Raw genomic sequence first — 288,358 nt, forward strand, 5'->3', positions numbered from 1 at the left:
AAATGTAAACCATCCAACATATTTTTCATATATCTCTTCATATCCATTCTCATCAAATCATACATCATATACAATACACTAAGGAGGGAGAAAATATTAGACAATATTTGACCCATAGCTAAGAATTTAGCCCCTTTAGATATTTATAATTTTGAGTAACTTTCATAGTTTAACCCAATTCAAAAGGTTTGCATTCGAAATAGTTCGAGAAATACCAACTAAATGGATACATGACAATGCAAAATAATGGCTTACTAAAGATAAAGTTGATGATGTTCTTGATACAAATTGATAACAAAATAAGGCTATTAGCCTTTACACAACCACAAATCTTAAGTGTTGATAAAGATCAATAATGCACAAATAAAACAGACAAGGGTGTTGGCCCTTACAAAGATAGATCAAAAAAGACATTTACAATAGGGTCAAGAAAAGACAATAAAAAACACACTAACAGAAAAGCTAGTAGCGCATTTTAGAGTGGCTAATAGAACAACCACAACGTGATAAAAAGAATGAGAGAGAGAGAGAGAGAAGAATATTTTTTCCTAAGTTGTCAAACAACCACCCTAGTGGTACTATCAGTAAGATCTTACCACAAAGGGTAGAAAGTGGTGAACTTCATTTTGAGAGACTATTAACACAAGGAGCGGAGTGTTGATAAGGTTGCACAACATCAACCAAAAGCTGGAGAAAGAGAGGTGGAGCAAGGTCCACCAAGTTCAAGGAGGCCAAATCACAACATGAGCATCAATATAAGGATATTCATTTTCATCTTGTGAAGAGTTATTAGAGGAAGAATTAGAAGTTAAGATAGTCAAATGATCGTTATTATCCACCAAGTGGAAACACCCGTATGGTGCAAGGTGACCATTTGATAAACATAAACAATATCAAAAGGAGAGACCTTCACAGTCCAACTATCGAGTCCATAGCCTATCCCCAACCACAAGAACCACATCCCTAAGAAGAGGTGTGGGAGATGTCAATGTTAGCTAGATTATGTGCAAAGGTCAAGAGACCCATAGCAGTCATTGTATTATCCACCTTTAAGAAATGACCAGTGGAGTTATCTATGGTCTCAAATCAAAATTATTCCATAAGTAAAGGGGAAGAATGGGAAGATGAACCCACACCAAGCACACTTTAGTGGTTTAGGAAGAAGGTTGAAGGAGACTATTGAAGGTTTGGATAAAAGAGAGTGCCCCTCAAGCTCACAATTTTCTTAACACTACATCTTGTTCATTGATATAAATAAAACTAGTAACAAAAAACCCCTTTGTATAAAGGAAAAGCTCAATGTTACCAAAATCTATGGGTGTCCAAAAATTTATCACCCAACGATGAAGATCAAGAACGAAACCAAAAAATGTCAAATTCATAAACCAACCCACAACATTGCTAGAAGTCTACATTATCTACCGTTGTGGGGATACAAACCACTACAAGGGAGGTATTGGAACAAGCAAGAGGTCAAGATTCTTCCTTTGGGGGAAGAGCAACAATAAATCTAACAGCACGAGGAAAGCTCAATCCACCAACAATTGAAAGAGGGGTTTTTTTTTCACGGGTGGAGGGGGGACCCCACATTCTTAGTAAACACAAATCTCTCAGACAACCTCCTATAGTATTACATTAGCAAAACCCCCTCATCACCAGTGCCAAAACTAGAAAAAACCTCTGAAACAACCCTGAACTGAGGTAGAGCACAAGAATCCAACAAAAAAGCCAACACATCTTCCATCCCAATGAACACTAAAGTAGAAGTCTCTATCAAAATCACTATAGGAACCCTAAGCAATGAGTTGGGGGCATGTTCAATGCCTATCAAGCCCCCATCGACAAAAAGTGTTGTCGCAAGAAGTGTTCAAATTCTTCTTGGGTGGGAATAGCCATATGTGCTGCAGTGGCAGAGAAGAGAAACGCTACAGGAGGCGACATTGTTGAAAATGTAATAGGAAATTTAATGTTATGTTTTAAATGTTTTTAGTTTTTGAAGTTTGTAATAATGTCCTACATGTGGTGGCATACCTAGAGTAGCAGTTCGATAAGCTCTCCAAATATAGCCACCTAGGACCAGGTGTGTGGATCTTAAATTAGAATAGTTTTTTTTTAGTTCGTAGGTGGACTGTTTAATGATTTTTAGAATCCAATAATAGGTAGTAGGCAGTTTTTGGAATATTCCTGACTTAGAAAATGACTGTCTAATATTGGTAGAAAAACGTTTCAGATTCTTATCCTTTTTTTGGATAGAAGACATTCTTTTTTTCTAAAATAAGAAGAAAACGTTTCACATCCTTTAATAGGAAAAAGAAAGTCAGTTTTAAGGGTGAGCCAATCGGTTATGTAAGACACGAATCGAATTTGGAGAGATATGGAATGTTTTTTTTTTCATTTTGTCTTTGTGCAAGTTTTCGATGGTTTGAGTTTTGAACGGATTTTTCTTATCTTCTCACTGGAAACAAGTTGATAGTTTGCAAGAAGATTAAAAAGTTTTAGTTTTGGGTCGAATTCGGTATGTTTGCAGAAAATTAGTCTCAGTGCATGGGTAATATCTTCCAAATGCACTGTGGGATTTTCATGAGCTTTGGATATGTTATTATAGGCCTAATTACGCCCATCTTCACTAGAGCGATCAAAGAGTTTTGATCTGGTTCAAAAGTTATACATGTCTATTCACGGGTCTATCTAGAGACGGCAAGAAGCAATGCTTTGCAGAAAAATGTACTCTGATGCGTGGTCAATATCTCAAGTTTGAACCGTTGGATTTCTCTCAAATTTTTATATGTTGTTTGAAACTTAGTTACGCAAAATATCAACGGTTAGATTGAGAAAATATTGTCTGGTTCAAAAGTTATACATGTCTGTTCACGGGTCTATCTAGAGACAGCAAGAAGCAATCTTTTGCACAAAAATGTACTTTGATGTGTGGTCAATATCTCAAGTTTGAACCGTTGGATTTCTCTAAAAAATTTATATGTTGTTTGAAACCTAGTTATGCCAAATCTCAATAGTTGGATTGAGTAAATCTTTTCTGGTTCGGAAGTTATTCATGTCTGAGTGCAGGTCTATCCGGAGGCAGCAAGAAGATATTTTGGGGGATTTTATTTTTTTAGTTTTGTTTATTGAATCTGATTTTAGTGTGTGATCCTGAAGGGTGTAGATGCCCCTTGAAGCAACTCAGTTGAGTGACTGATTTCTCCTGAGTTTTTCAAGGTGTGGCTCTGCATCAATATGCATTATTAATTTTTAGGTTGATAACATGACCTTGGTCAACTAGTTACATTTATACTTCTCCTAAATTGGACTTTTGAAGCATTTGACTTAATAGATTAATCACAAACATATTCTTTATTATTATTTAAGGTAAAAAATCAATTACAAGAACACCATTGACACTTTAACCCATATGTTCATTGTAGTCATTCATCACCCCTTGGTGTGAGACTCTTCACATAACTTATGATTGAAGATTAAAATTTAGCTGTAAAAAAAAAATGGAGTTAATCATCTAATATTTAAGGGTGTCATACTCATTTGTTACAAGGTTCCATATAAGGAAATGAAGGATTTCATCATGCAAGGCTTGAGAAGGCTTCTAGATAATTCCTTCATTGCTAGTTGTATGATTTCATTTATATCATGGAATTCAAAAAAAAAAATTATACTTAACCACAATGCCTAGAATCTAAATTTATTTCAAGATTCAACTTTCATCTCATATTAGGTTCAATGCTATAGAAAAGTAATGAAGTGAACTTTCAAAATTAACATTCTTTAGCTATATTATGTATCAATTAACCAATTCACAAGGCTTTCTCTATCATATTATTCTAATTTTCATTATATTCTCACAAGGTTATGTCACAATCATTTGTGTTAAATTCATGATTAAACACTTAAAATATTCAATAAGGTTGATTTGATTCTTCAAAATAAAATTAAGGTATTTGTTAGAATTAGTAATATTTTCTTGGTTGTATTAAATAGGATAAACCAAGGTATCCCTTATGTTGTTTTTCCTCTAGTACACGTGTAAGGACATGTCATTTTCTTGTCCTCTTGTCCATGTGTGAGGACAACTCATTTTTGTAATTTCTTTATCAAGGAAAACAGTTATTCCTCTTTAAGAGGATGATGCTACTTGTTATGCACACACTTATGAATGTGACAAGTGTTCACATGAGAGTTACTAAATGACTCCTCTTCTCATCTCTATATAAGAGATGTTCCTCTCTCATTCTTTAACAACACACAATCACTATGTAGTTCTTATAATGAGCCTATGGCTCCATTTTCCCTCTCCCTCTTTATCTCTTCCCATTCTTTAGGCATTTGCCTCATTCATATAATTCACAAGGTGTTTTCTTTGCTTTCCCCTTTCAAAATCTCTCTGTCTCCTATTTTGTTAATCCTTTGGGAAGCTCATTTGGTTTATGGTAAACTTCTTTATATCAAGCTCGCTTTGATTATTTCATTAGACTTCATTTTGCTCAATTTCTTACATGGTATCAAAGCTAGCTAATCCTTGTTTTGAGTTTGTGTGAAGGCTATATTTTGGAGATATTGTCCTTGAGAGGAGAAGAGAAGCTTTAAGTCTACTTCTAACATTTGAGTTGCAGTTTTAGATTTTGACTGTATTTTTCTGTTTTTAGGGTTCATAAACCTCTTTGGAAGGTTTGTAGCCAAAGAGTTGTTTTCTTGCCAAAAAAACATATTTTTTTCTCTTCTTTCAGAAGCCTTGCCACCAAAATAAGAGAAACTTTGATTTATTTCTTTTACTTTAACTTTGTTCATTAAAGGTTTGTATTTCTTGTTGTTTGCAAGTCTTATTTACTATACATTCATATTTTAATTTTTAATTTTTAATTCCTACTTATTTATCTTTGTTGGCAAGCAATATTTCATAACTTTCAATATTTTTGTTTTAAATATTCTATCCATGTTCTCTGTGCAAAAAAATTATCCAACCAATCTACTTATTCATATTCATATCCTTGTCGTGTAGTCTTTTCATCTCACTATGAAGAAAATGTATAGACTGCTATTCACAATTCTATGTTAAGTGCTTCGCCTGACAATGTAGTCGATTCTTTGGACCTTGACCCAATGTTGGATTTGATTTCCCCACGTTACATTGATGCCAAAAAGCTCTTCAAATCTTTATTTAAGCCCAGCCACACCCAACTAGATCCTTGCAAAGCAACAACCCTCGACATTCATCTTTTCTATCAAAGTGTTTAAGGACCCACACTAAGTATCTATTGCCTTTGCCAAGGCACCACTTGGTGCTTCCCCACCTCCTTTCATAGGAGCAACTTTTTTTCCAATTACACGGAGTGGTTGATGTGTTTCAAGGGAAGGTGTTCAATGTTGTTCTTTGGAGACAATTGAAGAATACCCATCTCCCGAGAGCCCCAAAGAACCCATGGAATCTCTACTGCGTTCATGGACCATCCCTGATTTACTCTACAAGATCTTTCTTCTGATTTTAACATTTCAAAGTTTTTCTATATTGACTATAAGATGAAATCTCCTTGTAGATAGTTGCCTTGTTTCTTTCTTCTATTTTTCAAGGAATCCATCAAGGCACATACAAGACATCATTATTTGTTGTACATATCCTATGCACCATAAATCCACTTGAAGATGTAACACATTCAAAGGACCTATCCACTTCTCTTGGCTCTACAAAGATGTACCCATGTTGATAAGAGACCTCTTGCACAATTGACGACATTTCAAAGATCAAGTTATATTATTGTCAATTGGGTTTGATACCCCTTGTTGTAATTTCCCCAAGTAAAGATTAAAAGGGGTTATTAGAATTAGTAATCTATTATTGGTTGTATTTATTTATTAAATGAGATAAACCAAGGTATCCCTTATGTTGTTTGTCCTCTAGTACACATGTAAGGACGTGTCATTTTCTTGTCGGTGTGTGAGGACAACTCATTTTTGTAATTCGTTTATTAAGAAAAATAGTTATTCCTCCTTAAGAGAATGATGAGAATTGTTATGCACACACTTATGAATGTGGCAAGCGTTCACATGGAAGTTACTAAATGACTCCTCTTCTCATCTCTATATAAGAGATGCTCCTCTCTCATTCTTTAACAACACCCAATCACTATGTAGTTCTTGTAATGAGCCTATGGCTCCATTTTCCCTCTCCCCCTTTCTTTGTTCCCATTCTTTAGGCATTTGCTTCATTCATATAATTCACAAGGGTTTTTTTTTTCTTTCCTCTTTCAAATCTATGTCTCTTATTTTGTTGATCCTTCATTTGTTTTATGGTAAACTTCTCCATATCAAGCTCTCTTGGATTGTTTTATTAGATTTCATTTTGCTCAGTTCCTTGTAGTATTTAGCATTTTAATTAAGCTGATTTTAATTCTTCCCAACAAAGTTGAGTTCTAACACACTTGTGTTAAAAACACACTCAACAATCAAACCTAAGGTGTTGTCTTTCCCCTTCGTCCCACGCTTCCTCCCTCCCTCCCACATGATTATTTTGTGATCACAGAGCTTGAGCACCACTACAACACATCTACTACATTTAATCGTAATGTTGTTTATGGATTTTTTTACTCTCTATCCTAAGCTTGTTATGTCATTTTGTACATTTCTATCGACATATCCATAGAAATAATGTTCATGTCATTTTGTACACTCCATTTTAAGATTGTAGGTTTCTATCAACGTATCTATAGAAATGTTGTTCATGCCTTTTTGGCATTTTCTATTATAAGTTTGAATGTCTCTATATAACATACCTATAAAACCAACAAAACCATGTTAAGTGCTCATTTTATAAATGTTCTTGTTCTCTAATTCTAATTCTATCAGGCTACTTGTAGAAGTCAAAAAAACACATCGGTTGATCATTTGACAAGCTACCCCTTCTATTTCTTTATCCCACTTTCAGATACACTATGTAATTCTATCATTAGTGCGTGTGTACCGTTTCTATTATTTAGTGCAATATATCTAGTCTTAAGTATCGTTTAGCAATTTTATTATCGTATTCTATCATTGCAATGTTGGTTTTATTGTCATTGTAAAAAGTTTTATATCAATCATCAACAATAATTATATTTATAAAGGAAAAAACGCACTTGGTCACTCAAATCTTTTCATATTCTATATTTACATAGGCTATTTCTATGCTCATTTTCTAGAATATATTATTATCTTATTAATTATTGAGATTTAATTTGTCCAGTTGCAAAACCATAATATTCGTATATGAAATAAACATAGTTTTTAACGAGACAAAAGATATTTAAATAATGTTGTCACACTTCCATTCATCAATTAAAAACTGTACTCGCAAGTTAAATTTATGAGTAATCAACTTCAACAATATTCCAGAAATATGGACACGATATTGCAAATTTTGGAATGGATATTAATATGTCAACTATTCTAATTCTAGCGGTTTATTGTTTTCTAAACAATAGCGTCACAAGATAAGGAAGATGGGGATATTGAGCAGGTCTCATATTTCTTATGCAAATTTAATGCCTATGCAATACAAGTTCAAAATTGTCAAGGTCTTTGGATCTCTACATGGCACTTCACAATAATATCTAAAGAAGGCATCAATCAAAGTAACATATGTACAAGATTTTGTTAAATTTAAAATATCTACAGGTTGTTATCTTTTTTATTTGTTAAATGCAACAGCTAGTTCGATGAACAACGGACAGGCAATTGCATGCATTGAAAATATATGCTCACAAAGATTGTGTTTAAATGTTAGTTTCTTCTAGTGGATAGGAAATAACACTAAACTAGTTCAAATGCAGTTTGTTTGACAAGAACCCCTACTGAGTGTCATTAATACTTTTTCGTAGGGTTTAAAATTATGTTTAACATTGCTTTCTCGTTGTTTTATAGTTACTTTTCTCTTCAATATAGTTTGCAATTAAAAAGTCCAAGCACAAGGGATGCACCTAATGGTGAAAAACTATAGTTGCCCACTAACGAGAAAGAAATAAAATGCTTTAAGTTTCACCATCGTAATTTTGGTTACATATGAGACCTGATTAGACGGTTGCACTTGTTACAAGCAGCACTTCAAACCCCAAATACATCTATATGGAAAAGAAACAAAAAGGCCTAATGTGGGAACAAAAAATAATGATACAAGAGGTGGATATTTTCCAAAGCAAATTAAATTATGATATTGCTGCTAGGATTCAATGTGTACTCGAAAACTCACAGAGTTGAATCTTGATGGCAATATCAAAATTCATATATATATATATGAACTCTTAGCTCCCATGTAAAGAAGGATGGTGGTGTTGAATAGTAACTAGATGTGACAATCGTGATACTTTTGTTGTTTTCTCTCAGGTTAACTTGATTTTTAGTTTTCTTACCGTGCAATGGCTTTTTGGCCCTTTCCTGATCGAATACAATTGTAATTTTTATTTTAAAAATTAAATGTGTAGGTCATACAAAGCCCATCGTCATGTAGCCTAATTGGGACAAGAAAATTGATGGATTATATGTTATCAGATGTCATTATAATGTCATCCCAAAATTGAAAATGGGTACGTTTGCTGAGCAAATTTCTGTACCTGCTCTAACAAGAACATGCAATGCACAAGATTGAACAGCTCACTAGAATCCCAAAAAATAGAGAGCTTATACCAAGCTAAAGAACCCATCATAACATAACACAGGAAAGGGCCAGTGATTGCATGTTAAGCCTCAAACGAATAGATAGTAAAGCTATGTTAACCTAGTGAATGAGAGTTGATATTGAAGCATAAAACCATCTATAAATGTCTAACGGATGGGTTGGAAAAAGTAACCAATTAAAAAATGATGAAAATAATTTGATACGTTGATCTTTACATCCTCAAACAACTAGCAATGCAAGAAGATTGCCGACAATATTATAATTTTTCAATACACCCACAGGAAAGAGAGTAGGATATCTACAAAACCTTTCCCATAAACAAGAAAACATAATGCCACTTTTCAGAAAATAAAAAGCCAACAAAAAAAAAAAAAAACAGATGGCAGATCATAATGACAGTGTAATGCCACATAACAATAAGAGCAACTTGAGATATTACATGTTCTTTTTTGCCAGAAAACTAGTAATAAAATCAATCAGTTGTAATAGTTTGTTTTCCAGCGTGTTTTTATAAGAAAATGTTATCATAACTTGGAACCAATCTACTCTCAAATTCAGTGAGTGAGTCCCTTTGACAAAAGTAATTTTCAAGGAGAGAATTTACAAAATCAAGTCTGCATATCACCCAGCTTTTCAAGCCAGCGCAGAGAAATCTCCAATTCAAATCATGACTAAAATGATTGCCTGTCATTTTGAATCACAGAGTTCAAAAAATATACAAAGTTGAACAGGAATATATCAAAAAATAGTTTAATGCTGAAGAAATTTATTTACTTGCTAACTCCCAGTGCAACTAAACACAGGACCTACTTCATTGGAATGAAGGGGGGAATCTTGGGCAGGCATGACGCTGGTAAGGATTATCTGATGGGATACCAGGCCGCATCTGTGGACCTCCATCGGCACTAAAATAACTGTGAGGGTGATAATTTCTAGTTGTAGATTCAGTTGGCATATTCTGAGGATTCTGACCAGGATGAAACCATCCCCACCTCTGTGAATCCTGATCAACAGGAACCCAGGGAACTGGAGGAAACCCTTCTCGCTGCCATCCATAGAAAGGGTTATTTTGATGCCAAGCCACACTGTCAACCTCTTGATTTCTGCTCATAGGGTAGGCAGAAGCCCCTTGAACTCTTGATTGCTCTGCTGGTATATTTTGAATTACTCTCCTTGATGAAACCACTGGATCCCTTGTCCTTGATCTTCTACCATGGCCCACCAGACCACCATACATGGATGAGACAGAAGATGGAGGATGATAATGTTGACCCCCTCCAGGGCCTTGGATATGACTATGCGAATGGACAAATTCATTTGACACTGCTGGAGGTCTACCATGGATTGCCCGGGGATAAAACCTGAAAAACGTAGAATAAAATATTCTCATGCTTGAAGGACAAATAAATATAGCTGTCTTTCGACTGCCAAAAACTAACAAACACAGTACACAAGAATTTTCTGAAACAACAAAAAGAGCATACCCCCGAACGGCATAACCCGAAGGCATAGAAGATCCTGTTCTTTGGAGGCGTTCAGAATCCATTCTTGGTAGTCCAAGCCTATCATGTGACAACAATGTAGGTAATGCTGGATCCTCGGCACTGGCCATGTTGCTGTTACTAGGAAACACATTAGAAGCATGCCAATTACGATGATGTGCTTCAGAAGTAGAAAATGTGTGGGCACTAAACGAGTCACCAATTGTTGATGTCCCATTTCGATGATGGGAACCTGGGTCACCAGAGGTGTTAGAGGACCCCACATTATTTAAGGCAACTGGCATTTGCCTTGCACGAGAAATACCATGGACAGCAAGATATGGGCACAAATGAGCCCCACTCGAAGCATTTGAGTGCTCACCATACAACAAATTAACTATCAGATCAGGATCTGCAGAGAATAAAGGTGGCTACAGGTTAAACAAAATCTTACCAACAAAAGAATTGCTAGCAACCAGCTATTTCCTCTAGTGGAATTCATCTAATCACAAACACAAGAGGCTATGAAATAGTGTCAAATGGGAATGAAATTCTAGATTTGAAAGATTTTCTAATAAGCTTATGGAACTTACAGCTGGACGGAGGCTCAGCATCACTGCAAGAACAGATGAAATAATGTCACTATCAAAAAAGAGCTGGAAAAATGAAGAATATTCAACAGAGCGCAAAGAATAAAGCAGCGCTAATCTTGCATGTTAAAGAAATCAAACTGATTTGCATCTCACCATAAGTACGTAGTCTCAATTTTTTCAGACAAATAGCGAGATTACAGTGAAGTAAAATCCTCAACAACTGGAATATTTGATTTTGTTTTAGACTAATCTTATAATTTCTAATACATTTCCATTGGCAACGATCACTAACACAAGGGCCCAATATAACGCTCTCAGATTCAAAAAGCTTGTGATGCAAACAGTGTGCATTCTGAAACCTGCTCAGAAACTTTATTTGCATGCCCTACCTCACTAAACACAAATGTTGTAATATGAATTACTAACTTCCTTTAAATACATCAATCTTACTTGACCAAGGCAAAACAGATTATTGACATTTTTAAATGAGAAGTTTTAGAGGTACACTTGCCAATGCATCACTTGCTTTGAGGTTTATCTTCTTTGCAGACTACCAAAAAAGACCATAAGAAAAAGTATTGATACGGGTGTTTCATTTAACTGATGCACTGATATGCTTTTGGCCTTGCATGAAGTCTTGCAACAAAGTTTGGGTCTTGCAAGCCATCCAAGGCCTGCGGAGCTCCTCCTATAAAGAGACGCTATGTAATTAAAAGCTCTATTGCTGATTAATGTCTAGGACGGATGGAGACATGTTTCTTTAGTATGTCCATCATACAAGGAGAGACGAAGAAAAATGCAAAAACTAGAATAAAAGCTCAATTGCCAAGCAAGGTTTAGTGGATATAATGTGATGTTAGACAGAAGGTAAACTGTTCTCACAGAAATATATTGCATATATTAATGAGGTAAAAAAACACCACTTTCATTATGTCTAAAACAACACTTACAATGTACAATAACCAATGTAAACTCCCAGGATAAAAATACAAGCATACAGTCATTGAAATGTGTGCCATCCAAATCTCTAAAACTCTTTTTATTCATTCTTAACAACATTTCATATCAATTTGAGGAAGCTCTAAGAGATGATCATTAGACCAATCCATTAGAGGAAAGTTTGAAGGGAGAGGAGAAATCGCTATCAAATCTGTTGTGCATTAAATCACTGTCCAAAGGCATCAAAGTCAAAGTACTGTTCCTGCAAAAGGTGTTGTTCAGAGGGATGATCAAATAAGGGAATGATTGTGCAAAGAGGTCAAATCATTGCTTTCCAGAGTGATCAAATTATTGTTGCTGTCCAAGTGGTCTGTCAAATTGAAGATAACTGTTAAATCACCAACACACTGTCCAAAGGAATCAACTTCTTGTGTAAGGCACTCTTCATTGGGATTGTTGAACTGCTGATTGTGAATCAGTGACCATTAAATTGCTCTTATGGGGCCTGTTTGAAGGCCAAATGTAGGATGGTAACTTTCCGTAAAATCTATCAAATTACTCTCAAAACTATCTGAAGGATTATTCAATTAAGGGAATAATTAATGTGCAGTGGAAGGGCATAAATCATAAATCAGAACACAGTTACATAGATTTTACTCTTGTAAAAATCCTCATATTATAATAAATCTGAAAGTTTTTATCGAGGTGGTCCATAAACTAGGATGGATATTTCATTCTGAAGCTCCACTTCTTGTGGATTAGGAATTGAAATGCAAACATCTGAACATGAAGGAACAAGGGCAAGCAACAAAAATAGTGGCCAAAGGATTACACTGGAAAAACCCAAATTTTGGGATTAACACTCCAGCAAGAGACACTAATGACATCATCCAGAACTCCAATCTCATTTCAATCTTAGGCCTCTTGGGCATACAGCAAACAGGAACATTCACCATTGTGCAACTAGAAGATCATACACTAACTCTCACAGTTCCCTCACTAAACTACAGCCTACACGCACAATGCTCACTCAAGGACTCGATTCTTCAATCTTCTCACTTATACATCTCTTCGGATGCCTTTTCCATCTCAACTGGAAGCTGGAAAAACACAAGATAAAGGTCAAATGAAGAAATCGGAACACCACAGACCATTCTCTGATGCAGGACAAACAGTTGGTTGCATCAGATACGTGGTTCTGTGATTATGTCTGGTGTGAAAACTCCCCTTCAAAGTTCTTTTATCCTCCACATTCTATAAGCAGTAACTTTTTGAGAGAAGCCTCTGCAAGACTAGTCATTTTTCATTGGCACCAAAGATTTTTTTAACCTCCATAAAGTCATAGTGCAACATATCTCATTTTGTGATTCAATTTTGGACAATCCTCGACAAGTGTAATTAAACCACCTGGTAGTTCCGAAAAGTAGCAATTTTGCAAGTCTCGGGGCAATGATGGTGCCATTAGTCTTCTTTAAGCAGTGATTTTGTCCAGCATCGAAAAATACCTCTACTATTCCAAGTTCTATATTTTTCCTCTTTATTGTGACTTTTCAGCTTTTGTCAGAGCTTGCACAAAAATAAATAGCATTGTGGATCCAACTTAAGCATTTAGGGAAAAAGAGGATGCATCCAAGTTACGCATACATTGAATGTTCAACTAGAGTGCAGATGTGATTGTAGGTAGGTTTTAACAAGAAAATGAGGGGAATGCAAGAGTCGGTGAATCTTAGGGGCAGAACTTCCTATATTCTTTCTTGTTGTGTACCCAAGAGGCCAAAGACTGTATGGAATAAGGATAACAACTAAGGAGACCATTAGAATCCCACTTTTATGGTAGTTTTCTCCTAGAAATCAGTTTTTCCAATGTATATTCTTGTGTGGCTTGATATTGTTCCCTCATTTCCAGTTGATTATTTGAATGTTGCAGTACAATGGCACACATCCCAGTGGAACACAACTTTTCCTTTTCTACAATAGGGTGTTTTGATTGTGAATGATCTTTGGGGTGTTCTGAAAGCTCAATCATCAGCTCCAACATGGTACCAAAGCTCCAAATCTGCAATTTCTTATCCATTTTTTGAGAGATTTGAGCATTCAAATCGCGCACCTTGAAAAAGATGCTACCTCAAGACATTTTGATGGTACATATAGAAAGTTGTAATTGTTAGAGGCAAGCTTTTATTGAGTTTTTTTTTTAAAGCAGAAAATAAGATCTTTCCACAGATCTATAAAAAATATGTGTAAATTTATGGGAGAATTTTGAGTATCAATTTGTGAAAAAGGAAAAAAATAAAGGGAAGTTAATATCAAGAATTCAAGGTGAGTTGACTAAATAACGCTATAAAGTTTTTATATCCAGATTGTTGAAGATTTATAAGCATTCTTGGGCAGACCTTGTCAAAGATATTCGAGCAGATATGGTATTAGCATTTTGGTGCAGACTCTACACAAGCTTTGGTACAGCTTTCATAATCCTCTTTTAGAGAAGGATATCAATGCAAACCGGATCAGTGTATCAAGGCAATTTTTAATCAGCATATTGGAGAAAGTTATGAGGCTGATAAAGAGCAGACTTGGTCACAAACCATATACGTGATTTGGAGCATCACCTTTTGGAGCAGATACATTAATATGTTATAAGCCGATTTGTACATGAGAATTTCAGTAGAATTCAGCAAGACTATATATATATATCTCTGAGCAGGATTGAGAATTAATCAATGAAAGATATATTAATAATGAAAAAGCAATCATGGAGTGAATAAATTTGTATAAAGAAGATTGGAATGTCCATCCATTGAAGGAGCAAAATAGAAGATGGAACTTTGTTGTTGGGGTTGTGCTTCCAGTAGGTTTGTGCCTAGAAATTCACAAGAAGGGCATCCAGATTTTAGGTTTGTGCCTAGAATGTCCATCCATATAATGAGTAGAGAAACCCCCTCAAGTATGAAGAAGATGTCACGTGGATGAAGAGCACACAATTATACTGAGAGGGGGGATGAACCAGTATAATAACTTTGCCAAATTAAAACTTTTATCCAAACAATTAACTTCAAATGCTAAAATGAACAATTGTGCACATGAACACATTAACACAATGATTTACGTGGAAACCCAATGTGGGAGAAAACTGCGACAAGTAAATGTTTTTTATATAAACTTGATCTTGTACAATATTTTGTAGGCTACGACCTACTAAAGGCTCCAACCTCTATGTTTATGGGCACCAACTTACTAGAAGCTCCCACTCCCACCCTTCGCAAGCTCCAACCTACAAGAAGCTCCAACTCCCTCTCCTATCTTTGTGAGCACCAACCCACTGCACAAACACTTTTGTTCCACCATAATGTTGCTTGCCCAACTGATGATGGTAGTTTTATTGCACAATTTTCTCTTCTTATCTCTGTATAAAACTTACACTCCTCTTTCTCCAAGTGCAGCCAATAACTCTATACTTTACTTCTTAATCTTCCCTATACTCATAAGAATATATATTTATATATCAGATAAAATTTTGATTATACAATATCCTTTTTTCTTTCTTTCACTCTACTCAATCTACTCTCTGTGTGTGTGTGCGCGTGTGCGCGCACACATCTATATATCAGAGTAAAATCTGAATATACATAGATATTTTATTCTCCCTTTATATACTGCATATCTTCTTAACTCTAACTTCAATATTTATATACTCTGCTCTGCTTATTCTCTATACTTCATACTTATTTGTTTATTTCTCATTCATATTTTCTTTTCAGACTTAAACTTATATATATCATTTACAAGTCTTTTCACAGTATGGTCATGTTCTTTCTTTTATACCCCATCACTTTTCAAAAATACTTTTCATACTATCGGTGGCTCTTAGGTATAATAATAATAGTGTGTTTTTTAATTTAACATAACCCTTTTCTAATCTGCCTTTGCTGACATGGAATCAAATTGTATCCTCTTATATTATCAACAACTTCGTTTATTTTTTATTTGAATAAACACTGCCTTGAATACATATTCATCGTTTCATTACCAAGATATTATCACTGTCTTAAGGAAACTTCCTATCTGGCGTAGGAAAGATTTCGGTTTGGATGACAACAAATAGATTCTGGCTGTTTCTCAGACATATATCGCTGCCTTATATATACAACTCCCTTCTTTAATATGAGATATTAGTCGCCAATGAATATAAACTGAATTTTCGGCATCAGGTTCGAAATTCGGCGAACCTTTAAAAATAAAAATAAAAATCGCTTTAAATTTGTATGGGTAGAACTAGCTGCAATTTAATGAATGAATATACTTTTTCAGGGGATTTTATAGGGTTTTCAACATTTCTTTTATAAATAAACATTTTGTAATTACTGAAAATGTGTTCGGAAATTGTTTCTAGACAGTAGAAATTGTTTTGTTCCAAAACCAGACTCTGCATTGCAACCTCTGCAATATCGTCAGTGTTGTTCTGCTAACATTGTTGGCACCACTGTTCTGCACTGTCACCCACCATTTTTCTGCACACTCGCCATCATATTTTCCGTTGTGAATCTGGCAATGGAATCATCATTGCCATTGTCTGGAGCAGTTTAAACTTGTCAATCTACACTCCCACTCTTTTTCGTCTCGGTGTCTCCTTTAATAAATATTTATGTTTGTTATGTTTGTTCTATTTGTTTTTAGGTTTGGGTTGTTGTTTATGATATTTTCACATGTTATCTTGTTTATTTACTAAAATATTAATATTTATGATATCGTTCGTTTGTGTTTTATTTATTAGTCCGTTAAGGCAGGGAACTAATGTTTTCTGTGATGGTACATAATTAATTTTTTTCAATCAAAGTGGATAATACTAATGTTCTAACATAATTTATTTTTAAATTAATTTTCAAACATTAATTTCTTATTTTTGATTGGCCGACTCCAATTTTCATAGGGGTAAAATTGATTGTGACAAAAAAAATCAAAAATTAAATTCTGAAAACTTCGGTCATCTGTAAGAGGAAGCAGAATGAACCCATTAGCAAACGCATCCTCGCGGTTCTTCAAAACCCCAGAACTGATTATCACTTGTTAGCACCACAACTGGAGCAATTGTCTGCCACAATCATGTTTGGAAAAGGAAATCATTTCCACTGACACACCAACAAATTCTCGGCCAAGAACGAGAGTGGTGAGTGCGTAAGACTCAAAGCTTCATGGCATTTGAGCAAGGAAGATTTGGATTGTGGCTTTAATTTATGAGCCTCCTACTTTTTCTGATGCTGCAAATCCTAGAAATGTTGGGAAAATTGAATCTCAAGACTGCATGTTTCTTTTTACTATGGCTGATGATAATAGATTTCCATGATCGATATGTTTAGGATTAATCTAAATCTGACTATTTTCATCATTGTAGGTTATAAACTGTTTCATAAATGGACTTTATTATCTTCTAAATTGTATTAATAATTATAGAAATTCAATCTAAAATATATATTTAATTTGATTGGTAGTATATTCTATTACATTTCCGATCTAAAAAATAGTTCAGACTTAATGCTTTGAAAATAATTTTATTTTTTACTAATAAAATAAAACAAATATTTTAATTATTATTTAAAGAATATATATTGTTGCATATAACATATAATAACTAGTTCTTATTTTGTAATTTTATTTTTTTTAAATGTATTGCTGCATATAATATATAACAACTAGTTCTTATGTTGTAATTTTTAAAAAAATAGTAATACATGAAAAAGTTCAAATTTATTAAAAATATATAATCTTGTTTAGAAGTATATTTTATTTTCCAAATATCAAATTGACATATGAATATTTATAGCAAATGTTGTAGAATCATATATATAGAAAAATATACTAAATGATAATGAATTCTAAATTACTAATAATAAATGTCAAATTATTACAAAAATAGTATTGATCAAAGATCTTTCAAATTGAGCTTAGGATTTTTCTACTTTATTATATCCATATCCTTCTGTCAAAAGGCAGCTAAAAGGCAGGGACTCCAGCTCAACTAGAGCTCTTGTTTATTATTAAATTATTTTATTTTTATTAGTTACTCAGACATTAATATTTATGATTTTAGATTTTAGTTTTAGCTCTATTTAGAAATTAATACAATCATTAGTGTATACTCTTATTAGTTTTGTTTATTATTATATTATTTTAAGTATTTTTAATTTTGTTTATAGTAAAGAAAAAAATTATTATTGTACTTTAATTTTTTAATTTTAAACTATTGCAATGTAGTAGTTTAGAATTATTTTTAAAATTTAATATTGTACGCAAACTATATTTGTCCTCTTTTTATTTTTCTCTCTAGTTAATTATAATAGAATTTGACATTAGTTTATTTAGCATTACAGAGTTTAAAACAATTATTTGATGTATCTTGTTCAAAAATTTATACACTATTTAAAATAATTACTATTAACTATTTAAAGTCTAATTAAAAAAAATTGTTTGTAGTTAATTAAAATATAATTTAACATTTATTTATTTTGCATTATAAAGTTTAAAATAATTATTTAATATATTTTGTTTTAATGTTTTTAAAACAAATATTGAATGATTTAAAATTAAAATAAATAAATAAACCTCTAAGTACAGAAATATTTAACAAAAAATAGTGCTAAATTATATTGTACTAAAAGTTATATTTATATTTTTTTTTAATTATATAAGGCGAATTTAATGTCAAATTTTTTTGCCTCACTGCACTTCATTCGAATTTCATAGTTGTCGAACTCGAACTCGAACCTTGTGACTTAGGGTGTAATTCTAGTCAATTTTAACTGAAACAACCTCGGACACAATGGTCATGTCCAAATTGAGAAATTTTGCACCTATAACAGAATCAAGCCAAGATTATCTTGAGAAGAGGTCTTCACAATTTGAGAGCTTTGATGCCATGTTAGAGTTTTAGGTGACTCTGACACCCCAGGATCAAATCAGAGACCAAGATAACTTCCATAAGAGATTGGCAAGACAATTGCATTAAGATACAAAAACAATATTATTCATAATAAACATTAATGAATTACATGGGCATGCTTGATTGAGTCCAATAAATTGATTGAAATGTACATCATAGGCCTCATTATATAGACAATGATAAGGAGAAGATGATCATCCTCCATTATGCAATGCAATATGTGCAATGATGAGGATGATAATGTGATATGTGCACCAAAGATGGATTGAGATAACAACTATCACCACCTAGAGTGGAATTCTCCACCAATTGCTTAATTGAGGTGTAAACTCCTAGGTGTTTCAATGACAAACTACTATGCAATGCATTATCCTAAGTAAGCTTAAGTAAAATGGAATTAGTGAATATTTAATTGAACCAACAAAGACACTGATGGAAATGTTGTCATTGATGTCAAAGGTGCAAGACAAAGTTCACTATCATAAATGTCAAGATACTTTGTTCAATGGAGATGAAGACTAATATCACTGAAGTATACATATTTAATGTAAAGAATATTGACATCTAGCGACTGAAGAAAATGATGATGGCAGTCTATGACAATAACTAATGAGAAAACATATTCTGTAGAAGGCAAGGTTGGCCTAGAAATCAAGAGTCCATCAATATAAACTATTGAACAAAGTTGATGAGAATAAGAGCGGCAAGCTTATTCAACAAGAATATTCTTCATATGGACTGTAATATATATGGCAGAAATGTGATTTATTAAACAATGATGGTTTATATGCAGAGAAAAAAGATGTGTCAAACAGGCTGAACAGAATATACAGAAGAAGTCTAAAGTTTGCAATTATACATGACAGAGTATCTATTAAGCATAGATAAGGAATGACAAGTCTAGAAAAATTCCACACAGATGTGACATATACATCATATATATAAAACTGATTATATATTGGAGTGTCATCAAAAGTATGCTCTGTGATATACAAGATAAAAATTTGAACTTATATACATATACCGTCAATATTTAGAAGGCCCGATAATCATTCTAAAACGCTCAGCATTTTCAGTGGCTATGGTAACATTAATATTAAACGATGGAGACGTGATTCATCATGCACGCAAATATAGGAAATCGACAACAACCTGTTGATCATTCCAAACTGTAAATCTATACAAGAAGACAAACTCTAATTTCCTATGTGATAGACGGCAGCAATTAAGAGTGTTTTTGAATGCAGTGATTATTGCGAAACATGACATTCTGATCAATCCTCTATGTGCATTGAAGATCTCAAGAATATAATAACTAATCATGTGTTTTGTGCAATAAAAAATGATGAATGATAATGCAGCATTAAAGAAGAAGGAAAGCGATATGTATCTACTCCAGCAATTCATGAATAAATACTGTATTGATGGGAATTTGAACAAGCACCATATTTGCAGACTAGAGTAAAATTGATACACCCACAGCACAAGCTCTTATTTCGCAGTGATCTGAGATTATATATGGGCAGCGACTTGAATATATAAATTCACAATGGTCTTGTGTGTTGAAACAGAGGAGTCAATGGCAAGTGGTAATAATACAAAGAAGCCCAATAACCTTTGTATTGAACGCTAAAGGCTGAATGATACACAACGTTGGAATTCAGAAAAAAATGGCTTACAGAAATGAAATGGTTAGCGTAAGTAGCAATGGAATAGCAGAGTCCATCAAGCAAGAAAACAAGGTTGAACAGGCATGGAGGTTGCACTGAAAACAAAATACCATCTACGATTGATCATCAGAAATAAAAGACACTGACTCTCGTAATACTGGTGCTGTCGGTCTTATGAAGCATGTATCTAAATGAAGGTTGCAATTGTGGAGTATAATTCATCATGAATCCAAAACAATGATATCGAATTAAATAAGACAAATGAATAGCAAACACCGATAGAGATTTATGGCAAATTAAGAATGTGCCATTCAGAATTAACAGAAATATAAAGGGGTTTCAGTTAATATGTTATGTGTAATATGCAGTTTATCTTATTCATCAAGCAGCAATAATCTACAGGATTCTAATATTGTCAGAAGACAGTTCAAAAACAATAAAAGGAAATACAAAGCGCTAGTACAAAATGTATATTTAAAATAATATTATTAAATGTGTTGATGAAGGAAGAGTCCTCCCATGTTTTGCAAGGACAAAAGCATTCAACAAGTTAAGGCGTTGATAATATAGGAAGAGTACAAATGACTGGCAGGAAGACATGTCAGTAAAAGAAGTGCCAAATCAGATAAATATCCATCTCAGCAATTATGGGAAGGTTAAGTGACCAAGCGGTGGATATGCCTACAATAAAATTTACAACTAACAATAGTTAATCAAAAGGTGTGATTTGTTCTTCTTAAGAAAAGATGTGATTAAAAAGGAAGAGATCTCCTAACCGATACATCCTCTCATGGAAAGGTATTCAAAAAGATATAAATAGATAGTTGAAAAAAATTGGAAGATGTGAGTTGGATGAAAGAAAAAAATGGAAAGGAAAACAGATGGGACCTTGTAATAAAGATAAAAAGAGGTGTGTATGCTTGTATATGCATATCTGATGTATATATATTTACACAGTCCTTGTACGTCAAGTATAGAAGGTGAGCATAAAGAATTTATAAACAGATAAAAAGAAAAATTATTGAAGAGTATTACAAACTTCAGAAGATGGGAAGAAGACTATGTTTTCAGATTAGTTGAAGAAAGATAACAAGTTTGGCGAAGAGATTTTTAAGTGTCCATAATCAGTTGAGAAAGCAACATCAATAAAGTGGAACAGAAGTTTGTGCGCGGTGGGTCGGTGCTCATGAAGACAGCAGTGGGGGTTGGTGCTTCTAGTAGGTCGAAGCCTGCGAAGTGTGAGAATTAGAGCTTCCAGTAAGTCAGTGCTCATAAACCTAGGAGTTAGAGCCTCTAGTAGGTCGTAGCCTAGAAAACATTGTAAAAGAACAAATTTTACATAACAAACATTTATTGTAGTGGTTTTCTCCCACATTGGGTTTCCACGTAAAACATTGTGTTATTGTGTTCATATGCCTAATTATTGATTTCAGCATTTAAAGTTATCTGAAGTTTCTTTTGTAGATTAAAAAAAGTTTTAAATTGGCAAAGTTGTTAATATACTGATTCACTCCCTCTCCCCCCCCCGCAACCCCACCTCAGTATATTCATGTGCTCTTCGGAGCCTCCAACCCCAACTACAAAACCAAAACAATAGAGGGGCTAGTAGTGTGCACGAAGCGTCTTTGGGACTTCTAGGAAGAGAAAGAAGAGTAAAGCAGCTGTAACAGCATAAGAAAGGCTAACCATCATTCTGAAGAACTGGATTGAATAGTCCGCTTATCAATTTGCAGCAGAGATACCTAATATCACGAAGAGCAGCCAATATATACAGCAGAACTCTCATGGCTTCGAAGTGAAAACAATTATGGTGTGCTTTGTGCAACCATAAAAACATTGCCAATCCTCACTTCCTTTAATCATCCACCCTGTTCACATTTCCTCTCTTACCAGTGCAGTGCAGAACTCCCAATCATTTAAATCGATACCAACAGCAAATAGGACTCGCCACCATTAATCATATATATCATGGTCTCAGCAGGAACTCGCATGAATAAAATCAGAGCCACAATATATTTTTCCAGGCCAAGCTTGACTGTGTATTCAGACCAAACAGAAAATTGCAGAAGACATTCAATTTGGGAAGATGTAAGAGTGCCATGCCCAAATGGGAAAGTCACGAAATCTGATATAAGATTGCATCCGATACCAAAGAGCTGCAGTAGCTAAATAGCACTTGAATACACCCTATGATGAAACATGTATCCCTCCTGTAAGCTGCTACAGATAAGAAAATACAAATAATGAGAGTAACATTATGTATTCTCCTTATGCTGTCAAAAGTTCGCATTGGGTATGTGCTTTCACAAATATCTGTTGAAGCCCATGGATCATTTCTGGATGTTGGATTGACTCTGTCAAAGCATAAGCATTATAAGTTGAAGCATGTTTGCAGGAAATAGAGAGCTATGCCACAAAAGGGGGCTGTTGAAACAACATGCAACAAAGTCATTACGACATGGCTAGAGAATCATATTCAATGAAGAAATTTCAACAGTATCCTCCTGATATAGCTCCACTATCAAAGGATTGGAACTAGCATGTTGTGAATACAAACTATGATAACAAGAAATGTTTGAGACAAGATATAAAAGGGAGCCACCAAACACCAGCTACAGTGGATAGTTTCACCACCAAAACTAATCTTCCCAAGAGAGTTTACATCCTCAAGAGGCTGAGTTGGATCAAATCCAAACTTGAGAAGCATGACGGTTTCAACAAAAACGAAGGGAGCCTCAACATGTCTCAAATGAGACTTCACTTGCTCTCTTATAACCCTTTGAGGAACTCTTCAAATTGAAAACAAAACTCTACAATTTCAATTAAAAACTTTTCATCCAATTTAAAACTTGTAACAATACAATACAACTATGATGAACAACATATGATTTTCTTCAATACAAAACTTTACAAATCTTCATGGTCTTTCATCTTGAAAACATCAGCATGGTAAACAATCTTCCAAGTTTTTTCTTCAGCATATATCCACATAGAAACCTGTAAGAAACAAAGAATGCAACCATGGAGAGGTCACCTCCTAGCCTAGGTCTCTATGAGACCAGCCACCCAGCTTGGAGAAGCAAGATTAAACGGGTATCATACAAGCACAAGCTCACTATGCAACATTTACACAAAACAACATTGAACTCCCATTTTGAGCATAACAACGGGCTACAAGTACAACCCATGAAGAAGGGTGAAGGTGGGCCAACCAAAGAGGAGATGCCAATGATAATACATACAATTTCATGCCTTTAAAAGGCTCATAATAATTACATTTCTTTCATAAACATCTCTCTCCTTATCACCCCCAAATGACATCAAAACATCAATGGCAAGGAAGTGCCCCATTCTCCATGCTTATTTTCCTTCTTCTCCATGAGAAGGTACTCTACACTACAATGGAGCCACCAGCTAACCCCTTCACCCAAGGCCACTTCTTCCCTCCCAAGGATGAGTAATGCCTTTCACACCCCAGAACAAACCCTCTATGGCAATGGCCATTCATCACTGAGATAGACATTGTCCTTGAATCCCTACCAGTAAAATCACAAAGACACTGCAAATATGATTCCAACCATCCCTACCTTGTAACTTTTTTATTTGCCTTTTCCATTTACTTTTAGTTTTGACTTGGGAAATAATCTAAGTTCCATGGGGAGGCATCTCCCTCCAAAAAGGCCCAAGTTTTGGAAATGGGGACATCCTCGGGACAAAGAGGTGGGTATGGTATGTTCCCCATCTGTCCCCAAAATCTGAGAAATGCTAGGAGATGTTCCTCGACCATCCTAAGGACGGTCGTCCATCCTGAGTTTAAAAACACTAAAACAAGAAAAACAAAGTGCCAAACTTTAATTTTATAGCATGTATTTGGGTGACCAGTAAGCCCCGCCTACCCAATTGCCCTAAAAGGTCAAAAACAATCACATTTGGCAAGGTTTGACATTTTTATTTCATTTGCAATTGGAGTTTCAGTTTGTAGCAGCCACTAGGGTTATCATTTTGCAAGAAAAGGTGATTTTTTTGATTCAAGAGCTTGTGTTAGAGTTTGAGCTTCCTCTATTTTGCACCAAGTATGAAAGTCTTTACGCTTCCATCTTCCAATTTTTTAAATAGATTTTCAGCTTAAAAGAGTATGATTTATTTTTTATTTTTCATTGTTTCAGCTCATATTTTTATTGCATATTTAAATCTCAAAACAAAGCACAATGAGCGGCAGTAGAAGTACTAGTAATAGTGGTGGTGATGAAATATGTGGTTGGACGTGATATTGCTAGTAGTGGAACTGGGAAAGAAGCTGAGCCTAAAACTGATTTATATAAATGCCCTTCCACCATCATGAGCGATTATGCAAAGTATCCTTTCAATAGGAAAAAACCTCTTCTCTCATTTGTCACACCTAGGCGAAAAAATAAAAAGAATGCATGAGGGACTACGGTGTAGGATTTTAATGTTTGTCTGGATGAATTTAGGGGCAGCTATACAAGGGTGAAGTCACAGTTTTTACGTATTGCATGCCACGGAGTCAAAGCCTATCCTATGACTGATGAGAAGAGATTAGAATACCAAAGATTGCACTTAGAGGCTGAAATGGGGGTGCAAAATTTGAAAATGACATCATCATCTATTCACTCACAATCATCCAAGCATATGTCATCCGCCATTGGTACCAGTGGCAGCCTTATTGATACTAGAGGGAAGAGGAAGATGGGTAGTAGTGAGAAGGGCTCGGTGGAAAGTTTGTTTAATGCACTATAAAAGGAAGCGTGTGAGGCATCCATTGGAAAATTCTTTGTTGCTAATGGTATCCCATATCATGCAGCCCGTTCCAATTATTTTAAACAAATGGTGAAAGATATATTCACTATGAATCTCTCATTTGTATCCCCCGGTGAGTATAAGCTACAAACCATCGTCCTAAAAAATGGGCACTCTAAGGTCGCTTTGTTGTTTGCGGATATGTAACATACTTGGCTTAGGACAGGTTATTCATTGTGATGGATGGGTGGACTGATGTTAGACATCAGCCATTCATCAATATTATTGTCACATCCCCTGCTGGCTCTTTATTTTGAAAGCGATAGATTGCTCAAGAAAGTGTAAGGATGCAAAATTCTAATTCACCATTTTAAGGGATGTCGTAAATGAGGTTGGGTCGGCTGATGTCGTACAGGTGATCACAGATTTTGCATGTGTGTACAAATCAGCCAATTTGATGGTAGAGAGTGCTTACAAGTACATCTTTGGACCCCTTCTTGCGTTCATGCATTAAACAATGCATTAAAGAACATAGTGAAGGTTGATTGGGTGAAACAAGTGGTGTTAAAAGCTAGAGAAGTTTAAATGTTTATATGCAACCACCACACTTCACTTGCTCGATTAAGATCCTTTAAGAAGGAATTCCTCAAACCAGCCGAGGTAGGCTATGTCAAATTTAATTATAGTTTAATTTGCTTTAAGTTTATTTTAGTTTACAATTGTTACAAACTTACATGTGATGTGTTTAATGTTCAACTTTATTTTAATTCATAATTGTTTCCATAGGTATTGCACATACTTCATCTTAATGGAGCAGATGATTGAGGTGTGTGAAGCACTCCAATTGATACTGGTAAATCCAGAGTGGACACGATGGTCCAATTCTAAGTTCTCTGAAGGAAAAGTGATGAAGCAAAGGATCCTTGATGACAGTTGGTAGTCCACAATGAAGTAAGTTGCTGATTTTTTTAATAAAATTTAAATGTTAGTCTTTTGCTTGCTGATTTTCATACTAACTTAAAATTTCTAAATCTGATTTTTGTTTTTGTTTGCATCTTGCAGTGCTCTCATAGCACCCATTGTAGATGTCATTAGATATGTTGATACTAATGCTCCTAGTCTTGGAGAGATATATGAGACTTTTGACAACATGTTGGGGAAGATGAAGAAAACTATTGCAGCAAAGTATCCTACATTGAGGTTTTATGACGCCTAAGCATCTAAGGTAGGCATTCAATCTATTTCATGAGCTTTTTTAGTGATTTTGTTTAGCTATCTTTTTTCAGTATTCTTGTATTGTATATTTGCACTTGCATGTTTGATGTTCATAGTTTATTTAAATATTTCAAATTTATTTTCTTACTAGATTCATAATTTGTATTGTGCAAGAATGACCACTACTATTAGTCAAAGTTCAGCAATAGAGCAAGGCGAACGAAGTGATAACTTCAATATTGACGTGGCATCTCCACTATGGAGACACCACAAGATTTATCACAAGTTTTAGGAGGTGGGTCATACATTTGGAAATGCAATGTATGTCATAGTAAACCATTCAACAGCTCATATTCTCGGTTCAAAGCTCATTTTATGGGCCCTATTGGTAAAGTAATAGCATTGTACAAGAGAAGCAAAGATGAAAAAAGGATGAGTGATGCACAGTTAGTTGTATTTATAAAAGAACAATAAGTTGTTGATCATCTAGTGAGCAAATCAAAAACAACTTTGTATAAACCTTCATCCACAAAGAGCAAAGTGAATGCGCCCACTGATCATATTGCATCCTCCAAACATCCAGTCTTGGAAGTGGGAGAGGAAGATGACTAGTAGAAGTTATTACCTAGAAAAGAGGTTCGTCGAATCAGGCATTCAAAATGGAGGCAAGAAAGCTTGTAGATGGAGAAATTGCACATTGGCTTCATGCCAATGGTCTTCCTTTCAATTTGGTAAGATCGCCATAATGGAAGCAAATGGTCACAACCATCCTTAAAGTGCCAGCTGATTCCATTAGCCTCGGGTTTGAAAAGGTGTGTAATACTCTTTTGCAAAAAGAAAAGACTTCTATAGACAAAGCTCTTCAACCAATTAGGACTCCCTAGAAAACTTTTGGTATAACTATTGTGTTTGTGGATGGAAAGACACAAGAAACCGACCATTGATTAATGTGATTGCAAAGTCCCCCAAAGGGGCAATGCTTTTTAGGATGATTGATTGTGAAGGAAAAGTTAAAGATTCACAATTCATTTCTAGAATTCTCATTGAGGCAATAGAGATGGTAGGAAGTGAGAATGTGGTCCAGGTGGTCACCGATAGTGCCAAGAATTGTAGGGGTGCAGGTGCTTTGCCCATGGAACAAATTGGCACAAGCAAATATACCAAGAGGGAGAGCAGATACAAATGTTTGTGAAAAAACACATTTCATAATCCATACTTGGATCATCCTCCAAGTTGGAGTTGTTGAAGGTAAATTTAAAATTGTAATTAGTTAGTTTCATTTATTTATTTATTTTGAATAAATTTTATATTCATGTTCAATTATCAAATTATTACTTATTTATAACTTTGCTTTATATTTGTTGTCATATTGTTAACTTGCTTAGGTTGTTGAGACTAGAGTTGCATCTCATACTATGGTTATGAGAGAACTCCTCAAAGTGCGAACGACGTTGAGCCAAATGGTTATTTGTAACCAATGGGGTGAATGGAAGGCTTCATATTCAGAGAGAGCCCAGAAGGTCAAGGGTATGGTCTTGGATGAACATTGGTGGGCTCGTGTGCAATTTGTATTGGATTTCACCGATCCTATCATGACTATACTAAGCTTTGCTGATGCAAATGCATCTTGCTTCATGGATGCGTACGATGGTATGGACACCATGCTAGAAAATGTAAAACTTTTCATACAAGCACATGAGACTAACCCCACAGAATGTGAAGCCTTGTGCAATAAGGTAGAGGCAATCATTCATTATCATTGGGAGAAGATGACTACCCCCTTGCACCTCCTTGCATATGCCTTATCTCCAAGGTACTACAACAAGGATATACTTGCTATGCCAGATAGAGTTGCACCGTATGTGGTTGAAGAAGTTGCTACTAAGTGCTACACTGCATTTGCAAGACCCTTCCTAGATGATGAAATGCACAAAAAGGTGAGGCTAGAATTTGTCTTATTTTCTTCAGGATCAAAACTTACTCCATATGTAATAAAGGACCAAAATGACATGGGAGCGATCACATGGTGTTACATGTATGGACAACTATTCAAGAATCACAACCTCTTGCAATCAAGATCCTCTCACAAGTAAGTTTTCATTTTTTTTTATTTAACACACAATTTAGTGTCTAACATTCTATAATTTCCTTTCCATTTGTATGTTTAATTTTATAAACACTATTCAGGTTGCAAGTTCTGCTGCTGCTGAATGGAATTGGAGTACATACTCCTATATCCATTCAATGAAGCGCAATTGGTTGGGCTCAAACAAACTTGAGGACTTGGTTTATATACATACCAACTTGCGTCTTTTGTCACATAAGGAGGATGGATGCGAGGAACAATCAATCAAGCTTTGGGATGTAGCCCCTGAATGTGCAAACTTGGATGCAACACTTCATGATCTTACTATGATGACAAATGATGTTAACAACATCATGGCACGTGCATCTAGCACAACTAGAACCATGTTTGGTTCAAATGAGCTTGCAAGTATTGCAGCAGAAGGAGATGATGAGAATGTGGATTTTTTTAGAATCCTTATGATTCTGATTGACTGAATTTGATTTGTGAATCTTAAGCCTTGACTTTTGATTGATCAACGTTGAACCATGAACTATGTTTTGATTTTGTAATTTGAATTACACTAGAATCTTGAACTTGAGTAATTTTACTAATTAGACATCACTCTTATTTCGATTTGAACTATCAATGGTGAAGTATCATGCTAATTGCTATGGAATGGTTTTTTTTTCGTATATTTCTTGCATTTCTTTTTTTACATACATATATATATATATATATGTGGATGTACCGAAATGCATCCAAAGCTCCCAAAAAAAAAAATCGTGCATCAGCACATCAGCACCCCGCACCTACATCAGCATCAGAAACATCATCAGTAACTTAGGAAAAAAATACTATTGACCTCTGTTATTACTGATTTTTTTTAATGTATCTTCTGTTGTTTCTACATCTCAACCAAAAAAACTACCCCTTTCATCTCATGAAATAAATCCTCACTTAGAATATCATACCCATAAAAACAAAACCTAATACTCATGTTTCCATTGGATATTTAGAAGGCATTATGTTTATAATGTATACATCTCCACTTAACCCAACCATATCGATCCAATCTCAAACAAAACATCTAGATTAAATCCAAATCAATGATTGAAATAAAATAAACCTGCTTCAGGAATGAGGTTTAGTAACAGAACATGACAAAATAGAAAACGGGATGAGAAACTAGAAAAATTAACACTGACTGATGTGAATCATTTAAATAGAATTGTATTACTCATATGCTCCAGGCCATTGATCTGCTGCAAAAGAGTATTCAAATGTAGATTTCCCTTCCTATAGTTATGGCCTTTTAGCAGAAAATATCATAAGTCTCAATAACTTCAGATAAAAAGATAACAAATTCTAGCAGAATTATTACTTGACCAAGCAAATTCATTCTAAAAGTTAATAATGAACTTATCCACAGTAAAGGGAAAAAATAATCACAGAACTGTTTTCAACTATCAATGAATTACCAGAAATACTTACTCGAGAGATACTGACAATCGAGAAAATGAACCCTGATATGGACACCATGGGAAGCCAAATGGCTGCAAAAGATGAACAAAATTAATAAATAATTAAATATTCTAAGTTCACAAATTCAAATTCTTCTGTACATTATATTGACATGATCAATGGTCACACGGTTATACAATTACAAAAGGATAATGTTACCAGTGTGTGTGTGTAGGTTAAATGTCCAAAGTAAGCATGTTTCATTTCTTCCTAAATAGGTTGAAACACAAACCAATAGGCAAAGTTTGAAATGAATGCAGGAACCAATACCACTAATTGCACAAGTCTTAATAGAATCCCATTGTTTTACTAAAATTTCCTGATGCAACAAATATGACTTCTCATCTTGAACAAATAGAAATCTTCATTAGTGTTCCACTAATTCTACTGACTTTCCACCAAAAAGAACAGTATAACAAGCAACTTTTTCTTTTAAAAAAATTATAATTAGCTCCAAGATGCTGCCAAAGATGACAGGGTGCAAACCCGAAAACATTTAAATAAAAAACTCAAAACCTTTTATCAGTCCATCAGAATCACTACATCTTTAGAAGCTGACTCTGCAAGCATCCATAAGTTTCACAGAAAGACATATATATTCATTGAGTAAATAAAGCTGAAGCATGAACCTGTTGCACAAGTTGTAATGTCCCCATCCTCTAATCACTTTCATTGAGCATTAGATACTATAAGATTGTAAAGGGGTGGCAATCCCTGACCAATAATTAAAAGTGGTTAATGAAGTTTATGTTGAAGTTTGTAGCTGCGATAGAGATCTTTGTCTTTGATTTTATGAGAAAGAAATATGTTTGTTATGACCGTTAAGGTCATCTTCAGCTGAAAGGGATATTTGTGAGTATTTTTATGTTAATATTATGCAAAAGACATGTGTCATACATCATGCGAAGAGGTATGCGTATGGAAATGTGAAGTGTTGAATAAGTGGAAATTTGAAGGACGTTATTTTTGGGACTCAAAAGACCATGTGTACGATGAAGAGTCTTATGCAATCTATTTATATGATTACTTGATATATTGTAAATCAATAAAGTGGAAAGCTATGTACTTGAATATTTTATGATCAATAAAAGACATATTTTGCTAGTGTGGTTGGGTTTGTTTCCCAAGGATAAATGTATTTAGTGTTTTGTGTATGGCTTATGCTCTTTTCTTTATGTTTATCTCTATTTCCAGGTTAAAACATTAACATAGTATCATAGCCAAGTTAATAAACATCAATATAGAAGGGTAGAATTTTCCAGGATAGCTATGTGTTAGATCCTATCTTGTGATTATCTCTGCAATATATTCTTTTTCTCATATGTTTTGAGTGGTGGGGAGCTGTCATTTTGTGTGACTGTTTTAGCGTTCTACAGTTTCTTCTGTTGAAAAGAATGGCAAAGGGAAAGGTGAATCTGCAAAGAATAGAAAAACCCTCTGGATCTCAAGCTTACATTCTTCAAGTGCAAAATGGGATTGTTGAAGAAGGCCAGAAAATTCTCTCTCCTCCGTGAGGCTGATGTTGAGCTCATTATTTTCTCCCTTGAGGAAGTTGTACAAGTTTTCTAGACCCGGCATGGACAGAATAATTGGAAAGTATCAAAAAGGTTATGCTTCAATGGATGTCACATTCATCTTCTTGCAGATTATGTCGAGCAAGTTTATCGGCTCAATAGTGGCTGGAACTGTCTACCACGGAGTCCCATGGTGTTTGCTGGAATCGATAGAGAACATATGCCAAGAGTCTCTTCTCCCTTTGAATAGCCAATGGACATGCCCAGGTGACCGTGTATTCTTTGATGCCTTGGTCATATGTGGACTACTGGGTCCTAATAGAATGTTTGGCACACTTGGAGCTTATCCTCATTTGAACTGGTTCTTCTTAGGGGGGATTAGTTACTCCTATAATTATTTGGGTGGCGCGTAAAGCCTTTCCAAGTGTGACATGGATACCTCTGATCAACATGCCAATGTTGTTGGGATCGACAACAATGATGCCTCTAGCGACTAGTGTGAATTATACCCAGGACCTGGATTTCTTGGCACCACCACTAAGTGATTGGAATTCTATTCACAAGAGACAGAGAAACAAAGCATTGTTTGGAATGTGGCATCAAGGAGAGTCTAGAGTTTTCTACGTCCATAGGCTTAGTAAGCAGAGGGGTGGCTGGGAACGTCTGAGGAGACAGTGGTGACAAGATGGCATGATATGGTCAAGTGGAGTGCAAAGTAGCTCTGCCTAGTTTCCAGCACACTCAAACTCTAGAAGAAATTATAATCGTAGCTTCATTTTATAAAGTGTCAATTCAACCAGCTTTGCCAAAATTAATTTTTAAGTCACTATTCGATAAAGTTGGAGACTAGTGGAGGTGGAAATTGGTTAAGTTTTCTACAAGAACGAATGTTTCGTCAAACCTGTACCACCAGAATCTGGCAATCAGATTGTATGGGAGATGAAGCTATTCTCTTAGACTTGGAAAAGTTTTGGGGTCGAGCAGTCGTCATAACTGACTGGGAGCTCTCCTCATGATAGGGGAAGCATTTGAACATCACGTCTAACATAATATCATGGCACCCACTTTAATAACGGCAAAAGGAAGTTTCTTTTCTAAAACCTTTTTTTTCTGCCTTGCATGTTTTTTGGATATGGTGGTTGAAGTTGTCCTTATGTGTGCTCCAACTCTTCTGTAAATAAAAGAAATAATAAAGGACTTTGTAATATCCCTTTCCAGATATTTTACCCAAAAAACCCGTGATATAAAGTGCAAATTTAAACCCGAATAGAAAACCAATATTCAATATAAATTCTAGAACTTTAATCAATTTCTAACCAGCAGATTTACATAGAAGAAAACTCAGAAAAGCTTGTTTTATTCCTCCAATATTCAGAAAGTACATATATAAACCAAGAGTTAACTCAGATATCCGCCAAAAACGTTACTATATTATATAACAGCAATACAATAACATGCACTAATCCAAATAATCCAATCTCATAAACAGAAATAACAGTCAAATTGGCAAATGTAGATAAAACCTATAAGAAGGCTAGGTTTGCGTCCAACCTCCAAAAGCTTCTTCAAGGGTTTGCATCCTTGAAGAAATAACAAGTAACTGTTTCCAGCTCCCAGATTAATATTTGTTTTAAAGATCTTCATAAGTTCCCAGGTGGAGCTTGTTGTACCTTTATCACTTTTCCCAATGTGATGCACGCTCTTTTAAGCAAAGTGGGATAAAGCAACTTTTTTGTCATTTAGTCACTTAAGTGAACATAGTACCTTTTATAAATAAAGTGACAAGTTAAATGAACTTTAAAAGTCACTTAGTCAGTGAACCATATAATCATCAAGCATTAAAATAACTGACCAAACAAACTCGGATAAGCACGTGCAATAGCTCATTGGAAAGCTCTCGGCGAGACGCTTCCAATCCAACACTGAGATGTCAAGAATACTGAGCTCCGTTTACTTACTAAAAATTGTAAGCATCCGGACAACCTACCAAACCTGCTCTGATGGGTCTGAAAATAGAAATGTCTAGGCCAAATCTCGAACTGAACCCCGAAAATAACTTTTTTGCCCCCGAAACCAAGTCGAACTGAGCCGGCAACACTGCAATATAATGTCCGAGAAAAAGGGCTCATTACAGACTTTCACTTTGCAATTTTTTTGGTTTCGCGGCTTCTTATTTTCAATTTGATTGTTGTCAGTTCTCCTTGATGTAATCATGTGTCCATTTTTGAAGTTTGAAGCATCGGATATTATAAGCAATTGTAGCAAATTTGGGAATCGCTTGTATTCACTTTCATCGAGGATGGGAAATATCAGAGTATGTGAGACAACTATCCAGGAAGGAATCATATTAACAGGAAGCATTAGGCAGATATCTTCAGCTTGATAAATATTATTGAAGGATGCATCTCTCTAGTTCAATGTGGTCATTCATTGAACCAATACATTTGTAATGATCTTGACTTAGTATGATCAAAAGAGTTAATCCTTGACTAGAGATATTTTGTCAAATAGTTGGCATGTAACCCAGGTCTTAAGCTTTGATACTGCTGTAAGAAGCCCGATTCCAGTATATGCAGCAATATGACTCAAGGAATTTGCAAACAATGTGAAAGCTCAGAAAATAACAGTACTGAATTGATAATATTCTTGAATTACAGCAGACCTCATACAATGTTTTGTCTATCTTGAATAATGGAGTAATAATTACTGAATGTAATCCAACACGCTTATTTATGTTTAAATCACTAATACATAGTTTACAAACACAAACACGTAATAAATGGAACCTGTATAATCGCACATGGCTAATAGACTCTACTGCTCGTCTATGGCATGCTCTTCAACGACCTCAGTTCTGAAACTGCCAACACCCAGTCACTCCTACGTTTGTACTAGCTACCGGAACCTGCCTTGGCATGATGACATTGACCCGTGGCCTCTCTGCACTCTCTTCGCCACCTTATATCTGATAATGCCCACCCTGCAAATAGTCTACTAAGCCTCACATTGACCCTCTGACAGTCCCATTTGTGCAGCGTTCAGACCTCCGATCACTGATATAACAGTATTTGTGAGATGGCCTGACTTCCCAATCGGTGTACTGGATAGACCCGTACTCCACACTACAACCCGTACTCCTTGGAAGGTGACTATCGTAGTATAATAGGTGTCGTCCCCCTGAAACCGAACCTCCCCTTTCTAGTATATTGCAAAATGTATGTGCAACAAGAGTTGTAGGGTCACGTCAAAATACCTTATATCCCTCCTTTCTTCTCCTTACGTGATTCTTGGTTCTGCGACTCCTTGTCAATAAGCAGCCACTCTATCCAATATGCCTCACGACAAACATAAATGATCTTGTTTGGAAGCAAATACACTATACTGTCCACAGACTTCTGAACTTTATATAATTCTCATAAGGAATATTGGGGCTACGTCCAGCTTCCCAAACTTCCTAAGGGGTTTCGTCCTCAAGAAGGCACAATCACATTTAATCAACCTTTTAGGATTTGAATAATAACATATACCCATGGTACCAATCCCAAAGCAACTACTTTCTTTTATAACCTCAAAGTGAGGGGAGATGTGAGCAACTAAGCAATGTGGGATAAAAGTCTATTTTGTCTTTTAGTCACTTAAGTCATTTTCCCTTCCCCGGAATGCTTGCCCTCAAGCAATCTCAATGTCAGATGCTGCAGGATTGACTCACTTTCCCAAGTGACATCTTCATATGACAAATCCTTCCAGCGAATCAGATATTCCTTGATGGACCTATTACATAGCTTCTTTTCTCTGACCTCTATCACCTCTGTTGGAACTAATACTAGCTTCCCTTCCTCATCAAGTGGAGGCAATCCAATGGAGGGTACTACATGCTGAACAATCGCTTTCTTCAGGCAAGAAACATAAAAAATGTTATGATTTCTAATGTCATCTGGCAAGTCTATCTCATAAGCTACCTCCCCAACTCTCTGAGTAATGCAATAGGGACCAAACAAATTAGGCTAAAGTTTTTGAGACCCACTCTTCTTCAAGGAACTCCATCTGTAAAGTTGGATACAAACATAAACCATGTCACCCAACTCAAAACTCCGCTCTGTCCAACGGCAATAAGCGTGCATCTTCTACTGATTCTGAGCTAGTAGAATGTTCTCTCAAAGGGATTTGAGAATGTCTTGTTGATCCTATATCCAATCTCCAACTAGTGGTGCCATGTTGTCTTGCAAAGCCAAATCTACGAACGATAGAGGTTCGCTACCATAGAGAGCTCGAGATGGAGTCATCTGGATGGACATGTGGTAGGAGTTATAGCAATACTCCCCTAGATATAACCACTTAACCCAAGCTCTCTGCTACCCTGCTCCATAGCTTTGGAGATAACCCTCTACCCATTTGTTTACTATTTCAGTCTGCCCGTTCGTCTGGGGGTGGTAAATCGTGTTGGGTGTCAACTCCATACCTATCAATCTGAATAGTTCCTACCAAACGATGTTGAGGAACTTGCTATCCCTATTGCTCACAGAGGTGTGAAGAAGACCATGTAGATGAAAAACCTCTCAAAAAAATAACTCAGCTACCTGAGAGGCTGACCAATCTGTTGCTATGGCAAAGAAGTGAACAAATTTCGTCAATCTATCAACCACCACAAAAATGGAATCTCTACCTTGCACCCTCGGCAACCCTATAATAAAGTCCATGGAGATACTCTCCCATTTCTGCGTTGGAATAGGAAGAGGCTGTAATAACTTGGCTGGAAACTTGTGCTCTAACTTGTTCTGCTGACAAGTCCAGCATTCTTTGGTATGTTGGAGGGCATCGTCCTTGAGGCCTTTCCATGAAAACCTTTCCCTGACCTACCTATAGGTTTTAAAGAAACCTGGGTGTCCTGTTGATGGTGCATCATGAAGAGATTCCATAATCTTACCCTTGAGTTTAGATCCTAGTATGAGGTAGATCCTATCCTTAAAAAAAATCACATCATCGATTACCTTGTACCTATTGTCTTGAAGTTGTCCACCCATAATCTAACATGCTTGAGTATTCTTAGAATACTCAACCAGTAACTAGGACTTCCAATCTGTTGATATCTCGGAAATAGCACAACATTCTACCACTGAAGGTCTCTTGGAAAGCGCATCAACAACTACATTGTTCTTACCCTTGACATACTCGATGTCAAAATATAGGCCTCAATCTTGCTGACCCACTTTGGTTGTCTTTCATTTAGATTCTTCTATTCTAAGAAGTAGTGCAAACTGTTGTGATCCGTTCTAACTGTGAATCTGCTACCCACCAAATATTGTCTAAACTTGGCTAAAGTGTGCATAATGGCCAACATTTCCTTGTCATAGGTGGAGTATAGTCTATCACCATCCTTGAGCTTCATGCTCTCGTAAGCAATCGAGTGCCTATCCTGCATTAGAATTGCCTCAACTCCGCTCCCTGAAGCATCCCCCTCTAGTACAAATGACCGAGAGAAATCAAGCAGTGCCAAGATTGGACATGTGCTCATCACCTGCTTGAGTTTATCAAAAGTCACCTCTACATTAATTGTCCACCTAAATGCCCCTTTATGTCTGAGATTGTGTCTGTGAGAAACCTCTAGCGAACCTCCTGTAATAAGAGCAAAGATCCAAAAAGCCCCTCAAATCTGATACGTTCCTCGGTGGTGGCCAATCTAAGATTGTCTGAATCTTTTCTTGATGTACCTTCACCTCGTCAGCACCAATGATGTGACCAAGGTAAAGAATCTCGGTCAGTCCGAACTCACATTTTAAGCCCTTCGCAAACAATGAGTGCTCCTCCATAATACTAAGTACCTCATCTAAATGCTACAAGTGCTCCTCCCAAGCTCTACTGAAAACCATGATGTAATCAAAAAATACCAACACGCTCTTTTGTAGTTGTTTTCTTAAAATATGGTTCATGCATGACTGAAAAGTAGTCAGCACATTAGTGAGTCCAAATGGCATAACCACGAACTCGTAGTGTCCATAGTGACATCGGAACATTGTCTTATACACATCCTCCTTGTGGACTCGTATTTGATGGTATCCAGATCTAAGGTCAATCTTCGAGAAATAAACGACCTCATGTACCTCATCCAGTAACTCATCAATGCAAGGAATAGGTTACCTGTTCTTGATGGTACTCTTGTTGAGAGCACGATAATCAATACACATACGAAGAGTGTTATCCTTCTTCACCAATACGACTAAAGAAGTGAAGGGACTGGAGCTAAGTCTGATGTGTCCCATGTCTAAGAGTTCCTTAATCGTCTTCTCTATCTCCTCTTTATAGTGCCTGGGATGACAATAAGGTGTAGTGATGATAGGTTTGGCACCCTCCTCTAACTGAATGATATGCTCAAACCCTCTATATGGGGGAATGTCTGGAGATATGTCCTCAAAAACACTCTTGTGCTTATCAAGCACTAGTTGAATGTCAACATGAATTTGTTGTCCTGAGTCTAAGGTAGCCTTAGAAGAAATTAAACAGTGTGTTGCCCACTTCATGTCATCATGCCTCATAATCGCCTCCATCCTATGGGCTGAAATCAACTTGGGTTCACCGTCTAGCATAGCCTTGAGAATCACCTATCGACCCTCCTATAAGAATTCAAGCTGCATCTTAGCATAATCAACTGTGTACCCGCCAATAGTCTGCAACCACTGTCTTCCCAACATGGCATCTAATCCATCCAAATCGACCACATAGAAATCTGCCTCAAGAAGGAAGTCGCCAAAATGAATCTGAAGTCCTGACACTTTCCCTATGCATCTCAACCTCTCACATCCTGCCACTAACCTTGAACTCAGGTATGACATCAATCTGTAACTTTCTCTTTGTAACCCAGTGTGTGCTTATGAAGTTATGTGATGCACCTGTATCTAACATGCACAATACGTTGTCCCCTAACTATTCCCTTCAAACGAAAGGGATGTCCTGTGGGATCGCTGGAAAGGGAAGCTATGATAGGAGGTTGCCCTTGAATGGGTTCCCTCTCTCTCTCTAGGTGGTCGTTCCTCACTTTCTTCCTCATCACTGCAAAAACATCGCTGCCCTCCTAATGCTGATCCTCCTCTGAAAGTACCTTGACATAATGTATTTTTCCTTTGCCAAGACATCTATGATCAGGTGTCCATGGCTCTCTACAAGTGAAACATAGCCTCTTCCTCCTGAGTTCATTTCATGTATCAAAGTCCATCCTGGGAGGTCTAGCCTTATGCTGGTTCTTGTTCTTTTGGAACAAAGTGGACCCCTTCTAAGGTTTCTTAGGAAGCTATAATATCGAAGAGGGTGAGTCTAGATCATGTGCGATCTTAATAGCATCATCCAAAGTGTTTGGCTTAAGTATCTTTACCAAACCTCTATATATGTCCTGTAAACCCTGAGTCAACAACATTACCTTATGTTGTTCTGACATATCCAGAACCATCACCGAAATCCGCTGAAACTCATCGATGAAGTCATCTAGAGATCCACCCTGTCGTAACTGTGCCAAATCTTTGTAATAGACCTCTATATCCTTCCTGTCAAAGCGAGTGACCAGCTTAGAGCTGAAAGTTTCAAAAGGCATAATGAGACCATGATCCTGAGTAACCAGGCCATGATGCCACCAATCATTTGCCGCTCCCTCTAAATGCACGATAGCAAATCTAATGGCTTATCTCTGACATGGGCTTAAGTGTTAGGTAGGTGTTTAGCTTATGAATCCAAGTTCTCGCGGATGTCTTACTGCTGCCATCAAAAGTAGGGAAAGATAGTTTGTTCATGGCATGCTTCAAGTCCCTGTTCTGTGCTCTAGGTCTCTTGTCCTGTTGTGGTCTCTCTGTCTCCCTTTTTTTATTCAAGTATTGAACAAAGGACAAATTCTACTTAACCGGATCAGGGAATAAATTTCATTCATCATACATTGTCATAATGTTATCTGGTAGTAAGTTTGGTGGTGCTACCTCTTCCTCTGCATTAAAAACGGCCATCAAAGGTCTATCAGTGTTTCGTATGAGGGCCCTAGCAGCTCGAGGTGATCCTACCACACTACCACCTCCACTGTTGCATAGCACCTGTAAGTTGCTAAAGTGTAGTAGCTATATTGTTTTGTCCGTCTCTAATAGCCCTCAAGGTTTCCCTCACTTCTCGTTCTTGTTCATTCTCGTTACAAGCCATTTGAATGTCCTATACCTATTATGCTACTAGAACCTGCCTTGGCGTGATGACATTGACTCGTGGCCTCTCTGCACTCTCTTCGTCGCCTTACTTATATCTAATAATGCCCACCTTGCAAATAGTCTACTAAGTCTCGCACTGACCCTCGGACAGCCCCATTTGTGCAACATTTGGACCTCTGATCACTCATATAACAGTCTACGTGAGATGGCCTGACTTCCCAATCGATCTACTGGATAGACCCGTACTCCACACTTTTACCCATACTCCCTAGAAGGTGACAGTTGTAGTATAATAGGTGTCGTCCTCCTGTAATCGAGCCTCCCTTTCTACTATATTGCAGAATGTACATGCAACAGGGGTTGTAGGTCACGTCAAAATACCTTATATCGCTCCTTTCTACTCCTTACGTGATTCTTAGTCTTGCGACTCCTTGTCAATGAGCAGCCACTCTATCCAATATGCCTCACAGCTAAGATAAAAGATCTTATTTGGAAGCAAATACACTAAACTGTCCACGGACTTCTAAACCTGATATAATTCTTATCAGGAATATTGGGGTTGCGTCTAGCTTACCAAACTTCCTAAGGGGTTTCGTCCTCAAGAAGGCACAGTCACATTTAAGCAACCTTTTAGGATTTGATTAATAACATATATTCGTGGTACCAATCCCAAAGCAACTACTTTCTTTTATAACCTCAAAGGGGTGATGCGAGCAACTAAGCAATGAGGGATAAAAGCCTATTTTCTCTTTTAGTCACTTAAGTCATTTTGTCATAAAGTGACTTTAAATAATAAAGTACTTTATAAATCAACTTAATAAACAATGTGACTTTAACCTTAGAATTTCCCACTTAAATATCTCCTCACTGAAACCAAAAGACTCTTGCAACTGGTTGGCATCCTAAAAACAAATGTCGTTAGCCTATGCAGATGGAAAGATAGACCAACTAGGCGCCATTAGGTCTAGCACAAAGAAGGGGAAATTACAACATCAGACAAATAGTGTAGTAGCAAGGGAGAATTTTGAGACTTAAGCAGGGTTGCATATGTAGTATCATATATGATCAAATATTCCATGAAGTCATGTCAATAAATTTCTTTTATATAGAGCTTAATATTGTGGTAACACATATCCTGGAAGTTGATTTGAGAGTGATGTTTGTGATTCTAGTTAATGTTTGTTTCATGAAAAGGGTTCATCAACTTAAGCCAAAAATATATCAAAGGTGTCAACTTATGCTCATTTAATCCTACTAAGCAAAAATTATTGGTGAATTTGCATGAAAGAGAGTCTACGCATATCCTGGAAATTGATTCGAGAGTGATGTTGTTTGTGATTCTAGTTGATGTTTGTTTCATGAAAAGGGTTCATCAACTGAAGCCAAAAATATATCGGAGGTGTCAGCTTATGCTCATTTGATCCTGCTAAGCAAAAATTATTGGTGAATTTGCATGAAAGAAAGTTTTTGTGTTGAATTGACAATGCATATTTGCATATGAGATTTAGAGGTACATGTTTAGCTTCAAAGGGGGTTTGATTCAAGCTTCAATATGTGATCAGATAAGTTTTACTATAGATCTTGAATTTGTTATTTTACTAGGATTAGAGTAGAGAATTGATCTCATTTTTTATCCAGATTTGATCCAGGACTCAGAGCAATGCAGACTACACAAGGACACTGCTCACGGTCTTGGACTGAATTGTTGTCGAGGTTTTAAAATATATATATTATTTTTGCTGCATTTAATGTGCTTGGTGCCATGGAGAGTTTTCTGCTTATTCTGCTTTTATCTCTGGTAAAGTTCTACTAAGATAGGAACATTCTACTATCATTCATAGTGATTCAAAGGGAGAGTATTCAAAATTTGGAACTGCTATCAATTGTTTTATTGCTTTTCAAGTAATGATGCTCAACAGGATTTGTCATAATATCATCCATCTAAAAGTATTGTGTGCATTTGTTCATATGCCTTATATACTAGATGAAGAAGGCTTATATGCCTATTTTGTTCATAAGATCAAATTAGTTTTTATTCTCTGTGATCTGCTCCATGTTTTCAATTATCTGTTCAGTGTATGTGATTATGATTCAAAAGGAATTCATATAAGAATCATGTTGTGCTTCTAGGGGCAATATGCTATAGACTATTGCTGTGTATATAAGGCCCCTTCCCTAGTACCCTATTATAAATCTTAATAACATGAATATGATTAGAGCTAGGAAGAGTAAGGAGATGAGATGTCATATTTATGTCTCGTGTATAGAATGTGAATTATATACTATTACCATACGCCTTATAATAGAACGATGGTAAGAAGGTTTGGAATCTAAATATGTCATGATTGGCATTTTCCTTATCAATAATGAACTTGAGATCTTATTGAGACTGGTACATATATTTAGTTATTGTTGTGCTAAGTATCCTATTCGGAATTACATTAGGTTGATAAGCTAAGACCCTATGGAATAAAGGCTTGGGATCTCATAACTTAGAAATGATGTCGATGGGTTCATGGTATTTTATGATTTATTAGAATGCACTGATATATAAATATATATAACCAATGCATTCTTCTACCAATTCGAAATTTGAGTTGTTTTATGAGTTTATCCCCATCTTTCCTCTTAGTCAAAGTAGCAAAATAGGTAAGGACAAAATTGTAAGACATGGTGACTTGATGTCTTTGCCAAAATGAGTTAGTGGAAGAGCCTTTTTAATGAACTTTGACAAACTAGTGGAGTGTTCACCCACTCTCTAAGTTTAGAGACAATTAGGGTTTGGAGGAGGAAGGGCTAAGGAAAGGGAGCTCTTCAACAAACTTTCATTTGCCTTTAGCTTGGACCAAGGTTGGTACCCATGCCATGGCTCTCATTGCACTTGCACTTGCACTTGCACAATGATGTTCATGTTCACACTTTGTGTTAAAATTCATGTAATGTGTTTGTGTTGAGATTGTTGATATGTGCCATTGTTTGTTATGGATTTCTCCTGCAAATTTTCCTTGTCTTTTTGTGTATGAATGTTAATGGGTGTGAAGGCTTCACTCACCCTTGGGAGGGAAGAGAAGCCTTGGGTGAAGGGGTTAGTTGGGCTCAACAATGAAGTTGAGAAATTCCCCTCTTCGAGAGGGTTTTGTTGTTCATGAAGTATGGGCTCCATTGCAGCCATATGCCTTGTTTTGTGATATGGGAGGTATAAGTGTATTGGTGTATTGAGGAGGATGAACTTGATAGCCTTGAAAAGGCATGATGCAATTGCAAATGTGTATACTTGTATGGATATGGGATTATCCTACTTGGAGAGCCCACCTTCACCCATGTCTCATGATTCCAATGGAGAATCAATTATGTTAAGCCTTGGAAGGGAGTTTATATGTGTTGTAATGTTATGTTGTATGCATTGTTGGTGTTTGAGTGTAATCCGTTTGAGACTTATTTCCCCTAGCTCGGTGGGTGGATTCTTAGAAGCCTAGGATGGGAGGTGAGTCTCCATGGTTCTTGTGTAAATGTTTTGTAGGTTTTGTGCTTTTGGAGATCCATGAAAGAAATTAGAGATTTTCCCTTGCATTGGTAAAGCAAAAGATTTGGCAATATGCAGTGTATTTGGAAGGAGCATTCTTCCTTCAAGCCAATATATATTGAGTTTTGATAACAAGACCTCCATTGTTGTTTTGTGTAATGTGTTGTAAAGGAGTATCTTCATTTAAATGTATATTATTGTGAATACAGTCTTGTGAACGAAATGAAGAAATTGGAATAGGGACATTTGTAGTTAAATTGTAAGAATCTATCTTTATGAATTTAGTTTTTATTGGAATAGAAAAAGTTGTCCATCATCATAGTCATATATGAAAGAAAAGAGAGAGTTTCATGTAAAGAAATACTCATGATTATTTTTTAATCATAGATGGAAAATACATTCAATTGCGGTTGCTCATGTAAAGGAGTTCTGTATTGTAATTAGTTGATAAGCAATTTCATTTAGAGTTTCATTAAGGATTGCACTGGTAGATGTTATAATGGATCCGGTCCAAATGTACACTATAAGATTTATGTATTGTATCAAGTAATTAGCATGAACAAGTGCTTAAGATTCAAGTTTATTTACTTATGATTTCAAGTGGCTTCAATATAACTAACAATTGAATATAATAGGGTAGCAAAATTAAGTCAATCCTAAACGCATATTCATATCCTATCAAATGGAGTATAGGAGAAAATGCATTATAACTCTTAGTAAAACTTTGTTGTAGATGCATTTTATCTCTCTAGAATTTGTATGGGAAGTGGGAAAATATCCCACCCCCTATTATAGACTAATAAAATAATAAGAAGATTATTCCCCAGAATTTCCAAGTAATAAATTAGTAAATAATGATAGGAAAAGTATAATAAACAATAACATTACCCAACTGTTGAAAGTTTGGGACTTAATCATAGCACTCACGTGACAAAGACTCGAAAAAAGTCACTTCCATCATAAAACAAAGAAAATATAAATATAAAATACTTTTATCTTTTATCACCCTAGCCTTCCTAGGGATTCGACACCTCCCCCATAGCAAAGTCTTTAGAATAAAAAGGGGGTTTCAAATAAAATGTTATATTATATACCTTCCTAAACATTTTTTTCCAAGTATGGATCGACCAATCATAGGTAGCGCTCGCCAAGGAAAATGAATGCAATCATTATGATATGATGGGAGGGGACCCCTTCTGGTCAGTGGTCCCACCTCCCACCCACATCTGCCTCCATACTCCATGCGTTTTGATAGTCCTTGTGCTCTGTTCGAGGCAGAGGTCCCATCCACAATGTGCCCCACCTCCCGTCCGCTCCTCCCAAGCTCTCCAATTTTGTCACGTGAGCGATGGAAAGGGAGTGGCGACATAAGTGTAGGATGTGTGGTGCTATGGTGTGAGAAGTGGGTAAGAAAAGAAAGGAGGATCAAGGGGGCCTAGGGATGGGCCACGTATCATGAGATTAAGGCATAAGGAAGAGTGAATGTTAGTTAGTATGTAAGTTAGAATCAGTCAGTTAGTAAGAAATATTATTAGTATGAGTGTTAGTGGGATAGTGTTGGGATTAGGTTAGTAGTGTGTCATTAATAATATGTGAAATTAAAATAGAATGGAAATTAATAAAGATAGGAGCTAGATATGAGGAGGGGACCACAATGGGGTATGTGATTGAAATACTAATCACTATAGGAAATAGTAATATATGTTTTGCGGTGTTATAATAGTAATAAAATAGATTGGGTAGTATGTGGTATTAGGAAATATGATGTTTAGCTTGTAGGTGGGTTATTATGATTAGTTAGTAAATATCAATATGGTGAGATAAATTTGTATATAATATGGTAGAATAGTTAGGGTGCCATAGAAGTATAGTTTATCAAAGTTGGTATAGTTATTAATAATATTTAATAGTAAGATAATAAGTAATATTTAGTAGTAAATTTGGAATGTATGATGTCCTGCAATGTATCAAATGACATCCTAGATGTGAACAAATATGTATATTATAAAAATTAGTTACTTCTCTTATCATTTTCATATAAGGTCTCGATACGTATAGGCTATGACACTAAATGATAATCCGTTTGAGTCACCATTTTGTTGTATGGTTAAATTTGTCAGTGTGAAGATGTAATTGTCTTATAAATGCATATAAACATAATTAGATATTTGATGTAATTGATAGATGATTTTATTAAATCAAATCATTTAGCACCCACGTATGATCGTATACTTGACATAAGATTAATGAATTATGTTGCTACCCACTCATTGGTATGCATATCAACTGTTCACATTTACATATGTAATATGTATACAAAGGGCTCCTTTTATATAAAGATTGTGAACCCTAAGAGTATTTTATAGCTAGAGTATTATAGACGAACCTACCTTCCTACCATTCAATAAATCTGTCATAAAATTTGGATGTTAATGCATGCAAGCCTTGGCAACACGTGCCCTTAATAACTATCACTCTGATCAGAACTAGGATATGAATAACCTTGTAGTAAGAACATCGACGGAATAGAATTGTGATTAGCACTATGCTACTAAAAATTTTAAATACCTAACACTCTGATAGTCAAGTGCCCTCTACCTGGGGTTACGTTACAAAAACAAATAATTTTCAAAAAATTGAGTTTTGTTTTTGCCCTAAAATTTTGGGCATGACAGTGTAAGTTTTGATGGATCGGTATTAAGCATTACTTGTGTATATCTTGTGCACCTTCATCGTTGCATGCATGTAGAATTACATTATGAACGTGTAGAGATTTATTGAAATAATGAGCTATAGGTTGGCTTCATCATATAGTTTAGGGGCTTTGGTAAGTTTTGTGAGATAATATTATTGCAAGATGCTGATCAACTGAATGAACAACCGTACATAAGAGGTCTTAATGTTCAGTGTCATCGGTCATGATTGCATCATGTGTATACTAACTTATATTTTTACAAAAGCTTGTGATTAGACTGGTAGGTTATTCTCGAATATCACATATCTCATTTTCTTTAATAGTAACATTTGTATTGTGTAATGTTCTCGTCATAAAATAAATAAATAATCAAAGAATTGTTTATGGGCGGATTGGTTTAGTATACCTTGGACCCATTTTTATTGTTTCTATAGGTGTTGTCATTGGTTATCTTCGTAAACCCTCAAGAGTTCCTCTGAAGGGTATTTAACCACAGCATGTAGGTAGTAGTTGTCATGCGATTTGAATTATTTTATTTGTACTGCGAATTCTTGTTGCAGTTCTTCATTCTTCACCATTTCGAAAGTGAAAGATCCGCCTTACTTGGCTAGTTCGATTTCAGTGAGACTCAAACCTCACCCTATTCTGATTCTCTAAATTACTTAGCTTCCGGTCTGGCACATCTGGAGCACCATCATTGTCCGCTAATATATATTTACATGATTTAGATTTCCCATCTTTGAGTTGATTTATGTCTCTTATTGGTGATTGTCTTAACTTGTATTGGCACAAATCTAACTCCATCTGTATCGACTGACAACCATACGACCCACCAACAACCATCACCCCACTGTACACCATCACCATACCTTTGTCGTAGGCCAACATCTCACATTCCCTAGTTGTAGGATCATCTTTCCACATTATCGTACAACACCTAGCCAACATCATTGTACGATCACATTACCTCCATAGTACGAACTTATACTCCACCCACACGGTCTCAATCTTTTCGTCATACGCACATACCATTCCAATTTTACTGTATGGACCACTTGCTATCACCGTACACCACTCGTTGGTCTTGGCTATCATACGAACAAGGCAAATTCCAGTAGGGAATTATATACATTCTTAAACCAAAAATCTGAGGTCGGTAGGCATAGCAACATTATAGTGATATCAGCGCTAAAGATCCTACCAGCCTGTGGATAATGAATGAAAGTTTATAGCCGAAAACGAGGGAGATCCCATTCAGTTAATAGAATGGTAGATCAAGAACCCACTCCTGCGGATGTCATGGCACTATTGAGGAATCTTTCGAGGAATCAGGCATAGATCAATAAGACTCAGCGACTTATCGAAGAAACTCTTTGGAAACTAGCAGACAATAAGATATTTGGGGAACAAAATGGTCATTATAACGACTCGGTTCTGAGAAAGGCAAATCCTCATCCAGCACGCTCTCGACCTTCCATGTTGACTTTCCCTCCACTAACATAGGTACCACACGGAGGAAGGCAACCAACCTTTGAGGAGGTTCAAGAACAGTTGAAAGAAGAATGGAAGAATGCAAACTTGGAAGAGGATATATCCTACAAAGATTACACAGAATTCAAAATGTGATATTCTGGAGGCAAAAACTAAGGATATTTTAATGATCTTAGAAGAAAGTTAGGTAAAGTAAATCTGACACCATTTGACAGATCCAGATCCATATCTGCCCAAGCATGGGTAATGAAGGTCAATACTTACTTCCAGCTTATTCCAATGCCAAAACAAGCAATTAGATTTGCAGCGCTACACTTGGAGGGAGTGGCATCATGGCATTATTACGCTAGGGCATGACCAAGTAAATACTTATACAGAATTCATTGAGATTGATAGATCGGTTTGATGGTAAAGATCTGGAACTTAATTTTAAAGAGTTGGCACAATTGAGACAAATTGGATCGGTCGACCAGTACATCACAGAATTTCAGAAACTCTCTGTTTTAGTTACGGACATTTCTGAAAGGAGATGGATAATGCTCTTCATGGACGGACTGACAGAATCACCGAGCGTTTGGTTAAAGGGTTTCAATCCTGCCGCACTTTCAGAAGCTATAAAAAAGACGCAAAGAATGGCATCATCATCGACATCATCCTCTCAAGGTTACTCCCACTCCAAACTTCCAATATTTCCAAGGGACAAAGATTAAAAAAACCTTTGCCAAAAAAGCCTTCGTTGGGTGAAGCTACCAGACAGGAGCTCCAAAGGAAGAAATTATGTTTCAATTGTAAGGAGTCGTGGGAACCTAGGCACAAATGCCTCGGTAAAGGGAAAATACACTACATCGAGGTCATGTCTGATGATGAAGACAATCAAGAGAATCTACCCACAAAGGATAGTCAAACCCAAGAGGACTCTAAAATGGTTAATTTGAACCGTACAGAGAGGATTGCCGCATTGGTACAGCGTGGAGGAACCTTCACCCTGGCTGGAAGCCCGAGATGTACGGTATTCCAAGTAAGGGGAACCCTTCAAGGGCAAAGGGTCATTGTGATGCTCGATAGCAGAGCCACTCTAAACTTCATAAACTCATCTTTGGTCAAAAGAAGAGGTCTAACTCCAGAGACACGCAGGATTCCAATTCATTGTCAAAGGAACACTTTTATCCTACATACACCTTGTTCCCCAACTAAGTATTACTATGGCTAGTCACATTGTGATGAAGGATTTCTTAATAGTAGACTTGGGTGATATGGACATTATTTTGGCCATATAGTGGACTGAGTCACTAGATGAATACACACAGAGTTTCAAGCAGATGGACTTCACTTTTCTTGTCCATGGAAAGAAGGTTGTTCTCCGTGGGGTGGCCAATGAGGGACCGAAAGAAGTTTCGACACAGCGGATGGAGGCCATTTTTCTGCATGATGACATTGCATAGGCTACACATTGTTTTGTTTTGGTAGAACCAATAAAAGGACAATGGACACCCCACCAAGGTGATGATCTTTAGACTATCTTGAGTACACATGATAAAGTTTTTATAGACATTCCTCCTAGCCTACCTCCCCATCATGGTTTTGAGCATACCATCGAGTTGGAAGCTGACACCACACCAGTTATCACCATGCCAAACCATCATCCCAAAATATTCAAAGATGAGATGGAGAAGACGATTCGGGAGTTGCTCAAGAAAAGATGGATCTGTCCTAGCTCTAGCCCTTTTGCATCATCAAAAGTATTGGTAAAAAAGAAGGATGGGAGGTTGCGCATGTGTGTGGACTACCGTGCGTTGAATAAGAAGACAATAAAAAATAGATATCGTATTCCAAGAATAGATGAATTGTTGGATGAGTTGCATGGTGTGGTTTATTTTTCTAAAATAGATCTTTGTTCTGGGTACCATCAAATACACATGCGGGAAGATGTGGAGAAGACGGTTTTTCGTTGTCACTGCAGGCATTATGAGTTCTTGGTATTGTCATTCAGATTAACAAATGCACCAGCTACTTTTCAGTCTTGCATGAATCGCATCTTCAACAAACAATTGCATAAGTACTTGCTAGTATTCTTTGATAAGTCCTTATTTAAAACAAAACCTGGGAAGAACACCTAAGACATTTGGATGCAGTCCTAGCGATCATGGAGACTTAATCCTTGTTTGCCATGCAGTCCAATTGCGAATTCAGAATGACAGTAATCTTATAGCTAGGGCACGTTGTCAATAAATACGGAGTGCAAGTCCACTAGGAGAAGATTCAAGCTATCCTTGATTGGCCCCCACCAAAATTGCTCTCTGAGTTGCGAGGTATCTTTGGACAATGCAATTATTATTGAAGGCTTGTAAAAGGATTCTCTCAACTCAGTGCATTATTAACAAATCTGACTAAGAAAGGCTCCTTCCACTAGAATGAAAAGGCACAACACACTTTTAATAAGTTAAAAGAAGCAATGAGCACTTGCCCAGTTCTCACCTTACCTGACTTCACTCAACTATTCACTCCCAAGTGTGACGCATCTGGAGAGGGCATTGGCGCGGTATTGATCAAGATAGACACCCTATAGCCTAATAAAGTCTGAATCTTACAAAAGTTGAGCACCTATATTCCATTTATCACAAAGAGATGTTTGCCATCATGCATGCACTAACCAAGTCCCGACAATATCTGGTGGGTGCCAAATTTATCGTTCGTACCAATCCTAATAGTTTGAGATATTTTTTGAAGCAACAAGATCTGAACGAGAGGCAACAAAAATGGGTAAGATTCAGGCTTTTGATTTCGTCATTGAATATGTGAAGGGAAAGAACAATGTGGTTGCAAATGCTTTGTCAAGAAAACTCGCATCTGCTTATTGTCTCATATTTCAACTGACTAGAAAGCACACTTATTCGTGGAATATTCCCAAAACACATTTGCATGTAAGCTAATGGACGGGGACACTTAGGACAACCGATATAAGGTGGTGGATGACATCATATACTATAAGGAGCGGATATACTTAGTGCCTGAATCCAAACTGAAGGAAATACATCTCTCCCCCTTGGTCGGACACTTGGGGTTTCTCAAAACATAAAGACATCTCAGGGAGAGGTTCTTGTTTAAGGGACTTAAAGATGATGTTTGGCAGTACATGTGCAAATGTGTAGTCTGCCAGCAAAACAAATCCTAACACACTTTACTTCTCGGGCTATTGCAGCCCTTGCCAATACCAGAACAAAAGTGGGAAAGTATCTCCATAGATTTCATCACCAAACTTCCTAAGGTAAATGGAAAGGATTGTATCTTTGTGGTGGTTGATAGATTAATGAAGCATACACACTTCTATGCCATCTCCTCAGATTTCCAGCCCGCACAAGTAGCTGACTTATTTTTAGTGACAGGAAGGTCAATTTCTCAGTATTTTCAGAATAGAAATGTTTCGGTTGGCAGGAATAGAATTGTAGCCAAGTACTAGCTACCACCCTCAGACGGATGGACAGACAGAGATTGTGAACAAATGGTCGAAAGGCTACCTCCGAAACTACGTTTCAAACCAGCAACAGGCATGGGTCAAATGGATGCATCTAGAGCAATACTATTACAATAAAACTTACCACATGTCTATTGGGATGACACCCTTCAAAGAACTATATGGGTATGAACCCCATTCAGTTATCAACATGACCCTAGCTGACAGTCGCGCACCTAGGGCAAGCAACTAGCTTTAGGAAGGGCAAGACATCCTGAGATTCTTGAAGGAAAACTTACAAAGGGCACAAAATCAACCAAAGATCTATGCCAACAAACATCAAATCGAGAGAATTTTTGAAGTGGAAAACTTCATTGAAGGCTCCAGCCGTACAGGAAAACGTCATTGAAGGCAAAAGAGAAAGAAAAATTGAAGCCACATTTATATGGTCCTTATCGTGGAACTCGCGGCATCGATGAAGTTGACTATGAATTGGAACTTCCAGAAGGGAGTCGCATCCATAATGTCTTTCATGTCCCCTACCTAAAGAAAGTGGTGGTACAGAACATCGCAGTAACCACAGATCTTCCACCAAACAATGAAGAAGGGAAGCTCGTGTTAGAACTGGCCCAAATCATTGATGTACAGGACAAGACTCTACAGAACCATACCCTGAGGGAATACTTGGTACGCTGGAAACACTTGTCGTTAAACAACACGAGTTGGAAGGTGAACACATTCTTCAACATCTGACATTGCAATTGCTTGACGACAAGCAAAATTTGGGATGAGAGGAATATAATTTTCTCATCATAAAATAAATAAATAATCAAAGAATTGTTTATGGTCCGATTGATTTATGTCATGTCCCCTTTTCAAATAATTAAAAATAATAATTTTTGCCAAGGCAGGCAAGCCCAAGAAGGTGAAGTTTCGGAAAAAGGGGTTAATCTTTGGAAACCGTTGGACTAATAAATGAAAATTATTATTAAAATATGTTTTACTAACCCCTCTTGGACGTGAGTTAGGGTTATGCCCTCTTTTAAGGGGTTTGGAGGCATTTTGGGCTCATTGGAGAACTTGATTTTTGCGCATTGCATTGTTGTTCTTCAGAGGCTGCCAAACCTGTGGAGAAGGAGACCCAAGAACAAGAGTTTGCAAATTTCCAGGAAGGCTAAGGACGGGAGTTTAAAACCATTCCATGTGCATGCTCATGCAGAGTTTGCCTTTGTGCTGAACAATGCAGATTTGTGGGTTTTCGGGTGTGTTTTTTGTAAGAGTTTGGTGTTTCCAGTTGAATATTTCATATCAGTTTGGATTGCTGCTGTATATCAGACATTTAGATGTTAAAATAGAGCTGAATATATGTATTTGGCCATGATTATACTTCTGTGATAGATTATTAGTGTTTTTGTGGTGTTTCCGACTATTTTGTGTTGTTTTCGGGAGCCCGATGAGCATTCCGGTTGAGTATTTCATATCAGTTTGGGTTGCTGCTGTATATCAGACATGTAGATGTTAAAATAGAGCTGAATATATGTATTTGGTCATGATTATACTTCTGTGATAGATTATCAGTGCTTTTGTGGTGTTTCCGGCTATTTTGTGTTGTTTTCGAGAACCCGATGAGCATTGTTTTTGTCCTCCATTTGGGAGCTGTTGTGTAAATGTTATACAAATCTGAAAATGTCATTTTGGAGGCTGTTATGCTACTGAAATTTCTATAAAAAATTGTCCACTTTCAGATTTATTAATAATATGTGAAGCTGTGAAGTTTTTGGCACTATTTCCGGCATACCCGATTTGGGGTTTATTGAGAAATTGGTGGATCTTTGAAATATTGGTTGTTTGATCTTAAAGATCTGATTAGAGGCTTGAAATATCATATAAAATCAGAGAAAGGGACATTTCAATTTAGTGTATCTCAGACCCATTTTTATTTTTTTCGTAGGTGTTGTCGTCGGCTATCTTTGTAAACCCTCGAGAGTTCCTCCAAAAGGTATTTAAGCACGACATGTAGGTAGTGGTTGTCATGCGACTTGGATTATTTTCTTTGTACTACGAATTCCTTTTGCAGTTCTACATTGTTAGCCATTTCGGAAGTGAAAGATCTTCCCTACTTGGCTAGTTCGATTTTGGTGGGACTCAATCCTCACCCTATTTTGATTCTTTGTATTACTTTGCTTCGAGTCTGGCACATCAGGACCACCATCATTGTCTGCCAATATATATTTGCATGATTTAGATTGCCCATCTTTGTGTTGATTTATGTCTGTTACTGGTGATTGTCTTAACTTGTATTGGGTTTGACATCGTAGAAGGCACACACACACTCCACTATTCCTTGGCGCAGATCTATCTCCATCCGTACAGACTAGCAACCATACGACCCACTAACAACCATCATCACATCATACACCATCACCATACCTTTGTCGTAAGCCAACATCTCACATTCGCTAGTCGTAGGGTCATCCTTCTACATTGTCGTACGACACCTAGCCAACATCACCATACGGTCACATTACCTCCACCGTACAGACTTAAACTCCACCCGCACGGTCTAAATCTTTCTCTCGTACAGACATACCATTCCAACTTCACTGTATAGACAACTTCCTATCACCATACACCACTTGTTGGTCTTGGCTAGCTTACGAACAAGGCAAATTCCAATTGATTCACTGCATGCAGGGAATTATATACATCCTTTAACCAGAAATCTGAGGCCGAAGGTTATAGGAATGTGTATACTAACTTACATTTGTGCAGAAGCTTGTGATTAGACTGGCAAGTTATTCTGGAAGATCCCAAATCTCATTTTCTTTTATAATAACATCCTTATTGAGTAACACATTTTGTCCATACGAATATTGGACTACATTTTCTATATGTGTGTTGACATTCAAAGAGATAAGTATTCTATGATTTTTTATCTAACTAGAAAGAGAATATATTTTTGCTTTGATCTCTATGATAAGTGGATCTTATGAGTTGTAATAAATCTCTGTTGGGTGCAAGATGCAAGGTGCAATGAGATAGTGAGAGATTTTGCAACATTGTTTACAATCTTGATACTATACTAGTGGCACTTTATTAAAAATGGAAGATCATATTTAGGGAGAGAAACTATTCAACTTCAAAGGGAGATTAGTTAATAGAGGGAGATGTTCAATCCTTTACAAGCTCATGCAATAGTCATCCATCTTATTGTGGTGATTAAGGTTGTCCCTGCTGAGAGGGAGATTGCTATTAAAGTTGTCCCTGCTGAGAGCAAGTCTCTATTAAGAGATCAATTATTAAAGTTGTTTGTGCTGAGAGGGAGTCTTTGTTAAGAGAAAATCTTAGTTATTAATGTATTCTTCTCCGGGATTGAGGTGAAATCCCTCGTTTCACCCTCTATGCGTAGGTACAAAGGACCACTCTTTGGGAGTAGGCATGGTGGAAATGTGTCCTTCTCTAGGAGAAGTTTAGAGATAAAAGTCTTCGTTCTACCCTCTACCAACAAGCATCATGAAAGTTAAGTGTGTGACTCCATTCTGTGTGCTTATGAAGTAACTATGGTGGATTATGGTATGCTGCAATAACATATGTTATGTGAATCTACCATCTTTGGTTGCAACTATGTGCACATACCTCACTAAAGATCTCTCTTGCTAAGAGAAAGTGTTGAAGTTTGTAGCTGCGATAGAGATCTTGATCTTTGATTTTATGAGATAGAAATATGTTTATTATGACCATTATGGTCATCTTCAGCTGAAAGGGATATTTGTGATTATATATATGTTAATATTATGCAAAAGAAATGTGTCATATGTCATGCGAAGAGGCATGAGTATGGAAATGTGAAGTGTTGAATATGTGGAAATATGAAAGGTCTTGTTTTTGCGATTCAAAAGAGACCTTCATGTGGAAGATGAAGAGTCTTGTGCAATCTATTTATATGATTGCTTGGTATATCGTAAATCAATCAAGTGGAAACCTATGTACTTGAATATTTTATGATCAATAAAAGACATTGTGTTAGTGTGGTTGGGTTTTCCCAGGGTAAATGTATTGAGTGTTTTGTGCATGGTTTATGCTCTTTTATTGATGTTTATCTCTATTTCTAGGTTAAAACATTAACAATTTATAGACACACGTATTCAGATAGTAAGGAAACCGTGAAGTCTTATAAATAAAAATAATTCCTTGAATCGAGACAATCAGTGAACTTAGACAATCAGCATAGCATCAATTCTAATCATGTAGCCAGCACCGATATCAAATAAGGATTCAACTTATCGATAAAGATTCTCAGCAATTATAACTAATTAGTACCAATCAATTACAGGAGATATCAATAACATGGTTATGTGTTGACCCCATAAGGAATCTATTATATGGTGACTACCTTAGTCCACACCAATAAATCATTTAGACATCATTTGTTATGCAATAAGAAAACGCTTATATGATAGTATAATCCTAACTAAAGAGACATCATTTGTGATTTAGTACTAATCCTTGAGTCTTTTGCTCTTGTTGTTGTTTGGCTTTCTATTCCTTTATTTATTTTTGTTTTGTTTTCATGTATACTCTCCATGGGAATGGAGTTACGATCTTAGATTTGGGGGCTCGTGTCCTCAAACTTGATGATGTTCTATCTCTTTGTAATTTGTTGATTGCCTCCATCTCTTCTTCTTACAATACCAAGAGTATGACTTGCCTCGTACTCCTAATAAAGTGGGCACTAAATGTACCGCCTTAAGAAGAGCCTATTTTCAGACCTTTTAGCCCTCCTTGGTGTGGCTTTGGTCCCTTTATCTTCTCCCAGTCTTGCTCAATTCTCTAAGTCATCACCAATTTCAATGCATGGCTCTCATAAGTGCAATTTTAATGCCTTTTTCGCAATATCTTTTGTAAAATTAATTATTTTCCAATTCTTTTTGCACAACACCTGAGACCTCGAAATCACTGAACCTAGGTTCCCTCAAGTATAGGTTGACCCAAGTTGTCATACACCCGGTATAGGTTGAACCAGGGTCACCTGTACCTGGAACCAAATGAGCTTTGGATCTCGTGTCCTCTTGAATTTATTAATTGTTTTCTCCAATGCTCTAGTCAACTCTCATTGTTTTCCATCCAAAAAAATCAATGTTTAAGGAAGCTTGGGCACAAAATCATCTACAAGCATAAGATATTTCTACAAGCACAATATCAAGCACATTCAAGATCTCAAGCATTCATCAAGTTCAAGTCTTCTTCCACTCTTCCTTCTTGCATCAAGCTTCTTCCATCAACGTGGTAGAGGTTTGCTTTAAAGGAGGAGATCTACCATTCTTCCGTCCATGTTCTTCAATTCTCCATCAAGGCATATTGCAAGCATTCACATTCATGAGGTTTTGACTTGCATAGTTTCTGTTTGGCTCGTTTGTCTTAGGTCAAGGCTATTACACTACATTATTGATTACATACTTATTACAATTGCATTTAATCTGGTAATTATACTCTCATGTATGCTTCTCAGTCCTATAGACCCTTGCAGTCTTTCATTGGACGTTAATAAATTTATCTTATCTCCATTGTTAGATGTTAATGTTTTATTGCTTCAATAGGGATCATTCTTTCTGTTGTTCACAGTATTGCTACGTTTGAGTTTCATTATCTTTGGAGACTTGCATGCATTCCTTGTTTCTATTTGTGTGTAAGATATTTGGTATGGTGTGTATGTGAACTCATGCTCAATTGTCATGGTAGTTATTTCTTCAACATAGTATGATTGTGTTCTTCCTAACTACCATATAAATATTGACTTAGCATCAGTTATGTCTTTTCTTTCTTATTCACCGTTGACATTAAGTATTCACTATTGGAAATGAGTATGCAATGTTGGTTACCGTTTTCGCATCACAAGATGTTGTTAATATCCTTTGGCAATCATCTATTCTCGTCGATTCATTTCCTTATTGGGTATATGCATCATGTGCATGGCTTTGCCTCATTCTTGTGGAGTCTATTCATATTTTGTAACTAATATTCTTGTTTAATTATGTGTATGACAATTGAGGTATATATGCGATAAGTATATATAGTGTTTTTGGTCGAGCTTCACGATATTGAAAATTTTCATGTAGTAGGTGGTTTTGTGTTGAACCTTTTGTTTAGAAGTTAGAATAGAATATCTATTCCATTTTTGCATATATTGACGTCATGCTCAATGTATGGGCAACATTTTGTGTATTGAGATTAAATTGTGATTTGAGATTTGGGTATCGTTATTTCCTGAAATTGATAATCTATTGAATTTACTGGCTCAAATCATTGAGTGATCACTGAATGTTCAAGATAAGAATAAAAGCTAGAGATTTGTGTTATTGGTTTTACAATTCTAATAAAGGAACTATCTTTCTGTGGGTCGGGTTGTTTCCCTCAATGAGGAGAGTTTTCCCCAGGATAATAATTATGTTATTTTTTATTGTATATTTTAGTATTGCATTCTTATATTCTGGTTTAAAATTTAACATTAGATTAGATTCTACTACTTTCCAGAATTTCCTTTATCATTTACATTTCAATTTCAAGGTTGATTCCTCAATTTAAGGCTTAAACAAGGCAAGCCCTCCCCAACAAACAAACCCATTTTTCCTTGTGTACAGGTTTCGGGATCAGAGATTCAGTTGCATATAAGAGTACTCTTTTCTGCATGAGTTTTGGGATCCACAGAAGTTTCAAGCTTTGGTATACAACTTAGGTCGACCTATACCTCCAAGTTGACCTATACCCTCCATTGCAATGTATATCACCATAAATCTACCTACATTTGGGACAGATTGCTTTCTAGGTTTTGTTTTTGTTGACTTCCTAATTCCAAGTCTGTTATGTATTCTGTGACTGTTGTTTCCAATCTATTGTTTTCAGACATTCAAAGTGTCTTCCTCTTCACATCTTCAAGGTAGGTTGCTTTCTTATTTGTCCATTTATGTTTCATAACTGAATTCTAGCATAATTAAGGTTGTAGTTATGTTTCATGTAATTAAATCAATCAACCCTAGGCAAGTTAGTCAATCTAACACTTAATCACTTCAATCAATTCAATCAAATGCAATCTAATCAATTTACCTTCACATAACAAATCAAAGGTTGATCAACATTGCATGAAAGAGACTTGTTTGCATACTTGGTATAATTTGAGTTTCACATTAGCATCCATTCATACTACTTGAGCCTTGTTAATCTAGCTTTAGTTATATTGAGAGTTATGATGCTTGGAAGCCCCTCTTGTATCTAAGTGTTAGGGTGAAGATCTCAATTGAACACATCTTATTGAGTGCTTCCATTTTCCCCCTAAACACCAACGAATGAGAAAAAAGCTTGTCACATAAAGCTTACATCAAGTTATTATATAAAATAATATTTCCTTTGTCTCTTTCTTTCTTTGCCAATTTGATGAACATGTACACCATATTGTTGAGTTCATTCATTAAAGGTGTGGGTGCATTTTGAATTTTTTATCAGCTAAGTTTATTTTAGTTCTAGCTGCAACAATTGTTTTCTCGCATTCAATTGCATTGTCCCTTGTCGAAGTCATGGGAAGCCTAAGAAATGAGAGCCCTTCCAAATACTCACACTTCATAATATTATTCTCTTCAACATTGGAGGTTCTTAATAATTCATTCAAGATTTCTAAATTGAAGTTTTCTTCTCTTAGCTCTTTGAAGTTGAAGGTGGTCCTTGTCACACTCAAGATGTATGCAATTATATTGTGGGTGGAGATGCCTAGATGGGCAATATTGTTCCTTATCCTTTCCAAAACCTCCAACCTATACACTAGAGTGAAGTATCATGCCTCTTATGTTTTCCAATCTTCCCACTTTGATCACCTCACATCTTATCAATAATTGCTCAAGAGCATCTAACATACCCTGTAATTGGGGTATAGTTTTGTTCTTGATGGGCACAAATGTATTACAAAGATTCTTGAAAACATGAAATCTAGCCCCAAGAGTTGTGAGTGCCTGAAATTGATCTACAAATTTTGGGAAAAGTTATAGCTCTTCCTACACAACTCTCTCCATCCAAGATCGAATCTCCTAAAGTAAAATCCCTGAACCTTCAATACTATAAATATCTCTCCTCTCAAGGGCAAGCAGTGATGTAACTATGTGATCTATCTGTTGTATTGGTTTGTTCTTATAACATGCTATCAACGTGTAATATGGATTGGATTGGTTTGTGTGATCCATCTTCTTCATGATTTCTTTATCCATTCTCTTTTGCATATCCCTAAGACCATCCTTAGCCTCCTCATATTTTGTCTCCTCTATTGCGGCTCCTATCGCATACTCAATTATCTCATAATCCTACACCTGGATATTATCTCTTGTTTTCTTCACCTTAGAAATAGAAATTTAAACTTTGTAATTACTTGAATCATCCATAATTACCTTAGCCACTCTTCTTGAAAGTTGACTCTCTTCCTCCTCATGTTGTATAAGATCTTCAATGTTTTCAACAGGTCCTAGTTCAACAACATTTCCCTCACTTTGCATCATATCCCACAAACAATCATGTGTAGATTCTTCTCTCCTTTGCCTCTCGACTAGGAGAACTACAACATCTTCACTAGGGTTTTCATTAGGAGGTGGGATATGTCCATCCTAAGGGGAATCCTCAATATCAACCATCTCATCATTACTGTTTTGTGGGGAAAGTATTTTGTCTACCTCAAAGGCACTTAATAGCAAATATCTTGAAGAACTCTAACTAGTAGCATCCTCTGATTTGGAAAAAATTGCATGATGTATCTTCTTGTCCTTGGATGGCATAGGCTTCCCTTTCTTTAAGGTTGCACTCTCTTTGGACGGAGGAGTTGTCTGTTCCTGCGTCTTTGCTTGCAATTTTTCATTTTTATTTCCTTCTCCTTTAAATTCCTCTTTAGTGGAGCCTTTGTAGTATTTTATCTTTTCTTCATAGCTTCACCTTGCTGCCCACTTGATGCTTAAGGCTGCCCCAACGAATCTATTTTAATTACTTCAACCTCCTTCAAATGCTAAGGCTATCTGTCTTCTTGCTAGGGAGGTCACCATTGTCAAGTATAAAGGAAAAATGGAATCATCAAAGTCTCAAGACTAATGCTTTCCTTCTCCTTCAAAATTCCTCTTTGGTGAAGCCTTTGCAGTATTTTTTCATTTCTTAGTAGCTTCACCTTGCTGCCCACTTGATGCTTAAGGCTGCCCCAACGACTCTTCTTTAATTACTTCAACCTCCTTCAAATGCTAAGGGCATCCGTCTTCTTGCTAGGGAGGTTGTTACATCCCAATTTTTTACCTAATTTGAAATATAGCCGTTGAGGTTCACAGAAAGTCAGTTGACAGTTAAATTGGTTATAATACTGTGAAATGATAAGATGGTTAGTCGTTATAATTTCATGTGAAGATAACATACTAGTTGATTATTTATCACAAATTCATGGAATTGAAAAGGCAGCTAGCCGTTATGATTATTTATAACTTGTTATGACAATATGATTTAATTGTGGAGAATTTCCTTGCAAGAAACACGTCGAAGGGGTGGAAGCATTGTCAGAAAAGAATTAGGCACAAGAGCATCACCATCACTAGGCAAATGGTTTGAGGACCTAGAGACTTGAAACAGGATACATCTATGAGACACGCATGAGCTATTTAAATAAATAATTTGAGAAACATAAATAATTGGGTTAAAATATAAAACGTACCTCAAAGGTTTTTAAATGATCTTTCGCCATATTATTATAATATATATGTTGAAATGGCATCGTGATATTATAATAATTTAACAAAGTGATGTCACCTTATTAATATATTTACTCGTACATATATAAATATAAAATAATAATAATATTTGAATTATAATCTTCCAACTCTGTTCTTTCCATTTTAATATTCTTTGCTTTTAACCGATTTAACACTTGGCGTTTTTATTTGCCAAGATATTCTTATGTTACGGTAGCCAAAGAGCCACCTTATTATATTATAAGAAATCGAGAATGGGAATTGAGAGTTTTTCATTTTTTAAGAACCCAATTTCCTCTTATTAGTCACGGCAATAATCTTTCAACCTGCGGGAGCCAAGAAATCACGACTTGTTATTTAAATATGGAAGTCGTGACGAGGGAGGGGATCATATTTTGTAACACTTGACTTCCTGTTGCAACGATTTACATCCTTACTAGTAGATACTTCCGCCTTTAATACACTGATTTCATAGATTCATTTGTGACGATTCCTTGCAATTTTGTTTGTAAAGCTTTGTTCAAGCAACCGACCATACAGGTATACTTGCCGAGGATAAAAGTTTATATTCACTGTGGTGACATCTTTAAGCAACTGGAGGAAAACTGATTCAAATCAATTTGCAAGTTCTCAGACAACTCCGAATTCTTATTAGGTCATGAGTTATCATTTTAGATTCTGATTTACCAATACTTTATTTCATTTTCTATAGCAGTCGGCTAGGCTCTGAAACTTTCTTCTTATCCATGATCATTGAATAAATCCCTGTCATTGATAATGATTTCCTTAACTCTCATAGTTCTAGAATCATCATAAAAAGAGTCGAATATTATCTCTTAAGGAAGAGTTTCTAAGTACAATTAATTTTGGATGAATGTTATTGATCTCAAGAACATAATTTATTTTGTCACAGTTCATGATAAGATATTCAAATTGATGAATCTTTTTAGAAACTATGCCAAGAGCAGCTTGCTCATTTTCTAGGAAACACCTAGGATTCCCCAGCAATGTAGCCATGATTGGTGAAGAGGTGAAAAGAGTAGATTGCTCATAATATTCCAAAACACCTAGGACGCACCAGTTGTGTAGCCATGAATGGTGAAGAGGTGGAATGACTCTGCAAGAAAATAGAAGAATCAAATATGAATAATTAATTAATTAAACATACGTAATAGCTCATGCATGATCCTATTTATTGTACTCTCCTACTGTCAAGTCGAGTGGTGTGTTTAGATACTAAGATGCTCAGTGGATGACAAGATGTTCCTTGTCTATTCTAGGTAGGGAGGGCCTTTCTCGTTAGAGATTATGTGGGGATAAGTTATGGTCCGAGGTTGGGTGGTTAAGACCCTAACAATGTTTCCCCTCTTCCCAAGCTATCGGACGTACCACAGACAAAGATAAGCTATACTTTCAATTGTTTGTCAAAAACATGTATTTTTACTTTTATGATGTATATGCAATACTAAGATAAGATTAGTTGAGTTTTATCATCGTTACAGTTATTTTACATTTAGTTGCGAGAGAAAGATTTATCTGATGGATTGCTATATCAATCTTTCATTTATATGAATAATAAATATGAGCATGTCTTCTAATCTTATGTTATTGCCACAGTTAAGCAATCAAAAGGAAAGGAATGATACAGTAGTATCTAAAGCCCTAATTTATTTAGTGGTATTTGAAGCCCTAAATGATACAATGGTATCTGAGGCTTTAATTGATTCAGTGGTATCTGAAGCCCTAATTGATACAGTGGTATGTGATGCCCTGACATAGTGGTGTTTAATGGTAATCATCATTTGATTCTGATATAGCGGTATTGGATGGTAATTGTTATTTGATATTGTTATAGTGGTATTTGTGGACTAACCTGGGTGGTTGCAAAAGCATCCGTACAATGATTTCTTGGTTCAAATTCCAATGTATGTGGATTTTAATTTCCATGGTGGAAAGGCTAATGAGAAATCAAAAAATGAAGGCCTAAACAAGGGGAAATTAGAGTCCCCCCTTTCTAGAGAATTCTTGCCCTCAAGCAATCACCACCTGCTGATCCCATATCAACCTCAAGAAAACTGCTCCCTTAATTCATTGTGCATCGTGCTATTCTAAAATAAGCAGTGTATCTGGAATTGTGAAGCCACTCATCAATATACCACTGAAGTAAAGCATCAATCATGCCAATAACTAGATCCCACACTATTATGCTGTCACAACAAGATATAAATTTCTCAAGAAGCTGTTAATCCTGGACAACTCCTAATCTATGAATGATCTCTTAAGGTATTGCATGCCATCTATCATGACTCTCCATCCTAATTGTTGATGAAGGAACCAAACTTCTTAATAGCTGAAATCAATAACAAAGATGCAGGAGGCTAATATTATCATCATCAATCTGAAATGCCCCTGAGCACATAGGTAGAATGGGTAATTAAATGGCTAACAACCCATTCCCTATGATGGATATATAACTCTCATCAACCCCCATCCAAGGTCTATCCAATAGTTGAAGCATAAAACCCATCCAATTCATGTTGAAACTATAATCTGAAACAATTTATATGTTGCAAGCATCTGTACTAACTCTGGACATCACCCCATCACTTCAGTCCTGTGACCATGTCCCATCACCAATAACTATTCCTGGGTACCAAATCCTGCAATCAATCTCATCCTCATCATGTGAATTGAGAGGATCTTCTTCGTCCCTTTTCAAAAGTGGATTATCAAAAGTCAAATAAGCATGCACATGAAATAAACTAATGTTAACCAACTGAATATTTTTCATCTCACCTTGACGGTGTGGCAATTTCTTGGGGCAGCTATCGAAGTCATAAGTTTGTTGAGTGTTGTCAAGTTCCTCAATCGCTTCCTAGAAAAATTGATGCCTTTCTATGATCTCTTGTTCCCTAGATCGATCGGTAGCAACAATCTGACTTCCCAATTCATAAAGAGCAACACATGTATTATCCAATGCCTCCTTAGCAAAATAAAACTCTCAATTGAGCTTATTAATCTCATCCTCTTTTTCCCTCAATTGTTTAGTGTATATTTCAGAAATCTTTAAGATGCAATCCCTATCTCAGAAATCTTTAAGATGCAATCCCTGTCTAAAAGTAGACAGAAATAATCTGGATTTAAGGATTCAAAGGCTACTTTAACCCCATTTAGATCAGCAACATCAGAATCACTGTCAAGATCCTCAAGGGCCTTGTGAGTGTCATTGTAATACACTAAGTCTGCAACAATCATATCTTCAATAACTTTCAGCTGCTTCTTCAACGCATGCTTCCCATCATTGTCGTTCTGAAGTGTTTTTTTGATTGGTCATCCAAAACGCCATCATCCTTGATTACCATCTTTGTTTGGTCCTGTAACTCACTAATGTACAAGTGAGTTGTTGATATGAGAAACACATGATCCATCACACCTGTCAAGGATGTCATCATATGTTTCAAACTGCCTGTTTGGTTGATTTGTATACAAAGGCAAGGTTGCTGCTATATCATTAAAGAATTCCTCATGACATGATGTTTTGTAAACTTCTTCAAAAACATCTTGCATGCTCTCGCGTTAAGTATGACTATCCTTAACCAAATGTTTGTCAATTTTGATCTCTAATTGTAATGTCCCCTTTTAGTGTTGGACATAATTTAACATAATTGAATCATTCAGCGTTATAAGATTCTGAATAATTTAAGTTTATAAATAGGAAGTAACTACATCCAACATACCCAATGTTATTATCATTTGATTTATCGAGCGTTGAGTATAGATATTAATCAAATTGCGTAAATATCATCTAAGGACTCCCTCAAAGTTTACAGATCCAAGCCCGGTTCACAAATATTTACGAGGCGCTGATCCCTACCCTCTATTGAGAAAACCCTCAGATTGGATTTATACAAGCTCGTCCTTGATAATATGATACACTTTACCCATAACCAAATAATAGTAATATTAAAGATAATCGTATTTAATAATTATGTATAATAATATTATAAAAAAATTATCTATTTCTAATAATAGGAGGGTTATTTCCTTTCTTAATATATTAGAATTTAATTCATATTCTCTTTCTTAATAGTAATATGAGAAATTGTATTTCAAAATAATTTTAGGGGTGTAATTGTATAATACTTATTAAATTCAATGTAGAAACAACAATAATAATAATACGTCCTCGAATATATACTAAGATATACAATTGTTTGCTTGGTTGACAAGTCCCGCCTCGTACATGAGGCATTTGTGCATACCTCTATACTCCATGCTATCCATTGATGATTATGGACGTTCGACATGCATCGTGTTGGTTTGAAAAGGGTCTTGGTCCATTCATACATCCAACATGGTGGAATCCACATAGGTGCTGTAGACGGATCGAGCCAATAAAGGCTGCCCTCGTTTAATTATGTTTTTTCTTAAATACTTTCCAATTCTTTGCTTGTCAGAGCTGACTAATACACATCCTCACTTTATCGCATATTTTTATCTTAAATTCATATCCTATTTCATCAATGCCTTTAATTAATGCTGAGTCACGAGTTTATATACCCTCCAAATCACTAATGCAAAGGGTCATCACATTACCCGTCAGCGTCCTTTCATCAAATTATAGTTTAGGTTATAACTTTTAAAAGTAGTTTGCTGTTGTTTGTTTATATCTGTTTTATTTAATGATGTTATTTATTGAATTATTAATAACTAATTAATATTATTAATTTGTTCAACATGAACAAATATTATTCATATTATAAAATTAATATTTAATTATTCAATTAGCTACTCCATTCACTTATCTTTCTTAATCAATTCCAAATTAGGTTATCAATTATGATTTAATATTAAGTTTTATTATTAAAGGGGGGTATTACACTAAGTCACCAATGTATAATTTGGAATATCCCGTACCTTTCAAAATGGTTTAATTTATAACATCGCCACTAATTGTGTTACTTTGTGGGGGTCAAAGTGGTGAAATTCATATCATCTCCACTGCTGGTCTGAATTTCTTTTTTGTCTTGTCTTCATCACAAACGTGATTAGGTGCCCAAGTTTGTTGGCATGTGGAACCGATTTGTTCTCTCATTTGATTCTTGCTCATTTTTGGAGACCCTGCAACTTGTACACCTGCTGATATTAGTTCCTCTTCGGTCATTAAATCCTTGAATATTTCAGTTTTGCGCTCAATCAATATTTTTGGAGAATTCGTATCCAGCGGGTGATAAAATGTGTTTCTTCCTCCAAATGGCCAACAAATCAGATTGCAACTTTTGGCATATTTAGTCATTTTCTTCAAGGATTAAGGACACAATAGTGCGCATAAAAGCCTTCACATTATCTAAAAGATGCTTCCTGCTTCAGGCAAGAAGCATTGAAACATGTGGAGAACTAGATCATTACATTCAAGGTCAATTGTGATGGCAAATGATCTGACTTTTTTCATAGTGTCTACGATCTTAACTCTCTTAACATAGGCCAACATACAAGGTAAGAAGTCATAAACTGAGGATGATGACCAGCAAACTTGTTCACCCCCTGAAATGAAAAGAAAATATTAGTCCTATTGTAATGTCCCCATTTTAGCAGTTGACCAAGTGTGTGTGCGTTAGCCCTGTTCTACATGGTCCCGAGGGCTAACGAAGGGTTTAATGGGATCCTAGAGTGTTTTGGCCTAGTCATTTCCAGTTTGGGCCAAAACGAAGTTGATTTACTCAGTTTCAGGCATACTTACTATTTTTAGTAAGTCGGCAGGACACAATGCAGGTCAATTTTGGTGATTGGATTCGATACTCCTCGGTGAGAGCTTTCCGATGAGCTATCACTCGCATTATTCGGAGTCCGATTACTAATACATTTTAATGCCTGAAGTTTTATTAAAGTAACGTCTAATTTAATTGTAAAATATTAAAGTGTTACTTTAATATTTATTTTATGGTGATGTGTACCCAAGGGAGACATAAGGGGTATTTTAATATATGTTTTATATATTACACATCTTTTATCCCACATTGCCCATATGAGTTGAGCGGACCCTTGGAAATAGAATAAAAGGAAGCATTTGTGGCTTCATTAGGCAAGTTGAATATGAGAAGAAATTGGTGTGTGAGTTGCAGCTCCGTTTTTGGCATTTGAGGACGTCTATCCTCTCTTGTAACATTCTAGACGTCATTCCCTTGGGGTTTGGCCTTTGGAATTCTTTGTTATTGACTTCATTATCAAGCAGTTTAGTTGCATTTCCGGCTACAGGCAGATTTGGTATTTTGCTCATATCTTATTCACTACTTGTCCGACGCTTATGCCGCTTTGAGGGAATGGTATTACGAAGGTAGTGGACTAATTGAAGGACAAAGTATTGTAGCAGCAAGTTCGAAAGCATGGGCTGGAGTATTATGTCAATACTGCTGAAGTAATTAGTGAGTTGTTAAATCTGCCATGTATTTGGTTTTATGAATTCTGAAAATAACATTTTATTAGTAACAATTCATTTCCACTTTGCATATTATTGTAGTTTCTTTCTTGTTTATGTTATACGATACCAATTCCATGCACAAAACACAACAAACAAATAAACGTTTGATTTCCGGAGTTATAAGGGGTTTAAAACATTAAACGGAGAAATAAGAGGTTGCATGCAAACTGTTTGACAAAATTCCTTTCAGCAAATTGGTTTAGTTTTTTGGGACATCCAGGGGTGCCCATTACACCTATGTTGATAAACATTATTTGACATATTTCAAGAAGATCAATTCTTAATCACCATGTGGATGTTTCAGACTTTCTTAGACACTATAATTCTACATGATCAGATCAATTTCAAGTTTATGATTGAAGACGAATTAATATCAGCAGGTATACAAGTTACAGGGTCACCAAAAATGAGCAAGAATCAAATGAGGGGAGAACAAATACATTTCACATGCCAGAAAACTTTGACACCTAATCACATTTGTGATGATTGTGAGGAAGATAAAGCAGCAAAAGAAATTCAGACCAGCAATAGAGATGATATGAATTGCAAAGGACATAGTGTGCATGCAATAGTGTTTGTGAAGTCTTGGGATGCTTTTCTCCCTAAGTTGGAAGAGTTAGAATCACATTTGTGATGATTGTGAGGAAGATAAGGCAGCAAAAGAAACTCAGACCAGCAATAGAGATGATATGAATTTCAAAGGTCAGTGTGTGCATGTAATAGTGTTTGTGAAGTCTTCAGATGCTCTTCTCCCTAAGTTGGAAGAGTTAGAAACATATTTATCCAAAGCAGACAAGGCAGATTGTGGGCTCCTTAGTTGGGCCGTGCAGACCTCAATGCTCACTTTAGCAGAAGTTTATGTAACATCCACATAGTGATATTAGGCTCGCAGTGGCTTCATGTCTCAGTGATATTACACGGATAACAGCTTCTACAGCAGCCTTCAATGATAATGTACCTACAGAGGTTTTGCAAGTGATTGCAAAGAGTTTTCAAGGGTTACATGATCAGATCATGATAACAGGCTTAAGATATTAGATGCTATGCTAAGACTTTCCAGGGGCTGTCTGATTGGTACGCCATGATGGATACACTAGTGATACAAAGCTCAATTTCAATCAGAAGTTACTTCCTCTTTGCCATTATATCATTACACATAATTAGACACTATGACATCTGTCTGCTTTCTGCACGGTCATATGAATTTCAATCATTTGTATGTGGCCAGAAAGTTCATGAGATGAAAATGATTGTCTAAGATTGGTCTAAGAAGTCATAAACTGAGGATGATGACATTGTGGATGACCAATCAGAAAACCTTTGGAAACTAATAACATCGTGTCTAGGATCATAACCCTCTTTAACATAATCTGATCATGTAACCCCCAAAAACTCTTCACAGTCAATTGCAAAACCTCTCTCAGTACATAATCACTGTAGGCTGCTATAGAAGCTACTGAGACATGAAGCCACCACAAACTGAATATCACTGTGGATGCTTCATAAACTTCTGCTGCACCGAAGCAAGCATCGAGGGCTGCAAGGCCCAACTAAGGAGCCTAGAGTCTGCCTGGTCTACTTTGGATAAACATGTTTCTAATTCTTCCAACTTAAAGAGGAGAGCATCTCAAGACTTCATGGATTCAAGTAGCATACCCATTATGTAGAGCCAATTGCCCACTTCCTGTTCTTTTTGCAAGTTCTATAGCTGTTTTCCTTTGAAAGTATCATTATTCTCTTGCGAAAAATGGTTGCTTTTCAAATTCTCCATTGTAATATCCTCAAATGGATATTCCCTGCTATACTGATCATCAAATTCTCAGTTTTGACTCAAGTTCATTTCGTCAACAATTAAAGCATATGGTCCGTCCTAAATTTTATATATTCTGCTCAACTGTCTGCAACTAAAATTTGGTACCAAATAATATCTGGAGCACAAGAGATGAAAAAAATGATGCATTCACAAAGAACAACTCAATCTAAGGGAAGACTACTTTTACTTCAGATCAGACAAAATTGCATTCACAGACTGATTTAACAGAGATGTTTTAGGACAATAATATCTCATAGAAAAATTACCACTTTTGTTAACATATATGGTCTGAACATGTTTACCACATACCTGGTAATGATGCAAACAAGTGAAGTCTGAAACTGATGGCGACCTTATTTAGGCTATCAGACAGCTTCCACCTGAATCAATAGAAAGTATAGACAAAAGGAAGATAGTTCTGTTTCAAGGAACACAACTTTCACAGAGTGCTAAAAATCAACTCCAGCCAATTTTGAACCAATCACACTAACCCAATTTGGATCTCAAACACAATATTTACTCCCTGAATCAATAGAAAGTATAGACAAAAGGAAGATAGTTCTGTTTCAAGGAACACAACTTTCACAGAGTGCTAAAAATCAACTCCAGCCAATTTTGAACCAATCACACTAACCCAATTTGGATCTCAAACACAATATTTACTCCCTTAGCTGTTTGCCTCTGCCAATAAACTGAAGGTGAATGTCCTCTATTGCTAAAGAACCCAGTTACTTGTTCTTCGGTACTTTTGCAATACAGAACTACCTATATCTGCAGCCTTCTTCCTCTGTTGGTTATTCTTCTGAGAGGCCTGGGCAATATGAGAACTCCCTCTGATACACCAATTTTTCATAACACTATATTGTTGATTTGTTTTCCTTGTGGCAATATATGAAGCGGCACATATTACAATATTGGGCATTTAAACATTACAGCAAGGTGAAAATTTATTTCTGTGCCAACTGGTCCGACTAGAAATTTGAAATCACTTATTCTCTCCAGCCCGGGGCAATTGATACGGTCGTTCACCACAATACTCAAAGCTTCTATCAGAAAAACTTATCTTGAATTTTTGTGACTACCAAACTTGGACATTACAAAAAATTCAATACTTTTTTGCTGCATAGAGTCTGTTTGCTCCCGACTTTACACTTCTTAATGAAATATTTCTGCTGTCAATTAAAGAAGTGCACAGCACTTAAGTTTTTCTAACATTTATATTCTGCCCAATAAGATAATAGAAACAAACAAAAACCAATTTCAATGGAAGCGTAATAGATCACAGCAATTCCCTCTTCAACAGCAATTTTTTTTAATTTATCACCAAGACTATAGACTGCTTGCGATATGTATTATTTTTCCTTCTCAACGGCAACTCCAGTCTTGAATTTTTACAGCACATAAAAAAATTGAAGGAAGCCACAGAAATTAAAAACAATTTGTCTCCACAGAGAATAATCATACAACTTCGACTTTATGATGTATGGCCCGCTTAGTAAAATTTAAAACTCCTTCAAATAGTTTCCGTACAGTTGTCTGATGATTTTTTAACAAACTTCATGTCTCGGGGCCAAGTATGTGACGCCACAAATTTATTCCACCAACATTAGTTCTGCAGTTAAGATTAATAACATCCCAGCACAAACATTACAACCCATCACTTTACTTCTCATGGCAAAATAAACCTAAAGATTTCGTTGTCTTCAGACGGCCCATCAATCTAATTTTAATATTGAATCCTTCAATGAATAACATCATAAATAAACGCTTTCAATATTCCTGTTTCCCCCTTTACCATTCTGGATAAATACTCAAGGAAAAGCTTTCCATGGGAAAAGATATCAAGAATGAAGACCCAATAAGATATATTTACCGTTCAATATTACGGTTCCAAATATTTACAGCGATAATATTATCAATAATTCCAGAACCATTTGGCACTTGAAGAAACATTTAGAAAAATCAACCTTTGATTTCCAGCATACAAACATAGTAACACAGGGACGCACCCCCCCCCCCCCTTTTTGCCCCACGTCCTGGAGACTTCAATGTACTAGGGACTTGGGGACTCCATCCCCTCGTCCCCAGTGGCGCCACCAAATTCCACCACCTCCACCGAGGATGGGAGAGATCCCAATGTTGACTATTTGCAGATTCGATTATTTATGTTTAATGTTCAACATTCCAATTCAATGCATTGTTCAAGTATTTACTCTTTTACATCTTTATATCTTATATTGCAATACATATTTTCATAACTAGCATTTGAAGTACCATATGCATATATATACCCCTTCCTGTCCCTCGCCGCCATCCCCCCACCATCCCCAAATTAAGGCCCCTTTGTCCCCCTGTCCCAGAAACTTGTCCCCCCGTTCCGCCATCCCCCCATCCCCCAAGGCGGTGTAACTATGCATATAAACCAAAAGGACATGATCTTATTTTCTCAAATGCAACACACCTTTATTTCTGCAAAATTTGTCTCCGATAAACTCTGATAAAACCATTCTGAAGTTTGTTCCACAAGATATTTTACCCAAAAATTTCAAATTTATGAACTCTCTATACAAATCCTTCTGAATAACCTTTTGTAAGAAAAATAATTCTGGATAAACTTCACAGGATGGCAGGATGTTTAGCACTGATACCACTGAATATCTTAGTCATATATTACCCATTTTTTTTCACAATAATTTTCGGAACATAAACAGGAAATTTTAGCAATCAAAACTAGCAATATTAACCAGCAAATGCTCATATATTGTAAACCAACAATAAAATAACTTCATAAATATTCCTATCTTTGATAAAAATAGGTTACAGCCAGATTGGGTAATAAGCTAAAACCTGAAATACAAGGTGAACTCCGTTGTAAATCAACTTTAAACATGAACTAGGTTTCCATCAAATCCACTAATAAATCCTTAAAGTTTCTATCCCCAGGTTTCAGCAAGAGAAACCTAGAAGCTTCCAAAAATTCTCCAAAGGGAAATCACAAAGTCAATCTCAAATCCAAGCGTGATAAGAATGAACCTTTAAAGATCCTTATGTAGCCATCTTTGTGTCTCTTCATTTTTCTTTTCTTGACTCTTCATATTTCTTTTGTGTCTTAATCCACTTTAATTAATATCTCTATTAAATAATAAAATGGCATAATAAATCTTCTGGCATTAAAACAAATATACTATCGAACTCAAAAAGCCATGTGTAATAGTTTGCCAAAATGCTCTCAACAAGATGCTCCAAGTCTAATACTGCAATGGCCAAAAGATGTAACCCTATTGACTTACTAAAAATAGTAAACATCTTGAAACCTTGTCGAAACTACTCTGATTGGCCAGCAACTAAAAATGCCCTAGCCAAAACTTGCACGGATCCTCTGTAAAGATCGGGTTAGCCTGTGGAACCATGTCGGAAAGGCTAACAACACATCAAAGAATGAAGGCCCAAAAAAGGGGACATTACACCTTGTTATACTCAATTGTCTTCCATCGGTTTTCTCTCATTCTTTTACTCCCAAACAAACTCTTCAACATTGTTATCACCACAATGGGATTCATAGAGAAGTGAGGATTTTCTTGAGCTGGAAGGAATTTGTAGTGGAGAGAGCAATCCTTCCTTAGGAGATGGTGAAATCCACCTTCTCTCGAGGATTCAAAGATTTACATTGACTTCTTCAATTCATCTTAATATAGATTCGTCTCTTCTATTTCCTCTTTCAACTCCATGAACCATTCATTACAGGCAAATCTTTTCTCTCAAGCATTAATTGGTTCATTGCTCATGGGGTTCCACAATAGTCAAAGTGGAGACTTGATGGTCTAGAAGACTTTTAAAGTAATTGGGCAAAGTTCTATTGTTGATGAGGATTAGAATCCTTGGCAGGGGCAGATTTCGCCCCTACCAAAGGATTTTAGCATTTTATACTCAACGAAATTTCACTCCATTCACCTTCAACTCGTCATCAATTAAATGCCTTCACCACTTAATCAATCAACTGTTTACCCTCCTAGATAACACGAACTAGTGCATAGATGCGGAACAAGGTATTCGAAACATGAAATGTAGAGAACTCAAAAGTAACTCATATATTCATTAATCATTAACACAAGATTACATTTGCAATGCACAACATGCCTTTGCTTATGAAGAAAGTACATACATATAGTCTCTAAGGGAGTGTGAGGCGAACTGTCACACCTGTGTAACTACCTCGGTTATACCAAACTAACTACCAAGTTTCTTGACAACATCATCCCCCCCAAAAAGAAAGTCGTCTTCGGATGACAACATCAAAAATGTTCGGGATGGCAACACAAAATTGGAATGATACAATTACAGAACATGAACTAAGAAGGTGTAGAAAGCGTCCCTAGAGCCGATTGGGATGTGGAGGATGGCACCATTTTCCTAAGCTGGTACACTTCTTGGTCTGGATATCCATATTTGTCTGGATCTCAAAGTTCACCTTGACCACCTCCTTTAACATGAGGTCAACGTCCTGCAATTTATCCTTTGTCACATGCTTCGTTGGCTTCAGCTAACTAGGTCCCTACTGCACACTTCTCCTATGTAATTGCTGCCAATTGTGTCTCGACTAGACACTTCTCTTGGGTGACTAATGCTAATTGTGCCTCTATTAAACACTTTTCCTGTGTAACGGCTGCCAATTGCGTCTCCACCAAACTCTCACCCTATGTGGTTCCCATAAGTGTTACGAGCTCCTAAGCCCAAGTCGCCTACTAAGTGGCTAGCTAGGTAGCCATCTCCTCCCAAGATCATTTTGCAACTACCCTAGCTCTCTTCCTGGCCTCCTCGTGCCGTGCCACAAACACACTTACGCAATGTGCCTACCTCTATCCACCACAACAATAAGAGTGTCAATATATGTCTCAAGATCTTCATCCAATCTATCATTTTTCAACTCTTCCCCTTCCTCTATCGTTTGTACCCCAACCTCGACCAGTGCCTCAACTGGAAGATATCCCTCCTTAGTGACATCAACTACCACTGCAGGATTCATTTGTTCACCACCTATGGTGCGCTGTGACTCAGGTGTTGGGACACCTAGTGCTGTCCTATCCAACAACGTCTTATCAAAAAGGTCTTTGCACATCAAATAATGGATAGTAGCGCCTCAAGTTAGTGGTGCTGTCTAAAACCAATTCAACAAGTAATCACTCGCATGCCCCACCGCTAGGGGACTGCATCCATTTCTCGGTGTGGAAGGTTCTTTGATTTGCTCAACCGTTACCAAAAATTTCAATCCATTTACATCAAGTCTAACTTGGGGCGTCTGCAACATGTTATCCCCTGTCTCATGAGTTTCCATCACCTCCACCACTTCAGTCACTGCACTGGATGGCGATTGGTGTATCTCTATAATTTCTCCTAAAGCTATTGGGACTTCATCCACGTAAGGTAACACCTCCTGGGATCTCTCTATGGTCACTTCAAGCTGAGTTACGACTGGCAGAATCATAACCACAAGGGCCCTAACTTGGCCAAATGCTAGGACGGGAACAATGTTGCCAACGAGTGTCAAGTGTGTCATGGAAGATAGCATCAGTCGTGAAAATAATGATCTAGGCTTAGATACTACCTCCGCCTTGTCTTCCTTGTCATCTCGACTACTATCTGTGACACTCACTATCGTAAGTATCATGTCGGCCACTATCATGTCCCTATATTCCAAGCTTGGACCCAGCTCCTTTTGACCTTGTTTATGTCCTGCTCCTGCCTTCTGCCCATCAGGCATGTCTAATTGTTGTCATCTCATAATAGGAGGCTCACCTAGTGCCAACTGTCCTATTTGGATCTCCATCAACAAAAGGTCATGTGCTATCTGTTCGAACATGGCATCCAACAGCAAGCCTATGGGATAATGCAGCATGTAGAAAGTCCTACGCTAGAGAGTCATAAACTCATACATTTGCCCTACCAATATGGTAGCCCAATCATACATCCTGCCACCAAGTACATGGTTCATCAAAGAGACCTGTGGAAAGGAGATATCGAAGGCGCCACTGGAACCTGTCAACCGACTCTTTACAACATCCACGAGACACCTACAATGCCCTTTCATCTCTGTGGTGGAATGACTTTAAAAGGGACTCCCTCTCAGCAGCAGTGAGGTCCTCTCTTCAAACCAGCCTATTATAAAAATATTTATTCTCCCGGGCAATTTTTTGGGACATCAAATCAACCTTAATCCCCTTTGCTAGAAAGTCGAAAACCCTTCAAAATTTTGGCACTGTAAAGGAAACAGTCACTTATAGTTCATGTAGGTTACTGTGCTTTGCTTTGAAATTTTGTCAAAGGATTCAATCATCGCTTGCAATGGACCTTCAAAATCTTGATACAAAAGATGGGCATTTGAATAACACATTGCACTTGTGCTCTCTATAGATTACCTTTGACAAGTAGATTATTTAAAGTATCCTCATTCTAGACCCACCATCTTCTGCAGTCCAAACCGTTAAGGCCTTCAAACGTGACAGTTTGGGTCATGACAGAGCCTCTCTATGAACTTGTCGATGTCATTAGTTATCCATGAATTCTTGGCCTTATTTTCTTTTTCATTCTGCTTGCAACTATCACACCTAAGGATAGGGTTTAGGTTGCTTATTTGCATTCATACTTTGGTTACTTGAATTGGCTTCCTGCAACTGTGCTTTCCAACTCCTCTTCCCAGCTGACTGCATAACAATTTTTTTTTGTCTTTTATGCAAGAAACAGTACAGCTTGGATGCTCTTGGCCTTCTGTGACCTTTGTACAGCTTTCACTTCTCAAGTGCTTTCCTTCTTTTCAGGTGCTTACTTTTCCAATTGCTTTCTTCTCTCTGATTGCTTGCTTCTTTACCCCACAGTGGCTATGCCTTTGATTTCCCTTCTAACGCCTATTCCTTCTTTTGGCTCTATCTGTACGGTCTACCCTTCGTAGATACCAATGTCCTTGCTTGCCTACAGTTGTATCTTGCTACGATGAGAGTAGTTATCACTTCCCTATCTCTAACCCAAGGCATTGAATGTTGAGTACTTGTTATCTTTGCATAGTGTTTAAAGTCTGTTGATTCCGGTGGCAACATGTGTCCACACGGTAGAGACTCTATTGCAATATTCTCTAATCAACTATTGTCGTACGGTGTTTGTGCCTACTTTCCTTGTCACGCTCTTGATATGTAATTGATTTCTTGCATATGGTGATCCCACAGTTGCCTCTTTATATGACTCCAAATTGCTTTGAGTCTAAACAACATTATTCTAGGCGTCGCATGGTAGTTTCTTTCTTGAGTTTGGTACATCATACAGCAACACTCTACCAATACTTCTCACCTCAATGTCGTAGTGGAACTTGCGTTTTCTTGGTGTCGTAGGATGTAATTATCATCCTCACATTGTTAACTCTGCTCAAGTCATATGATGCCTTTGTCTCTATGCCCTTCAAAATCACCATACGATCACTCTTGTTCCCTATCCCTCTTGTATTGTCGTACAACATGGTTGTCTCTTCTTTCTTTCGTTTGCCATATAGTTTATATGTGGTCGTACGATGCCTTAGGAAGTCGTATGGCCTCTGACTTCTCTATTTTTTAATTTTTTTCATTTTCATTTAGTTCTCTTTATTTAATTTGTCCCAAGTCTAAGTCATTCTGTCTTCTCGGGTCCGCGTGTCTCTGACAGTAAACCTTCAACTTCGAACCATTAACTGGGTCCATTATCTCATGTCCATCTTGAGTCCATAGCTTGATTGACACATTTTCACCAACTTCCCGTGTTTTGTATGGTCTGAACCATTTCACTTAGAACTTACCAGGTTTAATCTCGTTGTGGCTATTGTACTTGAGCACTAATTGTCCCAATTGAAACCGCGTCCACTTCAAATGTTTATCCTGCCATACTTTAAGGCGAGTTTGTCCTACTTTTGTTGCTCATTGCGCCATTAGTCTTCGCTCATCCAACTTATTCAATTTATATAACCTTCCTGAAGGCTTTCCATATCACCAGGTCTATTCTCCATTACTATCCGGAGGGTAGGAAGCATAAACTCTGTCGGCACTACAGCATCTTGTCCAAACATTAATTGGAATAGTATATGTCCAATTGTCACCTTATACATCGTGCGATAAGCCCATAATGTTGACAACAATTTCTCCTCCCAGTTGGCTGGCTGTACCCCACATGACTTGTAAATTACAAATACAAGGATCTTATTTGTTGCCTTTCTATGGCCATTAGCTTGAGAGGAAGTTAACGATTTTAAACTTGGTTGTAAGCAGTCAGATGACATGATTAACAAAGTGATCTCCCCTATCACCAGTCAACTGGATAGGGATGCCATGTCATGTGATAATCTGCTAGCAATTAAATTGTCGTACTTATGGCTGAGTTGTCTAGTAGTGCCCATGCTTCCACCCATTTAGTGAGATACTATGTTGCTACCACCACATACCGACATCTTCAAGTCTTGCTAACGTTTAGTGGTCCAACGAAGTCCATGCCCCATCATTCAACTAGATCCTGGGCTTGTGAGGGGTTAAGCGGCATAAAATCTCGTTTTAATGGTTTGCCCACTCGCTAGCAAGTGTGGCAACAAATCAGCCATTCCCAACATCATTGTATAGTGTATGCTACAATAGCCCTGCTAGGAGGACTTTCTGTGCCGTCGTTGTGGTCCCATATGTACCCCTGTTGGACCTTCATGTGCTTCCCACAAGACACTATACACTTCCTCTTCCATTACACATCTTCACAGTACCTGGTCTGGGCTAATTTTGTATAGGAGTCCATTGATCAATTAGCATGTTTTGCTTCGCAATACAAGCTTTTGTCGCTCACCTTGCAACATCTCCCTCGGAAATTGTGAAGTCAACAGATATTCCCCAATACTTTTGTACCACTCCAGAAGGATGTCAATACGAAATAGATGTGAATTAAGGAAGTCGTCATTGATACCTTCTGGTTGTTTTCCTAACTTGATTCCAGAGAGTTGGTTTGCACTAACATTGCTTTTCCCCGGCCTCACAACAATGGTGAAAGTAAACTCCTATAGTAGCAGCAACCATCTACTAAACCTACCTTGTATAATAGGTTTGTTCACCAGGTACATCAATGCCGGGTGATCCACATAAAATGTGAACGTTGTGGCCAATAGATAGTGTCTAAACTTTTGTACCGCATATACCACTCCCACAGTTGCTTGCTTTGTTGTGTTGTAGTTCTTTTTAGCCCTGGACAACAGCCTACTTGTGAAATAGACAGGATGATCTAGGTTATGTTCAATTGTTTGTGCAAGAGTTGCACTTATTGCAAAATTGGACGAATCCACATGCACGTGAAATTCTTTATCCCAGTTGGGGTATGCCAAGATCAGTGCTCGTGACAATCAGGTCTTCCACTCCTTAAAAAAAGTCTCCTACTCCGTACCCCAAACATAGGGTTCCCTTTTTCTTGTCAATTTGTCGAGAGGAAATGACACTTGAGTGAAATTCTTTATGAATCATCTGTAATAGCCAATATGCCCGAGAAAGAATTTCACTCCATTTACAGCAATCGGAGCCTCCATTTCAACTATCGCACGTATCTTATCTAGATCGATTTTTAGTCCCGTCTTGCACACAATGTGCCCCGACAACTTGCCCTAAGGGACCATGAATCCACACTTCTTCAGGTTAAGTGTGTAACATCTTGATTTCTCGGGTCTAAATTAACATTCAACATACTCAAAGAATACAGTTATACTCTGAATCATATGAAGGCAGTTATATCATTTCATGTTCATGTGAATTAGATATACCGTTAAAAACAGTTAAACAAAATTTCTTTTCTAAATACTTTAAGTATCATCAAATTAAATTACTACAGAAATTAAAAAGCACATACCTTGAAAACTGAGTTCAAAATCAAACTAAGGATGCTTCTGCAACCACCCGGTTTAGCCCACAAATACACTATAACAATTTCATATGACAACTACCATCTAAAAACCACTATCTTAAAAATCAAATGATAATTCCAATTAAATACCACCATATTTTAAATTAGGGCATCACATACCACTGTTTCAATTAGGGCACTATTTACCTTCAGTTCATTTTGGGCTTCTGATGGCGCTATTTCACTTAGGGCTTTCATTACCATAGATTCATTTAAGGGCTTCCGCGACCACGGATTCAATTTAGGGCTTTTGCTGTGACGGATTGAATTTAGGGCTTCCGCGACCACGAATGCAGCTAGGGCTTCCAATACCACTGTATTATTTAAGGTTCTAGCTGTCACCCAATCAATTTAGGGCTTCGGATTTTCTTTCCTTCCGATCACTTATCTGAGTCAGTTTCTCAAGATTAGATAAATGCTTAGTTTCAATATTCATATAAATGAAAACAATTCACAAATCAATCCAGATAACAATGAATTTGACTCAATTCAATCTTACCTCTTCATAAATAAAAATGATAATAACTTTTTCTGATAAACAATTGAATGCATAGCTTAACTCTGTCTGATTCATGTTCAACATCTTGAGAAAGGTGAAGCATTGTTAGGAGCTTAACCACCCAACCTTGGACCACAATATATCCCCACACGATCTCTAATGAGATAGGCCCTCCTTACCTAGAATTGACAGGGAACAGCTTACCAACCACTGGACTTCCTGATATTTAACTTCACCATACGACTTGGCAACAATAGATCACAATAACAGGTATGTGCATGAGCTATTAATTGATTCAAATTTAAAAAATGATAAATGTTGTTATGTCTTATCTGTTACTATTACAGATTCCTCTCTTTCTCTTCGCCACCCATTTTCTTGGCTACACAGCCGGGCGAGCTTTAGGTGATAGGAATTCTCAGAATAACCGGTTCTGTCAATTATACATGCATCCAGCATTTCACATAATTATGTTCTTTAGAGATCTCAAAAATTGAATGACTAATTAATTAACTTTACCATATTGCCTGGTGAGTTTCCATGGTGTTCGAATTTATGATAACATTTTCATCTTTAAATGGTTCGAATAAATGTATAACATTCTAAGCCAAATTGTAATGCTCTCAGCTTTCATTGCATTTCTATCTCTTATATGCATGGTTGATACACTCATGGAAATAAAAAATCATCTATGATATAAGAACAGTTTCCATCAAGATTTAGACTGTGATTATCTTAGTTTTAGTGTTTGGATTTGCTTTACATCTCCTCATCTTAACATGCAACATTGCTGACGGATTGGTGATCTGATTTTTTCAAGATCTACATTGCAAGCATATAACAGAATGTATTTGGTTCTAACTAAATGGTTGATGTTACATAAACTATCATGTCATGGATTACTTTAAGCTACAGAACGAATCTATTTACTATCCCATGGAAGAAAACAAATATATCATAATATGGGTTCAGTATCTCTATCAACACACTGCTGATGTTATACTAAGAAAGGTAGTCGCAAGGAGCCAACAGTGTATGAGCTATTTGTATTTAACTTACCAAATAAAGAACGTAAGACATACTTAGTTAATGGCAGATGTCTTACATGACCTCCATAAAAAATCTCGGACAGAACAAACTGCTCGTGATTTGATCTGACCTCCCTAACTAGGATTCTATGGTTGCTGGTTGCCGTGGATTAAGAGAAATCAGTTGATGAATCTTGGGAAATGATACCTTTATTACAAATGCACTCTCCTGACGTGCAATGTCGAATTTGACCCTAAAGTAAAACCTCAGCAGCAATGCAAACAAATACTCACGTGATGTTCTACAATAATCTAAACGTCCATGAATAGAGATATGTCGGCTCCAGTTCAACACACAGATTCAGACTTCCCACGCTCTCCATGAAGGAGCTGCCATACCATGCAAAGGGACTAAACACGACCCTCCACGATGATAGAAACATACTATCGCACGGGCTACCTAGGAAACTCCATTGCTATGGCTACACAAAGCGTCCAAGTAACAGTTCAAACTAAGTCTTCTCCTCACTAATAACCCGTAAGAAAATACAAAAGGATGAATGAAAAAGAAGAGTTATGGGTTTGCACACCGAGAGTCCCAATTATACAATCGAAGAGACTATTAAAAGAGATGCTTGGCTCTTTGGCTACCTAGCAATTACAAAGAGACCATTCGAATGCCTCTCAAATTGAATTTGAAAAGAAAAGATACAAAGTTTCTTTTTTTTAAGTTATTTTAATTATTAAAATCTAAACAGTTCAAGCAATATTACTTTATTGATTGTTAAATTTATAATGATGCCGAAAACATTTATACATATGCGAACATTTATAAATTTTAATTAAAATATTATGATGAAATATATATTAAAATCCTTAGAGATATGTTTATATATTTTAACTTAATTATTAAATTAAATTAAACAACTCATGCAAATCTTGCTAATGTATTCTGGCTAGGTCTTTAACCCATCTGCCAAGTGATGGTGATGCCCTACCTAATTCTTTTCTGACAATGCTTTCACCCCTTCGACATGCTCCCTGCAAGGAATTTCCCTGTAATTAAATTATAATTTATTTAATCATAAATAATTATAACAGTTACCCTTTCATTTCAATTCCATGAATTTTCGATTAACAATCAACTAACATGTCATCTTCACTTGAAATCATAACGACTAACTATCATACCATTTCGCCAGATTATATCAAATTAAACTGCCAACTGACTTCATGTGAACCTCAACATCTATATTTCAAGCTACGTCAAAACTTGGGATGTAACATACCATTCCCCTTGAGGTTCATCGTCCTCGATGAACTAGAAATTGCAACGAATATTATAAAGGAGTATTTTAAAATTGGAATGTAACGTACCATTCCCCTTGTGGTTCATCGTCCTCAATGACCTCTGCAATTTAGATACTAAAAGAATATTCCAAATACAAAACATATATATATATATATATATATATATATATATATATATATAACATTGTGATATCATTTGTTTTCTCAATTAGGTCAAAATGAAAATCATAATCGAAACTCAAGATCCATTTTTACTTTACAATTTTCAGAAAGATACTTGCATGGTAACATAAAATTGAACATGCATTCACCTAAGTTCACTTTACCGTAACGATGGTCATCTCAGCATCGGTTGAGTTGATTTTGTTTCATATTCCTGTCATACTTATGTAGACACTCACCATATCATTAGTTTGATTCCATATTCATATCTTTATTTACAGGGTTCAATGACTGAAAATAAGATAAGTATTCAAAATTGAAATTCTTCAGTCAATAAGTTCTAGATCATAATTTAAATTTCTCATATGTACCATCTGGCATATGACCCTCATTAATGGATAGATCATTCTTGCAAGCTTACAGATTACCTATAATAGGTTAGTGAATCCATGTTTTTTTCATTGCAACCTTGGCCTTCAAGCCCAATATTTCATTAGAATAATCATTTCATGATAGGATATTTCCAAAACAATATACAACAGCTCAATAAGTAAAGTCAACGTCACGTGTATTATACATGTATAACAATGTGTCAAAAGGTAAAAACAAGATATACTATGCAAGATCATCAAATCAAGATCATACGCATCTCAAACGATTCATAAGATTCTCATGAGTATTCTCATCATTCCTCTGTAAATATTCGGAAATTCATCTTTCCTATTTCTGAGCTTCAAGCTTCCATGCTCATTTCATCAAAAGTATACATCTGTAAACAAGCATTGATATTTCCAACTCCTTACTGGAGCACATAATGTTTTTGTCGTTTAACCAACTTCAGAAAGGATCATGGATCATAGTTTTGTTTTCATTCAATTCAGGTTCAAATTGGTAACAGTTTATTTCTTTCATTAATTTGGGTCGACAAACCCGCTCATGATGGATTTAGATAACATTTTATCAAGATTATAAACTATCTTTGGATTGCGCAAGTCTAGGCATCGGGACCCTTTTTAATCTTCTCATTCTCGACAAAGAATGGCCCTCCCACCAAGGATAAGGCATATATACATTCTGGTCCTGCCACTGAGTAATCAGGTGGGTTGAAGTCCTCAACAATTATCCGACAAAATAACTGAAGCGTGTGGACAATTAACAAGATCAATTGTTCCAAAAAATCTGCTTAATTCCACCCTGGCCAAGGATTTCAAAATTTCGGTCGTCAAACCCGATCTCCACCACTCAGCTTGCCAATCCTTTTTATCATTTTTTAATTGTTTATACATTTGTTCACTTTAAATCATTTCAGCCTTCCTGGCTACTCTGAATGATTTTCCATTGTGTTTTTCCAGTTTTCATTGCAATATCCGAAAATGCAAAAAAAAATCTTTTTCAACATTTTCATTTTCAGTTTTTCAAAAACAGTGTTGGACCCAAGGTTTCAGTGTTGAACCTAGCGCTCTAATACCATATGTAACATCCCGATTTCCCGGGTCTAAATTAACATTCAACATACTCAAAGAATATAGTTATACTTCAAATCATAGGAAGGTAGTTATATCATTTCATGTTCATGTGAATAAGATATATGGTTAAAAACAGTTAAACAAAATTTCTTTTCTAAATACTTTAAGTATCATCAAATTAAATTACTACAGAAATTAAAAATCACATACCTCGAAAACTGAGTTCAAAATCAAACTAAGGATGCTTCTGCAACCACACAGTTTAGCCCATAAATACACTATAACAATTTCATATGACAACTACCATCTAAAAACCACTATCTTAAAAATCAAATGATAATTCCAACTAAATACCACCATATTTTAAATTAAGGCATCACATACCACTGTTTCAATTAGGGCACTATTTACCTTCAGTTCATTTAGGGCTTCTGATGGTGCTATTTCACTTAGGGCTTTCATTACCATAGATTCATTTAAGGGCTTCTGCGACCACGGATTCAATTTAGGGCTTTTGCTGCGACGGATTGAATTTAGGGCTTCCGCGACCACGAATACAGCTAGGGCTTCCAATACCACTGTATCATTTAAGGTTCTAGCTGTCACCCAATCAATTTAGGGCTTCGGATTTCCTTTCCTTCCGATCACTTATCTAAGTCAGTTTCTCAAGATTAGATAAATACTTAGTTTCAATATTCATATAAATGAAAACAATTCACAAATCAATCCAGATAACAATGAATTTGACTCAATTCAATCTTACCTCTTCATAAATAAAAATGATAATAACTTTTTCTGATAAACAATTGAATGCATAGCTTAACTCTGTCTGATTCATGTTCAACATCTTGAGAAAGGTGAAGCATTGTTAGGGGCTTAACCACCCAACCTTGGACCACAATATATCCCCACACGATCTCTAACGAGATAAGCCCTCCCTACCCAGAATTGACAGGGAACATCTTACCAACCACTAGACTTCCTGATATTTAACTTCACCATACGACTTGGCAACAATAGATCACAATAACAGGTATGTGCATGAGCTATTAATTGATTCAAATTTAAAAAATGATAAATGTCGTTATGTCTTATCCGTTACTATTACAGATTCCTCTCTTTCTCTTCGCCACCCATTTTCTTGGCTACACAGCCGGGCGAGCTTTAGGTGACAGGAATTCTCAGAATAATCGGTTCTGTCAATTATACATGCATCCAGCATTTCACATAATTATGTTCTTTAGAGATCTCAAAAATTGAATGACTAATTAATTAACTTTACCATATTGCCTTGTGAGTTTCCATGTTGTTCAGATTTATGATAACATTTTCATCTTTGAATGGTTCGAATAAATGTATAACATTCTAAGCTAAATTTAAATGCTCTCAACTTTCATTGCATTTCTATCTCTTATATGCATGGTTGACACACTCATGGAAATAAAAAATCATCTATGATATAAGAATAGTTTGCATCAAGATTTAGACTGTGATTATCTTAGTTTCAGTGTTTGGATTTTCTTTACATCTCCTCATCTTAACATGCAACATTGCTGACGAATTGGTGATCTGATTTTTTCAAGCTCTCCATTGCAAGCATATAATAGAACATATTTGGTTCTAACTAAATGGCTGATGTTACATAAACTATCATGTCATGGATTACTTTAAGCTACAGAACGAATCTATTTACTATCCCATGGAAGAAAACAAATCTATCATAATGTGGGTTCAGTATCTCTATCAACACACTGCTGATGTTATACTAAGAAAGGTAGTCGCAAGGAGCCGACAGTGTATGAGCTATTTGTATTCAACTTAGCAAATAAAGAACGTAAGACATACTTAGTTAATGGCAGATGTCTTACGCGACCTCCATAATAAATCTCAGACAGAACAAACTGCTCGTAATTTGATCTAACCTCCCTAACTAGGATTCTATGGTTGCTGGTTGCCGTGGATTAAGAGAAATCAGTCGATGAATCTTGGGAAATGATACCTTTATTACAAATGCACTCTCCTGACATGCAATGTCGAATTTGACCCTAAAGTAAAACCTCAGCAGCAATGCAAACAAATACTCACGTGATGTTCTACAATAATCTAAACGTCCATGAATAGAGATATGTCGGCTCCAGTTCAACACATAGATTCAAACTTCCCAAGCTCTCCATGAAGGAGCTGCCATACCATGCAAAGGGACTAAACACGACCCTCCACGATGATAGAAACATACTATCGCACGGGCTACCCAGGAAACTCCATTGCTACGGCTACACAAAGCGTCCAATTAACAGTTCAAACTAAGTCTTCTCCTCACTAATAACCCGTAAGCAAATACAAAAGGATGAATGAAAAAGAAGAGTTATGGGTTTGCACACCGAGAGTCCCAATTATACAATCGAAGAGACTATTAAAAGAGATGTTGGGCTCTTTGGCTACCTAGCAATTACAAAGAGACCATTCGAATGCCTCTCAAATCGAATTTGAAAAGAAAAGATACGAAGTTTTCTTTTTAAAGTTATTTTAATTATTAAAATCTAAAAAGTTCGAGCAACATTACTTTATTGATTGTTAAATTTAAAATGATGCCGAAAACATTTATACATATACGAACGTTTATAAATTTTAATTAAAATATTATGATGAAATATATATTAAAATCCTTAGAGATATGTTTATATATTTTAACTTAATTATTAAATTAAATTAAATAACTCATGCAAATCCTGCTAATGTATTCTGGCTAGGTCTTTTACCCATCTGCCCAGTGATGGTGATGCCCTGCCTAATTCTTTTCTAACAATGCTTTCACCCCTTCGACATGCTCCCTGCAAGGAATTTCCCTGTAATTAAATTATAATTTATTTAATCATAAATAATTATAACAGTTACCCTTTCATTTCAATTCCATGAATTTTCGATTAACAATCAACTAACATGTCATCTTCACTTGAAATCATAACGACTAACTATCATACCATTTCGCCAGATTATATCAAATTAAACTGCCAACTGACTTCATGTGAACCTCAACGTCTATATTTCAAGCTAGGTCAAAAATTAGGATGTAACAAAGTGCTAACCTGACCCATCGGCACCTTTCCATACACTCCCCCAATGCCACTTAGTGTTTATCTTGCCTATTGAAAAAAGACCAATTATCCAAAAATGCTTGAAGTTCCCCTTGGACATTTTGTCAAAGATATGAAGAATCAATCTGTGCAGTGCGTTGCACAATCCGAAGGGCATCCGGTTATACGCGTATACTTTGTCTTCTATCACGAATGTAGTTTTTAATTTGTCTTCATCTACAATCAACATCTAGTTATAACTAGAAAACTCATCCAAAAATGAATACATTTTGTGCTCGACCACCTCTTCTAATATTGTGTCTGTGAACAGGATCAAGAAGGGATCCTTTATAGTTAGCACATTCAAGCACCAGAAATCAACACAGATTTGGATTTGGTTCACGTCCTTTTTTAATGTTATTGCAACGGGCAAAAGTCATTCACATATTTGGATCGTAAATATGATCCCTGCCTCGAGCATACATTGGATCTCCTCATCAACCTTGGCAACATAATTCTTATTCACTGTGTACGATCGTTTTCGCATAGGTACAGCTCCTAGCACCAGAGGTACGAAGTGTACACACATCTTTGGCAGTACACCCTTCAAATCCTTATAAGTACAACTCCTGGTACCAGAGGTATGCGGTGTACACACATCTTTGGCAATACGCTCTTCAAATCCTTATAAGTCCAATCAAAAACATCTTTATATTCTATGAAGATTTTAAATGCTACCACTTTCTATACAGAATCCCAATCATCACCCACCATTATGTTGCACGAGTTCTCCATGTCACCGAGATTAGTAACCTGTACAAATGGTTCCTTGTACTTGATTGGTCTTCTGACATCAAATTGGTAAGCGAGACTTTCATTTACCTAAGCTTCTCCTTCACCAAGTATGTTGAAGATGGATGGCCACAGGGTAGGCTTCCCATGCTTTTTCCATGTCTCCTCCGACAAGACGTTTACCTCAAACCCACCATCAACTATGGTATCCGTCAAATAGTTCCTTGAATTCCCATTTCAACTACAATCAAGTGTCGGCCATTGTCTACCACTACTATCATGGGGTCCATTATCGACCCTCCTAGAACATAGGTCGGTTGTGCAGGGGTAGTTTGATAACTGGTGCTCAGTTCTATTGTGCGGGTATTCAATAGTATCGTCTTTAGTTGAGACACAAAATGGAGGTGGTCTTAGATTTTGACTGGCACCTATGTTTGTAACAATTGTCACAATAAATTGTTTTTAGCCTCTGTCCCCCCGAAAATACATGGCCTTCTCAATTTCTTCTTTTGCTTTGTGTACCATTTTCTTCTACGTACAAGGATTTGGGTACACGGCTTGTTCAACTGGTTTCGAGTGATGACAGGTACTTTCTCTTCCTCAATATTGAGTAGATTTACGCCTGGATTTGGACAATTTGCATCTTCATCATCTCCAAGACCACACCACCGACAAACTTCTGTGTGTTGCTCTTTGTACAATCTCTGGCAAAGTGGCCCTATTGGTTGCATGCCCATAACTGATCATTGGCCGACCCTTGGAATCATACTGTATTTGGCTTCTACTCTCATTCCCTCCTCTACCTCCCCAACGGTTGTTACAGTATCCATCGGATGATGCATTGTTGGTTTGTTAGTTATGGTTGGTCATCGCAGAGGTAGACGATTGCTCTCGAGAAAAGAGAACTTGCTAACTGTAGGTCTTCATGTTCTATAGGCATTCCTTAGTGGAATGGGCCATCACCTTGCAAATGTCGTACATTAACTTTTTCGGGCATGACCCCTTCATGTGCCCACTCTCTTTGCACTATGTGCACTACATCTTGCATCCGTCATTGTAGCCTAAGCTTCCCTTCATTGTTTTGAATTCCTTTAATATTCTCTCTATGTCCTTTTGAAGTGCCTAGACCCTTTTATTTGGTTCGTCCTCATTTTCATTGTTACTCCCCTATCTAGATGATTCATCACTTCCTAACGAAGACTTGCTTCGTTTCTTCTTTTTCATTGATGTTTTCCCTTCACTCTCCAAATTCATGGCTCAGTCATAGGCATCGGAGTACAATGTTGGCAGAACTATCTTCATTTTCCTTGGTATTGAGGTGTTCAATCCTTTGACGAACCATCTCTTCTTCAATTCATTCGTCAACCGAGTGGCCAGTCTCCCAAGTAATTCTTTGATTCGTCAGTTATAGGCTCGTACAATCTCCTTACCATGCTTCAAACTATAGATCTCTACTACTACTTTGTTGACCTCTCAAAGCAGTCTGAACTCCGCCTAGAACTATTTTCTAAAAGATCGTCCCACGAACTTGTTTTGCGTTATCCATGTCCAACTACCAATCCATAGCAACTCCTTACAAAATAGTCAAAAATTGATGTACCCACTCATCCATATTGTTTCACACGTACGACAGTGTCTCACGGGATCTTCCTTCCCATCTCCAATAAATTTTGGAGATTTCTATTTCTGGGACATGTTTCTTCTAGATGTCTAATGTGGATCAGTTGATTGTGTACCAATTAATTGTGTTCCCGAATCAATAGGATTAGATCCCAATGGGTTTGTTTGACTACCGTGTTGTTGTCCCACTGACACTTGTTCCTGCCTTGGTATCTTGAGCATCCCTCGCCTCTTCTCCATCTCGGGTTTCCTCCCTTCGTGGTGTGTAAGATAAGTTTATGAATTGTTCTCACTTCTCTTTGATCAAGTTCAACCTTTGTCAATTCCTCGTTGCTTCTCACTTGCCGATGTTACGATAAACCGTGGCCTTCGCCTTCAATGGTTCTCTTGCGCCTCCCGTGGCACCCACGTGATCACCCTTGGTGACACCTCCGACGTCCCCTTCAAACAACCCCTCAACTGGTTGTCCCTTGGCAAGTCGCCTTAACCTTCGTCTTCGTTCGACTTGTTGCGCGAGAATTAAAGCTTCGTGTGTGGCTTGTAAATCATCTATTTTCTCCTTTCTATTTCTATTTTTATTTAGTAAATTGGACATTAGTTTAAACCATCATAAGTAGCAAACAGAAAACTTCTTATTTTATTATATCTTCGTACAACCATGGCCTCCGCCTTCAGTGGTTCCTACACCTCTCGTGACACCCCCGTGGTCACCCTCTATGACACCCCCATGGTCACCCTCTATAACAACCCCTCAAACGATTGTCCCGAAGTCTTCGATAGTTCGTGCACCTCTTGTAGCACCTCCGTGGTCACTCTCTATGACAACTCTTAGGTCCCCTTCAAACAACCCCTCAACCGATTGTCCCTCGACGAGTTGCCTTAACCTTCGTCTTCGTTCAGCTTCTTGTGTGAGAATTAAAGCTTTGTGGCTTGCAAATCATCTCTTTTCTCTTTTCTATTTCTATATTTGTTTAGTAAATTGGGCATTAGTTTAAATAGCCATCATAAGTAGTTAACATAACACTTTTTATTTATTTATATCTCTGTACACATGGATCAATTGTGCAACCATTACAGATTTACAAGTGTTCTTTTCATTTGCCACTCCCAAGGCTTAAAGCTCATGGGTTGGTCCTCTATCGGGCCTCATCACGTTCGTCCTCTTGACGGTTGGTCCCTCTCTATTTCTTCCCTTCTACTCATCTGTGCGAGAAATGCTTACGCGAAAAAACAAGGAAGCTAATGCAAGGGCCTGTTTTTCATGGGGCTCATGTTGAAGGCATCCAAGATGGTGTCGTCACGAACTTTTGTGCATGCCGCCTTCTCCATACAATTGTTTGATAGTCGCTTGAAACCAAATGTGGAAGTTCTCCATTACAACATGTTCACCTTCTAAAAGCTTCGTCTCTCCATCCTCATTAGTTATGATAGTTTCAAGAACCAATATACCCATTTATCAATTGAGTTTCATTCGCTGTGTTGCTCCTAGATTCAATCGACAAGGACACCAAATGTTTACTCTCGTTGGTAACAAGAATACTGCATAGATACGAAACAAGATATTCAATACAAGAAATGTAGAGGACTCAAAAGCAACTCATATTTATTAATCATCAACAGAAGATTACATTTGCAATGCACAACATGCCTTTGCTTACGAAGAAAGTGCATACATATGGTCTCTATGGGGGGCTAAGGCGAAGCGTATAATTGCCTCGGTTATGCCAAACTACTTAACTACCAAGTTTCCCGACAACATCAACCCTCACCAAGTTTCTCAAGAAAAATGTGAAGTTACCATCATTTAATGAGGCGGACAATTCATGTTCAAGAGGATAAATCCTAGGTAAAGGGTGGACTATGCCCCTACAGAAGGATTCTGACATTCAACCCTCAACAAATTCCGGCCACCCTCATTCATTGTGTCATGAAAACTTGGAGACTTAACAATTGATCGTCAATTATCGCAATACTCTTCCCAAAGGAAAATTAAAGAGCCCCTGTTCTAAGGCCAAAATTCAAGTTCCCCAAGGATAAAATTCTTGGCAAGGGGCAGATTACACCCTTGCCTATGGATTCTAAAGTCCTCCCTTAGTCAGATTTCGGAGAACTTTCACCTTAATTCATCATGCATCCTAGGAAATGACCCCTTCCACCCAATTTGCAACAAGTTGTTATCAAAAGATTGAATGCATCACTCTTGAAGGCGGAATTCAATATATGGCGAAGGTAAATGATCCTATTGCAACCCACTCTCTTAGTTGCTTTTGCCCTATCAACCACCCTCAAATTTAAACCTCAAATTCAAGGACCTAATTGTTTCTTGCTCTCTCCCATAAACATCCTCAAATCCTACGCAACCTCGACTAACTTAGAGACAATCCAAACTTGCTTCTAAAACCCAATGCTACAATAGCGACACAAAAAGAGGGTTAGTAGAATGACCATTCAAGGAGGGTATTAAACCTTGTTACCCGGCCTACCTGGGTGACAACTTGACTACGTTTTGAAATATGCAGAACTTATATCTCGTTCTCGTGAGCAAGATAATTGCATTCCCATTTATTTAGCTTACATGATTCCTAAGCCACAGGATGTCATCCTTGCATCAAGACTCCATCGATGCAAAGCTAGGCACATCTACCTGCACCTCAAAAGACACCAATTTTAGGAAGTGCAAGGATTGGCTCCTCTATCAATCTTTGCTTCAATAAGTTGAATACTTCTTGATGCCTTGCTTCCCATCGCCATCCCTTATCTTTCTCTAGCAAATCAGTCACAGGTGAGGCTATCTTGGAATAGCCAGTAACGAACTTCCAGTAATTGTCAACCAACCCAAGGAACTAGCATACCTCATGTATATTCCTTAACAACTATCAGTCTTGAATCAATTGTAACTTCTCACGCTTAGGTCAGATCATCCCATGACTAATGACATGACCCAAGAATCCAATCTCCTGTTATGGGAAAGAACACTTTCCCTTCTTTACATACAACTTGTTATCCCTCAAGATAGGGAATACCTCAGCTACATGCTCTTTATGCTCTTGCAAAGATCTGCTATATACCAAGATGTTGTCTATAAATCTACCACAACGCACAAATCCAACAGATATCAAAATATATCATTCATAAGTGTGTTGAAGCTAGTCGATGAATTAGTCAAGCCGAAAAGCATGACTAGAACTTCATAGTTTTTGTACCTTGTTGTCATTGTCGTCTTGGGTTTGTCTCCTAGAGCAACCTAAATCTGGTAATACCCTTGTCGTAGATATAACTTGAAGTATCTTGCCTCCACAAGGCGATAAAAACTATCAACAATCAGGGGCATGCAGTACTTATTCTTTATTGTCAGCTTGTTCAACGCTCTGTAGTCCACACAAAGTTGCCAAGATCAGTCTTTCTCTCTCTAAAACAAAACTGGTGAAGCATAGGGTGAGCATGACATACTATAATAACTAGCATTGACTAGCTCATTTATCTAACTCTTTTGTTCCATGACTTTTAGTCCAGAGAGGTGATAAGGAACACATGATGGGGCTCTTGATCCAACGACTAGCTCAATTGCATGATCCACATGACACCTTGGTGACAGCTCCTCAGGAATTTGATCTAGCATCACATCTTGGAACACTCAAGTCATCTCCTTAACAGTATCTGGATATGTAAAAAAGGTTCTCCTTCATCTAAGCCACCCATAATAACTACAAAGAACAAATCGTCACTCCTATTCCACACAACTTTCTTCAGACTAAGGGAACTCAATACGTTGATTCCTTCTATCCCACCACATGCACCATACAGAGTCTCACAGGATCAAGTACCATGATATCTAAGATGCTATTATGGCAAAAGCCTTGAGGATGCATTCTTGTCTAATAAATCACCTTGAAGTCATTCATCTTGATGGCCACAAGATTTAGAAAGCCTTGCCACAATCCCACCTACATTATCATGTTCGTTACATCCCCATCAATCTTTATTGTTGGGTAGTTAACTACCATGGACCAAGTGTTAGCAAGTTCCACCTTCAAGTCTAGGCTTTGTGCTTTGTTAGCTTATATATAATTGTGAGACGTACCTGAATCCATCATTGACATGACCTTGCCACCAAAAAATGACAATGTAACAAAGGTCATGCTAGTTTTCTTTCACAGAACAGGGGCTTGTCAAAACCTTTCTCAGGTGCCTTATCTTCAGCCAGCACAGTGTTAATCCTCAATCACTTTGGACACTCTTGTGCCTAATGATCTTGTCGATTGCAAATGAAACACTCTTCATTTTGTCATTCTTTTCCTTAGACACTGCTTAGGGATTCTTGATTTGCTTAGCAGGTCCACCTGAATTGGCCTTGAGCTTCAGCTTTTGGTTTGCATTCCTCTGGTAGGCCATGTTATTCCGCTAATCATTCTTGAAATGGAAGGCCTTTCTTGATTTCTTATTATCAAATCTTGCGCCTCCAAAACCCTTAGTAACATCACCTTTATAATCAAGAAGTCTATCAACAGCTCAACAACATTAGCCCATTTTTGAGCCTGATAACATCTAATCTCCTCAATGGCTCATAGTTGGAGATTCTACACGAATTGATACAATTTTTGAAATTGTTCAACTTTGTAAATTCAAGATCCAAGACTTGAAATGCACAAACATAGTCTCACTTTTTGCTTGAGCATTTCAGCTCATTGAAATGAGCTCGAATCGCCCAGTTGGAATCCCCGACAATAACTGATCTTGTAGTACAGACTTCAATTTTGACCAACTCTTAATTAAACGAAAGGACTTTCCTGCTCATGCACCTACAAGAAAGTGTGCCACCATAGCTTTACGTTGCACGCAAAGCAAGCGGTTGCCTTCTTCACCTAAGCATCTAAAAAACATGTTGCATTTGACAAGAATTCCTCAATATCCCAAAAGAAAATGTCAAGGGCCTTGTCATTCCGATAGCCATCATAGGACTCGATTTGATTTGAAGATTTGGAACCCTAAGTTCCACCTTGTAGTAGAGAGTTGTGTAGTGACTACCCTTTATACAAAATCTTGAGTTATTATTTCAGCACTTCTAAGCTTCTTCAAACTTAGTCACCTTGTCCAACAAATCGAAGTGTCCTGATTCAACATTATTCGCATGATCATCAACATTCGTCACTTCCAACGCATCAAGTCATTGCTCACGATCTTGCAACCATTCTCGTGGGTGAGGCTGGCTCGTGGCAAAGTCGAGACCAATTCAAACCCCTGAAGCATCGTTAGCGCCTACCTCTTTGGGTTGCTCCTCTGTGTCGACCATAAGAACTCACTCTTGGATCCCACAAGAACCTCCCTTCCCACACTTAGAAAACACCACTTTACCAACCCTCATGAGAAGTGATCTGCTCTAATACCAACTCTAATGAAATCCCTTGAATCTATGCAAACAACAAAGTGTTGTCAACATCAGGAGATGTATAAGCATAGAGTCTAGTACTTGGCATGATTCCTTGATTTCTTTTCTCTGCCACCTTTTGTTGCAAATGACCTCTCCGGAGTATTGAAGCATGTGTATAACATTGCAAGTGAAACACCATGTATTGATGTCTTTGAAAAAAGAATCTGCATAGCAACTAACTCCTTATTTGGATTATTCAAGATAGTCTACACAGTAGTAGGGATGAGAAAAAGTTAGTTGGGAGGTCGTGCTTTAGTTGGGAGGTCGTGCTTCACCATTACCCCTTATTTGTTCTTTGATAATGATTATGTTAATAAGATGGCCTCTCAGTCTGATAATTATGAAGATTTGGTCCCGAAGGCATTAACTATCAATGTTTAATATTAATTTGTTGTTATGTGGAGCATAATTAGACTTAGAGGTTAATTTTCCCAATTTCTCAACACTATTTCCCCCAGATCTCTTCTACGGGGGTTTGGGGGCAGCTTCCCTTTTAGGACCCAAGGATAGCAGCCAAGGCCAAAAAAGACGTTACTATTATAAAAGGCATCGAGAGTTATCTTTTTCTATTGAACGACAAAATCTAGCCCTAATTTTGCAATTGCCATAAGTCTTGTATAAAATGACTTAGGGTTAGAAATTTTATAATGTATGGTGATTTAGTGGCTTTTGGCGGCAGTATTGAGTTGCAAGGGATTGCAGATTGTAATCAGGTTCAAATCACTAGATAATAATAGTAGACTTCTTGTTTGGTGGATGTAGTCCAGGGATTAGGTGAACGATGTTAAATCTTCGTGTCTTTTGTTCGTTTGTGTGCTTTATTCCTTTGTGATATTTTTTATATTTGCATGTAATTGTTATTTCTTCCTAACATAATCAATTTATTTGAGAAGGTTTTTAGGATATTTTAATGAATTGATATAAATGTAGTGATACTAATGAGCATAACAAGGATGATAGTTGTTATTTCCTTCACTTCAATGATAAGAAGCTTTTGGTCTGATTTTCAAAAGAAGACTACAAGAAAATAAGTTAGTGAAATTCCTTAATTCTAGTGTTGTTCTTACATCATCTTAGGAGCCATACATTGAACATAAAACCGAATTTCCTTTGTTTAAGTGGATCTAAAGCAAAATTCTAGTGACTTCGATCATTCAAATTCTCAACTTAGTGTTGATGATGAAAAGAAAGAGGCACAAAAAATTTGTAACAAACATGGATTATGGGCATAGCTATGTGGAAGTTTAGTTCCATATGTGCCACGAGGTCAAGATTAGTGTAACCTTCACTGATTGTGAGCCATTAAGAACACTATGGAAGAATTCAAGATAGCCTATGTGTATGTGACTCATGATAGAGATTTAGCTACTAAGGTTATACACAAGGCCATAGATTTGTACGAAGGAAGAAATGCTAAATTAAAAGTAACACAGAATCAGATTGTTGTCAATAATCATTACAGGGAGCAGGAAAGAAAAGGGCTGAGCAGATCAAGGAGGTGATTAAGGAACTTGATGGCATACAAGAGACTTATGATTCTGCCCATTGTCCCAAAATATCAAGAGATAGAAGTTTAGACCAGGTGGAACTTCGGTATGAATTTGGAGTAAAGGATAATCTTTGGCTCATTGACAATCCTTGATTTGAGGTAGATGCTGAACTGACTTATGATAATCGACTCTAAGTTAGATAAGATTGGGGTTATGGGTCAAATTTTAGCGGTCCTACTTTTGTCCACTTCCCAAAAGTTTTTAGGAGATTACAGCTCACTGCATACAAAGGAGTGGGAATCCTTTCTCTGACCAGCAGTCAAGTATTGTATAGCTGAGTTTAGTAGGTAGAGCAGATGATTCTTCAGCTATTTCTATAGCCATTGTTAGAATGATTTTGATGGCATTTGCAAATTCTGTTGCTCTTATCTTCAACATGTATAGATGTGTGCACATCTAAGGAGATATCCTGGAATTCTGACACATGTTCATCCAGAGCCAGACCATTCTCTTTATTTAGAACTTCTGAATTGACTCATCTTCTCCCCTCTGCTCTTTTTTATTCAAGTGAGGCTTGAATTTTCCCTCACATTGTTTGAATACGCTTTTTTGGAGGAAGACATTCCTCCAAAAATGCGCAGATGGAAATTTTTAGTCCGCCCAAAACTTTCTATCGGAAGTCCGAAACTTTTGATAGAAAGTCCTTATTTCAGTTAGTTTCGATCGAAACTAATCAAAAAGTACTTTCTATCGAACGTAAAACATTACGTTTGATTTCAGTTAGTTCTGACTGAAACTAGTCAAAAAGTACTTTCTATCAAAAGTAACTTAGTACTTTCGATATAAAGTACTTTGTTCATTTATGTGCATAGAAAGTACCTAACTATTTCTATCAAAAGTACCTAGGTATTTTTTATTATAAGAACTTGGGTAAACTTTTTCACACCTAAATTTGGCTAAGTACTTTCGATCAAAAGTACCTTCTAAGGTACCTTCGATCAAAAGTGCTTGACTAGACACTTTTTGGAGAGCCCACAAGATTCCTCCTATTTTCATGGCTTCTAGACTCAATTACCGTGTTCAGATGTAAGCAATTTTGCATGACACTAAGTACTCGTAATGTGATTTCTAATGACTATGGATTTGATGCATTTTGAGTTTTTTAGGTATTCATTTTTTGACGTCAATTGGATATAGGTTTATTTTCATAAAAAAGCCTATTTATTGGACGCTCATGGAAAATTAGTAAACAAGAAAATAATAACTCGAAAAAATAACCAAAATGTTTGTATTCAAGACCTCTTTCTATCAAAAAAAGAAATTTTGAAATAAGACAAATACAAAATAAGTTACATGCATCAAAACCAATGTATGTCAAAATTAGAGTTAGGTCAACTTTAAACACCAATAAAACATGAAATACTAAGGATAAAGACATCAAACCACCTCCATGATCTCAGTATTGGTATCAAAAAAATAAATTCAAAAGAATCAAAAACAGTGTCACTCTAAAAATCAGAGATTTGATAACATACCAATTTTCCTGGGAAAGAAAACAATTGAATCAAATCAATTCAAAATTAAAGATTAAAAATATATTTAGAATCTACACAGAAAATCCAAAAAGACTAAATTACTTCCTCTTCAAATTTGTAACCATTTTACAGTAAATTGCATCCACAATTGAAAGTTTTTTTTTTAAAACTCACAGTTCAGTGTCTGTTTAGGCAAAAAAGTGTAACCCACCATGGTGGGTTCACCCCACTACAGACCAATACATATACAGAAATAGGAGCCGATTCTTGTTTGCAAACAACTGAAAGTGCAGATAAGATGGGTTAGAATATATCATCACTGAATCACTCTCATTTATAAACAGAATCGTGATGGTCTCCATGGCTGCAATAACATCTTTATCAAGTTCTCTCCCGATAATGACCAAGACATAATGCAAAAAATTGTAAATCAGATAACACAACATCAAGTCCAACAGAAGGATAATATCTTTTCTTTTTGCAAAGAATTCTCATATGGGCAACCTTCTTGTATAATAAATACTTTTGATGTCATCAAGCTCTTGAAAGCCATCTACAATCAGATGCAATACCTTTTGCACTGTGTCATTGTCATTCTCATGATCTCACTTAAGCATGAAGTGACCATCAACTTCAATGCGTCAACAATCTATCCTGGCTCAACGAGGTCACCATACGGACAAGAACTAGTTGCAATAAATTTTAAGATGACCGCTCCACCAAGCACGTACATATATCTAATATGTTAAAGTTGTTGAAGACATCATCCTTGGGTTGATATCAAATTTGAAGCTTGCTACCTACTTCATATAACACTTTTGCTAACCATAGTCCATCTTTAATGCCATGTTTGGATCTAAAAATCAAAAATCAGAATTTCCTCACAACTTGGCAAGATCACCAGCTCTGCAACCACTTTAATAATCCCTGCTGATTTCATCTAATATTTTTCACCTTTCCAATCTGAGTTATTTTGTCAAATAATTTACGTTCTTTGAGAAGGAATGTTTCTTTGTTTGCAAATTTGAATGAAGTTTAGCATTGTGCAGACAGTCATTAGATGAATAGGATTATAAAACAGTACTAAAAGTTCCCTAGACAGATTTATGAAAATTCCCAAGAGGTGGCCTATCTTATCATTGCCTTTCTTGTAAACCAGGCATTCATCCACAGAGTGGCCTTCTTTCATACAAACCTTACAATTTTCTATAATCTCCTCAACATCAATATGTTGTCTGCATACTCCTCATTAGACCATAGCTAAATTTCCTTTGGTAGAGGGGGTAAGGACTTTCAAAGAATTCATATTATGGCATAGACACTTAGTCTTTCTTTTCCATCACTTCTCATTTTCTTTGATTAACTTCCCCAACTTGTTCCCTATTAACCAGTGAAACACGAGGACTTACACCCCCACATCCCAAACCTCAAAGTACCCATCCCCAAGACATCCCTGCACCGGGCACTTGAGTACCCAAGTACCCCCACCTTCGCCACTCCGCAACCAAGCCCCTACTGGGATGGGTACTTGATTTCTATTTGAATTTTAATTTTTGAATGTTATTATTGAGTACGTAATATGTTACTATGTTGAATGTTCAATGATTCTAGTACGTGTTGCAATTTTGCTATGTTCAAGTATTTTAATTTGGTATGTTATATTGAAATATCATTTCATAGCTAGCATTTCAAGTTCTATATGTATACTATACAACACCCCTCCCTACACCATCCTCCCCTTGCCATCTCGAAAATGAGGCCCATTGTCCCCTCATCCTGGAAACTCGTCCCAGCATCCCAACGTACCCTAGTACTAGTGTTACACTGCTATTAACTCTAGGGTTGACAACTCGCACTATTCTTGCAGGAGGTTGTAAAGACAGATCCAAATAGGAACCTCCTCAATGCTAGCATTTAAGAATATAAAGGAAAATACCTCCATTAATAAGGGGTCATTGTTGAAGATCTAGTCTCTCTTTAGAATTCTCATAAATAACCAGAAAAAATGCCATTTGGAAGGGATTTAACCATTTTGTTCTAGCCCCAGTTTGTCACACCCTTTTCTAACCCTGTAGAAGGTTGGCAAGTACCCTACCCAATTTAGGAAGAAAATCCTTGAAGATCTTTTATGACCCACTTCCAATCCTAAATTTCAAGATGCAAAGAAACCAATCTTTTATGGTCTATTTGGATGCATACCTAATCTTCCTTTGTTGAAAGTTAAGGCTCCTTCAGACTCCACATTTTCTTTGCAACCCTGGATAGGTTGACTTCCTTTTCCATCACGATGCCAACGTATCACTATTTTGCTGATGAAGATTGTTTGTGAGACCTGAAATCAGACCTATTAGCACCCACAAAAGGAATTATATGAGCTAGTTGATGCTCCCCTAACTTGCTTGATGGATGCCATGATAGATCTTCTCCATTCTGAAACATGTGATTTATAACCACCCTGAATGAACATTCATGGCCACCATTCTGCAACCCTACCCTTTGCAAAAACTCTATCAGGTCTAGGTTTTACATCATTCCACCCACCATTGTTATTGTTATATTTTCCTCAAGAAATCTTGTCAAAGGTAAATATTTATAATATTATATATTAAAATTTATTATTTTGTTTATTATTAGACCCTATTTCAAAAATGGAACATTACAAGTTTTTTGTAGGGTTGTTAGTAGAATGAGCACTAAGTAAGGGTGTTCAAGTAATATTCTAATATTTAGCTGATAATGGTCATTTAACTCATTTACTTAGTTTAGTTAGTATCTTTCTATTTCTACAAGCCATTTGTTTAGTTTAGTAACTTTCTATTCTATCTTAAATTCTCAATTGCTTCTGTTATGGAAAGATCTTGTAATTGTCTCTATAGGGAGTATTCATCTCCTCTACTAATAACAACAATCAATTATCATTTCAGTCCAAACATCAAAGAGGTTAAATTTCTAGAATAAATACATCTCAAAAACTATTGGAAATAGAAAAGCAAAATCACAGGCATTTTTGTGTAGGATATTTTGAAAACAAATATTATTAAGTAGTCTAGTCTCCGCCATCAATAATGCAGGTAGGAGCTGTGCTTAGGAGCCTGTTGTGTAGAAACCCTGTCTGGTATTCCATATCCCTTGGGATGGATATTTATGCTGTGTGAGTCTAATATGGTAAGTCATATGTAAGTCTGGTAGGACAATTTGTCCGGGAAGTGTTTCCCATCATTGTTGAGTGTGTCCATTCAGTGCAATTATGTGCTCCTTTGGGCTAGTTCCTTTGTGAAGCACCTACCCTATGTTGGAAATTCATTTATGGGTGTTTTTGTGTGTTTATAAATGCATATAAACAGATAAAACATAAGCAAGTAGAGCTATTGTTTAAAAAGGGAACATATCTCTGTCAACAATGTAGAAAAAACTTTCTGCTCTGCACTACTAATGCACTGAGATGTTTTTCTGCCTATACTTTCACTTCAGAGAGTCATGTTTATGTTAACTTATGAATCTGTGGATTCCAGTGATTACATGTGTCAAGGAAACAGGATCAGATATAATACCTTTTAATTTTATATGTATGCCTTGTGTGATATATTCACTACATTAATTTTCTTGTTGATATGACCTCCAAAATTCTCCTTTTCATTATTTTGTTTATATATCTTGATGCACCACTGTAAATATTTTCTGAATTTAACACAACAGAGAAAAAATCCAGAAATGTTAAGTGAAAATAACTTCAGTTGTTATAGTATTATGGTCTTCATGTATGTTTCAACTGCAGCAATCTTGGAGAATATATGGAGGGAGGAGGCATGTCGCATGTAGGGATATGTCTCTATGTGGCATCAGCCACTTAGAGGCATGTCCCTACATGGGATATGCCTAATCAAATATAACCCACGGCACAAAGCAAGGCACTGATTCCACTTTGGTAATTACTGTTTATAATTCTACTTTGGTAATAGCTACTTATAAGTTATAACATAAACTTTGTTATCGCTGTTTATATGATTTGCTCACCTCTGGTGTATATGGAAAGAACCAATTCTTATTGTTAAGGTTGTAGCTTCAGTCGGATCGATTCAATCTGAAATACATTATTCTTATTGGTAAATCATCATTTCCTATATATACTTATCGATGTTAAATAATATATATTATTGTATATAATACACACACCCACACACACACACACACACATATATATTGCTATACATATTATTATTTTGTTAATATATTATTATTAATTTGTTGGTGTACTTTAGGTCTTCCTAGTTTTGAGCTCCTAAGTGAATTGTAATCCAATGCAAAATATGTCAAGTCTAGACTGCCATTAGGATGGGCTTTCTTCTCATCTACCCCTGTAAGCCTACCCATGCAAGAAATCAGGCAAGTCAAGCACTATCACTTAGCTAGGTGATTCTAGGATGGGTGGGCAAGTGTCAAGCTTTTCCTAAGATGAGAAGAAAGCTAAATGAGCTCTATCAATACATCTATCCATGCTCAGAACCTGCTTGAAGTGAAGAACCAGTTCTGTGTACATCGAAGGAAAAGATTCCATGAAAGTCCAAAGCCAAAGCGATTAAGAAGCAACCAGCTGAACATAGAGATCATGCAAAGTATAGACAAAAGTTGGCGATGCGTTTCGGGTCGTTGATGTGATCAAAGCAATGGTCCAAATCAAATCGTGATCAGCCACATTGGGAGGAAGAAAAGTCAAATATCATATAAGTAAGGATTTGTGTGACTAAGCATTGGAGAGTCAAATCTCCAATCATAAAGATCCACGTAACAGCAAACCCACAGCGAGCCAAGTGAAGTGGTTAATAAGTGATTGAATCCAATGGCCCTCGCTTTACCGCTTTAGCCAAATGCAAACTCTTTAATCTACACGACATAGCGGGAGTCATAGATCTCCTTCCACCTCGTAAGTTGCAAGCCCAGATCATCATTTCATCTTGATCGTCCAACAAAGCTAAGACCAAATGGCCCTAGTCGTGTTTCGGGCCTAAATGTTGAAGGACAAAAAGTTTAGGAGAAACTCTCTGGAATAGTGACACTTGTCCACACTCAAATCCATTTCGGGCCAAAAATTAAAAGGACCAAAATTGACTTATAAACGGCAACCGTAGATTCAAATTATAAATGCAAAGAGCTCACATGATCGTGGTCGCAGATTTTGAGGCAATCAAGGCGATCGTGAAACAATTGAAAAGATAAATGCGTGGACCTAGAGCAAATAGAGTAATGCCACGTGGGGGTGCAAACCCATCTTATTAACATGTAGTTTCCAGTAAAAGCGTGAAGACTCAATCGCGATCGTTGACATGGATTAATCATGGTCGTCCATTTTCTCAGCGAAGGAAGGATAAAGTTAAAGGCCCAGTCAAAGCACCAAGACCAATCTTGATCGTCAATTTGGTAACTGAAGATGGTAGATTGACGACAGAGATTTAAACTCAAAGAAATGGCTAGAGATATGAAATGGAAAAGGTGGCACGAAGAGTTTTGCTGAACCAGTAAGGGAAAATGAAGCAGTTCAAGCACATTCTAGAACGACAATGAACTGCAGAAGCCATGGAGGATGCCATAGGTTAATTAGGAATATCAGGCTGTCAAATCCAAAGTCAAGAATGTTACCAAATCCATGTAATGATGCCAAACTATTAGTGTTTTGAGCATTTCTGACCATTTATGCTTTCTTTCTCTGATGTATTGAATTGTAACTGATGACTGATGATTCCTGAGCAATTCAAGTGCTTTGTGTGGTAATCATGAAATGTAACTAGTCAATTCTAAAGGGCCTATAAATGTAAGCTTTTGAGAAGTAAATAGGATCAGCAAAATTTGGATTTGGGCAAACCCTTGTAGCTAGGACTATTGTGTGAGACACTGCGTCCATATTTTATTTCTCTCGTTCATGTTAGTCTAGCATTAGTCCTTGTATGGTGCTTGAAATGAAATGTGTTGTTAATGAAAATTGTGGGATTGCAACTGAACAAGGTTTTGTTTCCTTCTTTTCAATGCTTATAAGCTTTATTCCCCTCATTTGCAATATTATCTCATTTCCTTTGCTTTATACAAGTTAGTGCATATGCATTTTCATTGTTGTGTGAGAAATTCTAGACTTGGTTAATGTAAGCTATTGAGTAGGAAACAAATGGTTGTTGTGAAATCTCAATGACTTGGGCAATCTGAGTATTGCTTAGTTAGTCAAACATCCTCTCCTTATACAGTATACATTGTTAGGTAATCGTGCATTACTCCATTTTGCATTTGGTAGATTAAATAGGTTGCATTTAGGTGTTGAATGAGCTTAAAAGTGGCTCATATGCATTCATGGTTGTGGAGGTTGTGAGTCATCCTTTGAAATCCGCCTGGATTGCTTGAAGTGTTGGGCTATCTGGTCATACCTCTTATGCTCTCTTGTTAAGAGCATACCCCTAGATATTGTTGATCTACTAAAAATAATATTTATTGCAAATCTTTGCACACAAGGGAGTTGTACCTTTCAATTAAGGGATCCTTGATAGAACACCTACATTGACCCAATTTGTTGCTAACTACTCTGTCTTTCACTACATTGGGAACATTAAGAGTCAAGATATAAAACAAAATCCAAGAAAGACAAACTGTTAATCAACATAATTAAATGATGTTTTACCATAGAGACATGTCTCCTCTTGTCATATTTATATGAGATTCAAATCTGCATTTGGTAGACACCTAAAAAATGGCAATGCTTAGTACATTTCCACAGATCCTTTCACTTAACAAGGTAATAGAGCAGGTTGTGAATGTAAGAAAGAAAGAGAGATTATACGACAACAAATAAAATCAAGTTTAAAGAACATCCAGGTTTGTAGAGTACTAACATCTGCAATGCCCTTCATGAGTAGGAAGTCTGTAGGCAAAGTACATCCTAGATCTATTTAAATCTACCTCGTGAAAACACATCAAAGAAGGTTGTCCTCCCACATTTGCAAGACTATAGAAATAAACTAGAATTCATTTCCAGAACCTCTCAATTACCAGTGCTTGCAACATCGGAACAAATTCATATTAGGGGCCTGATCTAAATCTTGAAAGTCTTGGGTAACCATGAAATTTCAAAATTAAGTTGAAGCGAAATAGAGCTTGGCGTGAATAATCTTGTATTCGTAAACCGGGCATGATTAATCTTGTGGTATCCAAAACCTTGCAATGTAATGGTATGAGGAAATAAAGCTTACCCAACATCCATTCAACTATTGTACACAATCACAGACTTCCACCAACGTTCAGTAAACACTTGATTGATAATCAAATTGGACATATAGTAACTGCTAATATGATCAATCCGGTTTGATAGCGGTTTCTTCATGTTATCTGCATTTCCATCTGAGATTAAATGCCATTGTTAATCAAGCATCAAGCTTGAGGAGTTAAGTTTCAATGAAGGGCATTTTTGAAGATTTTCAATAGAATGAGATGGGATGAGATAATGTGTTCAAATTGTTTTTTTCCTTACTCAAGAGAAGTTAATTTGTTTTACAATCTCGGTGAGAGATTGAATCATTAAGGGTTAGATAGTACAAAATCAATAGTTGTTGGTCCAGAATGGAGAAATGGGAAATATGGAGTCAATGATAAGGAAGTATTTGGATGATCTACCCCTATGAGCAAGCGATTATATGGAACTCGTGATTAATAGAAAATGATAATCAGAATATTTAAGCTTCCCCAAGCAATATTATTGAGCATGAAGGGATGAAATTTGAATCTCGGAAAGTACATACATATCAAGGACAGAAATAGAAGATACAGTTAGTTATACTACACGTGGTTTATATTCAACCAGCCAATAGCAAACAGCATATCTAAAGAAGAACAAATTAAGAAAGCAGGGCCTTGACTCAGAATCAAACACATTTTCCATGTCTATAAATATTGTCAATTGGGATGCTGCCTCCACCAGTGTAGAGCCCAAGGAAACGAAGGAAAATGAAAAGGAAATGGAGGATTCTTATTGGGTAAGTGGTAGTGTATGCAACTCTGGATCCGTTCAAGTACAACCCCATTAATGTGCACAATCTATTTGGTATATCAGATATATGGACATACTGGATATATTTGATCCAATAGAATTATTCATGATATACGATTCAAGTATATCAGCACAATCAATATACTGTGTCCACCTGGAATGTAGTAGGACAAGGAATGGACTAAAATTCTTCAAGTAATTGTTATCCAAGGCAAAACAATTTGTAAAAGACCGGATCACAGATAGGTATTTGTCACATAATCCCTCTTTGTTGGATTGGGAGCTGGACGATTAACGTGTTGATGTAATCTATGCGTTGAAGAGGTTAATTATAAATGAAGTTGGTAAAATCCAAGGCAAGCCATATAGCCGGGTGCCGCCTCCCTACCAAAATATATAAATATTGTGAAGAGAATTATAAAGGAGCGATAAAGTTATAAGGAGCGGCTAATCATGGATAGAAGTTTAAATAACAACAAACTAAGGGGAGATATACATACTAATCCACAATGATGGAAGGGGAAAGTATATTATTTTCCAAACTCAATGATACTCATTTATTATCTGAACTTAGCGAGAAACATATAGAAAAGATACAAATGCTAGAATATCATAAGGACTAGTCTCAAGGAATCTTTTGCACAGTCAAGAATTACATCAATAGTTTGGCTGGCTATTCCATTAGAGATTATAATTCATCGATTCAATAAAGATTGCTATTTTTTGATGTCAATATTCACCATCTGATCATTATTCTCCATTGAAGAGTGAAGTTCAATTCTTACATAAGATTGCCTAAGGACTCCCTTCCAGATTGATAAATAAGATTGACTAAGGACTCACTTCCAGATTGATCCAAGAAGTCTCTTCTGGACTTGTATTCGTAACTGCCTTCATTATCACATATTTGGGTGTTAAAAATTTAAAAAATCAAATGTCAAATCCACAACTTTGGAGAATTGAATGCGCAAGATAATGGATCTGTTGTTTATAGATGGTTGCAGAAGATTGACTGGATGTAGACAAAATAAGTAACCAGAGATTGTTATCAAAGCAAAAGTTCAGCAGTAAAAGATACCATTGATGAGGAGGGTGGTCAAATTATACACATATATTCATCATCAGATGAATAGTCTATCATAATGGAAGAGCTCAGGAACAATAACTATCGGCATATTCATTATTCCCGACTCATCTTCATGTTGTACCTTTGTTATTTGCAACAAGAGAATGCAAACTCAAAGAAATATAATGCAGTCGAAACTGAGGCCAATTTCTCTTGCTGCTGCAGCTTATGAATTGATGCTTCATATTCTACCTGCATATGTCTCTGATTGGATTATCAATTTATGTGATTGTCCTACAAAAAGTTTCATTAAGGTTTTCTCTTCAACATAGTACAGTCATCAACTACTTGATGACGTGTTCTCCAAGGCTCAATCAGTTGGGTATAATCAACTTTTCAATGATTGTGGGCTATGGTCAAAAGAAGTTTTCCATATTTCACATAAAGAAAAATATTGTTAAAACGATATAAGAGTAGAAATTTTACATTGTGGAGGAGAAATAATAAACAATGTTCCATTCCTACTTGAACGATCTGTAGAGAAGAGATGTTCCATTCTTAAATGTCTATGGACCCTTGTCCAGATAAGTATTCTTATCTTTGAGTATTACATTTATCTACTCATTGTAGTCTCTCTCATATTTGTAGTTCTATACATACTAGAAGATTTATCTGCCTTGATCTTTTTTCTTTATGTCTAAGGATATTCTTGCAGGAAATGAATACTGGCAATTTACACATGCTACCAAAATTTTGTGGCGGCTCAATCTTATGACAGTAGCTCGAAAGAAGTTGTGATCTAGAATTCATTAGTCATCTGATGATCAAACTAGATAAAGAGCTTAGAAGATTAATACTTGGAGGGAGTCTAGAGATACATGTGTGTGACTGCATGATTTTGATGGGCCTACTCCTGTGTACGTAATGAGGAAGTAATGACATATCACCGGAAAGTCAGGAAGATTGATATTAGATTCAAAGGGAGCTCGACAGGCATCTTTAGGCGAAGAGAGCTCTAAGGGAGTAACTAGAGGACCTGACTTCCCAGGATTGTTGTTCAGAGGGAGAAATTTGAAATGTGATCTCTTCTCTATAAGGGAAAAGTTCGAAGTGAAATTCCTTATAATGCATTCTTCTCTATGAGAGAGAATTGAGGTGAAAGTCCTTGTACCACCCTCTAATTTGGTTCATGGTGGTTACTAATTCGCATATGAAATGCAATGAAAGGTGACGATCTTTCATTGACATATATAAACAAAAGGTAACTATTGTAAGTTGACGATCTTATAAATGAAGACTTGTTACCATGATAGACTTCGTTATGTTGTTGTCCCAGAGTGTAGGAAGTCATGATAACGAATGTATCATGATCAAACTTCATTAAGTTGTTGTCCCAAAGTGTCAGAGATCATGATACTTGTCATGATAGAGACCATGACATTGTGATTTCTTATTAAGTTGTTGTCCCGGAGTGCCAGAAATCAGATAACTCATATCCTTCTAGGATATAACATATTCTTTTTGGCAGGCGTCAGGGATCTGATGATAGTGCACATACTAAAAGAATATATGTATGATGAATATCATATGATTGATATTTCTTGTTGAATTATACCTTGGATTATATTAAAAGATAACATCTAAGTTGATGGATTTATGTTGATATCCTTAAATATGTCATTCCAGGAATATCATACTGAGATGATATCTCTTCATATACTTGAGAGCATAATGTGTTCTACAAATCCTCCCTAGCTAAGAGGGAGTGTTAAGCTTATAGCTTCAGTCGGATTGATTCGATCTAAGATACATTATTGTTATTGGTAAATCATCATTTCCTATGTATACTTATCTATGTTAAATAATATATATTATTGTATATAATACATATCTATATATAATATCATATATTGTTATACGTATTATTATTTTTGTTAATATATTATTATTAATTAAATGATGATTAAACCATAGAGACATGTCTCCTCCTCTCATATTTATATGAGATTCAAATATGCATTTGGAAGACGCCTATAACAATGGCACTGCTTAATACATTTGAAGAGATCCTTTCACTTAGCACTTATGTAATCGGTCAATCAGATTTATGTAAATTGATCAGTAATTATTATTTGTTATGGATAATAATGATTAACTTAGTAATCATTATAACTGATTAACATAGTTTATTACAAGATCAATTCAATCCAACCGAAGCTATAACTTAACAGCATGCTGCAGCCTAAAAGTGATTATTAATTGTATGAGTCTGTAGATGTGCTTGTTGAGAGAGACAAAATTTAATATTGCTCTTACTATTTCCAGCTGTTTGACAAGAAAATTGAACATGGAAAAATTATTATTTTCAACTCCATAAAAAAGTGGAAACATTTGAAATACCATTTCACTGTACTGCATGTCATATAGATACTCAGAATTTGTTAAATCTTCAACTGTGAACTCTTCATGTGGACGACATCCATTAGCATAGAGCCATTGACCATGCTCTACATGCCTGCAGTTTGGACATTGCATTGCTCCCTTTGCATTAAATGCTGATCCAATGCAATCTGCATCAACAAATATTCCAATGTTGAGTCCAACTGCAAGCAAATAAACTATAGTTTACCTTATAGAAACATCTAAGAATATCTGATAATATTGAGTCTTGATCATAGTTTAGTAACATTTCAATAAATAATGACAATGAGCACCAAAAATGTAATTCAATACACAAACATTAAGGTGCTTTGTTCTTGCTACCTGTCAGCTAAATGCAAAGCTCTATCATCATCATACCTCTCCTATTCAAAACTGGTGTAGTATGTAATGCCAGTTCTACCCAAATTAACACAACCCTTTTTAAAGGACCTATTGATGTTATTCTCAACCCCCATCACAAAATTCTCATAGAAACACTCTGTCTCAAATGACACTTCTGTTTTCCCGGAAAAACACAAAATTACCACAAGATACAAGCTGATTTTCTTTGTCTCATGAAATATAAAAAGAGACATCTAGCATTTTATTTCAACATGTACATTAAGCGCATTCTGAAAATATGGAAAACCATAAAATTTGCTCAAAGGGGGCCATGAATATAAAAGATATGCCAATAACGTAAAAGAGCATGCTGTATATTTATATGAGAGATAATATCTATAACCCAACTAAACAACTTCCGATAATCATGTCCCAGAAAGATAAAAAGTAGAACAACAAGATCCTCCGTCACATAAACAACACATCAATGTTCTTAAATACACATGTATGATATACAAAAATCAATCATTTCATAGTATGATACTTCACCATTTGATCAAGATTCAAGATATTTCATATTAGATAGGTCAACTCCAAACTTAAAAACCAGAAGAGAATGGATGTAACTGCAAAAAATACTGTCCTGACAATAAATGATACTTATTACAAGGCGAGAATAAGGAAAAGGCTTATGCCATGTAAAAGGATTATCAACATTAAGTGGCAAGTTAACTATTGTTTGTTGCCTCTAACAATCACCTCAAAAGCCTAAGATGGCAGAAAAACTAGGGATGGAGAAAATTGGAAAACTAAAACATGTAGCACTGAGGGAGCTTAGAAGGCATTTTCCCTACTTGACAACATCTGGTGGTAAAACATTTGTATAAAAATCTGATACCAAAGTATGCAGGAAACAAATGGTGATTGTTCATGTTAACAATGAAAATTAAAAAATTAACGAGCGAACAGGATTAATCACTACTACTAGACAATAAGAATTTATAGTTGCAGAAAAGAAAACTGGATAAGAACCAGTGGCAAAACTTTCAGTTTCTGAAAGAACAGATGAAGAAGTATGACAAGGGAAATAACAATCCTAAGAATAAAATGCAGAGCTTTCAAACATCAAATTCCACTGAGCACTTCCTGCACGTATCTGCAGGCCACCCAAAGAGCATGGACCATCCAAATGCTTCAGCATCCACTTCCAAGCATGCCTGCTATGCACCTTAAAACAATAAATCCCACCTAGAATCAATAAATAATAATCCTTGACTTGTCTTGTGGACCAGATTTCATAATTCTCCGAAAAAAGTCTTAAGCAAATTGGATTTACTTGGCATGGACCTACAAGCTATAGTTTACTCACTGGAGCCATGACCTAAAATAAGCTACTGTGGAGCAAATGTTTGAGTGTGATAATCAGAGACACTGTTAACATCTCTACCATTTAGGATAAATAACAAACAATGGATTTTGGACTTCACGATTTTTGCTCTTATATACGAAATAGGAAATGAAAAAGGTTTGAAAATTCCATTGGCAGAGGACACTGGTATTGAGTTGAGATGACAAGCATTGAATGCCAAAGAATGTGGACTGAGACTTGGTAAGATTGAGAGGACAGTGAATTATTAACTTATTGTTCACTCTGCACAGAGGAAACCATTGCCCATTTGCATTACACTTGGTGGTATCATATGGTGAAAGTCTGCAGATGGAGGCAAACTTCAGGTTCAATCCATCCAAACAGAAGATGCCCTTCTGAGGTCATGTTTCCATGGACAGGTTAAAGTGTGCGTTCATGACGGACGACCCTTTCTTCATGATCATGTTGTGAGATATATTGGGAATTGGGTATTTTATTGCCACCCACAAATTCCAAACCAACACACATATATCTTCTATGTTCTGTGCTTGAGGGCTTGAATTCTCCACCATTGATGACATGAGGAAGGTAGTGTCTAGGAGTGCGAAGGAAGAATGGAAACGGACTCGATGCCTTGCTGCAGTATGTGGTGCCTGGCCAAGGGTTCAATACCAACCAAGGAGACAGAATTAGGAGTGCGAAGGAAGAATGACGATGGGCTCAATGCCTTGCTGCAGTATGCGGTGCCTGGCCAAGGTTTCAATACCAACCAAGAAGACAGAATTGCAAATAAGTTATTATTCAAAAGACTGAATACCCAAAAAATCCCTAGCTGTGGGTTCTGAGGAGCAGTGTGTTTTTGAAGGAGCAAGTACAAGACACAATTTTGCCAAAATTGTGCAAAAATCTTCAACAAGGGCAATCATCACAACTTTTCTCGATACAACAAAACATGGGTATTTCCAACCTTGAAACACTAACTTGAAAAAACTAGAACAGAACACAGAGAAACATGCATGAGTGGAAATACAGAGGTTAGACAGACAAGAAAAGATGCAAAGCATGAAAATGTGGCCAATGCAGGAATACTGGCATGGAGAAATCAGCAAACAAAAAACAACATAATTTTTCACTTTGGGAAATTATTCAGATATTGTGCAATTTTCCTTGAAAAAATCCACAAGAAAATAAATGAACACAGGCAGGAAATGATGACAGCAGAGGAAAATGGCACCTCTTTCAGACATGAACAGAAACCCTCGACTTAAATTGACCAATCTCATGATTTTCAACACAAAAAATACCACTTCTTTTTTTTTTTTCTGATAGGTATCGGCCGAAGCCTAGATTATTTATTATTTATTATTATTTTATTATTATTGTTAAGATTAATTATTATTATGTGTTAATCTCAAGTAGATTTGAACCCAAGACCTCCCCGATGAAAGGTTCGCAATTTTACCTATGCGTTGTAGACTTTTGCCTAAATCAATTACAATTAATATTTAGTGTCACATATTTTATTTTATTAATGGTGGGCTTTAATATACACACATACATATATATTTGTATGAGTTGTACCATTTAATTTTAAATTATATCAAATTGTAGTTTACTAATGGTGTTGTTATACCAGTTTGGCTGATTGCATCTTATATCATTTTGGTATGACAAGCTAATGATTTACAGGCAAGGAAAGATAACAACAACAATTCTGCTTGAAAATAATACATAATGCAATAAGCCAAAATCGTATAACAGTGCCATTAGTAATCTACAATTTTATATAATTTAAAATTGAATGGTACAGCTTATATATATATATATATGGTAGATGTCGATTCGGATTCGAAGTCAAATTTGGGTTCGAGAATCCAATTTGTGGATTCGTGATTTTTTAATTTTTCCATTATGATTTGTGAGTATATGTGTGTGCATTATATATAAAAATATATATACATTAAGAATATTTAATCCAAGTTTGGTCTATGGGTCCTTGGGCATTCTTGACGAATTCGAACGGATTCACGTGGCTTCGTGTTGGATTCGAGCAAGTCCATGTGGATTTGTACAGGATTCAGATTTTACTATGTGGATTCGTCCAAATTTGCAGTACGCAAATACAGACAAATCCACGGGGTCAAATATTGACCCTACACGGACCCAACACGATCCGGTTCACAAATCCAGACCTCGTACAAACCAAGATCTGATTCAGGGCTCGGATGAACAAATCTGGTAACTAGGATATATATATATATATATATAATAAAAACGTTTTGTGTTTTAAACATACTTTTTGGCCTCATGGGTTGTGGGTCTGCACGAGGTCTCTTTAGGGTCCTTAGAGGTCCTCTCAGGTCCCTACAAATCTAGGCAAGGTCTAAAACATGAACTAAGTGTACTCATGGGTCCAAAAGACTTAGGACCCACAATCCATGGCATGGACCCTGCCCAAACCAACCATGGACCCAATGTTGCTGAATGTTTTATGACCCACCAAACAATAGAACAAAATACTAGAATATCGTATCCTCTCTTGAACAAGTCTCGCATATACTAAGAATGCAAGATCATACAATGACTCTAAGGTCCCTTCAACATCGGGTCTTGACTATGGATAAGCTCGGTGGTTGATGTGATTTGTTAATGATCACAAGGGGCCTTATGAATATTTACAGATTCATTTCAAGTCATACTGGATATTGGAGCTATCGAAAGCTTTTGGAATCAACTACTTTTTAGATTTTTCACAAAATATGTGGAAATGAAATGGGTCATGGTTTAGGGGTTCTATTCTCATCCTAAGGGTGGTGATGACAACAAAGGGTACTCTTGGTGGACAAATTCTTTAACTTACCGAACTTTGCTTCGCCAAGTTATACTACAACTACACATGAATTGGTGCAATCTTCAAAGGTTATGCAAAAGATTTTCATTCCACCACATACACCATCATAAAGAACAATGTATATGAATGAGTGAAGTTAAACATATGCATTCAAGGCGTTAAGGCTAACTTCGCACAACAATTTAGAATCACTAAAACGTCAAAAGTGTGAACCAAAGGAATTCATCAAGACACCATCATCTTCTCCGTTGCAATCACAACAATTTACCTAAACTAAACTATATCTAAATGAGGGAATTTAAGAGAACAGGCAAGCACCAAGACACATCGAGTATTCACCAAGCTTCAATGAAATCTCTATTATCTTAATAGCTCATAACCCTCTGTTCCTTCACTATTTTTGCCAATTCAATATTGGTTATCTTCAAAGGGATATCTTCTCCTTCTACCATCTTGTTCTTCCCAACAGTCTTAGTGGCTTTGATACCACTTGATGCAGAGTCGCACAATAGAAGCTTCTTTCCAAGCCAACCCTCTGATATAGATCAGTGTGCTGATGCAAAACTTCTACTTTCCTTCTTCTAGGTTGCTACTTCAACTCTTGGTTCCTACTCTTCTCCAAGGCACTATAAGTCTTAATGAACTGACCCAAGGCTTAGAGTATCCTATGCTGGTTTCAAAAGAAGAATTTTATGCTGGTTTCAATCGCCAAACTTCCCATCTAAAGGCTGACTGCCTATATTGCTGATTTGTGGCTTTTAGCCTACTTGTAGACTAAGTCTCTCCTAGTGACTTCTCTCCAAACTAGGTTGAGATTGTGGCCTCAAGACTTCTTAGAATGGACATAACAAGTTCAAACACATTCCTTACTTTCCCCCAAACAGAAACCATCAGTTTCACTCCAGCAATACAAAGCAATTGCAAACAGCACTCTAACCTAGGTGATCATATTAGGCTATGGCTTGCTAGAACTGCCTTCATTGGGTGCATAAAACTGATCTATTGGTTTGGTGACCTCCTACAGACCAAGAATGAACTGTTCCATCCAGAAAACCTGACCCACAATCCTCTAATGCTGATTACTTGCTCAAACGGCGCATTCTAAGGCTAAATACAGTCATATTTAGTTTGAAGTGGCTAATGGGCTTTTCCTGTCCTAAGCCTTTGAAGTCATAAAATCCAATCTACCTATTTGCATTTCACCGAAGGACATCAATTTCCAACGGTGAAATTGAAGTTAAGGCCATTTCTTGGCTTCAAACCCTTGAAATGAAGGTTTCAAACCCGCAGTCAGAGAAATTGCTATAACTACCCCCAAACTCAAACAAATTCAACCAAATCAATTGCAAATGAAAGGTAACATAGGTATCCAACTTCACATGTGCATCATCTATTCGTATCAATCCATACAGACTCATACAAGACAAATTTGCTCCAGAAAATAGGTTTTTCCATTCATAAAACGTTGATTCTTCCGTACATCTTGATGATCAGTTATGAGGACAAAATATGTCTTAAACACCTTCATCCAATCAGTTCGAATGAACTTTTGATGGTTATGAATGTTGGGAGGCCAAAAAGACATTGTTGACAACTTTTCCAAAATTGCATTTTTGCATATTTGCAATTTCTTGTCAAATATGACAAATTTTGCATTTTTTATCCTAATGGACACCAAATGATCCCAAACCTTTAGGAATGGTAGGGAATGTATGTCTAAGGTGAAAACAAACTTGTTTTCCATTATTGAACACCAAAACACTTAAAAACCAAGAAAACTCAACCTAGTGGGCAAGACTAAGGACTCTCTTGCCTTATAGAGTGACCACAGAGAGCCTTAACCAGACAAGAGGTTAAAACACACACAAAATGGATGGTGTTAACACATAACATCCTTATTACATCACAAGCAAAACAAACCACAACTCTTTAAGAAGGATAGGCCTAGGTGCCCTGCACCACAACTAGTTTGTTGAGCTTTTGTTCAATCCACCACTTTGTGAAATCCAAGACTGGCTTCGACAATATGTTAAGACTTGTGACCTCCTTCCCTTGCCATTCGCATGGATGAATTGTACTCTCCAAATAGAATCCCTTTTGCACTACATCTAGGTCCACCATCTCATCAGGAACTTGAAATATGTTGCAATCTCTAACCATGTTTAACGACAATCTTGAATGCATCCTCTTTCTAATTTTGTGCTCATCTCTAGCATTTGCCCAAAAATCCTCGAGGTTAACTTTATGTTGGTACTTTTATCCCGCTACCGATTTGATCTTTGTTGTAATCAAAACCAAACCTTTTCGGATAAAGTGGAAGATGGGAAGAAGTGAAGTTCATTGGTTGATCTCTTTGTTGCCTTCAAACATGGGCATATCTCAGTTTTTCCTTCTCCTATGGAAATTCGAAAATGCAATCCCAACTTCTTCCAACTAAAGAGTTCCTCACAAAACTGAATCCCAACAGTGTAGACTCTAAGTGCCTGCTCCTATGTCTTTGTCACCATCCTTGAGGATGAAGGAATTCCAAATACTTCAGACATGTATAATGGAGAAAAATCTGCAAGAATGTTTCCATTTGAATCCTCCATTGTTCTCTCTCTGGGACTATAATGTTTAGCACATTCCACAATCAACTCCGAATGCTGGATGGCGGGAGAGAAACTGGCTGCACCAACATTTCTGTTGTTCATGATCCTGGTGGCCAAGTTTGTAGTTTGATGGTCTTTGTACCCAAACATCCTTTTGTTGAATTCTTTCATATTGAGGCTACCAAGGCTTGTATCTCCTATTTCTACCCATTTTGAAAGGATCTTTGATTTCTCATTCTTTATCATTTGTCATCTAGTCTCGCTTGTTCTTCAGAGTTTTACCATTTCTCTTTCCTAGAAATCAGTAAAACATTCATACATAAGAATATGCAAAAAGCATAAAATGGCAGAGATAATTCCTCCCAAAAGATGATTTTGGAAATATGTCAAGATTTCCAAATTTCTCCTCGAAATTCACTTTATACGCTTTCCTCAAGAATCATGAATATTTCTCTCTCCCCTCAAGGATTCTGAGTATCTTCATGTTCTCTTGTAGAAAATTCTTCAAAGTCTTTCGGATGGGCCTTTTGAAATTTCACCTTTTGCTCATCAACTTTTTGTGTGAAAATGAAAGAATAAATAGGTTTCTTATATAGACTATTCTTCTCAAAAGTTGCTTTTAAAACTTGTTGGAAATATAAGAGTAACTAAGAGGGGAGGGGTGAATCAGTTACCACTAAAACAATTCCAAATCCCTTAGATGTCAATACAAACTTCCTTTAAACTCACGGCTCGGTTAGAACTAGATATTTACTGTCACTCAATTAACAAAGCAATCTGTTATATTAATGTGTATTAACCTTTAGTAACTCAGTTGCAGAAAGATAAAGCAGTAAGCAAATAACATGAACACATGAGACACCAAGATTTAACATGGAAACCCCAATTTGCAAAAACCACAAATGCAATTAGTTACAACTTTTCACTCTTCTAAAGTGATCCCTGTTAGGAGCCAACCCTGTTAAAGGTTACAAAACACACTGTTAGGTGTGACCTTGTTAAAGAATTTAAATCACCCTATTAGGAGTGGCCTTGTTAAAGGTCTTAAGACACTTTAATCTAGAAATGCCACCTAGTTAGAGGATTTGCAAAATGACTATTAAGTCAACTTTGTTAAGAGATTTCTTCACTGCTACAATTGTTAAAGAGTAACAATGATTGATCTGATTTATGAAGCAACTAAATTGTAGATCCAGATCACTATTCTAGCTTATCCTCTGGGACCTCCATAATCAGAATATTCTTTGCAGCTCGTTGGATACTCTGCTCTTAATCAGATATCCTTCTCTATTCACATCTTATCTTCGTCATCACTTTCTCATTTTTCAATCTACTACTCGACCTTTCATATATATGAAACAAAATGTCAAGTCGGCTTAAATACCCTTTCAAATAAATAAATAACATCCACTGAGTCAGCTTACAAAAATTAACTAATAGATAAAACTAATATGTTGAAGGTCAGCTAAAACTGGGTCACTCGGTTATACTGAACTCCTTGGTAATAGACCTGACTCGGTTTACACAGAACTACTTTGGTAATCGACCTAACTTGGTTTACACAGGAATCCCTGAACTTCTCTTCTTCTGAACTTATGCTCAGCGTACACTAGAGTCTTCTGAACTCGGTTCCAATTGGGAATGCTCGATTAGAGTATAACATTTGTGTAACATCAACAACAATATACAGCTGAATAATTGTTATCAACAAAACTATGGGCTAGAATTAGGCAATTGCCTTACTTGGTTTCAAAGATTCCATTATGGAAAGTTTTGTGCCACTTGTCACTATTTTTCTCCCACTTTTCAATAAGTTGCCAATTTGATACTTTTAGCTTCATGAGGAAGCTATGTCCTGATTTATCCAGTTTGAATTTTTTTTTGAAATTAATTGATTAAATATTCCTTAAAAAATTAATATTTAATTAATTGCTTGATTCAATGCAAAAATTTGTTTTTCATTCAATTTTCTCAATTTTAACCTTTCTTTTTCTATCATTTTTCAAGAACAACAAATTAAATATTATTACGGAAAAATATATATAGTAATAAAATCAATATTTAATTTTATGTAAATCCAAAAAAATGAGCAGAGAGCCCGATTAAAACATAATGATTTGAAAGTAGCTCTTCTCGCAGACATGAAAGTTTAAATAAACAATTTTCATATTTTCAGCTTACCAAATACAATCTTCCATTATGCAACAAATTTGATGCAATTAGCAGAGATATAAAATCAAATCCTAATAGACCAAAACAAGAAAGAGGTTAAATAATAACCCTAACCCAAACAGAAATCCCACGCAGTGTGAGATCCAGCGACAATTCAAGGAAGAAAAAGGTTTTATATGAATCAAGAGGTTGATCCAGTAGGTTGCAGAAACAACTTCGAAGTATTAGTTAAACATCATGAGGAAAGACGGCAATGGTTACACAAGCAAAACCGAATGATGGAAACATATCCCTTCAAACAAAGAAGAGAAGTGATGTCAAGGATCCTCCAAAATCCCCTGGTGGGAGCTAACAGATAGAGATCAAAATAAGGGGTGGATTTTGGTACAGAGAAAAAACAAATCAAGGGCACAAAAAAGCCTTAATCCCAGGCGGCCGCCATATACAAAGATGAATGAGATCCCAATTGGCAATCCTGATCACAAATGTAATCCATTGCCAAGGGTTACAGTAGAAAATTACATCCAAATCAAAAGCTTTCCACAAGAAAAACTAAAGAATAGATTCAAAATTGGAGCAACACCGACAAAAATTTTAAGGAATGAAACCCTAGACCTGAAAACTAAAGAAGTTCAAGTTGGGAATGCTAGATTGCCGAGGAAGATTGTTGCAAATTTGAGCAAAGGGGAGAGCGCGTCCATGGAGGCAACAATCTATTCCTGATGTTGCCCCCTCAAATAATATTAAACAAAGCAAGGAAAATAGATGGACGTTGGTATGCAACTGATGAAATGAGCATGAAATCCCTAATTGGAATAGCTAATACAGAGAAATCACAAGAAATTGTTCATGGTAACCAAGACAAGGGCAATAAAGTCCACCCAACTCATTTGGATATTAAGGTATCTACTATGACATACATACTACCGCATAGGAGGGATTTTTCCAATTGTAATCCCAATCCAAGGCCACTCAACAAGTCTTAAAAGATCTACGACTAACAAGTATCAAGAAAATTCTCCAAACAATAAGTAGGCATTTGGAGGGATTAATGACTTTTCAAGTTCCAACAAGAACAGCAAGGATAGAAAGGATAGATTTTTAACCATAAATAACAATTACAGTAAGAACCGTTGGATGTAGTGCGAAAGTTTGGGACTTTTCACATATTGGAATGACCCGGATTCAAGAGATCCTAATCTAGCAAAATGGTTGGAAGACTTATGTGGGGAACAAGTCTATCAACCGTGTCCAAGCATTTGGTATATCTTCAAAGTAAAAGTAAATCTATTAGGGATGAAATTCTTTCAGAATCTTTATGTTTTTATAAAGGCTTCAATGTTAAATTCTTAAAATGGGAGCCAAATTTTAGTGATTCTTCAGTAAACAAAATACGATCCCCAACTTGGGTATACATCAAATCTTTACCAGTAGAGCTAGCTTGTTTCCAAATCTTTACCAGTATAGAATCCACCATAGGTGAACTCATAGGAATCGAATCTAACTATTTAAATTCAAACGACATCAAAAAATTTATCTATTTGGAAGTAAAGCTGGAAAAAATTTAAGCCTATTAAAATTATCACAAACCAATCAATTTACAAAATAAAATTTGAAAAATATGAGGGACATATCCAATAAATAATCATAATAGAATCTAATAGGACAACAATTCCAAGGTTTATTTAAAGGAACACAAATCTTAAACATGTGTTTCCATCAATCAACAAAAGGAATAAACCTCAGACAAGAAAACTTTTATCCGACAATTTGGGTCACCAAAACTCACTAGCAATAGAGAAGGCAGAAAATTGAAGTATGCAAAAAACAAATCTTGCTAGTGAAATATGCTACCCAGTAGTGGACATAGAAAATGGGGCAATAGTGGCAGAAAATATGGAAACAATAGTATTGAGGAAAATATCAACAGATTACAAAAATGCGAATTTTGTAAACAACAAAATTTATTTATAGAAGATATTAAGGCAAATCTGATCATTCACAGCAAATTGATGCATGACATAATGCTTATCCATAATGATATTAGTGATCAGCTCATCCTATGGGACAAAGCCCATAAATAGCACTTCCAGACACTAAGCCAAAGTGAGATAGCAGATAATAGATCCAAACAAAGTAAGAAAGATCAAATACATAATTTTAGATCACAACCACAAAAGACAGACAAAAGTCCAAAACAAGCAAGTATAGATCGAAATCAGCCTTTAAAAACAGAGGAAGGACTCAATGAGAATCTCAAAAACAGACAGGATGGATCAAATAATGAGATAATTTATATCTAAGAAACTGAAGCTCAGATAGATAAGATAACTAAATTTTGAAGTGGTGAAATATTGGAACATGAGGAGATTAATAGAGTAGAAGAAGAAAATACTAGCTTGATAGGGTATATCAACAAGGATCCAGAAGAAGACGCTTCTCAGAATAAAATAACAAGAGACTCCCAATCTGAATGATTTAGAACATTTCCAGATGATACCAATCTCAGAAAAGTATTCCTAGTGGCACAAGGAAGAAAACAGAAATGGTAAGGGGGGAAAGAATAAGGAATAAAAAGCAAAAAAAGAGAAAACAACCTAGGGCGTTAGAAAAAGAGATCAATTTGGAAGATATCAATTAAACATTACAAGATGTAGAAGTAGAGAACGCAAGAAAGGAAACTCGGGAAATAGAAGGGCAACAAGATAATGGGGTTACTAATCTGAAAAAGGAAAAATCAAGAAAGAATCAGAATATATAAGTTATAGCAAACACCAATAGGAGGTAGACATTTCCTTGAAGAAGAAAATACCATAGGTAACCAACAAGGAAAAGAAGGGAAAAAGGAGAAAAAGTTTACTTCTAATCTTGAAAAGAGTGAAATTAAAACAAAAGATATTCAAAATCAATTAACAGAAGTTAAGGAAACAACATTGAACAAAGTAAATATAGAGGATTGACTAGAATTCCTCATTCCTTTGGATGAAGTCGACTTAGATGAAGAAGATTTCCCTGAGGTTCACAACGTTGAAGAAGAAGATGAAGAAAGTGAAGAAAAGATGAAAGAAAAAATATGGTTAATTGAAAGAATCATGGAAATGGATAAGGAAGAATTTGAAGATGAGGACTTACAGGATAATATAGCAAAACACAATTTAACAGATATGAAGGGGAATAGTGAATCAATATTAGATAAAAACACAATCATAGGCACTGGTGTAGGAATAGGGGAAGATAAATAATTGGATATAATAACAATAAAAAAGTATAATAATGTAAAACAAAAGGAAATGAAATCTAATCCACCTTCTTGAGAAAAAGCAGAGAAAAGAGAAGGTGATTGTACATAAATTACTATTGAGGTGAGACATTTTTAAGGGAAACTAAATTGATAAATCAAGAAGAAATATCAGAGAAATGGGGCTTGGATAATCTAATAGGAACAAAGTAGAAAAATTCCAAATTTGGGAGGAGTTTCGAGATTCAAGGATTAGAAGAATTTCAACAAGATATAGTTAAAATAAATGGTGAGAATAGTCAAATAAAAGAAAAATATAGCCAAAGAAAAGGACGAGCATGATAGAGGATTTAGTAACAAAATTATCAAAGAAATAAAAAAAGAACATTCAGATAATATGGAAGATGAATCCATTGCTGCAAGTGTGCAGAACACTAGGAAAACTTTAGACAATCTTAGTATTATGGTAAACTTACACGGTTTAGAATATCCAATATGTGGAAAACAAATCAAAAAAAGCAGAAGAAAATCCTTAGCTGAACTTAGAGCAGCTAGAGGATTGGCTAGCAATCAAAAAAAGATTAACATTCTTATGAATGTAGGGAAGGGGAAGTTCCTTCCCACAAAGCCATGAAGTTGACTACATGGAATGTTAGGGCCCTAAATGCCCCTACCAAAAAGCGCTTACTCAAGCACAATTTAACATTATTTGAATCAGATGTTTTTATACAGGAATCAAAACTTAACAAAGGGAAGAAAATTTAATATAAACCTAGGTTCTTGGAAAACATAACTAATTGATTCAATAGGGCCCTCATGTGGGATTTGTATTATATGGGACCCTAAAAGGGTAGATTTCATTCAACTTCTATGCAACGAGAATTGGATGTGGGGGAGAGTAAAAAGCTTCAAAATTGAAATTCAATTCCTACTTATCAATGTGTATGGGTCAGCACCATCAACGATTAAGAAAGAAACTTGGAATGAGATTAGCAATTATTTAGAGGTTATACACAAGAAAATGTTTTTCATTGGGAGAGATTTTAAAGCAATTCTAGATTTAGGAGAAAAAGCAGGTGGATCTAAAACCATTAACCAGGTTATGTAAGATTTCAAAGTATGGTTTGCAAAGTATGGTTCGCAAAAGATAACCTCATTGAGATTCCAACATCTAACGGGGTCTTCACATGGAACAATCGACGAGTTGGCTTCTGTAATATAGCATAAAGATTGGACAGATTTATATTTTAAAAAAATTTAATCTCTTTTAATCATCCTTTCAATGCAGTCATCCTCCATAATGCAAGTTCTGATCACTATCAGGTTAGACTAGAAATAGGTGAATCAAAAAAATCCATCAAGAAATCCAGTTAAGTGTAAAAAAAAGTGCTTTCTAGGTAAAGGTTTTCTTAATCATATAAACCAATGGTGGCATGAAGAGAAATTTGACGGATCAAGAATGTTTTATTTTATAGCAAAACTGAAATCGTTAAAAGAAAAAAATTTAAAATGCAATAAAGATCATTTTTACGACATTTTTAAAGATAAATTAGAGAACAAAGAAGAATTGAAAAATCTAAACGAAGAAATCATCAACGTAGGAATGGCTAATGAAAAATATATCAAAGAAAAAGAATTACTTGCTAAACAAGAAAATACCCTAGCAAAAGAAGAAATATTTTGGAAACAAAAATCAAGAGAAACATGATTGTAGGAGACAAAAACACAAAAAAAATCAAAACAATACTATAAACAGAAGAAATATTAATAGAATAACAAAAATTAAAGATAATGCAAGAAGGGTAATTGGAAACCCAAATGAGATAGCAGAAATCTTTGTCAATTATTATATAGATATCCTTAATAATTTTGAATCATCAAATTTAATGGCTCAAAATAAGATATTAGGATCTATTCCTAACATAACAACTGCAAAAGATAATAAAAACTTAAATAAGAAATTAAAGATGCCTTCTTTCAACTCAAGCCTAATAAATCTTCGAGCCCTGATGGCTCTCAGGCTTTTTTCTCTCATAAATGTTGAGATATTATAGAGACGACCTTTGAGAGGCTATTATGGAAAGTAGGAACTCTGGATCTCTACTAACTGAAATTAACAATAAATTCCTAGCTTTTATTTCAAAGAAAATTGAACATAAGGAAATAGGAGATTTTAGGCCCATAGCTTTATGTAATACAATCTACAAAATACTCTAAAAAGCACTAGCTAATCGACATAAAGAGTACTACCAAAGCTCATTTCAGAGGAACAGATAGGTTTTGTCCCTAATAGGTCAATTCTCGATGGTATTATCATAATCCAAGATTAATTCATTATGTACAAATTAATAAGGAATGGTGTATACTAATGAAGTTCGATATTCAGAAAGCTTATGATAAAGTGGATTAGAGATTCTTATGCAAAACACTCGAAGCTTTTGGATTCTCACATCAATGGATCGACTTAATATATAACTACTATTCGAAACCAAAAATCTCTCTTCTCATAAATGGTACCCCTGAAGGTTTTTTTAGCATATCTAGAGAAATAAGACAAGGCGATCCTATATCACCTTTTCTCTTCATTATTATGGCAAAGCTTTTGGCAGAGCTATATTAAAGGCTCAAATAGAACGGAAAATCAGAGGAATCACAGTAATTGAGGAGGTCCCTAAAATAGCACATCAACAATATGCAAATGATACAATTCTACCAAGAGAAAGCACTTTGGAAGAAGCTCCAAATTTTAAGCAAATAATAAATAATAATATGGAAACTTCAAGTCAAAAAGTAAATGCTAACAAATCAAATATTATCTTTATTAATACTAAAGAGTTGGTGGAGAGAGAAATTTGTAGAATAATGGAATTCAGAAAAGGAACCTTTCCATGCAAATACCTTGGTATTCAACTTGAACGAGGCATTAGAGAAAGTAAAGCTTGGAATACGATTTTAGAAAATTTGGATTAAAAAAAGGGAAAGTTGGAAAGGGAAATGGTTAACTAAAGCTGGTGGAATGACTATGATCAAAGCAATACTTTCGGCCATACCCACCTATCATATGTCATTGTTGAGATTGTTAGCCTCATAGTAAATTGAAGCAAACTCCATAAGTATATATATATATATATGATAATATTCATAATTGATGATAAATTTATTTATAGAGGTCTCATCGTAATACACACACACACACACAAAACACTATAATCTTATTGTTTAATATGCCAAAGTATCGATCATATGTATCGGTTATAATCTTATCACCTTCAAAACAGCTATGTATTAATGCCAATGACATTTGTATCGAGCATTTAATATAACCAATAATAATGTTTGAGTATCGGTGTTTCGGACATTGTTCAAATATTAATCACATCAATATTGTGGTATCACTGATAATATATGAATCGGTGTTTTCAATAGTCGTACTGTATATGTATTGAGGCATGACCACGTAGGGTCATGCCACTACATGATCATGTCTCAATGCATATATAATATGCATTTACATCTGCTGAGATATATCAATAACAATTGGCAATATAATCTCAGTCTATAAAATCAGAACTGCATACATATATATACTTGAATTAAATCAGCACAAATACTAAAGAAGGAAAGTCTGTGTGCTTTAACCACAGTTATTATTATTAGTACAAAATATATACGTATAAAAGAAACAAGTAAACTCTTATATAAATCAGAATCAAAGTTGAAGATTGCTTAGATATTGAAAATACAATTTAGTTAGTCTCCACCAATAACGATCAAATAAACTTTACAGTCATGTCTTCCCTTACCCAAAGGCATAAAAAGGAAATTAGACTCTAAACTTAAAAACTTCTTCCGGCAAGGTACTGAAAATAAGAAAAAACAAGCTTTGATAAAATGAGGAAAAATATGTTGACCTAAAGAATTTGGAGGCCTTGGCATAAAAACTTTTGAGTTCGCAAAATGAGGCGCTAGGGGCAAAACTTATTTGGAGAATGTTTACAGAACATAAACATAAATGGGCCAAAATTTCATATCATAAATAGTTAAAAAATAATAATCCTCTGTATTTATTTGGGACTAAAAATCCTCCAAACAGTGTAACAATTTGGAACTTTATAATGAACTGACACCTATTAATAGCTAATAACTTAACTCAGGATATCGGTTTAGGGAAGGATGCTTTTGTTTTGGAAAGATTCATGGGATGGGCTCCCTTCTCCAAATAGTGTAAATCTACTTTTAAACATCAAAAACACCCTTTCAGCTTTGTGGGGTAAGAATGTAAGTGATTATAGAATTAATATTAACGATAATCAGTATGGAGGATGGCAATGGAAAACCCTAAATGAAATTCTGCTTTCATTATAGGAAAAGTACATATTTAATCGACTTTTAAAAAGTAGACAAACAAATCACAAAGATAGGAAAGATATATTAATTTGGGAAGCCTTGAAAGACAGAAAGTATAAAGTCAAACTAGGGTATGAAAAAATAATAAATTCTAAACAATGCGATAAGATTGACATTCCTCTAAATCTATGTTGGGATCTGGCATGTCTTCTGAAAGCAGGTATCTTCCTTTGGGCTGCTCTTCAAAAGAGAATTCTAACAGCAGATAGGTTTACTAAGATGGGGCTTGAAGGACCATCCAGATGCCCTCTTTGCAAAAAAGATATGAAACATCTAAACACTTGCTTTATGAATGTCCCTTTGCTAAGAATTGTTGGTATTGGTTTTGTAAAAAACTAAATTGACAAACTACATTCCCCGATAACCTATTAAATATTTTTATAAGCTGGCTGAAACATGGTTGTTCTAAGGTTTATAGTAATTTATCGAAAATATGATCTAACATCTTTTTTAATAAATTGGAGGCTTGTATTATTGAGGTAGCTAACAATAATCTCAGAAAATCATATAAGGAGAAAGGTTCCTTTTCAAACTGGGATGTCGATATGCGCAAGACTGGTTTAAACTAATTAATCCACCAATGATATACACAAAATCCAATAAGATCACTAGGAAAGAAGGTAAATGGGAACCTCGTCCTACGAGATGGTCAAAATTAAATTTTGATGGAGCTAGAGGTAATCCAGAACTAGCAAGCTTAGGATGTATTATTTGTTCAAATAACAGATCGTGCATAACAAAACACACCAAACATTTAGGAGTGATGTCTAATAACTTAGCCGAATTAGAGGCCCTAATAGAAGGCTTAACTCTAAGTAGAGAGATAGGTATTAAAAAAATAGTTATCGAAGGAGACTCGCAAATTATTCTAAATGCGTTGAGAAAAAGAGAAAACCCAAATTAGATCCTTAATTCTAAACTTGAATATGCCCTAGGCCATCGTTGATCAATTTGAAAAAACAATTATAAAACATATTTAGAGGGTAGGTAATAAAGAAGCAGATAATCTGGCAAACAAAGGCCCAGATGGAGAAAAGATTCTAATAAAACAAGCTAATATGATAAGTATAAGTTAGACACTTATTATTGAAGCAAAACTGGTTTAGAACTTTTATTGTCAAAATAAACATGTTAAATTTAGCTGATATCATGGAAGTTTAATGTTAATAAGTGATATAATTTTGGTTATATAAAACTTTTCCTTATATACTAAATGATTTTAAAATTAAAGTTGATAGGATATAAGTTCCTTTTTTATTATGAAGCATACTTCTTTTCATTCTAATAACTTGATTGTAGCCTAACAACTTAATCGTAGCCTACTTTAATTTTCAAGTTATATTCACAAGGAATTATCAAGAGCAAAGTTATAAGTTTGGAAATAAGAAAACAGGCACTAAAACTGGTCAAATAATTATGAGATATTTATGTAAGGGCTACACCAACAATACCTATCCATCTCTGATCTTTGGTGCCTCATCACAATCTTGGGCCTCATGGCATATTACCTATCAAAAATACATACATACATACATACATACATACATACATACATACATACATATATATATATATATATATATATATATATATATATATATATATATATATATATTTATTTATTGATTTAAAACAAAAAAAACGCTTTTCTTTCAATTTTCTCAATTTGAACCTTTTTTGGATTATTATTCAAGAATAATAAATTAAACATTAATAAAATCAATATTTTATAGCCGATAGGCTATTTGTGGGAACTTTTTTCCCGAAAATTAAATTTTTGACGAAAAATTTGCAAGAGTTTGGCCAAAATATTGAAAATCATTCCCGTTAATTATTTACCAGCCAATTTTTATCTCCCTCCACTTTTAACTCTTGTTCTGATATTTATTAGTTGTTATCTCCACTTTTAACTATTCTTTTTCTTTTCTATTTATTAGTTGTGATCTCCACATTAGCTCATGTTGTGATCTATTCAGTTAACTTTTGATTTTAAAAATTGATTTAGATTTTAGTTTTTAAATTATTTAATTAAATTTTTATGAAAAATTTGCAGGAGTTTGGCCGAAAAATTTAAAATCATTCCCATTAATTATTTATCGGCGAGTTTTTATCTCCCTCCACTTTTAACTCTTGTTTTGATATTTATTAGTTGTTATCTCCACTTTTAACTATTGATTTTTTTTTTCTATTTATTAGTTGTGATCTCCACATTATTAGCTCATGTTGTGATCTATTCAGTTAACTTTTGATTTTTAAAATTGATTTAGATTTTAGTTTTTAAATTTTTTTAATTTATTTTTTCATATTAGTTTAATTTTTTCTTTAAATATTATTTTTTAGTTTCTATAATTTATTTAGTCAATAGAATATTTATTAGACATTTTATTTTTTATATTTCTCTTATTAATTTTTCATAAGAGTTTTTGATGCGTTTTTTTAAATGATTTTTTTTCATAGAAAATTTTAATTTAAATAAATAATATTTATTAATCTATTTAAAAGATTTTAGTAAATGTTATGCTATTTAAATTAAAAATTATTAATAATCTAATTTGTTCACATAAGATTATAATTTAAATATCCACTTTCAACTATTGTTTTTCTTTTCTTATTTATTTAAAATATAATTACTCGTATGTTGTGATCTCTATTTATTAAACTTTTAAATTTTTTTAATTGATTTATGTTTTAGTTTTTAAATTACTTTAAATTATTTTTTTATATTAGTTTAGTTTTTTTTTTAAATATTGTTTTTTAGTTTCTATAATTTATTTAGTCAATAGAATATTTGTTAGAGATGTTGCTATTTTTTTTTTTGGTATTTCTCTGATTAATTTTCCGTAATAATTTTTTTAATGGGTTTTTTTTTTTAATTATTATTTTTTTTTCATATTTGATAAATTGAATTTAATTGTAGAGTATTGAAATTATTGAACATGTTTCTTAAGCAATATTCAAATTTCCTAAATATTATAAATTTTATATTTATGTTTTAATCTTTAACTTTTTATTTTTGTATTTTCATTTTTAAAAAACTTATATTTACATTATTTAATGTTCATTCTACATTTTTCTCTTAAATCTCATCTCCTATCAGCGCACTTGTTGCATGTACAAAAGCATGTGACTGCTAGTATTTTTTATGTAGATCCAAAATAAATGTGCATTTTCAAAAAAAAAGCATTTTTGCTTTTCCAAGTTTGCATGCTTTAAATCAAATTTTCTAATCCCTTAAGAATTTTGCTTTTTCCATTTTCAATTGATTTTTTGACATTTCACTCTTCCAAATATTTCAAACTTTTTGACCCTTTTGAATTCTACTATTTTCACACTTTTGGGAATATTTTCGAATTTTCAATCTTTGCATTATTTTTAGTCTTCTTTTTAGGAAAATTTCATGACCCAAAATGATGCACTCTAACCACATGACTTAGTTTGGGATTTTAAGTAATCATGAATTTTATCCACCTTGGAAGAATTGTCTTAAAAAAATGCCAGTGTCTAAAAAATGCACCACTTCCTTGTGATCAGGTGGAATTTGGAGGGTGTCACAAATTCTATAGTCAAGTGGATTTTCATCCACAGGAAACTTCCACAACATGGTAAAAATTGTACTTTGGATTTTAGGGAAAGGGGGGTTTAACTTGGTAATGGATTCCATCCAAGATGAAATAAATCTTCTTACTATCGAGGGTCTCAAATTTCTTTCCTTTTGTCCATGACTACAATGGAATTGCGCCCTACAAATTACAGAGAGCACAATTTTCAGGAGGGTGCAGAATTTGAAAAGCATTGACCATTACATAGCAACCATTGACTTACGCTGGGAGAATAGGGTATTCAATTAAAGATTGTAGCTGCGATAGAGATCTTCAACTCTAATTTTATGAAATATAGATATGTTTGTTATGACTGTTATGGCCATCTTTAGCTGAAAAAGACATTTGTGATAATATTTGATGATAATATTATGTAATAAGATGTGACATACGTCATGTGAAGAGGCATGCGTATGGAAATATGTAGTGTTGAATATGTGGAAATATGAAGGGTCGAGTTTTAGAAATTTGAAAAGACCTTCGTGTGTAATATGAAGAGTCTAATTTCAATATATTAATGTTATTGCTCAGTGTATTGTAAGCAATAAAGTGAATAATGCTTTGTACTCGAACATTTTATTTTTAATAAAAAGATATTTTGCTTGTGTGGTTGGGTTTTTTCCTTCAAGTGGAAGGGGGTTCTCCAAACATAAATGTATTGAGTCTTTTGTATTGTTCATGCTCTTCTTATTGTTGTTTATCCTAATTTTTGGGTAAAATTTAATATGATATCAAAAAGCCTAATTTGATAATTTGATAACAACAATAAGGAAGTTTCTCTTGTGTTCTAATTTTTGCAATGGGCCATTTCTATGCAATGAAGATTGCTCTATTAGGAGAGCTCTCAATTTTGAAGGTTGATGCATTCTATCATGCAAAGTGAGTACTTTTTCTTTGTTTTCCTCTTTTTTTTTTGGCATCTAGTTCTGCATATGTGGTTCAGCTTCAGTCGTTATATTCTTGGCATGTTGTTGGAATTGGTTTGGCCATTTATCAATGAAATTCATATTATGTCATCGGTTCGTATTACAAAGTAATTGGAAAATATTTGCTTGTTATAAACTAAGAACGAGAGGTCAATTTATACAAGAGACTAAACAATGCTTCCGTAGGAAACAATCATAAAGAATAGAAACATTCTATTCAATAGATAACCATTAGATACTAAACAGAGATAATAGAAACTATCTATTATTGTAATACCCTCGCTTAATAATTAATCTATCCCAAGCATGAAGCTGTCAAAAAGCATAAAAGGCAAATTTTGTCTGCTCAAAAGGTGCTCTACATTGTTCATTGTGGGCTACGAACCAGATTGCTTAGATAGGGCAGCTAAGCGCTTCCAACATTCAACCTTCATGTGCCCAAACTTATGGCAATAGTTGTATTGAATGTGTCCCGGAGCCTTCTGAAGATGGAGCAAAGGACCTCTGCTAAGAAGACTGCTGTGAAGCAGAACCACCTTATCGCTGTCGTGATATTCAATGATGGTTAGCATCAATTGTTTCAACGTGCCATAATTGCAACCATTGAGCTTCTGATTTTCCTCGAGCAAAATATTAATCAAGGATGCCATAGCACATTTTCCAACAAAAAAGTGTATCTATGAAGGCATGTTCTTCAAGGCAAAAAATGGAAGACCTAGAAATTTGATGGATGACCCAGAAGAGAGCTTAAAAACCCCAGAAAGAAGTTGTCAATTTCTGGATCGGTTGGCTCAAAAATCGAGGCACCCAGAAAAACAAGCGACAACCTAGTAGAGATCTCAAAAAACCCACCAAAAATTTGTAAAGAAAAATGATTTGGTACAAAAAATTAGGGTTTTGAACAAAAATGGCCCTGGCTGCAAAAAAGCTTCAAAAAATGGCAGAAATGTGCAAAAAGAAATCAGACTAATCTGGACAAAAATGGGATGTAGAACCGAACCAAAAATCGGCGGATTCCAATCTCTCATAATGGAAACCCTAGTCAAATTATAGAGAGCGTTGGTAGCAAATATGCATGTAAATAATTTTCAAAATAAAAGGCAAATAATTTCAACCAAGAAATTATAATAATTTTTGAAAAAAATTGGAGTCTTGGCTCTGATATCATATTATGAAGTAATTGGAAAATATTTGCTTGTTATTAATAGAGATCAAGGGGTCAATTTATACAAGAGACTGAACGATGCTTCCATAGGAAACAATCATAAAGAATAGAAACATTCTATTCAATAAATAACCATTAGATACTAAACAGAGATAATACAAACCATCTATTATCGTAATAGTTTGTTGGAGCATAATGGATGTTGTCCTTTTGGTTCCTCAACTTAATCTTTGAGCATCTGTTATGTATACTGTGTATTGTGATCATTCTACGTAATGTGATTTTTCTCCTACAATCAAGTGTTGCATTTGATGGCGACTATTATGTCAACTTTGTCTACTAGCATGTGTGAATCAAAGGATTATTCTTATCCAATTGCTTCATTTTTTCATTGTCGTAACAGTGTTGTTGGCAATCGTTGTATCTCCTGTCGTCCTTTATAATCTAATCCAACCTCCGACAGACTATTGAAGGACAGTGATTCAATGATTAGGATCATGCTAGAGCAAAGCCTTTGAAGAAGATACAACATCATTAAGGTAGAGAAAAAGGTAGTTGTTGTTGTCACAAGTTCCCTAGTGGAGGAACTTCGTAAAATTGTCCAAGATCAAGGCCTAGCGGGTCATAGGAGATTCAATGACACTATCTGACTATATCCTCAAAGTGTCAGGGAGCCCATGCAGCTAAGTGATGACTCAACCTTGACAGTAAAGACTTCTCATGTTTTGGAAATTATGTCTCTTGTGGGGGAATCGTCAGGTCATGGTAACCATTGACTCTTGCTGTTTGCAAACCCTTTTAGCTTCAATATGATATGGTGGAGAAACAAACAGTCATGGAACTTTATTTGTCAGCTATTTATAGTCTTTTCTAGAGACTTTGGGGAGCTAGGCACCCATAACGAAGTACTTCAATGGAAGCATTGGCACATCAAGAAATGATGTCGTTTGCAGACTTTAAGAGTACAAGGGTGACCTCGACAACATAGAGATGGCTAGAACTCTATACGCAACGCTCAGAGATTGATTTCTAAGGTACGTAACGGTTGCTTGATGCATTTTGATGAGTTTGATTTACAAGAATTGCATTGGGAATCTCAACAGAGATGGAAGATTTATTGACAGGAGATAGTCATCACTTGAATGCATATTTACTTCAATTGCAAATCATCTGACCAACAATTGTGAAAACAACAAGCCATAAATTGAAGGAAATTATTTGTTCCATTAGCGTGATTTAGCGGTGAGCACTTGTGTTAGTTTCGTGTTCAAGAAATCTCCTCCTCTTCCTTAAGCATTATTATTGGTGTCTCTTTGGTTTTGTCTTAGTGATGATCGAAGGGGCTTCTTGGTTTTAGGTGTTGTTCTTTTGGTATCAACGCTCTCTTCTATAGTATCATAATTTTTTGTTGTGAGTCTCATATGTGTATCAGGAATGTTCTTAGTAACATTCTTTGTGTTCTAGGTGCATCATTGGTGATCAAAAGAGATATCTGTTACAATTGTGATCATCTCAGGGTGAGGGTTGCAATATCTCACCAGGACAATCAAAGATATTGGTTATAATTTAATGACAATTGTTCAGAAAGCTACTCTTTTTTCTATCTTTAAGGAGGTGTTTGTTGGGGAAATCTATATAGAGGATATGGCATCAAGGCTAGGAGTGAACAATGGTCTTGGTCATAATAGGAGTGACACTTGCCCCTTGTCTGGCAAGATGTAACATTTGTACATGATCGTTATTCCACTTTGGAGATTTCCCCTGTACAATATCTCATGGGAGTTGCCCCTTTCAATGAAGGACAACGGGTTTGGCATAGCAGCAAAAGTAGCAAGTATTCATGAAGAAAATAGTATGCTCAAATTTAGGTATGTACATTCTCTTTTCCGAGAATAATTTATTTAGTCGTGTTTTTCTGCTGGAAATTGTTTCTATAGAATAATTATATATTTTATATTTGAGGACTATAGCAATCTCACAGGTTGGTGACTATTTATAAAGGCTGAAATATTATATATTTAGTTCTTGCTGACATAAGAGGTGCAAAGAAAATAAACAATAGGCAAGCATGGTTTATATATGAATATTTTGTAGTCAATCAAATCATCATTACAATTTACAGTAATAATCTGTATTTGTTGCATTCTATTATAACATTCAACTTATGATTTGTGTATCATCAAAGTTGATGTTGTTGTGAGTATCTTTTCAATTCAAATTTAAAATTGAACCTAATGGCATTTTTTCTTCTCTCGAAGGAATTTTAAATATAAAGAGATAAAATATTCGATACCTTGAGTATGGGTCAAGTTTCCATATAATTGGAACTAGTTTATGCTTTTAACATTGATTCCTATGATTGAATTCTCTTGGCTCTGGGACGCATCAAGAAGAATGAGATGATGAGAGATTACATGCAAAGTAATGAACATAGGAACAATTGCTTATAGTCATTACATTGATATTTAGAAGAAGTACATTCAGCTTCAAAGGGAGGTTATGTGACAAAGGCAGAACCCTTTGCAAGGTTATGCTATGGAATCAATCGGAATCAACTATCTTATTTTGGTAATCAAAAACGCCCCTGCTAACAAGGAGTCTCTGTTAAGAGAAAATCTCAATTATTAATGCATTCTTCTATGGGAAAAGTTTGCAATGAAAGCCTTCGTTCCACCCTCTACGACTAGGTATGGTGGACCACCCTCTGCAAGTAGGAATGGTGGAAACACATTCTTCTCTAGGAGAAGACTAAGGTAAAAGCCCCTTTGGACCAGCCTCTACGAATAGGCATGGTTGAAATGCATTCTTCTCTATGAGAAGTCTAAGGTAAAAGCCCTCGTGGGCCACCCTCTGCAAGAAGGCATGGTGGAAATGCATTCTCCTCTGGAAGAATGTCTGAGGTGAAAGCCCTTGTTCCACCCTCTGTGAGTAGGTATGGTGGAAATGAATTCTTCTCTGGAAGTCATATGTGTGACTCCATTTTATGCACTTATGAAGTAACTATGGCAAATTATGTTATGCTAAGATAACATGTGTTATGTGATATGAATTTATCATCTTTGGTTGCAACTATGTGTGCCTACCTAACTAAAGATCTCTCCCTTGCTACGAGGGAGTGTTAAAGATTGTAGCTACGATAGAGATCTTCAAGTCTGATTTTATGAAATAGAAATATGTTAGTATGACCATTGCAGTCTTCTTCAACTGAAAGAGACATTTGTGATAATATTTTAAAATAATATTATGTAGAAAGACGTGTCATACGTCATGTGAAGAGGCATGCGTATGGAAATATGAAGTGTTGAATATTTGGAAATATGAAGGATCTAGTCTTAGAAATTTGAAGTGATCTTTGTGTGTAATATGAAGTCTCATTTCAACCTATTTATGTGATTGCTCAATGTGTTGTAAGCAATTAAGTGAAAGCTTTGTGCTTGAACATTTTATTTTTTGTAAAAGAGATTTTGTTGGAATGGCTAGCTTTTTCCCTTTAAATGGAAGGGTTTTCCTAGGATAAATGTATTGAGTCTTTTGAATTGTTGATGCTCTACTTATTGTTGTTTATCTTAATTTATGGGTAAAATTTAACACATTCCACGTTGGACTCCACGGTAGACAAAAAAGGCATGAATTAGTTTAGTGTCTTTTTAAACAAGTTTCAGAGTTTCCTTAATGTGATTGGTTTTGTTCATGCACTCGTTGGGGTGAAAGCTTCTTCCCTCAGCAAAACCAGAGCAAGAACTACAGCGATAAAGATGATTCTGGACCCGAGAAGGACCCGGACCTAGACCCAACTAGCAGGGTCTGAACCCTACAACCTAGCTGAATATCCTCTTCATATGTCACATCACTACTTAATTCGATCATTTCCAAATTTAAAATATTGATTTTATAAGCTTTTGATTTTTCACTATAGCCTACAAATATTGCCTTCTTGCCAGAAGGTTCTAGCTCGGTTCTTTTGACTTTGGGTATATGTATGCATACTAGACAGCCAAAGATCCTTAAATGACTTACATCTAGTTTCTTTCTAGTGAATGCTTCTCAAAGTGTCTTGTTGTCCAAAACTCAATGAGGGCTTCTATTTTGAGCATTAACAACAGCCCTAGAGGACTCAGCCCAGGAAAAAAGTTTGAAGATTTTGATCATGAATCATGGCTCTGGTTGCTTCCACAATAGTTCTATTTTTCCTTTATGGTACGTGATTTTGTTAAAGGATTGTAGGGAACACAAGACTTCTTCTTAATCCCAACTTCAATACAAAAGTCATGGAAGTTACCGGAGGTGTACACTCCTTCATTATCAATTCTTAGGATTTTAATCCTCTTCTCAATCATGTTCTCTACTAGAGCTTTAAATTCCTTAAATCTCATAAGTGCTTCATCAGATTCTTTATTTTATAAAAGAAGATCCAAGTCTTTCTAGAGCAGCCATCAACAAAACTAATGTTATACAAGAAACCAATGAAGGAAGCTCTAGACATAGGACCACATAAAGCTGAATGAATGAACTCTAAGATACATTTGGATCTAAATTCACTACTGTGGAATATACCTTTACTGTTCTTACCTAATGCACACTCTTCGCAAGTTCCTTTATGCTCATGGTTCAGTTTTGGAAGACCACCAACTATCTTCTCCATAGTGGACAATGCATGGAAGTGTTGGTGACACAGTCTTATATGCCAAGTTTCACAAGTGCTTGATGAATCATAAATTAAGGCTTGAGTACGGATAGTGCAAAGTCTGCAAAGATGTACATAACGAAGTCCAATAACTGTAGTTGTCTTGATGTTAAAGTTCTTTGGCTATGCAAGAACTTAGCCACTTGCAAATGCAATATAATATCCTTCACCCTCCAAGGCTAAGTCGAAGACAATATTTTGCTCGATACCTAAAACAAATAGTACATTGTGTGTAGTTTTTGAGTCAAACTCATTGACCCAGTTACATCCTGATAGCAATATCACAATTTGACTTCTTGTGGAAATATCTCCTATTTATCAAATAGTACATTATTTAATTGCAAGGAAATGCCTAACTTTAACTTTAAGAGAAAAGGTCCCAACTCCTACAAAATAACAAGACTCATCTCCAATGGTCACTTGATCAAATGAATTGCTTTATATTAGCTCTTTTAAATGTCCTCTAAATCCAGCAATGTGTTGAGATGCACCGCTGTCAATTATCCAAGTGCAATGGCCTGTAGGCATGTGGCTTGAGAGGGCTGAGTAAAATATAAATCCATCTGAACCCTTGCTGGAAAAGTTTCACCAACTTCAACAATGAAGCTTGAAGGTTAGACCTGTTTGGACACTTTGTTGCATAGTGACCATATTTATATAGTTAAATCATTGGACTTTTGATATATTCTTTCTTCTTTTGAATGTATAACCATTGTTAAACTCCTTATCTAACATTCTTTTGAAGTGACTTTTCTTACCCTTCTTCTTTGAGGGATGTCGGGTAAGGGCATGAATATCTTCACTTGTGGAGATTTAGCTGATGACTTTTTTAATCAATCTTGAGTCCTCTTGTATACAACCAGCCTTCAACAAATCAATATGGGAAATTTTGATCTTGCACTAGTCCCTTGAGGGAAAGATTCCTAAGAATCAGTGAGTCCATTTTAAGCCAATATTGACGAATCTTTGCTAACAACATGTCCTATAGTGGAGAGTTGATATCTTAATTCTGTAATTTTCATGAAATAAGAGATTATGGATTCTCCTTTAACCATTATGATGTGATGCAATTTTTGTTTTAATGCAACTGTTCTGCTTGTATTATTAATTTCATAAATATGCTCCAATATCATGAACATTTCTCTAGTTGCCTGAAGTTTAGCAATGAATGGCACAATGTGATCCCTTACGGAGTCTGCAATCATCCTCTTTGCCTTAGTGCTATTTTTCTTCCATAGTGCTAACTCTGATTCATCACCAGGTGAAGCATTATTTTCTAGCACAAAACCATCCAGGTCATTTTCTTCTAAGGCCAGCATCATTCTAAACTTCCAAGATGTTAAATTTGAAGCGCCCTCTAGCCTACCCTCAACCTTCAACCCATTCACCAACTTGACAGTAGAATATTCGAAGTCGAAAGGAGATCAAATATCCAAATTGCAAATATTTTATGTCTGATTATGATCTTTTTAAACCTACTCTGATTACATGTTAAATTTTAATCGGGCTGATAGCAATTTAAAACTTCAGAACTTTGACTGCAATAATATTAATTCAATGTTTATTAGTCTCTGATCTCTGCAATATTCAATTATTGTTTGGACAAGGGCACAGCATACCAACAGTAGGTATTGATATTTATCTCCAGTATTAGTCTCTTCCTATTATGAATCTGTCTCTGATATTGAATGGTCTCTTCCCTCACGGCACATGCTGGACTCTGCTACTCTGCTGAAGACACAGCCAAATGCTTAACTTCAAATGGCTCGACTGCAGATTAGAACCATTGACTCCCACGGTACTACAATTCTTTGCAATCAACTGCAATAATTAACCATTCATTAATCTTGATGTTCGTTGTGTATATCAAATTCAAATTGAGACACCAATATATATATATAACAGGCAGCCGTTCAAATAACTGATAGTAGCTTTTCAATTGCACCCTTTAGTTAATGATTAACCATATTACTTCAATATTTGTTTGAGTAATTCATACCATCTTAATTATTGCTATCATTATTTGACTTAATACTTATAGATCAGAAGGATTTTCTGGTTATCATAAGACACAGATTGAAGTTAGATTATCATCAGAAATGATAATATGAATTGCAATTCAATGGCATTGATTCTGGACTACTTCTCATTTGTGAGGACCATTTAGTCTTTTCTTGGCTTTGTTCTTTTGCTTTCGTGTTCTGTTCTTTCTGCGGACACCACTTGGTGCTCTCGCTGCTGGCGATTGTCTTGTTGTACGCTTTTCAGTCTCTTAGACCCTTGTGGTCTCTTGTTGGACACTAATAAATTTATCTTATCTTAGCAACGGAGAAGGATTTTCATTTATGATAATAGATAAATGATTAATAAATTAATATCTCAAGTGATGCAGACACTATAGTGATTTTCCCAAAGCTAACTTCAACACCTGAAAGCATGGAGGCCAGTGAAACTGCGACCATATTAAAGATCTAGTGTTTTACATTTGAGATTTCTACTTAATTGTCCTGTGGCTGCATTGTACTCTATATATATACATTCATCACATTTTGAATGAACAGTTATCTTTCTACTCAAAAAATGTGTTCCTACAACAAAACCACAAATATATTGCACAGTTTTAAAATTGGAGATTTTAGAAATACATCAAATAGATTTGAATGAAGTACACAACTCCCTTTTCTCATTTCTAGAAAATGTTGTCCCATGCAAGAGCAGAAATAAAAATTGCAAACAAATCCTAATGCTCCATTTATGAATAATCAAATAATGTAACTTGTACCACCCATGTGGGCACCCGAAAGAATGGAGGACAAGTGCAACTGCAACCATATTGAAGACCTAATGTTTTACATTTGAATTTTCTATTTAATTGTCTTGTGCCTGCAACGTTCTGTATATATATACTTTAATCCCATTGTGAATGAATAATTATCTTTTTATTCATAACCTGTATTCCTAAAACAAAATCACAAATATATTGCACATTTTTTAAGTTGGAATACTTAAAAGTTCAAATTAGAAGATTTTACATCCAAAATTCTTGAGCCAGAAAGCATCAAACAGATTTGAATGATGTACACAACTCCCTTTTCTGGAAAAAGTTGTCCTATGCAAGAGCAGGAGAAAAAAAAAATTGCAAACAAATCCTACTGCTCCATTAAAAATGAGTTACAAAGGCTTCCCTTCCATCGATGACCAGCTATGCCTTCATTCACCAGTCACCCATCAATCTAGTTTTGCCAGACATTAAAAAAGAGTAAATTTGTACATGCAAAATCACTCTGTTGTAAACAGATCATCAAATACAAACAAAAGGAGTACGTTTAAGTCAACAAATACAAAGGTAAAAATTTAAAGCACGAAGAAGCAATAGATCTATAAGTACAAACAATGGCAAAAGATACAAATAGGTTTTGACTCTGATAAGTAAGGAATGTAAAAGTTTCTAACTATTGTTTTGAACTTTAAAATTATAAAAAATAATTATGACCACCCCACAAAAAACTATTTGCTAATGTAAGCTACGTGCTGAATTTTACCCATTGGTATCCTGCATTCTACCCTGTATACTGCTCATGTTTCTGCAAATACGACATGCACTCCAGGTTTCGGCGGAATAACAAAGTTAACTATACTCACAAAATAGATTGTGAGATCAAAACCTACATGATGAAATCAAACAGTGTGTAAGGTAAATTTCAGCAAGTTGCTTATGGGTTTCCAAAGGAGAATATGGTAACAAAAATACATCTAGCTTGACATTACCTGAATAACAACATTTAACTTCAGTATGTTGACAATGGATTCATGGCAATGGGTCAAAACAATGTTGCATTCTTAAAATGATTATTGCATTAATTATCAAGGAAAAGGTTTCAGAAATCTGCAAAAATAATAATGATATTTACAAGAATTCCTGATTCCCGGCCACAATCTCATTCCAGTGGACACTCTGTACCAAAATTAAGTATAGTCTAAAGGAAAAGTTTCAAAAATCAGCAGAAATTAATGTGCCAATTAATGAAATGACTGGTATGTTTTCTAGCCATGATCTTATCGTAGACTAGTTTGAAACTTTATCTGTGATAATTACAAGACTGGTATATTTACCAGCCATGATCTTATTCCAACAGGTACAAAATGTACCAAGACAAGTTTTATATGAAATAAGACATACATTCTAAAGTGTTGTCTGCAATTGCCAAAAGTGGCATGTTGAGATGGTTAAGTTATTATATTGTTGTAAATAGCGTCAAGGTTCAAATCTCAATGGGGATGAGGTCCCTCATTTGTGGTCTTGTCAGTTCATAGCTCTATATAAAAAGTGCAGTCTGTAATTTAATTCGGGCGGACACACCTCCAATGTGGACCAGGTTCTTATTATGCTGTTCAGTGAGGCAGACAATGAACACCCGGTAGTCTAGATACAGTCAAGAGTAGGGGATAGGCTCATATGCTACATGTAACCATTCTATATAAGTAGGATTAGGTGCACACACTCACAGTGGCCTGAATCATTTAGCTTGAAACAATCATGACTCCCCTTTAATTCGTATCAACTAGGGTTCACTTTGAATCTTGAACCTGTTTTGCCTCGTCTTGAAGATGCCAACAATCTAATCTAGGGTTTTCCTATTAACAAATCATTCTAAAAATGTGTACGTTTGTGAACACAAAATACTCAAAAATGCCCTCTAGGTATTTCACAATTTCCTCTATCGTCCGAATAAATGTAAATACGCAATGACCTGACGTTTATATTCAAATTCTGTGTTACCACAAGGACGGCGATAACAGAAAATCAGAAATTTACAAAAAGAAGCATGATCTAGTATTCCATTTACTTAATTTGCCTCTTCACCGTCATCTGAGGCATGTCATATGACAAGACTTGCTAGGGTTTCTGGTTCAAAAGCTAAGTTGAAGGCGAAACAAGGAGATGATATATGAATTTACCTAAATGAAAATGATGACCACATTTGAGCTTGGCAATTGATCTCTCCCCGCGGTCTGCAACTGCTTCCAAGCACACCGAACAAGAAATCGAACCCGAGCTCAAAAACGCCGCCTGCGACTGCTTATCTCTACTCCCCGACTCCATTTCCACACGGATCCCTTTTAATTACCTACCGATTCTGCTAAGAAACCTAAATTTGCAATTTCGCCCTTCCAAATAAAACCTCAAATCTTGCCCCGGCGATGATGCTTCGATCGGTGATGTGAACAGAACGGTGGATCGATAAATTCACTAAAATGCATTCTTGAAACCAAGATTGACACAATCTGGCAGACTCAACACCATAAATTGTCGATTTCTCAACGGATTCAATTCAGGAAAAACTTGTTTCAAGCTGCGGACAAAATTCTTTCCAACCGTCGACCGGGACAAGAAAAATTCAGTCGCCTAGTTGATAAAATTTTGACGGGTAATAGACGAATTACTCTGCCCTCCTGCCAACAGCGATATCTATCCGAATAAAACCAGTTTGCGTGAGAGAGAAACAAAGGTAAAACTACAGACTTGGAAGCCGTCGGATTAAAATATCCGACGGACTGTCATTTCTGCCAGCGTTTTTAATTAATTTTTTATTCAGATATTCGTCATTTTTGCTAAGCATGTCTTCGCATTTCAATCAAACATCGTGCTACTTAGAGTTCTTAGTATTTAATTTTTATAATCTAATTTTTGCTGTTATATTTTATGTGTGAAGATAATAAATACTTTTCCGGAATATATGAGGGAATCAAATAGTGTGCGAAAGCCGCTCCACAAAGGCTTTTATCCTTTTGCCCTCGTCGCCTTCAGAAATGTTGGTCTCTTTAAAAACCTCCTCCTTAATATGGTTTCGATTTTATTTTGTATTTAAACCTGGATCTTAATAAGGTTTTAATGTTTTTAATAAAAAAACTCGTCCTTAATTTGATGCCGCCCACCTATATTTAGATTTTTAATATGATGCTCTTAATCTATATTTAGATAAAATTGTTCTCCCTAATTTATTTATAAATTTTATTAGTCTCATGTAGGGAACTAATATTTTCATTATTTTCATTATTTTTATTTTTATTTATATATATATATTAAAAAATATTAGTTAGTATATAGGCAAGAGCCTACAATGCAATGGTAAATTGTGAGCCTCTTACTTGAGAGGTCTTGGGCTCAAATCTATTCGACATTAATAAATAACAATAACAAACAGTTGGATGTTTTTACACATGCAAACGAGTGCGCCTATAGAAGATGAGATTTAAGAGAAAAATGTAGAATGAACATTAAATAATATAAATATAAGGTTTTTTAAAATGAAAATACAAAAATAAAAAAGTTGAAGATTAAAACATAGATATAAATTTACAATATTTAGGAAATCTAAATATTGCTCAAGAAACATGTTCAATAATTTCAATATTTTACAATTAAATTCAATTTATCAAATATGAAAAAAAGATTATTTAAAAAAAAAAACCCATCAAAAATTTTATTACGAAAAATTAATAAGAGGAATACAAAAAAGAAAAAAGAAAAATAGCGACATCTCTAACAAATATTCTATTGACTAAATAAATTATAGAAACTGAAAAAATAATATTTAATGAAAAAATTAAACTAATATATTAAAAAAAAATTAAGCAATTTAAAAACTAAAACCTAATCAATTTTAAAAAATAAAAGTTTAATAAATAAAGATCACAATATAATCTAATGTGAAGATCAAAAGTAATTTTTTTTAAATAAATAAGAAAAGAAAAACAATAGTTAAAAGTGGATATTTAAATATGTAAAATGGCAAAATTTGGCTATCATGCAAAAAAAGCAGAGCAGGTATTCAGCAATCAAAACAAACAAAGACACCCTAAAATTGAGCAATTTGCAGACTACTTGAACAAATCCAAGTCAAATTATTGTTACAAATAGTCCTCTACGGGTTTCTGGGATTTACCACATTCAGAATATGCGGTGAAGACTGAAAAAAGTATTCCATCTTAGCAAATTTGGAAGATAAAAAGAATCAACATATCGGTGAATCAAATCCGCAGCAAGAGGCAATATATGGAAGGAGCCCCATGTCAAAGATTTATCAGGCTAAATCCATCCATAACATATTGATTTAACTGGTAACTTTCTTCTGCAATCATTTTTTACTATAGAGAGTCTGGACAATCAATTTAGGGTCTTCAACTTGACAAAGTATGCCCATCTCAACCCTTGCAAGCCACTGCAATCTTCATTAGAATTTGATAGGACAGCATCTTCTTCTACATGTCATTACAATTTCCCCAGATCTGTTGTATCTCATGATAAGTCTCTGAACCCCTATATCCCCCCACACCGGCAATCCACGAAGAGGGCTAGCAGAAATTCTTCAAACCCTAAGGAAAGATAGAGTCTAAGGCTAATCCAGCTTGCGAGGATAACTCCATCTTTATTCACATTGAGGAATTCGAAGCTGCATGGTGTGAATGCCAAAGAGTTGGAATTTTTGCGATGTGGAATGCCCCTAATGAAGACTTGTTCTTTCTCTCAAATTGGTTAGAAGAAAACTATTGTGACCAAGTAAGTATTTCTTACTTTTCGGATAAAACCTTATATTTGCATTGTATAGATGAGATTATTAAAAAAGAATTTATTAATGTATCAGAATGTTTCTTTAATGGTCATGCTGTCAAATTTGTAGAATGGAGTCCAAATTCTAAGATAGAAGGAATAAATTTTAAGTGCCCAATATGGTTCAACATTCAGTCTTTACCGCCTGAGTTGAATCAGATTGAGATTCGCAAATCAATTAGGTCTGCTATAGGAGAGTTCATAGGGATAAATGCCTTCTTTAAGTATTACAACAATGTGAAATTGCTGATTAGAACAAAGTTTAATCAATCTCTTCATTTTCATAAAAAAGTGATAACAAATAAGGCATCTTATGATTTAAATCTGCATACATTCAAAGGGGAAATTTCAGAAATTATAAAGGTAGAGGATAATAAAGGAACAAGTTTTGAAAATTTACCTCACTTGAGACTTTCAGAGTGTGTTCCCCATGATAAGTACCTAGAAAAAGAGGCTGGGAATTAGATCCTCAGATTCGATCACTTCTTCACAGGTTCAATGTTAGTATGCTAATAGAAACCAAATTTAAATAAAGCTTCTACAAACTAAACAAAATTCATAAACTTCAAGATAGACTAAGATGAGATCTCAATTGAAAATATGAGCCATTAATGGGCTCTCTCAATGAGAAGCTCTCTTGTTGAGTAGCTTTGTCTAAAAAGATAGGATGTATGCTCAATATGCTTCCAAAGGCTTCAATGGATGATTGTGGATTTTTGGTGTGGATAGATGGCTTTAGTATGGATTTGGCTCTCAAAATAGCATTATAACTTTACTTCATGGATTGTGTTATTTTGTAAAGGGGAAGGATCCAATTTATAGGCAAGAGGCTTGAGGGATTGAGGGCTAAGATGCAAGGATGGGAAAAAGCTTATGGAAGGCTCAGATTGCATGAGAGGAGAGCACATGGATTGTGCTTCCTTATAGCCAATCAAGGAGTGACACATGTCACATGGTGAGAGGATGGAGGAAAGGGCAAGGATGAGTCAACAAAGGAGGCTCAAGAGATAAAATCTTCATAAAGACCCTCATAATGACTTGTAAGAGCAATAAAAGGGCTTGTAAGAGTCATTTATGACCTAGTGGACTTCATAAAGTTTTATGGTTGAGATATTTTGAGGGTGATGAGAGCAAATTCGACTTGGACTTGATTAGGAAAGTTTTAAGCTTGTTTAGGCTTGTGCAAATGATTAGAGGATGGATTAGGATGGTTTAGGATTAGCTTAGGGATAGGCAAGTGGATGGCATTTAATGAGGGTGGGTGAAGGAGGAGATATTTGTTAACTTTGGCTTGGGTTAGTAAGTCTTAACCCATGTTTAGGGAATGTGACAAGGTTAGGAGGGGATTAGGATTAGGTTTAAAGACATCTTCTAGAAGAGTCTAGATTTTGGAGGAGGATAAAGACTTTCTAGAATAGTCTAGAATTTCCTAGGATGAGGATGAAGACTTTCTAGAAGATTCTAGAACTTCTTAGGATGAGGATAAATTAGATTTTTAGGAAATAAATAAAGTTTTATTTATTTCAAGGGTTTGGGTTGAGGAGATATTTATTAAAACTTTTTTAATAAACATGAGGATTAATATTTAATTTTAATTAAATATTTTGAGTTGGGATTAGGGGTAGGAAATGATGGGATTAGCCTTTAATCAAAATTAAAGAAGGATTAGAAGATTTTGGAAGAGGTTTTTGGTCATAAGGAAATTGGCCAACTTTTGGGAAAAAAATAAATTTTTTATTTATTTTAGGATTTTTGGTCAATTTATTAATTAAATAATTAATAAATAAGGAAATAATGTTTAAATAAGATTTAAACATTTTTGGGAGGGATTCCTTAATTAAATATTTTTAATTAAGATAAAGGGATTTAATGGCATAAAAATTAATTAATTAATTAATTAATTAATTAATTAATAAATGATGATGTCATCAGGACTTTTTCAAAAAATAAAAATACTTTATTTTCTAAAGGTTTTTAGGTGTCTACATTTTGCCCCTCTTTGATGTGATGCCGCAAGTGGCATGGCATCAAAGATAAGAAAATAAGATGCCCAAGGCTAGAGCAGAAGAGGAGAGAATGGAGTGTGAGATGCCCCCTCAAGAAGGCAGCGGGGAGAGAAAGCGAGGCTCGATGGCTTCTTGAAAAGTACAAGAATCTGGGATGAGCAAGGAGACTTAGATTGGCAAAGAGAAGGGGCTGAATTAGCTCAAACTCTCACTATGGGAGAATGATAAAGGAAAATCAGATGCACAAGAGGAAGCAAGCTTAAGACTTTAGGGAAGGTGGAGGATGAAGGAGCAGAGTGCTAAAAAAAGGAATCCAAGATAGGGAGATGGATGAGGGGGTTATAAAGCTGATGCAACAGGATTTCAAAGAGCTAGATTGGCGGAAGATGGGTTTCGGAGATCCCTAGGACTAGGATTGTGGATCTCAAAAGGTGAGGCTTGGTGGGTTGATTTGGATTGGTGGATCCCTAAGACTAGTATTGTGGATCCCTAAAGCTAAGAGTGATGAGTGATTCAAAGAGATACTGATGCATCAGCTGGGGTAGGAGAGACGGATGTTGGATATGGATGGGGGATAATGGAGATGAAGGAAACCCATTGAAGCTTTTTGAGCGGGGGGATACTTCAAAGAGAAGTACCACCATGTAGTTGAGCACTAGATTTGCTATAGGACTGTTGGTTAATTGCCAAGGTTACCAAGAACATCAAGGCCTTTTCACCAACCATCCAGAGGACTGACAAACTAACCCAAAACAAACACACAAGGATTGCCCCAGCATCACACATGAATCCTAGAGGAAGCAGCGTGGAAACGACACTGGAGAACCCACAAGCAGAAAAGAAAAACAAACAAAAGACTTGATCAAGACCTTACGCTCTAATTGCCCCATTCGCAGCATACCATGATATGGAAGATCGTGGCAACCTTGAGGAGGGAACAAGGAGATTGCTTGGAAAAGATACTTCAAGACCCAAAAGGGAAGATCCTAAATCAAAAGAAAGTGAAAATCCAAAAGAGAGCCGTTTGCCAACGAGATGGGTAGGACAAGGTACTAACGGACCAAGATCAGACATGAGGAAAGCTATATCCTGCAAGGACCTATCGGAGAGCACCGAAGCTTGTGGATTTGGATGAGTGATGCGTCTGGCAAGCTGAACTAAGAAAGATAACACTTTGGTGATAGGAAATCTAGCTAAAGGATGTGTTGGAATAGCTAACCAAGATGTGTGATGGGTGCAAGATGCTGATCAAGGACGAACTGACACGAACGCAGGATAGATACAATGGTACTAAGCTAAAGAGGATGTACAAGCTGATGGACCAAGATATGTTACAAATGTACATGTTTTTTCATGTTTTGATTTTTGTGAGATGGAAATGTTTGTGAAGGATGGGATGTCTATAATAGGTGATAGGTGGATAGGTAGATGGTTTGCGAAAAGATTAAGTGAAAATGGGGTTTTGTGTGTGCACATGATAGTATACAAGCTAGGATACAAGATTATTTATAGGATGGAATATGGTACAAACCTTGGACAAGATTTGGATAGACAAGGTATGGTACAAGATTTACAAGGTATAATACAAGCTTTGGTACAAGATTTACAAGCTGTACAGGAGGTATTTACAAGCTTCATCAGATTTTGGATATTTGGTTGGAACACCAAGGGAACAAGCAAGTGTGTCTTATGGGATGGTGGGTAAATGGATGAGGGATAGGATAGTGATAGATAATGGATTAGTCTTTAGTACACAAGGCGCCTGAATTACCAGGTTTTCACCAAGTTACCTATCCAAGGTGCTTGAATTGCCAAGTTTTCACCATTGGACGCTTGTTTCTCTTTACTATTTTTTTTTCTTTGTATTTTTCAAAAGCCTGGTATACCAAGGATCTTCAAGCATAGAACTTCTTGAGATGAATGATGTTAGTAGGATCATTCAAGAGTTCTCCTTCTGGTGTAGATAGCTGATAAGCTCCAGAGCCAAAGGAAGCAGTGACAACATAAGGACCAAGCCATGTAGGTTCAAACTTGCCTTTCTTTTCTCGATCTGCTTGGACTTTCATGTTTTCTTTAAGGACCATGTCACCTGGCTGAAAGTGTCGTGGAAGCACCTTCTTGTTGAAATTCCTTTTGAGACGAGTTTGATAGACTGTGAGATGATCATAGGCTTGTTGTCGCTTCTCGTCTAAGAGATCTAGCTGGGTGAGCCGAGCTACTCTATATTCTTCATCTGATATTTGCCCTTGCAAAGATATGCGCAAGGAGGGAAGTTCAACCTCTATAGGTAGTACCGCTTCAGCACCATAGACTAGGGAGTATGGAGTTGTGCCTGTGGATGTACGGAAGGAAGTTCGATAGGCCCATAGGGCTGGATTTATTTGTAGGTGCCAATCACGGCCGGAATCATTGACAACTTTCTTTAGAATTTTGAGGAGGGTTTTGTTAGTTGCCTCTGCCTGGCCGTTACCTTGTGGGAAATATGGGCTAGAAAAGCGGTGATGGATGCGAAGGGAAGTGCATAATTCTTCCATGTTGAGATTTTCAAAGTTACCTCCGTGGTCGGTGAAGATGGTGGATGGGATGCCGAAGCGGCAAACAATGTGGTACAAGATGAACTTAGAGACCTGAACTCCTGTAGCTGAGACTAGGGGGACTGCTTCCACCCATTTAGTGAAATAGTCTGTAGCTGTTATTATCCATTTATGTCCATCAGATGAGAGGGGTGTGATAATTCCAACTAGATCAAGGCCCCAACAAGCGAAAGGCCAAGGTGGTGCAATAGGCTGTAGATCCTGTGCTGGAGCGTGCACAAGATTTGCATGCTGCTGACATGGGAGACACTTTCTGACAAAGTCACAGGAGTCTTCTTCAATGGTAGGCCAATAGTAGCCTGCTCTAAGGATTTGTCGTGCTAGGACAATACCACTCGTGTGGGCACCGCAAAGTCCAGAGTGTACTTCCTTTAACACCATCGCGGCCTCATTTTGGTCTAAACATCGAGAGAGAGTATCGTGATAACCCCGACGATATAGGGTATTGGCTATGATAACATAGCGGGATGATTTTCGGATGAGGTTCTGGCGTTGGGTACGTGTGAGGTGAGGGGATATGATACCATCGTTAAGGTAAGCGTGAATCTCATGGTACCAAGGGGATTGGGAACCAACCAAGATACAAACACGGTTTGAATCCTCATTCGCATAGGCGGGTGTGAGGAGCTGCTCCACTAAAAACTCATACTGTGTAGCTGCTTGGGGAATTTCCAAGAGCGAGCCTATAGTAGCCATAGCATCTGCTGCTTTGTTCTGTATTCGAGGCACTTGTGTAAACTGAAGCTTTGTAAAATGTTGGGTTAGTTGATCAACTAGCTCTTTGTAGGGTAATAGCTTTTCATCTTTGGTTTGATATTCATTTAGGGCTTGCTTGATGATGAGCTGAGAATCGCCCAAGATTTGTAGCTCAACAATGTTCCATTCTACAGCTATCTTTAATCCTGCTATGAGGGCCTCATATTCAGCTATATTGTTGGTGCTAGGGAATTGTAGCTTGAAGGCTTTTGGAATGTAATCTCCTTGAGGTGTGACCAACAATATTCCTGCCCCTGATCCATGAGATGTGTATGATCCATCAAAATAAAGTTTCCATGGGGGTTGTTCTTCAATTAGACAGATATGCTCATCTGGAAATTCTGTGATCAACGGATAAGCATCTATTAGAGGTGCATCAGCTAGGTGATCTGCTATAGCTTGCCCTTTGATTGCCTTTCTATCCACATACTGGATGTCAAATTCACTAAGGAGCATAACCCATTTGGCCAAACGGCCTGTAAGTGCTGTTCTAGAGAGCATATACTTGAGAGGGTCAATCTTGGAGACTAGTTGGATGGTATGACTTAGCATGTAATGGCGAAGCTTTTGAGTTGAGAAAACAACTGCCAAACAAGCTTTTTCCATAGGAGTGTAATTGAGTTCATAACCAACTAGGGTTCTACTGATGTAGTAGATGGCTCTTTCTCTTTTGTAGTCATCAAGTTGTGCTAGAAGTGCCCCTAGAGCAGTAGGTGTTGCTGATATGTACAAAATTAGGGGAAAGTATAAGAATAGTCCATAACCTACTATAAGGATCAAATCCATCATAGTGGTTGATCATAAAGAGAGTCTAGAATTGATACAAAAGAAGGAGGTATCAACTAAACAGAGATCTAAAAAGAAGTGGAAAGCATCGAAGAGCAATTTAGGGCTAAGGATGATTCCAAATGAAGGGGAAGACATGACAAACAGTGAGACAAAGGCATAAATGATTCAAGGTAAGGCTTCTAGTAGTGAAAGGAGATTTAAGTCATCAAGTCCCACTAATGCAGAACAACAAGTCTTAAATTCCTCTCGCAGTAGAGCCCCAGTTAATTAGTTAAGACTTACGGTTAAGGAAGATCTAGATAAAGAAGTTTCAGCACCAGCATAAAATAAGGCAACAGAGGTTCCTGAAAAAGATAACATAGAAAAGCTAGAGAATTCCTTGCTTTTTGAATCATATACAGATAGAGATGAAATTCACAAACTCATTAAGGAAGAGGTCCATATGGAACAATGTCAGATGTGGGTCATAGATGATAGAAACACAACTCCCAGCAAAGAGGTTGCTATTAGATCTTCCAAGTTTTGGCAGACTCCATCTACCATGGTAAGTTCACCTTTTACTTCAGATTGTAAGCAAACAGATAAGAATTGCAAGGCAAAAAGTATAGATAGCTCCCTTTCAAAAGAAGTTTAAAATTTTTTAAATGAAGATATCATTATGGATCCAGAATTGGAAACCTTAAATTCAAAAGATAAGGATCTTGATCAATTAACTGATGAGTTAATCCAAGTATTCATCTTTGATAATATTGATAATAACACAGAAACTCAGGAGGACTTGATTCAAAAAATCCTTAAATTAGGAGGCAATAACTATATAGCTGAAGATTTAAGAAGAGATCTATTAAAAATAGAGATTAAGGACAATATCATGGGTCAAACTCAGATATGTGGAAACATAACGGTGTTAGAGCAAAAAGATAAAGGGACTGGAAAAGATAACATGGAAGGTGTAAATGGTGAAGTTGGAGATTAGCCAAGCATAATTAATCAGATCATAAGTGAACTCAAAATTGAAGAATTCGAAGGAAAAAGTGGCTACAAGATTTCTACTATTCAAAGTCCAGGAAATAATTTAGAGCACCTAAGGATCCAGATGAATCAGGAAGGCTTGAGTTCATCTAAATTTGGCAGAATGAAAGGCAAAAGAGGTAGGAAATCACAGAAGGAACTCAGGGAAGCAAATGGACTTAACAGAGAACAACAAAAGATAAATGAGCTAATTAATAACAGGAAAGGAAAGTGCCTTCCCAGGGAATCATGAGGATCACCACATGGAATGCTAGGGGCTTAAATGCCCCTAGTAAAAAAAGGTTATTAAAGCAAAATCTTAGAACCTTTGAATTAGAAATCATTTTAGTTCAGGAAACAAAGTTAACTAAGACAAAAGGTACCAAATTAAATAAGATGCTAGGTCTTTGGGATTCCATCTTTCAAGAGTCTGTAGGTGTGTCAGGGGGTCTAGGTTTAATTTGGAATCCTGGGAAGGTAGCCATACATTGTCCAAAATATAGTAACAATTGGATTAGTGTAAGTGTACAGAGTCTTAAATCAAATCTGCAATTTATTTTAATTAATGTATATGGCCCAAATAGTCATTTAGGGGAAAAAGTCGTCTAGGATGAAATTAGCTCTTTTATTTATAACTTTAAGGACAAACCCTTTTTGGTAGGAGGTGATTTTAACACAATTTTAAACCTAGAAGAAAAAACATGTGGTATTCAGCATCTCTCGCAATCGCCTTTAGAGTTTAAAGCATGGTTTGATAAGCATAATATGATAGACATTCCAACAAATAATGGAAATTTTAAGTGGAATAACAGAAGGAAAGATTTTGCATACATTGCTAAAAAACTAGATAGGTTTTTTATAATAGGAAATATAGATGATTATAACTTAAATTTCCAATCATCCATTCTACCTATTGTTGGGTCTGATCACTATCCTATTTGTTTCAAATTTAGTGACCCTTCGAAACTTGCTAGGAATCCATTTAAATGTGAAAAGATGTGGTTCCAAGATCCTAATTTCATTAAGAACATTACAAATTGGTGGGTGCAAGATAAATTTGAAGGCTACAAGATGTTTATCTTCATTTCTAAATTGAAAATGTTAAAAGAAAGGATCCCAAGATGGAATAAAGAACATTTCAATAATATCTTTAAAGAAAAATTGGAGATAGAAGATAAATTAAAAAATCTGAACCTAGAAATAATTAAGAAAGGCATGATCAATGAAAGTTTTCTATTAAAGAAAGAACTCCTCACTAGACAATAGATCAAAAAGCAAAATAACTAGTATTAAAAATCACTTGGGTATAGGAACTGACAAACCAAAAGAAATTGTAGATACTTCCATAGCCCATTTTCAAGATATATTAAATAATTAGGAAGGGTCAAATAGAGAGGCCCAAGCGAAATTGCTTAGATTCATCCCAAAATTAATTACACCTGAGGATAATAAGGTGTTAAATAAACCGATCACTTTGGAAGAAGTGAGATCAATAGTTTTTAATATGAATCCAGATAAATCTCCAAGTCTAGATGCTTTTCAGGCCTTTTGCTTGTAGAAGTGTTGGGGTATTATTGGGGAAGATCTATGGAAAGTTATTGAAGCTTCAAGGAATGGAGGAGCTCTGCTATTGGAGATTAACTGCTCCTTTCTCACTCTGATCCCTAAAAAGAATGAGCCTAAGACTCCAGGGGATTTCTGGCCTATCGCATTATGCAATATAGTTTATAAAATCTTCTCCAAGATTCTAGCAAATAGGCTTAAAGGTTTTCTTTCGAAGTTAATTTTTGAGGAACAAACAAGTTTTGTCCCTAGTAGATCCATTCTGGATGGAATTCTTACAATTCAAGAAACTATTCATTCTACTTCAAAAAATAAAGAGGCGTGCTTGTTTATGAAATTGGATATACAAAAAGCTTATGATATGGTTGATTTGTGTTTTCTCTGCAAGGTCCTCGAAGCCTTTGGATTCTCCAAACAATGGATTAATCTCATTTTTAAATTCATTTCCACTCCCAAATTTTCTATTCTTATTAATGGGACACCCAAAGGTTTTTTTGAAATATCAACAAGTATAAGACAAGGAGACCCATTATCTCCTTCCCTCTTTATCATTATGGCAGAAGCCTTTGGGAGAGCTATATCAGATGCCTATCATAATCAGAAAATCTTTGGTATCACTGTGACTAGAAATATGCCTAACATCACGCATCAAAAATACGTAGATGATATGATTCTGCCAGGCAAGAGTACAGTGTTAGAGTCATTGGAACTTAAGGCCATTATTAAGTCATATATGGATGCTTCAAGTCAAAAGGTGAATGAACTAAATCTGAGATATATTTTTTAAATACTAAAATAGAAATGGAAGATCATATTGGTAAGATAATAGGCTATAAAAAAGGACAATTTTCGTGCAATTACTTGGGTCTTGCGCTATAGAAGGGTTCAAAATTTAGTAAGGTTTGGCATAATGCATTTGACAAGCTGGATGTGAGGATAGGTAGTTGGAAAGATAAATGGCTCTCAAAGGCAGGAAAGACTACTAAAATTAGTTTTGTCTTATCAGCCATTCCAACCTTTCCTATTTCCTATCTTCCCCTCTCTAAGAGTTCTCTTTTGAAATTCAAAACCAAACTTAGAAATTTTCTTTGGAAAGATTGTGAAGAAGATAAAAAATTGGCACTTATCAAATGGGAGAATATATGTAAACCTAAGGATATGGCGGGGTTAGGGATTAAGAATCTTCAATGGCAAAATGAAGCTTTAGGTGTGAAATTAATTTGGCGTCTTTTTAATGAAAGATATTATAAATGGGCTAAGATATTTTACAACAAATATCTTAATCCGGATGATCCTTTGTCAATATTCAAAATGGAAAATCTGCCTAGAGGGTCAGAGTGCTAGAATTTTATGACAAAATGTCGACATTTAGTTTGCAAGTTTCTCACCTAGGACGTGGGTCTAGGTAATAAAGCCTTATTTTGGGAGGACTCTTGGGATGGATGCCCCCTGATTACTTCTTTTCCCTTCCCTAAGGATATCAAAGATAAACTGGTCTCATTATGGGGTGATAAAGTCAAGAATTATAAGACTAAAATTTATTCGGAAGGTTCCTATCATTAGGTTTGGAGATCTTTGGAAGGGTTGGGGATAGACCCTTTATATGCTAAGGATTATGAGAAGATTTTGTTGGATAGGAAGATTAAGTAATCAGAAAGGAAAGATGAACTTATTTGGGCTAGATCAAATGATGGAAAGTATAGTGTGAAAAATGGATATAAAGCATTGATCCATTCTCAAAGTTAGAGTAAAGTGGAAATTCCTCTCAAACTTTGTTGGGATGTGGCTTGTCTCCCTAAGGTTGGCTTCTTTTTATGGCTTGCATTCCAAAATAGAATATTGACAACTGATAGATTAGCCAAGTTTGGTGATATAAGTCCATCTTGGTGTGTGTTATGTAAACTTAATAGCAAGGATATGGATCATCTTTTATATAGATGTCCTTTTGCCTAGGCTTGTTGGGATTGGCTTAAACTCAGATTAGAGTGGTCAATACCAATGCTGAAATCTTTCCTAGATTTCCTTAATGTTTGGGCCACAAGCTTGGTAAAAGGAGTATATAATAAACTATGGAATATATGCCCCTCTATTGTAGCATGGGAGATTTAGAAGGAGAGAAACCGTCGCATTTTTCGTGAAACTAAAATGAAATTAGAAGAGTTATTATTAAAAATTAAGGCTAGTATAGTGGAAGTGATTAATTCCCATCTCAGGAAATCCATGAAAGAGGAATGATCTTTCTCTGTTTGGGATGGCCTCATGAAGAAGAATTGGTACAATTTGATTAACCCACCTCTTGTATATCTTAAGAAAAGCAAGGAGGCTAGGGCTAGGTGCAAATGGGAACCTCCCCCATATGGATGGTTTAAACTCAATTTTGACGAAGCAACTAGAGGTAATCTTGGTGCAGCAAGAATAGGTTGTATCATTAACGGTGATACTGGTAAATGGGTAGCGAAGAAAGCTATGTCCATTCCTCCTACCTCTAATAACCTAGCAAAACTAGAAGCATTGGATAAAGGTTTGCAGTTATGCATTGATTTAGGATTGACTAGGGTCATCATAGAAGGTGACTCTCAGATTATCCTAAATGTGGTTAAGAAGCGCATTACCCCCAATTGGGTCATGAATTCAAAATTAGGCAAAGTCCTTGGTCTTTTAGATCATTTCAGGGATATTCAAATCTATCATATTTTTGAGAAGGCAATCAGAAAGCAGATTGGTTAGCAAATAAAGGAGTCAATGAGGATAATTTTCAAGTTTATAATGATGTATAGTGCACATTTCATCCTAGTGAGTTAGACCTTAGGCTTGTATTCTCTTTCGTTATTTTAGGTGTATTATCTCATATTTTATGTTCTTTTAATGTAGTTTGTTTTCAACCTTGGTATGGGGAGGTGCCCCTTATGGTTTTGTTCATATATGATTTCTAGGTCAGTGTTTTGGGATTAGGATAGGAGATATTCATATCCTTTTTCCCATCATTACAAGTAGTGGCTTACTCTCTATCTTACAATCTTTGTTATGTGATTTTGTGGTTTTGGTATTAGCAATATGGAATTTCCCTGTGATTAGGTTTGTAATCGTCAGTAAGACGAGGTCATGACAGGCTAGATTTCTAGAGGGTTCTTTTTGTCTTTACTGCGATCATTTTCTTTGTTCTCTGTTTGATTGAGTTCGTTGAGTATGGATTCAAATGTCTATTTTTTCCATACTATAGAATCTCACACCATAGCATTTTGTGGCAATGTCAAACCTGAATGTTGGAATAAGATTCTGAATCCTATGGATGACATGTCAAGAATCGCAGTGAGCAAAGTAATTAGGGAGGGTGTCTTCAATTATAAGTATACATGGAGAACCAATGACGACATAATTGGTTCCTTCATTGGATGTATGGCGAGGGCAAAGGTGAATTTTGATGTTATCATTAGTCTCTACTATAGTATCTTTGACCCTACTTGGAGAAAGGGGTTAGAACAAGCAGTCCACAATATTGATGAAAAGTTGAGGATTCCACTACCAGAGAGATACATGGGGCTCCCATCGAGATCGCCAGAACTAGAAGTTGCATTCCGTCATCCATCCTTGGTTATTCAAGAAAATTACACCTTTTACAAAGAATGATCCAAAATGGAGGCCAGTATCCAATTCCTTCTTCGTTGGAGGGGCATTGTGGAGGAGAAAAATAAGGATTGGTTAATCAATTACCTAAAAGCATTTAATGCTTGCATCCAACCAGGGGTTACATTTGAGGATCTGGAAGCCCTAAAGTTCTGCACTCCAAACATAGAAAAGACAAGTAGGGCCAAATTTGATTTCGAATTTCCTCCTAACTTTCATGTAGAAAATCATAATGACATCTCTGATGTCATAATGGTATACTGCAAGTAAGGAATTGTGTTAATTCAATCGGATAAAATGTTTGAATTTTGTATCATTTGGACTAATATGAAGTTAGGGTTGGTGTTTTCTATATAGCCTATACTATGTTTTGGTTTATATAGAAGTGTATAACTCATTGTATTTAGTAGGCACTATGTGATAGGATGTTTGACATTTATATTACTGTATGGGACACTAGCTCCTCTACTTTCAAATAGATATTATAAGGACTATTTGCTTAATGGTATTATGGATAGCTCTATTAACGTATTATGGTATGTGTTGATCTCATATTTGTTGGGTTATCTTGGTTGAGATTAATTTGTTTAGTGTTTGGATGGTTGATGTGGGCTATTTTAATTTATTGTTAGCTCTCGCTTCTATAATGGCTGATGAGGGTTTATGAGACTGGTTACATATTATTAAATACTTTATTTGGATGTGTGGTAATCCTATTGTAGTTAGCCCTACAATTCGGGCTCCCTGTTCTATTTTGTAATTTTATAGGAATTATCTCGATGATCCTTTACTTGATAGTTATAGATGGCAGTTGGCTGTATGTTGATTTCAGTCATTTGGATTCATACAATTTTGAGAAGGTTCTTCACTGGTTAATATACTATCCACCTCCTAATTGGATAATTTCATCCCACATATAGGCTTGCAATGTCTTTTATTATGCTGACTCCTTGATTGGGGTTCTAATTAGCGTTTGTGACTGAGTTTGTTGTTTGAATGACTAATTGAGATTCGTAATTTAGTTATTATGTTTAATGGATATGGGTAATTAATCCAATAAGGTAGAAAACATCCTTGTTGATTGGGGTAGTTCTAGATTAGTATTATATGGCTTAGTTTGTTGTTTAAATAACTTGTGGAGACTCTTAATTTAGCTATCCAGTTTAATAGATATGGTATGTTATTAACTCAATGAGCCAGAGATTCTAAAATGTTGTGTGGTCCCAATGGTTAGGCTGCTATGAATGTTTGGATGAGTTGAAATTAGGATGTGATATCTATGATAGAGATTAAGTTTGTTGGCCTGTGACATTGAAATTATCACCATTGGTGCACTGATTTAGATCTAATTAAGTATCTGAAGTGTGTCTTCTATTGTTGAATTAAATAGGCTTGAGACCATGTCGGGTATCTCCTTGTTTAGGAGCTTGTATTATTAATCTCTTGGTCACATGGCAGATTATTAGCATATTATTAATTTGATTATCTTGATTATAGTGGTTTATATGCTATGATCAGGAGATTAATTATTTTGGTTGTTAGATAATATTACATTTCTCTATCATTATTTAGCAAGGTAGTCAGCTGATTATGGTGTGTTTTTTAAAGGTTTTCAGACTTAGATTATTTGGTGATGATGAAAAGATGTTATTAATTATAAAGTTATTATTTGTTACTAACATGTTTTATTGAGTAGATTATAGAGAGGATTAAATACTTTTAGTAGACTGGGAAGAAGTTAGCACAAGGTGAATGTATACTGATTTGAAGCTACATTGCAGCTTTTGCCAAAGTATATGTTTCAATTATTTATGAATTTATGTAATTAATCTGGCATCCTTGACCTATTTCTGTAAATCATATTTGATATTGTAAATTAGATGTTTTTTGACTGGGGTATGCCCCTTATAAGTTGTAATAATAAAGGACGTTTTGTCCCGAGCTAGACTAGATGTTATCTTCTCTGTTCTTTCCTACCAATGCCTGTTTGAATGGAGATAGCTGATGTCCTTTTTCTCTTTTATTAATAAAATAATCAAGGCCTTGGCCGTTTATGAATAAAAAAAAAGAAAAAAAAGTGGATATTTAAATTATAATCTTATGTGAACAAATTAGATTATTAATAATTTTAAATTTAAATAACATAATATTTACTAAAATATTTTAAATAGATTAATAAATATTATTTATTTAAATTAAATTTATCAAATATTGAAAAATTAATAAGAGAAACACAAAAAAAAAGTCCAATAAATATTCTATTGACTAAATAAATTATAGAAACTAAAAAATAATATTTAAAGGAAAAAAAAATTTTAAAAAAATTTAAATAATTTAAAAACTAAAATCTAAATCAATTTTAAAAATCAAAAGTTAACTGAATAGATCACAACATGAGCTAATGTGGAGATTACAACTAATAAATAGAAAAAGAAAAATGATAGTTAAAAGTGGAGATAACAACTAACAAATATCAAAACAAGAGTTAAAAGTGGAGGGAGATAAAAATTGGCCAGTAAATAATTAACGGGAAGTATTTTCAATTTTCCAACCAAACTCTTGCAAATTTTCCATCAAAAATTTATTTTCCGTGAACAAAGTTCCCACAAATAGTCTAACGGCTAAATTAACCACAACACATAATAATAATTAATCTTGGCTTTGGCCTCTTACTGATCCAAAATAAAAATAAAAATATTAGTTTGTATATATGTATATCATCGTAATGAGTCAAAGTTTCTTAAGATTTATTTATAAAATCAATTTTAAGAAACTAAAAAATAATAATTGGTCAAACTAAATTTACTAGATATTAATTCTAAAAATCTAGCACCTTCATCACGTTCTACCATTTTAAAATATGATAGAAATTATCTATAATAGATATATGTCTAGAAATTCATTAATTCAACAAAAAATTATAAATAAATATTATTTTATTTTATTTAATAGATCATTATATATAAATTTTAATTTTAATGTGTATTAACAATAGTAAAATGTATGTAAAGAGATTCAGTGAATTAAAAAGCAATGAAGGCAGAAGAATACAAGCAATAAAGATTCTTAAGAATGAATAACCATCAAGCATTTAGCAAAAATAGATAGAACCTTCAAGGGTCGCCAGAAAATCTCCATTTTTGTAAATTACTAAGGCATAGTGTTTGGTTTCATTCATTGCAATTTACCGTCTAGAATAAACCCTCATTTTTAGCAGAATAAAGGAGTGCTTGTGATGCGTGAGGAGTGAATTAAATATAGAGTTGAGTTAATATTCTACAGTTTTTAGATTCGCATTTGCCAACAATGAGTAGCTAGCGATATACATCTAGTGAAAGTTATTATTATAGAAATAATGAATAACATCTTGGGAAATATCTTTGATAACAATGAATAATTCCAATTTGGGAGCAGATTAATATTGAACAAAGAAAGAGAAGGATTTTAAAACTATGCAAAAAAGATTGTGATGAAATGTCCCTTTTCTAATTTTACATGATATTTCAAGCCTCAAATCAGATCTTTAAAATCAAACAACTAATATCCCAAAGATCCACCAAATTTCTCAAGAAACCCCAAATCGGGTATGCTAGAAATTGTGCCAAAAGCTTCACAGCTTCACCTATTATTAATAAATCTGAAAGTGAAAATTTTTACAGAAATTTCAGCAGCATAACAGCCTACAAAATGAAATTTCCAGATCCGTATAGCCTTTACACAACAGTTCTCAAATGTAGGACAAAAACTATGCTCATCGGGCTCCCGAAATTAACACAAAAATGCCCGAAAACACCACAAAAACACTAATAATCTATCTCAGAAGTTTAATCACATCCCAATACATATATTCAGCTCTATTTTAACACCTTAAAGTTTGAAATACAATAGCAACCCAAACTGATATGAAATACTCAACTGAAAACACCAAACTCATACAAAAAACACACCCAAAAACTCATAAATCTGCACTGTTCAGCACAAAGGCAAACTCTGTATGAGCATGCACATGGAATGACTTCAAACTCCCATCCTTAGCCTTCCTGGAAACCTGCAAACTCCCGTTCTTAGGTCTCCTTGGAAACCTGTAAACTCCCGTTCTTGGGTCTCCTTCTCCACAGGTTTGGCAGCCTCTGAAGAATAACAAAGAAATGAGCAAAATCAAGTTCTGGAATACCCCCAAAATGCCTCCAAACCTCTTCAAAGAGGGAATAATTGTAACTCACGTCCAAGAGAGGTTAATGAAACATATTTTAATAATAATTTTCATTTATTAGTCCAACGGTTTCCAAAGATTAACCCCCTTTTTCTGAAACTTCACTTTCTTGGGCCTACCTGCCTTAGCAAAGATTATTATTTTTTAATTATTTGAAAAGGGGACATGACAAGTCCTCCCCTCCCAAACATTGCTTGTCCTCAAGCAATGGCTGAACAATAAACCAATCAATCCACCTGGATCCCAAATGTATTCATGAACTATACTACTACCAATTAACACAGACTCCTGCAATATCCTCTGCAATATGACCAAGAGGAATCCATAATCAAATTGGCAATTATAGCTCAACCAAACTCCAAAATCACCACTACCACAGTCAAAAACCCATGAGACATAAACTCTTAGAACATCAAAACCCAAGTAAAGTGGACTACCAACACAGTAAATACCATCAATGCATTCCACTCGCCTATACAGAATGTACAATCCAACTCTGCAATAATGGTGAATGATCTCAAATGAAACTATACCAAGTATGGAGAATCCACACACTGTACAACTCCTGCAGTCAACACAACTCTGTAGATCATTAACCACTGTCTCATAACCATAACTCCCATGCACCCCTGATGGTGAAAAGCCATCACAAGATAAACAACAAGAAATGGAACCCAAACCAAATTTTCCTGCCATCAACTCCTCAACACAAGGATCAATTGCTAACTAATGTACATACCCTGCAATATAATGTTGATTAAAAAAACCAACCTCAGTCAACAGCTCACCATGAACAAGTGATATAACCCACTGTGACTGATCACTAGCTAAGTCAGGAGATGTCATAGCCAAAGGAGTAGAATCAATAACAACACCTACTGAAGCATCACTCCAAAACTCCTGCTCTAAGTCATGTATTATCAAGCTATCAACTGCAGGACCTATCGCTATGTCATGCCCATCACAACTCTCATCCCGAGGCATCAAACTATTCCATAACTGATGATAAGCACTAGGAACCAAAGTACATCTCTGTATCATAATCTCATCAACATGGTCATCAAAGGTAAATTGATGAGCGTACCTCACAGTGTAATGCCGATAGAATTCACCAATCTTAGTCAGTGGCTCAGACTGTAATCTAGATGAAACTAACTGCAGTTGATCATTAAACATGTTGGAGCTGACTACTACCTCCGAAGATATCACCAAGGGAGTAGTATTACTAGCAGGAACCATGCCAACTGCCAACTCACCAACATCACACATGATCTTTGATACATCTCTAGTCTTTGTGCCATCAGTACTAGAGGCCACCACCATGTCAGGCATACAACAATCTGCTACAACACCCAACTCAACTGAACCTGACTCTAGTGGGAATGAACCTGATATGCCAATGTTAGTATCAAGGATGGATGCATCCCCATCTCCACTGTCTCTGACAATCTCGGCCATGGACATCCTTGGATCACCAAACACCACAGCTTGTGACTGTATAGAATTAGGTAAAGACTGTAGTCGCTCTAACTCCATGGTCACCTTAGCCAAATGAAACTGTGACTCCTTGAAAGCCAACTGTGTACTCTCAAGAATCTCAGAAGTCACCTCAAGCTGCTCAGTAAGCTCACTCACCTCATCTTCCTTGGCCAACAATGCATCATATGTTGTACTGCCCCACTCCATAAGATAATCTCTATCGGCTACCAACTACATATAATTCTGTCTCAAAATTTGAATAGCCTCCCATAAAGAGTGGAACTCTGTCAAGGAAAGATAACTACCTCCCTACTCATCACTAGTAGGAGAACCCCATCCATAAACTGCTAACAACTGACGAGCAACATCGAAATGTTGGCAAGTGATAGCAATGTCTCGGTCACTAACTCTCAACTGATTAGACACATGATGGCACTGGCTTGACTGTCTCCTACAAACCTCCTTTGATGCACTATCTGAAGGAGTATCCTCAAAGTTACTAGTCTCTAGAGTATTACCATCCATATCTTGTGAATCAAATCTAAAGCTCATATCAACATACGAAGTATCAAAAACATTAGCATTTCTGTCCAACTCCTCTACACCCAAGGAAACTAAGTCTTCAAAACTACCCATTGCATCCTCCTAGATGTCATCAATGCCAATATGATCCTGGGACTCATCTATACACACTGCCAAATATGAAATATCATCAACACATTCCAGCAAGTATGGCCGACTAGATATATGAACAAAGCCCAACATTGGTGTATAAAAACTAATACCAACATCAGATAAGATACTGGCACAAGAAAAGACAACACCATGTAATCTGCTAATCAAATCCATGATAGCACCCAAACAAACACTGCTACCAAAAAGTGTTAAAGATCTCCAGTCAACTGAATCCCAAATGCCAATATAACAATCTCGAGTCCATATTCGTAAACTAGAATCAACTGGTAACTCAAGCAAACTCCTCACTTGAGTAATATGACCAATACCAACTAACTCCACATACCTGTCATGATGAGATAATGAAGTCACAATACTATCTTTGTTCACCTTCAGTTGGCTGGACAAATCATGTGAAGTACTACCAGCCTCAACCTCATGTGATGAAGCATCTAATTGTGCCTAGTACTCTTTCTCAGCAAAGTCACGAATGCTCAATGTCTGCTCATCTCTACCAGGTATCTCACCATCCTGCATAACAACATCCTCATAATCATCATTTGAACCCACTACACTGTAGTCACTGCCTGTTGTAACTATACCATCCTGAATACCTGTGGCATCACCCTTTGACGACCTGTAAACAAATGTCTCAATTTGAGTATCAAGTTGACCGTTACTATCAATCAGTGTAATATCCTTTCCCACCACCTCCTGTGGTAGAGTAGAATCTGAGACCTCTACCTGGCTATCAGCTAGTTTCTCAAACTCCTCATGCAAGTTCTTGGGAATTATGTCATCTGTCTTATGAGAAAATCTGCCAAATAGAAATCCAGTCAACTTATCCACCTTAGCTGGGTTAGACAACATGTCATTCATTATACGATGGTGCTCAATCAACTGTTCAGACATGTCATGGCTTATTTTCATAAGTTTATCTCGAATGTCTAAATAACCATCCTTTCTACTGTTTTGACTCTGGTTATCAATTGTCCAAGATCGTGTCCTCTGAGACTCTATAATATACCTGTCCATTCTGGATAAAGTAGAGTGTAACCCCAATAGGATATAACTTCTTCAAACACCAAGAACTAACATGCAAATGATTAGAAGTAGCATGCAACCATAGATTTTGACATGCAACTGATTAGAAGCAACATGCAACCACCAAATTCACCAAGAACTAACATGCAAATGATTAGAAGTAGCATGCAACCATAAATTTTGACATGCAACTGATTAGAAGCAACATGCAATCATAAATTATGACATGTAAGATCTGGGTATTTGTCAAAACTGACATGCAAGATCTGGGTAGTTGTCAAAACTGACATGCAAACTTCTACAACCACCAAATTCACTAAGAACTAACATGAAAATGATTAGAAGTAGCATGCAACCATAAATTTTGACATTTAGCTGATTAGAAGCAACATGCAACCATAAATTATGACATGCAAGATTTGGGTAGTTCTCAAAACTGAAATGCAAGATCTGGGTAGTTGTCAAAACTGACCTGCAAACTTCTACAAACCCTCAGGCTGGCAAGATCATGGCTCTAATACCACTGAAATGTCACTTTTTTGATTTTACATGATATTTCAAGCCTCAAATCAGATCTTTAAAATCAAACAACTAATATCCCAAAGATCCACCAAATTTCTCAAGAAACCCCAAATCGGGTATGCTAGAAATTGTGCCAAAAGCTTCACAGCTTCACCTATTATTAATAAATCTGAAAGTGGAAATTTTTACAGAAATTTCAGCAGCATAACAGCCTACAAAATGAAATTTCCAGATCCATATAGCCTTTACACAATAGTTCTCAAATGTAGGACAAAAACTATGCTCATCGGGCTCCCGAAATTAACACAAAAATGCCCGAAAACACCACAAAAACACTAATAATCTATCTCAGAAGTTTAATCACATCCCAATACATATATTCAGCTCTATTTTAACACCTTAAAGTCTTAAATACAGCAACAACCCAAAATGATATAAAATACTCAACTGAAAACACCAAACTCATACAAAAAACACACCCAAAAACTCACAAATCTGCACTGTTCAGCACAAAGGCAAACTCTGTATGAGCATGCACATGGAATGACTTCAAACTCCCATCCTTAGCCTTTTTGGAAACCTGCAAACTCCCGTTCTTAGGTCTCCCTGAAAACTTGTAAACTCCCGTTCTTGGGTCTCCTTCTCCACAGGTTTGGTAGCCTCTGAAGAATAACAAAGAAATGAGCAAAATCAAGTTCTGGAATGCCCTCAAAATGCCTCCAAACCTCTTAAAAGAGGGCATAACTGTAACTCACGTCCAAGAGAGGTTAATGAAACATATTTTAATAATAATTTTCATTTATTAGTCCAACGGTTTCCAAAGATTAGCCCCCTTTTTCCGAAACTTCACTTTCTTGGGCCTGCCTGCCTTAGCAAAGATTATTATTTTTTAACTATTTGAAAAGGGGACATGACATGTGATTTACAGGAATTGTTTGACAAAACATAGTTGTTACCCCAATTAGGTAGCAATTCTTCTCTAACAAGGGCATGTCAACATTAGGAAGGTGTACGTGGTCATTCCAAGGGTCAGTGCTTAAAAAATTAGGGCTTGCAATCACTATACTGAACCATGTGATTTGTTATATGGTTTGCACTTTCTATAGCAGAGCTCATGTATGAGACCTGCAATTACATAAATTGGAGACAAGAGATTCTAGCACAGCCTGTGATTATATCTAGAGGCCAGTGGCTAAGTAATTGTTGCCTGTGTCTACACAACTTGGTAGCAACTTCGATTTGCAACTTTTGTGTTTGGAATAAAATTTATATTTATGCACAAGACAACAATACATTAGGGTGTTTTTTAGTGGTGAATATTCATAATTTTGTGAATTTTAGAATTTTTTTTGCTAGCAATTCAAGGCTAATAATTTAAGATATAATGCAACCTAAATTGCCACATTTTTTATAAATTTAGTTTTAAAATATTTAAAATTGCTCAATAATATTTTATTAAAAAAATTAAACTCAAAGATTTGCCAAACTATTCGATACATGATTAGATTTGATTCACCTAAATATTATATATTATCAAAGAAATTAAAATTAATTGACCAATAGTTATCATAATTATTAGTTACTTTGGGATAAATTACCAATATTTAGTTTTCACTATTGATTTAAAATATAATGTAATTATCCTCATAATTTCGAGGAGATAAAACATGTTCAATTTTTATTTGTAATATTCCATGGCGATTAGCGAACTTCCTATTATTATTAAGATTCACCAATATTTCCTACTCAAAAATTATGATTCCAAAATAATCGCCAATGTAAATAATATTTAAAAATAAAAAAATTGAGAGATACATTGATAAAAATAATTTAGTTTTTCAAAATAATGAAAGACTCGCCAATAACTTATATCTTTTTCTAGGGGTGGTTTCTTAAAAATTACCCTATAATACATATTCTTGATTTGGAACCACCACTAGCTAAGTGCAATCATAAGCATTTGTTTTTTGCATAGAGCAAGTGACCCAATGACAAAGCATAACAGACCCCTCCAACTCTAAATTGGTGAAGTTGGCAAATAGTCTTATAGTGAACAAGTAGCATTTTGATCAATCTACACACCCCTAATCACCACACATTTTTTTGTCAACACAACTTTCAGTAGAGATCTAACACAGGGTAAGAAGATAATTACCTTCCAAACTAATTGTAAGTGCAGACATTGGGATCACGTTGAAGGCATTCATTCCAACATATCAGAGTTCTAAAATCCATCCTATACAACTTCATTCTCAAAGTCACAAACCTGCACACATCTAAATCAAACATTGGAAGATTTGAGTACAATATCACATCAGAGAATTTTCTCTTTACACATGCTCATTGAAACACAACCCAAAAAAGGAAAATGGCGCAATGATACAAAAGAGTGAATCTCAGTGCAAAATCATTTGGATACTTTAATAAAACAAAATATGTTAAATCATTCACCTTATCAAACAAATTTTAAGTTCTCCAAACAATTGATGACAGCGACCATAACAATAAAACAAGCAGGCTTTTTCAGCCCTCCATCTATATACCCTAGGCCAAAAAGAAGCGAAAGATAATGCAATAAAGAAGCAAATCAATTTCTTCACCAAAACCAAATATTCAAAGCAAGACCAGAGAAAATACCTAAAAGATAATCCTCCAAGACCTCTAATTGGGCGAAAGAAAGGATAGGAATCACATTACATAAATAAGAAATTCAATGAAAATCTCCTAATCATTAGCAATATACATAGTGAAGAATGTTGGTTCAAGTGAAAGGACCAAGGAATTTTTGCATTGTGAAATGGGCCTATAATGAAGGATCCTAAACTAAAAAATGGTTGGGAAGCTTATGCGGCAACAAGTATATCCTCCATGTCTAATCATCTAGCTTATTTGCATTGTAGCAATAAGGATATTAGACACAAATTTATTTCTTGTCCTTTTTGCTTTTATAAAGGGTTTTGCGTTAATTTTATAAAATAGTCTCCTAACTTTGATGAGGATTATTCAAATACCATAACCTACCAACATGGGTGGTAATTAAATCCATACCAATTAAACTACTTAAATTCCAAATTCTCAAACATATAGGATCTGCAATCGGAATTATGCAGCATCGATACTAATTACAAAAAAGAAAATGATGTTAGGATTTTAGTTTATATTAAACCAAATCATCATGATTTTAATAATAATGAAATTTGAAGGCTATATACAAGACATAGTGCTAATAGAAAGGAATGGTGATAATGCTAGATTCAAATATATAGAAAAAACAACAAATATTAAATTAGGTATCCAAAATCCTCCCAAGAGAAAATAGGATAAGATAACAAAAATTGAAGGAAATATGCAATCTTAGCCTTTTGATAATCCTACAATACCATATCAGAACAATATAGGCAAGACATGATTATGGTTGGCAAGTAAAATATTTTTCTCGAAAGAAGTGCTTGAGGAAGGAAAAATAGTGGAAGAAACAAAGGAAGAGAATCATGATAACTCACTCAACCCTAATAATCTTAAGACCAAATCCCAAGAGGGAGATCAAGCAAATCTCAAAAATGTCACAACAACAACAAAGGAAAATCCTAGTGATAATGGATTTGAGAAAGGTAGAATCATTGGCTTAGAACATAACCTCAAGAAACTCCAACAGTGTGACCAATGCAGAAGTCAACAATTGTTTATTTAAGACATTAAAAGAAATCTAAACCTTTATAAAAGTATGACTAAGGATTTAATTCTCATTCAATTACCAACCTGGGTCATAATTAAATCATACCAATAGAACTACTTAAGTTCCAAATTCTTAAACATATAGGATCTGCAATTGGAGAATTATTTGGAATCGATATTAATTACAAAAAGTAAATGATGTTAAGATTTTAGTTTATATTAAACCAGATCATCATGATTTTAAACCCATAAAAATAATTACTAACACACACACACACGCACACACGCACACGCACACACACACACACACACACACACACACACACACACACACACACACACACACACACACACACACACACACACACACACACACAGAGTGAAATTTGAAGGCCATATACAAGACATAGTGCTAATAGAAAGGAATGATGATAATGCTTGATTCAAATATATAGATAAAACAACAAATATTAAATTAGATATCCAAAATCCTCCCAAGAGGAAATAGGATAAGATAACAAAAATATAAGGAAATATGCAATATTGGCCTTTTGATAATCCTACAATACCAGATGAGAACAATATAGGCAAGACAAGATTAAGGTTGGAAAGTGAAATATGTTTCCTCAAAGAAGTGCTTGAAGAAGGAAAAATAGTGGAAGAAACAGAGGAAGAGAATTGTGATAACTTACTCAACCCTAATGATCTTAAGACCAAATCCCAAGAGGGAGATCAAGTAGATCTTTAAAATGACACAACAATAAAGGAAAGTCTCAGTGATAATGAATTCGAGAAAGGTGGAATCACTGGCTTAGAACATAACATCAAGAAACTCCAATAGTGTGACCAATGCAGAAGTCAACAATTGTTTATTGAAGACATTAAAGGAAATCTAAACCTTTATAAAAGCATGGCTAAGGATTTAATTCTCATTCATAATGATTTGATAGATCAAATAGTTCTATGGGAGGAAGCACACAAAGAGAATCTATTAGTTTAAACCCATACAACATCCATGGAGAACATGCCCATTCAAAGGAGGTTGTCTAATACTGAACATTTTCAATCCAAAGATAGTGTTAAAAATCACAATAAAGAAATAATTGATAAAATGACTTCTCCCAAGCTTTAGGATAATAAGGAAAAAGATTCCAAAATTATAGATTTTATCACAAATATAGTGGATAACAATACAATGGTAGTCCAAGCTAAACACAATTCTGATATGGTTTCAAAATTTATTTTGGATGAAGTTGACTTAAATAAAGAAGACTTCTCTAAGAACCTCGATTCTAAATTAGAAGATGAAAAAAGTGAAGAAGTGATAAAGGAGAAAAGTTGTTAATTGAAAGAATCATGGAAATGGATAAGGACGAATTTGAAGATGAGGATTTAGAGGGTAATAAAAAAAACTCAATTTAATTGAGACTAAAGAATATAGTGTATCAATGTCAGATAAAAACACAACCTTAGACCTTCAAGTAGGAGTAGGGGAGGATAATCATTTGGATATAATAACAATAAAAGAGTATAATACAATATCTATTCCTCCCTTTAGAGAAAAAGAAAAAAAAAAGAGAAGGATCTTGCAAATATACTCCTATTGAGGTAGAGGCACATTTCAGAGAATCAAAATTGATAAATCAAGAAGAGTTTTCAGATAATTGGAATTTGGATAATCTAGATAGAAATAAAGTAGGAAAAATCTAGAATTGGGAGGAGTTTGGGATCTAAGAAACATATATATATCAAAAAGATATGGACAAAATAAAAGGAGAAAATAATAAAATTAAGAACACAGTAGGTAAAGATACCGATGAGGATGATAGAGGAATTAGTAACAAAATTATGAAAGAATTAGAAAAAGAATATTCAGATAAAGAGGAAGATGAATCTGTTGCTACAAGTGTGCAAAATGCTAGTAAAAATAAAGACAACCTTGATATTGTAGCAAATTTGTAAGGCTTATAACACCCAAAATGCGAAAAATAAAGCAAAAAAAGAGGAAGTAAATCCTCGGCTAAACTTAGTGTAGACACCAAAAAATGGACAAACTTGGAGTTTATATTTCACACACTAATTATTCTTCTACTAGTTAATAATTCTTTAATTATTAATTAATCATCTCATTTCCTCCACAATCAAATCATTGCCTCATTCAATCATTCCCTAATTTTAATTAAATAATTTATTTATTTAATTATTTAACCTTTAATTAATTGATCATTATTAATTAATTAAATTCAATTTACCATAATTTAAATAATAATTATTGATTATTTAAATTAACTAATTTAATCTACTTTATTAAATTAAATTCTAAATTTAATTTAATTTCTTCTTTATTTCTTTCAATTTCAATTTTAATCCATTTCTATTTAATTTCATCTAATATCATCTAATTTCATCTTTGTACTTTAATTGTTTTTTAATTCAAATAAATCTTCTTAAAATCTAAAAAAATCAAAATTATGAGGAATTGCAATTTCTAAAAATTAAAAAATCCTCATTAAAAAAAAATCTAAAAACCCAAAATCAAAAATTAAGTCAAGGTTTCCATTTTCAATTTTGGAAACCTTATTTCTCTAAATTTAAAGATATCTTAGATTTTATCCCCCCTCTCTCTCTTTTAGTTTAAAACTGAAAACTTTCCAATTATCTCTCCAGTCTCTTTCATCCTTGTCCATTGATCATGATTTTCCTAGATCGATCTCAACCATTTATGGATTTCTTGAAAATCTATATAAACAACCCTCCTCTGTCACAATTTCATCACTCACTTTTACATCAAACCTCTATCAAATTTTTATCACATTGTTGTCATTTATAATCATATATTTTTATCATATTTCTTGGAGCTTAGAGTCTAAATGTTGCCAAAATTACAACTGAGTGCACACTTCATACAATCAAAGAGAAGCAACAAAAGCTTGGAGTATTTGATTGGTTTGCATATTTTATTGTGTGTTTCCAATTATTTAGTGCTTCTTATTTTGTTGTTTATATGCTCATGTTTGGTAACTTATTTGATTTCATTATTAGATCATTTAGTGCTACTAACTCTCATTTATTGGGTGTGCATATTTAAGCCTATACATTTTGGTGAACTCGATGTTAATCTGACAACCCGAGCAATACCAAATTATAAAGTTTCAAAGATTTTGCCATATCTCTCAAAATGTGTGGAATTTCTATATGAATTTTTTAATACAAGTTTTTTTTATCAATAAATGGCCAAAGCCTTGAATTATATTTTATTAATAAGAAAGAATTTAGAATTTACAAGTCCTCTGTTCAAATGGGCACTGGTAGGAAAGAACGGGGAAAGAAAACCTCTAGTCTTGCCTAGGACATTGTCCTATATTATACAAAATTGAAGGGGGCATTCCCCAATTTATTCATTTCAACTTGAAATGTCAATCTAAGTATGGTATTCTCAACATATTAACAATTTTACATAGTTTACATATTGCATTTCCATCAATTGATCCCAATAAGCTATTGGAGAGAGTCATTGCTAAAAGGGTGTGGTTGATTCGAGCCTTCATTATGTTCAATTTGGATGACTTGAACCTTATGACAATAGTCATGAACCGTAGAGCCAAAAAACCAAAACAACCTTTTGCTTTCAGTTGGGTTAGTAAAAATAAGAATGATATAGTAGGGGTTAGAAACAATATGCTTCTAAACCAAAATTCAACAAAGAATTCCAAGAAAGAATTTAGAATTTACAAGTCCTCTATTCAAATGGGCAACGGTAGGAAAGAATGGGGAAAAAAAACCTCCAGTCTTGCCTAGGACATTGTCTTATATTGTACAAAATTGAAAGGGTCATTCCCCAGTTTATTCATTTCAACTTGAAATGTTAGTCTAAGTATGGTATTCTCAACATATTAACAATTTTACATAGTTTACATATTACATTTCCATCAATTGATCCTAATAAGCTATTGGAGAGAGTCATTGCTAAAAGGGTGTGGTTGATTCGAGCCTTCATTATGTTCAATTTGGATGACTTGAACCTTGTGACAATAGTAATGAACCGTAGAGCCAAAAAACCAAAACAACCTTTTGCTTTCAGTTGGGTTAGTAAAAATAAGAATGATATAGTAGGGGTTAGAAAAAATATGCTTCTAAACCAAAATTCAACAAAGAATTCCAAGAGGTGAATAATGGTTTATATATCCCAACTAGCTACTTTGATCATGTAAATATATTAATCAATGTTGCGAAAGATAAGCATTCAAACATCAGCTAGTGAATATGTAAATAATTATTGCCTATGACATAAACAATAATGTCCCAGGAAATAAAGGAAACTTCATCTAACATAAAACCACATAATGTAAATTAGAATATTACTTAGAAACAGGTAAGTTGGTAGAAAAGCCTTGATCCATTTTAATTGAGAGCAAACCTACAGAGAAAATTAGAATTTATTCATGCTAAGAACCGAGAGAAGAGCATTGAGAACGTCAGGGGTTAGATGACCAACATATCTAACTGCCCATACTAAAAGGTAGAGAAAAGAGTAGGAAAATAGGACAATGTAAAATTGAAAATAATAGTTTTAAGGCTTAACACCATCATGAATCATTCATAATCTACAGTGAGTTCCATACAAGCCTAAAGCAGGTAAAAATTAATCTTAAGCAGGTTAAAATGAATAGAGAGACCCACACCCTATAGGGGTAAAAGCATAGAAGATCTAAGTAAAACCAAATAGGAGCCGAACAATCAAGCTAATAATAAAATGATTTTGCAAAGAAAGGGCAAGCCTTGATAATAAGTTTACCAAGAATTAGTGATTAGGGTTAATTAGAAAGTCTTAATATATTTAAAACTAAGAAAAAATGCTTATTAATAATATTTTCTATGAACAAGGACAAACTATTAGGCTACTAAAGGTTATGATACAGTAAAGTGTTATATCCATTGGTACCCTTATTAGCTAAATTATCTACCAAGGTGTTACCCTCCCTATAAATATGATTGAATGTTGCATTATCCAATTTTGTGATAAGGTCCAAGCTTTGGTTAAGAAGGCTATTGAATTTCCAATTGGGGGTAGATCTTTTTTGCAAAGCATTGATAACAATGGTTGAGTCACCTTCAATGGCAATATTTTTAAATTCAAGTTGGAAGCATAACCATAAGCCTTCCAATAAAGCTTTAAATTCAGCCACATTATTGGTGGAAGATTTGATTTTTTTATATCTTTCTACAAGTATTCTTCCTTCATTATTTCTAATGCAGCACCCAATCCCGACCGTCCTAAATTACCCCTTGAAGCCCCATCAAAGTTAAGCTTGACCCATCCCTTATCTGGGGGGTCCATACATAGGTTTGCCTCCGTGCTAGACTAGTTTTTCCTGCTTGTCCATGAAAGGTAGGGATCTTGAGGCCAATCCATTTATTGCGCATTTACCGATCCCACTAGGTCATATCTGTCCTAGTGTATTTCAATTTACTATTTAAGTTTTCAATTATAGAAGTCTCAATTCTTAAGATGACTTTATCAACTAACATTTCTGAGTTTTTAAAGATGCACATGTTTCTCTCTTTCCAAATTTCTCAAATAATAATAGAGGGCACTATTATCCATAATCCTCACAAAATATTTTTATAGTGGAATTTCGGCCAAGATAAGAAGTGTTTCAAAATTGACTTGTGTGGGACCATGGATAGATTCATTTTTTATAAAACCAAGTCCAAATTTCATAGGAGAAATTACAATGAAGGAGTAAGTGGTCATGATCTTCTTTGGCCCTTTTGCAAAGAATACATCTAAAAGGTCCCTCATAGCCTATCTTTTTGAATTTGTCAGTAGTAAGAATCTGGTTTTGTATAGCTAACCAAGAGAAGGTTCTAGCTTTTGGAAGACATAATGAGTTCCAACAAAGGTCTGTTGGTAGGGCTTTCAATATATCAATCTTGGTTTTGGATAAATAGATGTATCCATCTTTAGCTTTATATTCACCCATCTGAGAACCTGTCCACACAATTTTATCCTCAAAAGAAGAGAGAGTGAATGATCTAAGTGATAAGATTTTTTTAAGAGTGGTTAACTCAAGGGTTAGGATATTGTAATTCTTAAAGTTCTTCCATTTCCATCCTTTATTTGTGGATAGATCTACCTCTCAGTAATCTGATAGGAAGGAGCCTAAAGTCTCAGAGAGAATAGTTCTTGCCTTAGAAAAGTTTCCAAGTTTATAAAGGGGAGGGAAAACTTCACAAGAGTCAGTCCAAGATCTGACCTTATCACCTTTTGCAACTCGCCATGTTACTTTATTAAAGATGATGTATCGACATTTCAGCATAAAATTCCAAATTATAGAACCTTGCGGAGGGGATTTGGTTCTAAGGATGCAAAGGGGATCCAAGGAGCATAAATACTTTTTAGAGAGGGCTTTGGCTCATGAGAGTTTGGGGTTGTGAATCATTCTCCAAACTAGCTTTTCTCCTAGGGCTAGGACTTGGAGTTTTATATTCCAAATATTGAAACCACTTGCTTGTTTGTTTTGGCAGATTTTATTCCAAGCCATAAGATAAATTTGTTTTTGTTATTAGTTCCTTGCTAAAAAAAATCTTTAAGGGATTTATTTATCACATTCTCAATGCTAGTGGGGGGGTTAAGAAGTGATAATTGGTAGATAGGTACACTAGATAGGATAGATTTAAGCATAGTGATCCTTCCTGCAAGGGAAAGCCATTTCCCTTTCCATGATTGAATCTTCTTTCTTATTTTGTCAACAAGGGGTTCCCATAGTCTTGCTTGATTAGCATAGTCATGAAGTTGGAACCCAAGATATTTACATGAGAGGGATAGTATTGAAATATTAAGGATTGTACTAATCCTTTTCTGCATTGCTTCTTCCGTATTAAAAAAGAAATTTTCAGATTTAGCTCTGTTGATTTTTTGTCCAGATGCTCGAGAGTATTTAATCAAGGTGGAATTAATTATTTTAGCTTCTTTTTTGTTTGCTTCTCTATAGAGTAGGATGTCATCAACAAATTGTTGGTGGGTTTTAGATTTATTGCTATTAGCAATCTGAAGCCCCTTTAGGGAAGATTTCATCCTTTTATGTTGTAGAAACCTCCCAAGTGCTTCAAAAAGTAGAATGAAAAGGAATGGGGAGATAGGGTCCCCCTGTCTAATCCCCCTTGAAGGAGAGAAGAAACCTTTCGGTGTGCCATTGACAAGGACCAAAATTTTTGGTGTGGAAATACATTCAAAGATTAGATTAATACATGCTTTAGTAAACCCAAAGGCTTATAGAACTTTACATAAGAATCTCCAATTGACTTTATCATAGGCCTTACTTATATAGAGTTTGGTAAGCATTCCAAGCTTCCTGCTAATTTTAAGTGAGTGGATTATTTCTTGAGCAATGATCATTCTAGAAAAATTTAGATTTTTCTTCACTAATTAGCAAAGGGAGGATTTTTTAGAGTCTAGAAGCTAGTGTTTTAGTGAAGAGCTTGTAGAGTGTATTGCAAAGGGCAATAGGATGATAATATTTGAAATCCTTACAGTTGTCAGATTTTAGAATAAGAACAAGGAATGTATTGTTGATTTCTTTAAGTATACTCCCATAATTCTTCATAATCTCTAGGGCTTTGATGATTTCCTCTCCCATGAAATGCTAGCATTTCTGAAAGAAGAAGGTTGGAAAGCCATCTGACCTAGGGGCTTTGTCAGGGTTCATACTAAAAAGAACCTTTGTTAATTCCTCCTTAGTGAATTTTTTTGTTAGCATTTCATTTTCATCGTGGCATATGATCCTGGGACTAGTTGACAAAAATTTGGATTGGTCATGGAGGGATGAATCTTCACTTAGAATAGTCCTGAAGTATTGGCTTGCTTCTTTAGATATCTCTTCTTTGTTCTCTAGGGTTGATCCTTTTGTAGAGTTAATTTTGGTTATGCTATTAATAGATCTTTTAACCTTATTGCAATTATGAAAAAACTTTGTGTTCCTATCTCCTTCTCTTAGCCAATCTTCTCTAGATTTTCGTCTCCAGAATATTTCTTCTTTAGCCAAGATATCTTTTAATAAGTCTAAGGCTTTTTTCTTGTGAATATGTTTCATTATTCATTCCATTCTTCAGTATAATTAGGTTGACCATTTCAATGTCTTTTTCAATATTCTATTTTGTTTCAAAAATATTACCAAAATGGTTTTTGTTCCACTGAATTAAATTTTCTTTAATCATTTTAAGTTTTTGGACAACTTTAAACATCTTGGATCCTTCAGTTACAACACTATTCCACCATAGTTCTATTAATTCTAAAAGGTCACCATTTTTGAACCACATTTGTTCCATTTATAAGGGAATCCTTTTAGGTTTAGCAAACATTTATATGGTCAAGCATATAGGGAAGTGATCCAAGCTTGAGTATGGAAGGGTTTTTGTTGTTGATTTAGAAATTGAAGTTGGGAGGTTGCCATTGTAAAAGAATCAATCAAGCTTTTTAGCCACATGGAAATCCCCTTGTCTTTTATTATTCTAGGTGAATGCATTGTTGATGGATGGGATTTCCATCAGTGCATTTGTTTGGATCCACCAGTTGAAATCAATTGTAGCTTGTGGTAATTTTCCCGAGCCTCCAAGTTTTTCTTGTAAGGAAGTTATAGCATTAAAATCTCCTCCTAATATAAAAAGGGTATTGTCATTTTGGATGTGCATATCAATGTCATTCCAAAACATTTTATTATCAATATTAGATGTAGATCCATAAATGTTAATGAGTTTAAATGTTAGCAATTTATTCCAATCAGTAACTTTGAGACTAATCCAATACTTTTCAGATCTTAAGGTTTCTATAGAAAAATTCTTTGGATCCTATATTATGGAAAGCCCACTCGAAGCCCCTTTAGAAGGAACCCTAATGATTTCTCTTAATCCCAACTTTATTTTAAATTTATCTAACTCTGGTTTACTTAATTTAGTTTCTTGAATTAGTGTAAAATTAGGATGATATTTTTTAGTACAATTTTTTAAAAGTTGTTTTTTAGGGGCATTAATGCCCCTAACATCCCAGGAAAACATTTTCATACCTCTTTGGGAAGGATCTTCCCCTTCCCTTCATTGAAGATATTAGTAAGCTTGGTTTTCCCTTTTGTTGTTGCACATCTATTCTACAGTTCTTTGTGAGATTTCCTTCCTCTTTTCCCAGTTCTCCTTGTTACATTTGGTATGGCTATGGCATATTCTGATTATTTAATACCTCCAGTGTCAGAATCCAACTCAAAGGCTTCAACATCTCTCTTTAGATCTTCAAGAGTGTAATTTTCCCCTCCTAGTTCAAGGAGTTTTTGTACCAATTCAATTTTATGTTCTTCCATACCCTCCTCATTTACTTCTTCATAGAATGCAACATTAAGATCTTTTGTAAGTTGATCCAAATAATCTATCTTTTCTCCTACTTCCTCTATGACCTTTGTTACTTATGGACTATCTTTTTTTGCTACCCTCATTAGGTTTATTTATGTAGTGGTGCAGTCCTCAATGAAATTTCCTTTATATTATATTGTTTGCCAAAATTTTGTGCATCTCTTTTCTATACTAATTAACTCTACATCACTTTGAGTATTCTTTGATTTTTCCAAGTTTCTATTCTAGCTGTCAGGATCCTTCATCCCATGAGTATTTGAGGATGTTTTTGTGAAGAGTCTTGCATTCTCAATAACTTCAATGGTAGCATTCTCTTCCTCAAATTTATTTAGAGATCTAGTCCCATCTGTATTTAGATCTTGATCGTCAATTGTATTATTTTGGAGTTTAACCTCTCGACTCCTCTTCTTTTTGTTACTTTTCCTTGTTTGGGTATTAACCTTGGGTGGTGTAGCCTTCTTTTTTCCCTTAATAAACTATTGTGTTAATTAAATTTGATCAATTGTATCATTTATTTTTAGCGCCATTTCTTCATTTATAGATTTGATTCTTGTAATGTTTTCTGTTATTTCAGTTAGCTCATCAATTGTATCTTCATTATCCTCTTTTGAGATCAATATTTGCTTCTTTATATCCTTTATTAGTTGTAAAACCTTAGTGTATCTATTCTGAGCCTTCAAATTAATCTCTATTATGTCTCCCTTATCTGATTTTTCTGGAAGATCTATTTTGTAATTCAATAGCAGACCTAGACTAGTAATCTCTTCTTCCTTTGATAAATCCTTGGTTATGATAGAGTTCATATTTTTTCTGGTTTCTTTCATTAAGCATTTTGGAGATCTTTCGTGTGGTGGGATGTAAGCAATAGTTACAATCTCAGGGAATGCTCTTGCCAGATATGTATTTCATTACTTCTTCAAAATCAGTAATGTTGTTTAGAATTCCCTTTAAGGACCATAATATTGTTAATATGTCCTTTGTAAATAGAAAAATTAATGTTGTAAATGGATCTATTAGTTATGATATTAATAGGTCTTTAATCATATAGATATGGTTTAAGACATACTAGTAGTTTTATAGAGTTCATGTTATCATTATAGGCTTCATATCCCATTAAACCTCCTAGAGCTTCCCCAATAGAAAGAATAGTTTAATGTTAATGAGCTCAAGTGAGATGTTGTCTATTTTAATCCATACTGGTAAGCCTAAGGAGTTTAATGATTCAACTTCAGGGAACCATTTTACCATATTTAGACTACATCCTTTAAAAAAGCACAAATTATTTTCTAATAAAGATTTCTTGTATGTTGTAGCTTTGCATTCAAGATAAAAAAGTTTTCAGAGAAATAAGTTATACTTACCTGTTCCCTGAAACATGAATTAAGTTTTTTGTGTAGATCTCTTTGGGCTGATTTAGGTCCTGTCCAAAGAGCACAAATCCCTTTTTCTTCACAATCAAACCATAGTCGTTCACTAGTAGTGTTACTAAAGATTATTGTTGATTCTTTTGTTTCTACTCTGTGCAATTGATTGCTTAATTTTGATGGTTCCTATATAGGGAAGTTCCCAAATTGAAAGATAGGATTTCATGATAGCATGGATCTTCTTAGTTGATCTGAGTAAACTTTGGTTTGCTTGGGGATATAGGGGGGTGATTTTGGTTTCATCTCTGTTGTTTTTTTAAATTTTTTTGTTGGGTATTTCCCTCTTCAGTAGAAAGTTCCCTTGTTGGTTTAAATCTAACTGTCGAGGATTCCATCCTAGTGGAACATGATTTGCTTCAAATATTATCTTGGGCTTCAAGGATCTTTGATTCTCGGTTGGTTTCATATGTTCTTCTAATTGCGAGCTTCTACCCTTTTCATTATTTATTGATACATATTTCTGAGGTGCATTTTGTATGTGAGTTGCATCCACTTTTGGTATAACAGGAGGTTTAGCCTTGAGGCAACGTTTAAACTATTTAGTGGCCCTTTTCCCTATGACCTAGAACCAATCCCCTTCCTTTCTAGCTTTCTTTCCATTCGCTTTACCAGTTTTTCTTTGCCTCCCTTCATGTGCTTTGATCATGACATTGAAATTATTTTGTTCATTTTTCTTTTCTGTGTAATCTAAAAGTACTTCAAAACGATTTCTTATCTGCACGAAAGGAGGTTTAATCAGTTTATCATGACGATGGGTGGGGATTTTGTAAGCCTCCATTGAAATGTGATTTCCATTTTTAGGGTTTGCAATTTTATGCCCTAAAAATTTCACTATATAAGATCTCTCCACGGTTTTTGTGGATTCAATGCCATTCATTAAGTCTGTATTTTTCGAGTGTCCTGCCTTTCACATATTTTAATCTATTTTTCACATTGCACATCAAAAAATACATTTTTTTGTTGAAACAAAGGAGATACAAAAATAAATAAAAATTTAATTTAATTTTTTTGGGGATTTTTTGGTTTTTTAAAATATTTTTTTTATAAATTTTCATAATAAATTAATTCTAGGCCCCAGTTAGATGATTTTTCTAAAATTATAACATTTTTGGAAAGGTCTTGAAATTATAGATTGTTAGAGTAAATAATTAATTATTTATTCTATTTACTTAAGCTTAGTTAGGTTAATGTATTTATTTAATATTTAATAGTTAATAGTTGTAGTGATGAGTTGTTGACAACACGGGAGTTTGTTCCCTTCTAGCATGTTCCACTTTTTTGTGGATGCTTGGTTGTCAACCTTATCTTCTACCTCATTCCAGCTTGTTTTACAAGCTTCCACGAGGCCTTTATATTCGAGCTCTCTCATTGTATCTCTCATTCCATTTTCATTATAAATATGTTTTCTTTGTTTTGCGATATGTTCTCTCTCATGTCCATTTAGGGTCTTTCCAAGCTCCACCTCTTCCTTCTTAGTGTCCCTTCGACAGGTTATTTGCATGTAGGTGATCTTGGTGAGTTGTGGAGTTGGATTTCATAAACTCCTACATGGTATCAGAGCCTCCCTACTGCTACTTCGTTGAAGGTTTTTTGAAGCCACAATTCGAAGACACAAACCCTAGTTTATTTATGCATTTTTTTTCAATCCAGGGGAAGAGCATTTTTTCGAAGCACTTTGGGCCCAAACAGACATTGTCATTGGATATGGAAGGCCATTTGCAATCAGAATTCATATAAAACTTTTCGATTTTGGAGACAAAAATTCGGGAGGCAAATTTTTTTTAGCCTTAGGCTTACTGTACGACCTTATGGATGTACGATTGGTAGAAAAATAGAAAAAAATATTTTAGGGCGTGCCACTATGGCACCACCTAGTGACCACTATGGGGCCACTCGTGTGCCACCGATGCCTCACCAACACCAGTGGCACCTCGCTTGCTCCACTCGGTGAAACACCTCAACTGCACTTTTCCTGTGCACCACCATTTTTGGTGGCACCTCTAGACTGCACTGCTTCTTTGTCATAGTTCATCCTTCCTGCACCTGACTCCTCCTCTGGTTCATTGGTCTACTCCACCCCTGTACACTCAACGTTAGCTTAGTGCTTCTGCACAGCTCGCTTGGCCTTTTCTGCCTAGTTAACACCGCACAACATGTGCCACATGGTAGGGTTGCCACGTGGACCTACCGCGTGGCACCTTTTTTTTTGACAATAGCTACTAGGCCGTAAAATTTAGCTTAGTGTTTTGCTAATGTCAACATGATGTCAACACTGCATCATTAGCCTCTTGCACCTCTCCAGGGTCATTTTGGACCTACTTGCAATTTTTTGGCCATAACTTGAGAATACAAAGGTATTTTTTCGATTTGAAAGAAGTGCTGAAAAGTTGCTTCCCAGATGAAGACATTGGTGCAGGTATTTTTAAGTTTTGATGTAGTTTTGTTGACCATTTTTTTAGTTGAAGTCCAAAGTTCTATTTTTGACTCTGGCATGCATATCTTTTGCATCCCATGTCCATTTTTTGAAAACATTATATTTTTGGAAAGCTAGTTTTGTCATCTTTTTAGAAATGTGGTATTTTTCCTTAGATTCTAGTCCATGCTCTTTCTATCATATTTTTGGCATTTTTGCTCTATGGTGGATATTTTGGGTGTCATAGGTCCGAGGATCATTTTCAAGGCATGAAATCTTTTGTTTTGGGTTGTCCTATCTTTTGTGTCTACTTTTTTCCTATTTTGATCATTGTAGACATCATTTGTAAGCACTTTTATGTATGCACACTAAGATAAAGTGCCATTCTTGCATTTCGGGTTCATGAACATTATTTTGAGACAATTGTACTTGCACTCTTTTTATAAAGCACCATGGGAGATAGTTGTTTGCTGTTTTAGGCCTTCTTCCTTTTGTTTTCCCATACAACATTGGTGCGACTGTGTCTTTATAGGTGTTTGTACCTCTTCCCCTCTCTCGTCATTCTTGGTTCTGTTTGCAGAGGATATTGGCCCACCTTCTCAGTTGTCTGTCATCTCACCCCATCTGCATTAAGGGGGGGTTATGCTGTTGTTTTAATGCATATGTGGTTCGATGGTTCAATAGTGTGAGCTATGTATTCAGTGGTTGATCCTATATACGAGGCGATTGTAGTGGCTGGCTACTTATGCATTTCGGTGAGATGGATCATCTACCATATAGACACGCTTGGTTTGTGCTTTCTTCTTCTATGGAGGTTCTTCAGATCAATAGTTTCTTTCTGATGGCAGATTTTGCAGCTTCTTCATGCTTCAGTGATACTCTTCTTGATCACTCTTTGTTCCTGTTTTAGGGAACATTTCCCTAGTTAGAGGCTTCTTCAGTTCTTCACTAGGTTACCTCTTTTTGGGGGAGGGTTTTTCCCATGTGGTTTTATCTCTTTCCCCATTTTCGAAGGTTACATCTCTTTGCATTATACATGGGTACCTAGCATGGCCTTGTTGCCAGGATCCATCTTGCATTTTCTCTTAGTTTTGTGAGCTTAAGGCATTCCCCTAAGTTGCACTTAAGGGGGGGTGTTAGAGTAAATAATTATTTATTTATTATTTATTCTATTTACTTAAGCTTACTTAGGTTAATGCATTTATTTAATATTTAGTAGTTAGTAGTTGTAGTGATGAGTTGTTGACAACATGGGAGTTTGTTCCCTTCTAGCATGTTCCACCTTTTTATGGATACTTGGTTGTCAACTTTATCTTCTACCTCCTTCTAGCTTATTCTACAAGCTTCCATGAGGCCTTTATATTCAGGATCTCATTGTATCTCTCATTCCATTTTCATTATAAGTACATTTTCTTTATTTTGCAATATGTTCTCTCTCATGTCCGTTTAGGGTTTTTCCAAACTCCACCTCTTCCTTCTTAGTTTCCCTTCGATAGGTTATTTGCATGCAGGTGATCTTGGTGAGTTGTGGGGTTGGATTCCATCAACTCCTACATAGATGGGGTCTATTCTCTATGATTTTATTTTAGATGACAAATAATAGCTGAAATAAATAGATCTTTGAAAACTGCTCTATTTTGATAAATCGGGTCCCTAGAATGCAAATGGGCATATTTTTCAAAAATTCTTATATTTTTTGAAAGATAGCTTATTTAAAATAGGGATTTTTTCTTTCCACTTATGTTTTTTTGGAACAACAATATATCGAAAACTTGCATCTTTATGACTGGGTTGAAAGTCATAAAAAAAATTGTGTTAAATATGGAGTAAAATATCAATCTATGTGCTTATCCTTTCTAAAGTTCATTGGTTTTTATTTGATATTTATATCCTTTACATTTTTGGTCTTTTTTTAGATTAACATTTGTGTAAGTTGTTTTGGATGCTAAGGAGTAGGAATGATCCCCTAGGTATGTGCAAAAAATAAAATAATCTAAAAAATGCACTTAAGCTTGCCTAGCTTCAAATCATGTAGGCCTCAAAACTTTTCTATGTGTCATTTATTTGTGGCATTTTCAAGTTCATGATATAATCAATCACTTTTCATTATAAGAAATGAACTAACATTAAAATTAAAGCCTTTTATTTCTAGTAGATAAGGCTTGGAAAGAATATCCATGTTTGTTGTGTTTGGAGGCTAAAAGTACTAGGGATATGCTTTCATCCTTTTGGATGATCAAACTCCTAGACCTACTCTTAGTTTCATTTCATTTCTTTTAGTAGGTGGCATAAAACCTTAGGGGAAATACCTCTCAAGACTTGTTGTAATAAGGCCGGTGAGAGGGAAAACCAAGAGTGGGATACAACTACTTTAATCGCAATATTCTAACAAAGAGCATGTAATAGCCTTCCTCTAGTAGTCTACATGGATTGCACAAACCTCCTCAATATTTGTGGGAAGCTCTTGAAAGAGAGCTAAAAGCATGCTCTTTGAACGAAAATCCTAATTGGATCCTTGTTAATCAGAAACCACCTTTTTGGCCATATCCAAACCAAATTGAGCTTAGGTAGATTTTCTAGAATCTATTCTTGCAAAAGACTTGTCAAAAAAATGGAACAAACATTCAATGTTTAAATCTCAGGACAATTGATTGGAGTGAGTGTTGTGCTTGTTTAATTTGTTATTAAATTCATGATTTCATGCTTTAAGTGTTGTCAAATAGCCTTCAAAATAAATTTCAAGGTTCACCATCAAGGATCCTAGGTCCTTAGAACCAAGAGATCAAAATCAAAACAATAACAAGTCTAAATCATAGAGATAAACCTTTCTCTATCAGACTTCAATTCAAAAGGCACTTTAACATTGGAATCACTACAACAACAATCAAAACCACACTCCAAAAACTTCAAATCAATATCAAGATGTCTCTTCCATATCATTTTGATCAAAGACCACCCATTAGATCTCAAATAAGGAATAACCCGGATGACATGTACTTCAATTCATTTCCCAGCCATGATGAGGAACAAGATGTTAACTATTATGATGGCATAGACTCTTTTGTCTATTCAAAAAGTTTCCTCAAGATGACCCAACAACAATAGAAAATAGGTATCATAATGCAACAAATACAAGACCTACAAATTGAGATAGATAATTTTAAAATTCAAAGGCAAACAAATTATTACACCATGAAGGACACATATCCCTACCTTATCAATCAATCAATCAACATGCCTCCGATCAAATCACATGTCAATGAACATCTGTGTACTTCATCAAATCTAATGTCAAATATTTCTAAAACAAACAAATTTGAAAATATGTCATCCTTTGGACATTAGTCAGGCATGATCAAGAAGAAACTTGTTGCACCACATGTTCAATCATCAAATGCTTTACAAAATGCAAATATCAATGTGGAATCATCAATAAGATCACACATCCAACAATAATTCCAATCTAGTCCTTTTGATATTTTATGTCAAAAATTGGTTCTTAATCATCATATTCTTATTCAAAAAAATCAAAATCATCTACTCATGTCTAGAAATGGCACATATACCTCTCATAATGAGTTTTCCCTTCAAGAAGCCTCCATAATTCCCACCATTCCTCCATCTCCAAAAATGTCACAAGAGAAATATTTTCTATTTCCATCAAATGATGTATCCAGTAATGAGACCTCCCAAGGACTATCTATAGTGGATTTCCAGGTCAATCCCTTTCATGATGCAATTCCCTTCTACATGTCACGTTTCCTAGATCCAATGCCACCATATGCTCCATTCCCAGACAAACCCATCTCAAAGAGTCCCATTCAATTATGTCTTCCTCATGTAAAAGCATTGAATCCTTTCAAGGGTCCACCTCTCATGTTCCAATTCATACCCCATGTCAAGAGGATGATGTAAAGAATAAAGATACCACAAGATCTCATCATTTCTCTAGATCCTCCCTCATGATCCTACCATTCAATCAACTCCATGTTCTAATCCTCCATACCTTCCACCTAGACATATCTTATTGGGTAATATTTGGAATGGTAAATGCAAACACTTTAAAGTGATGGGCTATCTTATCAGAGACAAGAAGCTCATCGATGAATTTATCCTTTATTGGTAAATTTAGAAAGTTAAGTCAAGTATTAGGTTAAGTGTTATGGGTTGTTCAAGAGGTTTCTACATGGATGGAGGGATGTCTATGTGATCATAAGATCTAGGTTTAGGGTTTTGTTGGGTGGCAATTTTCCTCCCCTCTCTCTCACAGTAGAAATGACTCTCTCTTAGCCAATGTGTGACAGGACAAAGAGTTACCAATAGATTGGGAAGCATTTTTTGTTTGTTTTACTCATCCTTTGGCTTCCCTTTGAATTTTAGAGGTATAACTCCCTCTTAGTAAATGTATAATGAATTTTGTTTGGAACCCTACTCCAAATTACGGGGTATGCTATTAACTAGAGAGTAGGAGAGGCTATTTCAATATTACCTAGAACTACAAGAAACCCAAGAAAGACTAAGGATTTACAACTCTATTACTCTCGTTATTGTGAGAAAAATAGAATTGTTGATCTCAAATTGGTTTTGACCGGTGAGTGTCAACACACTTAAGCCATTTACTCAATTCATGCCAAACTAGTAATACATGTCGAGCACAACATATACATACATATATATATATATATATATATATATATATATATATATATATATATATGACCATGCTGAGTTATACTGAATGCCGAGTTACAATGAGTGCCAAGTCACTTAAGTGCTGAGCAGACAGACCATGCCAAGTGATTCAGGAACTAAGTAAACAGTGGATGCTAAGTAATGTAGGTGTCGAGTCATAGTATACAAAACAGTGCATGCTGAGCATCAAAGACTTCATATGACAAGTGACATAGTTTTGACATATTTATTTGTAATGACACAAACAACTATGTAAACCATTTTTTAGCCGACTTAAGATTATATTTTGATATTATGGAGATAAGGATGAATCTACATTTGGATCCCTTATGCAATTACATGCAACCAATCAGAAAAAGGGAAGGTTTAAGCAGAAAAATGGATGAATCTCAGCTGTAGATTCATACCTAACCTTAAACCACCAAAGTCTTCTTAAGGAGGAAGAAGTCGTAAACTCAAAAGAAGAACATATAGAGGAGTGAATGGTATGGAGAGTTGAAGGAGTGAACAAGATAGTTTGCAAAGCATTCAAGGTGATAGAAGCAAGAGTGAATTGCAGAATCAATTAGAGAAGAACAAAGGATAGAGCAAAGGATACAACATTGAGACATCTGATCATGAAGGATCAATTAGACATTGTGCAAAGGTGATCTGTTATCAGGCAAGCAAGTGCCAATCACAAGATCTATGATGAGACATTTTCATAGGTGATTTCAGTTAAATATCTTAACAGAGCAGTCTTAATAGGCTATATGAAATCCTTTAACATAGTGCTTACTTAGTTGTAAGTTGAAGTCCTCCAACAAGGCACACTTCTAATAGGGTGTTGAAATCCTCTAACAAGGTGAAACCTAATAGTCTTTGTAAGCCTTTAACAGGGCAGACCTTTCATAGGGTAGATCATGTTTCATGGTCAAATCATTGTAACCTTCATTGGATACACTTTATTACTACAATAGTAAAGATTTGTGGGTGTTATCCCCACGCCAGTTTTACCTTCTCACTTGGAGGGTTTCTGGGTAATCATATTTGGTGTTATGTGTGTGAATTCTTACATGGTTATATGGTTTAGATGCATACGCTTTACATGTTATTTTTGTATATTAATGCATGTCATGAATGAATGGTGAATGTTTTATGGGTCCAAGTTTAAACTCCTAATTCACCCCCCACCCCCTCAAAAGTTTACTCTTTCCCCTTGTAATTCCAATAATTGGTATTAGAGACTTGTTCTCTGAAAGAGAAGCTTTGTAGCTTTGAGAAAAGATCTTGAAATGGAAGTCTATAAGTCAGGAAAGACTATTGAAAGCTAGGAGATTGAAATACATATTATACTACATCAACTGAATGAGGCAAGAGAGGAACCAAAGAATTCCTTAAAGAGAAGGAAAGAGATTTCTATTGTAGAGAATGACACACTATACAAAGAGATAGACACTACCAAGCTATTTGCAAATGGTGACTCTAATGAATTTGATGCAGCAGTTGCAGATCTAATGGAAAAGAATAAGATACAAGCTAAGGAAATAAAAAATCTCAAGCTAGAGCAAGAATCACAAGCTATACTGCTATGTGAAGTGACTGAACAAAAGAAGAAGGCTATGGAAGACAAAGCCATGATTGAAGAAGATAAAAGAATTCTGGCAAATAGATTGAAAGAGAAGTCAACAGAGCTAACCAAGATCTCTGACATGCAATTGGATACTCTAAGTCAAATGATGAATGCCAACTATGAATTGAATGTCAAGGACATTGAGATAACTACATTGAAGTTGCAGAATGAATAATTGCAGAATGACCTAAAAAGAGAAAATGAATTTGCTGAAAGTTTCAACAAGCCAAATGAAGCCATCAAATACTTTGAGCAATTACTAAGATCCCCTAGACCTAACAATGATACACCAAGATTGGGCTACACAAGCACTAAAGAAGGAGAATCATCCAAAGTTGCTGAAGAAAGGTACATCAAAGGTAAGAAATCCAAACCTACTTGTCACAATTGTGGTAAGAAAGGACATACTGCTAATGTGTGTAGGAGCAAAATTACAAATTAGAATGTAAAGCCTAAGAACATGACTCATTGTCATAAGTGCAACAAGCAAGGTCATCAAGCACATGAATGCAGAACCAGGACCATGCATAAAAAAAGATTTGAAAGTTATTGCTACAATTGTTAGAAGTATGGACATAAAGCTTTTGAATGCAGATCCAAATCCTTGTGGCCATCAAACAAGCCAACAAAGGTAAGAAGCAATGGGAATTCCTACAATTGGGATTATAATACAAGATATAGCTATCATTATTGTCAAGAATATGGACATGTTCTTGAGAATTGCATTAGGACACACTTTAGTGGCAATTACAAAAGATGGATGATTCAAACTACATGTTTTAGCTATTTGAAGACTGGCCACACTAGTAAATATTGTCTAATTAGGTCAAAGGCACCAAGTTGTGAATTTGATAAAGGTAAAGGCAAGTCAGATGTTGAACACATTAGAGATGAGATGAACAAGACATGGAAGAAGAAAGATGCTTGCAACACATCAAATGGAGAAGGGATCACTTCACCCAATGGGTTAGGTGATCACACCTCATCAAACTAGGCAAACAAGAGGTATGTGGGACTAACTTTTAAAGGTTATATCATGCATTAGTTCCAAAAGGAGACAATATTGAAAAGACTAAATTAGCATGAATAAAGATGCAAGACGTTGTTAGAAATTCAAGACAAATCTTCAAAATTTTCATGTTTTTTCTTGAGTATGAAACATTTCCTATGTATGCCGAGTGGAATGTTAGTTGATGCTAAGCTGCCAGATTATCTAGTGGATACCAAACTCATAGTAGCTATTGAGTAGTGGAAACATCAATGGATACTAAATGAACCTAAAAATGGTTATTTTCGAGCTTACAGTCGTGTAAGCACTTAACATTAAATTCAAGGTTTTTGAAGGGTATATGATCAATTTGAGCTCATTTCTTAATTATTTCAAATCTGAGAAAGAGCGAGCAGAGTAGAAGTGATTCAAAAATCCATTTTAAACACTTGCAGAGATTCTAGCAGTGATTTCACACCAGTTCAACACATTTTCAAGGTATTTATCAGAAGCTGAGCTACACAATTTTAATTTTCATAAACCCTAGTTTGACAAGATGATGTCTAGTTCAAAAATTGTTGAAGGGAAAGAAGTTTTAAATGTTCAGCTAGTCAGTAATGAAGTTAAAAAACCTATATTTAAAGCCATTCGTGACATAACCTATAAACAAGACCCTTTTAGCGCATTGTTAATGATCTCGCCAAATGTGATAATGGTGCAAGCTATGAGGAAATGCTACAATTGTAAGATAGGAAGCATTGGTGACATGGAGAAAAGAGGTGCGTATAACAAATCGTGTGAAAATAATGTCTTGAAAGAGGAATACAAAATTGTTGAGAAAAGGGGTTTGACACGAGCCCTAGATTTTTCAAATGTATTTAAGACTGAATGGTTAAGAATTGTGCTAATTCAAATTCATAATGGTTCCTAGTGGTTGGAAGGATAACCAATCAAAATAACCAAGAGAATAATTCATAGGGTTACTAACTACCCAACCCTAGATAGGCCAAAGACACTCATGAGTGATTCTAAGGAAGTGATTGAAAAGAATATTAGAGTAATCTAGAATAAGAAAGGTATGACTGTACATACCATTATTGATCCATTGCTAAAATTTTCTATAACTGTAATCTCACATAAATTCTATCAATCTAGTAGATTGAATAATGTGCCCTACATAGCTATGGATGTTGGTTATAAAATTGTAAAGAAAGATCATACATATGATCTAGTAGAACTTCAGCTACAACAACTGATGGAGAACCTTGGAGCTATAAGGAAAAGCAAGAGTGCATAGTGCAAGTTTGGTTCTATGCTGGTTTGTATATTCTTTTATGTACATAATACATTCCCCTAATTTGGTACTATAGGATGGAAGACAAATAGATCAATTGTAGTATAGATTAATGAGTACATTGAGTAATTAGGAGAAAACTTTGAAACTATAATGACTAGTTACTTTGAAGATTTTTAAAGTCAATGAAGCAAAGACTCAGGATTCTAGTTTCCTTAGTGGAGAAACATTATAATGATGTTTGTTTTCTTGTTTATGTCGACTACACATTTGTGCAAACTGCCACACCAAGGGTATGATGGTTGAGACCCTTAGGTTATGAGGTAAATGTAGATGAAGCCTCAGTAACCATAAAAACCCTACTTGCAGAGGAAGTAGATAAGATTGGTAAAGTCTTTGGAAACTATAAGATGGTGAAATCAAAGATGGCCATGGAATTAAAGAATGCCTCCACACTCAAGAAGAAGGATAAGCTGGTTAAGAAGCTAAAAGAAAAGTTTAGAGAAGGTGTAGAAGAAGAAGAGGAAGAAGAAGAAGATGATGAAGAGGGAGAACAAACACAAGCACAAGAAACTCTAGCTCTGACTCAAGGCATGGGAGAAGATAAAGAAGAAGAGGAGACTACAGGTACTAAGGGAGAAGAAGTTGAGGAAGCACCTACCACTACCAAGTCAAAGAAGAGAAAGGAAAAGGCACAACCAGTGGCAAAGCCAAAGAAAGTCGTAAAACCTAGCGAAGCCAAGCCTACTACACCAACTACTGGAGTCAGCATATGTGCAAAGGCCAAAGAAAAGATCAAGCAGACTGAGCAAGGAGGCCAACAGAAAAAAAGATAGAGAGGCAAGAGGCACAACTAGATTCTGATGTAGAGAAGATGGAATTAAATGAAAATAGTCAATTCAAGGTGGTAAGTCACAATCATCTATCTGATCTTGAGAACTTATGTGAAAATGTCAAGAACAATGCTGATTTGTCTAGTTTTAGACATATTGATTTTGATAAATTGGGAAAAGAAGAGAAAAACCAAGTGGAAGAGGCATTATATGCCATGATGTCAAAATTTAAAAACACTCCATTAGAATTTTCTAGCTCTATACCAAAAGGGCCTATATGATATTGTTGAACAAAAATGGCATCATTGTCTGACTGTGGAAAGACAAATCAGGGAGACAACATTAGCCCAAGTAGTGCTAGAGTTGACAAAGGGACAAATTGTTAAGGTAGTTAAGAAATATGCAGTTAGGTTCACATCTAGATATAGAGCCTCCAACATTCTTCAAAATAACATTGAATATGTGGTCAAGAAATCAACTCAACTATGGAAACTTATCTATGGGTTGACCACTGTCAAGCAAGGAGAAGCTAGCCCTTTAGTGGGTAAACATGATGATAAGGATAATGACAAGGAAAATGATGATAAGGAAGATGATTAAAAAGATAATATAGTTGGAGAAAAGATGGAAACAAGATGATGACAAGACAACAGTTGAACAGTAGCAAGATGAATAGAGTGCGCAAGACACACAAGTGCCGAGTGTTAGTCCTCCTCGTGACACAACCAAGACCACTTAAACCATAATTATTAAGGATGTTTTTGATGCATCAACTTAGAACATCAATCCACTTGCTACAGAAGATCTAAAGAAGATATTGGATCAGTCCACACTTCAAGCCAAATTATGTGGCAATCCACTTTTGGTTAGTTTAGAAGAATTACAGAAGGCAGTGACTAAAGTCACAGTGAGAAGGTGAATCTGCAAGAACCAACTTCAATCATCCCTTCAGTTACTAATGTACAACCTTTAGTTAAAACAATAGTAGACACATCCGCCAAGGTTGATACAAGTGTTAAAATTGATACAATTGAGAAGAAGACAAAAGAGGAAGACACTACTACAAGTCAATAGTAGGAAATAGGACAGATAGATTCATCTGTACCTACAACATTGAAATAAGGTGCTAGCCAAGTCATAGTGATAGACCAAGAAAAGCTTGAAGTGAATGAGAAAACAAAAAAGGTGAAGGAACAAGTGGCCATCAAAGCACTAGTAGCCTTACCAACATCTGCCACTTTTTCTACACAAACTCTTCAGAGGCTGAGCACAAAAGTCATTCCATTGCAAATTTCAGTGCAAGCCCCAGTTCATCAAAAGTAGAAAAGGTAATTCATTATGGAGACATAAGCCTTGATGAAGAAATTATGATTCCAAAGTATGACTATGACACTATGACATTGGATAAAATAGGCATTTTGCAACAAGCCTTAGAGAGGAAAAAGCATCAAGAAATGCTTAGGAGAGAACACAATTAGAAGCAAGCACTTCATGATATTAAGGACATCTGTTTAGATATAGTTAGCCTGCCAACTCTTGAAGAGACCAAGCCACTCATAGAACAACTGACTGGCATAGTGGAAAAGATCACAAATGAAGACCTTGATACAAATGCAAAACTCTTAGAATGGTCAGAGAAGAAGTTTCAAGGCAAGGTAAATGAGAAAATATCTAGTAAGATAGCACTACAACAAGTTACATTGACAACAAAGGTTGAGGGTGTGAAGAAGGTACTTGAGAATATATTCTCATTGTACACAAAACTATGCAATCCTACACTCTTCACCCAAGAGACCAGAAGTCACATTTTGAGTCTAGAGAGCAAAATATCTACATTAGGTACAAGCCTACCATCAAATTTAGCTCAAAATGAGAAGCATTTTAGAACATTGCTTTAGACATAAAGTTAGTTAGTTGTCTTAACAATAGATGAGGCTAATATTAGAGCCAAAATGACAAGTATTTAGGCTACCCTCACCCCTCATATGGAAATAATGCACAAGGAGCTAGGCTATGCCGAGACTTTACTAAAGAAAGACCCCAATATTTTTACTTTAGATGGTCTAGTACACCTAGCTGTCGAGCTTACAATCCAAATTAAGTCATTGGATGTTGCATGTGATAACTGGGATGCAACTCTAAGGATAATAATGAATGTCCATAAATCTTTTTTGGAAAAACACATCATAGGTGTATAACCCATTTGACATAAGTGTCAAAAGGGGGAGATATAATACAAGGGAAGATATAATAAAGGGGGAGATAAAGACAAAGGGGAGATAGAGAATATGAAGATAGAAAATACAAGGGAAATAATGAAAAGAGGTGATATACAAGGGGGGAGCATAGTAGCAGAGATATATCATTGGGGTGATATGCATTTTTGGAGAGAAAGCAATAAACAAATACATATATCAGCTAAGAGAGAGCATATCAGATAAAAGAGTATCAGATACAATGCATTGAAGTCAAAGGGAGCACAAATTTTGGGTACAAATCATACCCATTAACTCAGGGGGAGTTATAAAATTTTGAGGTATACAAGTTAGTGCAAATTTTGAAATTTTGACGTTTTTTATATATGTCGAGTCATGGATATGTTATGCTCAAGGGATTAAGGTTGATCATGAATATTCAAGTGTTTTTGATACTCATGTCAATGGGGGAGATTGTTGATCTTAGATTGGTTTTGACAAGTGAGTGTCAACACACTTAAGCCATTTACTCAGTTCATGCCGAACTAGTAATACATGCCGAGCACAACATGTAAATATTAGACCATGTCAAGTTACAATGAATGTTGAGTTACAATGAGTGCCGAGTCACTCCTGTGTCGAGTCACTCAGGTGCTGAGCAGAAAGACCATGTTGAGTGATTCAAGAGCCGAGTAAACAATGGATGCTGAGTAATGCAGGTGTCGAGTCACAACATACATAACAGTGCATGCTAAGCATCAGAGACTTCATATGCCGAGTGACATAGTTTTGACATATTTGTTTGTAATAACACCAAAAACTATGTAAACTATTTTTGAGCTGACTTAAGATTATGTTTTGATATTATGGAGATAAGGACGAATCTACATTTGGGTTCCCTATGCAATTACATGCAACCAATCAGGAAAAGGGAAGGTTTAAGTAGCAAAATGGATGAATCTTAACCATAGATTCATAGCCAACCCTAAGCCACCAAAGTCTTCTTAAGGAGGACGAAGCCCTAAACTCAAAAGAAGAACGAACAGAGGAGTGAATGGTATGGAGAGTTGAAGGAGCAAACAAGATAGTTTGTAGAGCATTCAGGGTGACATATAAGTAAGAGTGAATTGTAGAATCAATTAGAGAAGAACAAAGGATAGAGAAAATGATACAACATTGAGACATCTAATTATGAAGGATCAGTTAGACATTGTGTAGAGGTGACCTGTTATCAAGCAAGCAAGTGCCAATCGCAAGATCTATGTTGAGACATTTTAGCAGGTGATTTCAGTTAAATCTCTTAACAAAGTAGTCCTAGCAGGCTGTATGAAATCCTTTAATAGGGTGCTTACTTAGTTGTAAGTTGAAGTCCTCTAACAAGGCACACTTCTAACAGGGTGTTGAAATCCTCTCACAAGGTGATACCTAATAGTCTTTGTAAGCCTTTAACAAGGCAAACCTTTCATAGGGTAGATCATGTTTCATGGCCAAATCATTGTAACCTTCATTGGATACACTTTATTACTACAGTAGTGAAGATTTGTGGGTGTCATCCCCACGCCAGTTTTACCTTCTCACTTGGGTAATCATATTTGGTGTTATGTTTGTGAATGCTTACATGGTTATGTGATTTAGATGCATATGCTTTACATGTTATTTCAATATATTAATGCATCTCATGAATGAATGGTGAAAGTTTTATGGGTCCAAGTTTAAACTCTTGATTCACCTCCTCTAGAAGTTTACTCAATCCCCTTGTAATTCCAACAAGAACCTCTTTTTAGAACACCAACTAATTCTACTTCTACTATATGCATCTACTTTTGTCACATAATGATATGCAATTCAATGTCTAAATGCAATCACGGATAAAGGAAATAAAGATAGAATAAAACTAACGTGGCTCTCTAACCAACAAAAAATATCAAACTAATGACTGTTACACTCAACACAATTTCCCAATTACTTCACATCCCAATTCTTAAACATGAGATGTACTTGCAACACAAAATAAGGGAGAAGAAAATGTAAGAGATTACAACATTACACCAATTACTAGAGCCATGAACCCTAATAACCTTTGAAAATCAACAACTCCCAATTTAAAGCACAAATCAAATTCTCCATGAACAACAATCTTAATGTGAACTTTTGATTCTCACTTTGTAGTCACAACTACAGGGGAAAATTCACACCAAAATTTGTCAATCCTCCATTGATTATCAAAAAGTTACATTTATAGGACTTTAGTCTTTATCCTTTACAAAATATTTATAGTTTGAGAGGAGAGAAGAGAGAGATAAAGATAGAAGGAATGGCACATGGCATTCAATCCAGAGTAATAATTAATTAGGGGGGAGCTAGAGCATTTTGGCTTCCCTCGCTAGTTGGCTTGGTTGTTTCTTCACAAAATATGCATAACTTTTGTGTAGTTGCAAGCATAGGTAGATGTCATAGACATGTATATCTGTGTCAAATTCTTCTACATGCAACAACCCTGACCATAACTAAATGGTCACTAGAGCATAAATTAGATAAGAGGACATATAAAATTACTCACAAGCCTTAGCCATTTGGACCCAACTAGAGAGGTTATCACAAATTATTTGTGTACAAACTACATATTCTCCCTCTACACATGTATTGCTTGCACCAAATAGAAAGAGTGATCCACAAAACTGAGTGCATCTTCATTGGCTTTCAATATGTGTAGGAGAACCATGATATATATGATTTCCCTCTTCAAATTAGAATTGTAGGGGTCTTTGGTACTTTAATTTTCTAGACTTGAGGGGTATGGAACCACGTAGACATCATATCCATTCTCTGTATTGCTTTATTCTCATTGAAAATGGATTTTAAGTTCCAAAAGTCTACTTAATTATACACCTCCCTCTCTAGAAGTTGAAATATTCTAGTCAAGGGACAACAACACTCCATCTCCTAGCATCTTAATTTGTCGAGTGTCAAGATTGTTGTGCAAGATGCACTTCATGATGAGCTCTAGCACCTACATTGTCATTGGAAATCCCATTGCCTCAACCTAGTTGCTTTCCTTTAGTCTTTGAGTGATTGGATGTGTAGGGTCTACCTCCAATCTTTGATGCAAATCACTTAGTTCATAAAATTGTAATTGGGTATTGTGTAAACTCCTTAGGGTGCAGTTAATACCATTCAAACTATCATATCTAATGTATTTGGCATCCACAACAACTTATAAATGTTCAAGCAATAAAAGGTTATAGAATTAAAAAATGGTCATTAGAGAGTGATGTTAGTTTGTAGTGATTGATCAGGGAAGTATTGTACATACTTCATAAATTCTTTGGGGTAAAATTTTTTTTGGCTACTATTCACCAATAGCTGATATTCGCCAATTGGCTATTATTTATTTGCCAATTTATGGTTGACATGTTGTAACTAATTTTAACCCTAAATCAGAAAAAATACTTTTCTAAAAGGGCTTAGGGTTAGGGATTGTCTTATAAGGTGTGATGTGAAAATTGCTTCTTGTGGCTTTATTGAGCTATAAGGGATTATGGATTATAATCAGGTTGTAATCACTAGATTGTAATAATATTGGACTTGTTGTTTGGTGGACGTAGCTCAGGGTTTGAGTGAACCATGTTAAATCTTGGTGTCTTGTGTTCTCTTTTGTGTGATCTATTGTTTACTGATATTGTTTATATTTGCATGTAATTGTTATTTCTGTCCATGGTTAAATCCTAACAAGTGAGATAATAAAAAATGCGAGGCAATCTTTACTTTTTAAAATCTTTCCATTTTATTGTTGGCCAAAGATCTTTGAGATCTAATTTTCATTAAATTTGGGCATGCTTTGGAGCTTAATGACCAGATTTCCCATTAATGCCACAACTTAATGGGTAGAAATGCTTCATCCATGCCTTTTTTGTACAATTTTTCTTCAATAGATATGACCTTTTAGAAAAATTTCCACCCCAAGGGAGAAGCAAAAAAACTTGATCCTGACATCAAATTTGGCTATGGCATGTGATCTCTGTCATGTGATTAAAAATTAGCTTCTAGGAGTACATACTTCCCCTCAGGCACTAGAGAAGAACTTTTAATTCTTTCCTAGATACTTTAATTTCACTTTCTTTTTCTTCATTGCGAGAATCTCTAGGATGATGTTCTCCTCATAATTGCACCTTTAATGAAGCCTTTGCTTGATTATCCTCTAGACTTTGGACTTCTACCTTGCCATGGGGAGGAAATCTTTTTCTATGCATGATCTCCTTGGGAACACTTCACCTCCACGTGGGGGAGAAGTAGAGTAGGGGAAACTCCAAATGTCACCACTTAAGAGCCACATTCTGGACTTAGACAATTTCCTTCTCATCAGGGGGAACCTAAGAAACTTCTAATGGCAAAAACATTACTAAAATGAGATAACCTATGCACGCACCTGACATTGGTATTTTCTGCATAAAGTAGGTTGGGGGGGGGGGGAACTAAATTGCTGTAATTCTCAAAAACCCAACTAAAAGGGAAAATAAACTCTTGATGAGAATAGACTCCTACCAAACCCCAATCATAGGCTTCATCTATTCCTGGAGTAGGGATTAGGTAAAATGACTTGCATAATGAGACTAAGAGGAAAGATTGAAAAATAAGGCGACCAAAAATGGGGCAAGAGTTGGCTCTGACTAGGGACTTAGGCACACAAGTGCTTGAGTAAGGGACCTAGAATGTCTAGTTTTACAAAAGGACAATGAGACATACAAACAAACAAGAAATGAAATACATGGAAAGAAAAGTAAAGCAGAACAAAAAAATAAGACAAAGAAAACCTAACATATTATGTACAATGTAGAGATTGCCTTCTTTACTTCATATCTGGTAGAGCTTTAAGTCATGACCATTGTAGGACAATGGTAAGTATTCTCTGGATGGGTATGCCAACTTGAATGAATTGTGCTTGCTCACCTAATGTATCTTGAATGACTCTTTCCACAGGCTCTAAAATTTGGAGTGCATGCCTTTCAGCTCCTACCTTTTATCCCATAATAGAACAACATCTCCTTCCATGAACTTGTCTGGTTGTTCCCTCTATCAAAGATATTCTTCACATGCATCTAGTACTGCATAATTTTTTCCACCATTTGTATGCACTCTTCTTCTAATCTTGATAGATACGAAATTCTCTTCTCCAAATTATCTTGAAAAACACTATATTCCATCATCATATACAACTTGCAAACTGATAATTCAAGAGGAAGAAAAATATTAGCCTCTTTTCCATATACCAGCTCAAATAGAAAAACCTGGAAGTTTTCCTATCCATTCACAAAGCTTCATGTAACTTCTTGTGCCAATTCCTTTGGTTGTTAGAAATAAGATTTTTAATAATGTTTACTAGGTTCTTATTACTTGATTCTACTTTCCCATTTCCTTGTGGAAAATAGCCTAATGAATGGCTTAGGTGTATGCCATGGTCATATCAAAATTCCATAATCTTGGCTGAAGAAAAATAAGATGCATTATCTGTGACTAACTTCAAGGGGAGTCCAAATCTTACCAATATATTTTCCTTCAAAATTTCATAGACTACCTCTATGGTGGTCTTCTTGGTGGGATTTTATTCTACCCACTTAATGAAGTGGTATGTCACAGTAACGATGTGCACATGACCTATATTGGAGGGAGGATTGATAGGTCTGATAAAGTCTATCCCCCAGTGCTAGAATGGACCTTTGATCACCACTGGCTTTAATGGAAAGGTAACCAACTATGACTTTCTAGAGAAAATATTACACTTCTCGCACTATGCCACCTACTTGTATGCATCCTGAGACATACCAGGCCAATAGTAAGATTGTCTTAGGATTTGAAGGTTGTAACTAAAGAGGAGTAGTATCACCATAATCATCATCTTGAAAATGTCTAACCAACTTTTCCAATTGTGGCTTGTCTTCACATCTAAGGAATATGTCATTGATTGTCTTCTTATATAATTGATCTTCCCATATTACATACTTAGCCACTTTCATTCTAAGGTATCTCTTCTACTTATGGGTAAGATTGCTTGGACATTCTCTGTATGTTAAAAGGTAAGATTTGTTTGAAAATAATGAGTCTTGAAGACTCATCATTAGAACATTTGGTTTGGATTCACACTCCTCACCATGATATTCTGTGATTTCCCTACAAAGCCCATTTCCCTAAACTCGCTTTGTTAGTGTCACTTCAATGTCATACTCCTAAATCTTTACTTCCCATGCTCCTTTGGTATTGCACCCCGCCTCTTGCTATGTAAGGATGCTCTTCACTATTGATTGAGGTACATGCACAATAGCCTGGGAATGGAGTATATAGAATCTAAATTCTTCAAAGCCCACACCAATGCATATGCATATTTCTCTATGTGCAAGTACTTGAGCTTGTGGTCCTTCAAAAAAATGCTCATAAAGGCTATCATGACCTATATTCAGGTTCTCTATTCTCCTACATGAGGATGGATGACAGATTTTGTTTTGAAGCATAACAATATATAATGAACTCCTTTGTGTAGTCTAGATGCACTAAAATAGGGGCTTTGGTGATGGTACTCTTTATTTTTTGAATGCTTATCTGCTAGATTTATTCCACTTGAAGATATGGTTCCCCTTCATCATATCAACAATGCATTTGGTGACTTCAAAGAAATTCGGCATGAACCTCCTCAAGAAATTCACTTATTCGAAGAAGGACTTTACTCTGATTCTGTTGGATGACAGACTTAACTATTGGATGGCTCAAACTCTTTCAAGGTCTATTTTTATGCCTTCTTGTGACATTATGTACTTGAGAAAATTTCCTTCTATAATACAAAAAATATATTTATTTAGGTTTAGATAAATCTCACTTTCCTAACATCTTTGTAACACTTGGCCAAGATCCCTTAAATGATCCTTCTGCTTATTAGAGATAATAGTGAGATCATCTAAGTATATAAAAATTATCTTATCCTCCAAATCACTAAATATTTTGTCCATGGGTCTTTGAAAGGTGTCACCGACATTAATTAAGCCAAACAATATTCTATAAAGGTGCTCAATGGGGTGGTGAAGGAAATTTTATGTTGGTCACCTCTTTCTACTTTAATTTGATTATACTTGGAGAAGCCATCCAACATAGAAATCATCTCTGACCCTACTATTCTTTGGAATAGGTGATCCATATTGGGCAATGTGTAATTATCCTTAAGGGATGCTTGATTAAGATTTTGAAAATCCATGTAGATTCTTGTTTCTCTATTTTTTCTTCCTTGTAGGAACTATATTTGCAATCCATGCAAAATGATGGATTAGATAAATGATTTAGGATTTTAATATCTTGTCTACCTCCCTGAAGATTTCATTTATTACCACAAGATTGTAGTTCGTTCGCTTTTGGCAGAAAGGCATGGCATCTAGCTTCGAGGGAATCTTATGCTTGAATTTACCACCCATGAAATTCTTTAAGTCCTTTTACCCCCAGGTGAACACATCCTGATAGTTCTAGAGGATCCCCTTCACCTCTTCTCTTTCTTCTTTAGTGGAATATTTCTTGATATTGATCATCTTTGGGTTAAGCTCATCCCTGATGTTCAGACCATCATGTTCTTTGATGAATTTGTCTCTCTTTTCTTTTCTTTTTAAAATATAAGCATCATGGTGAGTAAAAACAATATCAAAAGAGACTAAGTGGGATGGAATTTTGTTACCTTTCAATTGTAGAGTGCTTGGTTCCAAGTCTTCCTTACTTCCTGGAGATAGCTCATAATTGGTATTCTTGCTTCCTTCACAGTATTATCCAGCAAATGTCTTGGTATTCTCTAAGAATGACTAGATATTCGTATCCTCTTTTAATACCTGCCAAGACTCCATGTTCTCAAGAACATTAGGATGGAAGGACACCTCTATCTTGTATTTATGATATGGGGAATCCAAGTGCACAAGGAGAAGGGATACTGACACGACCAATGAATATGCTCTTGAATTGTGCTCTCCAGGGATGGCTTAAATGGAGGAGGCCTCAAATGCCTTGATTTCATCCCATACTCAATTCTTGTAATTCTAAAGCCCACTATTTTTTATTGTATTCTTGTTTTGGACTTGCTTCACTATCAAATTGACATCTCTAAGAGCTCAAGGGACTTTGGATCCTTTCTCCTTAGTATCCACTATACCCAAAATAAACCTCATAATTTGTTATGTTGTTGGTATTTTTGAATCCCAATTTATAGGACAAATAATTCTCTTTGCCTTCAAGAGAAATCAAGACTACACCTACTCCAGAATCGACTGATGTGCAAATACCATAAAATTCAAATGTCTATATGTGTGGGTCATTTGGTGGTTAGAGTTTTTCCTTAACGTCAGGTGGATAATTAAAAATCATGTAATTCCCAAACTTGAATTCATGGTACACAATTTGAGCCTTAGGATCGTTAGATTTCATCACTGTATACTTTGACTTTTCTTTTAGTTCTAACTTTATATTCTTGTTTCCAACCAAGATTATTGTATGGGACTAGTCTAACTTTATTTCTCTATCATGTCTTTGTGAAAGCTTCAACTCAGTAGCATGTTGTAACTAGTAGGAATATCCACTACTAAAATAGTAAGTTTCAATCTCTTGGCTAGGTGGGCCACTAGAGCAACCTGCGCATCTTTAATATAACCATCTAGTAGGACTTGCTTGGTATCCATGGAGTAACACTAACTAAATGTATTAGTTACAAGAAGTCCAAGAGCCTAGGTTTTAGTCATTGGCATAACATTTTTTAAGCTCTCAAGTCAATTATACAATTACGAAGCTTGTGTCCATTGATAAACAAGGAGACATAGAATGGGTAAAGTTTTTTTCCCTAGAGAGGTAGCCAAAATACTTGACTCATCCTCTTAGAAGAAATCTACTAAAGAGGACTCTTATTTGAGTGCTTAAATTGAACAATAATTTTTATTACCACTATTATCCCCTTTACAACAATCTACTAACTTTTGGAGTTTGGCAGGATTTGATTTAAGATATTCTAGTAGGGAAATCTAAATTATAGCATCTTTACAAAATTGGACTATATCAAAAGAATTTGAACTTTTACCCATTGGTGAAGCATTAGATGTTGAAGCTCTCAAGCCAACGATTTGAGCAAAATTACCTATAAGAGAATTATTCTTAGGATGTATAGACATTGTTAGAGTTTTTCCTTTTTGGCTTCACTTCATCATAGTCAAAGGTATCCCATCTAGGGTGGCAAATCAATCCCCACTTTTCTATGAATCTGACTCATACTTCAAATAATAATTTCTAGAGTCACCATTAGGAGCTAAATAATCTTCGAGTTGAGTGATGTCCACTACTAGCTCATTTGTAGTTTTCATCTACATGTATCTCACCATCTTGGGGTATGTTTCTCCATTGTGGTTTATAATGAGATGAAACACACACATGTTCCCTTTTCTAGGTGGCACCTCAATAGTTAACCTTGGGTGTATTGGGCATAACTTCAAAACCTTATGCTCATGGATATTTTATATCATGGTATGGTTGTTGGAAGGAAGGCCCCAACTTCAAAATCTATTTCTTCAGCACAATCATCTTGTGAGCAAGTTTTTGCAACATAGCCTCTGATTTTGTTATGTTACTACCATTACTTACTCCAATTTGAACCTCTTTATTCCATCTCCCAATAGAGATCAAGTCATCACTAAGTTCAATCATCATGTTCTATGTTGCCGCCAAATTTGCTACATGAGATCTCCTCAAATTGAAGTTGATTTACAGTGGCATGGTTCCTAGGAAGAAAGTAATCTTATTGTCAAGAATCAAACTACTAGTTGTTAGAATCTAATTGATGATTTTATTGAATTTTTCCACAAAATCCTATATTGAGATAGTTGGGTCCTTCTTGATGTGGGCAGCTGGGTCAACAACATGCGCTCATCCTTTGCATTCTTAAATCTTGTCTCAAACTATTACTTCATTTCAACCCAACTCATGATGCATCCCATCTATAAATGATGAAACTAGTTGGTTGTATTATCCATAAGTGTTTCCATGAACACACTCATGACAAAATATTTGTGTTGGAGGGATATCACACTGCATGTGGTCAAGAAATAGGCAATGTGCTCTTCCACTTAAACTTTTCCATCTCCGCTAATTTTGGGGAAATTCTTTCTCGACACCTGTGGTAACTCATTGTTTGTAGCAAAGTGTAGGGGGGATGATTACATTTCCCAACAATACTTCCATATCCCTTGGGAGATTGAAAGGAATATATCAAAAAAATGACTCCCTGCAGTGCAATGATGTCTTCTAAGGTGAGTTTCTGGCATGTCAAACTTCTAATATTTTGAACTTTTGGAGTAATTTTTCTTTGATTATGACAAGCGGGGTTCTTCACTAAAAAGATCACCTTTTAGAGATCCTCAAGGATATTTTGTATTTCCTTACTCCCCTTATTACTTTGCTGAAAAAAATCTAACAATAGGAAGTATTCTTTCTTTAGCTCTTCAAAGATTATTTTTGTCTTCCCCTATCCCTTTTGCACTCCTTATATACTTAGATTTCAAATTGAATAGATTTATTCTTCCTTTGCTTCTTTTGAGGAAAGCGATATTTGATGTGTTTTACTATTGTTGAGCTTGCCTTTATCACTTAAGGAATTTTTCCTAGTTTTTAAGAATGACTTCTTCTCTCTCCATAATTGAGCTTACTCTTCAATAATCTTCTACACTTCTCCTCGACCTCCAAGCTAAGCTATTCAGTTGTCCAACTATATCTTCTTTCTCATCTTGAAAACCCAAGTTTGGTTGAAGGACTAGGATTGTGCCTTCATGAGGAAGCACCATTTTTCCTCATAGTCTAGGTGCATGATCTTTTATTGAATGTTTGAATCTTCAGCAGAGTCACCATAAAAGTATTGGTTGACGATTTTCCTTCCCCTCTTTCTCAGTAGAAATGACTCTCTCTTGCTCAATGTGTGAGAGGAAAAAGATTTGCCAATAGATTAGGAAGCTTTTTTTTTTGGTTTTTCTCCTCCTTTAGCTTCCATCTGAATTTTAGAAGTACAACTCCCTCCTAGTAGATGTACAATTAATTTTTTTTTGGTACCCTCCTCCTATTTACAGGGTATGCTCTTAACCAGAGAGCAAGAGAGGATATTTTTGGATTTCTCACAACTACAAGAAACCAAGGAAAGATTGAGGATTTACAACTCTATTACTCTCACAACTACAAGAATAATAGAACCTCTTTTTAGCATGCTAGCTACTTATATTTCTAATATACGTATCTACTCTGCTCACAAAATGATATGCAATTCTACACCTAAATGTAGGCATAGACAAAGGAAATGGAGATAGAATAAAACCAACATGACTCTTTGACCAACAAAAAACATAGATCTAAGCACCCTTATGCTTAATGATTTCCTAGTTCCTTCACACCTCGATTCCCAAACATGAGATGAACATGCAACACAAAATGAGGGAGAAAAAAATGCAAGAAATTACATTGATACATGGATTACTAGAGACATGAACCCTAAGGATCATTAAAAACCAACAACTCCTAGTTTCAAGCACAAATCAAATTCTCCATGTATAATAATCTTAATGCAAAATTTCAATTCTCACTTAGTAATCACAACTATAGGGGGAAATTCACACCAAAATTTGTCAATCCTCTATTGATTAGCAAAAAGTTACATTTATAGGCCATTAGTCTTTAGTTGTTACAAAATATTTATAGTTTAAGAGGAGAGAAGAGAGAGATAAATATAGAAGATAAATGACATTCAATCCAAAGTAATAATTAATCAGGGGGGAGCTAGAGTGTTTTGGCTTTCCTCACCAGTTGGCTTGGTCATTTCTTGATTCAGCTTATGACACTTCATTATCGCAATGATCACCGCTAGGTCATCTGTGTTTGGGATGGACACGTCTAATCATACCAGCCAGTAATCATGGTCTCTAGCTAATGCTTTTATGGTGTTGACTCTCTTCTACAATTTTTTTGACACTTTAGCCAATGTTCCATCCATAATAGTTAGAGTGTGGAGGTTTAAGGACTGGAACTTGCTAGGATGCACCATCTTGTCGATGAAGTCTTGATAGGTCATCTTCATATGATTTACATCTATGACTTCATCGCATTTGCTAACATGACTTTATATGTATCTCCTAGAGATAGACATAAGTTGTTTCTTTTATCTTCTTGACTAATTCATAGGTCTTCTTTAGTTGCTTGTCAACCTTCATCATGCTTTCTCTCTTAAATTCGAGATACATCATCTAGTGGGACAAAGGCTTATCCCCGTATTTTAGAATGTCTAAAAAAATAGCATTCTCCTTCTTCATACTTATAATTTCATAGAATAGAGAGGCATAAACCTTGTATTTTTTAATGTCCATCTTTATGGATCCCATATTCTCGTACATAGTTCCTTTCAACCTGTCAATCTTTATGCACAAAGCACCCAATTTATCAATTAAGGGAAGACCCCTTGTTTTCATATCTTCTAACCACTCTTGACCTATCTATCCAAAATGTCTCTCTACCTAGAGTTTAGCTAGTAGGGCCTTGTTCTCTTCAGTCGAGGGATCAAATGGCCTACTATTTGATGACTCTCCTACCTTGTTGCCCAGTGGGGTGAATAATCATCAGATGAATTTTGATAGATCTCTATTTATGGCTTTGAGTTGATCTTTAGAGACCTTCAAGTCATCCATCTCTTGGCCTATCTCTTGATTCAAAAATTCCTACATGAGTTACTTCATATCATATCTTGGTGGTCTTATGTCATACTATTGGACACTAAACTCCGTCAGGCCAAAATCGACTAAGTTTCCATCTTTTTGAGATTGGGAGATCTCTGTGATGTAATTTCCTATACTTGTATCTTTACCCAAGAATGCTAATGTAGGAGCCTTCTTCATCTTCTTCAATGTCAAGAGTCTGCTTCACTGCTTGAGTGATCAAATCCTTTGAAGATGCACTTTCCTTAGTTCTCTTCCTTTTCTACTCCAAGGTGTTCTTCAAATAGGATACAAATGTAAGTACATTCATAGAAGATTGGAGTGTTTTAGCATCAAACAACTTCCTTGTCAGTAGGGGGTACTTATCTTGCTTGTTGAGAATGGAGATACAACAAATTTAGTAGAAGTGGTGTAATGCCTCGCAAGGGAACCCAAGAGATATAACCTAACATGATTCAATGTTTACTGGACTATAAAAAAAAGTTTAAACAACACAAGATAACAATGCGGAAGCAATATACACATACACATCAAGTACACATAAGCAATTACAAATATAGTTTTCCATTCCTAAAGGGTTCCTTCATGTTGAATCATGTTTAAAAAGTTTTATTAATAAGTTTAAGTCTCCAGTACATGTTCATGAATCATAAGGAAACAATAGATGCATAATCTTATATACACATACATAAAAACAACTGATATGATAAAATACATTCATATAACATCTTCCACTATGCATGTCATAGGGTATGCAATAATAAACACAAGTACATCAATATACAATACGTCTTGTAGGATCTCAAAATACAAGATACATAATAAATAGATACATCAAATGAATAGAAGTCTCCTAAATAAGAGTTAGAATGATAAAGGTACAATTGTATCCATGAACATCTGATAGCTATCAATTTGTGGGGGAACCCAAATGGTAAGAAGACACTAACTCCCAACTGCGTGGTCACCTAGTCAATCTCCCACTCCCATCTTGTAGGAAAGATAATGAATGATCCATAAATGACTAATCAATAATAAAACATTCCTAGGAAAGGAATCCTAATAGCCAAAACTACCTCAAGGATAACATAACTACTCGAGAATAAGAGATAATTAAAATCAAAATGACACTCAATCTAGTACCAACACCACATACCAAGTCAACATACAAATACCAAGTATAAATCAAGTATAAAAAATCAAGAGATAACATCAATGAAAGATATCCACTCCAAGTCAAAAGTCACATGTCAAAAGTACAACAACCAACAGATCACCAATTGTCATCAATGAAAGTAATCTTTAGCAATAAATACATCCAACAATAAAACACCACTAATAAATACACCACTAGAGGCAAATACAAAATCCATAGTGGAGACTCAGGCTACATACTAGGGAGTGCCATCACATTGTCAAACTACTTGAGTTACCCTAAACAAGTCTCTCATTAGACCTTGGACCCTCAAGCGTTGAGTTACCCTGGACTGGTCACTCTTGACCCCAAACTCCCAATGTGACCCATGCGGAACCAAAATATTCTCTCATTAAGATGAAGAACAACTAGTCATACCTCTCACTAGGTACCATCCCATTCCCATACTTAGCCTATACAAGCACTCAAGGCATGGGTGAGGCAGTATCTCTAACTTATTTTTTTAATATGTGTCTAGATATTTTAAATTACTATGTTATCACTTATTACACAACTTACAATGAGTTACACTGGCAACCACTTTGGGCCCCAACCCCCATTGCAAGCCACTCCCATAGAAATGCACCTAGGCAACCTTCTCAAAGTTCACAAACCATAATTGTGTCCCATACCACAAAAGTAATATTGATTGAATTTGGTTCCTTAATAGGTAACCCAAAAATAATATTGGTTCTCCAAACACAAGTTCTCATAAATGCTCATCAAAAGATATAAAATAAATCTCAATTTGAACACATAATACATCATGCCATCAAGTCAAATAGTTATAAAATAAATCTTGAAAGGCTTTTGGTGCACATCCTAACTTGACCAACTAAACAACCCACAAAGAAAATGATCACGAAAATAAACATCACAAGACTAGAAATAAAATATAAGAAAACACATACTTTTCAGCCATATGATTTAATTTCATCAATTTGTCTTGTTTAGTTTGGGTCATAAGGATGTGTTTAGAAATAAAGTAAGAATATACATGTTAATATAAACTGTTATGTTAATATACTTATCTAAATCAATAAGTATTTAAATATCAAATCTCTTTGTGCATATAAAATATCATGCAATATTATCATGTTATTAATTTAAATAATCTTAAATCTTAAATTATTTAATTAATAACATAAATGTATATTATTAGATTAAATATTAATATCAATTCCATTTCTAAAATATTAACTTGACTTCTATTTAAGTCCAATATTAATATTTACTTTTCCTTTAATTCATAATGCAACTAGAGATAACTCAAATTTGAAATTTTAATCTTAATTATGTTATTTACAATTTCTCTAGTAATATTAAACATTCATAACTAGATGATTATTTAGTGAATTCCACTATAACTTCTTTTAAAATATAACTAAATCACAATTATATATTTATTAATTTGTAACTCCACTTGCATTAATAAATATATAATAAGTTATATCCCATTAAGAGTTTTAAAAGTAATTGATATTAAAAACCCACTTATAAGAAAATAAATAGTATTTATTTATTTAATTTTTAAAATAAATGAAGGATTTGATGTGAACAAATCCACAGATCCAGTAGAACACCTGCATGCAAGAACCTGAATGCCATAACATGTAGTACCCCAAATGTACCTCAAGATACATTTGGAAGCTTGCCATTGACTCTCATGTAGATCATGTGAGAATCTAGAGATAAGTCCAACAACAAAGTAAATATCAAGACATGTGTGTGTCAAGTTCAAGAAACTACCCACAAGCTGTCTGTATAAAGTGGAATCCACTATAGGAGTAGTGCAAGTGGTAGATAAAACAACACTTGAATAAAAAGGTGTGGGAGAAGGCTTTCAATCAAGCATGATGAATCTATGAAGCATATCAAGAGAATACTTTTGTTGGAGTATGGCTATCACATCCAATGGCTGAACAACCTATAGGCCCAAAAAATAGTGTAGAAGTCCAAGGTCTGTCATCTTAAACTGCTCTCTCAAAGCTTGTTGAACACTTTGAATCATAGAGGATGAGCTACTTGTAATGATGATATCATCTACATATAGCACAAGTATCAATAAGTTAGCACCATGACATTGAATGTACACTATAGGATTGGAATGACACCAAGTGAAGTGTAAAGCAAGCAAGAAGGAATCCATCTTCTCATACCAAGCCTAAGGGGCTTGTTTGAGAGCATATAAAGACCTTCAAAGCCTGCATACCATAGAAGAGTCCTACACAAAACCATGAGGTTTCTCCATATAGATCTCCTCATGTAGGTCTCCATGAAAAAAGGTACTCTTCATGTCCATATGAAATACTGTCCATCCCTGAGAAGCTGCAAGAGAGAGTACAAGGCAAATAGAATTCATCTTGGCAAGAGGAGAAAAGTTCTTGGAGTAATCAATACCCTTAACATGTAGAAATCCCTTCGCAACAAGATGTTCCTTTATACCTATCAATAGAACCATCTGCAACATACTTGGTACGGTACACCCACTAACACCAAACCAACTTTCTTCCTTTTGGAAGAGGAAAAAGATCCCATGTGTGGTTTTTCATCAAAGAAGAGTACTCATCATCCATAGCCCTATCCCATTGTAAGTGTCCTATCGCCTATGAAAAAAATTGTGGATCATCTAAAATGGCATGACTCGATAGTCTAGTACTAGATGTTTGAGCATGAGTGCAACGAGAATCTGAAGGATCTCCTACCATAGGTCATGTTGCAACAATAATGTCATGGGCACACTTAGGCACTCACTAAACAACTGGTGGAGGTGGTGAAGGGGGATCAAAATCAAGATCTTCCTTAGAGGATACATAATCTTGTAGAGGAAAAGAGGAAGTACTAGGTAGTAAGGGAGAAGCTAGTGATGGAGGCTCCATCTGAGGATAACACTCATTACAATAGACATCTAGTTGAAACAAGAGCTCTCTAAAATCAAGATCAAACAACCTATATGCCTTCACATCCTCATAGTAGCCAACAAAGATGAGTGGTTGACTCTTTCTCTCCATGGTTTTCCTCTGAGAATTTGGAATAAATTCTCAAGCCTCACTACCTAAAATACAAAATGTAGAAACATCGGGCTTGACATGAGTTCAAGCCTCCTTAAGAGTCAAATGTCATAATGCATTGTGAGGCATCCAATTCTAAATATAATTGGCACAATTAATAGCCTTAGCCCAAAATGAAGAACTCATAGCTCAAGACTGTATCATACAATTGGCCATCTCCTGTAATGTCCTATTCTTTCTCTTTGTAACCCCATTCAGTTGAGGGGTATGGGGAACTGTGAACTAATTTTGTAAACTATGCTCAATGCAAAAATCTTTGAAAGATTGGTTCACATAATCTGTAACATTGTTAGTGCATATATGCCTGACAAAAAGTTAGACTGCTTCTCCACAAATATCTTAAAGATTCAAAATAAAAGTGCAACCATGTGCGTCTAGAGAAGTCATCTATGAAGGTAGGCACGTATCGAGCACCTAAAAAAGATGGAGTGGGGAATGACATAAGATCACTATGTATCAAATCCAATGGATCCTTAGCATGTGTGGATCTACCTACCAGAAATGGATCTCTATGATTTTTTCTAAGTGCATAACCTTGAAAAACACTATCAATATAAGAGATCTGAGGTAGTCCAATCACTAGCTCTTGTGTACTCATCTATTGTAGATACTTTTAGTTGAAATGGCCAAAACGCTCATGCCAAAGCTTGCTCACTATGTCTACATGAGTAATAAGAGAAAAAATTGTAGAATTAGAGTTCTCAAAGCCATCAAACTAATATAAGTGAGACTGAAGATCAACACTTCCAGTACCAACAACCAAGCTAGGATCATGGAGATCTCAAATAACCACATCATGTGGTGAGAACTCAACTGTCTTACCAGAGCTAGAATGACAAATCTAAAAGATAGATAGAAGGTTCATAGAAGTGGCCGAAACTAAGAGAACATCTTTTAGTGAATCACCTTCAAAAGAGATGGTGCCTGAACCTAAAAAAAAAAGTTGTGTAGAGTCACCAACTGTAATCTGTGTACTAACACTTTGAGCAAGTGAGATAAGAAAATTAGGTAAGTGTGTCATATGGTGGGAAGCACCTGAATCAAGAATAAAAGTAGCTAACAAAGACAATGCTTGTGCAAAAAGAGCATGTCCTTTCCCTAAAGGAGGAGTTGGTGGCTTTGAAGAAGCAATAGTATGCTGCTGCATGGCCTCCTCTAAAGCCTCAAGATGTTTCCAACACCTAGAAACTAGATTTCCTTCCTTGCCACAAAAATTGCAAGGATCACCTATGTTAGCCCCAACTTTGTCTTGTCGATTGTAGATACTAATACCTAGAAGTTTGCTAAATCAAAATTGAACTTGAATCTTGTACCCATTTATTTCAATTTCTACTTGAAGTCAATATCTTTCGCACAAATGTTGAATCCTTTTTTCTCATTTTGCAAGGATCACCTATGTTAGCCCCAAATTTGTCTTGTCAATTGTATATACTAATACCCATAATTTTGCTAAATCAAAGTTGAACTTGAATCTAGTACCCATTTATTTCAATTTCTATTACAAGCCGGTATCTTTTGCACAAATGCTGAATCCTTTTTTCTCGTTTCTCCATCAGTCTAATAGATCCCATGCAAAGGAGTTGAAGTTGAAGCATGAAAATGTAGCTTCAACTTCAACTCCATCTCTTTTTTTTTTTTTTCTAATGATTACACTTGTTTTCTTCTCAAAGGGATTTTGTTAAACAAAGAATGTACATTTTACTTAAAGGAGGCCCCACTTTCTTGCCATGTGTCAAAGATGTAAAAGGAAATAAATGTGACAGTTAAGCAACAAGTGTCAAAAGTACCAGTTATTTTTGGAAAAGTAAAAGTAACGATTATCTGGCTTTGCATGTTGATGTGATGGAGATGATCAATGATAAACAACTAGAAAGTCTTGTTTAATTAATTCACATGCCAATATTAATGATTTTGTACACTCTATATTTGTCCTTGATTTTTCAAAATCTCACATTTTAAAATCCTTCCTCTTTTGGTTTAATTGCCCATCTTACTATGCGGGAGCCCAAAACATCAAGCTGGTAAGAACAAAACTAGAAGTGCTTGACTTAGCAAAAATTGGTGAGTTCACATTTTGGCTCCCTCATATTTTTCTTTGCTCCTGTTTCTTTTAATTAAAGTTTTCTTTTTAAGCATTTAAGTTTGTGATTCCCTGTTAAGGTGGCCATGACTCTTTTCTGACCTAAGCCCCCTTACTTGAGAAACCTTGTTTGTTAAGCTCTCTACTTGAGATACGGGATACTTTCCTAGTCAATGTAGACCTAACCCAACTGGTAGAGAGAGTAAAGAATGCATAAGCTAGACCCATTTACTAGAAACTCACCAGTAGTGGTCTGATAGAAGCTGCCACTTGCTCAATTGCCATAGGGTGCTCAAAGTTGATTGTTGAGTGTGTGAATCATTATGGTCCTCATACCAAATGTATAAAGAAGGTCACAGGTGAGGTTTTGGTCAAAATTGATAGAGTTACAGTTAGTTCCTTCTTAAGGATACCTCATAAAGAACCCTATGAGTCATGGACTTTTGAAGAATCTAGACACTTGTATGAAAATAAAAAGAAATATTATGATTCTATTATGGCACAAACCTAGCTTTTAAAGCTAGCACTAGGAGGTTCAAGGTTACCAAAACCACTAACTATTGAGCATTTCATTAAAGAGATCAATGACATAGTTTTTTCTGCTCAATAGAGTAAAAGGAAATGAGCATGCTTTTCACTAGGATGAATGGATGTATTTTTTCATTCAAAAAATTGTTAAGGGACAAAAATTCATTGACTAGGCAGATTTGATAGCTGAAGGGTTGCACTCAGGTCTTGTAGGTTTGAATAACTTCGGTCCTTTCTTCATGTCCTCCTTTTTGGTTTACATCTTGGCTATGTCAAAAGAATGAGAAGGGATACTACATGAGTTCTAAACATAAGACATGACCATATATCTATATTATAGAAGTCTACAAGAAAAAGAACCTTGCAAAGAGTTTCAGAGGATTAATGATGTGTTCCTAGCAAGGCTAGTTTTTGAGCTCTGAGTTCAAGAGAATTGTAGGATCTCTGAAGAATCTATGCAAGCTATTAAGATTTATGGTTCTTTTTATATACAATTCTCAAGATTCACCTACATCAGAGTCGAGGGTTTTGCTGGAGAACCTCTTAAGCTACCTTGCTATTGTCTTGATGACATCATTATTTTAGAAATCTGTAGGCAACTCCTACATGTCACTGAATTGTCTAAATATATTAAAAAGACTTGTGCTGCCCTATTTCCTATAGAAATCAACCACTATAGATGTCCTAATGTCAAACAGGTTATGTTGATAGATTCAAAAATGTCCAAACTGTGCCTCAAGCCGTACCTTGCTAGAGAGAACTTCAATTATGTAGGATTTTCTAGGGAAAATCTAAAATATGAATCCCCCCTTAAGCACGTTCCTCACTTAGAAGACTACTAGGCCAATTGCTTTGATGAGTTTGAAGTGAGAAAAATATTATGGTCGAGATTGACCATAAGCCAAATACAAGCATTCAAAGTTCAACTTGACATTAGTGAGATAAAAGAAAATGATAATGAGGAAGTGATTGATCATCTATAAATTGAAAGAATTGAATGTCTCCTTATCCTTGAGCTAGACTGGGACAAGAGAGAAGAAGATGATTTGTATTCTTGTATGATAAGAGTTTTGAAGAGAACAGAAAATTGTTTAGCTCAAAAGATAAATTAAGTATCAATTCAAGAAAAACCTAAAAACATTTAAGAGCTAAAAAAGAGAAGGCTTCAAAAAAGCTGACTGTGCCCTCTAATGTTGCTATTGGTGATTCTATTGTAGGTCAAAAGAGAGCTAAAGTTGAAGTATCCATTCCTCTAGTTCAACTTCAAACAGTGAGCACTAAAAGAACTACTCGTTCGTACACTCGAAACAAGAATGCTATGCAAAATAGAGTAGAGAGTGGGATCACGATAAACTTGGATTCCCCAGAAACTAAAGTGGTAATAGAATAGATAATTTCCCTTGATATGTCACACTCAATAGAAGTCTAGAAAAAAATAGTAGAATGAGATAGTGCATCAATGAGTACTCTGGCTCTAATTGACAATATTACCATGCTTGGAAAGGAGCCTTCAACACCTATGTGGTTGGAGACTTCTATAGAAAAGAAATAGAGCATGATACCACTCTCCATGCTAGTGGATGAATTGGTGAGTAAATTCCTTGGAAGGTCTTCTAAAGTTAAGAAAGAAACAATAGAGTCTTGGATTGATTTTGACAAGGACATAGGATGGTGGTTGGTAGAAATTGCCAAACCTCCACAGGATAAACTTTAGGAAGAATTCATGCCTCAAGATTATTAGGTGTCAAAAGTAGGCCTAGGTAAAGATAGTAGAGCCATGGATATGAAAATATTTGAGGTGTCTAACAAGAAGATTACAAACTGGGTATGGAAAGATTCTAAAGAAAAGAAAAATATGAAGGAAGCTATGGGAAGCATGTCCTAATATATCAATACAATTCTACATCCTAAACTGAAGCCAATAAATGAAATATCAACCATTGTTGATGTCAAGTCTCCAGACAATCAACAGTTATTGGATAATTTAGAAAAGTGTAAAGCCACAGCTAAGACATTTGAAGAATGGGTTTAGATTGTGCAAATCGAAGCAATAACACAAGTGAATCTCCTAAGTGATAATCATAAAGAAACTTCAATTGTCACTAAGAAGGTTGAATGAAACATCAAGGGATATGAGAAGGAGAAAAATAATTGGATGAAAGTGGTATTGTGGATTGATGAAATATAGGGGCATGGCTTGCAAAAATTCCTCTCTAAATGCCCTGTGGCTAGTCTTGACGATAAAACTTTCCACATGATCTGATAATGCATTGAATGGAGAAATGAAGCAATTGCATAGGGTGTAACTAAAATCAAATAAATGCTATCTGAGCTTGGTGTCATAGATGATATAATTTTCAGTGACCTGAAGTGGTTTTATAAGCAGTGTGTAGAAGGAGAAGGTGACTATGTCTTACCCACAAAAGATATCATCAAACAAATATAGAAGAGATTCTTGGAGCTTCAAGAAAAGAAGTCACCTATGAAACAAGACTTTTTGAACATTGTCCATGTAGAAGCCATGTTGATAATCAACTAGAAGCACCTATAGATGCATGAAGGAAAGAAAACAGAGCTGAAGAGGGAAAAAGAAGTTTGGAAGCAGAGGATTACTTTTCTCGGTCTACCACATCAGTTAGTCATCTCATCCTTTCCTGCCATGTATGAAAGATGGAAAGATGGAAGGATTGTTGCTAGCATGGACAAAACCTTGTGACACTTGGAATTTCTTAGTTGCATGCCTTCTGGCTTTCATTTTCTCTATTTTGTTTTAGTCGGTTAGCTTGGTTAAGTAACCAAATAACTATCTACTCTTGGTGGGGTAGTTTTGGATTCTATTATCTAGACCCAAAGGGTATATATATGTAATAACTATTTTCAAAAAGACTCTCTCTCAGTGAATACAAAACCAAATTTTTTGTTGATTTGGTATCTGCATTTTGAAAAGAGAAATTTGATGCAAAATTTTGGATGTGATAGGGAAATATAAGATTCTACAATTTTATGTTTTGAAACTTTTCTGGAATAGATAATATTGTTTGTTCTGTAATGATTTGTTTCCTTGAGGAGATTGATCATTTGTGAAAAGGTTTACATTGTCTTATTAAAATTTAGAATCTTGTTGTTGAGGTTGAGAGAATTCGAAAGGATAGTAGTAAAAGTAAACTTCAAATTATTTTCATCTATAGGGATTAATCATATGGATGATATTGGTTATTAAATTTAAATAGTTTTTTGATGAATAGTCCTGTTCTATTAAAAAATATACAATTTGTACATTCTTTTCATTTTTATTAATTGATTGTTTAAGCCTTTTTAGCATTTTCTTCAAAATACTTGTTGGGAAGGTTTTCCCTCAAAAGAGGAATTAATGAATATATTTTCAAACTAGTTGTTGCACCTTATAGTAATGTGAAATAATACTTGTAGACACCTAAAAACTTTAGAAAATAAAGTATTTTTATTTTCTGAAAAATTTCTGATGACATCATCATTTATTAATTAATTAATTATTTAATTAATTAATTTATTTTTATGCCATTAAATCACTTTATCTTAATTAAAAATATTTAATTAAGGAATCCCTTCCAAAAATGTTTAAATCTTATTTAAACATTATTTCCTTATTTATTAATTATTTAATTAATAAATTGACCAAAAAACCCAAAATAAATAAAAAGTTTATTTTTTGCCCAAAACTTGGCCAATTTCCTTAAGACCACTAACCTCTTCCAAAATCTTCTAATCCTTCTTTAATTTTGATTAAAGGCTAATCCCATCATTTGCTACCCCTAATCCCAACTCAAAATATTTAATTAAGATTAAATATTAATCCTCATGTTTATTAAAAAAGTTTTAATAAATATCTCCTCAACCCAAACCCTTAAATTAAATAAAACTTTATTTATTTCCTAAAAATCTAATTTATCCTCATCCTAAGAAGTTCTAGACTCTTCTAGAAAGTCTTCATCCTCATCCTAGGAAATTCTAGACTCTTCTAGAAAGTCTTCATCCTCATCCAAAGCCTAGACTCTTCTAGAAGATGTCTTTAACCCTAATCCTAATCCCCTCCTAACCTTGTCACATTCCCTAAACATGAGTTAAAACTTACTAACCCAAGCCAAAGTTAACAAATATCTCCTCCTTCACCCACCCTCATTAAATGCCATCCACTTGCCTATCCCTAAGCTAATCCTAAACCATCCTAATCCATCCTCTAATCATTTGCACAATCCTAAGCAAGCTTAAAACTTTCCTAATCAAGCCCAAGTCGAAATTGCTCTCATCTCCCTCAAAATATCTCAATCATAAAACTTTATGAAGTCCACTAGGCCATAAATGACTCTTCCAAGCCCTTTTATTGCTCTTACAAGCCATTATGAGGGTCTTTATGAAGATTTTATCCCTTGAGCCTCCTTTGTTGACTCATCCTTCCCCTTTCCTCCATCCTCTCACCATGTGACATGTGTCACTCCTTGATTGGCTATAAGGAAGCACAATCCATGTGCTCTCCTCCCATGCAATCTAAGCCCTCCATAAGCTTTTTCCCATCCTTGCATCTTAGCCCTCAATCCCTCAAGCCTCTTGCCTATAAATTGGATCCTTTCCCTTTGCAAAGTAACACAATCCATGAAATAAATTCATAATTCCATTTTACATCAAAACCATACATTCACACCCAAATTCCAACTCCATTTGAATCCCTTTTTGAAGCATAAAGCTTGATCATACATCCTATCTATTTAGACAAAGCTACTCAACAAGAGAGCTTCTCATTGAGAGAGCCCATTAATGGCTCATATTCTCAATTGAGAGCTCATCTTAGTCTATCTTGAAGTTTATGAATTTTGTTTAGTTTGTAGAAGCTTTATTTAAATTTGGTTTCTATTAGCATACTAACATTGCTCATATACATTTTGGCACGCCCGGTGGGACCCCGCATGGGTCATCTTCATTAGCTTTTTTAGTCAAGTTTTGTATGTCATTTGCTGATTTTGGCTAATTTTACTTGTTTTTGTGATTGGTAGGATTGAATAAATTGGTTTTGTAGGTCCACATGAGCATGAAGAAGACAAAGGAACTCATAATCTATCTCATAGTGTTTGCAGATTTTTCAAGCTTATAGGTGGACAAAGAACTTGAAATTCTTCTTCCTCTTCTTGGCTATATTCTTCTTATTCCATCTACTTCTTCTTCTTCTTCTTGTGGGAGATCTTGGCCATTTTTTTTTTAAGGAAGCAAAATCATACACACTTCTTTTTAGTGCTTAAAATGAACTCCTAAATCATACTTAAATCCATTGAAAAATTAAAAATTTGCAAAAAAGAAAAAATCTTTTAACAAGTGAAACTAAACCAATCTAATCATTTGCATCCTTGCAACATCAAGGTTTTAGATGCATTCATGCAAAATTAGGAATACTTCATTTTTGGGAATTTAAAAAGAACTTCAAGTTTCCATTTCAAAAGGTTCAAAATCAACACTAAGTGCACACTAGAATCTAAATCAAACTCAAAGCATCAATCAAGGATAAAATGAACCTCATTTGCAAATATTTTAAAGTTATTTTAAAAATCTCATGAAAACTAAGAGTCCTAAATGGTTGCCAAAAATTGTTCTAAAAGCTTTGTTATTTTTGTCAAACAAATGTCTTGTTGCAAAATCTTGAATGTTTCTTAGGTTTTTCATGCATCAAAACAATCTAGGAATATCATTTTTGGGCTTAAAATATGCAAACTAGAACACAAAATCTTGAATGAAAACCAAAGTCCAAAGAGTCATTTTCACTTTTGAGTCCAAAACAATCTTGAATGATCTAAGGTTAAAACAAAGCACTTCAAAGTTCTTAAAACAACACACAAAATCTCAATCTTGAATGCTCAAAGGAAAAAACTTGAATGTTTAATCACTTGTCTTTGAATACATGTTGCTAAACACACTCTTGAATGCCATGAATTAAAATCAAATTTTTCTTGAATGCATGATTAAAACAACAAATCCAATCTTGAATGCCAAGGATCAATTAACCATTGCAATATCAAACACTTCATTTGGAGCTTCTAAAAATTGAACAAAACAAATCTATTTTCCACATGCAATCTAGGTAAAGTTTGATTTTTGGACATTTAAGAAACTTTGTTAAGTTAAAATACAAATTTGCAAAAATCAATATGAGTAGTTCCTTGGACTCACCTCTTTTCTAATCACCCATAAAATATTAACCATTGGTTGCAATCTCAGCGCCATTTATGGGGATGGGTCTACTTGAAAAAGGTGTTAAATGTTCCACAATCTAACTCACTCACTTGGTCTTTGAATGTTTGCTTTAACTTTATCAAAATTCTCAAATGATCAAAACTCTAGATTAAATCGATCACACTTCAAGTTTGGGCACTAAAATTGAACAACAATTGACGTGGAGAGCCTCCAGGTGCGTGCTTGAAATCGAATCTCACACACTTTTGTTTTGGGCTTAAAACAAACTCACACTCAATCTTGAATGCCTTAAAGAAAATTAATCGATACTTGACGTGGAGGGCCTTCAAGTGCACGAGTTTTCTTTTGTTGACCCTAACTCTTCATATTGTTTGCATTCTTCGATCGATTTACTTTTGTTTGCGCTTCAAGTTGGAATTGAACATTGTCTCTTAAACATGAGTGCTTGCAAAGTCTAGATTAGCACACATAAGAGTCAGTTGGTAAAAGAACAAGCGTGTTTTTTTAGCCCAAGGTCATCCAAGTCTTCTCTCCCCTTGTCGTCTTTCGAGGCCATCTTGGGTGCATAAGATTAGGATCCAAAACCTTGTTTCTTTTTAGGAGGCCTGCTTGGGGATTTCATCACCCCTTGGACGACCTCAACTCCAGCGTTCTGGCAGAGTATAAGAATCGGGAGGTGAATCGAAAGACACCTCTCTTGGGATCAAGATTTTTGTCACTTGGGCGAAGCCTCAAGGAACTTTATACCCTTGAGAAGTGAAAGAGGACAAGTGGGTTACCGCTCCTCTCGGCTGTGTGACATCTTTTTGGTCTCATCTACGAATTTGGGCCTCACGTACCTTGGGTATATCAAGGACTCCTTAGCTAAACCAACTGTCAGCCTTGTAGAAAACCATCTAGGATGTTAATGTGTTTGAGGTGACTGATCAAAACATTTGTAGAACATACACACTCCTTGGCGCAAGTATCACTTTCTGAGAATCAAAAACTTCTATCTGGTTGTTTCTATCTATTGCTTGATCTTTAATTTGTTGAATGAATGTTTGCCAAACTTGGTCAATCCTAGCTTAGGGCATACTTAGCGTAGTCACTGCCTATTTCAAAAGTTGAACAAGTTGAAGCAAAACAACCAAGATCTCTCAAAGCCAAGCAGATTCAGGAATTGATGTCAGAGCAACCCAAACCCAAACAGAAGTTTCACAAAGTTAAACTCAAACCATCTCTAGCATACCAAGAACTTTCAGCCAAGAGAAAAGAAATAACACCAAGCCCACGAATTGCCAAACTCCACAAAGCAGAGGACAAAGCTACCGACAAAGCACTTCAAGAGGCCTGGTTAGAGTGCAACATCAAATTTAGCCAACATCCAGGAGTTAATCCTGCTTATGCCTTACCAACTAGGCATGATTTCTATGATTAGACACCCTTGTTTCTCCACATCTTCTTGGATAAGCTTCACTTTAGAGTCATCTTTGTAGAAAAGCCAGCCATCTTAGGTTATCCCCTTAAGCATTATTAGCTCATCCATCTCATTTAGAATCAAACCATCTAGCCAGCAATCGAAAATCTGCACATCTAAGCTTTCAAAATTATTGTCACCTTGCGAAAAGTTTGCCATTCCTAAAATCTTTCAAAATCCACCAATCTCACCAGGGTTATCCCTTTGACAGAGCTTTGTCTAGGGTAATCCAGCTTTGTCACTTGTTATCCCTCATCACCTTGAGCTAAAGGTTGGGATCCACAAGTGGTCAATCTCGCGTTCTTCCTAAAGGATCATCAATCTATCCTTAAGTTGACACAATCAACACCAAGCTTGCACATAGGAAAGCAAACCTTTTGTGCTTTGGCAACATATCTTTGAAGTTAGAATCCCAAACCCAATCCTCCTTAGGTTTTTTCATATAGCTTTGCCTCAACCTAGGAAATCATTTGCATAGAAAAGCCTTCCCCCCTTTTTTGCATCCACCAGCATTTGTTGCATCCCATCCCTAGGAGCATTTTTCATGCCACTCGTCACTCGCTTAGCCAAGAAGAAAGAAACAATGGAGCCCTATCATTTGGATCGAACAACCTCACCCCCCTTGAGCACTCAGCCATCCTTCAGCCCAGAGAAAGCTATGCCATCACCTACTCACATTGAAGCTTTCATGAACCAACCAGGAAATGCAATATTGGTAAACGCCATTATAGACAAGAACAAAGAGACAATCATGGCTAATTTTCGAAGGGACAATGTAGGAACCTTTGACTTTGGAAGACCCCCTCCATTATCAGATCCATCTTAACCATTGTTTGGACAGTTGCCACCACCCATAGGCCCTTATGATCCAAATTATCCTCAATATATGCCAAAAGAAGAACCTCCAGCCAATCCATATGATCCAACATACCCAAACATACCATCATCCACCCAAGTTGAAATCTCCATGCCGCAAGCCAACCCAGCCACCACCACTCCATCCTTGGTTCATACCTCTCCGCTCCAAACCCCCTTTACCCAAAACAACTCATCGTTCACCCCCTTCACTATTGTTGCTGCTGCTCCCCAACCCAGCCTTCCAAATCCACCCATCTCCCAAATCAGTGTTAGCATCTTTGGCCAACCTCAGCAATATACAACAGGGATGCCACCCATGGGGCCAAGTAATCAACCTTTCATTACCCCTAGCTTGTTCACCGCAGCCCAAAGCACAATCCCATCATTTCCATTAGGTCTTGGGAGCTCAATACCATTAGCCACAAATCTACAAGCTACTACCCTCACTCCACAAAGCTATCAAATCCCACAAGCTACTACCAATTTTCTACCAAGCTCCCAAGTGACCCCAGCCCCTGCCACCACTCTACCAAGCTTCCAAATCCAACCACAAAGCTATCAAACCCCATCAGTTCCATTCCCAAGCTTTCAATTCCCACCACCTCCACCACCAACTAATCCATTACCTCCAATTACCAACTACTTTTCAATGCCACTTCTAGGAGGTAATCCACCACCCCAGCCAACCACCAATTATTTGCAGATACCATCCCAAATGGGGGCACAACCCACATATATTGGTCAAACCCCACAAGCCCCCCGATCCTTTCCCCAAGCCTCACAACCATCTTATACCTTACCTCCACAAAGCAATCCATTTATCCCATAGCCAGCTTATGTTCCTCAATCCCAACCTCAAATCCCATATCAACAGCAAGCCTCGCAGCACATGCAACAATATGTGCCACCTCCCCCTTAGCAACCTGTCATCCACCATGCAGCTGCCCAAACAATGTACAATCCCTATCAGCAAATCCCTCACAGCCATCCATATTCAGTGGGCCCATCCAGCACATACCTACCTCAAGGCACTCCTACATTAGGGGCACCCCAGCCATCACCTATCAATTCAGAATGGGAGCAAATGAAGACAACTCTGAAAGCCATCCAAGAAGGGAATGATCCAAAGACATTAAAGTTTGAGAATGTGTGTCCTTACCCATTTGACAGAGCCATTACCATGACACCATTTCCCAAACACTTTGACGTACCCAAATTTGACAAATTTAGGGGAAAAGGAGACCCTGTCACACATATCAAAGAATTTTACATGCACTGCTAGGACGCGGCATACAATGATGTCTTCCTCTTGCGCCTTTTTCCCAAAAGCTTGGCTGGACCAGCTCTTGAATGGTTTTATAGAATTCCCTATGGCACAATTAAAAACTTTGCTGAATTATCTGAGGCATTTGTCGCCCAATATGCCCATCTTGTTGAAACAGAGCTATCAATAGTTGATCTTGTCCACACCAAGCAAAAAGGTGGAGAAAGCCTTGCCGAATACCTGCAAAGATGGAAAATCCTTACCACCCGCATATCCTGCACCTTGCCAGAACGCCATGTGGTGAAAATGTTTATTGATAATGCCCATCCTAGCTTGGCTCACCACATGACCATGAACTGTTTGTAGACCTACAAAGATATCAAAGAGAAAGGAATGATCCTTGAGAAAGGACTCATTAAAGATGGTGTGGTCAAAATTTACAAAGAGGCCAACCAAAATCAATCACATTCCAATGACAAGTCTAGGTATTGGAACAAAAATAGGCATGTTGCAATAGATGGCGTCATTGACACCAGACATGTGAATATTGTTGGTCCTTCTCACAACCAGTCCAACCCACCATATCAACCATATAATCAACAAGCTATCAACTACCAACATCAGAATCACCAAAGCTATCAAGGCCACAATCCAAGACCCAACTTTCAAGGGTCTAGCAATCAAGCTAATGCCATCAATGTAACTGCAGGACAAAAGCCCAAATTCTAACCTGCACCTAGAAATTATACACCCCTTGGTGAGCCATTGGATGTCATTTTTGAGAAATTAGTCAAGGAAAACCTCATCAAATTTCCTCCTACCCAGCAAATTGACCCAAGCCAATCCAAAGCTGCATGGTACAAGGACAATGAGTACTGCAAATTTCATAGGGTAAAAGGCCACACTACCCTCAGATGCATGAAACTAAAAGACTATGTGCAGGACCTCATTGATCGGAAGGAAATCACTGTTGGTGCCCAAACCTCTCCGAATGCAGGCTTACAGATCTATCAAAATGCTTTTCCTCCTCACAACAATCAAAATCCTGGAAAAGCACCTATCCAAACCAACAACAACAACACCAACAACCGTCAGCCAAACCGACAGCATGGGAAGAACAATGACCACACTGCATCCTATATAGACTATGGTAGCCTTATAGGTTGTATATCCAAGAAAGAGCCTTCTGTCAATGTTATCAATATCCAAGGACCAAACAATGAGTGTGCAGTCAACACTCGAAGAGCGCAATTTAACATCGCAGGCCCACCCATTACACCAACACCATCAGCTCCATCAAAAATCCAATACAATATCTTGGAACACCTTAGGAACATGCAAGCCCAAATCTCCATTTTAGACCTTCTTCGCACTAGTCCTATGTACAAGAACATCCTTGACAATGCTCTCATAGAATCTCGTGTCCCTTTTGATATCAATGCTACTGATTTTCGTAATCTTGTTGGACACCTCTCATCCTCATGTACCCTATCGTTCAAACCCACCGACATACCCGTGGTCGAGCCAGATCACACCCTTCTGCTTCGCATAGCCATCATGGTATCCAACTTTGCTATGAAAAGAGTAATGATAGATAATGGATCAGCCTTGAATATTTGCACCCTAAAATTCATAAAACAAGCTGGGTATACTAAGGCAGATATCATCAGTGAGGTTATCACCATCAAAGCTTATGACAACTTGGAAAGAACCATAGAAGGAACTATTTTGTTGCCAATCAAGGTTGGGCCAGTCATCCAAGAGACACTCTACCATGTTATTGATCTAAACCTACCATTTAACATCCTCCTCGATTGCCCATGGATTCATGCCATGAAATCCGTTCCATCCACTTACCATCAGTGCGTCAAATTTTTGCATCAAGGCACTGAGGTAACCATCCATGCCGATCCAGAACCCTTTGCTTACTGCAATGCGGTTGAAGCTTCATATACAAACCATTGCCTTGGAATTGATATCGACACATCCATCGCCAGCTCATCCCACACTTATAATGACCCAGAAACCATCCTCGCCTCTACCCTGTCTACTGTGAAGATCAATAACAAAGGTTGTGGAGAGTATAGTCTGTCGGATGCATTTTCTGTCGGGGCACTCCCACTTGATCCACATGCCCATGGACGACCAACATATCAAAAAGCTAAGGAGATTCCACCTCCTCGATACAAATAGTTTGGCCCAACAACCTTTGTATCCTCGAAAATCCCTCTTCATGAGGAGCTCACTCCAGATATCAACAAATGGTTACATAAGGATGCACCTCAAAGAAATCAAGCATGCCTTGATGACTTCAGCCAAAAGTATCCCTAAGAACATAAGCTCATCATTGACAAATGGAACTATCAAGGTGGTGGTCTAGGACTAGAAAAAAGAGGCATGCAGTGCCCCATCGATGCACACAAGTGGGAATCGAAGTTAGGTCTTGGCTTTGGCATACCCACAACTGGGGGCACCAATGAGAAAAGTCACACTTTTTTGAACATTCACCGCAACCTTGTCAAAATTGAAGACATTCCTGAAGAAGTTGAAAAGAGAGCCTACGACGATATCCTAGACCAAATCTCCCTCGGAGACTCTGTTCTCCAAGAACTATCCATCCACCTCATTGACCTACCACTCGCCCATCCACAACTCATAGATTGGGACCAACCAAGTGTCATACACATCGATGAGTTCACATCAGAGGAGGCACTTCTAAGATTCATGGGAGCTGAAACTCCTCACAAGAAAACAAAGCTAGATTCTGCCTATATCTACAAGCTAGATCCCAAGGGGTATTTTGGAGAAAATCCCCAACCTAGTTTCGATACACCCAAAATTGGAACTAAGGTGAATCTGAGACTAGCTAAGGCAGCGAAGAGATCCCCTTAGCAAGAAAATCCAGAGCCACAAGTAGAACATGAGGATTTAGCATTGCCTCCTCAAGATAATCAACCAGAGATATCTTCTATTCTAATTGAGGATACTAGAGAAGTCAACATCGGTTCTTCAGAGATCCCTAAGCTTGTTCACATTGCTGCATCCCTATCACAAGACCAAGCTGATCTCATCTTTGAGGTCTTAAGAGAGAACATTGGCTGATTTGCATGGTCATATCAAGACATGCCAGGGTTGGATCCAAAGCTTGTAGTTCACCATCTTGCAGTCGATCCAAAGATCAAGCCCGTCAGACAAAAGCTTAGAAAAATGCACCCCAAGGTGGCATTATTGGTCAAAGATGAATTAGAAAGAATGTTAGCTGCTAAGGTTATCCGCCCTATCGACTACTCAGAATGGATCTCCAACATGGTCCCCATCACTAAACCTTCCGGTGACATCAGAATCTGCACTGATTTTAGAGATCTTAACAAAGCTTGTCCAAAAGATGATTTTCCCTTACCCAACATAGATATGATTGTAGATCTTACAGCTGGACTTGAAATTCTGTCCCTCATGGATGGATTTTCTGGGTATAATCAGATCAAGATTGCAGAAGAGGATCAGCATAAGACAACATTCACTACCCCTTGGGGAACCTTTTGCTACAACATGATGCCTTTTGGCCTAAAGAATGCTGGGGCTACCTATCAAAGAGCTATGACAACCATTTTTCATGATCTCATCCATAGCATTTTGGAGGATTATGTGGATGATATCTTGGTCAAGTCTCATACCTTCATGGATCATCTTGCTGACTCGGAGAAAGTCTTTGATAGGTTAGCCAAATATCATCTCATGCTGAATCCTAAGAAATGTGTCTTTGGGGTCACATCTGGCAAGCTTCTAGGCTTTATAGTTTCTAAACGAGGTATAGAGATCGACCTTAAGGTCAAAGCTATCTTAGACATGCCTCCTCCCCAGACACTATGACAACTTCGATCTCTTCAAGGAAAGCTTCAATCTATTCGGCGCTTCATCTCCCAGCTTGCAGATAAGTGTACACCATTTTCACATTTACTAAAGAAAGATGAGAACTTCAAGTGGGATCCTTTATGTCAGCGCAGCTTCGACCATCTCAAGCAGTATCTCATCAATCCCCCTATCTTGGTTCCACCAGTTCCTGGTCGTCCCCTGATTTTGTACATATCAGCAACACCTACTACTCTAGGGGCACTTCTAGCATAGCTCGATGACTACAACAGAGAAAGAGCCATCTACTACATCAGTAGAACCCTAGTTGGTTATGGACTCAATTACACTCCTATGGAAAAAGCTTGTTTGGCAGTTGTTTTCTCAACCCAAAAGCTTCGCCACTACATGCTATGTCATACCATCCAACTAGTCTCCAAGATTGACCCTCTCAAGTATATGCTCTCCAGAATAGTACTTACAGGCCGTTTGGCCAAATGGGTTATGCTCCTTAGCAAATTTGACATCCAGTATGTAGATAGAAAAGCAATCAAAGGGCAAGCTATAGCAGATCACCTAGCTGATGCACCTCTAGTAGATGCATATCCTTTGCTCATAGAATTCCCAGACGAGCATATTTGCCTAATTGAAGAATAGCCCCCATGGAAGCTTTATTTTGATGGCTCATACACATCTCATGGATCAGGGGCAGGACTATTGTTGGTCACACCTCAAGGAGATTACATTCCAAAAGCCTTCAAGCTACAATTCCCTAGCACCAACAATATAGCTGAATATGAGGCCCTCATAGCAAGATTAAAGATAGCTGCAGAATGGAACATTGCTGAGCTACAAATCTTTGGCGATTCTCAGCTCATCATCAAGGAAGCCCTAAATGAATATCAAACCAAAGATGAAAAGCTATTACCCTACAAAGAGCTAGTTGATCGGCTAACCCAACATTTTACAAGGCTTCAGTTTACACAAGTGCCTCGAATACAGAACAAAGCAGCCGATGCTATGGCTACTATCGGCTCGCTCTTGGAAATTCCCCAAGCAGCTACATAGTATGAGTTTTTAGTGGAGCAGCTCCTCACACCTGCCTATGTGAATGAGGATTCAAACTATGTTTGTATCTTGGTTGGTCCCCAATCCCCTTGGTACCATGAGATTCATGCTTACCTTAACGATGGTATCATATCCCCTCACCTCACACGTACCCAACGCCAGAACCTCATCCGAAAATCATCCCGTTATGTTATCATAGCCAATACCCTATATCGTCAGGGTTATCACGATACTCTCTCTCAATGTTTAGACCAAAACGAGGCCGTGATGGTGTTAAAGGAAGTACACTCTGGACTTTGTGGTGCCCACACGAGTGGTATTGTCCTAGCATGACAAATCCTTAGAGCAGGCTACTATTGGCCTACCATTGAAGAAGACTCCTGTGACTTTGTCATAAAGTGTCTCCCATGTCAGCAGCATGCAAATCTTGTGCACGCTCCCGCACAGGATCTACAACCTATTGCACCACCTTGGCCTTTTGCTTGTTGGGGCCTTGATCTAGTTGGAACTATCACACCCCTCTCATCTGATGGACATAAATGGATCATAACAGCTACAAACTATTTCACTAAATGGGTGGAAGCAGTCCCCCTCATCTCAGCTATAGGAGTTCAGGTCTCCAAATTCATCTTATACCACATTGTTTGCCGCTTCGGCATCCCATCCACCATCTTCATTGACCACGGAGGTAACTTTGAAAATCTCAACATGGAATAATTATGCACTTCCCTCCGCATCCATCACCGCTTTTCTAGCCCATATTTCCCACAAGGTAATGGCCAGGCAGAGGCAACTAACAAAACCCTCCTCAAAATCCTAAAAAAAGGTTGTTAATGATTCCGACCGTGATTGGCACCTACAAATAAATCTAGCCCTATGGGCCTATCGAACTTCCTTTCGCACATCCACTGGCACAACTCCATACTCCCTAGTCTATGGTGCCGAAACGGTACTGCCTATAGAGGTTGAACTTCCCTCCTTGCGCATATCTTTGCAAGGGAAAATATCAGATGAAGAATACAGAGTAGCTCGACTCACCCAGCTAGATCTCTTAGACGAGAAGCGAAAACAAGCCTATGATCATCTCACAGTCTATCAAACTCGTCTCAAAAGGAATTTCAACAAGAAGGTGCTTCCACGACACTTTCAGCCAGGTGACATGGTCCTCAAAGAAAACATGAAAGTCCAAGCAGATCGAGTAAAGAAAGGCAAGTTTGAACCTACATGGCTTGGTCCTTATGTTGTCACTGCTTCCTTTGGCTCCGGAGCCTATCAGTTGTCTACACCGAAAGGAGAACTCTTGAATGATCCTACTAACATCATTCATCTTAAGAAGTTCTATGCTTGAAGATCCTTGGTATACCCAGCTTTTGGAAAATACAAAAGTACAAAAAAAATAGTAAAGAGAAATAAGCATCCAACGGTGAAAACTTGGCAATTCAAGCGCCTTGAATAGGTACCTTGGTGAAAACCTGGTAATTCAGGCGCCTTGTGTACTAAGACTAATCCATTATCTATCACTATCCTATCCCTCATCCATTCACCCACCATCCCATAAAACATCCGCTTGTTCCCTTGGTGTTCCAACCAAATATCCAAAATCTAATGGAGCTTGTAAATACCTCCTGTACAGCTTGTAAAATCTTGTACCAAAGCTTGTATTATACCTTGTAAATCTTTTACCATACCTTGTATATCTGAATCTTGTCCAAAGCTTGTACCATACTCTAGCTTGTAGATAATCTTGTATCCTAGCTTGTATCCTATCACATGCACATAAAGAATCCCATTTTCCTTAAGCTTTTCGCAAACCATCTACCTATCCACCTATCAACTATTATAGACATCCCATCCTTCACAAACATTTCCATCTCACAAAAACCAAAACATGAACAAAATTATACATTTGTAACATATCCTTGTCGATCAGCCTGTACATCCTCTTTAACTTAGTACCATTGTATCTATCCAGATTTCATGTCAGTTTGTCCTTGATCAGCATCTTGTACACACCGCACAGCTTGGTTAGCTATTCCAATGCATCCTTTAGCTAGATCTCCTGTCACCAAAATGTTATCCTTCTTAGTTCAGCTTGCCAGATGCACCACTCATCCCGATCCACCAACTTAGGTGCTCTCCGATAGGTCCTTGCAGGATATAGCTTTCCTCATGTCTGATCTTGGTCCGTTAGTACCTCGTCCTACATCTCGTAGGCAAATGGCTCTCTTTTGGATTTTCACTTTCTTTTGATTTGGAATCTCACCTTTTGGGTCTTGAAGTATCTTTTCCAAGCAATCTCCTTGTTCCCTCCTCAAGGTTGCCACGATCTTCCATATCATGGTATGCTACGAATGGGGCAATTAGAGCATAAGGTCTTGATCAAGTCTTTCATTTGTTTTTCTTTTCTGCTTGTGGGTTACCTAGTGTCGATTTTGCACTGCTTCCTTTGGGATTCATGTGTGATGCTCGGGCAACCCTTGCGTGTTTGTTTCGAGTCAGTTTGTCAGTCCTCTGGATAGTTGGTGAATAGGCCTTGATGTTCTTGGTAACCTTGGCAATTAACCAACAGTCCTATAGCAAATCTAGTGCTCAACTACATGGTGGTACTTCTCTTTGAAGTATCCCCCCGCTCAAAAAGCTTCAATGGATTCCCTTCATCTCCATTATCCTCCATCCATATCTAGCACCTATCCTATCTTATGCATTAGTATCTCTTTGGATCACTCCTCACGCTTAGCTTTAGGGATCCAAAATCCTAGTCTTAGGGATCCACCAATCAAATCAATCCACCAAGCCTCATCTTTCGAGATCCACAATCCTAGTCCTAGGGATCTCTGAAAACCCATCTTCCACCAATCTGACTCTTTGAAATCCTGTTGCATTAGATTTTTAATCCCCTCATCCATCTCCCCATCCTGAATTCCTTTTATAGCGCTCTGCTCCTTCATCCTCCCCCCAATCCCAAAAGTCTTAAGCTTGTTTCCTCTTGTGCCCCTGATTTCCCTTTATCATCCTCTCGTAGTGAGAGTTTGAGCTAATTCAGCCCCTTCTCTTTGCCAAACCTGTGTCTTAGCTCATCTCAATTTCTTGTACTTTTCAAGAAGTCGTCGAGCCTCGCTTTCTCTCCCCGCCGCCTTCTTGAGGGGGCATCTTGCAGTCCATTCTCTCCTTTTCTGCTCTAGCCTTGGGCATCTTATTTTCTTATCTTTGATGCCATGCCACTTGCGGCATCACATCAAAGAGGGGCAAAATGTAGACACCTAAAAACCTTTAGAAAATAAAGTATTTTTATTTTCTGAAAATTTTTTGATGACATCATCATTAATTAATTAATTAATTATTTAATTAATTAATTTATTTTTATGCCATTAAATCCCTTTATCTTAATTAAAAATATTTAATTAAGGAATCCCTCCCAAAAATGTTTAAATCTTATTTAAACATTATTTCCTTATTTATTAATTATTTAATTAATAAATTGACCAAAAAACCCAAAATAAATAAAAAATTTATTTTTTGCCCAAAACTTGGCCAATTTCCTTAAGACCACTAACCTCTTCCAAAATCTTCTAATCCTTCTTTAATTTTGATTAAAGGCTAATCCCATCATTTGCTACCCCTAATCCCAACTCAAAATATTTAATTAAGATTAAATATTAATCCTCATGTTTATTAAATTTTTTTTAATAAATATCTCCTCAACCCAAACCCTTGAAATAAATAAAACTTTATTTATTTCCTAAAAATCTAATTTATCCTCATCCTAAGAAGTTCTAGACTCTTCTAGAAAGTCTTCATCCTCATCCTAGGAAATTCTAGACTCTTCTAGAAAGTCTTCATCCTCATCCAAAGCCTAGACTCTTCTAGAAGATGTCTTTAACCCTAACCCTAATCCCCTCCTAACCTTGTCACATTCCCTAAACATGAGTTAAAACTTACTAACCCAAGCCAAAGTTAACAAATATCTCCTCCTTCACCCACCCTCATTAAATGCCATCCACTTGCCTATCCTTAAGCTAATCCTAAACCATCCTAATCCATCCTCTAATCATTTGCACAATCCTAAGCAAGCTTAAAACTTTTCTAATCAAGCCCAAGTCAAAATTTCTCTCATCTCCCTCAAAATATCTCAACCATAAAACTTTATGAAGTCCACTAGGCCATAAATGACTCTTCCAAGCCCTTTTATTGCTCTTACAAGCCATTATGAGGGTCTTTATGAAGATTTTATCCCTTGAGCCTCCTTTTTTGACTCATCCTTCCCCTTTCCTCCATCCTCTCACCATGTGACATGTGTCACTCCTTGATTGGCTATAAGGAAGCACAATCCATGTGCTCTCCTCCCATGCAATTTGAGCCCTCCATAAGCTTTTTCCCATCCTTGCATCTTAGCCCTCAATCCCTCAAGCCTCTTGCCTATAAATTGGATCCTTTCCCTTTGCAAAGTAACACAATCCATGAAGTAAAGTCATAATTCCATTTTGAGAAGCCATTTTACATCAAAACCATACATTCACACCCAAATTCCAACTCCATTTGAAGCCCTTTTTGAAGCATAAAGCTTGAGCATACATCCTATCTATTTAGACAAAGCTACTGAACAAGAGAGCTTCTCATTGAGAGAACCCATTAATGGCTCATATTCTCAATTGAGAGCTCATCTTAGTCTATCTTGAAGTTTATGAATTTTGTTTAGTTTGTAGAAGCTTTATTTAAATTTGGATTCTATTACCATACTAACATTGCTCATATACAATACTGAGTAGAGAATTCCTTACACATTTTGGGAATTTCAATCTATTAGTTTATCAAGAATTTTCTCTCTTTGAGCTTTAAAATTAAAGAGAAAAAACTATTTACTAACAACCTATAAACTTTTTACTCTTGGAGGAAGACTCACCATACTTATAGGGTTTAACCTTCAGAGTGGATTTTTTAGCATCTAATCTAGGAGAAGGCTTGGAGGAACTCTCACCGTCTATTATATCTAATTTGGGCTTCAATTTTTGATTCAACTTCCCTATAGATGTCTGAGAAACCAATGACTGGTTCTTTGGTCCTATGAGAGAGTCCAACTATGAAACCTTAGCTTGTTTTCTAGTCAATTGATCACAGAATACCTCGAAAGTGGGCATGGTAAATCTACGACCTAAAGCATCCATAGTGGAATAGAAGGTAGAAAAGAAAATCTAAAAGTTTCCTTGAAGCTTTAACAGTCTCCTAGTTCAATGTTGTCCAAATTTGACATGCTTTAAATCCAATTGTGATGTCCATTGGACTCAAAGAGCTCTGATCTTTAAAGAACCCCCTATTTGCACAAAAAATACCAAAAAAAATACTACAATTGATAAAACAAACCCTTGTTCCTACTTTCTTAAAAAAATGAACAAGTTACAACAGATCTGACTCTGATACCATGAAGGATTTGATGAGAACAAATGCACAGACCTAGTAGAATAACTACATGCAAGAATCTGTCAGAGAGAAGAAAAAGACAATAGAAGGCAAGGGTTTGGCTTTGAAAACATGGAAGAATATATTATTAGATTGAAAGAATGAATGAAAATACAATGGATCAATCCTAATAAAGGAGATCATAAAACCCTAATAGGGAAACCGTAAGAGGTAAATGATATTTAATATTTAATTATTAAATGGAAATGCATGTGCATAAAGTGAAATCTTAAGAAGCGAGTAAAGGTAATCTAATAAATAAAATGAAATTAATCCTTTACTCTAACAATTAAAAAAAAATAAAAATAAAAAATATATATATATATAAAATTATTTTTCCTTTTTATACTTTTTTTAAATTTTCATAATTAATAATTAATCATAAGTTTTCAAAAAATTCAAAAAATATATTATATTTTTATAAAATAAAAATAAACATACAATTAGTATTTTCATATATATTTGATTGTTGACATTAAGGCCAATTTGTCTATCAGTGACTCAACACTTAGTCAAAATGGTCATATTATTACTGAGCTCTACAATTGCTATCGAGCTTATCATTCACTCTGCAATGTTAACTAAGTGTTTCATATGCTCCCAATCTAAGTATTCATAATGAAGTGTCCACCAAGCACTTGAGATAGTTTACAATGTTTTCCAAGCTACACAATGCTTATCAAGCTTCAAAGACTATATAAATTACAAACTAAGTGTAGTAGAGGCTACCAAGATATTTATAATAAATGAAGAAAATCGTAGTGTTAATCGATCTTTGGTATGCTAACTGAGTTCTACTGTATCCACCAAGCCCATAGTGTTAACAATGTGAATGTAGTGTTGATTGAGTAATGTAGTGTCAACTGAGTGATTCAACAACTACCAAGTTTCTAAGTGTTCACCAAGTCACACCGTGTTGACTAAGTTCAAACTACTTGGAGTCATTAGTATGGATCGAGCTTCAAGTTCAACCAAGTGCCAAAATTTTCTGAGTGTTGACAATGTTTTCCATATATCGGAACATCACCGAGTTTGTCTTTTGAATCCATGTTACAATAGTTGGGTTGGCTTTTTGAATTATGATGAAATTGGTATTGTAGCCAACTCTAGAAGGTAATGGTTTAGATTGGTATATATGTAATACATTAATCATATCTAAATATATAATAAGAAGAATAATATGATGAGAAAATGTATGAATTAAAGAAGGCTACAAGTAGTATAAGGGACAACAAATATTTATCTATCACTGTCAGGTGATCATTGCAATACAAGGAATCTCATTTAGCAAATTAGAGTTGAAAATCAAGGATTAGCCACTGGTTCATCCTAACAGGTGCATTTGTCAAATCCTTGAATAGGGTAGACTTAATAGTCTTTTGCTAAATCTCCTAATTGAGTGCATACTTCATTGTATGTTTGTAAATCCTTTAACAAGGTGGACCTTAGAGTCCTTATTGCTCCTAACAGAGCAGATCACCATAAGTGATCAATTGTAAGCCTTAACAGGTTAACTTTATACTGTAGTTTAAAGATTGTGGGTATCATCCCTACCCTAGTTTTACTTTCTAATTGAAAGGTTTTTGGGTCACCATATCTTGTATCAAAGTGTTATGAATGTTTTATTGTTTTCATTCTTTCATGTATGCAATTAGATAAGAATACTATATCAAGGATTAATTAGTAAAGTGAGATAAAAAAATTATTGGTTCTTGATTCACCCCTCCCCTCATAGTAACCTTACCTTCCTTATATTTCCAACAATTGATATTAGAGTGTCTTGGTTCTCACATCATAAGTTTAACAGTTTGAGATAAAGATTAGAGGCAATGGAGGTATATAGACTAGATAAGGCTATTGACAATGAAAATTTGGATCTAGAATTGGCCATTGGACAACTCAAGAAAGCAAATGAACAACTCTCTTAATCATTGAAAAGAAGGAAAGATCTTGCAGTACAAATGAATGACAATCTCTATACTGAAGAAAGAATTGAAGATATATGTCTAGAAAGAAATTCAGATGAAGCTGATGCAACAATAAAAGACCTGTTAGAAAAGAATTCCAATCTTCAAGAAGAAGTCAAAAAGCTGAGAAGAGAGCAAGAAATACAATCAGTCAGACTATGTGAAGTCATGGAAGAAAAAGACAAAGCCAAAGAAGAGATAGAAGAAGAATACAATGAAATTCAACAACTATCCCTTTAGCAAGCAAACTTTATTGATCAACTCACTAGTGCAAATGAAGAATTCATGAATCCAAGATCAGAGAATGAAAGATTGCAGAATGATCTCAGCATTGAAAAAAAAACTAATGAAGGAATGATGAAATCTTAGGAAAGCATGAATAAATTGAATGAGCAAAGTCAATATAGACACAAAGGAAAAGTTGGAATAGGATACATAGAAGAAGGCGAATCGTCTCAACAAGGAGCTCAAAAGAATAAAAGGCCTACTTGCAATCATTGTGGTAAGATAGGTCATACATCAAACAAATGTTGGAGTAATGGAAAAGAAAAATTCAATGGAAAGTGTTATAGTTGCAACAAGCATGGTCATAGAGAAAGTAAGCACAAAGAAACCTAATTTTGAAGGTGAATATCAAAATTGCAAGAAACAATGACACAAATCTTCAAAATGCAAAACCAAGAAGTGGAACCCAACAGAATAAATTATGAAAGCAATATTTAGATGGGATTACAACACATGGTGTAGAAGTCATTACTATGGTGAGTTTGGACACATTGGAGCAAAATGGATAAAACATCACATGAGGAAAAGAGATACTACAAAAAGATTTTTTATTTGTACAAAAATATTGCCAAGAATTGTATGAACATAGGTAGAATTGAAGATGAAAAGAAAGCCAAAGTTGACAATCTCAAAAAACAAATTGAGGCAGCAATGGGTACCAAAATCTCCATAGAATGCAATCCAAATTCATGAAGTGAATGACACCCAAGTCAATGAGTTGGATGGCTCAATCATTTTAATTTAGTTCCCTATGGAGATAAATAGAACTATGGTTCACGAGAAGTAATGTAACATCAGTTCTAGCTAGCAAGAAGGATCAAAATCAACATTCAAGATGCACAGGGATCACTAAGCATGATGGAAATTACGAGACCTTATTGAGCTAGGTTGGGTCATAAGACCTTATCGAGCAAGGTCAGGTTGCAAGAACTTACTAAGAAAGGTCAAGTTGCATATTGTTTCAGGTTGCAAACATAGAGTTGGTATTTCCTACCGAGTGATGGTGACTCTATCGAGATTTAGATGTCTTCTAAACATTAAAGACTAAATTGAGTGGAGGACAACCTGTCACCAAGCGAGTATGAAGTCCAAGGCATTAATGGCAATTAAAAAGAGGAAATTCATTAAAAGGAAGAAATCAAATGCATTATTTCATCGTGAATTTCTAGAGCTATTTGTGAAGAGAAAATTTAGAGCCCTCGAGCAATTTGAGTATTTATTGTTGAAAATTTCTTGCATTACCAAAAACACTATCGAGCATGGCATCTTCAAGAAGCAAAGAAAATAATGGTTTTGAAATGTTAGTCTGTGGAGTCGACTACAAGGCACCTACTTTCAAGTTGAGTCTAGCAATCACAGAGGCATTTGACCCAGCTGGTGTACAGTCTCAAATTCTACCCAAGGTATTACTTGTGCATGACATCTGATCATTTTACCACTATTCTATTCAGGAACTTAGAACCCTAGAAATAAATAAGGTATTCAAGGAATTGTGTGTGGATGGTGCATTGAAACCTAAGCATCAACATTTGGAAACCAAAGGTTTGATGCACATTTTACAAATGCCAAGGGATTTTCAAGTCAAATGGATCAAACTCATCATAAGCCATGTTCGCAATGGGCAATTATGGTTGGATCAACCAATTTAGATTACAAAGAAAATGATTCACAAAATCACTAGATTACCAATGCTAAACAAAGCTAAGATAACCAAAATCCTAGGTGAGGTTGAATTGGCCAAGAAAACTCTTGCCGAGTGGGACAAAAGAGTTATGAAGCTGAGTGGTGTGATAGACATGTAGGTGAAGTTTGACATACATGTGATTGCACACAAGATATACAGTTCTAGTTTTTTGAACAATGCATCATGTGAAGCTATTGATCTTGCATACAAGGTTGTGAAGAATAATCTATCCTTTGACCTTGTCAAGTTGCTATTGAACCAATTCAATAAAAACATGGAGAGCATCAGAGTGTCAAAGAATAACCCATGTAAGTTTGGTTCTCTTTGGACATGTTTATTCTTCTTTGTTTAGAAGTTTTTCCCTTCCAAAGGTTCAGTAGTATGGAGAAAGGATGTTCCAGTTTTATATTAGATAAATGAATATATTGTAGAAATGAGTGAAAATTTTAACAGCATCATGGATAATTATTTTGAAACATTCAAAGAAAATATGAAAAATAGGTTTAGGAAACCTAGGAGTCTTGTGGAAGACTATGAGCAAGATATCTATTTCATGGTGGACTATGAGAAAGTATACATTCAGACAGTCAGACCTAGAGTGACATGGTTTAAGCCTCTAGACTATGAGGTTAACATTGATGACACCAAGGATATTATAGAAGCTCTACTGAATGAGCATGTGGATCCTAAAGCCACCTATTTTGGAACATATGATGAAGCAAAGACAATAATTGAGCTTGAGACCAAGATACCTCAAGCAGTAAACAAAGGAAGGAAGAAAATATAAAAGTTAATAAAAAACACAAACCAAGAAAGTTCTACTCTCATGCTAATAGAAGGCAAAGGAGATGATGTAGATGATGATGATGAAGAGGATGAAGTAGAGGAATCCAAATAAAAAGGAAGAGACTCCCAAGAAGAAGGGGAAGGTCATCATAACTAGACCTATCAAATCCTCCCCTGCTATATTTACAAGAAGGGCAACAAAATCCAAGAAGTTGAATTTAGGTGAAGATGAAGCTGAGAAGATTATCTTCAAAAGACCTACACTTACACTTCAAGAAAAAATGAAAAGGATGGAAGGAGGATCTAACATGGAAAATTTCAAATCTTTTAAGTATGAGACTAGGAATGTAGAAGAGAAAAAAACATATTGAAGATATGCTTATGTCAAAATTGGGGAAATGGAAGTATTCACCGGATGAGCTTGTAAAAAAAATTCTTAATGAAATTTTACAAGTGATTTAACCTAGATGGGAAAGTGCAACAAAGACTATCATGGACATCTTTGAACAAACTTTGAGGCAACTCATGTTGAATCTTAGTGAGAAGGAAGTGAAGGAATCCTTTAAAAAAAGAGAGAAGAAGTTCACTCTCAAATTCAACATGTGTATGATATTGCTTAAGGATATTGAATCTGTGGTGAAGACAACACTACTAAATTGAAAAAAATCTATAAGCTGCACCAACCTAGTGACTTTGTGGTACATATTGATGAAAAGGATGATGAAGATGAGGAAGAAGAAGTATAAATAAAGGATGATGAATTAGATGATGTCAATCTAGATGATGAGGAGGAAGAATAGGAAACTAATGGAAAGCATTGAGGAAATTGATGCAAAGAAAATTGCAACAACAATCATGGCTTCATTTCCTCACTCTCTGAGAAATACCTTAGCGCAATCAGGCTCAAAAAAAGCTTGTACTCAGTTGGTTGTGGATACCACTACTGCACAAAGCACCTAACCATGCTCTAAATCTATTTAGCTGAGTGTTACATTGACTGAAGTGCCCGACACTTCATCTACCCAGAAGAAAGGTCCTCCATCCTCAAGTTTGACCAAGCAACAACAAGGTATTTCTATTGTTAGTGCCATTTCCACATTTGTTGCTAGTGCACCAATTTATACAATTATTTCTATTCCAAGTGTATCCATAGCTAGTACAATGAAAATTGAGAACCAGTCTCAACTAAGTATTAAAATCTTAGACAAGGGTAAACAAATCATTTTTACCATTCTAAAAGAAAAAGGTAAAGAAGAAGTAGAAGCAATTGATTTGGATGAGGACATAGTTATTCTAAAGTGGGATATCTCTACCCTCACCCCTGATCAAATGGATACCATGGGTGAACTACTGAAGAAGAGAGCTATTAACAAAAGTTTAGAGAAGAAAAGAAGAAAGAAAATCAAGTTCTTGAAGACATAATGAGCATATTTATTGATGCTCTGATTATTGAGGTTGATGGAAAACAACTCATTCTAGACCAATTAACAATAATTATCCACAAATATAATGAAGACTTGAATGGATAGAACTGCTACAAAGAGCTGAAAGAAAATTTGAGAACAGAGTGTTGGAACAAGTTGCATAAAGAATTGTCATAGATCAAGTAGAGTTATCTACTATTCTTGTTTCACTAGAAACATTTGTTAATAATGTTGTTTCATTATTTGTCAAGTTAAGTGACACATCTATCTTCACAAAGGAGATCAAGGATAAAATGTCCAAGATAGATGAACATATAAAGGCAAGTGCACACCAGTTGTCACTTGACCCAAGTCATAGTTCTGCACATTACACAAAGATCAAATATTTGACAAATCTGTAGGCATAATTATTGAAGGAAGAAGCCAGGATTAGGGCTACATTTGCAAAAAATTAGGGCATGATTCTTCCAAAAATGGATGCATTGCAGTAACACATTGCTCATATGAAGACACTCATCCATGACAACAACTTCTCCATAGCTGATCAAACGATGGAATTATTAGTAGAAGTTTAGATTGCATTGCATGCAAGTAAGGTACTACATGAGAATTGGGACAAGACTATGGTACTTATTTTGAAGGTACATTTTGATTTCTTGCAACATTTTGGTATTAACATATAGATATTATATGACTTTAGAATTTATGTCAAAAAGGGGGAGAAGTCAATATGTTTAGTATAAAAGAGGGGAAGATAAAAGATATTGATAATATGCGAAGAAGAAGCATACTATACTCCAGATGTATGTATACAAGAGAGATATATGTATGGGGGAGTAATATAGTATTATGCAAATACTTGTGTAGATAAGGAAAAAATATATTTACAAAATATCTTTACAAAAGCAATTTTGAAAATAAGAAAACATATTATCTTACTGAGCTATAACTTCAAGAAGTCAAACTGAGTTGAAGACACAAAATGATGGTAAAGGAAGATTTTTGACTTATAGTTTTGAAGTTCAATTTTTTGGTTTGATAAGTGTTTTTGTCACTAATGCCAAAGGGGGAGATTGTTAACATTAAGGTCAATTTGTCTACCAGTGACTCAACATGAGTTAGTCAAAATGGTTACATTGCTACCGAGCTTTGCAGTTGCTACCAAGCTTATCATTCACTCTGCAATGTTAACCGAGTGTTTTAGATGCTCCTAAGCCACTTATTCAGAATGCAATGTCTATCGAGCACTTGATATAGTTTAAAGTGTTTTCCAAGCTACACAATGCTTACCAAGCTTCAAAGACTATGTAGAGCACAATCCAAGCATAGCTGAGGCTATCAAGCTATTAAGAATAAGTGAAGAAGATCATAGTGTTAACCAAGCTTTGGTATGTTAACCAAGTTCTACTATATCTACTGAGCTCATAGTGTTAATGATGTGAATCTAGTTTTGACCGAGTAATGCAATGTCAGCTGAGTGATTTAGTAGCTACTGAGTTTCTTAGTGTTCACTGAGTCACATAGTACTGACTGAGTTCAAGCTACTTGGAAGTGATAAGTATGGACCGAGCTTTAAATTCAACTGAGTGCCATAGTTTGCCGAGCATTGACAGTGTTTGCCGTGTCATCATCGAGTTTGTCTTTTGAACCTATGTTATAGTAGTTGGGCCAACTTTGTGAATTATGATGAAATTGGTATTGTAGTTGACTCTAGATGGTAATGATTTGGATTGGTATATATGTAACACATTATATCATATCCAAATATATAATAAGAAGAATAATATGATGAGTAGAAGTGTGAATTTAAGAAGGCTACAAGTAATATAAGGGAAAACAAAGATCTATCTATCACAGTTAGGTGATCATTGCAATATAAGTAATCTCATTCAACAAATTAAAGTTGCATATCAAAGATCAACCACCAGTTGATCCTAACAGATGCATCAGTCAAATCCTTTAATAGGGTAGACTTTACAATCTTTTGCTGAATCTCCTAACTGAGTACACATTTCATTGTATGTTTGTAAATCCTTTAACAACATGGACCTCATAGTCCTTATTTGTCCTAATAGGCAAGATCACCAGAAGTGGTCAATTGTAAGCCTTAACAGGTTAACTTTATACTGTAATACTAAAGATTGTGGGTATCATCCCCACCCCAGTTTTACTTTCTAATTGGAATGTTTCTGGGTCACCATATCTTGTGTCAAAGTATTATGAATGTTTTATTATTTTCATTCTTTCATGCATGCAATTAGATCAAAATATTATATGAAGGATTAACTGGTGAAGTGAGATAAAAAATTTATTGGTTCTTGATTCACCCCTCCCCTCTCCATAACCTTACCTACCTTATATTTCCAACAACCTGAAATCACGCAAACATAATATACTTAGTTTTCTATCTTTAGTATATATTTTTTCACATGCATGTATAAGTTTAGTTACAACATGCTTTTCTCTCAATTAATCTTTTGCTTTTCTAATAAATTTTGCAACCAAATTATTTTAGATGTAAGAAGACTATTTGTCTTTATTTAGAAAATTCATGATAATCACATGGTTCTAATGACAAATTTAAAGTTGAAACCCAGTTGTTCAATTTGTTGTTTTCTTCCCATTTTCTATAATTGGATTTTTTTTCTATATTAGAAAGGGTTTTAAAAGAATACAATCATAATAATTTTCTAGAGTTTTCTAAAATTCTCTGCTACACCCTTAATATTGCTGTATATAGGGTTATGAATAGTCAACTTGTGGCTATCTTAATCCTTAATTAAGTCATGTTATTATTATTATATTATTATTTAGGTAGGTAGGTCAGCCTAGGTGTTATGCATGGTTGTGTCTATTCAACCTAGGCATAATAAGGTATATATAGGAGGTTGTGAGTCTTATTTCAAGATCATATTGTGAAGTGTGTTCTCATTGAAGATATTTGGAGCTTTCCCCCTCGAAGTGGCCTATTAATCTCAGTTATTATAAAGTATTTATATAATATTTTATATTATTTCTTCTATTGTGCAAGTTATTTCATTACAATTGGTATCAGAGCATGATCTTGGCATCATAGAGGCAAGATTTTTTTTCAACATTGGGGAAATTTTGGGAAGGGCATAACTTTCAGATTTTAATGATTTTTTCAAAGATTTTTAAAGGGTTTTTTAAGACCATATTAAAGAATCTATAATCCAAAATTCAAAATAATTGGAGCAAATTTGAGTAAATTATTGTGGAATTACCATTTCTACACAATTTATTGAGATCTTCATATCTCTCACATCCTGTCGAATTGGAGTATAACTTGCATTGGGTTTTTCAATATATAATAAAGGAGCCTAAATTTCAAAGCTTAGAGAAATTGAAGAAAAAGTAAGCAAGATATTGCAAAATTAGGAAAATTCACTCCCAAGGTAGCAAATTTGCTAATATTTTGGATTTTTTTTGAGTAAGGGTATCTTGGCCCTAGTAAGTTATAGTAAAAATTAAATAAATAAATTAGAGAATTTACATTTCATTTGTGTTATTTAATTAAAAAAATTAGTTTCCATCATGACATGGCCTCCAACAAGAGGAAAAAAGAATGCTACTGGGAAACAACAGAGGATTATAATCCCAATGAGGAACTAAGTAAGTTCAAAGAAGAGGTTAAGAGAGATATATGTGACCTACGAGGAGATATATCATATATACAAAGCATGTTAAGCACTTATATGAATGAAACAAGGAAGGAGCTCTCAAGAAATCAAGGTGAAACCTTCAAGTCGATTAATAATGACACAAATTTTAATACTCCTATAGGATCTAATTTTTTTTTCCAAGGGTGGATATGTCCAAATTTGATGGAAAGGATCCTCTAACATGGATAAATCAAATGGAGAATTTTTTTGAAGCACATAAAACCCCATATGAACAAAAGGTCACAATGGCTTCCTTATATCGAGAACCAGAGCAATTCATTTGGTATCATTAGCTTTGTACTCATAAGAGGAAAAAGGGTCTCACTGTATCATGGTTAATTTTTATAGAAGAACTCCAAGCACAATATAGCAATAGCGTGACAAAAAAATTCTTTAGCCAACTTGCTAAGTTTCAACAAATAGGATTAGTTAAGGATTATATTCAAAAATTCCAAAATCTATCCTTAAGAGTGGATACAATTAAAAAGGAGAACTTGAATGATTTATTCTTTGGTGGTCACAAGGATCACATTCAACATGAGTTACACATGTTTAGTCCCAACTCAGTAAATGAGTCTTTTATATTGGTATGCAGGGAAGAGGAGAAGTTCTTGATTACTAGAAAGAAAGGGGCTAATGTAACAAGAGAAAAAGGATATTCAACACCTTCTCTTCCTCAACCTACTCGGTTGACTCTGCAAAAAATTGAGGAGAAAAGAGCAAAAGAGTTGTGTTTCAATTGTGATAGCAAATATAGTCGAGGACATAAATGTAGTGAAAAGAAATTATTCTATATTGAAGATCCAAGTGAGGAAGAAGAGGATGAACCCATATTAGAGGAGGATAGGGAGTTAGGTGAGGAATCACATGATTTTCAACCAATCATTTCTTGTCATACACTTTCAGATTTTAGTGCACCACATGGAACTCTTAAGGTAGTGGGTTTCTTAAAGAAGCAAAAAGTAACTATGTTGATTGACTCAGGTAGTACTCATAATTTCATCAACAAAAAGTTGGAAACTCTTCTAAATTGTTTTATATATCTAGCCCCAGTGTTCTAGGTTTTGATTGCAGATGGGGGCATAGTTAGTTGTTCAGGGAAATGTCATAGCATCAAATTATCCATGGGAGATAATCAAATTGATACTCCAATGCATGCAATATCCATGGGTGCAATAGATATTTTTTTGGGAGTACAATGGCTTACTACATTGGGAACAACTAAGATGAACTTCCAAGAACTATTCATGAGATTTCAATCAAAAGGAAAGGTAGTGGAGCTAAGGGGGTTGAAGGAAAAATCCCCATAGATGGTAAGCTCTCATCAAATGCAAAAGTTTCTTAAGAAAGGAGCAGATGGAGTTGTGGCCTAGCTATGTTCATTGGAAGCCTCTCAATCTAATGCTATTTCTCATCTAGATTTACAAGCAATAATTGATCATCACTCAGTGATTCTTGGATATATGCCTAAAGGACTTCCTCCTAAGAGCAATCATGACCATGCCATACAACTACTTCCAGGGAGCTAGCCACCAAACATCAGGCCTTATAGGTACCCACACATACAAAAAAGTGAGATAGAAAAAAATGTTGAGGAAATTCTAGAGGTAGGAATTATCAGGCATAGCCAAAGTGCTTACTCCTCACTTGTGGTGATGGTGTGTAAGAAGGATGAAACTTGGCACATATGTCCAGATTATAGAGTGTTCAACAAGTACACCATTAAAGATAAGTTTCCTATTCCAGTCATCAATGATTTGCTAGATGAATTAAATAGAGCTATGTATTTTACCAAGTTAGATCTTAGATCAGGTTATCACCAAATTCATATTAAGGAGGAAGATATTTGTAAGACAACATTTTGAACTCATGACAACCATTATGAATTTTTGTTGATTCCATTCGGTCTTACCAATGCACCATCTACATTCCAAATTTTGATGAATTCTATTTTTAAGAAGTTCTTGAGAAAGTTTGTGTTAGTTTTTTTTGATGATATATTAATTAATATCAAGACTTGGGAAGAACATTTGTAGCATGTAGATCAAGCATTACAATTACTTGAAGGTCATCAATTCTATGCTAAGCCATCCAAGTGTGCTTTTGGTCTTAAGGAGGTAGAGTATTTGGAACACATAGTTTCACATGAAGGAGTAAAGGTAGACCCTAACAAAATTAAGGCTATCATGGAATGGCCTATTCCAAAAACCTTTAAGAAGTTGAGGGGTTTCTTGGGATTGACAGAATACTATAGAAGATTTGTGAAGAATTATGGTTGTATAGTATCACCCCTCACCACTCTATTGAAGAAGGATTCTTTTCATTGGAATGAATCTACTAATGTAGCATTTGAGAAATTAAAGAAGGCTATGTGTACAACTCTAGTGCTTGCCACTCCATATTTCACCAAGGAATTCATTATGGAATGTGATGCTTTAGGAAATGAGATAGGAGTGGTTCTCATGCAAGAAGGTCAACCAATTACTTTTGAGAGTCGTCAATTAAAAGGTAAAAATCAGCTCAAACCTATTTATGAGAAGGAAATGCTAGCAATCCTTATTGCATTTAAAAAATGGAGGCCTTATTTAATGGGTCGACACTTCAAGGTTAAGACAGATCATGATAGCCTTAATTTTTTTTTTGGAACAAAGACTATCTTCGGAAGAGCAACAAAAATGGGTCACTATAATGTTGGGATATGACTTTGAAATTGTATACAAAAAAGGGAAGGAAAATATTGTGGCCAATTCACTTTCCAGGAAGGATGAAAAAGATGAAGCCTTATTGTATGCCCTTTCTATATTACAAGAAAATTGGGTGGAAGAAGCCATAGTAGAGTGGAAAAATGATGTTGCAACAAGTAATCTCATCCAACAAGTAAAAAGTGATCCTAGTAGTTCAGATATGTTTTGTTTAAAGGGGGATATTCTTTGGTATAAAGATTAGTTTTATCTTTGCAAGAATTCCACTCTTAAACACAAGATTCTCACAAAACTACATGAGTTCCCAATTGGTGGTCATTTAGGATTTTTTAAGACATATCATCGGGTCAAGCAATACTTTTTTTGGGAAGGGCTAAAATATGATGTTCAAAAATTTGTGGCCAAATGTTTGGTTTGTCAAAGAAATAAGGGGGAGACAATTAAGACACCAGGTCTCTTGTAGCCATTATCTATTCCTAGCCAATGTTGGAAAGAGGCATCCATGGACTTCATCACAAGACTTCCCAAATCTAAGGGTCATAATGTCCTTATGGTAGTAGTTGATCACCTCACTAAATATGCACATTTCATTGCATTATTACATCCTTTTACAACAAGTATAGTGGCAAAAGTTTTCTTGGAGAATATCCAAAAGCTACATGGTACACCTAAGGTTATTATTAGTGATTGTGATCCTATCTTTACTAGTCACTTTTGGAAAGATTTATTCTCATGTTTGGGTACTCAATTGGCTCATAGTTCTTCATACTATCCTCAATTAGATGGGAAAATTGAGGTTGTTAATAAATGTTTGGAAGGATATCTATGTTGTTTCACTTCAGAGAAATAATCTCAATGGGTAGATTAGCTACCTCTCGTAGAATGGTGGTACAATACTTCTTTTCATAGCTCATAAAAAATGTCTCCATTTTTGGTACTTTATGGATATCATCCTCCTTCCATCACATTATCATTAAAGGTGTCACCAAGAGTTTAGGAAATAGAGGACCACTTGCTTCATTAACAAGAGGTACTTTCAAGACTCAAGGAAAATTTACCTCTGACACAAAATCAAATGAAAGAACAAGCAAACCAACATCGTAGTGAAAGAAATTTTGAAGTTGGGGATTAGGTCTTCTTGAGATTGCAACCTTATAAACAAACCTCAATGAAGAAAAAAAAAAAGAATAATATGTTGCCTCCAAGATATTATGGTCCATACCAAATCATGCAAAAGATTGGTAGTGTTGCCTACAAGCTAGAGTTGGCACCAACAACAAAGATACATCTAGTTTTTCATGTTTCTTGTTTGAAGAAGGTAATTGGGAAGAATATTCCTACTCAAATAGTACTACAAGAGCTTGATGAAGAAGGGAGAATAATTTTGGAACTAGAGTGCATTCTTCAAACATGCCTAAAGTTGATGAATAGAACCCTCACCCAGTATCTCATCCAATGGAAGAACTTACTAGTTGAAGAGGCCACATGGGAGGATGAGGAGTTAATTCAAAAGAATCCACACTTGGTTAGCATTGAGGACAATTGATGTAAGAGCATCCAGTGTTGTAAGGGCAATCTTGTATCACCCAAAAAAAAAATGCTTAGAGATAGTTTCTGTTTGATGTGTTTTTATTTTTGGATACCTATTTGGGTCAAATAAAGGTTCCAACTCTCATAGTTCCACTATTAGTTTTCTAGGTTAGAATTTTAAAGCACCTTGGGATATGTGTAAATGCAAAAAATGGGTTATTTTGTAATAGAGCCAAAATTATAATGAGTTAGAGAGTGTAATTTGGATGGATGATTATACTTGTAATTTTAAGTGCTCCAAAAAAGGAATCAGGTCAAAAGACTTTACAGTTAGAAAGTTATTGTAGTTTTAAGTTTCCTGGAGACCTCCTAAGAGCACTTCAAAGTTAGATATGGGGCACTAAATGACCTTGTATAGGGCCAAAAAATAGTGGACAAGCAAAATAAGGCTGTAGAGTGCTTTGAGAGCTTTTCAAAAATGTAAATGGTTCGTTAATCGGAGTCCCAGTTCAAAAATTATGCCTCCCAAGATTTGGACTACCATTTTTGGATTCTTCTAATTTTACATCGACTTCTAATGTGACTTTTGGAACCTTCTTTTTTAGTAGTGGATGCCAACTAGTGTATTCTAAAATGTATTCCTAACCTTAAATGAATTGTGGTCTATTTAAGAACATTTTTGGCATTGTAAAGGTAGTTCTTAGTGGAGTTAGAGAGAAGGTACTGTGGAGAATTTCTTTCTCTAGAATCATATTGTTGTAAGCCCATAGGGCATTTTTCATTGATATTAATATTTCCCTTTTCTTGTGTGCTCATTTTGGTCTTTGGTTGTGTCTCCATTAAGAGGCATTAGAGCAAGTTTTCCTAAGTGTGTAGACAGAGCGCCGAGTGTGAGGCAGTTTGCACCAAGACTGTGTGGTTGTGGGTTTGAGACAAGAAGATGCCTCCATGAAGGGAACACAGTGGAAGGGCTGGAGTTGTTACTTCTAAGGTTAGAGCCCTCCAAAGACAAGTTCAAGCGTTGCAGGAGGAGATCCACAGAGGATTGAATGTTGCCATAGGCAATGAAAGTGAAGAAGAAAATGAAGAAGAAAAAAATATTAGATAGGAAGGGGAAGGTGAAGAGGAAGTCTTAAATCAGGCAGAGAAGAGGCTTTTTAGGGCCATTTCTAAGCTTGGAAAAAGACCTAAAATTGATGTGGGTATGTTTTTAGGAACCCTAAACTTGGATGAGTTGATCGATTGGATCAATGAACTAGAGGAGTATTTTGAGTATGAGGATATCAGCGACCCAGAGAGGGTTAAATTTGCGAAGGCCAAAATGAAAGGCCATGCCAAAATGTAGTGTCGAGAGGTTTAGTTGGAAAGGAATAGAAGAGGGAAGGAGAAAATCACAAGGTGGGATCACATGGCAGACAAACTAAAGAAGCAATTCATTCCTGTTGATTACAAGCTTGATTTATTCAAGAAAATGCAAGGGTTAAAGAAAGTAGGAAAATCTATCCAGGAATATATAGAGGAATTTTATTGACTTCTTATTAAGGCAGGGCATGTAGAAGCTAATAAGGAGAAGGTTGTCCATTACCTTAGTGGGTTACAACCTAACATTCAGGACGAGTTAAGTTTGGTTAGAATGACTAGCATTGAAGAGGCATACCAGTTTGCTCTGTGAGTTGAAGAGAAGCTAAACAAAAAGTTTGATGGAAGGTAAAGAGGGCACGGTCAAGGAGGAAGGGGTGGTGGTAGGCCATTTGGAGGCTGAAATGAGACCCAGAAGAAAAATGAAGATGTGGGTACTAGAAGGAACCAGAGGAATGAGGGTTTCAACCACTCTTGTGATCAAAAATTTAGAGATTAGAGAGGAAGAGGTAGAGGATGCGAAAAAGGTTCAAGAAGGGGAGGCTTCTATGGTACCTATTTTCATTGCAATGAAGAAGGTCATTGTGCATTTGAATTCCCTCAATGAAAAGGAAGGACAGATAGGAGAGCTCGTGGTCAAGGAAGGGTTGCTCATGTGGATGAAGATGCATAATCATCACATTCTGAGGAAGCAAAAAGAGGAGAGGTTATCATAAATGAAAGGGTCTTACGAATTGGTGAGATTGAACCTAGAAAAAGGAGGAGTTTGTTTCATACCTAGTGCAAGTGTGAGGATAAGTGTTGTGATGTGATTGTTGATGGTGGCAGCACTGACAACTTGGTGTCTTAGGAGATGGTCTCTAAGATAAAGCTCAAGAGGAAGAAACACCCCCAACCCTATTAGATTGCTTGGGTGAAGGATGATCATAAGGTCCTAGTTAGTGAATAGTGTTTGGTGAATTTCAAGATTGGGAGTTACCATGATGAAGTTCACTATGACATTATTCCAATGGATGTCTACCATTTATTGTTGGGAAGACTGTGGCAATTTGATAGACATGTTTTACATGATTGTCATGCAAATACATACTCTCTAACAAAGGATGAAGTTTTCCACAAACTGAAGCCCTTGATAAAGGAAGGTGAAAAGGTATGTAGTAGTGCTAGGATATGTCTTGTTAATGGAATTTTTTTTTTGGATGGTATGAAACATTAGCGTATGTGTTATGCTTTGATTCCTAGAAGAGATAAGGAAGGTAGTAGTGAAATTCTACCTGAAGTTTGAGGCCTATTAAGTGAGTATGGAGATGTCATCTTTGATAATGTTCCAAAAGGGTTGCCACCAGTAAGGCAAATTAGTCATCAGATAGATTTAATCCTTGGAGCTAGTTTTCCTAACAAGGCTGCTCATAGGATGACTCCTACTAAAACTGAGGAGCTAAATAGACAAGTTTAGGAGCTATTAAGGAAAGGTTTGATTCAAGAGAGCCTAAGTCCATGTGTAGTACCTGTAGTACTGGCACCAAAGAAGGATGGAGAGTAGAGAATGTGCATAGACTCTCACACTATAAACAAAATAACCATCAAGTATCAATTTCCTTTGCTAATAATGGATGATATTATGTACTATTTGAGTGGAACTTGTTGGTCTAAATTTTCGTATGATAGAAGTCCTTTTTCTAGGAATAGAAATTTTGGATTGTGTCCATAAGTGGTGAGTAGGTTTCTAGATAAATCATCCATTTGCTACCCTTTGAAAATTTTCGTGAAGACCTTACGTTTCATTCCATTCATAATTTTTCGGGCACAAAATGTTTGAATTTTCAAATCGGGCAAATATTCTATTCCCTTTATATCTTCTGTGCCCCAAGCTACTTTTCCTCTCAGATTCCCCAACCGTTCAATCTAATTAAATCTACCATTGTTGTTACCTTGCTATAAAAATATGGGCACTCTTTATGTATAGCGAGGTAGCGAGTGCCAAAAAGTTATAAGACAAGACCGCAAAATGAAGACATGACAGTCAGAGAATTATTTTCTGGCTGATTTCTTAGTCACATACACCTTGCAAGTACTGTGAGAGCTAGAAAAGGGACCCAGTTAGAAATAGTCAGAAGTCGGCATCAAAATAAGGGTCTTTCCGATGCTTCACTACCTTGCTATCAGAAAATTTTAACATCTCGCAGTTAGTGAAGTAGCGAGGCGCTGTAAAATACAAGACATGGTGGCCTTGAAATTTATCGGTAACCATGATTTGTCTCTGCTGTTGTCAGAAGTAGTTGGTAGGAGCAATAATGATTTGATGGGTCCTTGTATTTCATGGTGTCGAGATTTATTAAAGTTTCCTGAGCTTGCTACCTCACTATCAAAAAATTCTAGCATCTTGCCGTTAGTAAAGTAGCGAGGTGCCGTAAAATCAACAGCTGGTGGGACCTCTAGTGACGTGGATGATGACTAGGATTGAAGTAAAATCTTGTTGGGTGCCAGGAGTGCAAAATCTCCTACGTCATCAATACTCTAGACCCATGCCCTATTGATCAAGTGTACAAGAGATCCTGATCGTCAAAACAAAGTGGAATCAACAGTCCTTGCTATCTCACTTTGGAAAGTTGCAAGTTGTTTAAGATATGCGACATAGCGAGTATGGGGCCCACCACATTTCAAGAAACTTTGTGCAGTTTCTCCACCTTTGATTTAATCTCAGATTAACGACCGTCGCTATATCGCCATGAAGAGTTTCTAGGGGGATACGTATAGTGAGGTAGCAAATGAGGGCCCACCACTGTCTTTCTAAGTAGTACAATAACATATTGTCTGCAAGATCAAGATCAGATCGATGGCTGTCACTGCTTCGCTATGGCAAGGTGCTCGTTCTTTATGTATAGTGAAGTAGCGACCTACTGACACATGTCCTCAGTCACCAGTGGGTCCAGACAGAAGTGCCATTAAGGAAAGAGCTGTGTACGTGGGTAATTTTCATTGGATCCATTGACCAACTTGTCAAGTGCAATGCCTAGTTGTCTTTCTCCATATCCCATCATCGTAGGATTTTAAAGATTGACGGCCCAGATTTAAATGCAGAATATGGTGCCACTTTGTGTATTAATTAGACATGAAAGCTTCACATGTGAGGAAAAAATAGAGTATAATACAGAAGATTTCATCAGTTTCACCTTATGCAAGCAAAGATTTTGAGCTATTCCTGAGCAGAAGCAATGGCTGAAAAAAATTGTGCTAAAGTTTGGCAAGCTTGTGAAGCAGTTTGTTCGCAAAAAAAATTGCAGGAATATAGAGGAAAACAAGGACGAGATTCAAGTAAGTAAATCTACTGTAATCTCTGTAGGTGTTTCATTTCTATAAAGCATAATCAAAGATGCCTCCAAAGAAGGGATTTTTCAAGTCAAGTAAATTATTTGGATAGAAATGTACATGATGACTTGCTTGAGTTGCTGCCTGAGTCTACTATAGAGACAGTGTAAGTTAAAAAGTTGACCTCATTAAACCCTAGGTTAAGGATAGCTAATGGATTGTATGATAAGGGTAATTGGGTCTAGGATGCTCAAACCTCACAAACTGGTTTGAATTTATTCAAGAAATGGTTTGCAAAAAGGAAATTGTATGCCCCACATGCCCATATATGGAATTTCGGCCTAGAAAAGCTAGTTGTTTGCAGTGTGTTTATGGATTATGACCTCCTTGAGGTCATGGCAAAGAGTTATGATCAAGCCACTAGGTTAGTGAGAAGAGTAGATGGTGAAGTTTTAATCACCATCAGTCCAGAAGAGATTAGGGAAGTTTTACGTTTGGGACCTCTCACTAGGTATCATGTGCCCATCGATTTGGTATAATTAGAAAAAGAATATATGTCAAAGAATAATGTAGTTAGACAAGGTGTACTGAAGGCCCACATTTGTAGAATTAGAACCCTACAAGCAATAACATCATCCTCTAAAGAACCTTTCAAAAAATCATGCTTCAATGCCATGGTAGTAGAGATATATAGGACCCTGTGTAGAGTTTTTGAAGAGGGTGAAGAAGACTTTATCCCTGTGAGTTTTATGTATATGATCACTCAAATCTCTTCATTTGGTGTGGAAATAATTTTTGATTTTTCTTCTTATCTAGCTAATGAGATTCATAGTGGATTGGTGGGGATTGCAAAGGGTAAGGTTGAAAAGGTTTGGGGCCAATATTCCCTATTGATGCACATGTTTCTGTTCAAGGGGGCTACATACTTTGGTAAAGAAATGGTTCTGAACAAAGAACAAGAGAGGGAAGCATTGCTAGTTCAATTATGGAGTGCAAATATGACTGGAGAGGCAGAAAATGCTAGTTTTGTTAGATTTGACAAGCACTTTGCCTCCAAACTAAGATGCCTCATATTGAGTGACAATCCTAGAATTCCTAAGGCACTAATGCACCTTGTTAGGCCTATGAAAAAACCCCATAGTCTAAAAGTTTCACATAATTGGAGAGATATCATCCCATATTCAGTTTCAACTATCATTAGAGTTTATGGATTCAAAGGGACACCCCATGTACTACCTTACCAAGTGCCCTTAAAGGTAGGAGTGGCTAAATTTTTGTGGTATTTGGGAGGAGTGGAAGAAGCCTTTTTGCAAAAAAGGGGAACAAGATCATTTTTTCCCACTTGCACAGTAGCCCACCAATTTTTAATAACCAAGGAAGGGTGGGTCTTCCTCTACAAATTTTTGGATTAGTATAAAATGGCAGTATCTCACTCTCATTTTTGTGATGCAGAAGATTTCTTTAATTCTGCTCTTAGGCATAAAATCAAGCTTTGTCTAGTTCAACATGAATTTTATTTCCTTGAAGATGTAATAAGGAATGAGTACTCTCTGCAGGAGCAAGATGTTAGATTGTGGTGACTGATCAGGAAAGTACTGTACATACTTCAAAATGTTTTGGGTAGTAGCCGACATATTATGGCCGACATATGGCCGACATGTTATAACCCTAAAGTGGTTTAATACTTGTATAAAAGGGCTTAGGGTTGGGTATTTTTCATAATGTTGTGATATGAAATTGGTTCTTGCGGCGGTATTGAGCTGTAAGGGATTACAGATTGTAATCAGGTTGTAATCACTGGATTGTAATAAGATCGAACTTGCTGTTTGGTGGACATAGCCCAGGGATTGGGTGAACCACATTAAATCTTGGTGCCTTGTGTTCATTTTTGTGTGTTCTATTATTTTCTATTATTGGTTATATTTGCATGTAGTTTTTATTTTTGTCCGTGGTTTATCCTAACAAGTGGTATCAGAGCAAGGTTGTCTTTCAGTTATCCTCAGCAGGAAAGTCTCACAGTTGAGTGGGAGCGATGGCAGATGAGGGTAAGTTGAGGGTTGACAGGTTTAATGGGAAGAACTTCCAGTTATGGAAGATGCAAATGGAAGACTATTTATGTAGTGCCTCTCCCATTTGACTTTTGTAAGTCATCCTGATGGATGCACCCTTACTGATCTTTTGTTGTGAGGGATCATGATTGTGACCCTGAGTGGTCTACATCGTCGAGGTGTTTGCATTTATATTTTTGTATCAGTTGCTTTGATTATGCTTTTGACTGATCTTTGAGATTATGATGTGATTTTTGGTTCACTGAGGTTTGTGCCAGTGGTTACCAGGATCGATGTGGTATCATGAGGTTGTTCTATGATTACCCTGAGATGTGTGCAGAGATTGCACTGTGTACTATTACCATGCTACACTGGACTGGGTTCCTGTAGCAATGGTTAGTCATGTTTATGACTGTGTTTGCTTATGTGTTTTAAGTGCCTTATTAAATGCATTAATGATTAGAATGGATTGTTCTTGTTGGATTATTTGGTTATGTGCTGCGGACATTTACCTTGTTATATTTATGATTAGAGAGATATTTGTTACTCATGTTATGTTTACATTTGAGAGGACACAAGGGTCAGATGCTACACTTTGTTTCCAGTATCATGGATTTTAGACTACTATGCTGTTCAGTTAATCATATTGCATGATGATGCCATTTTGAGATGAAAGTGTGTTTTATGATGTTATCTGGTTATCTGGTATTTGGACATACCTCTGATTATGTTATGTGATGGATTTAATGCTATGGTTATTTACTTCATTCCTGCGTTGCTATGCTTTTTGCGAACGTGAGTGATGTAAATAGATTATTTTAATATAATTAAATAAATGGTTAAATTAGGTGATTTAATGCATTTATTGCTTTGGCTATGTTATTATATGCAATTGCACTTGATCGTGTTGTTTAGTGTGCAGGATTTATATCCCTGGCAGTGGCATATGGAGTTAGTGATTCAGCAGTTCATATTTTGCCAATGTCGCCTTAGTATGGTCGACATATCCTTAATTAAATGTTTAAATTAAACCTTTCGGTGATTATTAAATCTGAACTCATTTGCATTATGTGATTAGACCAGTAAGCGTGTCTGTGCATTTAGAGTTTCACATTGTCGCGAAAGTTGTTAAGGAGATTTATGTGTTTTTGGGTTTTCGAGCTTTTTAATTATTTAATTTTAATTTTTGGCAGCTTTGCCATAGATGAATTCCTATTTATAGGAATAGCCTATTTTCATTTGGGTCGATTCAGGGTTTAACTGGATTGGTTGGTTAAATGCCCTAATCGATTATTCACCCAAAAAGTGAATAAGTATCCAAAGAGGAATTTAATTCCTCACTTCTCACTTTCAAATTGGAAAGTTGGAGAGTAAAACCCAAAATCCTCTTCATGAGGATTTAATGTTTTGTTCGTTGTGGGAGCTATGGACGTGAGATCATCGCGAGGTTGGGCTCATTGGATCCAGCTCGGAGAAACCTTGGATTGTCGTGATTTTCAGCTACTTCTGCGAGATATTTATTTTTATGGTTCAGATTCCCGTTTTGCCCTTTTGGCTGTGAGGTAGGGCTTTGCCGTTTTATTGTTTCTACTCCGTTTCTGCTTCTGTTTTTGGTAGCTGTTTGTTTGGAGGCTGAGAACTAGTGTTCCCCTCCGTTTTTGTATGTTAGTTCTACCCGGTTGGGCGGGTATGAACATTTCCCTATTTTTGGGATGAGGGTTTGGGATTTTACGCTGTTATGCTGGCCATTTTTGCATACGGTGTCCGATTCCATTTATTTTTGGATTTTTGGGGTTTTTGAACCCAAAGGCCAAATGGGTTTTAATTTTGAAGTTTTTCCAAATTTGGGATTTTTACCTCGTTTTGCATGTCACCCTACTTTCTCAGGTTTTCTTGGCACATTGTGGTTCGTGGACCTGGATGATCTGTTTGGATATCAATCAGACTACTATTGCACTTTTATGTTGCATTGGAATGCATGATGCATCCGTACTCCTGACATTGTGTTCGGTTGAGTGATTTTATACCTGATATGGTGTCCTTTTGACCTTTGCTTTTGTTCCGTGAACGCTAGGATTCATGTAGAATCCATACTCTCGGATTGAGGCCGGTTGAGTGAGTTCACGATGTTTGGTCTTGTTACATCATTGGGATTCATGCAGAATCCATAGTCTCGGATTGAGGCCAGTTGAGTGATTTCATGATGTATGATTTTATTGGCTTTGAGATTCGTGTAGAATTTGTCCTTCCCGTGTTGCTTTCAGTTGGGTGTTTTCTTTGCATTGTGTTCTCATTCCTGTCCTTGTGTTATGATCTTCATGATGGTGGTGCGCCACACATGAGTACGTACGCGTACATTTGTTGGGTGACTTGTGAGGCCTGATCTTCCGTGGATTTGCCAGAAGTTATGATCATTGGAGTTAGGATGGGAGTATGCATGCCCACGGGCACTTGTCGTAGGATGAGCATGGGTAGGGTAGGGTAGCATATGGAGGGGGCTTCTACCTCGCAGCCTGGTGATCATTGTGCCCAGAGGGTTGGCGAAGGAAGCTTTAATTAAGTGATAATTAAATAAAATGTGTGACTGGTAATAAAACTTAAGATAATAAAAAGGTTTGGGGTGCAAGAGCCTTTTCATTGAGGGATGTTGAATCTGCGCAAGTCCTAGCTTGGGCTTTTTGATGCCAAGCGACTCTCCATGATGTTAGTCCCTACATAGTAGCCTATTGAGTGTCTGACCAAGACCTGTACTCCTTGCATTGTCTTAGGTTCTTGGTTGCAGCCATCATACTGTTTGGTGTGAGTGTTAGCCATGGATGTTGTGTTTTATGTGTGTTTGTGGTTGGATCATTATCTCCATTAGCACGACGGGTGTGGACCTACGGGTGTCACGTGGTTGGGAGGCGTAGCTACCTTCACCACTGCTAGGGATCAGTGTACAGAGATGATCTTTTGTCCTAGTGCGACCGTTGTTGGATATCTTCACTTGGTACTTTGGGTTTCAGAGTATGCTTTCTTGTGATTTATGCTTTCTTTGGGATGCTTGTATATCATGTTTAGATGATGTTATTTTATTTGACGCATTCCCTTATTATGATGTTTAGTATATGATTAGATGCTGTGAATTGTTGTATTAGCATATCTGTTGCTTACTGCTGTTTAGCAGGTGATAGGTGATGTTATCTACTGTAGGATTATCTTATGCGTTATCATTAGCATGTTAGATTTTCTTATGCTATTATTGTTGCATGTTTTAGTAGTGACATCCCTATTATGACAGTACCAACGATTTGGTCGGTGGCTTGGAATGTTACGCGCGGGGGATGGCTAGGACCCACGATGGTCTTATGATGCTATTGACGGTTGGGAGGAACCGCGCATTTATTTGGTTGTTTAGTTCTGAAATGTATTTTGTTCACTGCGATGTTTATTTTAGTATGTGCTTTGCTTTTATGTTTTAGATGGTTAGATGTTCCTCTTTCCTTGCTGTTAGTGCTCTCGAGTGTTCATTCCTCGATTTACGTGGATCCGATACTCCTTGGTGTGGAGGTTTCCTTGTTTGTTTAGCTTTTTGTTTGTGTTTTGTGTCGTGCTGATTTGTTTCCTCGCACGAGATTGTATTTTCCTCGCGTGAGACTATTTCTTCCTCGCGCGAGATTGTTTCTTCCTCGCGCGAAAGAATACACTTCCCGCGCGAGAATGTAAATCTTCGCGCGATGCATAGGAATCCTCGCGCGAAGCTCAGTAGTCCTCGCGTGAAGTGCGCACTTTCTCACGTGAAACTCGAGACCAATTTTCTTTCTTGCACAAGAAATAGGGGCTATCTAGGCTTGTCGGATGAAAGTTCAAAAGTTGGTTTTGGACACCCTTTTGGTTCTTACACCGTCCTGGTTCAAAACAGCTTTCGTAGGGGTTTAAAATATATCGTTTAAGTATAAGTTGACGTTGACGTATATTTAATTCCTTATACTTAAGATATATTTTAATATATGCAAAAAATCGTTTGAGATAGGTTTCAGACCTCTCAGAGATAAGTTATGGATTCTAGGAAATTTTAGGGCTTCAGAAATCCAGATTTAGCCAGTTTTCAGGGCTTCAGAATTTCAGGCGTAGCCAAATTTCGGGATTCTGCATTTTACCCCAGCTTGGTGTTTTGTTGATGAGTGGTCATTTCTTGTGCCCTCATCTTGTTGTGGTGGTTGTTGGCTTTTGTTTGGGTGTGTCAGTTGGGTAGTGGCGTTCGGAGATTCGTTGGTTGTCGGGATTGTGTTGAAGTCTTCCATTGCAATCTTTGTGATCCCTGTATGATGTTGTCTTGCACATTCATACTTGTAAGAAAAATAATATCTTGGCTTGATTTGAATCCTTGTTTCCAAGGATCTCCAGGCGGGGCATTACAATTTATATCAGAAGGATTTATGTAAGCCGTTGGAAGGAAAAGCCAAGAATCAGGGAACTATGTCAGAGGCTGAATGGGATCTTTTGGACAGAAAGGCACTCGGAAGCATTCAGTTATGCTTGGCACCATCGGTGGCATTTAATATTACAAAAGCAAAGATGACAGAAGATTTGATGAAAACCCTAGCGACACTGTATGAAAAGCCCTTCACTTCAAATAAGGTATTTCTCATGAAGCATTTATTTAATATGAAAATGGCAGAAGGTGGATCTATTGCAGATCATTTAAATGAGTTTAATACTATTACTAGTCAATTATCTTTTGTGGATATCAATTTTGATGAAGAAATTAGGGCTCTCTTGATTTTGTGTTCTTTGCTTGAAAGCTGGAATGGCTTGGTAATGGTGGTGAGTAATTCTATTCCTGGATCTAGTACCCTAAAATATGATGATGTGATCGGTGTTATTTTAAGTGAGGAAACTCATAGAAAATCCTTAGGTGGATCTACATCAGGAAGTGCTTTAAATGCACAAAGTAGGGGCAGAATGACTGAAAGAGGAAGTAACTCTGGAAATCATGGGAAATCAAGAGGAAAGTCAAAGGGGAGGAGGTCTCAATCAAGAGGACCAAATGATTGCTGGTACTGTGGGAAACCAGGGCACAAAAAGAAAGATTGCTAGAATGGAAAGAAAAATGAAGGAGATAAATCAGATGGATACAAGGAGGCAAATGTGGTAAGTAACAAATCCGAAGAGGATGCTTTGCTTCTGTCTTTAGAGAGTGTTGATGATTCATGGGTTTTAGATTCTGGTGCTTCATTTCATGCTACACCTCATAGAGGTTATTTCATTGATTATGTCCAAGAGGATTTTGGGCTTGTTTATTTGGGGGATAATGAACCTTGTCAGATTGTTGGAAAAGAAAAAATTAAGATTAAGTTGCAGAATGGGAATCATTGGCTACTACATGAGGTAAGACATGTTCCAAAACTAAGTAAAAATTTAATTTCAGCAGGGCAACTCGGTGATGAGGGTTGTGTAGTTACTTTTAATGATAAAAATTGGAAGGTTTCAAAAGGTTCCCTTGTAGTAGCAAAAGGTGTGAAAGTAGGCACCTTATATCTTTGTACAGGTCATATTGTTCCTTCTACTTTGATTGTTTCAGAGAAAAATGAATATTCAAGAACAATTACTGCAATTGAGTAGGGAAAACAAATAGCTGTTGTAGATTCTGATACAGTGCTGTGGCACAATAGACTTGGGCACATGAGTGAGAAAGGTATGAAAGTACTTCATTCAAGGAAAGTTTTACCAGGTCTAAAATGTGTGAATATGGATTTCTGTGAAAGTTGTGTGTATGGAAAACAAAATAGAGTGAGTTTTGTAAAGACAAGGAATGAAAACAAAAAGGAGAAATTAGAGCTTGTGCATACAGATGTATGGGGACCAGCCCAGGTATCTTCCCTTGGTGGCTCTCATTATTATGTTACATTTATTGATGACGCAACTAGAAAAGTATGGGTTTATTTCCTTAGACAGAAATTTGATGTATTTCAAACTTTTAACTAATGGAAATGCTTGGTTGAAAATGAGACTGGTAAGAAATTAAAATGCCTAAGATCTGATAATGGTGGTGAGTATTGTAGTCATGAATTTGAAGATTATTGCTCCACTAATGGTATTCGTAGACAAAAAATTGTTCCAAGGACTCCACAGGAAAATGGAGTGGCTGAACGCATGAACACGACTATAATGGAGTGCGCAAGGAGCATGAGGTTGCATGCTGGGTTGCCCTTACACATGTGGGCGAAGGCTATCAATACTGCAGTATATTCAATTAATAGAGGTCCCTCTACTCCTTTGGGCTGTGGTATTCCAGAGGAAGCATGGACTGTTAAGACGGTGAGTTATTCTTTTCTCAAGACCTTCGGTTGTGAAGCTTTTGCTCATATAGACTCTGAAAATAGAACCAAGCTAGAAGCTAAATCAAAGAAATGTGTCTTTGTTGGATATGGCATTAATAAATTTGGTTATAGGCTTTGGGATTTTGAAAATATTAAAATTATTAGAAGTCGGGATGTCATATTCAATGAGAAAGTGTTGTACAAATATCTGTTGCAGCAACATGAGAAGAAATAATATGATTATGTAGTGCTGGATGATACTCCAAAAGCTGATGTTCCAGCCATTCCTCATGATGTGCAACAACTGCAACAAAAAATACCACACACACCAGTGAATGTTAGACGGTCAACAAGGCAAATTAGACCTCCACAAAGGTTTTCTTCCTCTTTGTATTCTATTTTACTTACTGATGCTGGTGAACCTTAAAGTTATGATGAAGCTATGCAGGTGGCTACTAAGATTCAGTGGGAGTCTGTAATGAAAGATGAAATGGACTCTTTGCTGAAAAATAAGACATGGGATTTGTGCAAGTTGCCTGCAGGTAAAAAGGCTTTACAGAATAAATGGGTTTATAGGTTGAAAGAAGAGGAAGGAGGTAAGAAAAGATTTAAGGCCAGGTTAGTTGTAAAAGGATTTGCACAGAAATTGGGAATTGATTTTGATGAGATATTTTCTCCTATTGTTAAAATGACTTCTATTCGTACTGTCTTAAGTCTTGTGGCTACTGAAGATTTGCATTAGAGCAGATGGATGTTAAAATAGCCTTTCTTCATGGTGATTTGGATGAAGAAATATATATGGCTTAGCCACAGGGTTTTGAGGTCAAAGGTAAGGAGAACTTAGTGTGCAAATTGAAGAAAAGTTTATATGGCTTGAAGCAAGCACCTCGGCAATGGTATCTAAAATTTGACAGTTTTATGCATGAGCATGGATATAATAGGTGTCATTCAGATTACTGTGTTTATTTTAAGAGGTTGGATGATGATAGCTACATTATTTTATGTTTATATATTGATGATATGCTTGTAGCTGGGTCTAACATGGATCATATTAAGGGGCTGAAACGCCAATTAGCACATGCATTTTCTATGAAGGATTTGGGGGTAGCAAAACAAATCCTTGGTATGAAGATTTGCAGAGATAGGAAGAACAAAACATTGATGCTATCTCAAGCTGATTATGTTGAGAAGGTGTTGCAACGTTTCTCTATGGAGAATGCTAAAGCTATCAACACACCTTTACCTGGTCATTTGAAATTGACTAAGGAGATGTGTCCCAAGACACAGAAAGAGGAGGATAAGATGTCCAAGTTACCCTATGCTTTAGCTGTAGGAAGTTTGCTGTATGCTATGGTATGCACTAGGCCAGATATTGCACATGCAGTGGGAGTCGTTAGCAGGTATATGAGTCATCCAGGATTTGAGCATTGGAATGCTGTCAAGTGGATTCTCAGATATTTGAGAGGAACATCCAATAAGTGTTTACACTTTGGGGGCTCTACTACTAATTTACAGGGCTATGTTGACTTAGATTTGGCTGGGGATATTGATACCAAGCGGAGTACTACAAGTTATGTCTTTACTGTTGGTGGGGCAGCCGTGAGCTGGGTTTCTAGGTTACAAAAGATTAATGCTCTCTCCACTACAGAGGCAGAGTATGTTGCTGCTACAGAGGCAGCCAAAGAGATGATATGGCTTCAGTTCTTCTTGGAAGAATTGGGACATCCTCAGAAGGATAATTATTTGTTCACAGATAGTCAGAGTGCCATTCATCTTGCTAAGAATTCAGCTCTACATTCTAAGACCAAACACATATAGTTGCGGTACCATTTCATTCAGTCAGTTTTGGAGGATGGACAGTTAAAGTTGGAGAAGATACATACCAATGACAATCCAGCAGATATGTTGACAAAGGTTGTAACAAGGGAGAAGCTAAACTCCTCTTCAGCTTCGGTTGGTCTTTTAGACTGAACATGAATAAAAGAACAGTAGAGTCCAGGATGGTTTGATCCAGTGGGAGCCCCATGTGGTAGTGGTATTGCTATAGGATCAGTCTCCAAGTGGGAGATTGTTGTTTAGTGTGGAGCCTGATCAGTCCCCAAGTGGGAGATTGTTAGATTGTGGTGACTGATCAGGAAAGTACTATACATGCTTCATAAATAGTGGGGTAGCCGACATATGGCCGACATGTTATAACCCTAAAGCGATTTAATACTTGTATAAAAGGGCTTAGGGTTGGGTATTTTTCATAATGTTGTGATACGAAATTGGTTCTTGCAGCGATATTGAGCTGTAAGGGGTTACAGATTGTAATCAGGTTGTAATCACTGGATTGTAATAAGATTGGACTTGCTATTTGGTGGATGTAGCCCAGGGATTGGGTGAACCATGTTAAATCTTGGTGCCTTGTGTTCATTTCTGTTTGTTCTATTATTTTCTGTTATTGGTTATATTTGCATGTAGTTTTTATTTCTGTTCGTGGTTTATCCTAACACAAGAAACAAAGAAAGAAAAATGGAGAGTCAATTCAGAAGTTTTGGATTTTATTAATTGTTTTGATAAAGGTTACAACCCTCTTAGTAATGCTGTGACTACTGTAGATAGAATAAATAAGTTTATGAGTACATTCCCTAAAATAATGGAGGTAATGAATGAGAAGAAGCAACATTTCATTGATTCTTTTCTAGATAAAGCCATGGAAATGATGAGAAGATTGTGTTTCACTCCCAATATAGGGGCAGGCCCATTAATTGTGCAAAGGAGGTCAGGATATACTGTCATATAGGATCAAAGGCCCATTGTGAATAAAGGAAAACAGATAGTTGAATCTACTAGTGCTATTTTTGAAGAAAGGCCACCTGAACCCTCTCCTAAGAGAAGAAAGATAATAAGGGAAGAGCAACCACATGATGAAAGTTACTCACCTTCCCAAACCCCTATGAGAATTAAGGAGCAGCTCACTGATGAGCAAATTGAACAAATGGGATCACAAGGGGGAGTCTTTGTTACCCAGGCAGAGATTGATGAAGGGAACCCCCAAGAGCCTCCTGTGCCAAGTTTTGAGTTAACTATAGCAAATTTCAGCGGAAGGGAATTAGACCCTATTCTAGAACAAGCCAGCCATCAATTTTTGTCTGATGACAATTTTGTAAAATCTAGGGCTTTCCATCAGTTTGCTTGGAGGGCAAACATGCATAATTTTGAGGAAAGATGTAAAAATATGAAAGCAAGACATCCAGAAATGGATGAAGCCTCCATTTAGGATCAAATAAAGGAACAAATCAGACAAGAGTTTAGAAATATAACCCCTGAAGAGGGGAGACAGATGGTAAAGGCTGCAAATATTTTATTATTGCCTGATTGGGACATTGCTGATGCCTTGATTTTTAATTCTGTGTCAAATAATTTGGGATTGCAAGATCCAGATAAAAAGGAGTTCTTGGGAACTGCATTCAGTAATGACCAAGCTGCTCTTGTTATGTGGTCATTAAGAAGAGGATCTAGGGCTACTCCATCATAGCCTGATGATTCAGGACTAACATGGAATATCATTGTGAGGAGAGTTGTTGATACCTCACATGTATAGTTAGCCCACATGACTGTGGATTATTCTCAATTTTCCTTGGCTACTATAGAAGGGGAAGAAAAAGAAATGACTGAGCTACAGAGCAAGTATGAAACCGTGGTGGATGCCTACAATAAAGAGGTGAAAAAGAGAATTGAGCTTGAGAACAAGCTATTGGGAAGATCCACTAGGCCAAGAATAACATACCCTCGCCCCCTAGTTGACCCCTTCAAATCCACCCCCCTCATAGAAATACCAGATACACCCCAAAAGCCACAGTACTACACTGCTGAGGATTTTGAAGAAGAAAAGGTAAACTATGGGCCTTACATGTAGAATTGGAATCCAATATAAAGATAAACTAAGAAAAGCTCTCACATATTTGGGGGACAAAGTTGAATGGCCACTAATTTATGATCAGCTGGCTAGGGTGATTAGTATCTGGGAGGATTTGAAAGCCAATGATGAGGCTTTAATGCCTATTGTGAATAAATGGGGCATGCATGGTGGGCTACAACAACAAAAGAAAATGTGAAGGCCCAAATATTCTTTGAATCTTTAAAACAAGAATTCATTGCCATTAATAATGAAGCTAAATATGTGCTGGAAAGACAGAGGGATATTTTGCAATTCAATTGGCTAGATGACACATTATTTGACAAGTGGATGGCAAAAATGGCTCCTGGTGAACACTTTGATGAAGGTGAAAATGATAGTGATGAGGTGCAAGGTGAGGAAATCCAAATCATTGATAACATCACTACTCAAGCCCAACTGGAAGAAGAAGACAAGAATAATCTGCCACTTTTAGTTACAGACCCGGGACCACAGGATGCTGATACAACTAAAGAAAGGGAAAAGTTAGATGTTGTTCCTACCATTTAGGATAAAGATGGTGAAGACTCACAGGTGGAGATTAATGTGCCATCATCAGAACAAACTTCATCATTGGCTAATTTGGCAGTTGCATACGAAGATGGATCAGATCAATAGCCAACTCAACGACACTAGAACATGTGACAAAAGCTGACCTACCTAAAAGAATGTTTTGATTTGGGTATCTTCTGTTACCCACATTTTTATCATTTTGTGATAGGTGTATGTAAATATTCCTTGTAAAGGACACCTATCATTTTCTCTTAGCCTGAAGCTTGTTGCATCTCACACTATATAAGTGAGATTCCAGGGCTAGAGAAAGGGTCCAAATTCTATTTTTCTAAGTGATACTTAGTCTATTTTTGGTCCATTATTTTGAGCAAATTGGTGGTGTATTTTCTCTGTCAAATCTTGAGAATACATGAATAATAGAATGATCCCTATGTTTCTTCCAAAGGTCATTCTGAGTTTAATGTAAATGTATACAATTTTCAAAGAAAATGAATACAAATTATGAACTATACCCATATCAGTTCTTTCTAAATCTTGTCTCCTTTCGATTACTTGGTTATCTTGATATTGTATAAGTAAAGGCTTGTGCAATTGAATGCAATCCAGTTAGGTTGTATATCTGTTTATCACTGCTGTTAAAATCAATGGATTAAGTAAAAGCTTTGATGAATTTGATAAGATTGCTTTAGTAGGGGAAAGGATTTTTGAATGATGAATTCTGATAAGAATTGTTGATAAAATTTGTTGTAAGGCAACAAATTAGATCTAAGAATTTGCTGTAGACTCTGAACCCCAATGGATTAGACACTAATCAAATTTGACCCAGCTGAAAGAGAAATGTGTCACAAATGGTTTTCAAAATGCAAAATTATAATCAAACTTACTTTTATTTCCTGAAGATTTTCAAAGTTGGCCTATACTTGTTTGCATGGAATGTTTTAGCTTCAGCTAGCCACTATTGTTGAGAACATTTGAAAACCTATAGAGGAATTTTGGCCATATCTGTTATATGGGATGTGTTTATCAAATTATCAAGAATTGTGCATGTATTTGAGGATTTGAGATGAGAATCAGAATGAAACTAAAATAATCCTCATACAATTTTTCCTAGTCTTGAATCATCCTTGGGTATACCCACCCTAGTTTTGCAGAGCCTGAAGAGTAGAAAATCACCCTTGGTTTTGTTGAAGTTGGGCCCAAATGGTTTGCACATACAATTGTTAATAAGAATTGGCTAGTCTTTAGATTGTGTGAGTATTGTCATCTTGGTATTAAGCATTTTGTTGGTTAGTAGTTTTTCAAAAACACCAATAGAGCTCACTACTTTAAAAAGATAGACCTCAAGAGTGGCTATGATCAGATATAGATACGAGAGGGAGATGAGTGGAAGACTACATTCAAGACCAAGGATGGTCTATATGAGTGGTTAGTCATGCCCTTTGGGTTGACCAACATGCCGAGCACCTTCATACGGCTTATGAATGAGGCACTAAAGAAATTCTTGGGAAAATTTGTTATTGTCTATTTGGACGATATTTTAATTCTCAATAAGAATTTGGATGAACATTTATTGCACATTCGTAGTGTCCTTGAAAGGTTGAGGGAAGAGAAACTATTGATTAATTTGAAGAAATGTAGCTTTGTAAAAAAAGAGTTAGTCTACTTGGGGTTTGTTGTATCATCTAAAAGTCTCAAAATGGATCCAGAAAAGGTAAAGGCCATCTTGGAATGGCCTACTTCAAGGTCTATTACTAAGGTAAGATCATTTCATGGTTTGGTTAGTTTTTATTGGAAGTTCATTAAGAATTTCAGTGGCATACGTGCACCCCTAACTGAAACAATAAGGGGGGATAGGAAAGAGTTCAAGTGGACTACATAAGCTGTAAGGAGTTTTAAATTGTTGAAGAAGAAGGTGACAGAGCAACCTGTGTTGGCACTTCCAAATTTTAGTAAAGTGTTCCAGGTAGATTGTGATGCTAGTGGCAATGTTATTGGGGCTGTATTAAGCCAAGAAGGTAAGCCTATTGCATATTTTAGTGAAAAATTGAATGATGCAAAGAAGAACTATTCTATTTATGATTAGGAGTTCTATGCAATTGTTTAGGCTTAAAGAAATGGAGGCATTATTTATTGCCAAAAGAATACTAATCACCAAGCATTGCAGTACCTAAATAGCCAAGGTAAATGGAACCAAAGACATATGAAGTGGGTGGAGTTCATGCAGAGCTATACATTTGTGTTGAAACATAGAAGTGGAAGGTCTAATAGGGTTGCAGATGCATTGAGTAGGAGACAGTTGTTGCTTACAGTAATGCAGGTTGAAGTGGTTAGGTTTGATGAACTCAAGAACTTGTACCTGGAGGATCCTAATTTTGCTAAAGCATGGAAGGCTTGTAAAGAACCTATTACTATAGATAGAACCAGTGGCTAGATTATTTGATTCAGGATGGTATGCTATTCAAGGGTAGTCAATTATGCATTCCAAGGAGTTCCATGAGGGAAAACTTGATCAAAGAGAAATACAGTGGGGGAATGGCAAGACACTTTGGTCGATATAAGACCATTTCCATTCTTAGAGAACATTGTTTTTGGCCTCAAATTTCATAAGACGTGAAGAAATTTGTGTAGAGTTGTCAATTATGTCAAGAAGCCAAAGGATTTAGTCACAATACTGGACTTTATTAGCCATTTCCTGTTCCATCAATGCCTTGGGAGGACATAAGTATGGATTTTGTTCTTGGATTGATGAGGACACAAAGGGGTAATGACTTAGTATTTGTGGTGGTTGATAGGTTCTCCAAGATGGCACATTTCATCCGATGCCACAAGACTCATGATGCTGTACAAATTGTAGATTTTTTTTTCAGAGAGGTGGTGAGACTAAATGGTCTCCCAAAGAGTATTGTTTTCGATAGAGATACTAAATTTGTGGGGTATTTCTGGAGGACTTTATGGAAGAAGTTGAGAACAGAATTGAGGTTTAGTTCTACACATCATCCATAGTTTGATGGATAGAATGAAGTGGTAAATAGAAGTTTGGGCAATTTGCTGAGGTGTTTAGTGGGAAATAAGCCCAAGGGATGGGATTTGATTATGCCACAAGTAGAATTTTCTTACAATAATTCTGTAAATAGGAGTACTGGTAGATCACCATTCCAAATTGTGTATGGAAGTAGTCCAAGGATTGCACCAAAATTGAGGAAGATGGAGAAAGGGGAGAGGACAAGTGCCAGTCAGAAGAATTTACTTAACATATCAAGAGCCTACATGAGGAGGTCCATGCACACATCACCAAGATGAATCAATGGTATAAAGCTAGGGCAGATCAAAGGAGGAGACATAAGGAGTTCCAAGTAGGGGATAAGGTTATGGTACACTTACGAAAGGAACTATTTCCAGTGGGTACTCACAACAAGCTAAAGATGAATAAATTTGGCCCTTGTAAAATTTTGAAGAAACATGACTCGGGAAATGCATATGAGGTGGAGTTACCAGATGGGATTCACATTTCTCCTATCTTCAACATTGCAAACTTAATAGAATATCCTGATGATGGTGTAGATTAGGGGTTGATGCTGGAGCCATGTACAATTCCTACTTCTATGAAGGAGGAGATAGAAGAGATTCTGGATAGTCGTGTGGGTAAGAGTACCAAAAATAGGTAGTATGAAGTGTACCTGGTGAAGTGGAAAGGACGACCAATAGAGGACTCAACTTGGATATCAGCAGCGAAGGTTTCCCATTTGGGTTTTCCTCTACCATAATGTGATAGAGTCACTTTTCAATCTACCCTAGGTGTTTGATGCAAGAGCATCCAATGGTGTAAGGGCAATCCTGTATCACCCAAAAAAAATGCCGAGAGATAGTTTCTATTTAATGTGTTTTTATTTCTAGATACCCATTTGGGTCAAATAAAGGTTCCAACTCTCACAATTCCACTATTAGTTTTTTGGGTTAGAATTTTAAAGTACCTTGGGATACGTGTAAATGCAAAAAATGGGTTATTTTGTAATAGAGCTAAAATTATGATGAGTTAGAGGGTGTAATTTGGAGAGATGATTATACTTGTAATTTTAAGTACTTCAGAAGAGGAATCAGGTCAATAGACTTTATGGTTAGAAAGTTATTGCAGTTTTAAGTTTCCTAGAGACCTCCTAAGAACACTTCAAAGTCAGATATGGGGCACTAAATGGCCTTTCATGGGGAAAAAAAATGGGAGATGAGAAAAGCTTGTCCATAGGGTTGTAGAGCGCTTTGAGAGCTTTCTAGAAATGTAAACGATTTGTCAATTAGAGTCCCGGTTCAAAAGTTATGCCTCTCAAAAGTTGGACTACCATTTCTGGATTCTTCTAATTTTAAACTGACTTCTAACATGACTTCTAGAACCTTCTATTTTGGTGGTGGATGCCAACTAGTGTATTCTAGAATGTATTCCTAACCCTAAACAAATTGGGGTCTATTTAAGAACATTTCTGGCATTGTAAAGGCAGTTCTTAGTGTAGTTAGAGAGAAGGTACTGTGGAGAATTTCTTTCTCTGAAATCATACTGTTGTAAGACCATAAGGAATTTTTAGTTGATAATAATATTTCCCTTTTCCTGTGTGCTCATTTTGGTCTTTGGTTGTGTCTCCATCAACAATACTTCTTTTAAGAGAGGAGGCATGCTACACCCTTAACATTGGTGTATATAGGGTTATGAATAGTCAACTTGTGGCTATCTTAATCCTTAATTAAGTCTTGTTATCATTATTATATTATTATTTAGGTAGGTAGGTTGGCCTAGGTGTTATGTAGGGTTGTGTCTATTTAGCCTAGGCATAATAAGGTATATATAGGAGGTTGTGAGTCTTATTTCAAGATCATATTGTGAAGTGTGTTCTAATTGGAGATATTTGGAGGTTGTCCCCTCAAAGTGGCCTATTACTCTAAGTTATTATAAAGTATTTATATCATATTTTATGTTATTTCTTCTATTGTGCAAGTTATTTGATTACATTCTCCCAAGTCAAGTTTTCTTGATCAATTAGTTTTCCTTTTCAAAAACTACAACATAATTATTTATCCAAAAATTAGTAATGAATAAGAAACAAAGTAGACAAATCTTTCAACAAGAGATCTATTTGAGCTTGAGTCCCTGCCTTCTATGAGGAGTGTGAAGTAGGGTTATTATATGTGTCATTGACTAGATGTTTATGTATCAATTCCATATATAAGTCTATGTGCATGGAAATGTTGTCCATATTTTGGTGTGCATGTTGTTATGGAAGTTTGACACATATGTGATCAACAAATAGAATGAAGCAAAGATTAATGAAGTTGTATAAACTCAAGATTTGATAGACAACTAGCAAGTAGTATAATATGGAAACTAAGAAGTGCAAGAAGTTTAATACTAATGTATTTTACAAAACATACTTATAGAATATTCATGACAATTATATTGGGAATAAGGACTCACTAGTTCAGTAATATAGATCGGCCTTGGTAATTCTCAAATCTAAGGCCACAAAAAGTGTACAACAATAGTACAAACACATGAGCAGTCTTATGGGTGGGCCTCCATATTGTTGTGCAATAGTGAAACAATATAATTATTAACCTTTAATTCTTCTTCGAATCCTTTTCATCAAGCCCATTTTGTGTATATCTTGAAACTATTGCAATCCATGAAACCACATCTTTTTGAGAAACTTGTTCAAAAGGCTCATTTATCTTGATTTTGTTTGTGTATAGGTTGGGAAGACACCAACATAGGTTGTTTAATTTGGATTTGCACTTGTATATTGCATTTGTTTTAAAACATTTAAAGCCTTTTTAGAAAATTCATTTTATACATATACACAATCATAACATTCAATTCTCTTGCATTTTGACAAACAGTTCCCATGAGATAATATCTGGGAAGCATTCAATCAAATAGGTCACATGTCTCTTATATGCTTCTAGAAGATAAGGGATCTCACATAGTGGTGTAACCTTTACAGCAACTGATCTTAGAATCTAACACAAATAATGTAAATAATGACCCCAATCTATTTGAAGTTTCAATGCTCTAATGCTCTATTTCTACCTGACTGTAAACTGCTAGCTTTCTAATTCTCATTCTCCTACAAATCAAGAAACTTATGAAATGTCTAATAAGAGAAACTCTATGAGAATATGATATCTACGCTAAAATAGTAGATCAAAAGCTCAAACATTCTCCAATAACCACTGATGACTTATATTTCTCCTTGTACGAACAACTGAAATTCCCTACTACTTCTGTTGCCTTGAATTTAAGGCTTGGGATGAGAATAATAAGAAAAAGACCCTCAAACAACCAATTCTATAATTCTAGAATTAATAATATGGTTGATAGAAATATTGAGGGCCCTCCATTTCTAACTATGCATCAATTTGTTGTTCATGGTCTGGATCAAAATTAGGGAGGGCTGCTCACCTGACTCAAAGAAAATCTCTTTTGAATTTCTCGACATAAAAATAAAAATTTCATAGGTTATGTCTTTTGTAAAAGCATAACTGGGTTTATGTCTTGTAACAATAATCCAACAATTAGGCAAATGACGATGCCCATATTTTTTCTAACATAAATTTCTAGAAGTAATGAAATTTAATATTGTGATAAATAATCTTAGAAATTTGATTGCTATATCATATCAATTTATCCTTCTCTATGACTACTGCATTGTGTATTGTTATTGTTTGTTTAGATTATTAGAATTTCTATTAAAGGGTTTTTTCTATAGGGACAAATATGGGTGCTATGGGTCATTTTGCAACCCATCAACAATCTCCATCAGTTTTTCTACAACCTAGAACTCTTTTCATTGCTTTGTAATACCCCAATTCAAGCTTGACTAACAACCAATCACCAAATTTCAAAGCTAAAATGAAAGCCAAAAAATAGTTTTGATATTCAGTAATAATATAATAAATGATTTAGACCTAACAATGGTATAGTATTTGACTAGACCCAGACCATGGGAAAGTTGCAGAAATGTGTAGAAGCTTCTAGATCTAAAACACGAGAGAATTGAAAAATATCATACCAATCTCAAGCAATTAATGACCTTGGCCACTAGCTTCTCCTATTGATAATTGCCATAATAAATGCAAGCTTATTTGCTTTCTGATTTTTTGTCCAATTTTCACAATGAAAAAAAATTACCCCTGGCAAAAACCTAATGGACCAATAGAAAATTAGAATTAAGATTACAAATTTTTTTTTTTATATTTCAAATTTAAATCTTAGCAAACTGCAACTTCTCCTTATTTAAATTAATTATTGATCACTACCAAAAATATTAGTTCCCTGCCTTATGCAAGGCAGAGACTAATCAAATTCTACAATAGATTTTCAAACTCTACCTCAAAATAACAACTAAAATCTAAGAAAATCTCTGAATGCATGCAAATCCAAACCCTCTAAAACTTTCAACAATTCTTTTGCTCCAATTCCAAGATTTTCTTCCTAAACCTATGTCGCTCAAATGAACTACGAAGCCCCCAATAAAGAACCGTAACCCTAACTAGGGTTTATGTTCTCCAATATTTCAAAAGCCACCAACTTTTTAAAAAATATTAATATTTTAATTGTTTAATCCTTTCATGCACTCTTAAAGAACTTTTTAATTAAAATTTTCTTTTATTTTCTTTTCCTCCACTTTATTAATTAGTGTAAGCACTATTTAAAGTGAATTTTATTATTTAATAATTAAAGTTCATTATTTAAATGCAACTCTAATTTTTTTGATGAATAGTCCCTTCCTTATATTAAAATAAATATAATAAAGTTACATATTCCAAAAAATGGGGTCGGGAGAAACAAGATCACCTCGTGAGTTCATACGGCCCAAGGCCAGAGATCAACTATTCATCAAAAAAAACATAGAAAACAAAAAGCCTCAGGCTACTAGCATAGTGCCAGCTGAGGGAGGAGGATCCTTATCATCATATCCCCACCGAAGGGTGGGGTGAGCGGATGGCTCAAGGGGAGCTCATCTGCTAGTAATAACAACATTATCATCTTCTTTCTCTCCCTCAGGTCTGGGAGGAGAAATGGCTAAATTCAACTAAGGGAACACCCACTCGAGGTCTAAATGAGTAGAGGGCCAACCAATAGTAGGAGCAATAAGAGGAGCCATAGGGGACCATCTTGACCCAGACCTCTGTAGGGGTGAGGCAGAGTGATGCAGACCACCAGAGCCTCTAGGAGAGCAGCATCAACCAAAAGCACCACCGTTGGGAGAGCGGCGTGGCTAAGAGTGAGGCATGTGCGAGTGGTGAGCAAAGCTGCTACATCCTTGGCAATGAACATAAGGAGGAGTATGGTTGCTGAAGGTAGAATCTGGTGAAACGTGAGCAATCGTACAGGGGGCATTTCCCTAGTGTGCTAACAACTCTTGCAAGTAAGCCACCTCTAGGGCCACTTTATCTATTTGAACTTGAATCTGTATCATGACATTTTTATAAATACATGCTTTAGCATACATAGTAACATTAATGTCAAGAGTTTTATTAGAAAAGATAACAACATTGCAATCTTTTTGAATGGTAAATAAGATCTCCAATCTAAAAGCATGCCAAATCTGAGAGTACTTAAAGGGAATTTGAGTGTTGTCTCCTAGAACAACCATATGCCAAGAGAAAGGTTCTAGGCAAAAGGGGTGAAAGAGATCATGGATCCATCGCTAGTAACACTAAGCCCATCTATAGAACCAAAAAATGTGCAAAAATGTCTCTAGTTGACCACATAAAGGGCAACAAGGGTCAAGAACTCCTAGGTGCCATAGCTGGGGGCCCAAAGGAAAGCCCTGGAAAAGAATACACTAGGAGAAATGCACAATTTTAGGCTCAGTAATGGTTCACCACATAGTGGAAAACCTATGACTCTAAGTATGGTGAGAAGATTGAAAATAGCATCTTTGGTTGAGAACTTCAGCCATGAGCAGGTGAGGAACTAGACATTCGTAGCCAAGCCTAGACTTGTAGCTGGTTACCAAAGTGGATGGATACCACTTGTAGTCTTCCCACCAAGGGTGAGAAGACTGAATGCCAAGTTTATGTAGCATATGGGGAGGCACCACATAAACTAGAAGATCAAAAGTTTGGCAATCTAGAGGGGTGAGCTAGAATTACACTTTCATGTCCTCCCACAATTGTAAGCTCATAGTAACTCTGGAGAAAAGATCTTTAGGGGTTCTTATGCCTCATTTGAAAAAATGCAGAGCACTAGCCCTATGTACTTTGGCTAGGGGAACACCTTGGATAGCAAATAATAGTGACCACCAGAGATTGTGTTGGTTCATGGAGAGCCCATCTCTGAACCCTTCACCAGCCCAGCGAAGCTAGGGCTTAATGGCTTCCTAGGCTTTCCAAAATACTTTTGGCAATGAAAGTGCCCTAATTTGAATAGGTCTAGTGATTGCAAGAAGGGTTTGAAAACCAATCCCCTTCCACGCTGGCCAGTGAATCGAAAAGCCTGAAGAGATGCAATGCCACAACAAAATCTTCTAGGCTTCATTGCAAGTGAGAGCACAGATAACCCATTGGGCACAGAGAGTAGTACCTTACTTCTGGGTAGAGAGCAAGCCAAGGCCACCAGATTCTTTGGGAAGACAACAAAAATCCTAGGCAACTGTATGAAAGCCCTGGTGAGAAGCATTTGAAGCCTAGAGGAAGTTGCATAGCAAACACTCAAGTTTGAGATACGACACCTTTGAAGGAGCCCAATAGGAATAATAGTACACATGGGTGGCGGCCAACACCTTGGAACAAATCTAGAATTTTCCCGCAAGGGAGAGAGGCTTGTTGATCCAATACTCCAACTTCTTCTCTATTTGCGTAAGGACCACATTCTAGAGCTTGATGACCGAAGCTTGAAAGATAAAAGTGATTCCTAGAAAATGAAAAATTTCACCACGTTGGACCCATTTCCATTGATATTTCCAAAACCAAGTAAGTTTGGGAAGGGAAGATTTCCTGTAGCAAAGGGTTTTGTGCCACTGTATAGCAGACCTAGAGGCAAGACAAAAGGTGTCAAGACATTGTAGACTAGTAACAACGTTATCCTCATCCTCAATGAGAGTGAGGAAGGAGTCATATGTGAAATGGCCATTCACAAGCTGATCAGGGGTGTTTGGAAAGGAAATACCATGGACCCTACCTTGTGAAATGATATTGGCAAGCAAGTACTCAAAGCCTTCAACATCCAACACATATAGTGAGGGTACCAGAGGACAACCTTGTCAAATTGAACAATAAAGCCCAAAGGCTTGAGATTGTCGATAATTGATAGAGATGCAAGTAGAGGCATCCCCAAAAAGCATCTAGACTGACTGTAGACAAGTAGGGTAATTTAATTATTAATAATCAAATAATTATAATTAAACAATATTAAATCTTTAATCTTTTAATAATCTAATTATTTTTTAATCCAACTTTTCAAATTAGACTTTTAAAATAGATCTTTTAAATTGAAGCACATATTTAATTAATTTAATGTCATCTTATTTTAATTTCTCTTTAACAAATTTTCCAAATTAGACTTCCAAATTAAGTCTTTTAAATTAAAGCACATATTTAATTAGTTTTTAGTTAATTAAATATTCTCATATTCCCATATTTTATTTTTAATCAAATAATATTTAATAATTCTCAATATTATATGATTAATCCAAATATTATGATTAAATCCTTTACCAAATAAATCACATAGCCAAATTTACTTAAAAACAACATTATGAAACTAACCAAAACCCAAAATTAAAAAGCACACACAAAGATAAACTCATGGCCTTAAAAAGGGTGGAAAGTACAACACATGTCCTTCTTCTCACGAGAAGTAATTAGACCATGGATGAGCTTGGACTTGAACATTATCTCCACATTCTTACCATTGAGTTATTGCAATAGGGCACACTCATTCTGACAATTCAGGGAAGTTGATGCCCAGTACTTGCAAATCTATATAAAATATGAGCATGTACATGTGCATATATATATCTAAGCTAAATAAAAAATGGTGAGGAGTGGTACATTGTGTCAATCTCAACTAGCTAGTGACTATGACTCCCTCCCTCAACCATATCAAGCACGTCAAATATAAATGTAAAATAGACACACACACACACACACCATACACATGCAAGTTTGGGGTACATATAATAGTAAATAAAAAATATAAATAACATCATATTATAACATGAATATCTCATCATTACAAGGACATAATAAACATTATTCTAAGACACACCATATGGCATCATCATTAAAGTAATTTCATTAACTAACTAAGAGAAATTAAAGCATCATCACCATTAGTAGGAAATTGTTACAACCTGACATAATCTATTACTCAACATATCAAAGTATTGTATTTCAAATATCAAATAAGGACTAACACATCTATAGAAGAGTCATATAGAACTTTAAATAATAAGTCTACAATAGTAGCAAGGCAGGGGTATTACATCCTTCTTCCCTTACAATAGGCTTACTCCTAGAAGCTGACTATTGCTACTAAGATTAAAAAGATGAAATATATAGTCACAAAATAGTGTTTGAAACACCAAGTATTATGAATCCAAGTTTTATTGTTCATTGTTCTATTTTTTCCAATTTTGGTTTTTATATTTTCTATTGATAAGTCTTGTTGTTTAATATTGTTGCAAGTTTAACTACTTGTTAATTGATGATGCACAAGATGCCCAGAGTTTCCAATGTTGTAACTCAGGCTATGATACCAGATGTAACACCTTGCTTGAGAACCCAAGAGAAATAACCTAACATGATTCAATGTTTATTAAACTTTTTTTAAAGTTAAAACAACACAAGATAATAATGCAGAAGCAATATACACATACACATCAAGTACACATAAGCAATTACAAATACAATTTTCCATTCCTGAAGGGTTCCTTCACATTGAGTCATATTTAAGAAAGTTTTATTAATAAGTTTAAGTCTCTAGTACATGTTTGTTAGAAATGGAAAAAGAAATATGTAAATAAGCAATACTAGGAAAGAATCTAAGTGAGTAAATGCATGAAAAGATATTACCATAAAATAGGAGAGAGAAAGCTTCAAGCTCCAACACCATGAGACAAGATATTTGAAAAGGGAAAGCAAAGAAAACCCCTTGTGACATTATGAATGAGGCATGAAAATCCTAAGAAAGAAAAGAGAGAGCAAGAGAGCAATGGCTCATAAAATATTTGAGAAGAGGAAGAAACCTCATTGTTAAATGAGAGAAGAGAGTCATCTCTTAAATAGAGATGAGAGAGAGGAGTTAGAATGTAACTCCCATGTCTATGAATGCCACCATTCATAAGTGTGTGAGGCCAAGTGTGAGATTCCTCTTAAGGAGGAATAATCTAAAATTAGAAATTACAATATATATTTGTCCTCACATATTCCACTAGATGACAAAATAAGATGTAGTGGAAAAAGGACAAAAAAGAAATATATTAGGATACCTTGGCTTATATCCTAATATATTACAACAATAAAGAAAGGAGTTCTAACCTTGGTTTATAAACACACCAAGGAAAGATTACAACTTCTAACACCCCCCTTTAATCTTTACTCGGGGTAATTACATCAAAGGGTATTAAACCCATAATTTACAAAAATCTGCAACTTAATCTTCAATATGAAGTAATTTGATTGTCTTCAAGCCATATGGAACATTTGTAGATCCAAGAGAAGTACATGAGTCCTTTGAATGTGATCATGTGGAAGCATAGACACCTCCAAGAAGGTTCCTTGATGGATCACCTGAAAAAAGAACAACAAGACAAATATCCACAAGTAGAATGCCATCATATATGCAAATTCGAAATCCTTTTGAATAAGGATAATAAAACTCTCATAGAGAAACAATGAGTAAAACATGTTACCACAAAATAATGGAGATAACTTGATATCAAGATAAAGTATATGTTCAAAAAATTGTCAACAAGGAAAAATTGAGTAAAAAGCTTGATCAATGCTTTCATAAAAGTATATTATACTAATGCACAAATGACCACAGACAAGGCCAACTAATGATACTTGCATCAATCTTGCATCAATCACGTGGATATAGACAGTCCACTTAATGAATCATCCCACTGCAAGCTAATGGGGGCGTCCCTCCATAACATGCATGACTCATGATCAAAGCAATAATGTATGCAGATCATTATCACATTAATATATGAAAATAACATAAAGGAGAGACATGCTGATCAAAGTAGAATTATCATGATTTTTGTTAGGATAATCAAAAGAATGGATTATGAGGATATAACAACATATTGCCTTCAAATTGGATCAAATCATCTGAATTTGGAGGGAAAACTCCAATAATAGCATCCTCTTCATTGAGGAGAAAAAATGGAACAACATGGAGGGAAACTCCATAAATATCAACCTTTCAAAGTGGAACCAATAGAACCAAATGGAGGGAAACTCCATAAAGATATTATCCTATCAAAGTGGAACAGATAGGATCGAATGGAGGGAAACTCCATATAAAATGAGTGCATACCAATATAGGATGGAGGGATACTCCATGGGCCAGATAAGGAAACTATGTATCAGTTATACTAAGGGGACCTACATAGTTATCCTTGAAAAAATTGGCTCCCTATGCAACTCAAAAAATATCATTTAAATCATGTCTATCAAAAACCATAAAGTGCCAACATGGGCATAGAATAATGCTATAAAAGCATAAAAGTGCAACTATGGGTACATCAAAATATCAAAATGAAGGAAAATGTGTAAGATTACTCATAATCCAATTAAGTAAAATGATTTAAGGAAGATTAACTAAATATAGATATTAGGTATAAAACTCCATTGAGGGTAAACATGAGTATTAAATTCATTTTGCAAAGGTATATATTAATTTCTGAAATATTATAGTCATAAATTATATATTTATCTGGGCATATATGTGGGCCCCCATATATACTCAAATAAATATACGAAAATAGATTGGTTAAAGAAATTAATCACCTTTCCATACTTAATATTTTGGAAAGTCACAATTTATAAAAAGTCACAATATTTACCTTGGTTCAAAAATATAACCTCAAAGTAATAAGAACATAAAGTCATGGGGCAAAAAGATCTCCCCATTTTTCTCATACTATGCCTTCACGATGGAAAGTGATTCAAAAAGAATTTTTTTTTGAAATAAAACATTAAGAAAGATATAACTAAAAAAAACTTAGTAATTAATGATAGAGTTCAGATCTGGCAGATAAGAATATACTAAAAAGAGTTAAAAAACTTTTCTAAAAAAAGTTGGAATAAAAGCTTGTAATGAGTAAGAGAGATTTAAAATAGAATATTGCACTTGTCTGACAATGAATGATTTCATGCCAAAAATAGGTTGACAAAAGGCAATGATAAAAGCAAATGATGCCTCTGTCAAGAGCTCAAAAAAGAAAAAGAATCTTGCATGAAAAGACAAGAAAACGTTACTAAAAATAATAGATTTTAGGAATAGACTGACGAAACCAAATAAAATCATAGCTAGCTAAAAAAAAACACCTGCCATAAGTTTACTATTTCAAAAAAACTTGTAAAAAAAAAACGAAGGCATGACCCGAATCCCGATGCGAAACATGCCAACAAATATGGTTTTACTGCAAAAATAAAAGCGAATGTTCCAGCCCACGCTACACCTCGTCTGGAAGATTGAACGTACCATGTTATAGATCTTTGCCAGTTCCTTCAAAAGTTGAGTTGATTCTCCATCAATGCTTTCTGCGAACTCACACCATCTCTTTTCTCGTGTGCAAAAAGCAAATGGCATGGTCCAGGCTTCCTGTAGACAAACAATGTTCACTCCAGCAGCACCAGCAGTCTCAATTATCTTTTTGATCTTCTGCATTATGGCTATTTTCTGCTCTGAAAATGAAGCAGTTGTGGGAAGAACTGTGGAATTCTAAATAAGGGCAACACAGACAATCCGTGGTGGTCGCATCATCTCCGATTCAGCATTGAAACGATATGCCTGCACATCAACTGATAATTCTTTAGCCATAAGAAGGACAATGTTTGGCAAAGGCATAGATGAAACTGCTTTTCCACAATTCACCCCAAAAAGCAATCAGCTGACTTCCTTGTATATTGATGGTGAGAGATTGGATTGAAGAAGCTGGTTGAGAGAATTATATCCACCCAGAGATCCCTTGGGAGAATCAAGTGAGGGCTCTTCTGATACAACATTATTTTCTTGGTCACTAGAACAATTTTCACCATCGCGGATCGAATCTCCCATGTTGCTCGATCCCCTAAACCAAAATTGAAAACCAGAAAACTGGACCTCAAGCTCACAAGCTGTGTTGGGATCAATTGATCATAGGAGAGCATAAATATGAATTCACTACTCCAAGTCAAAGATTCCAATACGAATTCTACCTCGATCCCACGTCATCGTGGAATCAGGTGCTAGCAATTGTGAAACTAGAAATAAGATGCATAATTGACCGTAGTAATGACCAAAGTCTGCATGCTGAGGCTTTCCAAAAAAGTAACTATTTGCAATGGCTGCATTGTGGGCCTCTATAGGCCACATAGGCTCACTGAGTTCCCCGACAGTAGCGGAGGGATTGAATACAATCTCTGCTCCATTCAGCCCAAATGCCAGCTAGTTTAGGGGGTGATGCCTTCCATAACATATATTAACTCCAATCTTCCCATTATTCTCTATTACCACTGCAGTGTTCCAGATAGTTTCGCCATGATGTACATCCCTCTCTAAAATTGGACTAATACCCAGAGGCCTAGGGAAGCCAGAATGCCATAAAACCAATCGAACAGAAATATTATCTCAAGATATTAAAATTTTCAACCCTAAACCTCGAGAATTCTCAGCAATACCCAGATGGGAAATCCTTTCGAAATCAATGTTTACGGCAACAACCCAGATGAAGATTTGTGCTAAACCATCGGCCAAAAATTAGCCCAAAACTAAAAAAAACTTCAAAATAAATAGCGAAATTGCCGATATGAACTACTCAGAGGTAGCCGATCTACAACATCATGAAAAAAAATTGGGCTCGCTTCAGCTTAACGCCTCACAAGGCAAAAATGTCGAAGGACAAGCAACAATATATAACTGTTCCAGAGTCTCTAGATCTTCTAAGTCCAAAGGATAGCTGTTCTGCAAGGAACACTTATAAATAAGCAATATGAAAAAAAAAAACACAAGACTAACAGTTTGTCCAGCTTGCCCATGGGATTCAAACTCTGGACGGTCGGGTTCTCAAAGCATCTAGGGGTGAGACGTAGCTTAGGAAGAGATTGAGGCTTCTCCAAGATATTTTCAAGTGCTTGCAATGCCCTATGTTGGCCCCATGTGCTTAATTCTGGGCGGGTCAAACATCAGGTGGGTCGATGCCTTGTAGGAAACAATGATATGCAAGCATTTCACTCAGCAAATTATGAAAACTTTCTAGAGTCAGTAACACCGAATAATCAGATACAACAAGAGTACGCCAAGCTTGTAAGAAAAAAAAATTGAAATATTTATAGGAAAACCTTATGGCGGCAAGCTAGCCAAAGGGGGTTAGATGAAAACTAATAAGAGCAAATAGAAGTTAATTAGGTTTGGTGGTAAACCAGCCAAATCCAAAAAAAAATTCAATTTCTTCCATTAAAAAAAACATTAGTGAAATCTCTCTCTCAAGAGTCTCCTTTGAATCGTACCTTCATGCAAACACTCAAAACAAAGATTAAACTGCTCTAATACCATGTTAGAAATGGAAAAAGAAATATGTAAATAAGCAATACCAGGAAAGAATCTAAGTGAGTAAATGCATGAAAAGATATTACCATAAAATAGGAGAGAGAAAGCTTCAAGCTCCAACACCATGAGACAAGATATTTGGAAAGGGGAAAGCAAAGAAAACCCTTTGTGACATTATGAATGAGGCATGAAAAGCCTAAGAAGAAAAAGAGAGAGCAAGAGAGCAATGGCTCATACAATATTTGAGAAGAGGAAGAAACCTCATTGTTAAATGAGAGAAGAGGGTCATCTCTTAAATAGAGATGAGAGAGAGGAGTTAGAATGTAACTCCCATGTCTATGAATGCCACCATTCATAAGTGTGTGAGGCCAAGTGTGAGATTCCTCTTAAGGAGGAATAATCTAAAATTAGAAATTACAATATATATTTGTCCTCACATATTCCACTAGATGAAAAAATAAGATGTAGTGGAAAAAGGACAAAAAAGAAATATATTAGGATACCTTGGCTTATATCCTAATGTATTACAACAATAAAGAAAGGAGTTCTAACCTTGGTTTATAAACACACCAAGGAAAGATTACAACTTCTAACAATGTTCATGAATCATAAGGAAATAACAGATACATAATCTCATATACACATAAATAAAAACAATTGATATGATAAACTACATTCAGATAACATCATCCACTACACATGTTGCAAGGTATGCAATAATAAACACAAGTACATTAGTATACAATATGTCTTATAAGATCTCAAAATATAAGATGCACAATACATAGATATATCAAATGAATAGAAGTCTCCCATATAAGAGTAAGAATGATAAAGGCACAAATGTGTCCATGAACATCCGATAATTATCAATCTGTGGGGGAACCCAAATAGTAAGAAGACACTACCTCCCAACCACATGGTCACCTATTCATGCTTCCACTCCCACTGTGCAGGGAAGATAATGAACGATCCACAGATGGCCAATCAATCATAAAACATTCCTAGGAAAGGAATCCTAATGGCCAAAACTACCTCAAGGTTAACACAAATACTCATGAAGAAGAGACAATTAAAATCAAAATAACACTCAATCCATTACCAACACCACCTACCAAGTCAACATACAAATATTGAGTATAAATCAAATATCAAAAATAAAGGGATAACATCAATGAAAGATATCCACTCCAAGTCAAAAGTCACATGTCAAAAGTACAACAACCAATAGATCACCAACTGCCATCAATGAAACTAATCATCAACAATAAATACATCTGACAATAAAATATAACTAATAAATAGACCACCAGAGGAAAATACAAAATCCAGAGAGGAGACTTAGGCTACATACTAGGGATTGTCATCACATAGTAAAACTACTTGAGTTACCATATATTGGTCTCTCATTAGATCCCAAACCCTCAAGCATTGAGTTACCCTAGATTGGCCACTTTGGACCCTAGACCCCCAATGTGACCCATGGAGAACCAGAATATCCTCTCATGAACATGAGGAACAACCAGTCATACCTCTCACTAGGTATCATCTCATTCCCATCCTTTTCCTATACAAGCACTCAAGGTAATATCTCAAACTTATATTTTTAATTTGTGTCAAAATTCAACCTGATTACTTCATATGACTTAGGCTTATACTTCTCTTCAAAAACCTTTAACATATTTTTAACATTTGACTAGGAAGAACATGAGTATGCTCCTAATATAATTATAAATGGAATTTCTATTGGAAATTTGTTTAGTGCTCCCCTTAGGATTCATGACAAGGGCTTAACCACCTCTTGTGTACTATAAGCTGAGTGGTTGTATCAGACATTGACAAATTAGCCTTTTTGTGTAACAGAAACACTACTCTAACAAGTGTTATTAGGGCTTGGTCACAAGTTTGATTCCTTAGACCCTTAAGTAACATTGAGGAGGAGATTGTTGGAATTTTTTTTAGGTTCCCCTTAGGATTTGAGACAAGGGCGTAACTGCCTCATGTACTATAAGTTGAGTAGTTTTATCAAACATTGAAGATCGATCTTTTGGTACAATGACAACCCCACTCTAACAATTTATGCCTTCTTTGCATTCAAATAGAGCTCATTCACTTCTAGGATCTTCCATTACATCTTTACTAACACAATCCAATGATCTGAATACGAAGGAAGCTTCTAAGGGAAACCATAAAATCTAGTGATTCTTATTTAGGAGAAGGCTGGGAACTTGATAAAGAATCTTCCAAACTGAGTCACCATGACAATTTCCTTTGAGAAAAGATGACTTTCTAGACACCCTTGGAGCATCTTGCATATCCACATTATGAAAGTGTCATTGATCTTCATGAAATTTGCATAACTTCTGTGCAGCTACAAGCTTGGGTAGAAGTCATAAACATGTATATCTATGTCAAATTATTCTACATGTGGAAACCTTGGCCACAATTGAATGGTTGCTAGAGCATAAATTAGATAAGAGGATATACAATATTTCTTTTGAGCCTTATCAGTTTGGAGCCAACCAAAGAGGTTTTCATAGATGATTCGTGCCCAGTCTATGTATTCTCCCTCTATACATAAAGATTGCACCAAATAGAAATAATGCTCCACAAAATTGAGTACATGTTCATTTGCTTTTAGTCTTTGTAGGAGAACCATGATATCTATTATTTCCCTCTTAAAATTATTATCGTAGAGCGTCATTAGTACTTTAATTTTTTAGCCTTGAGGACTCTAGAACCACATAGACATCATATCTACTCTTTGTGATGCTTTCTTCTCATTAAACATGGAGGGTGAGTTTTAGAAGTCCATTTCATTATACACCTCCCTCTCCAATATTTATAAAGTTTTTTACAACATATTTTGGTTGAGGGAGAGAAATACTTCATCTTTTGGCATCTTAGTGTGTCAAGTGTCGGGATCATAGTGTGTGATGCAATACATGATGAGTTCCAACACCTAGACCACCACTAGAAATCCCTCCACCTCAATGAGGTTGCTTTCCTTTAGTCTCTGAGTGACTAGATGTATAGGGTTTGCCTACGATATTTGATGCAAATCACCTAGATCATAAAATCTTAATTGGGTATCATGTAAACTCTTCACAGTGCAGTTTCCATTCAAACTATAGTATCCAATGAATCTAGTAGCTATTGAAATTCATAAATATTTAGGAAATAACAAGTTGCAAAATTGAGTGAGTTGAGTTGCTACTAATAATGGCAAGCATTGGAAAGGGAGGGAAGAGTGATTTTCAAAATTTGAATTCTGAGAAGGGTGCGATTCCTCTAGACTATCAGAATTAGATCCTTGGCTTGGAGCATGGGTCATAGAAGGAGGTTAGTTAGGGAACTTCTAGTATAAGAGATCAGTTAGAGAAAGATGATGGTGACCCAGACACTCCCCCCAAGGTGGCGGTCAAGATTCCTTCGATTCCCAAAGTGGGTCTTCTGGGCTCTGCTAAATGGTCATCTCTTTTTGGGGTCAAGCCCACAAGTAAGTTATCTTTCCCACCTATTAAGATTCTACCCAAGGTAGAGAAATGATCTTGTACCATTGCCATTATAGATGAGATCATGGATCATAGTATTAAATCCATGGCTTCCACCTTGGTTGGCATATTCTTAGGGCCAAGGCCTAATATCAATGTTGTGAGAACATTTATAAAGAAGAAACAAGCCATCAAAGGTCAAGTTTTAGTCACAGCCATGGATAAGGGCTTCCTATCCCTTGATTTTTCCTATTTGGAAGATCTCTTTAACATTTCATGTGAGAGGCCGTGGGTTGTTGGTCATTCCACTCTGGTTCTCTAGAAGTGGTCATCAAAGATGAATCTAAATGACACATTCTTTGTGCAAGCCCTTATCTGGGTAAGACTACATGAGCTTCTCATAGAGTTATGGAATGAAGATGTCTTTGTCGGGTTAGCTAGCTCCTTTATGGAACTTCTCTCAATAGATCCAATTACTGCCTCTAAAAGATGGATCACTGATGCCCATATTTTCATAGGGGTAAGGTAAGGTATTGACATGCCAAAAATTGTGGCATTTCATTCCAAACTGGGAGTGCATGTTCAAAAAATGATTTATGAGATTGTGCCATTCACATGTTTCCTTTGTCTCAAATCAGGGCACAAGGCAAATCAATGTCCTAGGGCAGAAAAGAAAAAAAGTAAGTCCACTGGTACTACTATCAAGGGGAAGAAAATGATTTGGAAATAGAAAATTTATAAGTTTTTTGAGAACCAAGATGGTATCGTGGAAAAGAAAAATGCCTTTCGACAGGAAGGAGATCAAGGTATTGAAGGTGGTAAAGGACCAAACATCTCAAATAAGGAAAAGAAGAGCGACCTTAGCTAGGAAGGAGACTAGAGAAAGGAAAGTGATATAGGACCAAAGGTGTCTAAAATTGAGGACCAAGCCGCTGATGATATAGTTGTGGTAGGAAATAACTTGATGATCAAGAAAGAGCAGGACGTTGGTATGCCAGAGACCCCGCAGATGGAGATTTCAACAAAAATAGTTTTGCGATCCTTGAATAGTGGAGTTGGTGGTCTCCCAAGGGTGGAGGCACTCAGCCTAAGAGACAAAATCATTGATGAAGGGATTATTCTAGTTGGAATTGAATTGGACTACCTTTTGTTCCCCTAGAAAATTTGTCTACCTCCAAAGAATTGGGGATGAAGATTTTAAAGCTTATCAACAATTCTTCCCCATAATAGATATCAAAATGGGAGGAATGGATTAACAGTTTTTCTCAAGACAGTAAAGGTAACTGGACTATAGTTACAAAGAAGAAGAACCAAAATTGTGACCATCCTCCATTGTCTCCAACGATGACCAAAATCAGAGTCAAGGCTGATGTTGGGGTAAAGCCTAAGACTATAGATAGGAGAAGCCTAAATTAGACATTGCAGGATGAGACTAGAAAGAACTTGGCAGATGGGAGCTAGAGAACCATCAAGGAATACTTTGGAAAAAAGAGATGAAGATCATATCTTGGAACATAAGGGGCCTAAATGGTGCCTACAAGTAGGAAATAGTTCAAAATATTCTTAGAGACCAAAGACCTAATTTTTTACTGATCCAAGAGACTAAAATGAGAAAAGATGTGGTAGCAAAGTTGTCTTTTGGAAAAAAACATGAGTAGTGAGGCTATAGATTTGGAGGGAGCCGCAAGGGGTGTGTTGATAATCTACAACAAAAAGGCTTTTCAAATTTCTTCTGTTTATAATGAAGGTAACACTCTCCTTTGTAAGGTTTCCCATGTACATAGTGGTGACTCTTGGTTTATTTTAAATCTATATGCTCCCAACACTAAAAGGGAGAGAAGGGTCTTTTGGGCTAAGATCCTTGATATAATATGTAATTGTAACATAAATAAAGGGGTTATTATGGGGGATTTCAACTCCCCCCTTATTGATGATGAAAAAGCTGGTGGGTTGGCCCTAGATTAGGATAGTAAGTTAGACCTCTCAAATTTTATTAACAATCTGGCTTTCATGGATGATGATCTCTCAGGAGGTAGTTTCACTTGGTCTAATAGGAGAGTTGGTGGGGACTACATCCAGGTTTGTCTTGACAGAGCCCATATTTCTCTTGCTTGGATGCAAACCCACTCTTGCAGACTTTCCCTTCTCCCTAGAGTTAGATCAGACCACTCTCCCATCTCAATCTCTTTAAGTCCTCTGATGGTCAAATGAAATTTCTCTTTTCATTTTGAGAAGATGTGGACTTCCCATCTAGAACTAGAAGCCAAGATTTCTTCTTGGTGGAACATAGAGGTGGAAGCTATTGCAATGTTCAGGATAGCCCAAAAATTGAAGAATGTGAAAAGAAACATTAAAATTTGGAATAAGTTAAACTTTGGGCATATATTCCAGGAGAAGGATGAGAAGTTAGACCATCTCTATATTGTCTAGGAAGAGATTCAACTAGAGGGATATAATGACTTGAATAGGATTGAAGAAAGGTCAATTCTATCTATTCTCCATAACATCATAAGTAGGGAAGAACACTTTTGGAAGCAAAGATCAAGAGTTAATTGGCTCAAAGAGGGGGACCAAAATACCAAGTTTTTCAATTTATCCACCTTAAAGCATCAGGCACATAACATGATTTCAAGCATCAAAAGGTGGCATCCCTTGTTTACTAAGGATAATGAGATTACAGATGAAGCTATGAAGTTCTTTTCTTCACTTCTTTCTAAGGATCCTTCTCTCTCCTTGATTGATCAAGAGGACATTTTAAATGCTATTCCTTCTCTATTGCAAGATCACCACAATTCTATGGTGAAGGCTATTCCATCCTTGCAAGAAATTTATCAAGCCCTTATCTCTCTTCCTGGTGATAAAGCCCCTAGCCCAGATGGATTTCTGACTTTCTTTTTCTAGATATATTGGGAGGTGGTCAAAAGGGATGTTGTGAAGGTTGTGCAAGAATTTTTTGGGGCTAGGAACCTTTCAAAAGAACTCAATGCTACTTTTCTAGTGCTTATTTTAAAAATCCTAGGGGCCGACTTGATAGATAAGTTCAGACCCATTAGTCTTTGCAACTTGTTAGTGAACAAATTGTCCTTCAAGAGAAGATGTGGAAATCTGACCCTGAATGCCCAAGTGAAAGGACAACTTGAAACCAATAGTTGGATAGGTTATTATTAGATTAATAACCTTCCTCTGAATTTTATCGGGTACAGCTCCCCGTGCAAGATTTACACTGAATTAAATGTGAATGCTTTTATCAGAAAGAATAAAAGGATATCAAACATCTATCTATAAGTACAACGTAGATGCAAAAATCTATACTACAACATGAAAAGAAAGCAAAGAACAAAAGATGATGCAAAGTTCATTTGCTGGTCATTGCATTATGTGATAAAGATGAAACAGTGTCATTTATCTCCCTAAGAGAATTAAAATCAGAACCTTGCAGAATATTTGGGATATCAAGGTAATAAAGAAACAGTGACAACAGACTGCAATTTCAGAGAAAATTGGAACTGACTCAAAGTCCAAATTCAGTGGAAGGAAAAATACATTATCACCAAAGTATAATAAGTTTAACCTTCAGCCTCCCTTCCCTGACTGTAAAAGATTACAAAGCCTCCTTCACACATTACAATCCGGTCATTATTCAAAGAAAATAGAAACTTTCTTCACAATATTACATCAAACCCCAAAATTTAATCTTGATCTCAGACACACAGTTCTGAAAGGAAAGAAAATCTGCCCATGCTCTACCTCTCACTGTCTCTCAAGAAAATGAAAAGATTTTACAAAATCCCCTCCTTGCCTGGAGCCCAAAGTCTGTAGTCTAGAAGAAGGAAGAATTGGAACCTCTTCCTTCACTTATTGTTGCTTATTTATTCTTTCTCTGCCAGTTGTGAAAGTTGTTTCGTTCCCCCCTCTTCTGTTATGAAAACTGATTCTTTTATTTATCATTCTTTTCTCATAAATTCCTTAGGAAATAAGCAAATGTAACTGATAACACTTGCCACATGGAAATTCTTTATGACTTCCTGTAGATATACGTTGTCCTTATTTCCCCATATTACATGTACAACATATTACATTATGAGCCCGAGTAGCCTTATGACATGCTGTGGACAGGTGGCATCTAACTGTCATGTGTGCAAGGTTCTCATAACTGACATTGAGTATCAATATCCATTAATCTTATATATGTTTAAGATACTCAAATTTTGGCATAAGAGAAAATAATGCAGGTTCCACATTATAACATGCCTCTATCTTTTTCAGATAATCAACATTGTTGATTGCAGATATCATGGTCAATAACTTGATGAAGTTTAAAGTAGGGTCTCCATTCCATTATGTTCAAAACCATCGATCATGATTTAATACATTTTTCGTGTGGAGGATCAAATGTGTCATTTGAAGCAATTCAGAAGATGAGGGACCGAAGGCTTGCGGAAGGGTTTATTGAGCAGAAGTTAGTG

General features: G+C 35.9%; 1 protein-coding gene across 1 annotated transcript; it reads right to left on the reverse strand.

Moving 5' to 3' along the window:
* Positions 1-9,114: 9,114 nt before the first annotated feature.
* LOC149571261 (E3 ubiquitin-protein ligase IPI1-like) lies at positions 9,115-141,427 on the reverse strand. Its single transcript, XM_089812820.1, has 6 exons — positions 140,875-141,427; positions 108,551-108,720; positions 29,803-29,864; positions 10,728-10,750; positions 10,138-10,546; positions 9,115-10,014 (listed from the first exon to the last, which is right to left on the reverse strand). Exons 1-6 carry the CDS (start codon positions 141,017-141,019, stop codon positions 9,465-9,467), a joined length of 1,359 nt encoding a protein of 452 aa, XP_089668946.1. The 5' UTR covers positions 141,020-141,427; the 3' UTR covers positions 9,115-9,464.
* Between the last annotated feature and the right edge of the window lie 146,931 nt (positions 141,428-288,358).

The sequence above is a fragment of the Cupressus sempervirens genome, chromosome 2 (assembly GCF_028749045.1).
Source record: "Cupressus sempervirens isolate cs-2001-9-10 chromosome 2, ASM2874904v1, whole genome shotgun sequence".
Classification (NCBI taxonomy): Eukaryota; Viridiplantae; Streptophyta; class Pinopsida; order Cupressales; family Cupressaceae; genus Cupressus; species Cupressus sempervirens.

Excerpts from the sequence above, each read along its gene's own strand:
- LOC149571261 (XM_089812820.1), bottom strand. The coding sequence starts at position 141,019 with ATGGAGTCGGGGAGTAGAGATAAGCAGTCGCAGGCGGCGTTTTTGAGC. Across the intron at positions 10,751-29,802 it reads CGATTGTCAGTATCTCTCGA|TGATGCTGAGCCTCCGTCCA; the intron begins GTAAGTATTTCT and ends CTGTTCTTGCAG. Across the intron at positions 10,547-10,727 it reads TGCTGAGCCTCCGTCCAGCT|ATCCTGATCTGATAGTTAAT; the intron begins GTAAGTTCCATA and ends TATTCTCTGCAG.